The sequence below is a fragment of the Gopherus flavomarginatus genome, chromosome 5, assembly GCF_025201925.1.
Source record: "Gopherus flavomarginatus isolate rGopFla2 chromosome 5, rGopFla2.mat.asm, whole genome shotgun sequence".
Classification (NCBI taxonomy): Eukaryota; Metazoa; Chordata; order Testudines; family Testudinidae; genus Gopherus; species Gopherus flavomarginatus.
In genome coordinates this window covers 37,190,920-37,477,701 of record NC_066621.1, presented here as the reverse complement: position 1 = coordinate 37,477,701, position 286,782 = coordinate 37,190,920, and the positions used below count along the sequence as shown (strand labels likewise).

Genomic DNA, 286,782 nt, shown 5'->3' with positions numbered 1-286,782 from the left:
CAACATGGCGATGAGGATGGGATCTCTGTGCTGCTCCAGCAACAGAAGGAAGTAAAATTAAGGTACAAAAACAGACAAACAAACCTTGTTTGCTGCTGGAAGGGAGTGAGAAGTGGCTTGTTTGCTCTGACTGTGCAAACTGAAACTAAAATCATGGCTACACTCACAGGGCCACTGGGACCTTTTGAGGAGTATATAGTGCAGTGGCCTGTATATACTGAGCGTTTTGAGCTTTTTGTTATTGCAAATGACATTACAGAAGAGAAGAAGGTGCCAATATTCTTAAGTGTTGTAGGGTCTAAGACCTACTCCCTGCTACGCAACTTACTACCATTAAGCCACAGACTAAATCTTACAATGACATTGTGGAAATCCTGGGGTCCCATTTTTTTCCAAAACCACTGGTAATTGCTGAAAGATATAGGTTCCACAAAAGAGACCAGAAAGAAGACAAAACAGTTGTACAATTTGTAGCAACTCTGAGAAAGCTTGCAGAACACTGAATTTAAGGAGATGTTAAATGAGGCCCTACGTGACAGGTTAGTGTGTGGCCTGCACAGTGAAGCTATACGGAAGCACCTATTGACAGAAGTTCAGCTTACCTTACAGAAGGCCATCAATATTGCTGTCTCCATGAACTGGCTACAAAGGAGGCACAAGCCATCGGTGCATCCCCTAGGGTGCATAAAGTGTCACAAAAACCTAGCCATAAAACTGGGGGGAGTCAGGAATGTTACTGCTGTGGTAAGCCAGGTCACCCTGCATCAGAATGCTGGTGTAAGGACCTGGTGTGTCGACACTGTGGCAAAAAGAGACATATCGAGTGTGCCTGTAAACAAGAGAAAAAGAGGCCTGTGGTCTGGCTAACCAAAAAGGGAAATTTGCATACCCTAGAGCAGACCCAGGATGACCAAGGAGATACCTCCTCACAAGAAGAAGAGCCACTCCACGTTTTGTCTTTGGCAGTGAGCTCACATGAATACAGGATAACCCCATTGTTGGATGGCGAACCTATATGCATGGAACTGGACACTGGTGCAGCCATTTCGCTGGTCTCAGAGACTGTATATAAAGAAAGCTACAGCATCTTCCACTTAAAGCAACAAAAACTGTGTTGAAGACATATACCGGAGAAGCTGTACCCATGTTGGGCACTCCTGATGTTAAGATGGAGCTCAATGGACAGGCTGCTAAATTGCCACTGTTTGTGGTGAGCGGTAATTACCCAGCCTTAATGGGTAGGTCTTGGCTTAGGAAGATCCAGCTGAATTGGGCAGAAGTGCACCGAGTGACTAAAGAAGAAACCAGTCTGACCACTATACTAAGGAAACATGCTGCTGTTTTTGGAGAGGCTCTGGGAAGTATGAAGGAAAGCACTGTGACGTTGAATATTAAACCTGACAGTCAACCAAAATATCTGAAAGCCAGAACTGTGCCATATGCCATCAGGCCGAAAGTCGAAGCGGACCTGGAGCACCTGGTCATAAATGGTGTCTAAATACCAGTTACCCATAGCCCAAGGGCAACTCCTATTGTTGCAATAGTCAAGAAAGATGGCTCCCTCCGGATTTGCGGTGATTTAAAGTCACTGTCAACCCAGTGTTATGTGCAGAGCAATACCTTCTTCCCCGCATCAATGACCTCTTTGCAGGCCTGGCTGGGGGCCAAAAGTTCAGTAAGATTGATCTGAGTCAAGCATATTTACAGATGCATGTTGATGAAAAGTCCCAAGAGCTGTTGACTATTGTGAAGTATAAGGGACTTTATCGATACTGTCGCCTACCCTTCGGTATAACATCTGCTCCCGCCCTGTTCCAAAGGGCTGTGGACCAGATCTTGTGTGGCTTGCCAAGAGTTCAGTGTTATCTGGATGACATCCTTGTCACTGGAAGGAATGAGGAGGATCACCTAAAGAATTTAGAGGCTACCCTACAAAGACTGGAAGAGTATGGACTGTGAGTCTGCAAAGACAAGTGTGAATTCTTCCAGCTCTCTGTTGAATATTTGGGACATATCATTGATGCTACAGGTCTTCGTAAGGTCCCTGCCAAAGTTAAGGCTATTGTAGAGGCTCCCCTTCCTTGAAATGTTAGCCAGATTTGCTTGTTTCTAGGACTATTGGACTATTATGGAAAGTTCATCTCACAGTTAGCCACACTGCTAAAACCACTTCACAAACTCCTTGGGCAGAACGAGGCCTGGAAGTGAACTGAAGCCTGTGATGTTGCATTTAACAAAGCTAAGGATGCATTGCTAAATTCTGAAGTTCTGAGGCACTTTGATCCATCTTTACCTTCCATTTGGCCTGCGATGTGTCCCCTTTTGGAGTGGGAGCAGTCGTGTCACACATTATGCCTTCAGGAGAAGAGAGACCTATTGCTTTTGCTTCATGCTCTCTAAGCAAAGCAGAAACTAACTATGCCCAAATCGAACGTGATGCATTGGGAATCATTTTCGGAATTCGAAAGTTTCATCAGTATCTGTTTGGACGGAAGTTTACTCTTCTCACTGACCATCAACCCCTGACTTCAATTTTTGGACCCCACACAGACATTTCTCCATTAGCCGCTAGTCGTATGCAATGGTGGGCATTGTTGCTTTCCATGCACACATATGAAATCAAATATAGGAAATCCACTCTGCACGGCAATACGGATGGTCCCTCAGGCTGCCTTTGCCAGTCAACCGTCGAGATATTGCCCAGAAGGAAATCTTTTACTTTGAACAAGTAGAGAATACACCTATCACTGCTATTCAGATAAAGAAGCAAATTCTGCCCCTTGGGAAGATGGCAGCTGCTTCCCTCGAGCTCAGGAGCCACCTGCAGAGCCTTCTTCCTGAGCATCCTCAGGAGCCTGGCCATCCTGGAATCGAGTGGGGAGCAAGTGTGAGTCTGGGCTCAAGGCAGCCTTTCACTCATGGGCCTTTTCGGTCCCTCCTCATCCCTGCTCCAACCAGAGCAGCCCCTTCTCCCTCCACAAGAGTGCAAGGAGTGCAAGCTACACACACTGGCAGGAGTTCATTGCATGATCTGCTCCCAATGTTCCCCTTCCTAATCCCTGTTGCTGCTGCTGCTGCAATATCCAGGAATTCTCATCCTTGTATAGCAATGAGGTCAGTCCCAAAGACCATTAGTTACTCTGGACAAGCAGCCCCCTCCTGTCATCCCAGGCCACACTCTCCTGCCCAGGCTAGAGAAGGAACAGAACCCAGGAGTCTGGACTTCTCCTGGCACACCATTCCCCACGTCAAAGTCACAAAGACCCTAGGCACAGGAAGACCAGGGCCCTTCCTCCTCATTCCCCATTGATTTCCATGCTCAGCAGCTCACAGGGTCTGGCCCAGCTCAGAGACTCTCAGCCTGGGGAACAGTGTCCCACAAGTGAAGGGCTGGGATCCCCATTGCTGGCACCTTTCCAAACACACTGGAGATGGCTCGGGAGAGGCCCCTGCCCAGTCTGAGAGGGAGGGGCTCTTGGGGGCTGTTTGCAAATGAAATCCCTCTTCTGAGATGTTCTCTCTCCCTCTTTCTGCCTCTCTCCAGACAGACAGGGGAAGCCACCAAGGAACCCTAATGCCACTCACTTGCTCTAGGTGATGGTCTGATGGATGGTGGATGTTTAGGGTCAGCAGATGTCCCTCGCCCTCCTCCTCACTCTCCAAGGGCAAGGCAGGCTGGAGAGGGTGGTGACCTGAGGAGTTACCCTGCCCAGCCAACAGGCAGGGTGATGACTCTAGGGCAATCGACTGGCTGTGAAAACAAGAGTCAGTCTTACTGCCAGGGGATTGAGAAAGTCAGCCAGCAGCAGCAGGGTGCAGAACACTGCCCTAGTGCGGAGGTGACAGCGGCTCCAGGATCCTTATATTCCAGGACTTTACACACCTTTCTGGAGCCTCTCAACCCCCCTGGGCTGTCGCGATGGGACCACCAACCCTACTGATGGCAAACAGGCCTCAGCTACTGGCTCAGGGTCACACTGAGTGTCAGAGCCATGGATGGACCCCTTCACTAACCACTGCTGCACACTCTCTCCCACAGCTGGCAATTGCAACCAGGCCCTAATGTCCGGTCCCCCTGCCTTTGAGAGGAAGTGTCACTCCTGGTTCCATTGCTGACTATTGATCTTTGGGACTGGGCCAGGTTCTCCCCTTCTCTATGGCTCTCTGGCACTCACATCCCTGAATAGGCTTTAAAAAGACAATGGTTCAAGTTTGGCCTCAGCTAGTTCTTGTTTCGCTACACCAGCTATTTTAGCAAAGTTTAGAATTCTTGACGTTCAACACCTGGTGTAATGAGGCAGACTGACTCCCAGCCGCACCTGAGAGGGCTGAGCCAGAACAGATGCTGATATGGGCGGAGCCACTGCCACCTGTTCCCACGCCCCGGCAGTCAAGGAGTGGGACAGGAAGTATAAAGGCCCAGTCCCTGCTCTCAGTTGACCGCTGGCCGCTGGATAGGACAGACGCTGGTGCCCTAGCTCCTGCTGGGCCGAGCCTGCCCCGTGCTCACTACCCTGAGGAGCACTGGCCGAGCCTGCCCCGGGGCTTGCTACCCAGAGGAGCACTGGCCGAGCCTGCCCCGTGCTCACTACCCTGAGGAGCACTGGCCGAGCCTTCCCTGGGGCTCGCTACCCAGAGGAGCACTGGCCAAGCCTGCCCCATGCTCACTACCTTGAGAAGCACTGGCCGAGGCTGCCCCGGGGCTCGCTACCCAGAGGAGCACTGGCCGAGCCTGCCCCGTGCTCACTACGCTGAGGAGCACTGGCCGAGCCTGCCCTGGGCTCACTACCCTGAAGAGCACTGGCCGAACCTGCCCCGGGATCACTACCCTGAGGAGCACTGGCCGAGCCTGGCCCGTGCTCACTACCCTGAGGAGCACTGGCCGAGCCTGCCACGGGCTCACTACCCTGAGGAGGACTGGCCGAGCCTGGCCCGTGCTCACTACCCTGAAGAGCACTGGCCGAGCCTGCTCCATGCTCGCTACCCTGAGGATGACTGGCCGAGCCTGCCCCATGCTCGCTACCCTGAGGAGCACTGGCTGAGCCTGCCTCATGCTCGCTACCCTGAGGAGCACTGGCCGAGCCTGCTCCATGCTCGCTACCCTGAGGATGACTGGCCGAGCCTTCCCCTCGTCCCGTACCCTGAGGAGCTGCCTGGACCTCCCCGCGTCCAGTATTCTGAGGACCAGCCCCGCTTACCCGACACTCAGGATCCTGAGGAGCCCATGATGTGGGACATTGCAGAAGATGCCGGTGATCCACAGGTACCAACGGGGGGGGGGGGAGATTGGAAGTGGCCCGGGGATAGCCGACCCTGGTCTGGCTCCAGGAGACCCCGAATCCATGTCAGTGTGTTGAGGCCAGGACTGACACAGCAGCAGACTGCCTGCCGCTGTTAGGGCCCAGGGCTGGGACGCAGTGGAGTGGGAGGGCCTGCATTCCCCCTGGCACCCTTCCAGGGGTGGCAGACTTCCCCTCTCCCTGGCCTGAAGAGGCCTTTCTTCTAGACTTTAAACTGCTTGTTGCCCCGCCCTGCCCAAGGGTCTGGGCATATAAACTGTTGTTTGCTGAGCCGCTGCCTAAGGGCCTGGCCCTGAACTGCTTGTTGCCCCGCCTTGCCCAAGGGCCTAGGCTTATAAACTGTTGTTTGCTCAGCCCCTGCATGAGGGCCTGGGCTCTTGACTGTTTCCTGCCTCACCTGGCTAGGTCGACAGCTCACCCAAACTTGGGTAGTGAGGCGGACTGGCTCCCAGCTGCGCCTGACAGGGCCGAGCCCCCACCCCCACCGGACCCTTACACCTGGAAATATCCCTTTCTCCTCCGCAGACAGCCTGAGCATCCCTTCTCACTCAGGCTCACTGCTGCCTGGAGTTAGAGAACTGACCCTATTCCCATTGGAATTCCCTATTCCCTACCCAGGGAATCCCACAACAAAGCAGTGACAGAGCCAGAAAGAGAAGCCAACAGTCCTGACTCCTGTTCTAACAAACAGACAACAACCCCCACAGAGGCAGGGATAGAGCCCAGGAAATAAGGGGGTGACAATTTTCATGGAAAGCGTTTTCTGTCAAAAAATCCAAATCTGAATGACTAAACCACTTTGTTTCTTGAAATCATAACAAGTAGGATGAAAATTCTTTGCAAAAATATTTGTTTGCAAAACAAGAGCATCTCCTCCTTGTCACAGTGCATTAAACTGTCTCGTCGTACACAAAGAGGAGACACCGTGATCTAGAAAGTTAGATGAGATGCTTCAGTCTGAGCTAGTTGCTGCTCTTAACAAATTCAAAAGAATAAAATACCAATACAATAGAATATTATGTCATCATCTGATATGGCTCAAAGAGATAGGACACCTCCTCTTCTGCACTGCTACTAGTGACACTCTTCAATGGATCCCCATCATCCACCCATCACGAGGTAGGTGGGAGAGGATTGTTATTCATCCTTGACAGAAGGAGAAACTAAGGCTGAGAAAGGAGCAGTGACTTGTCTTAGCTGATGCAGCCACTCAGTAGCAGAGTTGCTCTCAAATGAGCTACAGACCAACAATTGTTCATAGGAATTATTCAGCAATTCTTTTAGAAGAATAGGAAGGTTAGAGAGGATCGTGAACTGTTCCGAGACAATGAATGGAGAGCAACATCAACACTGGTCAAACGTATAACTGGTTATGACTTCTGTGCTTGGTCATAAAAGAGAACAACAAAGACCAGAGTTTCCTCCCTGTCAATAGCCCCCTCCTCAGCCAATCAAGGTTCAGACATTGAGGGGAGGAAGGCTAAGGGTTCTCATCAAATAGCCCAAAGAATGACGCAGGTCAACACCGAGGGGATCACCTTGGAGTACTATGCCAGTCTCACCTCTCTGTGAGGGCCTCCCACCCCCGCCAGTGCACACACAGAGCTCCTGGTGGTGGGAGGAGAGCAAGGGAAAAGGACAAAGGAAGCAAGAAGAGAAAGGTAGGAGGGACAGAGGAAAAGGGAAAACAAAAAAGAGAAACCCCAAGGTCCTCAGTGATTCTAAGGGACAAAGTCCTAGATCGGAAATTAAATGCTGCCCCCACAATGTAGTGTTCTCCTTTCCTAAAAATGAGCTGGCACCTGATGGATCAGACTGAATAGGTTCCAAACCTCTCTGAGGCTCTTACCTTCTATAAAGGGATGTCTGTTTTCTGGCAAAATCAATCAAGGAAAAGGAGAAAACTCCAAAGATGTTCCTCCTTGCGCTCACGTACGTGAAAGTGAATTCTCTCTCAGTCCTCAAGGAGAGACCTCAAGAAGGAGATGTGCTGAAGCAAAGCTACAGGCATCTCCAAGATTGCCCCTGTCCTGCATCCCTGTCCTGCATGGCTGATGTCAAGATCTCTCTGTGACATCATCGCCTCCCCACCACTTTTGTCCAATAGGCTGAGGTCCTGCCAAAGGCCCTTGTGATGTCACTACCACCCTCACCCCTCCCCTGCAGTGCTGATGTCTTGGCCCTGTCCAGCCACATTGGATGTTTGAGCTTCTGCCCCTGGATCACTCTACTCCGTGACTCTTCATTGTGGGGATGACTCCGACTACACAGTAGAACACGAGATGCTCTTCCCCATGTTACGCTCAATTGTTCATAAATTAGCAGACTTTATGGACAGAATTGACCATTAGAGCATGTAATATGACACCCTGCATAGCGCATGCTTTCTGGATAGAATAGTAGCTAGTTTGTCACTAAACACATTCCAGAAAGGCACCTAGTCTTCATTAGAAGACACCAAGAAATGGGGAATTCCCACCACTTCCCTTTCCCTTTGGTGATTCATCCTCGCTGTTGAATATTTGTGTCCTATTTCTAATATGAATTGGTCTCTTTTGAGTTTCCAGCCACTGAGTCTTGTTCAGCTTTTCTCTGCTAGATTAATGAGCCCTTTAATACCCAATCTTTTCTCTCCATGAAGTCACGTCAACACTTCAGTGACATCACTTGCTGATCTTTTTGATCATCTAAGCATACTGAGCTCATTATCAGGCATTGTCTGCAGCCCTCAAAACGTTTCATTGCTTTTTGCTGCCCCATCTCCAATATTTCAAAATCTTTTTCAAAGGTGGTTGCCAAAACTGGAGGCAGTATTCCAGGATCAGTCTTACTGATGATGTGTCACCTCCCTATGCTACTCACTGCTCTTTTCATACATCGAATGATGGCATTAGCCCTGTTCACCACAGCATCACACTGGGTGCTCATGTTGAATGGCTTGCCCAGCATGGCCCCTAAATCCTCTTCACAGTTAGTGCTTTCCTGGAGACACTTCCCCATTGTGTAGATGTGGCCTGCATGCTTTGTTGCTAGGTAGAGGACCTTTCATTTGGTTCTTTCAAACTTGTTTCTGTCACTGGGACCAGTTTATCAAGGGATCCGATTGCTCTGTGTCACTGTCCTGTCCTCAGCATTAATTACCGCTCTGCTAGTATTTTATCACCCACCAATGTTAGCAACAGTGATTTTATAGTGTTGCAGTTCACTGATATTTATTTTCAAGAATTAGTCGTTGAGAGCCTCTTCATATCCCTAATAGCTACACAGCACAGAGTCTCTCTGCTCCACACAGCCCAGCGAGAAAAGGCCATCCAGCCCAACTGGTCCACAGGTGCTAAGCACAGAACAAACTTACGAACTTGTGTTATCCATAGGTTCTGAACAAGAGGTGGGGGTCATCAGCTTACAAAGCCACTCTAGACCGGTAGTGTAGACAGGCCCCAAATGTATCTAAGTTTCCCGCCTTGCAAAAGAGGAGAGAAAAAAACAGAACCTTTATTAGCTTTATTTTATAGTTGTGGAAACTGAGGCACACAGAAGCAAAGAGATTCGCTCATGGTCAAAAAGCCAGGAATAGAAAACGGCAGATCTGCTGAGAGTCAGTCCTGGGCCCTAGCCACATTTATCCTGGCCTCTCTGCTTCAGCTCCAGTAACAACCCAAGTAGAGGTTTTCTTCTTCCACATGTTCTTTATCTTCACATCACTGCAGAAGAAAGATTTTTTTCTTATCAGCTGGCTCGAATGAATGGAGATGTCTTTTCAGAAGATGTGCTCTGGCTCAGTCACATGCCATAGGTTTTCTGGAGGAAGCACTCGGTGACGTTCTAGGGCCTGTGTTATACAGAAGATGGACATAAGGTCTTTTAGGACCTTCAGCTTTTTCTTTTGCTAGGAGGATAATGCTGGACATTTTCTCACCTTCACTTTCCTTTGGAATCATTTAAATCCAGTCCAAAGGATTTCCTCTTCCATTGTGTCTTCAGCACCTTTCATAGAAACAGTTACTATTAGTTCACAGGTTTCCAGTTTCAGGCTGTCCCAGGGTGAGATGACCATGAAAGGGGTTGCAGCTCAACTGAACCTATCCGCAGGTGAAGGGAATAAGTGCAGGGCTCACATGAGAGGGAGCGGCATGTAAGTAGGATCCAGACCTGTTGGGTGATATAAGGACAGTGTGTGCTCAGCCAGGAGAGAGGCCCCCAATGGGAGCAGACCTGGGAGGGTCTTGGATAGTCCTTTAAATCACTGGTTCATTCACCTGCACATCCACCAATGTAATATACGCCATCATATGCCAGCAATGCCCCTCTGCTATGTACATCGGCCAAACTGGACAGTCTCTACGGAAAAGGATAAATGGACACAAATCAGACATTAGGAATGGCAATATACAAAAACCTGTAGGAGAGCACTTCAACCTCCCTGGCCACACTATAGCAGACCTTAAGGTGGCCATCCTGCAGCAAAAAAACTTCAGGACCAGACTTCAAAGAGAAACTGCCGAGCTTCAGTTCATCTGCAAATTTAACACCATCAGCTCAGGATTGAACAAAGACTGTGAATGGCTTGCCAATTACAGAACCAGTTTCTCCTCTCTTGGTTTTCACACCTCAACTGCTAGAAGAGGGCCTCATCCTCCCTGATTGAACTGACCTCGTTATCTCTAGCTTGCTTGCTAGCACACATATATATACCTGCCCCTGGATATTTCCATTACATGCATCTGAGGAAGTGGGTATTCACCCACGAAAGCTCATGCTCCAAAACGTCTGTTAGTCTATAAGGTGCCACAGGATTCTTTGCTGCTTTTACAGATCCAGACTAACACGGCTACCCCTCTGATACAAAGGCAGTTTAGGTTCACAGAAAGGGATGGAACGGCCAAGCTGCTAGGGATGGAAGCTGGGCCTCCCGGCAGTGTCCTGGAACAAAAGCACAGCATCTGCCAGGAAGGGTCCTACGAAAGGGCACGCCCCACCCACCCTCCACCCCAGACACTCCAGACATTTTCATAAGGCTCCTGCCCCACGGACCTGACCGCTCCCCCTGCCCCTGCCCCACACTTTCACCGTGAGCCAGCTGCATGATTTGTAGCCAGTTCAGTTCCAGATTGCGCCAAGGAAACATCTGTACATGCTGTTGCTCCACCCTTTTCGCTTTCTCACCCTTGCGTCCCACCCTGACACAAAGGGGCGGGACCTCCTGCCACCTCTCTAGCATGAGAAGTCCCGGTGAACCAGCCTATGCTCCACTCTGGTTCCCAGGCCCTCCGGAGATATCTGTTGGTGGCTCCTCCACAGGGCCGTGAGCACAGGTGTGTACTTCACGTGGTTTACCCCTATCCTGGACACCTGCCCCTTCTGTGGTGCAAAGGAAACCCTGGCACACATTTATCTAGAGCAGGCCTGCAGAACATACAGGCATCCCAGAGCCCTTTGAATCCCTGCCGAAGCTGAGATTTAATGAGCTCAGGGCTCTCCGTGGCTGTGGGCAGCCCAGAGCCCTTTGATTCCTGCTTGCCGCTGAGATTTAAAGGGCTCTGGCCTCCCCGCTGCTGCGGGCAGCCCAGAGCCTTTGACTCCCAGCTGCAACCGGGAGTCAAAGGCTCTGGATTGCCCACAGCTGCAGGGAGTCCTCAGCCCTTTAAATCTCAGCCGTGGCCTGGATTCAAAGGGCTCTAGGCTGCCTGCAGCTGCAGGGAACCCAGAGCCCTCTAAATCCCAGCCGTGGCCTGGAATCAAAGGGCTCTGCACTGCCCGCAGCATCGGGGAGCCCAAAGCCCTTTAAATCCGAGCCATGGCTGGGAATTAAAGGGCTCTGCACTGCCCGCAGCCACGGGGAGCCCAGAGCCCTTTAAATCTCAGCCGTGGCCTGGATTTAAAGGGCTCTAGGCGGCCTCCAGCTGCAGGGAACCCAGAGCCCTCTAAATCCCAGCCGTGGCCTGGAATCAAAGGGCTCTGCGCTGCCTGCAGCATCGGGGAGCCCAGAGTCCTTTAAATCCCAGCCGCGGCCAGGAGTGTATGGGCTCTGGGCTGCCTGCAGCCCCGGGGAGCCCTGAGCCCATTAAATCTCAGCCGCAGCCTGGATTCAAAGGGCTCTGGGCTGCCTGCAGAGATTCCCAGCCGCGGCTGAGATTTAAAGGGCTCAGGGCTCCCCGCCGTTGCGGGCAGCCCAGAGCCCTTTGAATCCTGGCCGTGGCTCCAGCGGATGGGCTGGGGCTTGGATTTAAAGAGCTTGGGCCCCCCTCAGCAGCAGGAGCTCTGGGCCCTTTAAATACCTGCCCCAGCCCTGGAAAGCTCTGGGTTCCCCAAGCCACCGGAGACCAGGGCTCTTTAATTTGCCTCTGAGGGCTCCCAGCCACCTCTTCAGCTGGGAGCCCCTGATTGATTTAAAATGAAGTATCACCTCCCCACCCTCAACCTTCCTTTTTGGCCCACAGCTGTTTTGATGGGGCAGAGCTGGGGAAGGAGGGTTTGTTTCTGCAGGGCTGGGCGGTGCTGGACCTGGGTGTTTTCACGGGGCCGGGAGGTGCTGGGGGGCGTGTTTCCACAGGGCCGGGGGGTTTCGGCCCTCAGCTGTTTTCTTTGGAGTAATGTGGCCTTCGTTGCTTTACGAGTTGTGCAGGCCTGATCTGGAGTGTGACAGATTGCAGCCCCTATTCCGGCAGAATGGATTCTCTCTAACCCTCCTCCCAAACCCGGCAACAGAGATGCCAGGATGACACAGGGCAAAAAAATGTTTGATTCATGAAGCATCATCTAAAATCACTTTCCAAGGAGTTAACGAGAAACCAAGATAACATTAAGGATTCAAAATTCATATTGTTACTGCTAGTTGGGGTAATAATCTGCTCTGGCCTCAGCCAGCCCCACCCCAAAACAGCTGCAGGGTAAGCACAGACCAGAGGGAGGATTTCAAAGGGAACAGAACAGCTCACTTGTGGGCAGACCTGGGAAGAGGAAGGTCCTCTATCTGGCAGGTCCTGTGGGAAGGCTGACTCTGTCCCTCAGCAACTGCCTGAAGGTCCCTCCTTGAGGGAGGAGAGGACATGCATCTGTTCTACCCAGAGAGGGAGGTGTCACGGATTCACAGATCGTGCCCACTCATGGCCCCATGCGGTCTGTGGGGGGTGCCCCTTCCAGTGTGACAGCCCTTCTCACGGTTCCACCCTCTCTCGGGGTCAGGCCCCTCCACCTCCTGAAGCTGCACTTCTCTGGGCCTTAGCACACCTGTTTCTCACCATCGGGCCCCTCAGGGAGTCCACTCGCTGTCAACCCCCTGGACCTCCACCCCCAAAGGGGTTGATGCAACCCTCTGCTCTAGACTGGAGTGATTCCCAGCCAGCATAAAACAGGAGGGTTTATTGAGGGTTGAACACAGCGCAGGAAACTCTCAGGGCCTCAAGCCTGGCCTCCCTCAGCCCAGCACATCCTAGTCCCCTAGCATGCAGGTGGGCTCTGCCTGCTCCCCCTCTCCAGCCCAGAGCCCCCCTGCTTCCCAGCTGGGCATCTGATATCCCTAACCCCAAGCCCCGCCTCTGTCCATTGTCTTCTCTCCAGGTAAACAGGGTCATAAACAGGGTGTCCTGGGCGTCCTCTCCTCTCAGCCCTCCTCTGGCTCCCTCTGGCTGGAACAGGCTGTTTAGGTCACCGGGGTCCTCTCTTCGCAGCCCATTGTCCTCCCACTGGCCAGAACCAGCTGTGACTCCTAAGCTGCGTCTCCAGGTCACCAGGTCACCAGTCACTGGGGTATCCATCCTCCAGGCCATCAGCTAGGATCCCAAATTCCCTCTCTGGTCCTCTGTAACAACAAACTCCCTCTCCCCTAATCTTGTTAAATGAGTAACACCTGGGGACACTGAGTCCCACTCCCTCTGCATGCAACCCACTGAAAAACACGGAAAAGCCAAGAATCACCCCCACTTCGTCACAGGAGGCATTTCCCCCTCACACCTACTAGCCCTTGTTGGGTGTTGATTCCTTGGCTTTTAGTTCTAGATGACCCCGGAAGGGGAGAAGTTTAGAAGTGACTGGGCTGGAGGGCCAAGTCAGGAGAGGAGGCAGCTGCCACCTCAAGAAGGAGAGAGCTGTTTGAAAAGTTAGCCCTTTCAATGCACCAAATGTGAATATGGCTGCTTGGAGCTGTCCTCTATTGGTCCTTACTGAATACAATCAAGTCATGATCACTAGCCCCAGAGCAACTGTTAACATGCAGGCCAGTGATCAGTTCATCTTTACCCACCACAATGAGACCAACAATAGAGTCTTAGAAAAATATCTGTCATTTTTTAAAATCTCCAAGGATGATTTACTAATGGCTACTTGAGACCTCACCCACCTGTCTCCAAATAGGAAGTTCCCCATGCTAACCCAATTGTCTTCCCACAAGTCACAAACAGGTGCTAAAGGAGAAACTGAACCTTCTCTGGTTTGGATTCCGTGAACTGTACCAGCCGCCCACTGATTCCCCTGCTAGGTCGTGTTAGTTAGCAGGTTGAGCCCTGTTCATTTGAGGTCCTGGGGTTCTCTAGAACCAAGAACTTCTTAAACATGTAATGACGTGTCTAATGTCAAGTGCCTCCAAGGCCACCACTGTTATCATCTCTCCCCTTCCTAGTCGAATTGTAACCAGTGACACTAACATTCCAGTAATACGCATCGTCCCACCAGGTTTCCCCATTCTATCCACTTTCCCCTCCTCAATGAGAATTTCCAGCTTCTCTTCCTTCTTGCCTAGACTCCCGTGCTAAAAGCAGTGTTACTTCCCTTCACACTTCCAGTGAGAATCTTGCAGAGCATGTCCACTGCAGCACAGCATTCCCCTGAGCACACACTTGTGTTACTGCAGGAGAGTTATCAGCGGAGGTGCTGTGTGGGGGAGGAGGCATCTAGTATCTCATCCTCTCACCCCCTACCCAAGCTCCGAGTTGCTGTTAGGTTTGTACTCAGCATGCTCACATGGACTGAGCATGCTCACTAACACTGCTGAAGCCAGCTACCCTCACTCTGTCCCCCACCCCCATCCCTACTATCGGCAGGCACAGGTCATCACTGGTTATCTGGAAGCCAGGAAGAGACTCCTACTTGTGTGTCACATTCTTTCCTCCATTGGAAGGTGACATGGGAGAAAGACAACATGTCCCCAGGTAGGGGCAGTAGGTTTGAATAACTTTTGGTGGTGCCCAGAACAGGTCCAAGTCCTGCCACACCCCCAGCCTGGTAAGTCAATAAACATTAACTCCTCACTTAAAGTTGTCCTAATTAACGTTGTTTTGTTGTTAAGGTAATGACCATGTCTGTGCCTCCCTCCATTTCCCCAGACAGCTCCAAACCGAAACTCTCCAACCCCTCCTCTGGCCTTTGTCTCTTTTCCGCACCAGGAGGTCACCTGATCTCTTTGTTCTCCAAGACCTTCATTTGCCATCTTGCTGGGGAGGAGCCCAGACTATCATTTGCCAGGAGACAGTGTGTTGGCCAGTCTCTGTGCTGAAGGCATAACACTGGTCCTCTAGGGCTCTGCAACAGTCACACCCGTTTATCTGCTACGCCAAGATACTTCAGAAATGTATAGGGGAAACTAAGACACCCACAGAGGATTCAGAGAAAACATTAAGAACCATCCCACTTCGTCACAGTGCTATATAATGAAACCATTAATAATAATTAACTTTTTTATTCTACACATAAAAGAACACAACTCATATTTTAATATCCTTAGTCTTAACCTTTCTAATGTGATGGATGTGCCCTCTGTCCACTACTGCAGCAGCCCCTAAATCTAGGCTGGAAAGGACTGAGGGTGTGTGTATGTGGGAAGGGGGTTCTCCCATGCCAGAGCAGCCATAGAGCTGAAGCTGGGAAGGAAGAGGATCTCTCTCCAGCATCCGTAGTCCTGGAGCCTCTTTCTGTGGCTGCCACAGCCCTGCACATCCCAAATTCCCCCCACCCCTGCTTCTTACACATCCTCTGACCCCCCACCCCAGGTTTGTACTCAGCATGCTCAAACCTACCCCCTATTACCCGCAAGGCCACCACCTCACCTTACATGTGCATCTTTTCCAGGGTCCAGGCATCTAATTAGGGAAGCCATGCCTGCGCGGCTCCACTCATTAGGTGTGTGGCCCTTCATTCTCTCATGTGCAGCCGCCCAGGAGTGCACCTTAGAGGAAACTTTCCATGGACCACCTGAATGGAGCTGGGCCACAGTTTGAGAACCTCTGCATTAGACAACATGCTTGTTTCAAGTTGCGCCATGCTGCCTTCTAGTGTTGTTTGGCAGCCACCTACTTTGTCCACTGCTTGCAGAAAGAGCAGCCCATTGGAGCGCTAGTGGTGGGGGCTTGGAACCAGAGTGGACCAGCAGCCCCTCTATCAGCTCCCCCACGTTCCCTGTGCTGGAGCCACCCAGCAGACTATCAATTGACTATCAATTGTTCAGGTCTCCCTTCAACCCACTGCCATGTGCTGCTCCTGCCCTCTGCCTTGGATCTGCTTCCGTGAACCTCCTGATTGCTGTTTGGGGGGCTGGTAGGGGAAGAGGGGTGCTGTTGTGAGGGTGTCTCCCTCCTCCGTTCCTGCCCCCCCATCTCCACAGAACAGGGGGACTCATGACAGGGCTGAGAATGGGGGGAACAGCTGCTGTCTTAAAGTCTCCCTCTCACGCACAGCATGTGTGTCTCTGTCTCTCTCTGCCATGCTATCTTCCCCCCACCCGATTCATGTTGCCTTATAGAGGGTGAGGCTGCATTAACAACAATGTGTTAATGCTTGAGGGCTCAGACGAGTGCTAGTTCCTCATTTAGCAGTAAGGTATTCCCTGGGAAAGATCCCACTCTCTGACTCCACCACCTCAACCAAGCTTCACAATCATCATTTCTGTGTACAGTATTAAATTGTGTGTTTAAATTTTATACTCTGTGTATATATATATATATATATATATATATATATATATATTCTTATGGGGAAATTGGATTTCCTTAACATCATTTCACTTAAAGTAGCATTTTTTTCAGGAACATAACTTCAATGTTAAGCAAAGAGTTACTGTATACTTTTTAAAAGAATGTAAAAATGTGAAGACTCTGGGGTGGGGCTGGTGCTGTGGGGTCTGGAAGGGGCTCAGGCAGAAGGCTGGGGTGCAGGGGTGAGGGCTGTGGATGAGGGGTTTGAGATGTGGGAAGGGTCTCAGTGCTAGGTCAGAGGGTTGGGGTGTGAGGGTGTCATAACCATACATCTAAGGGTAGCCTAGAATCCCTCCTTACCTGTAAGGGGTTAAGAAGCTCAAATAACCTGGTTGGCACCTGACCAAAAGAACCAATGGGGACAAAAGATACTTTCAAATCAGGGGTGGCGGGGGGTGGCAGAGAGAGGTTTTGTCTGTGATTTTTGTGTGTGTATTTTCTTTTGGGAAGCAGAGAGGCATCAGGTCAGAAAACTCCTTCTCCTATATACCACCCAAAAAAGTCCCTCACATTACAAATATTGTAAGTAAAAGCCAGGCAAGGTGTGTTAGATTCTCTTTTGGTTTTGCTTGTAAATTTTTCCTTGGCTGGAGGGAGGTTTATTCCTGTTTTTGGTAACTTTGAAACCAAGCCTAGAGGAAGTTCTGCTATGTTTCTGAATCTTTTGTTACCCTGTAAAGTTATCTTCCATCTTGATTTCACAGAGGTAATATTTACCTTTTTGTTTTGAAATAAAATCCTTCTTTTAAGAACCTGACAGATTTTTCCATTGTCCTAAGCCCCAGGGTTTGGGGTCTTCGATCATTTTGTAACCAATTGGTTAAGATATTCTTCTCAAACCTCCCCAGAAAAGGGGTTGTAAGGGCTTGGGGATATTTTTTGGGGGGAGAATAGGAACTCCAAGTGGTCCTTTCCCTGATTCTTTCTTAAAACGCTTGGCAGTGGCAGCGTACCATCCAAGGGCAAAGAAGCTGTGCCTTGGGGAATTTTTAACCTAAACTGGTAGAAATACACTTAGGGGTCTTTCATGCAGATCCCCACATCTGTACCCCAGAGTTCAGAGTGAGGAATGAACTTTGACAGGGAGGGTGAGGGCTCTTTCTGGGGATGCAGGCTCTGGGGTGGGACAGGGCAGGGGATGAGGAGTTTGGGGTGCAGACAGGCTGCCCTAGGGTAAGGGCCAGAGAAGGATTCCCCTAGCCCTCTCCCCACGGGCAGCAGCGAGCTTCGGGGGAGGGCCTCCCACATTCTCCCCCCATCCTCACCACACTCACCTCACACCACTGTCACTGCATGTGCTCCTAGGGCCCTGCTCAGGTACAGGAAGCCCTCTCGTCTCCCCCATAATGGGTGTCTCAGAAGGAGGGAAACCTCAATGGAGATGTGGATGAGGCTGCCCCTTGTCCAGCGTGGGGCAGGAGCGATGACTGTGGGCAGGGGTTCCCCTGTGCAGGTGGAGTGTCCTGCCAGTAAATGAAAGGGTCTGAGGAGGAAGGGGAGGCTCAGGGTCAGTCTGCCCTGGCAAGAGAGAAAGGGGGTCACTAGGACCCTGCGGTGGCAGTTAATGCAGGAAGGCAACATGGAGCTGCATGAGAGAGACAGGGATGCTCTGGGCTTGGGGAGAGGTGTGCAGGAGCAGCAAGTGGGGGCCGAGGGACACTCAGGGGAGGCGCATCGGGGGCAGCATGTAGAGATATTAAAGAAGGTACTAACCGTGATTCCCTGCAAGTGACAGTGACCCACCAGTTTCACCAAGTACAAAAATCTTTTAGTTCTTCTGTTAAAACTTGTAAACTCCTGTCTGCAGAAAACATTGATTGTATCTGTCCTGTGAAAGATACTCTATTACTATGTATAACTTGCAAGCAAGTTAATTAACTTTGTTCTTGATGTAAACACTATGTTAACCTTAAACTGTAATTGATACAATGTAAACAAACAGACCCCCACCCTCTGTGATTACAGGGCCGGGAATCTCATAGGAATTAACACACATCCCAAAAGTGGTGGAGACAGTATATTAAAATATGGATAAGCTATGGAATGTATGTTAATGAATGATTGATGTGCATGAATGGTTAGGGAGGTGCCAGCCTAGAAAGGGAGTATCAATCGGCCGAAGAATGTGTCAGGTGGACCACCAGACAACCCCCAGAGGGGAAACTGGGATCCACCCCATCACCTGGAAGGATGAGAAACACAAACGTTGGACAGTATGAAGCCACCAGCAATGGGCTACTTTCGACAATGTGGAGCCACCAGGAATGTGCCATCTGTTGATTGAGTCAGCAACAGCGGGATGAAACAGCTCTCATAGACTAACATAGGAATTAATTCCTATAAGAATGAACTCCAAAGACTGAGGACTTTGAGTCTCTGATTCTGCTACCAGCCTCCAGAAGCATCAGGTGCATCTGACACAGACTCGGCTCCATCCTCATGACCAAGATACCTGGCCAGTAACTTGGCATGAGCAACTTCTAGGCTGGTAACTATAACACCTATACATAACTTGAATGAATGATTGTGTGAATATATATATGTGTGTGTGTGTGTATAAGGAATAAGTAGTAATAGGAATTAGTCAAACAGCATTGTTTACTTTTATCTTTTGCTTTATTATTATATTTACAATAAATGTGGCATCTTTGCCTTATCCCTCTTAATAAGATCCTGCTGTTTTTTATTATCTTGGTATAACAAGCAAGCAGGGCCGAGGGAGAGACCTGACCCCGAACATTGGTGGAGCCAGGACCCCAGGCCTTCAAGATTACTGGAGCCCAGGCACCACGGGCCCATGCAACTTGCCACCCCTGTCCCCATGGCCATGGCAGCATGGGATTGCTGGTGCTGCAGCATGCACTCCGGTACCCTCCAGCCTTCTATATCAGCTCTGCAGCATCAGAACTGCAGAGCCCAGATTGGAGCTGTCATGGACTCACAGATCGTGCCCACTCATGGCCCCGTGCAGTCCGTGGGGGGTGCCCCTTTCAGTGCAACAGCCCTTCTCGGGGGTCCACTCTCTCTCAGGGTCAGGCCCCTCCACCTCCTAGACCTGCACCTCTCTGAGCCTTAGCACGTCTCTCTCTCGCCATGGGCCCCCTCAGGGAGTCCATGCAATCTAGACCCCCCGGGCCTCCTCACCCCCAAAGGGATTGATGCAACCCTTTTCTCTAGACCAGATTGACTCTCAGCCAGCATAAAACAGGAGGGTTTATTGAGAGTTGAACACAACACAGAAAACTCTCAGGGCCTCAGGCCTGGCCTCTCACAATAACAGCACATCCCAGTCTCCCTGCATCCAGGTGGGCTCTGCCTGCTTCCCCTCTTCAGCCCAGAGCCCCCCCTGCTTTCCAGCTGAACCTCTGATATCCCTCGCCCCAAGCTCCACCTCTGTCCATTGTCAGTCTCTCCAGGTAAACAGGCTCATAAACAGGAAGGCCTGGGTGTCCTCTCCTCTCAGCTCTCCTCTGGCTGGAACCGGCTGATCACAGGGTCCTCTCTCTGCAGCCCATTGTCCTCCCACTGGCCAGAACCAGCTGTGACTCCTGAGCTGTGTGTCCGGGTCACCAGGTCACCAGTCGCTGGGATCTCCATCCTCCAAGCCATCAGCCGGGGTCCCGAGTCCTTCTCGGGTCCTCTGTAACAACAAACTGCCTCTCCCCTCACCTCATTAAACGAGTAACACTCGAGGACACGGAGCCCCACCCCCTGTGCATGCAAACCATTGGAAAACACAGAAAACCCCAAGAAAACCCCCCACTTCGTCACATCTCTCCCCGCTTCTTGGCTGAACAGAGCAGGGTCACTTAACCAGTGACCTGGGGAAGTTCAGGGCCCCCGTCCTGTGATAAAACATCAGCTATAACATTGGCACTCCCCCTCACGTGAACCACCTCCATGTCATACCCCTGGAGGAGTGGGGTCGATCTCAGCAGCTTGGCATTAGCCCCTTTCATTTGATGTAGCCACGTCAGGAATAATGGTTCATGTACATGGTGAAGCGCTGCCCAAATAGATACGGCTGCAGTTTGTTGAGGGCCCACAACATGGCCAGGCATTCCTTCTCTATGGCCACATAGTGCTGCTCCCTGGGCAGCAGGTTCTTGCTCAGGTACACAATGGGGTGCCTCTCCCCTTTAGTATCAGTTTCCATCAGCACCACTCCCAGCCCTGTGTCCGAGTCATCGGTGAACACCAGGAAGGGTTTGCTAAAATCTGGGTTTACCAGCACCGGGCCCTGGATAAGTGCCTCCTTCAGCGCACTGAGAGCCCTTTGGCACTGCTCAGTCCAGACCACCTTGTCCAGCTTTCCCTTCATACACAGCTCCGTGAGGGGAGCTGCCAGGGAGCTAAAGTGGGGCACAAACCTCCGGTAATACCCGGCCATCCCAGTGAAAACCTGGACCTGCTTCTTAGTCTGGGGAGCAATCCTGGATTACCTCCACCTTGGCCAGCTCTGGCTTCAGGTGGCCGCCCCTCACCTTGTGGCCCAGGTATGAAACCTCCGCCATACCCACCTTGCACTTTTCAGCTTTTATAGTCAGTCCTGCTTCCTGGAGGTGACCCAGCACCCTCTTCATCTGGGACACATGTTCTTCCCAGGTCTGGCTAAAGACATAGATATCATCAATATATACCAGAGCAAAGTCCTCCATCCCCCTTAGCAACTGATCCACCAGTTGCTGGAAGGTGGCAGGTGCCCCCTTGAGACCAAAAGGCAGGACCAGGAACTCAAAGAGCCCTCTTGGGGTGGGGAAGGCAGACTTCACACTGACCTCCAGGTCCAAAGGCACCTGCCAGTAGCTTTTGGTAAGATTCATGGTAGTGAGGTAGCAGGCGCCCCTCAACTTGTCTAGGATCTCATTGGTCCTAGGCATGGGGTAGGCATCGCACATGGAGATGGCGTTGAGCTTCCAATAGTCCACACAGAACCGGATCGATCCGTCCTTCTTGGGGACCAGCATCACCGGCGAGGCCCGGGGGTGGCGGATGGCTGGATCACCCCTAAAGCCAGCATATCCCCGACCTCTCTCTCCAGGTCCTTGTCTGTTTTCCCAGTGATCCTGAATGAGGAACACCTGATGGGAGGGTTAGTTCCCGTCTCCACCCTGTGGACAGCCAGGTTAGTGAGCCCAGGCCAGTTGGAGAACAACTGCCAGTATGAATGCAGCACCTCTCTGATCTCTGCCTGCTGGGCAGGGGTTAGCTGGTCAGAGAGGGGAATTGATTCCAGTGAGGGGTTAGCCCCAGCCTCAGGAAGAAGTCCCAACATGGGGATCCTCTCCCTTCTCCTCCCACTGCCTACTCATAGCAAGCACCAACTTCTCCCTGTCCCAGTATGGTTTCATCATGTTGACATGATACACCCAGTGGCTGTGTGCCCGGTTAGACAGTTCCACCACATAGTTCACCTCGTTTACCTGTCCAATGACCTTGAAGGAGCCGTCCCAGGCAGCTCGCAGCTTGCTCTTCCTCACGGGGATGAGGAGCATCACCTGGTCCCCGGTAGCATAGGAGCAGGCACGTGCTGAGTGGTCATACCAGACCTTCTCTTCCTCTGGGCCCTTGCTAGTTTTCCCCTGATCAAGCCCATGAGCTCCGCAAGCTTTTCCCGGAAAGCCAGTACATATTCCACCACTGATTCTCCATTGGGAGAGACCTTTCCCTCCCACTCAGCCCTCACCAAGTCCAGGGGTCCCCTCACCTTCCTCCTGTACAGCAACTCGAATGGGGAGAACCCTGTGGATTCCTGGGGCAATTCCTTATATGCGAACAGCAGGTGGGGTAAATACTTGTTCCAGTCCTGTGGATGTTTATCCATAAAAGTTTTCAGCATCCTCTTTAGGGTCCCATTGAACGTCTCCACGAGCCCTTTGGACTGAGGGTGGTAGGCTGAGGCCCAAGTGTGTCGGATCCCACACTTCTCCCACAAGCACTGGAGCAGGGTTGACATGAAGTTAGACTCCTGGTCTGTAAGGACCTCCTTGGGGAACCTCACTCTGCTGAAGATGGTCAGCAATGCATCTGCCACGGTGTCTGCCTCAATAGACGACAAGGTCACCTCCTTGGGGTAGCATGTAGCGAAATCCACTACCACCAGGAAGTATTTCTTCCCTGCCCGGGTCACCCTGCTGAGGGTCCCCACTATGTCCACGGCCACCTTCTGGAAGGGCTCCTTTATGATGGGCAAAGGTCTCAGTGGTGCTTTACCTTTGTCCCAGGCCTTCCTCACCCTCTGGCAGGAATTGCAGGACCTGCAATACTGTCAGATAGTGTCAAAGACCCCAGGCCAGTAAATGTGCTGCAGCAGCCTTTGCCTGGTGTGCCAGATGCCCTGGTAGGGGAATGTTGTGGGCCAAGTACAACAGTCTGCGGCGGTACCTCTGGGGAACCACCAACTGCCTCCCACCTGTCCCAGGTTCACTTTGCCCTGAACCAGTCCATTCCCGGTACAGGAATCCCTTCTCCCACAGGAATCGCTCCCGGCGGTCTTCCCCCTGGGACCCTGCCCCACCGTGGCCAGCCAGGGCCCTGAGTTACTGAGGGATCCACCTGCAGCTCCGTTTGGAATTCAGCAGTTGGGTTTGAGGATACAGTCCTTGCTGCTGGTGCCTCAGTTTTCCCAACCTGGGACAGAGGTGCTGGCCCAGCCCTGTCGAGCCCTACCCTTGGCGCTTTGGGCCCCCCCTGCCTCAGGAGGGCCCGCAACCCTCACTGGCTCTGGCTCCAGGTAAGGACCAGGGCACTCTGAGTGCCATCCGGCCAGTTCTCCAAGTCATTTACCTATTAGCACCTCAGTAGGCAGGTGATCGTGCATCCCGACCTCTTTGGGTCCCTCCTTAGCCCCCCATTTCAGGTGTATCGTCGCTACAGGCACCTTGACGGAGGGCCGAACACTCCCCTCAGGGTCATCTTGGCAGCAGGCACTAGCTGGTCTGGGTCGACCACCTCGGACCGTGCCAGCTTCACCTCCGTGCCCGTGTCCCAGAACCCCTGGACGCTCCTTCCCCACACCTCAATGGGGATGATGAGGTGATTGTCTCCTGGGGCCTGTCCCACGCTCACCCGGCAGATGGAGTATGGCCGCTCTGGACCTTGGGCCCCATTTGCCCTGCTGGCCTGGCCTGGCGATCCCCTCCCCCGGCACAGCCTTCTCGACTGCGGCTCCTTGGCCCAGCAGTGCCCCCTCTCAGTGGGGTTCCACCCAGTTAACACCCCGCAGGTTCTGCTTGGATGCCATTTCCTTCATCTTCAGGCACTGGGCCGCCTTGTGCCCCTTCTGGCCACAGTAATTACATTTCAGGTCCCTCAAGTCCCATGCGGGGCGGGGGTCAGCCCGCCACAGCATTCCCGGCCACCCTTGAGCTGGGCTTCCTAGAGTCCCACCTCTCAGAGATCTCTGGGTGACTCCCCTTCTGTGTCCCCGATGTGAGTCTTCCTCCTGCCCCCTATCTACTGTCCACAAACTCATCTGCCAGTGTCCCCGCACTGCGCAGATCCTTGGGCTTCCGGTCCACTAGCCACATCTTAAAGTCTGGAGAGCAGATGTCATACAGCTGCTCCAACCTCACCTAGTTATACACATCCTCTGTGGTGGTGGCCCCTGCGCCATTCCCCCACTTGAGGAGATATTTCCCCAGCAGGTTGGCAACCTCCTTAAAAGTGACACCTGAGGTCTTGCGTACACCCCAGAATCGTTTCCTGTACACCTCGGGAGTCAGTTCAAACTTCAGCAGCAAAGCCTGTTTGAACAGGTCGTAATCCCCTGTCTCAACACCATTCATTTGGCTGAACTCCTCTATGGCCTTGGGACCCAGCACGGAGGTCAGACAGAGCAGTCTGTCTGTGGAGTCAATCTGGTTCAGATAACAAGCCTTCTCAAAGGCTGTGAGATAGGCGTCAATATGCCCCCCCTCCTTGAACTGGGGCAGCAGTTTGGTGTCTAGAGTCCCCAAACCACTGGTGTCTTGGGGCCCGTCCCCACTTACCCCCTGCCAGGCCCTCTTAGCCTGCCACTCCTCCATCATCAACTCTTGCTTCCGCTGTTCTACACGGTCCTCTCGTTCTCTCTCTCCGCTCCTCCAGCACCAGCTCCTTCGCTTTCAGCTCAGGCTCTAGTTTCCGCAGCTCCTCAAGGGAGGACTGGGGTCTCCCTGTGCTGACTGGGGAGTTGGGTTTGACACCTTCCCGGTCGCTACACAGACTGTCCCCATGGCTACTCCCCAGCTCACCCAGCACCCCAGGAGCTCCCTGGGGTCTGGAGCCTGCTCCTCAGACTGGTCATTCTCTATAAGCTGAGCCATCAGCTGCTCCTTAGTGAGCCTCCCCACACTCAGCCCTCTCTCCCTGCACAGACGTGCCAGGTTGCTCTTACGGAGCCGGTTATAGGCCATTTCCAGGCTGGTTCCATTCAATACCCTTGTTCTATCGCTGGCAGCCACTCACTGCAAAGCGCCTGCACCCGCAGCCAAACGTCTACAGGGTGCATCCACGAACCATCCTCTGCTGCCACATTGTCATGGACTCACAGATCGTGCCCACTCATGGCCCCGTGCGGTCCATGGGGGGTGCCCCTTTCAGTGCAACAGCCCTTCTCGGGGGTCCACTCTCTCTCGGGGTCAGGCCCCTCCACCTCCTGGAGCTGCACCTCTCGGAGCCTTAGCACGTCTCTCTCTCGCCGTGGGCCCCCTCAGGGAGTCCAAGCGCTCTGGACTCCCCGGGTCTCCTCACCCCCAAAGGGGTTGATGCAACCCTGTTCTCTAGACCGGAGTGACTCTCAGCCAGCATAAAACAGGAGGGTTTATTGAGAGTTGAACACAGCACAGGAAACTCTCAGGGCCTCAGGCCTGGCCTCTCACAATAACAGCACATCCCAGTCTCCCTGCATCCAGGTGGGCTCTGCCTGCTTCCTCTCTCCAGCCCAGAGCCCCCCCTGCTTCCGAGCTGGACCTCTGATATCCCTCGCCACAAGCCTCGCCTCTGTCCATTGTCTTCTTTCCAGGTAAACAGGGTCATAAACAGGAAGGCCTGGGTGTCCTCTCCTCTCAGCTCTCCTCTGACTGGAACCGGCTGGTCACGGGGTCCTTTCTCTGCAGCCCATTGTCCTCTCACTGGCCAGAACCAGCTTTGACTCCTGAGCTGTGTGTCCGGGTCACCAGGTCACCAGTCGCTGGGGTCTCTATCCTCCAAGCCATCAGTCGGGGTCCCGAGCTCCTCTCTGGTCCTCTGTACAACAAATTCCTTCTCCCCTCACCTTGTTAAACTGGTAACACCCGAGGACACGGAGTCCCACTCCCTGTGCATACAAACCATTGGAAAACACAGAAAACCCCAAGAAAACCCCCCACTTCGTCACAGGAGCAAAGGAAATGCCTGTTTTCCACAGAATCCTTCCCTCAGGGCTGACTAGGGTGACCAGTTGTCCCGTTTTTATAGGGATAATCCCATTTTGGGGGACTTTTTCTTCTATAGGCGCCAATTACACCCCACCCCCTGTCCTGTTTTTTCATAGTTGCTATCTGGTCACCATAGGGCTGGCATATTGAGAGCAGAAATCCCTCTGGCAGTTAATATTGTTCTAAACAACTCTAATAACGTGAGATTTGTAGAAGCGAGGATTGTGTGAGGCTAGTGGAAAAGAAATGTGTGAGAAGTTGTTTCGACCTTGTGTTGATAATGTGTAGATAATATGAAATGTAGACAGGAGTCTCTTAAGTGAGAAAAACAAGATATCAGGATGACCCATGTATAAACAAAATGCAGCTGTTGCTTATTATTGTCTGTAACAAAAGTATAAATGCTGCTATAATTGTTTACCTGTTGAGAGACCTGTCTAGGAAGGGGAGACCCTATGTCCTAGTGCACTCTTTCCCTGCTGTAGTTGCTAAACAAAATAAAGTTTCTGACTCTGCTGCTCCCAACCAAAAAGTGAGAACTAAGTTTTTCTCCGACAATTTGGGGGCTCGTCCAGGATGGCAACGCCTACTGAGACACAGGCAGCTGCTACGGATTATTCCCCTTCTAACTCCATGGCTCTACAAGAGAGGTATGAGACCTTTTGCAATCTCTATTGGGGTGTCAGAGGAGGACTGTCCGTGGGGCCGTCTGTCCCTATTGGGCTTATGCCATCTGAACTTAATGACTGTGCAGCAAGATCAGATGCAGAGCGGTGCTGGGGAACTGTTTCGCCGCTCCCAATAAGGTTAGTTTGAAGTGGTGCTGGGGACTTAGTTTTGCCACCTTCAATGCAGTTGTATGCAGTGCTGGGGAACTGTTAGTTTGGCCGCCCCCAGTAAGGTTAATGCATAAGGGAAATGCATTAGGTATGCACCAGTGCTGAGGGGCTGTTACCGCCTCAAGAGGGATTGTTACTGCCTCATGTGTATTGAGTCCTGACGTCAGATATAGATGCATCATGGTATTTAGAAACAGAGGCCTTGGTGTGTGTGTGTGTGTGTGTGTGTGTGTGTGTGTGTGTGTGTGTGTGTACACCAGTGTGAATGACTGTTACTGGAAGATGCCCAGAGTATTCTGCAAAGTCATTTGGCTCGTGACCAGAACTACTCTAACGCAAGCCCGGTAAGTAGAGGACCTATAGAAGATCCGACTCATGGGGGCTGACTCGGCCTGGCATCATCCAGCAAGGAAGCTACCTGGGTCTAGGAGCGTGTGAACCCATCTTCCCTCCCCCTTCCTTTCCATGTGGGCTACTGACAGTCTGATCATCTCACTGGATGCAATGAGAGTGAGCGGTGCCGTTTCCTTGAGACTAGCCGAAACTCTTTGCTGAAGGAAGATGTAGGAGGGTCGTGGCTATTCTCGCTAGCCTCTCCTGTGTGAGTACCCTGTAGGGAGAGACCCTTAGTTTATGTGTTCCTAGTGCAGACAGGGCATCCCCCCTGTGTGTGTGATTGGAAAATGGGTGGGAGACAGTCTAAGCATTCTCTCTCATTCCCTAAGGGTACCCAATCTTATTTCATGTATATACATTATGGTCCTAAAACCTGCAGGCATTTAGAGAATTGGAATCTTTACACGCGTGAAAATCCATCTAAACAATGCCCACTAGAAGGTACCTTCAACCTAGATAATATCATACATCTAAGAGGAGCTTTCAATCACCAAAAAAGCCTCTGACACAGTGTGAACAATTTGTCTATTGAGGAAAGGAACTGGTTAATTTGAAATTCAGCTTGGCCCAGAGATAAAGAGAAAGTTGCTCTGCGTTCAAGGTCAAGAATCAATGCAGACCATGCTAAGTGTTGTCAGATGCTACCGGTGTGTTACTCTGCTCTGTTCAATGTTGATATCACTCGGCTGCGTGCGTGTGTTCCCTCTGTGTAGATAGCTGCAGATATCTGATACAACAGACCTGAAGAGAACCCCCAATGACCACAGAGTCTAGTAAGGTATGAAGGCACGTTGGCCAGGTTTATTGCCATATTGGACACAACGATAGTTCCTCTAGATTGTTACTCTAGTAAAAGGCATACTACTAATATGTGCCCACTGTCAATGGACGCGGCTCAGTCAGTGGCGGGACTTTCCACTGCCCCGTCGGCCGGACAAAGACACCGCCCCAGGGATGCATTCTTATACACAGGTACAAAGAAGTAACACATCACTCCTGACGTATTGAGGTGCAACCCTTCCACGTAGCAAGGTACAACCCCTCTACGTAGTAAGGTACCGCCTCACCTTGTACATATTGGTTCGAACAAAACAACTCTATCCATCATATTAGCCTTTTGCCCCTGTCATTGGGATGGGTCAGTCTGTTCCTTGTTGTCTGTGTGGAATGTATAAGAATGTGAATGTTCTGATTCTAGTGTTTAGTACCTTTTAGGTACATATCTTCTTTCAGCATCAGCCCTTTCCTTGCCAGCTTCTGTGAGCAGGGCCTGCCTCTGGCTCACAGCTTAACTTTGCTTTATGTTAGCAAAGTCTTGACCATTACTTTAGTTCAGGCCTTAGACCTCATACCAGGCCTCTGATACCAAGGTTTATATCTCAGGGCCTTCTCTTACTACACTAAGTACAAAGAAAAACTGCTTTCGGCCCCAGCTTGCTGTGAAAAAATATAGACAGAGGCAAATCAAAGGCAATACAAGTTACAGAACTGAGATTACATTTGCAAAGCTTAACTGTTCAGAGAGATCCAACGGTGTGCCTTTGGGACACTGAAGAAGCCACAGGCAGCCGACCTGGACTGGAATCTCTGAAAGAGACGCTGCAGGAGATTCCAGGGTGTAAAAGAACAGCACTCTCAAGAGCGGAAGCATGTTGGAAATTCTGGATAAGCTGTATATAGGATAATCTCCCATCCACCTCTCCCCCTTCTCTGAACATTATACACAGACATGGCCAGTCTGGACATAGGTGTGTGAGTATGAAAGTGGCTTAGGGCTTAGGACATTAATATTTTCCCTGAGTGATGTGGGAGTGTTCCCAACACTCTCTGTTGTTTTATTATTTTATTAATGAAGTTTTAAAATTCAGTTATATGGTGTGTTTTCTTTATCTTCTCCCAACAATCCTGTAATGTCAGCCTGATCACCTGACACAAGGGATAGATTGGTAACAAATTTGTCACAGTTTGGTGACCAATTGAGAAGAGAGGAGCCCTGCAGAATTTACACCATCTATTTGTTTTACCCTTGTTATTTTAGGTTTGCTTTGCTTGGTACTGTTGGTGTTATATGTTGAGGATTGCATGATTAAAGGTGTGCCCACTCTCAGCAGCAGTAAGTCTGTGTACTGGAGAGAGGTTTAGCATTCCTCTCTTCACCCCGGTTGACCGGAAAGGATGGCAGGTGGATCTACCCCAAGTCGTAGCAGGACTGGCAATAGAGATGTTGGAGAAAAGGGAAGAGATGTGTACTTGTTAACTAGAATTGAGCAATTAAGAGCATAGATCATGAACCAGGCAGCAACTCAAACCTACACCCACAGCAAGTTGCAGGCCTTGAGACAGGACTTCCAAGCAGAAAAAGGAAGCACTGGCTAAGCAAGTACAGGTCCTTCAGGGACTTGTCAAAATTTAACCATTTGTGCTCAGCATACGCCGTAACAGCAGTGTATTTGCCACAAGAGGAAATTGAATAGTTAAATGCCATTGGACCATGCGTTTTGCCCAGGTGGTAAGGACTCGGGTAGCCTTGTGAGTAAAAATGTTTAAGAGAAGAGATCAGGAAGGGTGGGGGCTAGTTGAGAAGCCCACCCTCCTAGCTAAACTGGTAGTGGAACAAAGCCAGTGCCATGGAAGGGACAGTTCAGCGAGGAAAGCAGGATCGGGCCCAAGCAGGCAGGCAACAGATAGAGCGATTGGAAACCAGGTTGGAAAATGTTGAGGGCATAGGTGAAGGAAGGAGTAAGTGAGTATGAGCATGGGGATTTCAGATATCCAGGACAATACTTGAAATGGTGATTTGAGTTGATAAAAGTGGCTGTTGGGAGACAAGCAAGTGATTTAAGGAAGAAGTGAGAAATTAACTCTGTAGCTGCTGGAGGGAACGGCAGTTGAACTTTGTAAAAATGCTAAAGAGGAAAGTTCTTGGTGTCTTTGAAATGTTTGTAAATAAATCCAGGCAAGAAATTATTTGATTGCAATTATTTGGCTATGAACAATTTAGTCGAATAAGCTAAATAAATGTATACAGTGCTATGTAATTAAAACCCTACTAGGCTCTAAGGGGCCACTATAAGTAGTGATGTTTACTTTCAGTGTTTGAAAGCAGGAGTTAAAAGTAAAAAGCAATCAAAATTCTGGTAAAGTTAATTATGTCCCTTTTAAGGTAAGAATCTGTAAGCTGTGAATAGCTTTGTATCTAGAAGCAAACCAGAAAGCATCTCTATTAATGCAAATTATCTAATTGATAAGGTAGAAGCCACTGAAACCTGGGCTGCTTATGAAACAAATACAAGAAAATATGGGATAATTCCCCTGTTTTTCCTGAAATCAACAAGGGTATTTGTATCTTGTAAGCAATGACTGACTGCCCAGAAGGGTAGACCGCTGTTTTTTTTGTCTTTCAGATGATCAGAAAAAACTGATGCCAGCTGAACAGCATTCAACGTACCATACATTTACTGGCACAATAGGAATTATGTTCTATGTTCTATGTCCTATCTTGTGGTGTTTGTCTCGTGGCCAGAATTGTTGTGTTTAATATTTTCATAGGATAGTCTAGTTTAAAATCAAACAGAAGGGTTAAATAAAAAAAAAGCAGATACTTGTTTTATTCAACTTGGAATACAAAGTGTTTGGATAAATCAGGAGAATGTGATATACTAAAGTCTAATACATTTACTTAAATAAGAAAAAGAAACTTCATTGGCCAGATCTTTTATTTGGAAAAATTGTTAAAATTGGCATACCAACAGTCTTTGGAAGCAAGGACATGAAAAGTTAACTCACTCCCCATATTGCACATGGGATCCTTCTGGCTACCTCAGATTTCTAGCAAGAGGGTGGGGAGGGTGGGAAGCTACTGGACACCAGAGGTTGTACAGAGTGGACTCCTCAAAGTGGATGTGCTTGTCCTGGCTTGTTGCTCCGATGCTCTGTAATAAAGTTATTTTAGTGGAAGGGGTATGTGGCATACATTGAATAATAAGACTAATATATTGTATAATGGCAATGTTTATGTGTTCATTGTTGGGAAAAGGTGTATGAGTGAAGAGTGGAAGTTTCCCTTGTAGGTTAAAAGAAGCCAAGAAGGGGAGAAGGAAAAAGAACAAAATGAATTAACTGGGGGGAAAAAATAGCTAGTATGCTCACTCAAAAGATAAGACCTTGGCCCCATTCAAGGACACTGCTCACAGCTAAGACTTAGCTGACAACCAAGAAAAGGCGGGGCTTGAATGTGCCCAAGCAGCTATGAGATCTGCAAAACACTGCCAGGCATTAATGAAATGTGTTAGGTTTCTTTTCTCACCGGTAAAGAAGCGCTGCCCAAAGACCCTAGCAGCCCTGCCACTCCTTGGAACCAGGAGCCTGGATCTATGTAAAGGTCCATCAGCGAAAGACTGCTCTGGCTCCATGCTGGAAAAGCCCTTTCCGAGTCCTGTTAACCACCAACACTGCCATGAAGTGCCAAGGACTACCTGCCTGGACCCATGATTCTCACTGCAAAAAGACCCCTCCACCTTGGGAGGCTTCTCCTACTGATGATTGGCCTAGTTCTCCTTCTAGCTCTGCTGTGCCTTCTGGACAGCAGGGAAAAAGGACAAGGTAAAGTTCTAGTAACCTCTCCCTTGTTCACTGACAGACCTACTGTGCCTTTGGATTTTTCTAGAAGAAGCAAAACCATTACAGGGTGATGTGCTGGTAACCTCTCCCTTGTAGGATGCTGAACCACGACTGTTTTGGGAAAAAAGAAGGAACACTCGCTCCACCGAAATTGCCAAAGTCCAGGAATTCCTGACTAGAAGGGACATTCAGAACTGACCCTGGTGAAGAAACAAAGAATTATACACTGGCAGGAAGAAATTTGTGGGACCCTGCTTGGGAATGTGGTATTGATTGGTTGTAGGAGTTTATTCTACAGGCTGTGCCTTGTGTTTTGGATAAATCCTTCAGCATGTATTGCCCTCCCTAATTGGATTTTAAATGACAAGTACCAAAGGCACCTTGTTGCCACTGCCCCTGCCATGTCCTTCATTACACTATTACCCCTGTAATATATTCAAATACAGACAGTGCCATATATTTGATAAAACCAGTGGCCAAGGCCTTCACACTTGAGTGATTTATTTAATGATTGTTTGGAAAAAATATTTTTAAAGTTCAGGATATCCCATATAAGCAATCAACTGAGTGGAGAATAAATGGATCAGTGGAAATAGAAATCTATGATTTCACTACAAATGAACCCCAAGAATCTGTAATTGAAATTGATGGCTTCCATAGTAAAGTAGATATGATAGCTGTTCCTGGAGTTTGCAATGTGTTACATGAAAGAGGTCCTTATCGTTATTTGGTCACCCAATTAGTGAATAATCAAATGAATACCCGAAGAGTTTGTTCTGCCACTGGAAATTTTACCTATATAGAAATTGTTCAGTGACTTATAATGTAATCTGTACCCTTATTGCAATATACCCCCTCCTATGCTATTAAAGTTAATGTCCCTTGAAAGTACGTGAGAATCGTTAAATAACAGATGTGATATAGTACTACATCAAAGAGAGATGTATTAAGATATTGCTGGAATGTGATTAATATTACACTAGGGCCTGTTAAGGTTACATTGCCCTTCTCCAGTTTCCAGATCACCTCTGCATACCCAAATTGCTCACAAGGGGCTGCCATTAGATTAGCACAACAGAGGGCCTGGGTTATTTCCTCTGGAAGAAGAGGGACTTGACCAGAGCCCTATGGGATGGGGCCAATAGTGCAGCAGCAGTTCAGAATATTTTAAGAACTAAGAACATGAAGAGAAATTGGGCCAACTAGAAAAGGCCACTAGGCTTATTTCTGGAGCTCAGCTAACCAAAGTACAGGCTGGAGTTGGTGAGTTACATGCCATTTCCGCCCTTAGTTCTATGACCTAGAAGTTGCTGACAGAGATGGTATTGAATATCACTGAGGCTGGGAAGGCATTGCAGTGGGATCTAGCATGTTCAGAAATTCAGGATTTTCTGAATGACCAGCTAGTGGCCATTCAGAGTGATCTTGAGCACCAGGCTTGGCCCACTGCCCTTACAGACACATCAGGAGTACCATCTGATCTGTGGCCATGGAGACATATTTGGAGACTTTCTGGGTGGAAGTGTGGACATTCACACTGCTCCTTCCAAGCATTTGGACTGGTTAGGGAAGTGTGAGCTCCCACATACCGAATCCTGCCGGGTCCATGGGGAAGATGCATGTGGGACTGGATGATTCACCCTGACATCTGGGAGATTAGACTACCTGATATGCCCAATCGATTTTTACTCAGTGCTCCTGGGATTACATCTGACATTTGGATGGGGTTAGGGAGTCAATGGACATTTTGGCCATTAGAACTCCCACAACTTCAGTGTATCCGTAAACTGAAGCCAGGGGAAGTTGTCACTGTTCAGAACAACATTTGCTGGGAGGGTATGAAACAAGGAACGATCCTGAGAGGACACTTACTTTTTCAAGTTAACGATAGCTGTGTGTATGTTAAAACCACCACATTGCAAGATATACAGTTTAACCTCATTACCATTGCAGGCAATCATATTGTTTACTGGCCTGCAGATAGAATTTTGCACATAGCCCTAGGTTCCAGATGCTCTTTCATTGGACCAGCTTAGTACCTGATCAATTTCAAAATGTGCTTTCAGTGTTAACAGAGGTTCAAAGAATCTCTGAAATACAAGGACAAATTCATATGCTTCAAAATATATATATCAAGTTGAAAAGAATGCCTTTCCTACAGCTTGTAGAGAGTCTACTTTATTTACTAAGTATGATGTATTGTGCTTTGTGACTAAAACTGTCCAACAACTCAATCATATTATTGCTATGGGAATGTTATTGCTTGTATTGCTATTAGTTATCTTAGGATTATGTTGTTGTTGTAAAGAATGTACTAACAGTAATACCTTTCATGTCCATTCTAATCATGCATTGTCATTACATCCAATCAAAACCCGTAAGGTTGAAACATCTGACCTAGAATCTGAAATCCATGGCTTAATGCAAATAGAGGTTTGAAAATATTTGTTGTAGTAGAAGTACAAAAGGGAGGAGTGTGAAAGTAGAGAAAGAACTGACAGGGATTTGGAGGGGATCTTAATGCATGTCAGTCTCTGATAGCAAGAGTCAGGCTAGCTGTAACCCTACTAACACGAGATTTGTAGAAACGAGGATTGTGTGAGGTGAGTGGGAAAGAACTGTGTGAGAAGTTGTTGCGACCTTGTGTCGATAATGAGGAATGTAGACTGGCATCAAAATTGAAGTGAGAAAAATAAGATATCAAGATGGCCTATGTATAAACCAAATGCAGCTGTTACTTATTATTGTATGTAACAAAAAGTATAAATGCTGCTGTAATTGTTTACCTGGAGAGAGACCTGCCTAGGACTGAGGCAACCCTAGGGCATCTCTCCCTCTATACAATTGCAAAGAGAAATTAAAGTGTCAGACTTTGCTGTACCCAACCAAAAAGTGAGAACTAAGTTTTTCTCTGCCAGTACCAGACCTCTCTGGGGCTCATACCTGCCTCACAGGACGTCTGTCTTCTCATTCAGTTAGCAGTGGGAAAGGGGAAAGCCCCAAGGAGGCTCCTCCTGGTGCTCACAGGCATGACCCTGTATTCTCTCACAGTCCTCAAGGGGAGATCTTGAGAAGGAGACTCCCTGCAGCAAAGCCATTCCCCCCCCCCCCCGCACCGCGCAGCCTCTTTACCTGCCCGTTCTCATAGACTCTCTGTGAGGTCACCGCCTCCCAACCACCTTTGATCAATCAGCTGAGGTCGTGCAAAAGGCTACTCTGATGTCACTGCCCTGACCAGCCCCTTTGCATGTTTGAGCTGCTCCCGCTGTGTCACACCCCCATCCCCACTCACTCAGTGTTAATTCTGGAGATCAAGCAGGTGACACATGAAAACTGCAGAGGCTGCTCAATGTGCCATGCTTAGTTTTGCAGACAACTGTAGACTTTAAGGCGAGAAAAGACCTTTGGATCATCCAATCATAGAATCATAGGATTGGAAGGGATCCCAAGAGGTCATCGAGTCCAGTCACCTGCACTCAAGGCAAGAGAAAATACTATATAGATAATCTCTGACAGGTATTTATCTAACCTGCTCTTAAAAATCTCCCATGATGGAGATTCCACAACCTCCCTAAGCAATTTATTCCAGTGCTGAACCATCCTGACAGTTAGGATGTTTTTCCTAATAACCAACCTAAACCACCCTTGCTGCAATTTAAGCCCGTTGCTTCTTGTCCTATCATCAGAGGTTAAGGAGAATAATTTTTCTTCCTCCTCCTTGTCACAACCTTTTACGTATTTGAAAACTGTTATCATGTCCCCTCTCAGTCTTCTCTTCTCCAGATTAAACAAACCCAATTCTTTCCATCTTCTCTCACAGGTCATGGTTTCCAGACTGTAATCATATTTGTTGCTCTTCTCTGGACTTTCTCCAAGTTGTGAGTGTCTTTCCAGAAATGTGGTGCCCAGAACTGTACACAATAATCCAGCTGAGGCCTAATCAGCATGGACTAGAATGATATTGGCTTCTTTTCAACAGCTTTACATTGTTGACTCTTCTTCAGCTTGTGGTCCACTATGACCCTTGTATCCTTTTCTGCAGTGCTCCTTCCTAGGCAATCATTTCTCATTCTGTATGTGTGCAACTGATTGTTCCTTCCTACGTGGAACACTTTGCATTTGTCCTTATTGAATTTCATCCAATTTCCCACAGACCATTTCTCTAGTTTGTCCAGATCATTTTGAATGTTCATCCTATACTCCAAAGCACTGGCAACCCCTCCCACTTTGTGTTATCTGCAAACTTTGTAACAAGAGTATTTGTGGCACCTTAGAGACTAACAAATTTATTTGAGTATAAGCTTATGCTCAAATAAATTTATTAGTCTCTAAGGTGCCACAAGTATTCCTGTTCTTTTTGCGGATACAGACTAACATGGCTGCTACTCTGAAACTATGTAACTGTACTCTCTATGCCATGATCTAAATCATGAATGAAGATATTGAACAGAACCGGACCCAGATCTGAGCATGGTGGGACCCCACTCCTTATGCCCTTCCGGCCTGACTGTGAACCACTGATAACTACTCTCTGGGAACAGTTTCCCAACCAGTTATGCACCCACCTTAGAGTAGTTCCATCTAGGTTGTATTTCCCTAGTTTGTTAATGAGAAGGTCATGTGAGATTGCATCGAAAGCCTTCCTAAAGTCTAGATATATCATATCTGCTGCTTCCCCCTATCCACAAGGTTTGTTAGCCAGTCAAAGAAAGCTATCAGGGGCTGGTTTGACACAACTTGTCCTTGATAAATCCAAGATGGCTATTGCTTATCTCCCTATTTTCTTCTAGATGTTTTCAGATGGATTCCTGAATTGTTTGCTGCATTATCTTTCCTGGTGCTGAAGTTAAACTGACTGGTCTGTAACTGCCTGGCTTGTCCTTATTTCCCCTTTTATATATGAGAACTACATTTGCCCTTTTCCAGTCTGCTGGAATCTCTCCCATCTTCCATGACTTTTCAACTATAATAACCAAAATAAAACTAGCCCATTGGGTCTGTGAGCAGGTAAATCGCCTCCCTCGCCCAGCAGCTCTCCCAGGGCAATGACCCAGTGCCTCCCCCCACCACAGGGACAGAGGCTGAAAGTCCATCTGATGGCGGGTCAGGGGATGGCGTGGAATGTGCTGGGATCTCGGCCTGGGCCCTAGAGGAGTATGTGACTCCATGATACACAACCACCCCTAGCAAGGCCTGAACCGATTTTCTCCCTGTCTGTGAGTCCCTGCAGAGAGACCAGGGACTCATTGGTCCATGGAGAATGAGCTCCTCTCCCCCAGCTGGGGGCTGCAACCCAATGGTCAAGGGAAGTGGGTGAGGGGAGCCTGAACTAGCGCTCCTGCAGGATCCATGGTGTGGGATGAACAGAGAACTCCAGTGTCCAGGGCTCTCAGGCCACATGTCCATTCCACAGCAGGAGGGGATCTGGGAGCAGCCCGAGGGGACTGGAGCAGGAGTTGGGAAAGCAGCCAAATCTGGGAGAAGGAGGGAATTCAGCTTTGCTGGGGAAGCTGGGCTGAGCAGAGAGGCTGCTGCAGATGCAGCTAGTTCCCTGGGTACTACGCTGCAGCATTTTAACTACATGATTAATATAGAGGTTGCAGCTCAGCTGAGTAATGTGCTGCACCCATTTTAATGGTGTTAGGGGCTATGCCAGGGTATAAAACCAGGATCGCCCAGAGGATTCCGGGGGCCTGGGGTCTTTGGCGGTGGCGGGCCCCCGCTTCAGCGGTAATTCAGCGGTGGGGGCCCTTCCACTCCGGGACCCGCCACTGAAGTGCCCCGGAGACTTGCAGCGAGGCCCCCCCACTGCTGAATTACCGCCTAAGCGAGACCCGCTGCCGAAGTGCAGCCGGGTCTTCAGCGATAATTTGGTGGTGGGGGGCCCCCATCCCGGGTCTCTGGGGCACTTCGGCGGCAGGTCCCGGAACAGAAGGGCCCCCCGTCGCTGAATTAACACTGAAGACCGGGCTGCATGTCGGCGGCGGGTCCCACTTCGACAGTAATTCACTGGTGGGGGGTCCTTTCGTTCCAGAGTGGAAAGACCCCCCCGCCAGTGAAGACCAGGAGCAGAAGAAGCTCCGGGGTCCCAAGCCCCATGAGCGTTTTCCAGGGCTCCCAGAGCGAGTGAAGGACCCTGCTGCAGGGGCCCTGAAAAACTCTCGTGGGGGCCCCTGTGGGGCCTGGGGCCTAGGGCAAATTGCCCTTCTTTCTCCCCCCCCCCCGGGTGGCCCTGTATAAAACTGAGGTGCAGCTTTATCCTGGTCACACCCCTCTATCCCTGCTGCACCCCCTCCTCCTCCAGCCTGTCCATGCCCCCCCCCAACACTCCTTGTGTCTGCAACTGCTGGGGGGAGGCCCAAGTGGCACCTGTGTGGAAGGAATTTCCCAGGTTGGGGGAGGGCTTTACACCTTCCCTACAGCCTCTTTGGCCCACACTGGGCAGCATGGGAGGCAGAGCACAGTGGTGGGCTGGGGCCAGATTTCAAGAATGTCTCTTGATGTAGGGTCCAAATATGGGATCCTGCCTTAACGTGCATAGGGGCTGGACACCTGCAGTGCCCACGGACTCCACACGCAGCTGTGGCTACAGTTGGAACAAGTTCCCTGAAGTCCTGTAGCTCAAAGAGAGAAACTGAGGTACCCAAAGTTAGGCCATTGTTGTAAATTGAGGCCTTTCCACCTTGCCCGTTAACAACAGTCGGTGGGCTAAGGCTCATTGCAAGTCACTGTTTATACCTGATCACGGCTGACCTGGTCCTGGTCGTAATCAGAGGCCTGGCAGTGAAAGGTCCTGATTCTATCCTCAGCCTCCAGAGGCAGATGGTCCCCCAGGGATGGAACAACCCTAGGAGTATTTTACACTCACGATCTATCCCACGGGCTGAGTAATTCCACAGTCTCATTCACAGGGCTGAGAACCTCAGGGTTAAGTTGCACAAAGTGAAACTAATTGAAATGTGCCCCCTGCGCTGCACACTGTGCTGTGCTGCCCTGGGGAGACGTGGCTTTAAGCTGCTGTCCCAGCCCCTTCCCATTCTCAAGAAGGACTGGGCCAAAAGAGATCTGATGAGGTTCAACAGGTGTAAGGATTTTTATCTCTCTAGGCCGATCTGATCAGAAGATCTAGGGGGGCCTTACAATTTATCTCCCGCTGAGTCCCCCTTTTAAGGCCATCTATCAGAGCTGACTTTAATGAACTCCACACACACAAAACTATAAAATAAACAACAACACTTTATTTGCTAAGGGGAGAGGAAGGAATGGAAAGGGGAATGGATTAATGAGTCTGGAGATTCAGAATAACACACAGGCACACACATGCACTTATACTACAAGATGTTCTTCTATCTTTACAGATATCAGTGATAAAGGGGTGCAGAATCCAGAAAACAGAAGCCAGTAGTGAACACTGAACGTGGACGACAGATGAAATAGACAGGTACGTATCCCTATCTTAACTCCCACCCTAACCCGCTTTGCGTCGTCCTGAGTGCACGATTCAGCTAACTAATCGGACCAGGTCCGTGTATGCAAGTTTGCTTTCCCAAAACAACAAACAAACGACCCCAACTTTAGCCAGTGATGTTTCCCTGCTGTTAAAAGTCCTTAGAGATCTTTATCCTGTTTTTGCAGGGTCAAGATGCCATGGCCTGCTGACACATCTGGAGACGGCAACTAAACTACAGCAGCTGCAATGGGGGTCTTATCCCATATATATGCTGATCCTAACCTACCAGCTTATTTTGCTAGCTGATTGGCCTGATTGTCAAGCTTGGCAAGAACCGACTCCCTTCGTATGGGCTTTTACTTTCAACAAGTATGTATGACCCTCTCTTGATGAAGCTAACTGCCAAGCATGGTTTCAATAAGAGGCATATTTGACAGATTTCCCATCTGTGGTGTTCATTCCTCTTTTCTTGCGGATGGGAAGCCAGCTAGTAAGGGCTTCAATCACCCTACTAGAAGCAGAACACAGATAGATGTTTTCCTCATGTGCTAACCCAGACGATACTGCCAGGACTACAATTACTTGTGCAGCTTGTGCTGAAGGTGGCCCCACCGTACCCTGCACCACTTGCTGAGTCCCCTCCTGGATTGCAGCAAACCCTGCAACAGGATGCCCTTCCTGGTGACAAGTACTCCCATCAACTGCCCAGAGTGTTAACCCTTTTCCTTGTACTTCTTCCCAGGATGTTGCTAAGAAGAATGGAGAGAGTAAGTCTAAATCAGGATCTGGCAATGGACATTCGTGCTCATCTCCTGTGGTAATTGGAGCATAGGAAGGATTCCCGTATGGGGGATCTTCTCAGTACGAATATCCCGATTGACCAGACTTAGAGTCCATCCCGCCAGCTGAGATGAGGATACCCAGACCTCATTAATTCTTCCAGAGAGGACATATTTTACTGGAGTATGGCATGTCCTCACCACAATGAGAGCTGTGCCAGTGAGATACTCCCAATGTGTTAGGGACCATACCAGGGCAAATACCTCACATTCGCAAGCTGAAAACCTTGCCTCCACCTCACTGAGAGTTTTGGAACCATAGGCCATCGGTGTCATCTGGCCAGCTTGTTTTTGCAGCAAAACAGCTCCAGTGCTTGCTGGAGTAGTTGCCAGGTGCAAGTAAAACGACAGGCCTTGTTTAGGAGAGGCTCGTGCTCGTGCAGCCGCTAGAGCCTTTGTAAGATCATTAAAAAGGCACCTTTCAAAATTGGCAAGTCAAATCCTAGTGAGGAAAAGACAAAGAAGCATAAACTCTGGCAAGTCAAATGAAAAATATAAGGCAGAGGCCAAAAACGAATGTGAAGAGCAATTAGCCAAGGCACAACAACTAACAGCAAAGGGTTGTTTAAGTACATGGGATGCAGGAAGTCTGCCAAAGGGTCAGCAAAGCCACTAGGCGATCGATGCTAAAGGAGCACTCCAGGAAGACCAGGCCACTGCAGCGAAGCTACATTAATTCCTTGCTTCTGTCTTCACTGCAGAGGAGGCAGAGGAAATCCAGACACGCCAGCCCTTTCTTTTAGGTGACAGATGCTAGAATCAAAGAATGATAGACCCATCGGGTTAGAAGGGACTGCAAGGTCCAGGGAGGGTGCTTGGGTGAAGAAGGGGGTTTGAGGTATAGGCTCTGGGAGGGAGTTTGGGTTCTAGGGGCAGAGTCTGGGCTGGGACAGGGGGTTGGGGTTGGGGTGCAGAAGGGGGTTCAAGCCCTGGGAGGGAGTTTGGGTGCTAGGTGCAGGGTCTGCGCTGGGACAGGGGGTTGAGGTGCAGTAGTGGGTTTGGGGGCTGGGTGCAGGGTCTGGGCTGGGACAGGGGGTTGGGGTGCAGAAGGGGGCTTGGGGGGCTGGGTGTGAGAGGGGGTTTGAGTGCTGAGTGCAGGCTCTTGGCTGGGATAGGGCGTTGGGGTGTAGGAGGGGGTGCAGGGTGTGGGGCTGGGCCAGAGATGAGCAGTTTGAGGAAGGCTGCCCTGGGGCTAGGATGGGAAGCCAGAGGGGAGGATTCCCCCCAGGGACAAGACACTCACCCAGGCCCCAACAGGCTGCTGCAAAGGAGGTTCAGCCGGGATAAGCCTCCCTCCTCAGATTCAACTTGGAGTCACCTGGTGGGAGCGGGGAGGCTGCCATGTGCCTCCTACCTCCGCAGGCACAGCAGCCGCCTCAGCCTGCCCCCAGCACCGCTCCCCTGTAGCCCACAGTGGCAGCGGCCAGTGAGGGAGCACAGTGTGGAGATGCAGGGGGCAGGCAGGGATTCTCGGGGGAGGTGCGCGAGGGTGTCAGGCAGGGCCGGGGAACGCTCTGTGGGAGGCACGTGGAGTAGCAGGCAGGGCTGCGGTATGCTCTGGGTGAGGCACGTGGGAGTAGCAGGTCGAGCTGGGGGAGAAACCCTGCCCTGAACACTGGTGGAGCCGGGCCCCTCGGGGCCCTGAATTTGCTGGAGCCCAGGCACCACAAGCCCATATAACTTGCCGCCTCTGGCAAGGTTCATCTAGTCTAACCCCTGCCAAGATGCAGGACTTTGTGTGTCTAACCCACCCAGCTTCTCTCTTCCGGCTGGGGTCCCTTGACTGCAGCAGCTCCCCCAATGTCCTCGCTCTTCTCTTTCCCTTAGATCCTTCACTTCTCTGCCCATTAGTTTGCTGCATCTCTGAGTCCTCTCTATATGCCCTGACCCAGCACCTAGTTACCCAGGCAACACTCCCATTGCCATCCATGGGGGCTACCAGAGCTGTGAGGGCTGCAGGTTTTGGTCCCTGGTCAATGCAGGTGCTATGGCTGCTACACACCTACGTGGTGACACCTGCAGCCCATCACCAAACTGCGGGGCCATATTCTTCAGGGTGGCCTCCCTGGCTGAGATTCTGGGAGCAGAGAACCCCTGGATCAGAGAAGGAAAATGGCCTAAACAGAACACTCTGTCAATGGCTCCCAGAGACGTCCCCGTGACACCCTACTGTGCAGCCCGGGGGTTCTCCTGCTCCTTCATCATCACCACGGGCAAGAATCTGGCAGTGGGAATGGATTATGCATCTGAGCAAGGGGGAACTGGCCATGGAGGTGGAGGAGGACTTGGCTTTGCCTTCCTCATCCTCCTCCTCATTCAAGTTGTCCTCTTCCACTTTCTTCTCCATGACCACGTGCTCCATTTCCATGGGCAGGTCCTTCCTCTCCTCCACTTCCTCCTCTCTGGCCAGGTCCTCTTCCTCCTGCTCCTTTTCCGTGACCAGGTTCTCCTCCTTCTCATCTTTCTCTGTGGCCAGGTCCTCCTGCTCCTACTCCTCCATTGCCAGGTCCACCCCCTTCTCTTCTTCTTCTCCCTTCATCAGCACATCCTCGTCCTCCTCCATTCCTGGGTCCTCCTAGTCTATAGTCAGATCCTTTACCTCCTCTTCTGCCTCTTCTTCTTCTCCTTGCATGGCCACATTCTCCTCCTCCTCCTCCGTGACCAGGTCCTCTTCCTCCTGCTCCTTCTCTGTAACCAGGTTCTCCTCCTCCTTTTCCTCCTTCTCGTCTTCCTCTCTGCCCAGGTCTTCTTGCTCCTCCTCCTCCATGGCCAGGTCCTCCAACTTTTCTTCTTCCCCCTGCATGGCCACATTCTCCTCCTCCTCCTCTGTGACCAGGTCCTCTTCCTCCTGCTCCTTCTCTGTGGCCATTTCCCAATCTTTCTCCACTTCCTTTTCCTCCATAGCCAGTACCTCCTCTTCCTTCTCCTGCCTGGCCACATCCTCGTCCTCCTCCATTGCCAGGTCTGCTTCCTTCTCCTCCTCCTGACCCAGATCCTCCTTGTCCTCCTCTGTGGCCTGGTCCTTCTCCATGGCCAGGTCTTCCTCTTTCTCCTCTGGAGCAAGGTCCTCCTCCTCTCCCTCCTGCTCCATGGCCAGGTGCTCCACTCCTGTGGCCAGGTCCTCTTCCTCTTTCTCCACAGGCAGGTGCTCCTCTTCCTTTTCCATGCCCAAGTCCTCCTCTTTCTCCTCTGGAGACAGGTCCTCCTCCTCTTCCTCCTGCTCCATGGCCAGGTGCTCCACTCCTGTGGTCAGGTCCTCTTCCTCTCCCTCCACAGGCAGGTGCTCCTCTTCCTGCTCCATGGCCAGATTCTTCTCTTCTTCCTTTTGCTCCATGATCAGGTGTTCCTCCTCCAGGGCCACGTCCTTCTCTTCCTCTTCCTTTACTTTCTTCTTCCTCCTGCTTCTCAGTGGTCAAGTCCTCTTCCTCTTCTATGCAGTGGTCTTCCTCCTCCTCTTCTGCTGACAAGTTCTCTTCCGCCTCTTTTCCTCTGCTGGAGACACATTCTCCTCCTCCTCCTCCTTCTCTTCTGCTGACAAGTTCTCTTCTGCCTCCTTTCCTCTGCTGCAGACACATTCTCCTCCTCCTCCTCCTCCTCTCCTCTTCTGCAGACACATTCTCTTCCTCCTCCTCCTCTTCTTCCTCTTCTGCAAACAGGCTCTCCTCCTCCTCTTCCTCTTCTGAAGTCAAGTTTTCCTCTTCCTCCTCTTCAGATACATTCCCCTCTTCCTCCTCCTCCTCTTCTCCAGACACATTCTCTTCCTCCTCCTCCTCTTCTTCCTCTTCTGCAGACAGGTTCTCCTCCTCCTCTTCCTCTTCTGCAGTCAGGTTTTCCTCTTCCTCCTCTTCAGACACTTTCCCCTCTTCCTCCTCCTCATCCTCTTCTGCAGACACAATTTCTTCTTCCTCCTCCTCTTCTTCCTCTCCTGCAGACACATTCTCTTCCTCCTTCTCCTCTTCTTCCTCTTCTGCAGACACGTTCTCCTCCTCCTCCTCCTCCTCCTCCTCTTTCTCTTCTGCAGACAGGTTCTCGTTCTCATTCTCCTTCTCTTCATCCTCTTCTGCAAACAGGTTCTCATCCTCCTCCTTGTCCTCTTCTATAGATATTTCCTCCTCCTCCTTCTCCTCTGTGTCCAGGTCTTCCTCTTCCTCTGTGGTCATGTTCTCCTTCTCTTTTATCACTAGCTCCTCCACCTCCTCCTCTTTTTCAATGATCAGGACTTGCTCTTCCTGCTTCTCCTCCTCCTCCTCTGTCTCTAGCTCTTCCTCCTCTTCCTCTCCTTCTCTGTCTGGGTCTTCATCCTCCTCTGCCTTTTCCTCAGGGGCAAGGTCCTTCTCTGACTGGTCCGTGGGGGTCTCTGCATCAGAGAGACAAGGGCAGAGGGTGACTCTTGCTGGGGAGGGGGGAAGAGGAAGGACAGGGGTGTGAAGGGATGGGGAGAGCAGATTTAATGTTTCCCCCTGCCATGTAAGCATCTAAAGGCAGAGAGACCCCCACACTGCCCCTCCCAGATACCCTCACCGCCAGGGCCCCATGACAGAGAGATCCCCACACTGCCCCTACCACAGACCCCTCAGCCCCAGGGCCCCATGGCAGAGAGATCCCCACACTGCCCCTCCCACAGACCTCTCAGCCCTATGGCCTCATGGCAGAGAGATCCCCACACTGCCCCTACCACAGACCCCTCACCCCGTGGCCCAATGGCAGAGAGATCCCCACACTGCCCCTCCCACATACCCTCACCGCCAGGGCCCCATGACAGAGAGATCCCCACACTGCCCCTACCACAGACCCCTCAGCCCCAGGGCCCCATGGCAGAGAGATCCCCACACTGCCCCTCCCACAGACCTCTCAGCCCTATGGCCCCATGGCAGAGAGATCCCCACACTGCCCCTACCACAGACCCCTCACCCCGTGGCCCCATGGCAGAGAGATCTCCACACTGCCCCTCCCACAGACCCTCAGCTCTATGGCCCCATGGCAGATGGGGCCCTTCACTGTCCCATTCTCCCTGGGAGTTGCCCCAAAGCATCAGGGACCCACTTCCCAGCAGCTCCCCCCATGCCCCACTGCAGGGGGTGGCTCTGCGACTGCCGCTGATGTCATTGGGCTCAAGTGGCTCAGGCAAGACCCCTGGGCTGGGATCCCCCCAATGACTGTGACAGAGTGACTGAGTGTTAATGGCCCCTTGCTCCTCTCCATTCCCAGGGGGTCTCCTCACCTGCACTGGAGGAGCACTCAGCCTCCGTATTGCAGGGAGCCTCCAGAGAGTGGCTGCTCTCCCCTCCGGCACCAGTTGAGCTACCAGGGCAGCGATCCCCCAGCTCCTGCCCTGGAGATGCCTCCTGCTGGCCCATGTGGCTGGGCTGAGGGCTGGACTTCCAGCAGAAGCAAACCCAGAGCTGCGTTGCCTGTCTTCTCCTGTGGTCTGAGTCCTGCCTGCCCAGATTGAACTTGGACCACCTCCATCTTGGCCTGGATGTTGTCTTTTTCCGCTCGGCATCAGCCCTGGGAGTTGGTTTCCTCCTGGTGAGCAAGGCCAAGCAGGACCATCTCCTGGGGTGGCCGGGGCCTGCTTCCCATGCCATGGGGATGGAGGGGCAGCTCTCTGTCTGGGAACACTGGCAGCTGCCCCCCTCTGACTCTGGGGCCACCTGCGGACCCTTCCTCCTCAGATACCTTCTCAGCACATCCATCCTGGAACTGAGCAGGGAGCAGCCATGAGTCTGGGGCAAGACAGCCTTTCACCAATGGGCCTGTGTGCCCCCCAGCTGGAATGACTCTCTCATCCCATGCCCCCTGGGGGACACCTGGACTGGGATCTGCACACACTGGCAGGGCTCACCATGTAGGCTGCTCCCAAAGCTCCCTCGGTGTAGGGATCCCCAGGGAATCACATCCTTTTAGAGCAATGGGGTCAGTGACAGAGACCTGTAGTCAGTCTGGACAGGCATCATCCTCCTGTAGCCCCTGGCCACATTACCTTTCTGGCCTGAGAAGGCAGAGAACCCAGGTGTCCAGGCTTCACTCCTGAGCCATTGGCAACAGCAGACAGATGCCCCCTGTTCCTCAACCCCCACTCAGCAGCTACCAGATTGAGGATATCCCAACATCAGCTCCCGACTCCTACGTCACCACCCCCCCCCGCACAGCAGACCATGGGTAGGCAGCTTGGTCAGGGGCGGCTCCATGAGGGCGAGGGGCCAGGAGGTGGGAGCAGCAGTGGAGCAGCGTGGTGGGAGGATGGGAACCTTTGCCCCAGAGGCACACAGTGATGCCCCCCTGAGCACGGTGCCTTGGTGTGTGATTAATTCTTGTTACAAAAAATAATGCAGTAATTTGGTTTGAGTTAATCACATGCATTAACTGCAATTAATTGATAGCCCTAATTATTATGTAGGATTACAAATATTTGCACTGTACAGAAAAACAATCTACAAGTTGAAACCTGAAGGGGCATACAAATGTTTAGCATAACTGGCATGTAAATTCCTTGCAACGCCAGCTACAGTAGTACCATACAAATGTCTCTTCTCACTTTCAGCGATATTCTCCATGAGAAGTGGGCAGCGTTATCTCCTGCAAATGTAAACAAACTTGTTTATCTTTGCGTTTGGCTGAACAAGGAGTAAGACTGAGTGGACTTGTGGGCTCTAAAGTTTTACATTGGTTTGTTTATGAGTGCAGTTATGTAACAAAAAATGTCTAGGTTTGTAAGTTTCACTTTCACGATAAAGAGATTGCAGTACAGTAGTTGTATGAGGTGAATTGAAAATACTATTTCTTTTATCTATTCTTTGGTGTAAATATTTGTAATCAAACATAATAATATATAGTGAGCACTGTACACTTTGTATTCTGTTTCAGAGGGGCAGTCGTGTTAGTCTGTATCAGCAAAAACAACAAGGAGACTTTGTGGCACCTTAGAGACTAACAAATTCTTTGTGGTATAGCCCACAAAAGCTTATTCCCAGATATATCTGTTAGTCTCTAAGGTGCCACAAGGACTTCTTGTTGTTTTTGTATTCTGTTTTGTAACTGAAATCAATATATCTTAATATATATAAAAAATCCATAAAAATATGGATTATACATTTACTTTATAATTGGCAGCCCTAGTTATTGGCTTTGGATGGAGCCAAATGGGAAATCAGTAGAACTTCTTTCCCAAACACTCCCTGTCCTTCTGAGCTCAGAGGGCTTAATGTTCATTGTCTGATCAAGACTCACTACTGCCAGGAGTTTGAGAAGTGTCTATCCCTTCACTGGATAGATGGGGAAACTGAGGTATAGAGATGGGAAGTGACCTGCCCAGGGCCCCACAGCAGGGCAGTGGCAGAGCCAGAAAGAGAAGCCAATAGCCCTGCAACCCCTGCTCTGAGGCCTGGCTCAAGCCTTCTCTCTGTTGCTTGTTGCAGCTTCTTGCCTCAGCAGGGATGGAACCTGGGTCCTTAGAATCATAGAATATCAGGACTGGAAGAGACCTCAGGAGGTCATCTAGTCCCACCCTCTACTCAAAGCAGGACCAACTCCAACTAAATCATCCCAGCCAGGTCTTTGTCAAGTCGGGTCCTAAAAACCTCTGAGGATGGAGATTCCACCATCTCCCTAGGGAACCCATTCCAGTGCTTCACCCTCCTAGTGAAATAGTGTTTCCTAACATCCAACCTAGACCTCCCGCACTGCAACTTGAGATCATTGCTCCTTGTTCTGTCATCTGCCACCACTGAGAACAGCCGAGCACCATCCTCTTTGGAACCTCCCTTTAGGTAATTGAAAGCTGCTATCAAATCCCCCCTCACTTTTCTCTTCTGCAGACTAAAGAAGCCCAGCTCCCTCAGCCTCTCCTCGTAAGCCTTGTGCCCCAGCCCCCTGATCATTTTCATTGCCCTCCGCAGGACTCTCTACAATTTTTCCACATCCTTTCTGTACTGGGGGGCCCAAAACGGAACACAATACTTCAGATCTGGCCTCACCAGTGCTGAATAGAGGGGAATAATCACCTCCCTTGATCTGCTGGCAATGCTCCTATTAATGCAGCCCAATATGATGTTAGCCTTCTTGGCAACAAGAGCACACTGCTGACTCATATCCAGCTTCTTGTCCACTGTAATCCCCAGGTCCTTTTTTGCAGAACTGCTGCTTAGCCAGTCGGTCCCCAGCCTGTAGCGGTGAAAGAGATTCTTCCGTCCAAAATGTAGGACTATCTTGGCCCCTGCTGACTCCACTCCCTCCTAACACCTGAGTCACAAGGGCTGCTGTGCCCTGGGGAAGTGTTTAGTGCCCAATAACAGACTAGGATTGTCGTCCAGGCACAAGGGTACAAATCTATCACAATCCCCCAGTAATAACATAACAAGCGAGGGAGCTTATTGGGCAGAGAGAAGAAAGGTCTGGGACTAAGGAAAGAACAGGAGCAACTAGAGTAGTAACCCATCAACAATCACAGCATTTAAAAGGGGCCCAACCCCCACCAACCAGTTCCCTCCCAGCCCCTGCATAGCAGAACGGAAGGTGAGTATTAGTTGTCCAGGGGCTGATGCTGCCTATGCTCCTTGGCCAACTTGAAATTCACAAGGAAAAGAAGCAAACGTGGGGATTCTTACTGGATCTTCGGTCTCAGTGTCAATGGGCACCTCCCAGGCTGTGACGCATCTCCCTCCGCTCCACTCCACCAACAGCCAACAACCGAATGTAAACTGACTCCTTTGTCTCCGAGCGCTGGCTACTGATTGGCTCCCTCCGCTCCACTCCACCAACAGCCAACAATCGAATGTAAACCGACCCCTTTGTCTCCGAGCGCTGACTTCTGATTGGCTCTGGTGGTAGCTCCCTGCGTGTTCCGTCTCCGCCAGGCATTCCAGGCATGCTAGGAAGAGGGATCCTGAGCCCTGTAACCATTGCAGTGGTGGATTAACGCACAGGGGGCCCATGCTCAGGGGTCTCAGGCAACTTGGGGGGCCCTGGGAAAATCTCACAATTCTCGGGCAACATGTTTTTCCTGGTGATTTTCCCCACAGAAATGTTTGTAATCAAAATCACTATATATATATATATATATATGGGGTTTCTATTGGAAGCTAACTTGACTGCGTTCAATTATACAAAATGGGAATGTAATCAGGTTACAGAATTATAAAAAAAATAATTAGAGCAGTGCAAGGGATATTAGGCAAAAAAAGAATTTGTGTGTGTAAATATTTGTGTGTAATTATGCAAGGTTTTAAGGACCTAAACCATACTCATGGTTTGTAAAATCTTGTTTGTAGGTTTGAGATAAATTAGGTTTGTTTTGTTCTGTTTTTAAATGAAAAAATAATGCCACCAAAACTCCATTTATATCTCACATCCAAAGGTCCCTGCTGCAACTCCGCATGCTGCAGCCTGCACCTCCCATGACGGGCAGGGGCAGGGGCAGGGGCAGGGGCAGGGGCAGGGGCAGGGGCAGGTGCAGAGCGTGGCAGGGCAGGGAGACGACATCTCCCATAATGGCAGGGCCCGTTCACAGCAAGGGCAGCACCTCCCCACGGTAGCACGGATCCCACCTACTCCTCCTGCTTTCTCCTGACACCAGCCCCACCCTTCCCGGCACCACCTCATGGCAACTTCTGCTTCCGGACTCGCACCAGAAATGGGAAGTTTGGGCCGGGCCTGGCAGTGGCTGATAGGAAATGGAGGAAGGAGACACGGCCACTCCCATGGTGCCATGGGCCTCCCAGTGGTGATGGGAGATGGAGGCAGTGGATATCACCTCTCCCGTGGTGCCATGGGGCCCGACGTGGTTGAGGGGAGACAGAGCCCTAGGGAGATGCTACAGCAATATTTTCATCAACGATTTAGACCATGGCATAGACAGTGCACTTATAAAGCCTGTGGACGATACCAAACTGGGAGGGGTTGCAAGTGCTTTAGGGGATAAGATTAAACTTCAAAATAATCTAGACAAACTGGAGAAATGCTCTGAAGTAAACAAGATGAAATTCAATAAGGACAAATGCAAAGTGCTTCACTTAGGAAGGAACAATCAGTTGCACACATACAGAATGGGAAATAACTGCCTAGGAAGGAGCACTGCGGAAAGGGATCTCAGGGGGTCATAGGGGATCACAAGCTAAATATGACTTAACAGAAAAAAAGTGTTGCAGACGCAGCAGTGCCAGAGGCAAGCAACAGTGGTTCGTTGCCTAGAGCGCTTAAGTGCCAATAAACACACCAGGGTGGAGAAGCAAACAACCAAATTTATTTCAGCTCAAATAAGGTGCCAGGGAGAAATAACAATCTCAGATCCTGCACACAGCACACAGGCAGGGCAGGAATATTTATACCCTTCTTCTTGTATTTCTTTTCTGATGCTGACTAGCTGATCTTTTACTCCCCTGTACTTTCCCATCCAGCTGCAGTATCCTTTCTCAGTCAGTCTTTTGTCTCCCCCCCCTTTCTTCCCCCTCTTCGCTGCTGAGACATGTATACAGTATCTTAAAACGACCTTGAGCATGCTCTAGCCTAGCTTCAATGTGTTACAGCAGAGAACTGGTTGTTACAATTAAAAGCTAACTGCTAATACTACATTTTTGCAGCTATTAGTACATTAGGTTACACTAGGTCACACAAGTTTAGTAAGGCAAACATTAAGGCCTTTAACATGGAGGTACTTTGGTTCACCTAGCCCCTAACATGGGCCTTTAGCCAGGAGAGTTTTACTTAGTGACACCAACAAAAGGGAACATTATTCTGGGATGTATTAGCAGGACTATTGTAAGAAGACACAAGAAGTAATTCTTCCACTCTAGTCTTTGCTGATTAGGCCTCAGGTGGAGTATTGTATCCAGTTCTGGGTGCCATATTGCAGGAAAGATGTAAACAAATTAGCAAAAGTCCAGAGAAGAGCAACAGAAATGATTAAAGGTCTAGAAAACATGAGCTTTGAGGGAAGATTGAAAAAAATGGGTTTGTTTAGTCTGGAGAAGAGAAGACTGAGAGGCAACATAACACAAGTTTTCAAGTACAAAAAACATTGTTACGAGGAGGGATTCAAATTGTTCCTCTTAATCTCTGAGGATAGGACAAGAAGCAAGAGGCTTAAAGTGCCGTAAAGGAGGTTTAGGTTGGACATTAGGAAAAACTTCCTAACAGTCCTAAAAATTTCCTGGCCAGTTGAGAGGAGCGAGCAGCGGTAGTGGGTGGGTGGCAGGGGGTGGAGAGGAGCCCTGGTTGGCCGAGAGGAGAGAGCAGCGGCAGTGGGTGGGGCAGGGGGCGGAGAGGAGGCCTGGCCGGGTGAGAGGAGTAAGCAGTGGCAGTGGGTGGGGGGCAGGGAGCAGAGAGGAGGCTGGCTGGCCGAGAGGAGCGAGCAGCAGCAGTGGTTGGGGGGCAGGGGGTGGAGAGGAGGCCTGGCTGGCCGAGAGGAGTGAGCAGCGGCAGTGGGTAAGGGGTAGGGAGCGGAGAGGAGCCCTGGGCCTGGCTGGTCGAGAGGAGCGAGCAGTGGACAGGGGCAAGGGGGTAGAGGGGAGAGGAGCCAGTGGGCAGGGGGACCTCAGGGTGCATCACAAGTGGAGGGGGCCAGGCCAGGGTCCCTTCAGAGCCTGGGCCCAGCACCATGGCGCCAGTGGCACCATCAGAAACCCAGTACTTGGCGTGGACCCTGAGCGAGGCTTTTGGGTGATGCAGTAATGGAGCTAGGGGGTGGTAAGAGCAGTTCCACGTATCTCTAACCCAGCCCCACTTCTTCTGTGCCCAAAGCCATGGCCGTGAGCCCACCCCTTTCAGTCTCAGACCCCACAGCCCCAGAGACCTGACTGGCCACTTACGCTGTGACCCAGTTACAGCTATGAAGGCTCCCCAAGCTCTCTAGAAAGATAGAAGTGGGAGGAGCAACCCCCTTAGCCTGGCAGGCAGGACGCATCCTTCCCAGTATGGCAGAGACTCTGCCCATAGGCAGATAGATCCAACCTAGCCCATAGGAGACTGTTGCGGGGGGTGCAGAGGAAGAAGATGCAGGCAAATGAACATGAGAGAGAGCAAGAGAGACCCCTAGGAGGAAGGAACGAAACTCAGAACAGGGAGTTACTCTCATGGGTCCAACCTTCTCCTAGGCAGCACACCATTGCTGGCCAGAGAGATGAACAGCCCCTGCAATTGGCAACATCATCTCCCTCGAATCCACAGCTAGTCAGGACACTTTTTTTCTTGTTTTTGTTTTTTTCTTAAGAAATCCACACCCAGTTAATGGGAAGTCCCTGCCTGGAGCCAGGGGGGTGGTGACCAGAGCCCTTGCCAGACCAGGCACTTATCTCACTTACAGTGACAGCTGCTCCACTCCCAGCTGAACAGGTCTTGCCTGGCATCAACAACGCTTCTGCTCTCACTCGTTTTCCATCTCACCACTGGGCTGGACTCTTTCCCCTCCCTCACCCCTCCTCCACACACTTCTTTCCCCTTGGTGCCAAACACAACACAAGAAGGAAAAACAAAAGTGATCATCACAATTTGCCATGATGGCTAGGCTCTTCTTCTTGCATCACCCACATCCCAGGGCTCTAACCTGAACCCCCTTTGCATGATGTTGTCACAGTTACAATTGGAAAGCACCTCACTGCTCCTGCACCCAACATAGTCACTCTGCACAAGAGTCTCTTGTCCCTTCCACTGGCTTTAACCCCACAGAGCCCCAGGTCCAGCTAGGATACACCTTATTTTTCTTTAGTACTGAGGCTCTTGTCCTCTCCTTCCTATCTCTCTTGGACTCCATCTGTGGGAGAGGACAGGGAAGTGTTACAGACACACAGACCCTCCCCCAGCTCTCTCTGCACCCTGGGCTCACACCTGGTTGTTTCCCCAATCCTTGGCACTGTCCAGCACGTCTCCCCCAACAGAAGTCATAGAATCATAGACTATCAGGGTTGGAAGAGACTTCAGGAGGTATCTAGTCCAACCCCTGCTCAAAGCAGGACCAGTTCCCAACTAAATCATCCCAGCCAGGGCTTTGTTGAGCCTGACCTTAAAAATCTCTAAGGAAGGAAATTCCACCACCGCCCTAGGGAACCCATTCCAGTGCTTCACCATGCTCCTTGTGAGGAAGTTTTTCCTAATATCTAAGCTAAACCTCCCCCACTGCACCTTCAGACCATTACTCTTCATTCTATCATAGGGTTGGAAGGGACCTCAGGAGGTCTTCTAGTCTAATCCCCTGTTCAAAGCAGGACCTAGCCCCAGATTTCTACCCCAGTTCCCCAAATAGTCCCTTCAAGGATTGAACTCACAACCTTGCATTTAGCAGGCCATTGCTCAAATCACTGAGCTATCTCTCCCCCCTTGAGCCTCTGGTACCACTGAGAACAGTCTAGATCCATCCTCTTTGGAACCCCTTTCAGGTAGTTAAAAGTAGACATCAAATCCCCCTCATTCATCTCTTCTGCAGACTAAACAATCCCAGTTCCCTCAGCCTCTCCTCAGAAGTCATGTACTCCAGCCCCCTAATCCATTTTGTTGCCCTCTGTTGGACTCTTTCCAATGTTTCCACATCTTTCTTGTAGTGTGGGGCCCAAAACTGGACACAGTACTCCAGATGAGGCCTCACCAATGTCGAATACAGGGGAATGATCACATCCCTCAATCTGCTGGAAATGCCCCTACTTATACAGCCCAAAATGCCGTTAGCCTTCTTGACAACAAGGCCACACTGTTGATTCATATTCAACTTCTCGTCCACTGTAACCCCTAGGTCTTTTCTGCAGAACTGCTTCCTAGCCATTCTGTCCCTCGTCTGTAAAAGTGAATGGGATTCTTCCATCCTAAGTAAAGGACTCAGCACTTGTGCTTGTTGAACGTCATCACGTTTCTTTATCTAGGTCCCTCTCTATCCTATCCCTACCCTTCACCATATCTCCAATCCTCCAAGTTTAGTGTCATTGGCAAACTTGCTGAGAGTGCAGTCCATGCCATCCTCCAGATCATTAATGAAGATATTGAACAAAACTGGCCCCAGGACCCACCCTTGGGGCACTCCATTTGAAATGGGCTGCCAACTAGACATGGAGCCATTGATCACTACCGGTTGAGCCCGATGATCTAGCCAGCTTTCTATCCATCTTATAGTCCAATCATCCAGCCCATACTTCTTTAACTTGCTGGCAAGAATACTGTGGGAGACTGTATCAAAAGCTTTGCTAAAGTCAAGGAATAACACATCCACTGCTTTCCCCTCATCCACAGACCCAGTTATCTCCTCATAGAAGGCAATTAGGTTAGTCAGGGTTGACTTGCCCTTGGTGTATCTATGCTGACTGTTCCTGATCACTTTCCTTGCCTTTAAGTGCTTCAGAATTGATTCCTTGAGGACCTGCTCCATGATTTTTCCAGAGACTGAGGTGAGGCTGATTGGCCTGTAGTTCCCTGGATTCATAGATTCATAGACTCTAGGACTGGAAGGGACCTCGAGAGGTCATCGAGTCCAGTCCCCTGCCCTCATGGCAGGACCAAATACTGTCTAGACCATCCCTGATAGACATTTATCTAACCTACTCTTAAATATCTCCAGAGATGGAGATTCCACAACCTCCCTAGGCAATTTATTCAGTGTTTAACTACCCTGACAGTTAGGAACTTTTCCCTAATGTCCAACCTAAATCTCCCTTGCTGCAGTTTAAGCCCATTGCTTCTTGTTCTACCATTAGAGGCTAAGGTGAACAAGTTTTCTCCCTCCTCCTGATGACACCCTTTTAGATACCTGAAAACTGCTATCATGTCCCCTCTCAGTCTTCTCTTTTCCAAACTAAATAAACCCAATTCTTTCAGCCTTCCTTCATAGGTCATGTTCTCAAGACCTTTAATCGTTCTTGTTGCTCTTCTCTGGACCCTCTCCAAATCTTTCTTGAAATGCGGTGCCCAGAACTGGACACAATACTCCAGTTGAGGCCTAACCAGCGCAGAGTAGAGCAGAAGAATGACTTCGCGTGTCTTGTTTACAACACACCTGTAAATGCATCCCAGAATCACGTTTGCTTTTTTTGCAACAGTATCACACTGTTGACTCATATTTAGCTTGTGGTCCACTATGACCCCTAGATCTCTTTCTGCCATACTCCTTCCTAGACAGTCTCTTCCCATTCTGTATGTGTGAAACTGATTGTTCCTTCCTATGTGGAGCACTTTGCATTTGTCTTTATCGAACTTATCCGGTTTACCTCAGACCATTTCTCCAATTTGTCCAGATCATTTTGAATTTTGACCCTGTCCTCCAAAGCAGTTGCAATCCCTCCCAGTTTGGTATCGTCCACAAACTTAATAAGCATACTTTCTATGCCAACATCTAAGTCGTTGATGAAGATATTGAACAGAGCCGGTCCCAAAACAGACTCCTGCGGAACCCCACTTGTTATACCTTTCCAGCAGGATTGGGAGCCATTAATAACTACTCTCTGAGTACGGTTATCCAGCCAGTTATGCACCCACCTTATAGTAGCCCCATCTAAATTGTATTTGCCTAGTTTATCGATAAGGATATCATGTGACACCGTATCAAATGCCTTACTAAAGTCTAGGTATACCACATCCACCGCTTCTCCCTTATCCACAAGGCTCGTTATCCTATCAAAGAAAGCTATCAGATCCTCCTCCTTCCCTTTTTTAAAGATGAGCACTACAGTAGCCTTTCTCCAGTCATCCGGGACCTCCGCCATTTGCCATGAGTTTTCAGAGACAATGGCCAATGGCTCTGCAATCACATTCCCAACTCCTTTAGCATCCTTGGATGTAGCGCATCCGGCCCCATGGACTTGTGCTAGTCCAATTTTTCTAAATAGTCCTGAACCACTTTTTTCTCCACACACGGCTGGTCACCTTCTCCCCATACTGTGCTGCCCAGTGCAGCAGTCTGGGAGTTGACCTTCTTTGTGAAGACAGAGGCAAAGAAATGATTGAGTATGTCATAAACAGATAAGAAAAGTTAATAGCACAGAAGTACTTTATATCTCTTTGACTGTAAAGGATTAACAAGTTCAGTAAGCCTGGCTGTCACCTGACCAGAGGACCAATCAGAGGACAGAATACTTTCAAATCTTGAGGGAGGGAAGTTTTTGTCCTGTGCTGTTAGTTTTGGTTGTTGTTCACTCTGGGGGCTCAGAGGGAGCAGATGTGCAACCAGGTTTCTCTCCAATCTCTCCAATACAGGCTCTTATAAGTTCAGACTAGTGAGTACTAGGTAGATAAAGCGAGTTAGGCTTATGGTTGTTTTCTTTATTTGCAAATGTGCATTTGGATGGAAGGAGTTTTAATTGTGCATTTAGCTGGAAGGAGTTAAATGTGTATTTGGTTGGAAGGAGTTCAAATGTGTATTGGGCTGAAAGGAGTTCAAATTGGTATTTTGCTGAAAAGATTTTAATTTATACTTGTATACTTAGGCTGGGAGGGTGTTCCCAGTGTCTATAGCTGAAAGACCCTGTATCTATTCTGTCTTAAATTTACAAAGATAATTTTTACTGTTTTTCTTTCTTTAATTAAAAGCTTTTCTTGTTTAAGAACCTGATTGTTTTTTTATTCTGGTGAGACCCCAGGGAACTGGGTCTGGATCCACCAGGGAATTGGTGGGGAGAAAGGAGGGAAGAGGGAGAGAGAGGCTGATTTCTCTCTGTGCCAGGATTACTTTCTCTCAGGAAGAGTCTGGGAGGGGGAAAGAGAAGGAGGGAGGAAGGTGAATTGTCCTCTCTGTTTTGTGATTCAAGGAGTTTGAATCACACAATGATCTTCCAGGTTAACCCAGGGAGGGGAAGCCTGGGAGAGGCAACGGTGAGGGAAAGGGTTTACTTTCCTTGTGTTAAGATCCAGAGGGACTGGGTCTTGGGGGTCCCCGGGCAAGGTTTTGGGGGGACCAGAGTGTACTAGGCACTGGAATTCCTGGTTGGCGGCAGCGCTACAGGTCCTAAGCTGGTAATTGAGCTTAGAGGAATTCATGCTGGTATCCCATCTTTGGACGCTAAGGCTCAGAGTGGGGAATTGTACCATGACATGGTGTGCAGTGTGTGGGATAGATAGATAGACAGATAAGATAGAATCCAAAAGCCAGTGAGGTTTTTATTTCTCTCCCTGCTAGCTATCTGCAGGCAGACTGAGAGGTTTGGGTTTAGAAGCAAAAGCCAGTAGGATTTTTTCTCTCTCTTTTCTCTCTGCTAGCTGTTTGTAAGCAGGAGAGAGGGTTTTTAAAAATAAATAAATAGCCAGAAAATTTTTTCCTTTTCTCCTTTCTGGTTGTGCAGAGAGACTGCCTGAAGGCAGAGGCATTAGAGTTTAACAAGGATCTTTGTTAAACAAAGGGACTCCAGCTGTGAGTCACCATACACCAGCAAAACACATTTGCAAATGAAAGATTTCCTTTTGTTCTAGTTTTATTCGGGAAAGCTTGTTAGAAAGACTCCGTTGCTTAGCAACAGAGCAGGCAGCAGAGGAACAGTAATTCAGACAGTAAACCAGCAGAGGGCACCCCAACACAAGAAAACAGGAACCATGACTTCCAAGGCAAAACTGGATTCAGAAGAATAGGTCAAACAGGCAGCCCACCAACGAGAAATGGAAAAAAAATTACAAGAACTAGAAATAAAACAAAAAGAGATGGAGCTAAGAGAAAGAGAAAAGGAGGCTGACCACAGGAGAGAGTTGGAATTCCTGAGGAAAACCCACCGGCAGGCCCTGGAATTAGAAAAGGCTAAGCAACAGAACCCAGCTGTCAAAGTTAGAATCAGGACTCACAATTTGTCAGACCACTCTGTTTTATTAGCGCAGCGCTCCGCCAATAACACCCAGATAATGTGAGCACCATGCAAGACACAAACTATCTTATTTATACAGATAAAAGGGCAAGCACTTAACAAGATAACAAAGGAAGCAGAATCTGATAAGTTTATCTGGGCTAGGCATGCATATCTTATTTCCTTACTAACTATTACTGATCCTCTGTTAATGTTTTGCCATTAGCACCCTTGTTTATGCCTAATGTTTCTTTTCCTGGCACCTGTATTTCAACATTTCTTATTTCTGCTTAAAGGTACATACAATATTTCTTTAATCTATTCTTATTTTTACAATTTAATTCATTCTACTTTCACAATCCCTCCTTTTGGTCAAGCTCACGCCATGACCAAAATTTTACTGGTTCCACAAATCAATCATTCTTTATTTCTTCATCAGTGATATTTAAAATCATCATATTAGCACTCTGGTTTGGGGCAGCTATCTGTGTGGCATGTCTTTTTACACCATTTTGGATGCAACAGGAGATTAACTGAAAGCATACAAAAATCACTAAGATTCCAAACAGGATAGTTAGGGCTCCCTGAAACAACCAGTTTCCTATGCCAGAGAAATTGAACAGGTTACTTAGCCACTTCCCTAAAGAACTCGACTCTTCATGGGGAAGATATGCGATTTGTTCTAAGTGGCTGTAGCGATCTATTACCTCATTGGTATTGTATAAACACACAACATTGTTTTCCAGTGAGAGCACAGGTCCCTCCTTTGGCTGCCAGCACTATGTCCAATGCCTGACGGTTCTGGAGGGCGACCTATCCGATCGCCCCTGTTTCTTTGGCCAGGGCTCTTAAACTTTCTCTGGTTTTATTTGCCATTATTTTAACTACTGATTGTAACCTTAGGAGCCTTTTTGCCTGGTGTATTGCTCCCCCAAGTGGGATAAAGGAACTACCAATAGCCTCTTCCCAGGTGTCATTACTGTTCCATATTGTGTTAAACGGACAAGGTCCTCCAGTGAGGTCTGGGGAACTGAGTGGGATAGCCAGGACAGGAACACCAGTTTGAGAGTGGGCTGGGATGCGGCTGCAGACTCAGCATTTAGAAATAATAAGGGTCTGAGCTATCCACACTTGCTGCTGGATAAAAGAATTGTCATTGTGGACTCCCCAGACCTTACGACACCAGCAGCCGAAGAACAGGCACTACCAGAGGCGCATGTTGGAGGCAGAGCCCTTCTGGTTCTGACAACCTCAACTGAGGGAACTGCAATCACAGTTTTATGTCCACCAGGCAGCAGGCGCTAGGCTCACTACTGCTTCTTCTTGGGCCTTGCTTTATGTAGTAACCTGCTTCTGGCAACCCTTACAAGAGCGTAGATTGTAAGGTATTGCAGGTTGTTCCTCTATGTCTTCTTCTGGAGTCAAAAAATTGACTGCATGGTCCTGAGGTGATGAGTGGTTCACTGGGGGTGGTGCATTCTTACACTGCGAAGCATGTATCCACTCTGAGATGCCAGACAGTTTAACAGTCGTCCCTTGACTCTGGCTGTAACAATGGCCTTCACACCTTATCTTTTCCTGATGCATACATTCCTCATTCACACAAATAGATTGAGAATACAAACAGTAGTATTTTATATAGAACAAAAAAAGCATTGCAAAATAAACCTTGCTAAGTTTTACAATTGATAACTAAGACAATTTACATTGAGACCCAGGCCTTCAATGTTTCTCTAATTTACTTAACATAGACACAATAGAGAATCCTGTCTCTTACTCCCTAAATCTTAAAACAAAGAGTTAGAGACGGCCCAATTTGTAATGCATATGGGAAAACAGAATCTTATAGTCCCAGGGGGTCATTTCTTTCTGCTATTTAAAAAAGGTGGCTAGCAGGATGAAATCAAATTATACTTTAATTCTTATGGGACATTATAAAATCCTGCTCCTACATATCCCTCTTTTGACACTAAGATTATTAATCGCCAGTGTCACTTCTTATTTAGTCCACGTAATAGAAAATACTGGGAGGTGATTTGGGCCTGTGGCTTTAGCTTTACATACATTTGTTTTATCTACCAGCACATTTTAAACATTTCAATTAAACACATACAATTTAAAACCAAAAACAATTAGGGGTAGTAACACTGGTATGCCAGTAGTTGTGGGAGACCATCCAGAAAATATGTTATACCAATGGTAAGCTGTTATGCTTTTCTGCAGTGGCAATTCTTAACATGTCCCCATTTGCGTGTATAATATGAATAGTCCAGTTTTCCACATTTTTTTTTTAATTTGTTTTTTTAGGAACCATGTTACCTTTTTACCTTTTAACAGATGATTGGTAACTGTTTGCCATTCAATGCCAAGATTGATAGAGAACTCAGCTAAATCAGTGCTTACAGTAAGCTGAGACTCTTTTGTTCTTGTTGTGGCAAATAGTAAATGTGATTATTGGTAAACACAGTACTTACATTACATTTACATTTGTCTTCTGGTAAGTTGCTAACACTTTTTAAACACTTTTCCCCAAGAATTAACACATACACATAGCCCATTATACAGTACTTTGGATTATCTGAAACACAAAAATAACATTTTTCTATCCCTTTTGGGGTGGCATTGATTATTACTTAAAAGACTCCTTTCTTTTACAAATACTCTTGCTGATTGCAGGCAAAACAGAGGAATTACCACCATATTTTCTTGTGTTTTTTTTTTCTTTCTATAGGCAGGCCAGGTTTTAATGGGTTCTACTTTTTAAGGGTTATGCGGAAATTATTCCACTGTTTAGTTATTAAATTCATGAGGTGGTATACCTCAAGTTTTTCCTCATATATAGCAGACCAAGTTTGTAATGTTTTTCCTGCTGTGTTAAGCTTTAAGTTTATTCACAGATAATAGCTGAGAAGCATCATTACCATATTACTTTAAAGGATTTTTCCAAAAATCATACACACTACAAGTTGTTACAGGGGTACTTACTAACATTAAAGTTATTTTAATGTTTAATATTAACAGTAACATTAGCATCAAATCTATTAAAGGTATCTTGTTATACCATGCCGTTTATGTAGGCAATTTGTTTGCTGATCAGGTATGTTCTTTATTTGCAGCTTCTTTTGTGCTGGCAGTTCTCACCTTTCTTTATCAGTTAGGTAATTTGCATCAACACAGGCTTGGCTTTTGGATTCAAAGCCATCAGCAGAGCTCACAGACTCTTGTCTTAACACATAGGGATCTGAAAAAGAAAACACAGCCTACTGCGGCTCTTTTTGGAGCCCTAATAGGATTTCAATTCAGCAGCACGTTTCATTTGCATTTTTTTTTACATCCCTTTCTACAATATACACTGCACATGTCCTAGGGAAAATGCACATTCTTTCTATACTATAACTTTTCAAAAACATTAGCCATATTAATTTTTACATAAGGTATAACTGTTTGTTTTGTTCTTACAGAGTTTTCATGTACTCTTATCAAAGTGACAGTCTGATTACACAGAGTCATTTTAAGGCTCGGTGTTTTTAACATTGCTTCCTTTTGTTTTGTGCACCTCACCTCTGCTGTTGCTTCAGAGGGTCACTGTTAATTTTTTATTCTTTCATTACAGCTCTTATCTGCTATTGTTACAAAAAAACCAAACCAAACAAACAAAAAGACTCCAGAATCTCTACCTATTCTCCTGATTTTGACTGCCCTATTGCAGCCATGACTTGGTCTTTATTTAATAACATTTTAATTTTTGTAAAGAATCAAGTTACCCCTGAAGGGTTAAATGCTAAATACCAAAGCCAAACAACACTAATTACCTGTGTCTTGCAAAAAGGTCTGTCAGTTTTGCAACTTTGAATTAAAGTGTCAAATGAATTTTTAGTAGCATTAAAAACAAAAACAAAATCAATTTATCTTATACCTACAAAACAGGAGTTTTACAAACCAGATGTGTTGGTTTAGATTCTTAGAACTTTACATATTTTCACAGACAAATAGATACATACACATTTTCTTTTCCTTAACATTTTTTTTACACTGCTTTGTTTTTACATAGCTGTATATATATATATATATGGATTATTTACAGGCACTCTTCTGGAAAAGGGCCCATTTCCCCTTCAGAATGGCTGTAAAGAAACCAAGAATTCTCTCTCTTTAACATGGTTCTTTTTAACATTTTCCACAAAGTTTAACTGCTTACTTCTCTTCAGCCTCTGTAGAGTTAACTTTTCACTCTCTTTTCTTAAATCACTTGTTTATGTCCCAAAATGACACCTTTACCACCTCAGATTTCACCATTTTAAGTATTGTTCCAGGGGTTCATGCCTGCACTTATTACTTTTCTTACTCCTGATTATTCCCTTAGGGCTTTCAACCTGTTTCTTTATCTGTTGCTTGCCTGCTTGTCTGGGCCCGATCCTGCTTTTTCCAATGAACTGTTTGTGAGTGCTATTGTGGTCATTTCACAATTTTGAAAGAAATGTTCAAGGAAAGGGACCAGGAAGGGTGGGGGCTAGTTGAGGAGCCACCCTCCTTGCTGAATTGGTAGTGGAACACTAAAGAATCAATTTCTGAGGCAGACAACAAAGGGGAACAGAACAAGGGGCTTTTTGTCCTTTTTACAATGAGATAGGAGTATGAAGGGGGTTTGATCGATCCGGGGTTTGGAGAACGGGGTAAAGGGGAGCGCTCGGTCTGGTGGTGGGAGAGGAGGCTTTTAATAAAGCTTTTAACTTATTATTTGAATAATTGAGAGGCGAGTTTTGATTTTGTCCACCTATGATTTGCCTCTTGCCACCACTGCATGAAACAATTAACCTCTCCTTTAGCCAATTTAGTTTTAGGTTGGCTGAGTTTGTCCTTTAAGACGTCCACTCAGTCTTTGTTCCAAGATTTTAACAGTGGCCACTGAGTTTTAGGATCCCCCTGAGTTAGCCTAGACCATTTTTCCAGAAATTTACAGGAGTCTGGACCCTTTTTACAGGAGTCTGGACCCATCCTAAATACATAAAATGAGCCGGTGTTCATCTAGGGAATGGTCCTGACTTAGACGTCTGGTTACCCATACAGGAGGACTTCACACACCAATCACACAAGAAGGAATTTCGGGTTCATCAGAGCAATGCCTGCTGCAACACACAAAAGGAGCCCACAGGCTACTGCCTCAATCGTCCTTGCTTTCACACCAGGGGTTTTACCCAAAGTGCGGTGCGGCTGCAATTGTGCAGATTCCACTCACTCAGACCGCGGGGACAGGAACCCCTTGGTCGGCCTATCCCCGGACTGAGACGGCACCCAGACTCAAACACTCCACAAGAGGACGGATAGACACAGAGACAGGACAGTCCTCAGTCCGGACAAAACACAGAAATAATTACCTGACCCCCAGATTCCTGATGTCAGATCCCGGGATCCCTGCCAGAACAGAGTGGGAACCAACAGGTTCGATGGCGTAGACCTCACTGTGGCTGTGCGCCTTTCCGCTCTAGTGGAGGACCTCTTGGGCCAAATGCCCAGGTGGCGGCTGCCACGGTCATCCTACAAAAATGGTCAGGAATCACACAGTCCTAGTGAAGACGGTTGCCATCTCAGTGGAACCTCCAAATTGTAAAAGTTAGAATCAGGACTCACAATTTGTCGTACCACTCTGTTTTATTAGCGCAGCGCTCCGCCAATAACACCCAGATAATGTGAGCACCATGCAAGACACAAACTATTTTATTTATACAGATAAAAGGGCGAGCACTTAACAAGATAACAAAGGAAGCAGAATCTGATAAGTTTATCTGGGCTAGGCATGCATATCTTATTTCCTTACTAACGATTACCGATCCTCTGTTAATGTTTTGCCATTAGCACCCTTGTTTATGCCTAATGTTTCTTTTCCTGGCACCTGTATTTCAACATTTCTTATTTCTGCTTAAAGGTACATACAACATTTCTTTAATCCATTCTTATTTTTACAATTTAATTCATTCTACTTTCACACAGCCAATCCTAACAACCCTTCGCCAATAATGATTCTGCAGCACAAGAAATTTCCCACCTACAAGGCAGGTGATGACACTGAGGCCTTCTTAGAAAATTTTGAAAAAGCCTGCCTTGGGTACAGCATCTCTGAAGACCAGTACATGGTAGAATTGAGGCCACTGCTCAGTGGACCCTTAGCAGAGGTGGCGGCTGAAATGCCTAAGGAGAAAATGAACGATTATAAACTTTTTCAAACCAAGGCCAGCTACAGAATGGGGATAACACTTGAACATGCCCGTCGGCAGTTCAGAGCCCTAAAATGGAAATCAGATGTGTCATTTCCCCGACATGCCTAACACATTGCAAAGAATTATGAAGCCTGGATATCAGGAACAAAGGTTAACAATCTGGATGAGCTGCACCTCCTGATACAAATGGAGCAGTTCTTAGATGGTGTTCCTGAAGAAATAGAAAGGTACATCCTAGATGGGAAGCCCAAAACGGTAACTGAGGCGGGGGAGATTGAAGCCAAATGGATGGAAGTGGCAGAAAAGAAAAAAGCTACTGTCAAGGGGAGCGACTACCCCAGGAGGCACACCGACAATAAACCCTATCACTGAGGGCAACCCAGGGCCCCACCTACAACCCAAGGAAAGCCGCCGACGCCCTATTCTCTCACCTCACCAATCTCCAGTAACCCACCTCGGCCCAGTGACCAGTCAGCTGGGCGATGCTTCAAGTGTAATGAACTGGGACATATAAAGGCTAACTGCCCCAAGAACCCCAACCGAGTGCAGTTCATTATATCTCCATCACTCCAAAGATCCCCAGGCCCAGATACCTCTCAAATACCCTTGGAGCGAAGGGAAATTTTGAGAGTGGGCAGAAAGAAGGTTATCGCGTGGAGAGACACGGGGGCACAAGTGTCAGCTATCCACCAGTCCTTAGTGGACCCCAAATTCATCAACCCAAAGGCTCAAGTGACAATTTTCCCCTTTATAGACTCATAGACTCTAGGACTGGAAGGGACCTCGAGAGGTCATCGAGTCCAGTCCCCTGCCATCATGGCAGGACCAAATACTGTCTAGACCATCCCTGATAGACATTTATCTAACCTACTCTTAAATATCTCCAGAGATGGAGATTCCACAACTTCCCTAGGCAATCTATTCCAGTGTTTAACTACCCTGACAGTTAGGAACTTTTTCCTAATGTCCAACCTAAATCTCCCTTGCTGCAGTTTAAGCCCATTGCTTCTTGTTCTATCATTGGAGGCTAAGGTGAACAAGTTTTCTCCCTCCTCCTGATGACACCCTTTTAGATACCTGAAAACTGCTATCATGTCCCCTCTCAGTCTTCTCTTTTCCAAACTAAACAAACCCAATTCCTTCAGCCTTCCTTCATAGGTCATGTTCTCAAGACCTTTAATCATTCTCGTTGCTCTTCTCTGGACCCTCTCCAATTTCTCCACATCTTTCTTGAAATGCGGTGCCCAGAACTGGACACAATACTCCAGTTGAGGCCTAACCAGCGCAGAGTAAAGCGGAAGAATGACTTCTCGTGTCTTGTTTACAACACACCTGTTAATGCATCCCAGAATCACGTTTGCTTTTTTTGCAACAGTATCACACTGTTGACTCATATTAAGCTTGTGGTCCACTACGACCCCTAGATCTCTTTCTGCCATACTCCTTCCTAGACAGTCTCTTCCCATTCTGTATGTGTGAAACTGATTGTTCCTTCCTAAGTGGAGCACTTTGCATTTATCTTTATTGAACTTCATCCTGTTTACCTCAGACCATTTCTCCAACTTGTCCAGATCATTTTGAATTTTGACCCTGTCCTCCAAAGCAGTTGCAATCCCTCCCAGTTTGGTATCGTCCGCAAACTTAATAAGCGTACTTTCTATGCCAACATCTAAATCGTTGATGAAGATATTGAACAGAACCGGTCCCAAAACAGAACCCTGCGGAACCCCACTTGTTATACCTTTCCAGCAGGATTGGGAGCCATTAACAACTACTCTCTGAGTACGGTTATCCAGCCAGTTATGCACCCACCTTATAGTAGCCCCATCTAAATTGTACTTTCCTAGCTTATCTATAAGAATATCATGCGAGACTGTATCAAATGCCTTACTGAAGTCTAGATATATCACATCCACCGCTTCTCCCTTATCCACAAGGCTCGTTATCCTATCAAAGAACGTTATCAGATTAGTTTGACACGATTTGTTCTTTACAAATCCATGCTGGCTATTCCCTATCACCTTACCACCTTCCAAGTGTTTGCAGATGATTTCTTTGATTACCTGCTCCATTATCTTCCCTGGCACAGAAGTTAAACTAACTGGTCTGTAGTTTCCTGGGTTGTTTTTATTTCCCTTTTTATAGATGGGCACTATATTTGCCCCCTTCCAGTCTTCTGGAATCTCCCCCGTCTCCCATGATTTCCCAAAGATAATAGCTAGAGGCTCAGATACCTCTTCTATTAACTCCTTGAGTATTCTAGGATGCATTTCATCAGGCCCTGGTGACTTGCAGGCATCTAACTTTTCTAAGTGATATTTAACTTGCTCTTTCCTTATTTTCTCTTCTAAATCTACCCTCTTCCCGTAAGGATTCACTATACTAGACATTCCTTCAGACTTCTCAGTGAAGACCGAAACAAAGAAGTCATTAAGCATCTCTGCCATTTCCAAGTCTCCCGTTACTGTTACCCCCTACTCATTGAGCAGTGGGCCTACCCTGTCCTTAGTCTTCCTCTTGCTTCTAATGTATTGATAAAAAGTCTTCTTGTTTCCCTTTATTCCCATAGCTAGTTTGAGTTCATTTTGTGCCTTTGCTTTTCTAATCTTGCCTCTGCATTCCTGTGTTATTTGCCTATATTCATCCTTCGTGATCTGACCTAGTTTCCATTTTTTATATGACGCCTTTTTATTTTGTAGGTCACGCAAGATCTCAAGGGTAAGCCAAGGTGGTCTTTTGCCACATTTTCTATCTTTCCTAACCATCGGAATAGCTTGCTTTTGGGCCCTTAATAGCGTCCCTTTGAAAAACTGCCAACTTTCCTCAGTTGTTTTTCCGCTCAGTCTTAATTCCCATGGGACCTTGCCTATCAGCTCTCTGAGCTTACCAAAATCCGCCTTCCTGAAATCCATTGTCTCTATTCTGCTGTACTCCCTTCTACCCTTCCTTAGAATTGCAAACTCTATGATTTCATGATCACTTTCACCCAAGCTTCCTTCTACTTTCAAATTCTCAACAAGTTCCTCCCTATTTGTTAAAATCAAGTCTATGTCACAAGCTGTAAACTTGCCTACAGCTAAACTGCCTGTCCAGTACAAAGGCCAGTCTGGAATGTGGACATTTGCAGTCTACGACAATTATCACATCCCCATGCTACTGGGGGAAGACTTGGACAACCAGGTAAAGTGGGCCAAGAGAGTGGGTATGGTTACATGCAGCCAAGCCAGGCAAGCTTCCAGACCCATCCCTGTTCCTGAGCCGTCCACAGGGGCCCCGTCTGTGTTAGCAGAGACCCAGACAGAGGTAGTGGACCCGGATCCCCTGCCAATGACTGCAACAGCCACAGTATTTCCAGTCCCAGACCCAGACCTGGAAACGCAACCAGCACCAGAACCATCGCCAGCACTGATGCCAGCGCTTGCAAACGCATCTTCAACCCCAATGCCAGAGGGTGCCAGCAAGTCTGAACTGGCAGAAACAGCAGACAACCATACCCAAGAGGCTCAGCCAGAGCCTGAAATACCACCTGGTGCACCAGCGGAGAGCGGTTCACCAGCCACGAAAACAACCTCATCACCTACATCACTTACAGAGGGACCAAGCCCAAGTCCACAGTCTAAGGAAGAACTGGTGTCTCCAGCCTCCAGGAAACAGTTCCAGACTGAGCAGGAAGCAGATGACAGCCTTCAGAAAGCTTGGGCGGCAGCACAGAGCACCTCACCGCCTCTCAGCTCTTCTAACCGATCCTGGTTTGTTATAGAACAAGGGCTTTTATATAAGGAGACTCTTTCTGGTGGACACTGGGAAGACTGGCATCCACAAAAACAGTTGGTGGTTCCAACTAAGTACCGGGGGAAGCTCTTAAACTTGGCCCATGATCATCCCAGTGGCCATGCTGGGATGAACAGAACCAAAGGCAGGTTGGGGAAGTCCTTCCACTGGGAGGGGATGGGTAACGATGTTGCCAAGTATGTCCGGTCTTGTGAGGTGTGCCAAAAAGTGGGAAAGCCCCAAGTCCAGGCCAAGGCCCCTCTCCCACCACTCCCCATAATAGAGGTCCCATTTCAGCAAGTAGCTGTGGATATTCTGGGTCCTTTCTCAAAAAAGACACCCAGAGGAAAGCAGTACATATTGACTTAAGTAGACTTTGCTACCCGATGGCCAGAAGCAGTAGGTCTAGGCAACATTAGGGCTAAAACTGCGTGCCAGGCCCTAACAGACATTTTTGCCAGGGTAGGTTGGCCCTCCAATATCCTTATGGATTCAGGAACTAATTTCCTGGCAGGGACCATGAAAGAACTGTGGGAAACTCATGGGGTGAATCACTTAGTTGCCACCCCGTACCACCATCAAACCAATGGCCTGGTGGAAAGGTTTAATGGAACTTTGGGGGCCATGATACGTAAATTCGTGAAGGAACATTCCAATGACTGGGATCTAGTGTTGCAGCAGTTGCTCTTTGCTTACAGGGCTGTACCACATCCCAGTTTAGGGTTCTCACTGTTTGAGCTTGTGTATGGCCACGAGGTTAAGGGGCCATTACAGTTGGTGAAGCAGCAATGGGAGGGATTTACGCCTTCTCCAGGGACTAATATTTTGGACTTTGTAAGCAACCTACAAAGCGCCCTCCGACACTCTTTAGCCCTTGCTAAAGAGAAACTAAAGGATGCTCAGGAAGAGCAAAAGGCCTGGTGTGATAGACATACCAGAGAGCGTTCCTTCAAGGTAGGAGACCAGGTTATGGTCTTAAAGGCGCAACAGGCCCATAAAATGGAAGCATCATGGGAAGGGCCATTCACGGTCCAAGAGCACCTAGGAGCTATTAACTACCTCTTGGCATTTCCCAATTCCTCCCTAAAGCCCCGAGTGTACCACGTTAATTCTCTCAAGCCCTTTTATTACAGAGACTTACAGGTTTGTCAGTTCACAGCCCAGGGAGGAGATGACGCTGAGTGGCCTGACAGTGTCTACGATAAAGGGAAAAGTAACGGTGGCGTGGGAGAGGTAACCCTCTCCACAACCGGGAAAGGTCTGCAGTGGCAACAGATCAAGAAGTTGATGCACTCTCCTGTGAAAGTTTCCCAAAATCAACTGGTTAAAAATTGTCCTTACAATGTGAAGAATCTTGTAGTTATACATAATTAGTAGCATATGTAAGGATGCATGTGTTTATTGATCTGTTTATTTTAAAGTTCTAGGGAGAAATCACTGCCAGTGTACTTCCACACTGTCAGCGATTTGGGGGACGTGTCTTAAACAGATAAGAAAAGTTAATAGCACAGAAGTACTTTATATCTCTTTGACTGTAAAGGATTAACAAGTTCAGTAAGCCTGGCTGTCACCTGACCAGAGGACCAATCAGAGGACAAGATACTTTCAAAACTTGAGGGAGGGAAGTTTTTGTCCTGTGCTGTTAGTTTTGGTTGTTGTTCACTCTGGGGGCTCAGAGGGAGCAGATGTGCAACCAGGTTTCTCTCCAATCTCTCCAATACAGGCTCTTATAAGTTCAGACTAGTGAGTACTAGGTAGATAAAGCGAGTTAGGCTTATGGTTGTTTACTTGCAAATGTGCATTTGGCTGGAAGGAGTTTTAATTGTGCATTTGGCTGGAAGGAGTTAAATGTGTATTTGGTTGGAAGGAGTTCAAATGTGTATTTTGCTGAAAAGATTTTAATTTATACTTGTATACTTAGGCTGGGAGGGTGTTCCCAGTGTCTCTAGCTGAAAGACCCTGTACCTATTCTGTCTTAAATTTACAAAGATAATTTTTACTGTTTTTCTTTCTTTAATTAAAAGCTTTTCTTGTTTAAGAACCTGATTGTTTTTTTATTCTGGTGAGACCCCAGGGAACTGGGTCTGGATCCACCAGGGAATTGGTGGGGAGAAAGGAGGGAAGAGGGAGAGAGAGGCTGATTTCTCTCTGTGCCAGGATTACTTTCTCTCAGGAAGAGTCTGGGAGGGGGAAAGAGAAGGAGGGAGGAAGGTGAATTGTCCTCTCTGTTTTGTGATTCAAGGAGTTTGAATCACACAGTGATCTTCCAGGGTAACCCAGAGAGGGGAAGCCTGGGAGAGGCAATGGTGAGGGAAAGGGTTTACTTTCCTTGTGTTAAGATCCAGAGGGACTGGGTCTTGGGGGTCCCCGGGCAAGGTTTTGGGGGGACCAGAGTGTACCAGGCACTGGAATTCCTGGTTGGCAGCAGCGCTACAGGTTCTAAGCTGGTAATTGAGCTTAGAGGAATTCATGCTGGTACCCCATCTTTTGGACGCTAAGGTTCAGAGTGGGGAATTATACTATGACAGAGTACATTAGCTTTTTCCACATCCTAGCACTAGGTTGCCTCCCTCATTCAGTAAGGGGCCCACACTTTCCTTGACTTTCTTCTTGTTGCTAACATACCTGAAGAAACCCTTCTTCTCACTCTTAACATCCCTTGCTAGCTGCAACTCCAAGTGTGATTTGGCCTTCCTGATTTCACTCCTGCATGTCTGAGCAATATTTTTATACTCCACCCTGGTCATTTGTCCAGTCTTCCACTTCTTGTAAGCTTCTTTTTTGCATTTAAGATCAGCAAGGATTTCACTTTTAAGCCAAGCTGGTCACCTGCCATATTTACTATTCTTTCTACATACCGGGATGTTTTTTTTCCTGCAACCTCAATAAGGATTCTTTAAAATACAGCCAGCTCTCCTGGACTCCTCTCCCCCTCATGTTATTCTCCCAGAGGATCCTGCCCATCAGTTCCCTCAGGGAGTCAAAGTCTGCTTTTCTGAAGACCAGGGTCTGTATTCTGCTGCTCTCCTTTCTTCCTTGTGTCAGGATCCTGAACTCAAATCATCTCATGATCACTGCATCCCAGGTTCCCATCCACTTTTGCTTCCCCTACTAACTCTTCTCTGTTTGTGAGCAGCAGGTCAAGAGCAGCTGTGCCCCTAGCTGGTTCCTCCAGCACTTGCACCATGAAATTGTCCCCTACACTTTCCAAAAACTTCCTGGATTGTCTGTGCACCACTGTATTGCTCTCCCAGCAGACATCAGGCTGATTAAAGTCTTCCATGAGAACAAGGGCCAGTGATCTAGTAACTTCTGCTAGCTGCCGGAAGAAAGCCTCGTCCACCTCATCCCCCTGGTATGGTGGTCTATAGCAGACTCCCATCACATCACCATTGTTGCTCACACTTCTAAACTTAATCCAGAGACTCTAAGGTTTTTCTGCAGTTTCATACCAGAGCTCTGAGCAGTCTTACTGCTCTCTTACATACAATGCAACTCCCCCACCTTTTCTGTCCTGCCTGTCTCTCCTGAACAGTTTATATCCATCCATGACAGTACTCCAGTCATGTGAGTTATCCCATCAAGTCTCTGTTATTCCAAATCACCTGGTCTAGTCTTAGACTCCATCTTCATATTGCTTTTCTCCTTCCTAGAACTCCTGCTCTGCTCCTCAGACCTGTCTGTCCTCAGCTCTGCAGACAGAGGGGAAGGGATATCATGGGTACACACACACCCCATTCTAGACACCACATGGCACCCACAGGGCTACCAAACCATGTCACCGTTGGCCAGAAACCACACCCCACCCCAAGGGAGCAAAACACCTTTGTGAGCCCAGCACACACACTCACACCAAGCCCAACCACACTGGGAGCTTGCCCCGCTTCCCCGGGTTGACGGATGGAGAAGTTTGGTGTGCAGTGGGGCCCCGAGGGACTGGCTCAGTGTATGAATGAGTGACTGGGATATATGTGGGGGGCCAGACTGTGGGGTTGGGTGTCCAAGAGGACTCAAGGTAAGGGACTAGGGTGATTAGGGGTAGAGGAGGTTAGGGTTACCAAGGTGCACTGTGGGAATGGGGGATTTAGAGACCCCAGAGAGGACAGGTGGGGCAGGTTGGAGGGCCCCACAGGGGCTGAAAAGGGGACCCTGGTAGGTTGGGGGGAGCAGAGAGTGGAGATGAGGGACTCACACACTGGGGATGGAGGGGGCCGTGGGGTGACAGGGACATGGGGCCTAGCCCTGGAGAAATGGGTTGAAGTTGATGGGGGCGGGGTGGGAGGACGACGCTGGGGGAGGCTTCACATTGGCAGGGCAAAGGGAAAGGCCACAGAGAGAGGACAGGGTAGGGGAAGGGGGCACTGGGGATGAGGGGGAGGCTGGGGGGTGAACTAAGGAGAGTTTGGGGAGCAGGACTGATGGGTCCCCACGGGGGCAAGGCAGGACTGGGGGGGATGGGTGGCTGAAGGGACCCAGGGACAGGGTAGGTTAGGGGCTGAGGGGGATGTCGGGGCCCTACGGAGCAGGGAGCAGGAAGGGGAGTGGATGGGAGCTGAGGGCAGCCCATGGGCACTGGGCAGGGCTGGGGGAGGGGGTGGATGGGGGGGTAGAAAGGACCCAGGGATGGGGCAGGTTGAGGGGTTGAGGAGGATGTCGGGGCCCTACGGAGCAGGAAGCAGGAGGGGGAGGGGATGAGGGTTGAGGGGTGCCCATGGGCACAGGGCAGGGCTGGGGGGAGGAGGCTAGGGGGGCTGATGGGTCCCCATGGGTGCAGGGTGGGGCTGGGGGAGGGGGTGGATGGGAGTGTTGAAGGGACCCAGGGACAGGGCAGGTTGGGGGGGATGTCAGGGCCCTTTTCTGGAGGGCTATAATCTGAGTCTTCTAGTAGCTTGTTTGCTGACCAGATGTATTTATTATTTGCAGGTTCTTTGTGCTGCTACTTATGGGCAGTTTCCTCCTTCCCTCCCCCATCAGCTAGGTAATTTGCATTCACACAGAGGCTTTCTTGGCTTGCCTCTGGATCGAAAGCTATCAGCAGCTCAGAGACTGTTTTAAAAGGGACAGGTTCCACTTCCTCCAGAGTTCTGATTACTTTTCACTTTCATCTCCTGCTCCAAAACACACAGAGATCTGAAAAAGAAAGCATAATTTATTGTGGCTCCTTTTGGAGCCATAACAGGATTTTAATTAAGTATCATGTTTTGTTTGCATTTCTTTTACCCCTTCTCCAATATACACTGCACATGTCCTGGGAAATCATTTAACCTCCATTATATCAGCCATATTAATTTTACACAAGGTGTGACTGCCTCCTCATGCCCACAGAGTTTTCATGCACCCCCAAAGTGACAGTCAGATCCCCCAGAACCACCCCAAGGCTCAGTGTGCCAATCATTGCTCCCCTTTTCCTTTTCCTGTGCGCACACACTTCTATTTGGTCTAACATCTCTTGCACTGCGATTACTCTTTTTACACAACTGTACCCCGATTACACTCCCATCTTGTACAACTAGAGACAGCCGGGGCAGCCAAGCTAAGTTCCACTCGAAACCCCTGACATTTCTTTAGTGATTTTGATTAAATTATCCACTAGTCAAATAATTTTGATCCGATTAATCCTCCACCTGCTGCCTGCAGCCGTCCCCTATAGACCATTTCTGTGGGAAAAGGGTCCATTCCCCCTCAAAATACCTGTAAAGGCTTCTGGGGACAGAAGAATCCTGGTGGTAGTAGCCACTCTACCTGACCCCTGATACAATTTAATTACTAAGCTTCCATCTAATATGACTGCACAGAGCTGCACATACAGTTACATTTATATAACTGGGTTCATTATTAAACCAAAAACTTGCTTCTTGTAACACCACAACTGTTACCTTTAACATCTTCACAGCTGTTACCTGTACCATTTTCACACCTCCCAAACATTTACTTTCCTCCAAGCCCTGTATTATCACTTTTTGCACAAGGTATTTGTATCTTTTCACTTACTTCTTTAAACCACTTACTCCTACATTTAGTTCTTTAAGGTGGTGCACTTTGTCCCTAACAACTCAGCCACCAAGTACGATTATTGCGACACAGCTGCCGTAACCTGTGCTGTCTTTACCCTGAGACTGTTCAAAAGGCAGTAAAACATTTGGCTCCATGGTTGCCCATGGATCTTTTACTCCAAATATTCCCGTGGAATACAGCAGACCTTCGTCATACTTTGTCCCAAACAAAACAAAACAAAACAAACAAATCCCCAAAATATTTCACATAAGTATCCAAAGTACCCTCCATTAAAGATTCAGAAAAACAGAAGTGTGGAAAGGCAGGGAGAGAGGAGGGGGAAGAGGTGGAAAGAAACCAATTAAGCCTGTTAAGTCAGTTTAAAGTACAGGCTACCAGCAGCAAATTAAGTAAACTGAGGGAAAGAAGGAAGAAAGAGGTATAGTTAGCTCTGAACCAAGAGTAGGCTCCCCAGCTTGGAACAGCTGGGAACTCTGACCTCCAGGTTCTCATTCTGGCTCTGGGAGAAGAGTGGAGGTTGTTTCGTGCTCCTGAAAACCCTGCCATTTTCCACATTGAAACCTTTTTCCTTCACTCCCCCAGGACTAAGTCCCAGCTCCTGTCTCTAAAGGTGGTCTGTTAACTGTGCTTCTGACTCTAAACCCTGTTGTGTCGAATCATCTTTAACCAGCCTAACTAATTTAGAACCCTTCAGCAGCCCCTGCTGAAACAGCACCAAACTTGAAAGATTACTGGCAGCTTCCCATACTGCTGCACTTACTTCAAACCTCTCACAAGTGGACTGAAGTGTCTCCTTTCCCTAGAAGGCATCCAGTCCCCAGGGGCAGGGACCTTCTTCCACTACTCATATACCAAAGGAGGGTGGGCTCCTCAGCCACCCCCTATCCCTCTGGGTCCCCTAACATTTCCCCCATTTCCTTTTCAATCTCATCTCAGGCTGACCCCTGAGGATGTGTCCGCACACTTCCCAGTTTATGGCTGGCCTCTGCTGCTTAGCGGAAGGCCTTAGCCTAAGAACCAGGCCTCATACTGTCACAGTAAGAGAAGGCCATTACACAGACAGACAGTGATTTTGATTCTTTCTTTTATACCTCTATAACTAGCTAAGCGATAAGAATACACCTAAATTCTTAAAGTATAGGCCTTTGCAGACAGGCCTGAATATCTATATCCTGAGGGGGGCCCAGGGCAGACTCAGGTAGAGGGGCCCTGGCTGCTTGTGGTGCACAGAGGAGTGAAGGCAACACGTGACTGAGAACAGCAGAGACCCGTTGGGAGGAAGAAGAATCTCACAACGCACCAGGGCTGGCAGGAGCCGCATGCAACGCCCCCGCCCCACTGTCTGGCGCCTCTGACCTTCTCCTAATGGCATCCTGAGCACCGCACTCAATTCCGCTTCCCATAACTTCCACTTCTGGCCTCGCCCTGGGTAGTGACTTTAAGTGAGGAGTTACTGTACATCCAAAGTAATGTGTCTTCATGGGACTGGCCTCTCCTTGCACACCAGACAATGCTCATGAAACCAGATTAGGATTGGTAAATGGAATGAATTTCCATTCATACAAAGCCAAGGGTTTAGACCTCAAATGCCTTCAGTGAAGATAACAACTCTTAATTGGTCATCTCAGGGTGGACTGATTTAAATTAAAGCCTTTATTATCTTCATGCTGAAAACCTTGTTTTGAATCCTCTACTGGAATTGTGTTTGGCATTCGTACTTCAGTCATTTTCCTAAAGAAAATATAACTTTCCTTGGGGGGGAACCATCACAATGTCGAATTACGACTAACTATAATCTGGACACGGAATGTGCTGCTTTCTTTGTTTGCTAACCAGGAGGATACGTCCTTCCTTGGATACTAAATCCTTTCAGCCAGCACCAGCCAGAAAACAAGTAGGCAAACATTTGAGAGAACAGACAGAGAAACCTCACTGACAGACACCAGCATAGATGCTGTCTACATGTATGTGTGAAGCAGCAGGGAGCTCTTACTGAAAAGTTCCCTCTTAAGCTGGGCATCTCGCGGGAATGGTGACTATTTTCTGCTTCCACTCCATGATTAGATTCAAAACGGATGCCTAGGTTACAAAGAAGAGAAGAGCATTTCAGTCATTAAAAAAAGTGAACAGAAAACCTGACCCTGCCAGGGAGAGTAACCCACACATTCAACTGGGGTCTTTTTGTCAGGGCACTGCAGAATGGAATTGCCGAGGAGAATAATGTAGTCCCCAGAGTCTGTCCTTGTCCAACCGTGAAAACACCTTTTAATCTTATCTCACCAGAGCCAGACCACAGGAAAGGACCAGTTCATGCGGTCTCCTGGTGCCAAAGGTATCCAGGATTTACAGCCAGTCAGATCTGCAGTGCAATCCACAGCTAAAGGCATTCTGTGTCCAGGCCTATGTAAGCAGGGGAATGGTCCCCCTATCGTGGGGAACTTTCCTGTGTCATACATTACCCCCGTGAAATTGGCTAGCGAAAGGATCTGAGTCCTCGCTCCCACTCCCTTCACCCAGAGGCCCACCTGACTCAAGGACACCCTTCTACTCTCGTGTGGCAGAGTCCTCGTAACCCTGACAAGGCTGAGCCCAGGATTCCTGAGGCTCGACCCCCAGTCTGGCTTTTGTACTCAGGACAGGACTCGGGTTTCCCCACTCCGGGGTACTCTTTCTGCTTCGGACGCTTCCCTGACCCACTGATCATCGTATATAGTTCAAAGCAAACACAGTTTATGAAACAGCAACTCATGAAACAGAAGGAGAAACAGGGAAAGGTGAAAGAAAAAGCCGTCACCCCGCTCTGTGGCCTGGGGGAACCCCAAACAGCTGTGGCTAGAATGTCAGGGCAGTTCACAGTCTGTTCCTCACACTTCCCAGGCCCCTGCCCAGGCCCTGGCTGTGCTGCAGGGATGCCGCGGGTTGGACACTCAATGTGGCGGTGGCCACTCACCCTCAGGCTCTAGTTGAAGGACCCTTCCCCTCAGCGTCGCCCCCCCATGGTGGTTATGATCCCCCTCCCAGTGCAGCTTGCAAGGCCTCTTGATTGTCCTACTTGCCTCAAGCCAGGGTGTAGCTGCCTCACCAAACTGTGCCACCCCACATCACCTCCCCCACACAGCCCCTACAGCCATGCTGTGTCCCCCTGGGGGTGGCCACGCTGCTACCTCTCACTACCTCCCAGCCCAACACCCACAGCCAGGCCACTGACCCAAACCCCCAATCCAAGTCCCCCATAGCCTCTCCCTCCCCCAGACCCCTCCCAGACCCAGTCCCCATCCATACAACCCAATCGCCTCCTGCCAACAACCCTCATTCCACAGCACCAATCCCTCCCTCACCCTCCCACAGCCCCCACCACACAGACCCTCCACCTCCCAGCTGTGCCACCTCCCTCCCCAGTCAGACCACGAACCCTGTCAGACACCCTTCCCAGCTGGTGCACCAGGGTCTCCCCCAGACCGACAATAGCTATGCAGGGCCGGCTTTAGGAAGTGCGGAGCCCAATTCGAACAGTTTCGATGGGGCCCCTGCAAGGATGACTGAAAAAAAAAACACGTTAAAAAAGCACGTGGGGCTTGTACCCACCAGGCGGTGCTCCGAGTCTTTGGTGGCACTTCGGTGGTGGGTTCTTCACTCACTCCAGATCTTCTGTGGCACTGAAGGACCTGCCGCCAAAGTGCCGCTGAAGACTCAGAGTGGGTGAAAGACCCGCCGCCGAAGTGCCCCTGAAGACCCAAAGCGCCGCCAGGTGAGTAAAAATTAAAAAGGCGCCGCTTGCCAGGGAAGGGATTCTTACTGGGCACAGGGACCTCTTAGGCCGAGGGCCCGATTCAGGGGAATTGGTGGAATAGGCCTAAAGCCGGCCTGCAGCTATGAATTAAAACTCCGCAGTGTTTGTTGGGGCTACTGGAGCCGAGAGACCTACTTGGAGATGCTGAAATCTCACTCTTGTCTCTCTTTTCCTGCCTCCACCTCCGAGCCAGGCACTGGGCAGTTCAGTGGTGAAGGGATGAACTGATGATTATTAGTTTGTTTTATGATGGGGGGGGCGGGGTAAACTATTTCCCTGAATCACGTCTACCTTGCAGGGGCGGCTCTAGGGATTTTGCCACCCCAAGCATGGCAGGCAGCTTGCCTTTGATGGCTTGTCTGCGGAGGGTCTGCTGGTCCTGCAGCTTCAGTGGACCTCCCGTAGGAGTGCCTGCAGGAAGTCCGAAGCCGCAGGACCAGCGGACCCTCTGCAGGCAAGCCGCTGAAGGCAGCCTGCCTGCTGCCCTCGCAGCCACCGGCAGAGCACCCCCCTCCGGCTTGCCACCCCAAGCACGTGCTTGGCGTGCTGGGACCTGGAGCCGCCCCTGCTCCCTTGGCAGCTCAGTCACCATTTCAGCTAGAGCAGAGCTGTGGTGCCTGGGCACTGGGCCACCCGAGGCCTTTAACACCACAGCCCTGGGGAGGGGGGGCTGAGATGGACCATCCCGTGAGGAACACGAGTCCTTCTACCATCCACCACACCCTAGTTTGGAACTGCTGCTGCCGTCTCACCCCATCTGCGGGGACTTCTATCCCCTCTGTCTCCCTCTAGCTGGGGGTTTTCCCTTCTGCACCTACCTGGCAGGGCAGCCCCTGTCTGCCAGTTTTGTCCCTCTGCCCATCCTGCCCCTCCGATTTCCCCCCTTTGGGGGATTTTCCCGCCTTTGATTGCAGGGAGCAGATTCTGATGGCGTGTGAGGGCAGCAACTTGCAGCTGTTACTGAGCATGTGAGAAGAGCATTAGAAAAGAAGAATGGCCAGACTGGGTCACACCAAAGCTCCATCTAGCCCAGTGTCCTGTTGGCCAACAGCTGCCAGTGCCAGGTGCCCCAGAGGGAATGAACAGACAGGAATCATCCAATGAGCCATTCCCTGTCACCCAATTCCCAGTTTCTGACAGAAAGAGGTTAGGGGTACCATCCCTACCCACCCCGGCCAATAGCCGTTGATGGACCTGTCCTCCATAGAAACACAGAGTCATAGACAATTAGGGTTGGAAGAGACCTCAGGAGGTCATCTAGCCTAACCCCCTGCTGAAAGCAGGACCACGAATCGCTCTAGTTCCCTTTTCATCTCAGGACCCTGCTCAGAAACAGTGAAGTTGCAAGTTCTAACAGGAAACAGCTTCTGAAAGAAGGGCAGCTCCTCTTCCTCCTCCCCTCCTGTGGGGATGAGCAGCCTTCCAACTGCCTCTCTGCCCCCGCCTCCTTCAACCCATTGCCCCCTTTAGCCTCTCCCAACTTCCCCCATCACCCTCTTCAGCCTCCCCCAACTTCCCTCATTGCCCCCTTCAGCCTCCTCCAACTTCCGCCATCATCCTCTTCAGCTTCCTCCAATTTCCCCTCACTGCCCCAGCTCCATCGCTCTCAGGTTCCCTTCCCCACAACCATCTGCTTCCTCACCATGGGGAACAGGAGCAGAAAATTCTTTTGAAAAAACCTTCTGCAAAGTAAAAAGTAAAACAAGCCTAGCAACCCCCTCCCTGGCTTTGTGCTGGGTGCCCAGCTGTGGGCTTGTGTGTGTGTGTGGGGGGCTATTCTGAGCACACTCCAGTCAGGGAAAGGGTGGAGTTGGCCAAAGGGGCAGGTTGAATCTTTAGCAGAGAATTCCTTTCTCCATTGTGTTAGCTAAGCGTTGCTGTTAAATGTCAGCCGATGAATGCAGCATTTGAAACAATCTGACTCTAAATCCCCTGCCTTCTCAGTTGCTGTAGTTCCCACATCCTCTGCTCTTGTGATGTCACCATATGACATGGTGTCTTTTTCCCATAGTGTCCTATAGGTTAGACAGGACTTAAGTTTATGAGGTAAAAACTGAAGCATAACTCCTTGCCTTCCTCCTTTTGACTTTGGAAAAATAAATCCTGTCCCCTCCCACAGTCCCAACCCAGCCCCACCGGTGCTGCTACGGCTTGGAGAAAGGTGCCCTCTCACCTGGCCTTGAGCTGCTGTGGGGAGAGAGGGCTGGAGCGTGGAGCCCTCTTTCCCTGTGGCAATCTGTTCCCCAAACCCTTCATTCCCAGCCCCACCCCAGATCCCTCACCCCCCTGCACCCCAACCCTCTGCTCCAGCCCTGACTCCCTTATCCCCATCCCCACCCCAGAGTCTGCACTCCCAGCCGGAGCCCTCACACCCCTGCACCCCTACCCTCTGCTCCAACACTGAGACCCTCATCCCTAGCCTCACTCCAGAGTGTACACCCTCACATGGACCCTCATCCCCCCTGCACCCCAACCCTTGCCCCCCCTGAGCCCTTCCCACACTCCAAACCCTTCAGCCTCACCCCTGCTACACACCATCCATGCGCAGAATGAATTTGTAATGCGCAGAATGAATTTGTAATGAGCACAATATGCAGGTGATGTGTCACACCTCACCTCCATATTTGTGCCCAAAACAAAATTCATTCTGCACATGGACATAACAAATTAGAGGAAACACTGCTCCTGACTTTCAGCCTCTCTCTCACATCTTGAATTTCACACATCGAGTGATCAGAATAAAGTGCTCTCAAGTGAGCTACAGACCAACAGTGGTTCATAGTAATTATTCAGCAAGTATTTTAGAAGACCTAGAACATTAGAGGAAATCATGACCTGCCAAGAGACAATTAACGGAGAGAAGCAGCAAGATTAATTCCATACATTGGATTGGTTGTGATTTATTTGCCTGATTTGAAAAGAGACCAAAAGGACCTGAGTCTCCTTGGTGTCGATAGCCCCCTGCTCAGCCAATCAGCACTGAGACTCTGAGGGGCAGGCGGCTGAGGGGTCTCACCAGATGTCCCAAAGGACGGCCCAGGTCACCATCACAGGGGATCACTCTCAGACCCAGCCCTACCTCTTGGTGAGGACCTCATGCAATGAAAGCAACCCCCTCCACTGCCCACACTCCACACAGGTCCCTTCTAAGTAGAGGGAGGGAAGCTGGAAAAGGGAAAAAAGAAGCAAGAGAAGAGGAGAAAGGAGGGAGGAAAGAGGAAAAGGGAAACCAAAAAGGATACACCTCAATGTCCCCAGGGATTCCAACCATCAAAACCTAGGGAGGAAATCAAATTCTGCCACCTGAAGCCAGTGTTTTTTGGGCCTAGAATGCTGCCTGCGCCAGGTGGATCAGACTGAACAGGTTCCAAACCTCTCTGAGCCTCTTACCTTGTCAAAGGGAAGTTTGTTTTCGGCACAATAAGTGGTAGGAAAGGAGAAAACTCCACAGAGGTTCCTCCTCATGCTCACATCCGTGAATCCTAATTCTCTCTCAGCCCTCGAGCAGAGACCTCGCGAAGGAGACTTGTGACAGCAAAGCCAGGGAGGGGTGTCTTAGAGAGTGGCCTGGCCCTGCACCTCTGTCCTGCCCGGCTGATGTTGGGGTATCTCTGTGAGGTCACCCCCTCCCCACCATCTTTGCCCAATGGGCCAAGTTCCTGCAAAAGGCCTTTGTGATATCACTGCCAGACCCACCCCTCCCCTCAAAGCTGATGTCCTGCCCTACTAGCCAGCCTCGTTGGGTGTTTGAGTTGTTTCCCCTGGATCTAGGGTTGCCAACTTTCTGACCCCACAAGACTGAACACCCTCATCCCGCCCCTTCACCGAGGTCCTGGCTCACTCACTCCATCTCCCTCCGTCACTCGCTCTCCCTCACGCTCACTCACTGGCTCGTTTTCACCGGGCTGAGTAGGGCTGGGGAGGGGCCCTTTTCAACTGGGTGTTGTCGGGACAGATCTGGGAAGGAGGCTGCCTGCAAACACCTTTGAGAGTCACTGTCCCTCGCTGTCAGAAAATCATCTCCCTCCTTCAGTTCAGTGATGGCCTGAATTGTTCCTTATCCCGGCAGAGCCGGAGGATTGAAAACAGCAACTTCAAACCACTGTGCAGCTAGCAGGAATGGACACAGACACTCCCTTGTATCTGAACAGATATTTAGTTTTACTCTTGGTAAACTGCAAGGCTAATGGGACTGGCGGTGGCACCAAATCTAAGGAATGAAACACAACACAATCATCATCGTTATGCCCATCATTGCCCCTTTATTCTTCCACTGTCTCTCTCCAACTAGCGTAGCCCTCTGTCGGTTCAGTGAGAGTGCCACACTCATTGCTTCCGACACACAAAGACTCACACACACACCTTGCACGCAAAACCTCATCAAGGAGTCAGATGCATCTGCTGGTTCCCTGCACCCCTGCTGTACAGAATCCAATCACAAGGAAAACTTGTAGGCACAGAGCTGGTGAGGAGTTGGGCTGGAGTATTTAACCTACAGTGACGGCACTCAGAGGAAAGATGCTGAACGAGTGCGAGTTAAACACTGGTAGCTCCGATTCCAGCCCTTCACAAGTCAGTCCATCCCTCCAGGAAAGGGGCACATCTGAATTCTCAGCTGGTTCAGTCTAACTACGTAGTTCTTGTTCACACCCAGTCAGGTCTGAGGCCTGTTTCACACCTTGTGTTTGAGGAGACCGTCATAACCAACTCTCTGCAATAGCAAAAGCAGGAGGCCATGTTATTGCTCCTGCCCCAGCACAGACAGACAATGAGGGAAATGATCTGTATTTTAGGGTGGGGCTCCCTGCCCTTGGCCAAAGACTAGCACCTCCCTTTGCCCTTTGTCACTCATTAAGCGTTTCTTTCAGCAATGAGCCCTAGAGCTCAGTTACTGGAGCGCTGCGTTTGTCACTGACGGTCGGGGAGCTCCAACGTCACTGGGCTCTTCTACCAGGAAGTCCAACGAAAGGACTGATTTCCTCATGTGACACTCCTGGGCTTGTCTGAGGGGGTGTCCACACTGCACACTGAGCCTGTCTCTGTGTGCCCTGGGCTTGGTGACTCGTGTTGCCAAGTCGGTGTTTCAGCATCCAGACTGCAGTGGAAACTCAGGCCTCAGGCTGTGTCCATCCTACCACAGTAAATCGTCCTAAGTGACGTTGCTTCAGCTACGTGACTAACACAGCTGGATTCGATGTAGCTTAGGTCGACTTACTGCTGTGTCTGCGCTGTGCTGGACCGACAGGAGACTTACCTTACTCCTGTCGTTCCCGGTGTAGCCCCAGAGTCATCCAGAGAGCACTGTGCTGTCAATTTAGTGGGTCTTCACTAGACCCCCACTAAATCAACCTGCGTGCATCGTTTGCAGCAAACAGCCTCACAGCTGTGCTGCGCATCCACCCTGCACTGCTCAGCCCTGAGTCAGAAATTCAGCTCCTGTGAGGTGTGTCACCCTCCTCAGCTGAAGATGCTCCCCACATCCCCAGTGATTTCTGCGATAACTTGTCTCCAGCCTGTCTGGGTCCATACGCTCCCCGCGGGGAGGTTGTGCGTGGTCTAGTGACAAGTTCTGGTTGCTCAGGCCTGTTAGGGAAGGTGAGCTCCAGGGAACATTGACACTCTGGAGATCCCTCAGTGGAAGCACAGGCGGTTGGTATAATAAGCGGGGAGGCTAAGCCTCCCTTGGCACAGCTGCTGCCAGCAAGGCTCCGGATGCCTGGGCCCCGGTGCCCAGCCTGTGCTCCATATCTTCCTGTATCTGCTTCGCCCCTTCTCCCAGCTCCCATCGCCCGCCGCTGCCTGGCTGAGTCTCCCCTCTCCTCCACTGCACCCCCATCTCTGGGGTCCCCACCACTCACCGTGGCCTCCTCTCCTCCACCCCCTCCCCCGCTGACTCATGGGTCAGTCCTGGGGCTGGTCAAAGAGATCTGAGGATTACAGTGGACGAGAAGCCGGATATGAGTCAGCAGTGTGCCCTTGTTGCCAAGAAGGCTAGCAGCATATTGGGCTGCATTAGTAGGAGCATTGCCAGCAGATCGAGGGAGGTGATTATTCCCCTCTATTGGGCACTGATGAGGCCATATCTGGACATCTGGAGTATTGCATCCAGTTTGGGGCCATCCCACTACAGAAAGTATGTGGACAAACTGGAGAGAGTCCAGCAGAGGACAAGGAAAATGATCAGGGGGCTGGAGCTTATTTAGTCTGCAGAAGAGGACAGTGAGGCGGGGGATTTAATAGCAGCCTTCAATAGGGTGACCAGAGAGCAAATGTGAAAAATCGGGACGGAGCTGGGGGGTTATAGGAGCCTATACAAGAAAAGGACCCAAAAATCAGGACTATCCCTATAAAATCAGGACATCTGGTAACAATAGCCTTCAGCTACCTGAAGGGGGGGGTGTTCGAAGAGGATGGAGCTCAGCTGTTCTCAGTGGTGGCAGATGACAGAACAAGGAGCAATGATGTCAAGTTGCAGTGGGGGAGGTTTAGGTTGGATATTAGGAAATACTATTTCACTAGGAGGGTTGTGAAGCACTGGAATGGGTTCCCTAGGGAGGTGGTGGAATCTCCATCCTTAGAGGTTTTTAAGGCCCGGCTTGACAAAACCCTGGCTGGGATGATTTAGTTGGTGTTGGTCCTGCCATGAGCAGGGGGTTGGACTGAATGACCTCCTGCAGTCCCTTCCAACCCTCATCTTCTATGAGTCTGACAGTCCCTTGTCCATCCCCTCAGTAGGCACCAACTTCCCCTCTGGCCAGTGGGTGCCCAGCTCCCACTCTGCCCCAGACCCCTACCCTACTCCACCTCTTCCCCAAAGCACCGCCCTACCTTTTCCCTGGTCTGCCCCGCTGCACCCCCAAATCAACCCCTTCCTCTAAACCCTTGCCCCCTCTCTTCCTAACCCTGTTCCACTCCCACCCCACTTTTATCCCACCCCTTCCCACAAACCTCCACCCCGCCTCTTCCCCATCTCCTACTCCAAGAATACCATGTCCCTGCTCCACCCCTATCCTCCTGGAGCATCCTGAATTCCATGAAAGAGCTGTTTGTAGTGGGCAGAAAGTGCTGGGAGAGAGCAAGAGGAGTTGCTCTGTGGGGCCACTGGCGAGCGAGAAGCATTGCAAGGAGGGCAGAGCTTGGCTGCAAGTGAGTGTTAAGCACCCACTAATTTTTCCTTGTGGGTGCTCCATGCCCGGAGCTCCCATGCAATTGGCATCAATAATCCCCCTCCTCAAAATCAAAATTCCTAGAGATTTTGGGTGAGTCTCTCACTGTTGTTAAGGTTACGAACTCTTCTGTGTGCGTGTCTCTCTGGGTGGGTGTCTGGGGGCATTTATGGTTAAGTTTATTGTGATGTCATGTATCCCAACAGCAAAGAATGTTCTGCTTCAGCATTCTTGCCCTGCCTTCAGTTGCCAAATGGCTTGGTTGACAACGGCTGGTGACCCAAGGAGCTGCTGATAGACGCGTACTAGCCATCTCTCAACAACTTCTTGAATCAGCTATTTCCACAGGTGTTCGAAAGAAGATGAGTTTTTACAGAAGGTAATTCCCAGATTCTGTTCCTGCTCCTTAGATCGCACATGACAGGTTGGTGCCTCCTTCTCCTAGCCCAGGGGTGGCCAGCCTGTGACTCTGGAGCTGCATGAGGCTCTTCAGAGGTCACTATGTGTCTCCTTGCATAGGCGTTGACTCTAAGGCCAGAGCTAGAGATGCTAACTTTCCAATAGGCTGTGGGGTGCTCACTGCTCAACCCCCTGCTTTGCACCTCCTCCTGCCACCACTCCAACCCTTCCCCCAAGGCCCCTGCCACTTCCCCCAAGCCTGCCATGACCTTGCTCCTCCCCACCACAGCCTCCTGCGTGCTGTGAAACAGCTGATTGTGGCGGGTGGGAGGAGTGGGCAAGGAAGGAGAGGCGCTGATTGGGGGGCTGCTGGTGGGAGGGAGATGTTGGGGGCTGGGGGGGTAGTGGATGGGGGGCTGCTGACATATTACTGTGGCTCTCTGGCATTGTTCAGTGGTAAATTCTGGCTCCTTCTCAGGCTCAGGTCCGCCACCCGCATCCTAGGGACTGGTGGGGGCCAGAGTTGCAACAGTCAGTTCTCAATGTTACATTTTGATTTGAATGTCGGCATCTTTCAGCTCCCCTCCTGCGCCAGCCTTTCACCTTCTCTGGAGGCAGATTTCCACTGTTTTATCTTTCAGCAGATGAGTTGGGGTGAATTTCCATGGCTATCACCTAGAGGGAAGATAACAAAACTCGTGTAGAATTTAGACTGATATCTTCACAAATAGAATTTTCTCTGGCGTTGCCCCAATGCACTCCATGCCTTCCAGTTGTGAATAGAATCCTTTTGTCTCATGTAATGATTGTCTAATGTAGGTGTATTGTTCATTCCCTTTGGGGCACTGGCTTTTGTCTGAAGACAGGTGTCATGGACTCACAGATCGTGCCCACTTGTGGCCCCGTGCGGTCCATGGGAGGTGCCCCTTTCAGTGAGACAGCCCTTCTTGGGGGTCCACTCTCTCTCGGGGTCAGGCCCCTCCACTTCTCTCGGAGCCTTAGCATGTCTGTCTCTTGCCGTGGGCCCACTCAGGGAGTCCACGCGCTCTGGACCCCCTGGGCCTCCTCATCCCCGAAGGGGTTGATGCAACCCTGTTCTCTAGACCAGAGTGACTCTCAGCCAGCATAAAACAGGAGGGTTTATTGAGAGTTGAACACAGCACAGGTGTCATGGAGTCACCGGGCAATGCTCTGGAACTGCTCCCTACCAAGCCATTTAGGACTTTGGAGAGCCTCCTCTCCCTTGGAGCAGACTTGTTCCGGGCAAGAAGCTCACACGTCTTCACCTCCTGGGTCTCTTCTTGGAGCATTCAGCATCCTCTGCCCCTCTGTGTGCTTTCCACAGCGAGCCCACCCAGGCGGGGTCCTGGGGAAGCCACAGGGTCCTGCACCCCCACTTTGCAGTCAGACGTGACTCTCAGCCAGCCAGTAAAACAGAGGTTTATTCGATGACAGGAACAGGGTCTAAAACAGAGCTTGTAGATACAGCGAACCAGACCCCTCGGCCGGGTCCATTCTGGGGGCAGTGAGCCAGACCCCCCCACGTCTGCACTTCACTCCTAGTCCCCCGCCAGCTCCCGACTAACAATCCCTCCCAGCCCCTCCTCTCTCCTCAGCTCCTTTCCCGGGCCAGGAGGTCACCTGATCCCTTTGTCTCCAACACTTTCAGCTGGCACCTTTGCAGAGCAGGGGCCCAGGCCATCAGTTGCTAGGAGACAGAGTGCCAGGCATTTAGGTGCACTGTCCCTTTGCTCTTTAGCAATTACATGCCCTTATCCCACCACCTAGATACTTAAGAACTGCATAGGGGACACTGAGGCACCAACACAGTATTCAGAGGAAACATCAAGAACATTCCCAGTTCGTCACATCAGGAAACTCTCAGGCCTGGCCTCTCTCAATAACAGCACATCCCAGTCTCTCCTGCAGCCAAGTGGGATCTGCCTGTTTCCCCTCGCCAGCTCTGAGCCCCCCTACTTCCCAGCTGGGCCTCCGATAACCCCGGCCCCAAGCCCCACCTCTTCAATAGTCAGTCTCTCCAGGCAAACAGGGTCGTAAACAGGAAGGCCTGGGTTTCCTCTCCTCTCAGCCCTCTTCTGGCTGGAACCGGCTGGTCAGGTCACGGGGGTCCTCTCTCTGCAGCCCATTGTCCTCCCACTGGCCAGAACCGGCTGTGTCTCCTGAGCTGGGTCTCTGGGTCACCGAGTCACCAGGTCACCAGTCGCTGGGGTCTCCATCCTCCAAGCCTCAGCCGGGGTCCCGAATACCTCTCCGCTCCTCTGTAACAACAAACTCCCTCTCGCCTCACCTCATTAATCCAGTAACACTCGGGGACACTGAGTCCCACCCCCTGTGCATGCAAACCACTGGAAAACACAGAAAACCTCAAGAAAACCCTCCACTTTGTCACAACAGGATACTATGCTAAATGGATCTTTGGTTTGACCCAGGATGGGTGGTCTTGTGTTGCTTATGTTCTCGATTGTATGAACCAATCCTGGCTGTTAGAGGAGCAGATGGCTTCAAAAGACCAGTTTCCTGGATCTGTGAATCCTGGGCAAACTAATTCCTTTCCTTTAGAGAATGACAGAAAAACCCATTTCCTCCTTCTTTCTATTCCAGGCTTCGTTCCCTTTCCCAAAGACTCACCTCTAGGGAGCACAGAGAGATCCACGTGCACAAAGTGCTTGTCCAACCTGCAGCAATGAAGGCAGGCTCTGACTTTAGCCAGCAAGAACAGGCCTTGCCAGAGAAGCCCCAGAGAAGGAAATGTTCATGGTCCATCCTGTCAGGCATGAAAAGACTCTGTGTCTGTAGCCAATCTGACACCTCAATGGCAGATAGGGATGAGGAGAGAACAATTTCCTCACAAAGAAGGTGGACACACTTGTCCAGAAGAAGAAAGCAGCTGAGAACCAGGTGGAGTCAGAGGAGGTGAAGCTGCAGGAGGACACAGAGAAAGTTGAACTGGATCCTACAGGTGAGGATTCAATCCACATGGTTAGCCAGGAGTATGTGAAGAATACTCACACTAATCACCCTACAAGCCTTAAACATCAGGGCCTTCTCATGGGACAGTGATGGGTACCTCAGACTCTGGAATCCCTTTAGTGCCAGATCGTCTTGGTGAGGGTGGCCGAGGTCCATCGCTGAGGTGGGGAGAGCTGAGTGTATCAGGTCACCCCCCTCTGGGGGTCTGGCACTGTGGAGTGGGGAGTACTAACATTGCTCCGGGCTGTAAGGAGAACAGAGAGGCTGGACATTGTAGGAAATCATTTCTTGTCTCCTGGAGTGGGTCCGTTTCATCAGTAAAATGCTCCAGAGGTCTCAGCAGGTCACAGCTGGGAACCATAGCAGAGCTGAGCCATTACTTCTTGAGGGGTAAAATGCAAATGAGACCCGTTGCTGATCACTGACAGGGAAGGTGTGCAAGGGGAGGGGACGAGTAGAAAACACCACGGCACAGAAACTGGCCCCTAGGTCCGAGGAAGCCTTGTGTGGTAAAAGCCCCCAGCGAAGAGCTATGAGATCAGAGCTCTCTGCTTAGCTCTGCCAACGACCTTCAGTCTGACCCTGGGCAAGTGGCTTCAGGGCTCTGGGCCCGACCTCCAGCCTCTGTAAACCAGGGATACTACATGGAAAAGGGAAATGTTAAAAATGTATTTTTCTGCTCCAGGGATGAAGAAGGAGGCGTCTGAGTCGCAGGAGAAGTGGGAAAAAGGGAGCCCAGAAGAGCAGGAAGAAGAGCGCACTCCCACCCCCTCATTACCAAGCAGCTCCCATATGACGATGGTAATGACGCTTTGTGATTGTGCTAATGGAAAGCATCCCCTGCTGTGTGTAGTAATATCTCCTGGAGCTGGGATCTCTGACAGGAGAACTACCTGCCCCTTGCTCAGGGAGCTGAAAAGAAACACTCTTCAAGTGTGATCGACTCCAGCCAGTCTTTACGAGTTTCTCTGAATTGCTTGAACGAGGCCGAGGTTGACAAAGGGGTTTAGGCACCTCAAGAAGTTCAGAGGTGCTTATTGGGATTCACAGAAGTGCCTGACTCAGCTGCCTGATTCTGATGCACTCTCCATGGGACACAGACACTGCTGAAAATCCTACCAGGCCCCTCCCTGCACTTGTAAGGGTAACCCACACACCTGCTGGGTGTGGTGTTCTGGCCCGTCTAGTGGCACCGGGACCACTTAGAGACAGAGATCAAATTAGTCTGCTCTAGAGCCATAGCTAACAACCGGTTGGGTTTTAGCTCATGCAATAGAGGCTCCTGCACTAAGCTCCAGAGGTCCCAGGTTGGATCCCGCCTGCCAATATCTACCAGGCATCTAGATGCATTCGTAACTCTTATGGTTAGTGACAGAACACCCTGCAGCACATACAACAGTCTGCAATTCTGGGAGCTTGATACACGCCAGGGGGCTGGAGTATCTATGCGAGTGTGTCGCTCTGGTTTGCTCTACTGCATCCTCAGCTGCTGGCATCCAGGACAGACGGTGCTAATCCAGCCACGCAGGCCAGCTGCAGGAACACTCAGGAGGTGCCTGACATACCAGGGTAAAGGCCTTCAGCACTCCAGGCCCTGGGTTTAGGTGACTCTGGAACCAGGCCCCCTGCAGTAACATTATGCCCAGTGAGTTCTGACTCACGGGGGTCTGGCCCCAGAGGCCCACGGTTTGGGATTCTCCTCAGCCAGGCAGACTTGCTCCTTCAGTCAAAGCTACTTTCTGTGCTGCCGGCGATTCCTGCCTGGTTTGTGGCAGCACCACATGCTGCGGGGTGGGGAAGGAAGAGGCATTTTCATTTGGGCCCTGTTCTCAGTCCTTTCCTCGCAGATACTGTGGGCTGCTAGAGTTGCTGAGCCAACCTGCTCAGGCACTCGGGGTGGGATGGGACGGGGGCAGGTTCTGCAGTGACCTCTCAGCTGCACTCAACAAACAACTTGAATGGGCTTTGCAGGCCATTGAGGCTTTCTCAGCAAAAGCTGGGCTTCCTGGGAGGAGAGGCTAGAGAGGGTAGAAATAGGTGGGCCCTTGGGGTCCCAGCACTGGCTGAGAGGTTCCCATCTCTTCTCACGCAGATAGGGAGGTGGAAGCGGATGAAAGACTGAGGAAACCTTGGCACCTGTTGAGGTTTGTTAAGAAAAGGGCTCAGCCGGAGTCTCCACGCTCACTAGGTGCTGCCAGCCTCCCATGGGGACAGACTGTTAAAGGGCAGCTGAGCAATGGAAATACTTTGTCCCAGTTCATTGCAGACCCCCGGGGAGCAGCTTTCCTCAGCCCAGCTCCAAGCCCTGCTGATGAGAGCCTTGAAGGCTCTGACAACACCCACCCTGGAGCAATTTCAAGCTGCAGAGGAAGAGCTGAGGACCATCGTATCTCTACACAGAGACAAGATGGAGAGAGTAAGAGACTCCCGCCGTGGGGCAGGGGGATGCTGCACAGAGAGGGGGAGAGGAGAATTTCCTCTCCTAGGAAACTGTTCCTGGGACACATGGATATGGTGCTTTGAAGGTTGGCTCAGCCCCTTTCCCTTCATCACTTGGCCGCGGGGATCCGTGGCGTGAGGTGTTTAACGTATTCTCTGCCCGCTGGAGCTCTGACACGTCCCTGAGGACAGCCCAGCCCCACTGAAAGGGAGCGATAGCCCCATCTCTGGCAGCGCAGCACTCACCTAGTCTGCCCATGGGCCTCCACATTAGGCTCCAGGAGCAGACATGGTTTCCTCGGACATGCTGCGGGGCCTTGTTTTTCCAGCTGAAGGATCAGGAGGAATTTGGCTTTGCACTTTTCTCTCTCGCTCTCCCTAGCTCTGATCCTGTTGCTCATCCCCACAGCATCTGAGTACCTCCCCTGTGAATTAGATTGGCCTAGGGAGGTTTCTGGCAGACTCCATTTCTACATCCCCTGGGTAGAAGGCTCTCAGAGTCATTATTCCCCCTGATTAATGAAGCTCCATCACCCTCCTGGGAGGTAGGAATTCAACCCATTTGATACCTGGGGAAACTGAAGCCCAGAGAGCTCCTTGACTTGCCCAAGCCTGCGCAGGTGGGGTTATCGAGAAAGGAATCAGGGTTCACGTTCCCTACAGACCTTTAAAAGTTGCCTTCAATTGCTCTGCCTGGAAATAGGTGACATTCCTGCCCTTCCCCAGATACCGCCTGCCCATGGCACGTAAGTGCAGACTTATTCCCATCCTGGGCTTTGGCTTTCCTGGAAACTCAGAGACTGATAAACGAACACAATCCTCAGCCTGAGCTTTCTCCCCAAACTTGCCTGTTCCTGGGGTTTCCTGCAGGTCATCCCTCTCTCTGGCTGAGTTCCCTGTTTCCAGCAGGTCCCAGCGGGAACTTAACAAATGGCCCCTCAATCAGCAGATTGATTTGTGCAGGGCTCTAACTCCTGCTAGCAGAACAGGGCAGCAGAATCCAGCCACCTGGGTTGGAGCTCCTGCTCCTTATTTGAGAGAGGAAAAAGCAATGACCAATTCCTCATGGAAGACCCCTAGGGGGCGGCTTGTCCCTTTCGGGTCTGTCTACCCTGTGCTGCAGACTCTGCAGCAGGGGCCATAAAGCCTGGCCCTACGGACTTGTGCTCCCAGGGCTGGCACTGTGGTGCCAAATGGCAACACAGCCTCTTCTGGGCTTGGGCTGGTACTTGAGCCATAGGTTAGAGCCTGAGGTTAGAGACCCGGCTCTGAGATTTGTTACGGCAGGTTTTAAAATCCCGCAGTGTAGAGGTTCTCCTTAGGGCTGGGGCCTGGAGCTGGCCAGCCCTGTCCAACTAGCCCTGCCTGCCATCTCTAGGATGGGCTCTGGGGTACATCAGTAGAACCAGCTGGGTCTGGAGCAGCGCTTCTCTACCTGGGACATCCTCAGGGCCAAGCAGCTGGTATTGGATGTGCCCCACACAACACACGTGGGGCCCACAATGGAAACTAGGTTGAGAAGCACTGGCCTGGAGGAACTGATTGTGCTAGAAAGAGCAACAGGAAGTTGCAGAGATGGAGGAAAGGCTCCTGCAGGGAAGCCCTTGAGAGCAGGACTGAGAGCAGTTTGCTAAGGCAGGGAAGGCCCTGGGACATCAGGGGAGTTTGGGCTGTGCCCACGGTAAGGTTTCAGGGAAAGCTTTTGTGTGTGTTTCTGAGCTTTAAGCTGCTAAACCAGACCTCAGGAAGACTGAGGTTCCTGGACTTGTCAAAGCCTCTTTCTTGAGATTATGGAGGAGCCAAGATGGGCAACCGAGGTGAGAGGCGTCTTGCAGAGCTGCCAGGAGGGGTTACCTGGGAGGAGGCCACTCACTGATAAATCCATCCCTCAACTTTCTGGCATTCTTCCAGGTTCGAGACGTCGTGGGATGTATCTTAATCTGGCTGGACAACATCTGTGATCTCAGAGCCAGAAAAGCAGCGCTGAGGGCCATGGCCTTGCTGGGTCATTCCCACCCCCAGGACGTGGTTCTGAGCTGTGTGGCACACACGCTGTCATCGGACAGGTAGGGATCTGCTCTGTTATCACTTCAGGCCATTATTTCTCTTCCTGCTCCTACTGTCAGACCACAGCCTGGGAAGTGTCCATCAGGCTCACACAGTTGGAGGGAGTTTCCTGCTGTGCAGAGAGCTGTCCATGTTCACTAAGAGAAGATGCCCAGGCCCAACCACTGAGGAGCCAACCCTCCTCCTGCACTCCCCAGGATGGAGATTTTCTGGAGAATTCCAGCATTGTCCTGATTTCTATGGATCACCCCACTTCCTCTCCCATCCAGTACAGGGCCAAGAAAAGACTTTGGGGCTCACTCCAAATCCTTGGGTCATGAGGTCTGGCTGCTCCCTATTGTGTGAGAGAAGGGAGAGATGGAAAAGGCCCATGAGGTCCATCTGTCTGTCCTCTGGGGACCAGTGCAGGGTTGTGACCTGTAGACAGATCCCTAGTTATTCCATGGCTGAGGAAGTGGTGAAAAAACGCACTCATCCTTATGGAGCGGTGCAGCAGAGGTAAATCTCTTAAGACTGAAAGTTCCAGCCCTGATTGTTGCAAAATAAATAAATAAATAAATAATCCACACATGACCAGAGCGTAAATGCAGTGCAGCCTGCCTGAGTCTGCAGACAGCCGGCAATAAGAGCTCTGAGAGGGGTGAGTGCCTCTTTTCATCTCAATATGTTGTGAACCCTGAGTCCTGCTGGTTATTGCCGATCACTTTGCAGAGTCATCCAGCTGAGGTGTTTATAACACAATCCGCATGTGCCTAGGGTCCCTGAAACCTAACTAGACCCTCGCCAGAGATCAAAACTCTGGCTTTCCTCAGCATCCTCTGCAATGCAGTTCTGCACTGACCATAGACAAATCTGTATCACATTGGAGAGCAAATTGAAGAGCAGCATGAAAGAAACTGAATTTCTTACCCAGTTCACTTACCAGAGGAATACAGTGTTGGTTTTCATATTGATTTGTGTTTGAATTGTAAAGCTTTCAGGTTTGAATTCTTTGAAGCAGCCCCAGTGCTTTCCAGGGTCTGTGCTCAGAAGCTACAGAAACTCGGCAGTGTTGGCACAGAATTTCAGTCAAACTTCTTGAAGACCTTAAATTCAGACCATTTGCTCTTAGTTTGTCCAATCTAGTTCTCAGTGTCCCCAGGGCTTGACCACCATGTCCGACCTTCCTCACCAAACTTGGAAGTCAAATGACTGGAAGCCTTTTGGATCCATCTGCAGTCTTCCTCTGCAGACGCCTGGCGGGACCAGCAGTGCTTAGATCAGCAAGAATGGAGAGAAGAGAGGAGGGCGATTTCAGGAGTAGTTTCCTTCCAGTTCTGTCACACTGGGCAGTACAATCTCCCCTTCCGAGCTCCTGAATCCTCTCCTATCAGGGCATGTTCTGATTCCGTGTCTGACAGTAGCATTGAGCTGCTAAAAGACACTTGGCCAAATGCTGGGTCTCAGTTACATCCACCAAATAGCCAGAGTAACTCCAATGAGGTCAGGTAAGTTCTTGGGGACTGACCCTAGTGTAACAGAGCAGAATGTTGCACAGTCTGGTGGTCACAGTGTGGTGGTCACTCTGTGGTCAGTACATGGTCACTGTCCTGGAAACAGCAGTGCTAGCTTTAGGAACAATAACCCATTAGGGGAAAGGAATAAATACAATCTTCTCTGACGGGACTTGCCCTGCCTCAGCCTCCTAGCACCAATCGGTGTCTCTTCTGAGAGACGCCTTTCCTGCCCACTTTCCAAGCCTCTCCCTGGAGAGGGCAAGAGGCGGCCAAGCAGGGAAGGTCTGATTTCTCTTTCTGAATCTGCAGATGTGCCATTGAGCTGTGGAAGGCCTTGGGTGAAGAACCACAGCTCCCCAGGGAGGTGCTGCGGCAGCTGCTGGACAAGCTCCAGCAGAGACGCCGGGAGGAGAAGAGTGGCAGTGTATCTCTGGCTGTAAGTGAGATTTGAGATGTCACTTTGAGAACCCGCCACTGCAGGGAGGATGGCGCATCAGGGTGTGTGTACGGGAGCTTCACCCTTTCTTAGCTTCAGGCCACGGCTCCACTACAAAATGAAGCTGACCTGCATTACCTCGACATACAGCCACCACAGCAATTCCATCCCTTGTGTGTGTCTGCACTTTGCTGCTTGTGTCGGCAGTGCACATCCTCACTAGAAGCGCTCGCCTCGATTGTCCGGTCAGGGTGGGGCATTGTGGGAAGGCTCCTGAAAGCCAGTTGAAGAACACGACGTTGTGTCTACACTGACACTGCATCGACGTAACTGTATTGATCTGGACTCTCTGCCACTTGTGGAGGTGGAGTTATGAATTTAGCACCAAGGGGCAATTCTGCCGATGGGAAGGAAATTCCATAGTTAGGGTGATGCTGGGTGAGGAGCCTTGCATTGACATAACTCTGTAATGCAGACCAGGCCTTAGTGTGTCCTGGCCACCTCCTAGCAAACTCAAGAAGTGTAAATAAAGTTTTGCCCAGGAAAAGTTACGGATCTGAAGTGGTTTATTTGCTGGTACCCTGGCCCCATTGTCTTCTGCCCTAGGTGGCACATTAGTGAGCAGGTGCAGTCTGGGTGTCTCTTGGAAGTATCCAGGATTCTGGCTCTGTACATTGTGACTAGAACTCTTCCTACCATGGGATCACGAGATGTCCGGTACTTTTGACTGGGCCAGAAACACTGGGGCTATGAGAAAGGATCTCCTCAGGATGGTTTCAGCCCATAAGGTCACAGCTGGAAAGCCAAAGCACAGGGTCTGCACCATTAAGAGAAATAATGGGGAATAACATTATCCAGACTCTTCTGACCTTTCCGTAGGGCTCTATCCTGCTTCCGTTCCAGGAATGGGTGAAGGTTCAGGACGCTCCAAATGTCTCCTCCCCTCTGAGGAGCCAATCCCGTTTTGTAATAGGCTGGGGAGGAAATGAGACATGACAAAAGGACAATAGCGAATGGCAATGGGGGCAGGTGGAAGATTGGGATAGTTGAGTTAAATTCTTTCCCCCCTCCAGGCAATGAGGATCATTTACGAAGTCCTTTTCCTATGGGAATACCGAGAAGCCATCTTGGAAATGTATCCCCAGATGCTCATCCTCTGTGCCAGGCAAGTGCAGTATGTGATGGATCTGCACTTGCCAGGGACCTACATGGCCAGAACGACATCCAGCCCCAAGGAGGGATCCAGCTGAATCAACCCCCTAAGGTAATGACTGAAAGGAAAAGGAAGAACAGATTTGTTATGCTAAACACATCTGGTGTGTTCAGGGCCATCATTTGTTTGGGTGCTATAGTTAGCCCAGGCTCGCTTACACCAACTAAGGATCTGGCCCCACATGCCCGCTTGAGTCCTGTTACCTGTCACAGTAAAGAATCAAGTATTCAACCACATTGAGTGATGACATCAACCATCTTAAGAAGCTACAGTGTCACTAACTGGTTACAAACTCGATGAAACTGCAGAGTCGACAGGGCCCATTGGGCAGAGAAGCACCATGATATCACACTGGCTCTATCCTCGGAGAGGCTAGCTCCTGCTGTCCATGCTGTGTGTGCCAGAGCTTGTGCAGATTCACCATGCTTGGGGCTGATCTCGTTACCTGATACTGATATTTTTTATCTTTAGCATGTCAGTAGAGGCTGTGAAGACTCTTTTTTCCATGCCCGGATACTGGAAGGAATTTGCCAGCATCCAGTTTCAGCAAGGTTGGGACATGATATCTTCATGATATTACTACTCACAGAGTGTTGGCCTGATTGCAAGGTAGGAGCCCAAAGTTTCCTCTTCATTGGGTCTCTCTTGGGAATGGGATTTCCGTGTGTGAAATGTTCCTCTGTTCCAGGCTGCCACCTCAGCCCAGCAACTAGAGAGGAACTCTCTCTCCCCCTTGATAACCACAAGGGACTTTCTGCTCCATGTTCCAGAGCCATGATTGAGTTTGAAAACCCTCAGCTCTCCGCAGTCTTCAGAGAGGCTGTCACCATTGTCCAGAGTGAGAAGGAGGATGAGCAGAGAAATATCGCCATGACTTTCTGCACTGAGGTGAGGTTCATTAGTTGACAGGCACAAGTGGGCTTTCTGGAGAGCATCTCAGGCCAGAAAGCTCTGGGCACATTGTCAGCAGCTCAGCAACCTTACAGCCAGCTAGTTCCTCTCCGCACATGGATAGTCATGGGGCATGGCAAAGAGAGGGAGGGAGAGACAGGGTGAGATCGCTCCTGGCTGGATTTGCCTAGATAGGATCATGTGACAAGAGGAGATGTTTCTCCCGTGCCCCAAGGCCGTGCTTCTCTCCTCCCCTTTTCCTGGGGTTCTGCTTTTCTTCTGCCCCAGGGGTCGCTCCATGGCACTCAATGGGGCCTGGAGATTCCCCTTTCCCTGGGGACTTATTTGTGACTTGTGCATTAGTCTAAGTTCTGGGAATGAACCAACTGACAGAGCAGCACCTGGCACCCTACGCACCACAGACTTTGTATGGGAGTAAGTGGCCATTTGGTAAAGATGAGTGTCCAGGGAACAGACCTCACAGGAAGACCTCTGCTCCTCAACTGGATGTTGATTTGGCTCTTTCCAGTTTCTCCAGAGTCCTTCCATTGAGACAACACTGACAAAATCAGAGCTCCAGGCACAGCTCATGAAATGGACCCAAGATAAAAATCCCATTATACGTCAGCTCAGTCTGCAAGGCCTTGGCAGTATTGTGCTCCAGCCAGAAAAGGTGAGAGGCGTGGATTGCCCGGGGGAACGAGGAAGCCGATGTCTATCGAATAGCTCTGAAATGAGAGCGAGATCCCCACACAAGCCTTGTTGTTTAACGCACAGCACTCAAACGTTGGAGTGCTTTAGTGAGCAAATCAAGGCACGACGTGGTCCCTGCTCCCGTGAGCTGACCCCTGATTGCAGATGTGATGCAATGGGGGAGGCGGGTGAGCAAAGACAAAGTTTACAGTGAGCAGCTGGCACAGACTGACAGGAGAATGACTTTGTGCCCCATTGGGGGGCTGTGCCAGCTGTGGTTTCTCATAGGTGAGAATGGAATGGGCCAGCATATGCCCCAGGGTGTCACCCAGCATAGTAATGAGCTGCCTTCTTCATTCCTGCAGGTGAAATCGTTACGGGCCCAACTGCCAGCGATCACGGACATGTTCTGTGACAGGGATGGACTGTGTGTCATGGGTCCATGCATAAAGTTGGAGACATCATCTACCTCCTGGATAGGGAGGGGCGTGGCTCCATTTCCCAGGACCTTGCAGTCAGCTTTCGCCCCTTCATTGATGACGTAAGGCTGGGAAACACAGGAGAACCCCATTCCCCCCAACTCCGCATGTCTCTGGTGCTCTTGTCTCTCTCTCCCCATCCCCTTTCCTCCCACCCCTCAGTCCTGCCATGGATGGGGAATCTCCTGCTCAGCCACCTCCCTGTCAGAGCTCTTCTAAGCAAACCTCAACCTCAGCACCATGCTTCCAGCCCCTGCTGCAGCCTGGCCTGGGGGAAAGGGGCCTGACACTGGGCAGATGACCAGCTGTCTGGAGAACACCGGCTCCCAAAGAGGTGAAGATTCTCAGCAGGAAAGAGGTGAGTCGGGAATGGCAAAGCTCTCAGGGGCACCAAAGAGCAAAAGAACTGCTGTGTTTTGTAGCAGCACCTCCCTGAAAGGCTCCAGCAGCTGTTCCTCCCCTTCTCCAGACCCGTCTCCAGCAGCCTTCCCTCCCTCTCCCCTCATCATCTAAGGGTCTAGGATTCTGTGCTCTCCAGAAAGACATTGCGTCTAGGACACCATGGGGCTGCAACCCTGCACAGAGTCTCAGGCCTTGTTCTGTACAAGATGTCTATGGCACTGGCCTGGTGGCCTCACAGCTCCCGCGAGCCAAGTCAGTTAACACGGAGGAACCAGAGCAGCGTGCGGATTATGACTCTGTCGCGTTATGCTCTGATCCTGCCTGGCTTTAACCGGGCTTCCCCACTCGCTGTGTGTCATTGCCAGGAGAGGGGCAGTGTGCGCTCCGCTGCCATTTTACTGCTTGGCAACGTGGTGAGCAGCGTGAAGGACCCGGACAAAGCCATCGTGCAGCAGAAAATGATCCACTGCTTGCTCCCGCTGCTGCTGCATCTTGAAGACCAGGATGAGAGTGTGACACTGGTAAGTACCACGGTCATTATTTCCTTAAGCCCAAAGAACCAGAATCCCCTGAGGTCCCCAGTCCATTAATGGCCAGAGCCCCTTGCCCAAGCAGAGTCTTCTCCTCCCTGCTTCACTCCATGCTGGAGCCTAGTGTCTCACCCATTCTCACAGCACACAGCTCAATTTGGAAGAAAAGCCTTCTTCTGGGAAAGAGTCCTGATCTTCTGTTGCAAAGACAGGCCTCAGGCCTTTGGCTGCTGCATCCAAAAGCTCACAACAAGAGGCAGCAAAAGAAAAGGGAGCATAGATCTCTAAGTGTCCTTCGGTTCAGGGAGCTGATATCTGCCCGCAGCCTTCTGGAAAGTGGGTGGAGCTGCCCTTACTTCTTCCCTGGAGCTCCTGAGAGAACTTCTCCAGGTCCCAGCCTCCCAGACTTCACCGGATATTGTCCTCTTTCATTGGGCCAACTGGGATGTGGAGGGAAGCCTGATCCGGGGCCCCTTTGGTCCGATTTTTTGGGATCCCAAAGCTGACTCACGCTCTCATGCGGTCTCCTTGCACCTAAGGACTGAGCTGTGGAGATCTCTTATGAATCATTCCAGGGCCGTCCATAGAGGGAAGCAGGGCCTGGGACAACACGCCCTACTCTGCCCTAAGCCCCACCCTCATTCCATCCCTTCTCCCAACTGCCACCCCACCTCTTCCCACCCCTGCTCCGCCACCCACTCCATCCTTATTTCTCCCCTCCCCCCAACTCCCCACCCCCTCATTACCCAAATGACGCTGGGAGCTGGCGAGGTGGGCATAGCATAGTAGGACTAGAAGTACTGCTCCTGGCACTGGCATGGCCCACGTCCTGCATCTCCCTGAAATGCAGGGCCTCCCAAAGTGCAGGGCCCTGGTCAATCTCCCCAAACCATCCAAAGACAGGAAGGCTCTGGCTCTCTCCAGCCAATTCCCTCTCCTGAGCACACTCCTGTGTGCAACAAATGACAGGAATCTCCACTAGCAGGAAAAGCCAGAGAACAGGGAACGGGGAAGGTTCGATGTCCCCCAGACTATATCTCTCTCAGTGAGAACCCTCTTGGTCTCACCTTCTCTTGCAGAGATGCAAATTGACACTCTTCCGCTGCGCAGTGTTTCTCAGGTGGGCTCATTTGAAAACGCTGTTCCGCAGCATGGTCTGGGATGGCTCCACACAGCTCCTGAAGTCTGTCTGGAAGTGTTTGGTAGGTCAATTCCTTGTGCCTTGAGAGTGGTGAATGGGGACTTGAGGGAGATCTTTCTAACCCCACACCCTGAGTATCCATCCACTTCCATCGGGTGGCAGGACTCTATTCCAGGTTCTCTGCTGGTTCATTTCTGCAGGAGTTACAATCCCTTCACATTTTTGAAATTTTTCTCCTCAACGGTCAGACCTGCAAACTTTTGTCTTTGAAAATGAAAGCTGAGATTCTGGAGAACACAATAGTAACTCCAGAGAGGTGCTGCTGGGGCGTATGGGCTCATACTGGCTGTTGCCATGCCCTGGCTCTGTGCTTTGGCTTCCCTGGACTAGTCGCTGTGGGAAGAACATGTCATTTGTATATTGTGCGTTTCTTCCTTCTTTCTTCCTAGATGCAGAACAACAAGAGCCACATCCCCAAATTCCTGTTCCAGGCCTTAGAGTACCTGGAAAGCTCACAGACAACAATCAGACATTCTGCAGCCCTTTTCATTGGTAAGCAGAGTAACTTCACTTGATCTTTTTTGAACTGCTTCCTTCAAAGCCCTTTTTTAGACTGCTGCTCTGTTCTCTCCGTGTGTGTGTGTGTGTGTTTGTGTGTGTGTGTGAGGAAGAGAGAGAGAAATTAACATCACTTCCAAGATGAAGGGAGTAACTTAACTGTATCGATTGCACCAACTTCCCCTGCCCACAACTCCTCTTTGGCTGTGCCTTGGGGAAACCAGCATGATGTGAATTCAATCTCCTTTGGAAATCAGTCTCTGAATGACTTCTAGGCTTCTGATGCTTTATCTAATGTGCTTTGTGAACAGGCGTAAGGAATGTAGTTAATTTCCCAAGGGCGGTCTTGGGAGAAAGGCTGCATCTTCCGCAGTTTTCAACGAAGGATTTGAAAAGTAATGAGATTCATTGTCTGTCTAGGAAATACTATCCACCATTACTGTGACTTGTTGTCTGAAACAGTGAATGAAGATGGCATCTCTTGCCTGTATGAAGGTAAGGAAATACTTCTGTGTGTTTGTGCCTCTGTGGGAAGTACAGAAGTGCAGCACAGAGCCTGAACACAGGTTTGAATGTGTCCCTCTCTGTCTAAGAACAGTGTGTAAGGAAGAAGAATGGTCACGTGAGCTTTCGTCGAGGTGCCACGATATGTGTACAGGAGCAGGGGAATTTCATCCCTAGCTCCTAGAACAGATTTAGCCTTAAAGCTGTGTGGGGAGACTGTCTTCATAAAGGTCAGAATGTCCCTAAAGGAAGGCCTGACAGAATTGAAAAGAGAAGTTGTTATTATTAAGGATCATGACGATGATGACAATTACCCTCTGTAGGGAAAGATTCATCACTTGCCCTCCTTGTAATGGAGAGATTTCAGGCTATGGACCAATCATAATTTGGTTATCAGCTCATAGGAAATCCCCTGAGTGCACATTGGAAACATCTTTCCCTGTGACCTCTTAACAAGGAAGGGACAGGGCCACAAAGGATATCAGTAGACGTTAGGAGTCTAAATCCATTTGTGGATCTGTGCGTAAATGTTGGATCATCTAACCCCTCTGCTGTTGTCACTTTTCTGTTCCATCCCAAGAACAGTAGACCCCACCTGTCTGTGTTTTAGTGTGAGGAGGTGCGGGAAGTTACGCATGGAATGGAGTCTTCTCTCTGTCCAGGGCTATTTTGGGAGTAACAGAGTTGTTGTTTCTTGCCCCCAGACTCTTGGGTAGCTAATAGCATGTGGCAATGGCCATCTGAAGGGGAGGTTTCCTAGGCACCAGTCACATCAGCACCATGGGGCTTTCAACCCGTTTCCTCTTGGTTTCAGCTTTTCAGGAAGTGCCTTTGACATCTGACAGGACCACAGGGCACATCCTCCATAGATATTACAAATGGCTGCAGAAGCTTGGAAATCTCGTGTCGGGTTCCACATTCGACTAGGGAACCGGGACTGACACAGAAGACCTCTTTGTCCTGCTATGGTACGTACAACAGCATCTTTGGAACAGGGACTGAACAGCAAGGTGGATATTGGCAGATGACAGAAAATGAGGTAGGTCAGTGAGGCGTAGAGAAGACTTTGAAGAAGTTGAAAGGGATCTAATAAAGCCATGTGGCTGGGCAGCACAATGACAGATGAAAACGAGAGCTGACAAAGGCAGGGCCATACCCATGGAAAGCAGTGAGGTGAACGACTCCTACATATCGCTGGTGTCGGACAGCAAAGCACGGATGATTGGGCCCAGTGGCTGGAGCAGTGGGGGTGGAGCCTAGTGGTCAGGGTGGTGGAGGTTGAGCCGAGGGGAGCCAAGTGTTGTAGCCGGAGTCAGGAGTCAAGAGCAGGATTGGAACAGGCTAGGACAGGGATCGGCAGCCTTTCAGGAGTGGTGTGCCGAATCTTCATTTACTCACTCTAATTTAAGATTTTGCGTGTCAGTAACACATTTAAACATTTTTAGAAGGTCTATTTCTCTAAGTCTGTAATATATAACTAAGCTATTGTTGTATGTAAAGTAAATAAGGTTTTAAAAATATTTAAGAAGCTTCATTTAAAATTAAGTTAAATTGCAGAGTCCACAGACTGCTGGCCAGGACCCGGCAGTGTGAGTGCCACTGAAAATCACCTTGGGTGCTGCCTTCAGCACCCATGCCATAGGTTGCCTACCCCTGGGCTAGGAGAAAGGCCAGGACAGAATTAATGATCCTTGGCCAATGGGAGCTTTAGGGGGTGGAGCCTACAGGCAAGAACAGCTCATAGACTATCAGGGTTGGAAGGGATCTCAGGAGGTCATCTAGCCCAACCCCCTGCTCAACACAGGACCAATCACCAACTAAATCCCTAATTGGCCCCCTCAAAGGTTGAACTCACAACCCTGGGCTTAAGAGGCCAATGCTCAAACCACTGAGCTATCTCCCAGGACAGAGGTTCCTGATGTGGTGCTTGTCGTGGCTAGGGGGGAAGGAATGGCAGCACGCAGAGTCACCTCACCCCACCCCAGCCAGGCAGAGCCAGCCCGGCTGGAACGCAGCATGCAGGGGCTTTAGTGCCTGTATCACGGGGCCCCCCTTAGTCCTACTCCTTTCATGAGTGCATCACTGCCCCACTTCTGCCCCATTCCCACACCTGGTTATAGGGTAGAACCTGTAGCTGAATTCTGAAATCTCTCTCACATTAATGAAGTTACTGCAGTCAGGAAAACTCCACCTTTGGGCTCCATGTCTGACATCTCTCCCCACTGCACAGAGCCCTACATTCACAGAGCTTCTCGCATGTGATTCTCTCACTCATCAGAGCCAGGCGGAGAAAGGAGAAATTCTCCCAGATTCCTTTATCCATTGCCAGCCCACAGGGGAGCGGAGGTTGTGTGGGGTTGAGTTCTCTCTTTACGCAATGCCAGCTCTCAGGGAAGTTACAAATGAGCATTACCAGAGTGGGGTGGTTTTGTGCTGTGGAAAACTACCCTGCTTGAAAGATTTGTTTTCCCTCTTACCGACATCTAGAGGCTAACAGGAGCCAACTGAGCCCACCACTGATCACATCTCTTGGGAGACACCAAAGCAGCTGTTGCATAGGAAGGAGGAGACAGCAGAGGCAGAGCAGGATGTGCCGGGGTGCACCAGTCATACATAACCCTACAGTCTAGGCAGAAGAAGCCAAGCCCCTCCCCAGCCCTGCCGGACATCCTACAGCTGGAGCACCAGTGTGAAAGGGAGCTGCTCAGCTCAGTCTAGCCAGATGCCGAAAATGAAGGATGCACGTTGTAGGCTCCAGTCCAGAAGCAGCTGAAGCCCCTGACTGCAGATCCCCGAGGTGCCGAGACCAAACCCCATCCCCGGGTGCCTGCAGACGTGCAAGGGAGCTCGGAGTTTCTCGGAGTTTCCCACGCTAGGAGCCCAGAGACCCCCAGCCCATGGCCTAGAGACATCTCGTAACCTAGGAGAACTAGCCATTGTCATGCTGAATGACGTCAGATGTTCTGGTTGGATCGCCACTGACTTAATGCCAAACACATTGGCCATGGACAAGGTCCTGGACTAGGACCTGGGGGGGAGTAAGAAGGGTCTGCGTCCCCCTGCCCCGGCCGCCATTCATCCTTGGGTGGCAGCCCACCTCTTTAATGTGCCACTAGACTGCACAGCTCCAAGAAGAGGGGCAGCCATCTTGTCTCTGAACTCTCAGCCAAACAACCCTGCGCTGAAGGGCAGCGATATTGACTCTAGCTGTTGCACTGAGGGAGAGAGCAGCCATATTTTCTGTAGCCATCGGGCCACACAGCCATGACAGACAGGATAGTGGCACGGACTCTGGTCTCTGGGCCACACAGCCCCGATGGAGAGGACTGTTGCAAGGACCCTGGTGTTTGGGCCACACAGCCCCGCCAGAGCGGGTGGCCACACGCACTCTGGTCGTTGGGCTACATAGCCCCGACGGAGAGGGCAGCCACATGGACTCTTGTTTCTGGGCCACACACAGCCCCGACGGAGAGGGCAGCCGCATGGACTCTGGTTGTTGGGACACACAGCCCTGAGTGGGAGGGCCACCATTTTGACTCGGGCCATTAGGCCAAACCACACTGAGGCTAAGGGCAGTTATTTGGTTTCAGCCATGAGACTTCGCCTCTTGACCCCTAAGGCATCGCTCGTCTTGTCTCTATGAGAATGACCCCATGACATGGGACTTTTGGAGTCAACATGCAAACATGAACAGAAACAAGGAGTGTCATGTGACCCCTCTAAGAGCTCCTCCCACTCCTCTACCAATCTGGGAGTGTTTTATCGCCATCCATCTGCCTCAGGAATGGATTTGAGCAATGGGGGAAAGTTCTGGGGCAGAGTGACCCATCCGGAAGTGGGTCATGTGACCCCTCCAAGAACTCACCCGGTTGGGGTGGGCATCATCCCCTTAGGACCAACCAGAGAGGGGATTTCATCAGATAGGGTAAGTGCCATGCTGGGGTGATCTGCCCGTAAGAAGGGTCCATCACCTCTCCATGAAATCCCCCCACCGTCCTCTGCTAATTGATCAGGGTTTCACACTCACCCCTTAGGCCATCCCAGAAGTAGTGCCCGAAGGCATAGGCCAGAAGCTGCCAATCTCCGGAACTTCGTGTTTGCCTGGCTGGCAGCATCGTCCTGGAAGTCGCAACACAACACTGCAGGGAAGAGTTCGTCTCGTTCCAAGGATGTGTTTTGTAAAAATCATGGCCTAGACCTTCGGGCTATATCTGTTCTGATTGGTACATGTTTCCCTTCTGTGATGGCCCAAGGTGAGAGTGAAACCATCGCCAATTGGTAGAGGATGGTGTGGGCACTTTTTAGAGTGACCACGGGTTCCTGTTGCGGACAGGTCACTCTGCTACATCACTTCCGTGTTTGGTCAAATCCCCTCTCGGGGTGGTCCTACAGGGCTGACACCCACTTTAATTGGTAGAAGACAGAGGGAGGAGTTCTCAGAGGAGATACACAAACCCCTTCTGGATGAGTCACCCTGTCTCGGAACATCCCTCCATTGGTCAAATCCAGTTTCCGGGTTGTAAAATGCTGGTTACCCCTGCCAAATTTTAGTAAAAGAAGGGAAGAAAGGCATCGATGTTTTGGGTTATCTAAAGGGGGCCATCTTGGACTTCGGAAAAGAATGTGGTGACCTTTTGCCATGTGCTATATTATTTTAGGACGGGAAGCACACTCCCACGCATGGATTGAATCCGCGTAGACAGGGTCTAACATCCAGGCAGAGACGACGCAAAGAGGGATAGGGAGGGATTTTAGTTAGGTCTACTCACCCGTTCCTGTGTCCATCATCGAAGTCCGTCCCTGACGTCCAATGTCAAGAGAGCAGCAGTCATCCATCGCTGCCCCTGCATGAGTAGAGAGAGAATATCAACATTATTTCATGGTTGTAATTGTTTGTGAGAGTGGAGCATTTCCAGAGTTAAAGTTTTGTTAAGCTGCCCCTTTTCTATCCTATCCTAGCCCTTTTCCCCCGTAGTAAATAAACTCTTGTTTGTGTGGTTACTACTGTGTGGACTTATTTTCTTGTGCTAAGGGAAGCTCTGATAGACGGGCTTCACTAAGGGATCGCTGTAAGATTCCATGTATCTTCTGAATGGGGTTTGGGTTCTGCTCTCTTTAAAGGAAGGAAAAATCCTTACAGGTCATCACACGGGGCTGAAACCTACTGTGATTACTTAGTATTCTGTCCTATTCACTATGATGTTTGTGACCCTGTGTATCACAGGGAAGTAGAGCACTGGGCATTATGAATCCTCTGATTTAAAATGGACACTTGTGGAGTACAGACGAAGAAGGACAGCTTTTCAAATCCAACGTGCACTGAGACTGTATCCGGCGACGTGGGTATTCACCCACGAAAGCTCATGCTCCAATACATCTGTTAGTCTATAAGGTGCCACAGGACTCTTTGCTGCTTTTGCAGATCCAGACTAACACGGCTACCCCTCTGATAGGAGATTGTATGAACACTGAACATATTGAGTACAATGCTTTTATCTTTAATCTGTTCATTAAACAAAGCCAAAGGAGCAGGGTTGGGAGGCTAGGCACTGACTTCCCCAGGATCATTCCTCTCCTAGTAATTCCCATTACAAATCTCCAGTCAAGGAAGATCCTGAGGAAGTGTGATCAGTGGAAGTACCCAGAGCCCCAGAGAAATCAGTGCCCTGAGCTGAGAAAAAACAACCTTCAGCCAGTTCACATTCACCCATTGTCCTCAGCACACAAAGCCCAGGAGCACCTGAGTATTTTGTGAAAGGTTTTGAGAGGGTTGGCTCTGCAGAGCTAGAGATGAAGCCTATTACGGCTGGTAAATCAATGACAGAGTAGGAACAAGATGGAAAGACACAGAGACACAAAGTTCTCTGGTTAAGTCGAGTGCGTTTCCAAAATGTGACCTGTTGCCTGGTGCAATGGCAGAGCTTGTGTTAAGAAGACGATCTAGGAGTTTTGTCCCTTTAGCCATGGTGCACACAGAAGATGATGGTTTACAAAGTGATTGACAAGTGGTGCGGGTGCACAACTTCCCCGCTGACATGCTTATTGGGAATTATTTTTTTATGTGGCTAAGGGGGTGGATGTGGTCACCCGCAGCATAAATGCATCTTTGTGTTGAGATCCCAGGAAGAAGGGGGAAAATCCCAGAAGCTACTAAGGGAGACAGAGAAAGACTCTCTGACACCCTGGCAGTAGAGAGAAGCGGCGTGTCTCCAACAGCAAAGAGGGGTACAGAGATGAACTCCTGCCACGCAGCAGAAGGCAGCCTGCCCAGTGCCATCAGAGACAAAGGAGTCGAAGAGGCACCTGTCACTGAACAAGCTGTTCCACTTGTTCACAGCCAGAGTTTTGCAGGTGAGGAAAGCATAGACCTGGCCCCAGAGAACACCAGGGATGGTGGCTTAGAGGGGGCTCCAGGAAAGGAAAACAGGAAAAGGCCTTTTGAAGAAGATGGAAAATGTCTAGGAAAGCTCCAGTAGGAGAGAACCAAAGCCCTGAGCAACTCTCTCAGCAGGTGAGTGTGCCCAGCAGCACCTTGGGGAAGTCGTGTTGTTAGCACAGGAACATCCTCTTGCTGGTCACTTGGGGATGGACGCCCCACACAGAGGGGCTGACTCAACCTCTCCCTGCCCCCAACACTCCCCCAAGCCACCAGCCTGGAATTCAGCCTCAGAGAGTGGACTGTGTAGCTGACCTTTCGGAGGAAAGCAGTCACACAGCCAACCCCTCGGGGACATGGGGTGATGGCAGACGGGCTCTCCCTCCAGGCCCCAGGGCATATGTCCCATTTTATCCTGCTGGGCTCAGGCACATCTGATCCCCAGGGGGAGCGGGAGTTGGGATACACCATTTTGACATACTTGTGGAAAAGGATGGTATCTCTTTAAGGCAAAATTCAGCCCCTGCCTCTGTAACAGCCAAGGATTTGAATCCAAAGAGACTTCAGGCTGAACATGCATGTGTGTGAAGATGGAAATGACCCTGCCATCAGATTTGCCCATAACTTTGGGATATGCTCATCTATTCGGGTTACTCTTCTTGGGAAGGGGATTCTGTAATCCTATCAATGTACTGCTTGTGTCCCTTGTGTTTTCATATGGAGCTCTACTCCCTTCTACAAGTCCCTTCCCAATGGAGCTATCCTGCAGGACCTTGGTTCCCCAGGGCTGGTTTCCTCCAGCCCCAGATGAACACCCACCCACTCACACATACATTAACAGAGCAAGTCTGGGCGGACCGGGTCAATCAGCACTGTCAAGCTGACCCCTTATATGTCTCTGGACTCACTGGGCTGGATGAAGCAGCACTTTCAAGCTGCCTCTCCTTATCTGCCCCTGGGCTCCATGGACTGGGTCAAGCAGCACTTTCAAGCTGTTACCCTTATGTGTCCCAGATTCGGCACGTCCCTATCCCCACTCTCACAACACAGTTGTACTGGCAATAACCTTCCTGATGAGCAAACCCCACAGGATTTGGGGTGCTGCAGGGATCTTTAGCTTAGGTGAAAGAAGGGTTTGCTGTAGAGTGAATGGGGGAAGCTAAAAACACAAAGGAGTAAAGTTTAGCAAGAGAGAGAGAAGCAACCACCGTCACTATACAAGTTATTTATTGAATACTAGTGATAACTACACAAGGAGGCTAAACCAACACAACCTACATTATTAAAGGTTAATACCTATGGTAGAAAGGAAAAGGAAGAGAGAGAGAGAAAAAGAGAAGGAGATCTCACCGCTCCCTGAAGCTTGAACTGGTCGGGGTTCCCAGATGATAGTGGTAGCTCAGGGTCCTGAGGGCAGGAGACAGGGAGAGCCCCCAGCACGATCAGTCAGGAGAAGATGGAGTTCCAGTGGAACCGATGCCTAGTTTGGATCTAAGTATCACAAGAACCGACTGGAGGGTGAGTGGGGATTTTTGTAGAGAAATTACAATGGTTGAAGGGAGAACACTAGATTTGTTTAGAGGTAAGATGATGAGTCAAGGGTTTTCTTTAGGCTAGACAATAGGAGCTGATCACTCTTGGCTATGGGTGTTGTTTTTTTCCAGGGAGCTCACAATGCAACTAGGCTGTTTCACTATTTGGGTATCAATTAAGGATTAATGACTAGAATTGGTCTGATAATTGCTGAGCTGGGTGTGGGCAGACATAGGTTCATTAGGATCTGGAGCACACATTCCCATGATGCAGTGCTTCCCTGCTTTTTCTGGTCCCAGAGTTCAGTGTGGTTCTCTGTTCTCCAGTCTGTATGTAAATTGAGATGTCTTCCTGTCCCATCTTTCATGCAGATGAGTCTGGGGGAGTTCTCTGTTTTTCATTCTGTATGCTAATGGAAATGTCTTAATCTTGTCACCCTTGTCACGAGGGGTCTAGGTGTGTCTCCCAACACCCTTCACCGCTCTCTGCAAGTTTTCTCCTCTAATGAGTTTTGGTTTAAGCAGAGGCGGAGCGGGGGGGAGTGGTGTCTTTCCTGAGTCAGGCTGGATACTGCACCCTGGTTCCCCAAAAACACAGAGGTGTCTGGTTTCAACCCTCCTGGCTGGGGGTTGGGGGTGTCTTCCCCTTGTCTGCCAGCACAAAGGAAGCAGCGGAAAGATTGATGCTGGTGTCAGGGACACCTGGACAGAGGGAGGTTTTTCTTAACCCCCAGGCCCACATCACAGCCCTTCAGGAAAGGGGGCTGGAGAAGAATTCAGTCCTGGGGGTGAGGATGTCAGGTTGACCCCAAGAGGGGAGCTGGCCTTCTTGCATAAGTGCAGCCCTGGGGTTGGGAGACAGCTCCAGACAGGGCCTGCCAACGTGCAGGAGGCCCCTGCATCCTCCCCTCACCAGAGTCTGTGACACCCAGGGCTGTCCCTCACCTGCTGTCCAGGTGAGGCCCCAAAGTATGGTGGTGTGAACATGCAAACACTGGGGGGAGAGGTTCCTGGTTACCACGACCAGGGCCTTCCCTAGCGGGTGTGGAGCCTGGGACAACCCCTCGCTCCAAGACAGGATGAGCCTCACCTCTTCCTGCCCCTCAGCACTCCACCTCTTTCCCAAGCCCCCGACGCTGCTCTGCCCCCACCCCACCTCTTCCCACCCTGCTCCACCCCCATTCCAACCTTCCCCCAAACTCCCTTTTCCGAGCGACGTTGCAAGCCGGCAGAGTGGAGCAAGTTTCATTGCCCACTTGCCAGCACACAGGTATACAGGAAGACTTATAGGTAAAACACACCCATCTGCAGACAATTGTCCTGGTTAATGGGAGTCATCAAGATTCCAAAGCCCCATTAATGGCCCACACTTTGCATAATTGCAATAAGGCCCTCAGAGTTCTCTCTCAGATTTCTACTTTCAGATACAAGAGTGATACATTTATACAAATAGGATGATCACACTCAATAGATTGTGACAGACAGTCCTGTGCCACCTTATAGACTTACAGATATATTGGAGCATAAGCTTTTGTGGGTTAATCCCCACTTCGTCAGATGCAGAAGCTTTCTAATGATATCTGTGGCAATATGCCGGTACTGTTATGCTGGGTCTCGTGCTTTCTCTTCTTTGGGGAATGTTCAGGGCGCCATTGCTTGCCTCTGAATCGGTATTTTAATTACCTCACTAGTGTCCTTGAGGAGGGGAGCGGAGAGGGAGGGACCTGGGCCTGCCCTCTTCTCTAGGTCCCAACCCAGGGGCCCTGAGGTTTCTGGTGAACCACTTGAACTAGCGGTTCCTTCCTGTAAGGTGCTGGGGCTCGTTCCTTTCAGGCGCGGTAGGGAGCCAGGGTGCCTCGCTACACAGCAGCAATCTGTCCAGGTCTCAGACCCTTCAGTGGGGCTGAGCAAACAAACAGTCTCTAAGCAAGTCAGAGTCCCGGCCCTTCAGCAGGGTCTGGGCGGACACAGAGTCCATAAGCCCGGCCCTGAAGCAGGGAGGAGTAACAAACAGTTCAGGCTCAGGCCTTCCAGCAGGGCTGAGCAACTACAGAGTCTCTAAGCCCGGCCCTGGAGCAGGGCGGGGCAACAAACAGTTCCAGCTCACGCCTTTCAGCCGGGCTGAGCAAATACAGAGTCTATAGGCCCGACCCTGGAGCAGGGAAGGGCAGCAAACACTGGTAAGGGGCAGACCCTCAGGCAGGGGCTGAACAGCGAGTTAAACAGTACAGGCAGCCTCCTCAGGCCAGCAGGGAGTCTGCCACCCTCGGAAAGGTGGCAGGGGGGACGCAGGCCCTCCCACTCCGCTGCGTCCCGGCCCGGGGCCCTGGCAGCGGCAAGGATTTGCTGCAGTCAGTGGGGATCCTGGCCGCAACACACTGACATTGGTTCGGGGTCCCATGGAGCCAGACTGGGGTTGGCTACCCCCAGGCCACTTCCAATCTCCCCCTCTCTAGGTACCTGTCTCTAACCGGCTTCATCCGGTGGGTTCCAGACCATGGGCTCCTCAGGATACCGGCCGTAGGGGAGCTCTGGCAACTTCTCTGGATACCGGGTGTAGGGAAGTTCAGACAGCTCCTCTGGATACTGGCCACGAGGAAGCTGAGGCCAGCGCTCTTCTGGCTACCGGGCATGGGGAAGCTGAGGCCAGCGCTCTTCTGGCTACCAGGCACAGGGCAAGCTGGGCCCTGTGGGAGCTTGAGCCCCAGCATCTGTCTCCTCCAGCAGCCTGTGCCTAATTGAGCGCTGGGGCCGGGCCTTTATACTTCCTGTCCCACCCCTTAACTTCCGGGGGGTGCGGACTGGCAGCAGTGGCTCCGCCCACCTCAGCGTCTGTTCTGGCTCATCCTTTTCAGGCGCGGTGGGGAGCCAGGGCACCTCGCTACACACACACACCCCCTAAGGCTGGCTCCCGTGTAATGAGGCCAAGCTCATCCATACCCTCTAGGCGGGAAAGGAAGTCCGCGTTTGCGTGGTCCTTCCCAGCCCTATGGTGGACGGTGAGGGCATAGGGCTGCAGGGCCAAGTACCAGTGCTGGAGCCACATATTGTGGTCCACTGAAGGGCTGTGTGCTCAGTGACCATGGTGAACGGGGCCCCAAGGAGGTAGTATCGCAGGGCATCACACACCCACTTTGCTGCAAGGGCTTCCTTTTCAACCACAGCATAGTTTTTCTAACAGGGGAACAGCTTCCGGCTGATGTAGAGGACCAGATGCTCGTCCCCATCTACCTCCTGTGAGAGGACAGCCCTGAGCCCCACCTCCGAAGCATCCGTCTGCAGGATGAACGGCTGAGTGAAGTCGGGCCTAATAAGACCGCCTTACTGCAGAGGCTTGCCTTGAGTGACTGGAAAGCCTCGTCACATCCAGGGGTCCAACGCACGTGTCGTGGGCTGTCCTTGGTGAGGAGCCCCGTCAAGGGGGCGGCCATCGCCGCGAATTGGGGGATGAACCGTTGATAGTATCCCGCCAGCCCCCGAAACTGGCAGACTTGGTGTTTTGTGGTCAGCGGAGAACAGGCTGTGATGGCCTGAACCTTGTTCACGAGGGGTTTCACTTGCCCATTTACGATGGTGTACCCCAAATAAGTGGTCTCTCGCCAGCCAATGCAGCACTTCTTAGGGTTGGCCGTGAGTCCAGCTGCCAGCAAGGACGTCAGGACGGCAGCAACTCTCTCTAGGTGGGTTTCCCACTGGCGACTATAGATGACTACGTCATCCAGGTAAGCCGCCACGTAGTCCTGATGTGGTTGGAGGAGGGAGTCCATCAAATGCTGAAACGTAGCAGGTACCCCATGAAGGCCGAAAGGCATCCGCATGAATTGGTATAGGCCCGTAGGAGTGGCGAACGCGATCTTTTCCCTGGAGGCTGATTCCAACGGGATCTGCCAATATCCCTTACTTAGGTCCAGGGTTGTGATTTAGCGGGCCTCTCCTATTCGGGCCAACAGCTCATCTATTCGGGGCATGGGATAGGCGTCAAACTTGGAGATGGCATTAATGGTTCTAAAATCAATGCAAAAATATTGGGAGCCATCGGGCTTTGGCACCTGGACGACTGGGCTACACCACTCGCTTTGCGAGGGTTCAATCACCTTCAAGTCTAGCATAGCCCGTACTTCCTCGTCAACGATCCCGCTTCCGGTGATACGGCAGGGGCCTGGTCATGCCCCGAATCACCACCCCCGGCTCAGTCTGAATTTGATGATATATCAGGGAGGTATACCCCGGTTGGGCCGTAAAAGTCTGGGAGAACACTTGAAGGAGGCACCGGGTTTGTTTGAGCTGTTCCTCCATCAGTGTCTCCCCAAGCTGGGGTCTCTCGGTGTCTTCGGCAGGGTTCACCTGGGGCCAGAGCTCGGGTTCCGGTGGGTAGGGATTGATCAACAGACCTTCTCGTTCCCGCCAGGGTTTGAGAAGGTTGATGTGGTACCGCTGGACTTTTTTTCACCGGTCAGGCAGATGGATCTCATAAGTAACAGGGCCCACCTTTCGAACCACCTCATACGGCCCTTGCCACCGAGCCAGGATCTTGGACTCACTGGAGGGAAGGAGGAGTAGAACCCGATCTCTGGGTTGAAAGTCACGGGTTCGTGCGTCTTGGTTGTAAGTCTGGGTCTGCGTTTCTTGGGCGGCTTTCAAGTTTGCTCGCGCCAGGGTCCTAGCCTGTTTAAGATACTCCTGTAGCTGGAGCACATATTTTAGGAGACCCTGGGTGGGTGATGGGGTTTGCTCCCAGGTTTCCCTCATCAGGTCCAAGAGGCCCCGGGGTCAGCGGCCGTACAGTAGTTCAAAAAGTGAGAACTTGGTCAACGACTGGGGGACCTCTCGTACCGCCAGGAGCAAGGGCAGGAGTAGCTGGTCCCACCGGCGGAGGTCCTCCAGGGGGAACTTCCGCAACATGTCCTTCAAGGTTCGATTGAACCTTTCAACCAACCCATCGGTCTGGGGATGATACACTGAGGTCTGCAGCTGTTTGATCCGCAGGAGTCCACACACCTGCTGCAACAGCCGCGAGGTAAAGTTGGTCCCCTGGTCCGTGAGGATCTCCCGGGACAAGCCAATGTGGGCAAAGACCTTCACCAGCTCGCCTGCAATGGTGCGGGCTGTGATGTTATGGAGAGGAATCGCTTCGGGGAACCAGGTGGCATAGTCCAGCATCACTAGGATGTACTGGAACCCCGCAATGCTCTTGGGGAGGGGTCCCACCAGATCTATGGCCACACGCTCGAAGGGGGTCTTGATTAGCGGCATCGGGACCAGCGGCACCTTGGGAGTTCTTGCTGGGGCAGCCAACTGGCAATCTGGGCAGGAGTTGCAATAGTCTTTTACCTCCTGGTGTACTCCCAGCCAAAAGAAGCGTCCCAGTATCCTGGCTAGAGTCTTCTTGGAACCCAGGTATCCGGCGGCTGAGACATCGTGGGCAAGCTTCATGACCTCCTGTCGGTGACATCGGGGCACTAGGAGTTGAGTCCGGGGCTCCCTCGTGTGCGGGTCTCTCTCAACGCGATACAGGCACTCTCACCGCAATTCAAAGTGTGGCCACTGGGCCGCTAGACCTGGATCGAGGATGGCCCCATCCACCACGACCAATTGCTCATATGCCCGGCTGAGGGTTGGGTTGGCCCTTTGGTCCCGGCAGAAGTCTGTGGGGGTCGAGGGATCTCCCACCCCTCCCGGGGAAACATCCTCCCATTCCCTTATCTTGACGGTGGGGTCGGATGCTTCCTGCTCATCCTCCTCAGTCTCCAGGGTCTCCCGCTCGTCTTCCTCAGTCTCCGGGGTCTCCCCCTCCAAGGCTGGTATGGGGCCCACGCCGCCTCTGGCATATTGGCGTAGGACGGCCGGGAACTCGGGCCAGTCCCGGCCCAGGATCACCGAATATGCCAACCTTGGTGCGAGACCCACTACCATCCGTAGCGTAACTTCATCTATCGTCAGTTGGGCCAGGGCACTGGGGTAAGGCCGTACGTAGCTGTGGATGCACTGCAGGCGGATTTCACCCAGGCGTGCATCAGCTTGGGGACCTAAGTGTTTGTAGATCAATGTCTGTCCGCAGCCTGACTCGAGGAGGGCCACCGTCGGGTACCCCTCAACAACCACGGGCACAGTAATTTTGGCGGTCTGTGGGCGGCGGGCACGAGCCTCCCCGGAGCAGACCTGGCCAAAGGTGCACTCCCGTCTGGGGCAGTCCCGCTGGAGATGGCCTTTCTCGCCACAGGAAAAACAGGGCCCCAGGTAGGCTCGTTGCGATCAGAGCCGGTCCTCGAGGGTGTCCCTAGGACGGCTCTGGTACCTCTTCTGGAGGGCTGGAGTCGGGGATTGAGACGGTCGCCCGGGTGGTGCTGCAGCCCGGGTGAAGGTCTCCTTCCCCTCGGGATTTGGGCGTCCCGTCCCTGGTGGGGCTGCTCGACCAGCCAGGCCCACCGGTGCTTCCGCGGCAAGGAAGTCCTCCATCAAGGTGACGGCGGTGGTCAGTGTTGCAGGCTGATGGCGGAGGACCCAGGCCCTTCCCAGCAATGGGAGGATGTGGGTGAAGTGCTCCAGGATCACCTGTTCCGCTAACTCCTCTGATGTTCGACGTTTGGGCTGCAACCACCGCCGGCAGGCCTCCCAGAGCTCCTGGGCCACCATACGAGGCCGAGCCCCGGTGAGGTAGGTCAGGCTTCTAAAATACTGACGGAAAGTCTCCGGACTCACATCTAGGGCATCCAGAATAGTGGACTTCACCTGACTATAATCCTGGGTGGCTTCGGCCGACAGGCCTCGAGAGACTGCCTGAGCCGTCCCTGTCAGGTATGGGGCCAGTATAGAGGCCCATTGGTCAGGGGCCTACCCTGCAACAACCGCCACCCTCTCGAAGGTGATGAGGAAGGCATCGGGGTTGTTGCCGGGGCCCATCTTTGTCAGCCGGATGCAGGGGTTGGGGCGCGGGCCCCCATCGGTACCTCCCGGCTGGGCCCCCCCGCATGGGGCCTGCGCCACCGCGAGCTGCCGGATGCATTGCTGCTGGAACTCCTGATGCTGCTTGACCAGGTCTTGAATCAGCTGGTGCTGTTGAGTCCCCAGCTGCTAGATGAGCTGTTATTGCTGCTGAAGCTGGGCGGTCTGCTGCTCTTGTTGCTGCCGCGACTGAGTTGCCTGCTGCCGCTCCTGATTCTCTGTCAGGAGGGCGAAGAGCTGCGACAGGTCCATCTCTTGGGAGGGAGGTCTCTCCCCCGCAGCCCCTCTCTCACCGGAGTCAAGAGATCGCGCCCACATCCTGGGCAGAACTCCTCAGAGAAGGCACCACGTGTAAGGGTCCGGTGCTGGGGCTCGTCCCTTTCAGGTGCAGCGGGGATCCAGGGCGTCTCGCTACACAGCAGCAATCTGTCCAGGGCTCAGACCCTTCAGCGGGGCTGAGCAAACAAACAGTCTCTAAGCAAGTCAGAGTCCCGGCCCTTCAACAGGGGCTGGGCGGACACAGAGTCCGTAAGCCAAGCTCTGAAGCAGGGCGGGGCAACAAACAGTTCAGGCTTGGGCCTCCCAGCTGGGCTGAGCAACAACAGAGTCTCTAAGCCCGGCCCTGGAGCAGGGCGGGGCAGCAAACAGCGATAAGGGTCAGACCCTCAGGCAGGGGCTGAAAAGCGAGTTAAACAGTACAGAAGGCCTCCTCAGGCCACAGGGAGGGGGAGTCTGCCACCCTCGGAAGGGTGGCAGGGGGGACGCAGGCCCTCCTACTCCACTGTGTCCTGGCCTGGGGCCCTGGCAGCGGCAAAGATTCGCTGCAGTCAGTGGGATCCTGGCCGCAACACACTGACATTGTTTCGGGGTCCCCTGGAGACAGATTGGGGTCGGTTACCCCCAGTCCACTTCCAATCTCCCCTTCTCTAGGTACCTTTCTCTCGCCAACTTCGTCCGTTGGGTCCCAGACCATGGGCTCCTCAGGATATCGGCCGTAGGGGAGCTCAGGTGACTCCTCTGGATAGCGGGCGTAGGGACGCTCAGGTAGCTCCTCCGGATACCAGCCACAACGAAGCTCAGGCCAGCACTCTTCTGGATACCAGGCACGGGGAAGCTCACGCCAGCGCTCTTCTGGATACTGAGTATGGGGCAGGCTGGGCCCGGCGGGAGCTCAAGCCCCAGCGTCTGTCCCCTCCAGTGGCCTGTGCCTAACTGAGCGCTGGGGCCGGGCCTTTATACTTCCTGTCCCACCCCTCAACTTCCAGGGGGCGGGACTGGCAGCGGTGGCTCCTCCCACCTCGGCGTCTGTTCTGGCTCGTCCCTTTCAGGCGCAGCGGGGAGCCAGGGCGCCTCGCTACACTTCCACTGGGCTACTTGCCTCTTCTGCCCTTCAGCTTGTGAAGGGGCTTCTTGCCCTCCTTCTACATAAGCCAAGTGCCCCTTACCTACGGTTTTTTTGGATGTCTCAGCCCACCGCAGCACTCCTCCAAAGTTTCCTTTTGGTCTCTCTTCAAAACTGTTCTCTCCTCCAAATTCTTCAAACTGCTCTCTGCTCCAACCAAACCTTCCTGCTCCAACTCCCACACTGTCTGACTGAAGCAGGGGGGGTTTATCACATGACTGACTGCTAGTGCTCTAATTGGCTTCAGGTGCTCTAATTGGCTTCAGGTGCTCTAGTTAAACTATAGCAAAACTTCCTCCCCTTGCAGGGAATAAAGCTCCCTTCTAACACTCTCCTGCTGGCCTCTGGCCATGCTGTATCACATATCTCCCCCCCGCTCAACACCAAGGGGTTGGGTTACTTGGGACAAGAGGCAGTGCCACCGCGATAGGCCATCAGCGTTGCCATGTTGGCTTCCAGCTCTATGCTGGCCCCAAAAATGGAAAGGCTGCAGAAAGAGCAACCACCTCGTCACTCTGGCGTTCCTCTCCTTGTTCCTGTGCATCCACTGGAGCGAGACGTGGTCTGTCACGAGGGTAAACCGCCGCCCCAGGAGATAATAGCGGAGAGTCTACATAGCCCATTTTATCGCCAGACATTCCTTTTCGACAACAGCGTACTTTTGTTCCCTGGGGAGGAGCTTCTGACTGAGGTACAAGATGGGGTGCTCCTCCTCCCCTACCATCTGGGAAAGGACGGCACCAAGCTCCACCTCCGAGGCGTCCGTTTGTAGGATGAATTCCTTTTCGAAGTCTGGGGCTATGAGTACTGGATGGCAGCATAGGGCTGTCTGTAAATCTGCAAATGCTTCTTCTGTCACATCAGTCCACTTTACTATCTTGGGGCCCCAAGCTTTTATCAGATCCGTCAATCACCCTGCTCTTGTGGCGAAATGAGGGATGAATCTCCGATAGTATCCTACTATCCCTAAAAATGCTCTGACCTGCTTTTTACGGATTGGTCAAGGCCAACCTTGTATCACCTCCACTTTGTTCCATTGGGGTTTTACCAAACCTCTCCCTACTACATGCCCGAGGTATCTGGCCTCAGCTAGTCCTATAACGCATTTGAGAGGGTTAGCAGTGAGACCGGCCTTTCGAAGGGCATCCAGCACTGCTTCTACTTTTTCTAGGTGCGTTTCCCAGTCAGGGCTATGTATGACTATGTCGTCTAGATAGACAGCAGCATACTTGGCATGGGGTCATAGTAACTTATACATAAGTCTTTGGAATGTTGCAGGGGCCCCATGGAGTTCAAAAGGGAGGACAGCGTATTGAAACAGGCCATTGGGTGTAGAGAAGGTAGTCTTTTCCTTGGCATCCTTGGCCAGGGGAATTTGCCAATATCCTTTGGTCAGATCCAGAGTGGTTAGGTATCGGGCCTTGCCTAACTGATCAACTAGCTCGTCAGTGTGTGGTATCGGGTAGGCATCGAAGTGGAATACTTCATTCAATTTCCGGAAGTCGTTACAAAACCTCAGGGTGCCATCAGGCTTGGGGACTAGGGCGATCGGACTGGACCACTGGCTATGGGATTCTTCAATGACCCCGAGTTCCAGCATCTTCTTCACTTCCATCCTAATTTCTTCCCTCTTAGCTTCCGGTATTCGGTATGGTCTTATCGTCACCCTTACTCCGGGGCTGGTGACAATATGATGTTGGACTAGTGTCATTCGGCCCGGTTGTGTACAGAATACGTCCTGGTTCTGATGGATCATTTCAATGACCTCTGTTCGTTGTTCTGGGGTTAATTCAGGAGATATCTTTACCTGTCCCTGTGGGTCGTCTGTCTGAGGTAGAGCTCCTCGAATGACCAGACACGTCTCTCTGTCATGCCAAGGCTTCAGTAAGTTGATGTGGTAGATTTGCTCTGGCTTTCGGCAGTCTGGTTGTCTAACCTTATAGTTCACTTCCCCAATGACTTCCACTATCTCATATGGTCCGTGCCAGCTGGCTAGAAGTTTGCTTTCTGCTGTCGGTACTAACACCATCACTCGTTCCCCCGGCTGAAATCTCCATACTTTCCCCCGAGGATTGTAATATGTCCGCTGGGCCTCTTGTGCTTTTTCCAAATGTTCCCATACTATCGGGGTTACTCGAATTATTCGCTCTCTCATCTGTGTCACGTGCTCAATGACATTCTTTCCTGGGTTAGGTTGTTCCTCCCAATCTTCCTTGGTGATATCTAATATCCCGCGTGGGTGGCGTCCATATAATAGTTCAAAGGGTGAAAAACCTGTGGACGCCTGGGGGACTTCCCGTATAGCAAACATTAAATACGGTAGAAGGGTATCCCAGTTTTTTCCATCCTGTGCTACCACCTTCCGGATCATACTTTTAAGGGTACAATTAAATCACTCGACCAGTCCATCTGTTTGTGGATGGTAGACTGAGGTCCGTATGGCCTGGATGCGGAGCAGGGCACATAAGTCTTTCATTAGTTTTGACATGAACGGGGTTCCTTGGTCTGTCAAGATCTCCTTAGGGATGCCCACTCTGGCAAAAACCTGTAATAGTTCTTTTGCTATTGCCTTGGATGTGGGGTTTCTTAAAAGAATGATCTCTGGATACCGCGTGGCATAGTCAAGGATGACTAGTACTTTTCGGTGGCCCCATGCCGATTTTTCTAATGGGCCCACTATGTCCATGGCTATCCTCTTGAAAGGGACGTCAATAATAGGCAAAGGTACTAATGGGGCCCGCAAGTGAGGTCGGGGGCTATGCAACTGGCATTCAGGGCAGGAGGCACAATAAAGCTGAATTTGTGTGCGTATCCCTGGCCAATAAAACTTTCTTAGGATTCTATCCAGTGTCTTGTCTACCCCTAGATGTCCCCCAAGTAGATGACTGTGAGCTAACTCTAGTACTGCCCTTATGTGTTTCCGTGGGACTAAGAGTTGCTCTACTTCTTCCTCTCGTATTTGCTCTATCCTGTACAAAGATCGCGTCTGAGCACATAATATGGCCTTGGGCCTTTGATCTTTCCTTCCATAGGCACACCATTTACTTCCACTACTTCCTCCCTCACGTTCGCATATAATGGATCTTCGGCCTGGTCCTGCCCAAAAATCTCACGTGCAGTACCGAACTGACCTAATTCTAGGGGGCCTATTTCTACTCTTCCCCCTGGGGTGTTCCCACTTGGGCTAGGAACCGCCTCCGAGTCTTCCTTGGCCTGAATTATCTCCTGGTCTCCTGAGCGGGTTTGCCTACCCACAAGGGAAGTTTTTTGATTCTCTGCTAGAATCCTGGTCCCTAATCTTTTATCTGCCCTTTGTTCTCACCTAGACTTTCGAGGTTTTCCAGGGGATGAGAATAACTCTGGAGCAAATTCAGCAAACATTGGGATGAGGCTATCTGTAGTTGCCTCCGTCTCAGCCTGGGGATTGCTATCCTCCCCTGGCTCTATTGGGGTAAGTAAGCTCTAAAATCCGGGGAAGTCTCTACCAATTAAAACAGAGTAGGAGAGCTTGGGGACCACCCCTGCAGAAACCCTGGTAGTATTCCCCTGGATCTCAATCCATACCGGAATTGTAGAGTAAAAATTCACGGTGCAATGTACGCACGTTACCGCTGTGTTTTTGGCCCGGGTTAGTTGGTCTGTTCCCACCAACTTCCCCGAGACCAGTGTGACAGCATTCCCGGAATCTATTAATGCTATGGTCTTTATACCATTCATTTTTACTGGTCTGGTATATCCATGTGAGGTCACTGTGACCCCTACCAGGCCGATTAGGCCACATTGCTCCCCATAATCCCCCAGATTACACTGCATAGATTCTTCCTTGTTGGGGCATTGGGCTGCTATATGCCCCAATTCCCCACACTCATAACGCCGCCCCCTTATTCTGGTTGTCACCCTCTGCCTGGGGCTATTTGGCCGGCCCCCCACCTCTCTCCCCAAACCCCCAGGTCCCTTCCTGGCCTCGAGCCATTCCTCGGTGTCTTTCCTCCTGGTTATAGTACTCTTATAGTTCTAGACAGCCCGGGGCCTTGGGTTTGGGGTTGGCTTCCTGGATTGCCGTGTCTCCCCGCCTGGGGTCTGGAACAGTTCACGGGCTGCCAGCTGTCTTTCCACGAGGGAGACCAATTCATCATAGGTAGAGGGATCATTCTGGCCAACTCAAGACCTGAAACCTGGTGGTAGCCCCCTCATATACTGGCCCAATACCAGTACCTCCTCATATACTGGTCCAATACCAGTACCTCCATCATCTTCTCAGAGCTGGGGGGCGCAGCCATTTCCAGGTCAGGTGGATCAGGTCAAACAATTGCGATCGAGGTGTCTTGTCCTCCGTATAGCGCCACTTATGGAACCTCTGGGCTCGCAATGCCATCGTTACACCGAACCTGGCCAGGATCTCTGCTTTTAGCTGGGAATAATCTGCTGCAGCCTCTGCAGCTATATCGTAGTAGACCTTCTGGGCTTCCCTACACAGGAATGGGGCAAGGATACCAGACCATTGATTTTGGGGCCAGGCCTCCCGCAGGCCTGCTCTTTCAAATGCCAGGAGGTATGCCTCCACATTATCCTCCCGTGTCATTTTCTGTAGGCACTGGCTAGCCCGTATGGTCCGGGTCCCTTCACAGTTGCGATTCTGCTCCATAAGGGTTTTCATCTGGTTCACCAGGTCTTTCAGCAGGGCTCGGTCCTGAGCAGCCTGACTCATCAACAGATGATTAGTCTCCTGCTGCATTCTAGTCGCCTCCTGCTGGGCGGTTGCTTGGATCCGGGTACCTCCTGCTGGGCCGCGGTGGCTTGTATAAGGGCCTTGACCACGTCGTCCATCTTAAGGATGAGAGGGTTTTGCCTAACCCTGGTCTAAGTCCCCAGTGCGCAGATCCCACTTCTGACCATGTGTGGCAAATTGCCGGTACTGTTATGCTGGGTCTCGTGCTTTCTCTTCTTTGGGGAAGGTGCAGGGCCCCATTGCTTGCCTCTGAATCAGTATTTTAAATTACCCCATAGTGTCCTTGAGGAGGGGAGTGGAGAGGGAGGGACCTGGGCCAGCCCTCTTCTCCAGGTCCCAACCCAGGGGCCCTGAGGTTTGCGGTGAACCACTTGAACTAGCGGTTCCTTCCCCTGGGCTACTTCCCTCTCCTGCCCTTCAGCTTGTAAAGGGGCATCTTGCCCTCCTTCTACATAAGCCAAGTGCCCCTTACCTACGGTTTTTTTGGATGTCTCAGCCCACCGCAGCACTCCTCCAAACTTTCCTTTTGGTCTCTCTTCAAAACTGTTCTCTGCTCCAACTCCTTCAAACTGCTCCAACCAAACCTTCCTGCTCCAACTCCCACACTGTCTGACTGAAGCAGGGGGGTTTTATCACATGACTGACTGCTGGTGTTCTAATTGGCTTCAGTTGCTCTAATTGGCTTCAGGTGCTCTAGTTAATCTATAGCAAACCTTCCTCCCCTTGCAGAGAATAAAACTCCCTTCTAAGACTCTCCTGCTGCCCTCTGGCCATGCTGTATCACATACCTTACAAGAGACCTTTTGTATGAAACGTATTCCAATCACATTATATTCACTCATTAGCATATTTTTATAAAATCATGTAGACTGAAACATCACACAAGCAGGAGGGTTGGAACCCTGACCCCCAGGTTATTTATCCTGGCTCCGGGAGCAGAGTGGGGGCTGTTACCTGCTCCTGCAAACCCAGTAGTTTTATCTTTGAGCTTTTTTTTCTCCACTCCCCTAGGACCAAGCCCCAGCACGTCTCTTAAGGAGGCCTCTTATCTGCTTCTGACTCCAAACCCTGTTGTACCAAATTATCCTTAACTTCTCCTGACTCCAATCCACAATCCTTCAGCAGCCCTAAAGCTGCTGGAGCAGCACCAAACCCGAAAGATCAAGGACTGTCTCCCACAATGCTCCATTTATGTAAAACCCCTTACATGATAGAGGCCACATCTCTTCCAGTTGAGGCCCCTCCTTTTCTGCAGGACTCTGGAGTACCGGCAAGCCTTTTAAGTTACTTTCACTCCTGACTTTTGATGGGGAAAACAAATCTCACACTAGGCAACAGGGGAATAAGGAGCAGCTCTGTCCTCAGCCAGCCCCACCCCAACACAGCTGCAGGGTAAGCACAGACAGCAGGACGGATTTCAAAGGAAGCAGAACAGCTCACTTGTGGGCAGACCTGGCAAGAGGAAGGTCCTTTATCTGGCAGGTCCTGAGGAAAGGCTGGCTCTGTCCCTCAGCAACTGCCTGAAGGTCCCTCCCGGAGGGAAGAGAGGACATGCATCTGTTATACCCAGAGAGGGAGGTGTCATGGACTCACAGATCATGTCCACTCGTGGCCCTGTGCGGTCCGTGGAGGGTGCCCCTTCCAGTGTGACAGCCCTTCTCGGGGGTCCACCCTCTCTTGGGGTCAGGCCCCTCCACCTCCTGGAGCTGCACCTCTCTGGGCCTTAGCACACCTGCTTCTCTCATGGAGTCCACTCGCTCTGGATCCCCTGGGGCCTGCACCCCCGAAGAAGTTGATGCAATCCTCTTCTCTAGACAGGAGCGACTCACAGCCAGCACAAAACAGGAGGGTTTGTTGAGGGTTGAACGCAGCCAAGGAAGCTCTCAGGGATTCAAGCCTGGCCTCCTTCAGCACAGCACATCCCAGTCCCCCTGCATCCAGGTGGGCTCTGCCTGTTCCTCCTCTCCAGCCCAGAGCCCCCATGCTTCTCAGCTGGGCATCTGATATCCCCAGCCCCAAGGCCACCTCTGTGCATTGTCTTCTCTCCAGGTAAACAGGTCGTAAACAGGGTGGCCTGGGCCTCCTCTACTCTCAGCCCTCCTCTGGCCCCCTCTGACTGGAACCGGCTGGTTAGGTCACCAGGGTCCTGTCTTCGCAGCCCATTGTCCTCCCACTGGCGAGAACCAGCTGTGACTCCTGAGCTGCGTCTCCCTGTCACAAAGTGACCAGTTGCTGGAGTATCCATTCTCCAGGCCATCAGCTGGTGTCCCAAGTTCCCTCTCCAGTCCTCTGTAACAACAAACTCCCTCTCCCCTCATCTTGTTAAACCAGTAAGACCCAGGGACGATCGGTCCCACTCCCTCTGCATGCAACTCACTGGAAAACAAGGAAAAACCAAGAAAACTCCTCACTTTGTCACAGGAGGCATTTCCCCCTCACACCTACTAGTCCTTGTTGGGTATTGATTCCTTGGCTTTTATTTCTAGATGACCCCAGAAGGGGAGAAGTTTGGAAGTGACTGGGCTGGAGGGTCAAGTCAGGAGAGGAGGCAGCTGCCACCCCAAGAAGGAGAGAGCTGTTTGAAAGGTAAGCCCTTTCATTGCACCAAATGTAAATATGGCTGGTTGGAGCTGTCCTCTATTGATCCTTACTGAATACAATCAAGTCATGATCCCTGGCTATCGACAGAGGTGCTGTGTCAGCGAGAAGGCATCTAGTGTCACATCCTCTCTCCCTCCTTCCCACCCCAGAGTTGCTGCTAGGTTTGTACTCAGCATGCTCATATGGACTGAGCGTGCTCAGTAACACTGCTGAAGCCAGCAGCCCTTACTCTGCCCCACCACACCCCATCCCCACTATCGGCAGGCACAGGTCATCGCTGGTTATCTGGAAGCCAGGAAGAGACTCCTCTTCATGTGTCACATTCTTCCTTCCATTGGAAGGTGCCATGGGAGAAAGACAACATGTTCCCAGGCAGGGGCAGTAGATATGAATCATTTTTGGTGGTATCCAGAAGAGGTCCAAGTCCTGCCCCATCCACAGCCTTGTAACTCCTCACTTAAAGTTGCCCCAGTTAACGTTGTTTTGTTGTTAAGGTGATGATCAATGAGAACAGTGGCTCTCAGACTCTTTTTTTCTTTGGACCATGTGAAAATTGCTGAGGGTCTTTGCAGACCACTTAATGATCTTTCCAAATGTTGTTTGTACCGTTTTCTAACCATTGTAAAGTGCTTTGGATAAAGGAGCTTGTCACGCGGAGCCTCCTCTCTGTGAGCAGACTATCTCCAGGGCACAGAAGCTTCACAGTTTCGACCTTCCTGGGTCTGACCTCCGAGCATTGAGCATCCCCTTCCACACCATGTGTTTCCCACAGCGAACCTGCACAGGCGGGGCTCCCCGGAAAGCCAGAGGGCCCTGCACCCCAACTCTGCAGTCAGGCGTGACTCTCAGCCAGCCAGTAAAACAGAAGGTTTATTAGACGACAGGAACATGGTCTAAAACAGAATTTGTTGATACAGAGTAGGACCCCTCAGTCGGGTCCATCTTGGGGGGCAGGGAGGCCGGACCACGTATGCGCCTCCCTCCATTTCCCCAGCCAGCTCTGAACTGAAACTCTCCAGCCTCTCCTCAGGCCTTTGTCTCTTTCCCATACCAGGAGGTCACTTAATCTCTTTGTTCTCCAACACCTTCAGTTGGCACTTTGCATGAGATTGGCCCAGGCCATCATTTGCATGGAGACAGGGAGTTGGCCAGCCTCTGTGCTGAAGGCATCACACTGGCCCTCTAGGGCTCTGCAACAGTCATACCGCTTTATCCCCATCACCAAAATACTTCAGAAATGCATAGGGGAAACTGAGGCACCCACAGAGGATTCAGAGAAAACATTAAGAACCATCTCACTGCATCACAGTGCTATGTAAAAAAACCCTTAATAATAATTAACTTTTTTGTTCTACACATAAAAGCACACAACTCATATTTTACTATCCGTAGTCTTAACCTTTCTAATGCGATGGATGTGCCCTCTCCCCACCACTGCAGCAGCCCTTGAGTCCAGGCTGGAAAGAATGGCGGGGAAGGGGTTCTCCCATGCCAGAGCAGCCACAAAGCCGAAGCTGGGAAGGAAAGGGGCAGCAGCCGCAGCCCTAGAGCCTCTTTCTCTGGCCTCTGTAGCCCTGCACATTTCAAATTCCCCCTACCCCCGCTTCTCACACATCCTCTGTCCCCACACCCCAGCTTTGTACTAAGCATGCTTACACCTACCCCCTATTGCTCCTAAGGCCACCACCTCAACTTACATGTGCATCTTCTCCAGGATCCAGGTATCTAATTAGGAAAGCCACGCATGCACGGCTCCACTCATTAGGTGAGTGGCCCTTCATTCTCTCATGTGCGGCTGCCCAGGAGTGCACCTTAGAGGGAACTTTCCACGGACCACCTGATTGGAGCTGGGCCACAGTCTGAGAACCTCTGCATTAGACAACATGCTTGTTTCAAGTTGCGCCATGCTGCCTTCTAGTGTTGTTTGGCAGCCACCTGCTTTGTCCACTGCTTGCAGAAAGAGCAGCCCATTGGAGCGCTAGTGGTGGGGGCTAGGAACCAGGTGGACCGGCAGCCTCCCATCAGCTCCCCCATGTTCCCTGTGCGGGAGCCACCCAGCAGACTATCAATTGACTATCAATTGTTCAGGTGTCCCTCCAACCCACTGCCACTCCAAAGGCTGTTCCTGTCCTCTGTCTTGGATCTGCTCCCATGAACCTCCTGACTGCTGTTTGGAGGGAGTCGTAGGGGAAAAGGGATGCTGTTGTGAGGATGTCCCCTCCTCCGTTACTGCCCCCCCATCTCCACAGAACAGGGGGACACACGTAACACCCAGGGACACTGAGTCCCACTCCCTTTGCATGCAACCCACTGGAAAACACACAAAACACAAGAAAACCCCCCACTTCATCACATCTCTCTCCCCTTCGTGGTTGAACGGAGCAGAGTCAGTTAGCCAGTGACCTGGGGAAGTTCAGGGCCCCCGCCCCGTGATAAAGCATCGGCTATAACATTGGCACTCCTCCTCATGTGGACCACCTCCATGTCATACCCCTGGAGAAGCAGGCTCCATCTCAGCAACTTGGCATTAGCTCCTCTCATTTGATGTAGCCACGTCGGGGGTGAATGGTCAGTGAACATGGTGAAGTGCTGCCCAAATAGGTGTGGCTGCAGTTTTTTGAGGACTCACACCATGGCCAGGCATTCCTTCTCTAGGGCTGCATAGTGCTGGTCCCGGGGAAGCAGCTTCTTGCTCAGGTACACAATGGGGTGTCTTTCTCCCTTAGTATCAGTTTCCATCAGCACCACCTCCCGCCCTGTGTCTGAGGTGTCGGTGAACTCCAGGAAGGGCTTGTTAAAATCTAGGTTCACCATCACCGGGCCCTGGATAAGTGCCCCCTTCAGCGCTTAGAGAACCCTCTGGCGCTGCTCAGTCCAGACCACCTTTTCCGGCTTTCTTTTCATACACAGCTCCGTGAGGGGAGCTGCCAGGGAGCTAAAGTGGGGCACAGACCTCCGGTATTACCCGGCCATCCCAATGAAAGCATGCATCTGCTTCTTAGTCTCAGGAGCAATCCTGGATTGCCTCCACCTTGGCCGGCTCCGGCTTCAGGTGGCTGCCTCCCACCTTGTGGTCCAGGTATGAAAAGTCAGCCATCCTCACCTTGCACTTTTCAGCTTTTATGGTCAGTCCTGCATCCTGGAGGTGATCCAGCACCCTCTTCACCTGGGACATATCTTCCTTTCTGGTCTGGCTAAAGACATATATATCATCAATATACGCCAGAGCAAAGTCCTCCATGCCCCTTAGCAACTGATCCACCAGGTGCTGGAAGGTGTCAGATGCCCCCTTGAGACCGAAAGGCAGGACCAGGAACTCAAAGAGCCCTATTGGGGTGATGATGGCAGACTTCACCCTGGCCTCTGGGTCCAAAGGCACCTGCCAGATGCCTTAGGTAAGATCCATGATAGTGAGGTACCGGGCACCCCCCAACTTGTCTAGGATCTCATTGGTCCTAGACATGGAGTAGGCATTGGACATGGTGATGGCATTGAGCTTCCGGGCCACACAGAACTGGATCGTCTCGTCCTTCTAATGATCTGACCCAGCATGGATATTCCTATGTTCTAGACTAGGTTCTTGTACCAGTCCCCTTAAGCATAGTTGTGAACAATTATATTTTTGATTGTGGTTATAAAGTTGCTGTTCCTTTGAGATCACATTGTGATCCAAGAGAATTTAATCTTGCAAAGAGGGCTCTCAAATACTTTGTTCCTGTCCTTTCAGTCAAAAATATTATTACTCTCCATGACACCCTGCAGAGCTGGAAATGGTGTGAAAGAACACTAGGGAATTGTTCGAATTTCCCACACAGGTTGCTGTATAACTAACTCACTGCTTCTTTTCCCCTGGGACTTTCCTGGCCAGATCTTGGCAAGGGTAGAATTCCATTCCACTAGGAAGCAGCTCACCATACTGATCACACCTCTGCTGTAAGGGAAGATCTCATTTATGATGCCAGGATGTGGGAATGCGAAGTCTAAAGGGGAAGAGGCTGATGCTGACCCCAGGCAATGCAGGGAAAAATTCTAGATGTGATTTCCACACCCCTAAATAGCCTTTCCGCTGCCGTCCCAATTTTTTTTAATGCTTTTGTTGTCGATACTTCCTGGGACCTGGGTCATTCATCTGATTTTTCTGTGTGTGCAATTGCAGTCATGGGGGTGGGATGGAGGGCACTTAAAAATTGCTGAGGGTCTTGAAGGACCACTTAATGATCTTTCCAAATATTGTTTGTACTGATAGCTAGCTATTGTAAAGCGGTTTGGATAAGAGCACTTTATAAACAAGCATGTAAAACAATGTTAGGGTGCAGGGTCTGACCAGGAGTTAAGATATGGTAAGGGGCTCAGGGTTGGGGGTGCACGGTCTGGGAGGGAGTTAGGATAAGGGAGGGGGATCAGGGTTTGACAGCGGGTTGGGGTGTGTAGTCCTCACCTGGGGCAGCTCCTGTTTGGTGCAAGGGGTGCGGGTGGGGATGAGGGCTGCAAGAGTCAGGGCAAAGAGTGTGGGGGTTGGGGTATGTGATGGAGGGTGCAGGAGTCAGAGTGCAGGGGCTGGGTGTGTGTCAGGGGATGCAGAACTCAGGGCTGGGTATGTGTGTGGGGTGCAGAAGTCAGGGCATGGGGCTGGGTGGGAGTATGTTAGGGGGGTGCAAGAATCAGGGCTGGGGTTGTGGGGGGTGCAGGAGTCAAGGCAGGGGCTGAGTGTGTGTGAGAGGGTGCAGGCATCAGGGCAGGGGTTGTGGGGGGTTGTGGGAGGCAAGAGTCAGGGCAGGGGGGTTGGGGTGTGGGCTGGGGTCGTGGGGATGCTCCCTGCCCTGAGCAGCTCAGAGCAGGGGGCTGGAGGCAGGTATGTGTAGAGGGAGTGGAAGGCCCTGCCTCTGCTCTGCCTTGCCGCGCCCCAGCCCCTTGCCCAACTCCCCTCCCTCCTGGAGCTCTGGCAAACAGCTGTTTGGGAGTGGGGGCAGCACTGGGAGGGAGGGGAAGGGGCGGGAATGCAACACACTTGGGGAAGAGGTAGAGGAGGGTGGAGCTTGGGTGCCAGTGGGGGCGGAGCCTGTAGCAGGAGCCCCTGGAGCCCACAGGACCAAGCTTCTGCACCCGCAGCCACCTGGCCCTGAGGCCCCTGTTGCGGGGGCCCATGCCAGGGCATCCTGTGTTTCACTGTAAATCTGCCTGTGTGCTAGAGACACAGTCCCTGCCCATCCTGACTAATAGCCATTGATGCACCTAGTTCCCATGAATTTAACTGCATTCACTTCCCCATTGTGAAGTATATTCTGTGTCCAGCCAGAGTCAGAGAAAAGACTTTCAAATGTTTTTTATTTTTGTATGGAAACCGCTTCCTGTTCTTGTACCAGTCCCTGCTCTGCTCTGTGTCGCTGTGTAAATTCTATTTTTCTGGCGCAGTAATAGGTGGCGGTGTCTGCAGCTGTCAGCGAGCAGAGCTGCAAGGAGATCTGTTTCTTGGCTGTGTCTGCAGAGAAGGTGGCTCAGCCTTGGAGAGACGGTGGAGCGTAGGAGGATATGCTCCCACCATAAATCCCTCCCACCCACTCGAACCCTTTCCCGGCGGCAGGGACAGCTTTAGATATTTTGCCGCCCCAAGCACGGCAGGCAGGTGCCGCCAAACCGCATAACCAGTGGACCTCCTGCAGGTAAGCCACTGAAGGCAGCCTGCCTACCCCCCTCACAGTGAACGGCAGGGTGCCCTCCATGGCTTGCTGCCCCAGGCACACGCTTGGCGTGTTGGTGCCTGGAGCTGCCCCTGTTCAGGGCAAACTGAATCTTGGAAAGGTGGGAGGCAGTTTGTGGTTCCCGAGAGGTACTGCCGCAAACTGTTATACTTGGCCCACGATATCCCCCTTTCAGGGCATCAGGGCATCCGGCGCACCAGGCAAAGGCTGCTGCAGAACTTTTACTGGCCTGGATTCTTTGATGCTGTCCGACAGTATTGCAGGTCCTGTGACCCCTGCCAGAGGGTGAGGAAGGCCCGGGACAAGGGTAAAGCACCACTGAGACCTTTGCCCATCATAAAGGAGCCTTTCCAGAAGGTGGCCGTGAACATGGTGGGGCCCCTCAACAGGGTGACCATTCTGCTGGTGGTCGATTTCACTACACGCTACCTCGAGGCGGTGGCCTTGTCCTCAATCGAGGCAGACACTATGGCAGACGTACTGCTGACCATCTTCAGCAGAGTGGGGTTCCCCAAGGAGGTTCTTACAGACCAGGTGTCTAACTTCATGTCAACCCTGCTCCAGTGCTTGTGGGAGAAGTGTAGGCTCTGACACACCTGGACCTCAGCCTACCACCCTCAGTCCAATGGGCTGGTGGAGAGGTTCGATAGGACCCTAAAGAGGATGCTGAAAATCTTTATGGACCAGCAACTGCAGGACTAGGACAATTATTTACCCCACCTGCTCTTTGCATATAGGGAATTTCCCCAGGAATCCACAGGGTTGTTCCCTTTCAATTTGCTGTATGGGAGGAGGGTGAGGAAACCCCTGGACTTAATGAGGGCTGAGTGAGAGGGAAAGGCCTCTCCCAATGGGGAATCAGTGGTGGAGTATGTACTGACTTTCCGGAAAAAGCTCATGGAGCTCATGGGCTTGGCTAGGGGAAACCTAGCAAGGGTCCAGAGGAAGCAGAAGGTCTGGTACGACCACTCAGCACGTGCCCGCTCCTATGCTACCGGGGACCAGGCGATACTCCTCATCCTCATGAGGAAGAACAAGCTGCAAGCTGCTTGGGACGGCCCCTTCAAAGACATCAGACAGGTAAATGAGGTGAACTATGTAGTGGAGCTGTCCAACCGGGCACACAGCCACCGGGTGTATCATGTCAACATGATGAAACCATACTGGGACAGGGAGAAGTTGGTGCTGGCTGTATGTGAGCAGTGGGAGGAGAAGGGAGAGGATCCCCTGGTGGGACTCCTTCCTGAGGTGGGGACTAACCCCTCGCTGGAATCAATTCCCCTCTCATACCAGCTAACCCCTTCTCAGCAGGCAGAGATCAGAGAGGTGCTGCATTCATACCAGCAGCTGTTTTCCAAGCTGCCTGGGTTCACTAACCTGGCTGTCCACCAGGTGGAGACGGGAAAGAACCCTCCCATCAGGTGTTCCCCATTCAGGATCACTGGGAAAACAGCCCAGGACCTGGAGAGAGAGGTCGCGGATATGCTGGCTTTAGGAATGATCCAGCCGTCCTCCAGCCCCTGGGCCTCGCCTGTGGTGCTGGTCCCCAAGAAGGATGGTCGATCCAGTTCTGTGTGGACCGGAAGATCAATGCTATCACCATTTCCAATGCCTACCCCGTGCCTAGGACTGAAGAGATTCTAGACAAGTTGGGGGGCGCCCAGTACCTCACTATCATGGATCTTACCAAAGGCATCTGGCAGGTGCCGTTGGACCTGGAGGCCAGGGTGAAGTCTGCCATCATCACCCCAATAGGGCTCTTTGAGTTCCTGGTCCTGCCTTTTGGTCTCAAGGGGGGCACCTGACTCCTTCCAGCACCTGGTGGATCAGTTGCTAAGGGGCATGGAGGACTTTGCTCTGGCGTATATTGATGATATCTATGTCTTTAGCCAGACCAGGAAGGAAGATGTGTCCCAAGATGCAGGACTGACCATAAAAGCTGAAAAGTGCAAGGTGAGGATGATGGAGGTTTCATACCTGGACCACAAGGTGGGAGGCGGCCACCTGAAGCCGGAGCCGGCCAAGGTGGAGGCAACCCAGGATTGCTCCCGAGATTAAGAATCAGATCCAGACTTTCATTGGGATGGAAGCTGTGTAAGAAAAGAAAGCCGGAAAAGGTGGTCTGGACTGAGCAGTGCCAGAGGGCTCTCTGAGAGCTGAAAGGGCACTTATCCAGGGCCCGGTGATGGTAAACCTAGATTTTAACAAGTCCTTCCTGGAGTTCACCGACACCTCAGACACAGGGCTGGAGGTGGTGCTGATGGAAACTGATACTAAGGGGGAGAGACACCCCATTGTGTACCTGAGCAAGAAGCTGCTGCCCCGGGAGCAGCGCCATGCAACCCTAGAGAAGGAATGCCTGGCCATGGCGTGAGTCCTCAAAAAACTGCAGCCATATTTGTTTGGGCAGCACTTCACCGTGTTCACTAACCATTCACCCCTAACGTGTCTACATCAAATGAAAGTTGCTAATGCCAAGTTGCTGAGATGGAGCCTGCTCCTTCAGGGGTATGACATGGAGGTGGTCCACGTGAGGAGGAGTGCCAATGTTGTAGCCGATGCTTTATCACGGGGCGAGGGCCCTGAACTTCCCCAGGTCACTGGCTAAGTGACCCTGCTCTGTTCAGCCACAAAGGGGGGAGAGATGTGATGAACTGGGGGGGGGTTCTTGTTTTTTGTGTGTTTTCCAGTGGGTTGCTTGCAGAAGGAGTGGGACTCAGTGTCCCTGGTTATTATGTGTCCCCCTGTTTTGTGGAAATGGGGGGCAGTAATGGAGGAGTGGGACACCCTCACAACAGCACCCCTTTTCCCCTACCTCCCCCCGAACAGCAATCAGGAGCTTCACGGAAGCAGATGCAAGGCAAAGGACAGGACCAGTACATGGCAGTGGGTTGGAGGGACACCTGAACAATTGATAGGCAATTGATAGTCTGCTGGGTGGCTCCTGCACAGGAAATGTGGGGGTGCTGATAGGGGGGCTGCCGGTACACCTGGTTCCAAGCCCCCCCAGTAGCGCTCCAATGGGCTGCTCTTTCTGCAAGCAGTGGACAAAGCAGGTGGCTGCCACACAACACTAGAAGGTAGCATGGCGCAACTTGAAACAAGCATGTTCTCTAATTCAGAGGTTCTCAAACTGTGGCCCAGCTCCATTCAGGTGGTCCATGGAAAGTTCCCTTTAAAGTGCACTCCTGCACATGAGAGAATGAAGGGCCACTCACCTAATGAGTAGAGCCGCGCATGCGTGGTTTCCCTAATTAGATAGCTGGACCCTGGAGAAGATGCACATGTAATGTGAGGTGGTGGCCTTGCGGGCGATAGGGGTTAGGTGTGAGCATGCTGAGTACAAACCTGGGGTGTGGGGACAGAGGATGTGTGAGAAGCGGGGGTAGGGGGAATTTGAGATGTGCAAGGCTACTGTGGTCAAAGAAAGAGGTTCTAGGGCTACGGCTGCTGGGGAGAGACCCCCTTCCTTCCCAGCTTCAGCTTTGTGGCTGCTCTGCATGGGAGAACCCCTTCCCCGCCATTCTTTCCAGCCTGGACTCAAGGGCTGCTGCAGTGGTGGAGAGAGGGCACATCCATCACATTAGAAAGGTTAAGACTATGCATAATAAAATATGAGTTGTGTGCTTTTATGTGTAGAACAAAAAAGTTAATTATTATTAAGGGTTTTTTTACATAGCACTGTGATGCAGTGAGATGGTTCTTAATGTTTTCTCTGAATCCTCTGTGAGTGCCTCAGTTTCCCCTATGCATTTCTAAAGTATTATGGTGAGGGGGATAAAGCGGTATGACTGCTGCAGAGCCCTAGTGGGTCAGTGTGATGCCTTCAGCACAGAGACTGGCCAACTACCTGCCTTCTGGCAAATGATGGCCTGGGCCAATCTCATGCAAAGTGCCAACTGAAGGTGTTGGAAAACAAAGAGATCAAGTGACCTCCTGGCATGGGAAAGAGACAAAGGCCAGAGGAGGGGCTGGAGAGTTTCAGTTCAGAGCTGGCTGGGGAAATGGAGGGAGGCCCAGATGTGGTCTGGCCTCTCTGCCCCCCAAGATGGACCTGATTGAGGGGTCCTATTCTCTGTACCAACAAACTCTGGTTTAGACCGTGTTCCTGTAGTTTAATAAACCTTCTGTTTTACTGGCTGGCTGAGAGTCACATCTGACTGCAGATTTGGGGTGCAGGGCCCTTCCGCTTCCCTGGGAGCTCCGCCAGTGCAGGTTCGCTGTGGGAAACACAAGGTGTGGAAGGGCATGCTGAATGCTCAGAGGTCAGACCCAGGAAGGTCGTAGTTGTGAAGCTTCGTGCCCTGGAGATAGTCTGCTCACAGATAGGAGGCTCCGCGTGACAAGCGCTTTTATCCAAAGCACTTTACAATGGTTAGATAACAGTGCAAACAACATTTGGAAAGATCATTAAGTGGTCTGCAAAGACCTTCAGCAATTTTCAAGTGGTCCATGGAAAAGAAAAGTCTGAGAGCCACTGCTCTCATTGATCATCACCTTAACAACAAAACAATGTTAATTGGGGCAACTTTAAGTGAGGAGTTACAAGGCTGTGGATGAGGCAGGACTTGGACCTGTTCTGGGCACCACCAAAAATGATTCAAATCTACTGCCCCTGCCTGGGGACATGTTGTCTTTCTCCCATGGCACCATCCAATGGAAGGAAGAATGTGACACATGAATAGGAGTCTCTTCCTGGCTTCCAGATAACCAGTGATGACCTGTGCCTGCCGATAGTGGGGATGGGGAGTGCGGGGCAGAGTGAGGGCAGCTGGCTTCAGCAATGTTACTGAGCATGCTCAGTCCATATGAGCATGCTGAGTACAAACCTAGCAGCAACTCGAGGGTGGGAAGAGGGGAGAGAGGATATGACACTAGATGCCTTCTCCCCCCCACAGCACCTCTGCTGATAACCCAGTGATCTTGACTTTATTGTATTCAGTAAGGACCAATAGAGGACAGCTCCAACCAGCCATATTTACATTTGGTGCAATGAAAGGGCTAACCTTTCAAACAGCTCTCTCCTTCTTGGGATGGCAGCTGCTTCCTCTCCTGACTTGACCCTCCAGCCCAGTCACTTCCAAACTTCTCCCCTTCTGGGGTCGTCTAGAAATAAAAGCCAAGGAATTAACACCCAACAAGGGCTAGTAGGTGTGATGAGGAAATGCCTCCTGTGACAAAGTGAGGAGTTTTCTTGGTTTTTCCTTGTTTTCCAGTGGGTTGCATGCAGAGGGAGTGGAACCGATCGTCCCCGGGTCTTACTGGTTTAATAAGTTGAGGGGAGAGGGAGTTTGTTGTTACAGAGGACCAGAGAAGGAACTTGGGACCCCAGCTGATGGCCTGGAGAATGGATACCCCAGCAACTGGTGACTTAGTGACCGGGAGATGCAGCTCAGGAGTCACAGCTGGTTCTGGCTGGTGGGAGGACAATGGGCTGCGAAGAGAGTACCCTGGTGACCTAACCAGCCGGTTCCAGTCAGAGGGGGCCAGAGGAGGGCTGAGAGTAGAGGAGGCCCAGGCCATCCTGTTTATGACCCTGTTTACCTGGAGAGAAGACAATGGACAGAGGCGGGGCTTGGGGTTAGGGATATCAGATGCCCAGCTGAGAAGCATGGGGGCTCTGGGCTGGAGAGGGGGAACAGGCAGAACCCATCGGGATGCAGGAGGACTGGGATGTGCTGTGCTGAAGGAGGCCAGGCTTGAGTCCCTGAGAGTTTCCTTTGCTGTGTTCAACCCTCAATAAACCCTCCTGTTTTATGCTGGCTGGGAGTTGCTCCGATCTAGAGAAGAGGGTTGCATCAACCTCTTCGTGGGTGAAGGCTCCAGAGCAAGTGGACTCCATGAGGGGGCCCACGGCGAGAAACAGGTGTGCTAGGGCCCAGAGAGGTGCAGTTCCAGGAGGTGGAGGGGCCTGACCCCGAGAGAGGATGGACCCCCAAGAAGGACTGTCAGACTGGAAGAGGCACCCCCCACGAACCGCACAGGGCCACGAGTTGGCATGATCTGTGAGTCTGTGACACCTCCCTCTCTGGGTATAACAGATGCACGTCCTCTCTTCCCTCCGGGAGGGACCTTCAGGCAGTTGCTGAGGAACAGAGCCAGCCTTCCCTCAGGACCTGCCAGATAAAGGACCTTCCTCTTGCCAGGTCTGCCCACAAGTGAGCTGTTCTGCTCCCTCTGAAATCCGCCCTCCTGTCTGTGCTTACCCTGCAGCTGTGTTGGGGTGAGGCTGGCTGAGGACAGAGCAGCTCCTTATTCCCCTGTTGCCTAGTGTGAGATTTGTTTTCCACATCACAGGTCAGGAGTGAAAGTAACTTAAAGGACTCGCCGGTACTCCAGAGTCCTGCAAAGGAGGAGTGGCCTCAACTGGAAGAGATGTGGCCTCTATCAGAAGAGATGGTGCCTTTAAATCCTGGGGCTTTTAAATCAGGATTTAAAGGGCTTGGGGATTCAGCTGAAGCTATGAGTTGGGTCCTTTAAATCATCCCCAGAGCTACCAGCTGCAGAGGCAGCTGGGAGCCCTGGGGTTTGGGCAGAGGTGAAAGTAATTTACATTTCTTACCCATATGGTCCAATCGTAAGGAACTCACCTCTCCTACGTACTTAATGGATCCCTCCCATTGCATGACATAGATAGAGAAAATAAAGCTACTATTACTACTACCAGTACTGTCGGCTGCTGACTCCTTGCTATCTGGGGTCTCAGCCCACCGCCAGCCTGAGGTTCCTTCCCCCAGGCCAGCAGCGGGTGCTGAGTGGGACCCTAGCTGGCACAGGGCCAGCAGTGGGAACCCCAGAGCGGTGGCGGGCTGAGCAGCTTAGTCTGCCCTGCGTGCCACCTTTAGCACATGTGCCGTAGGTTGCCGACCTCCTGTTAAAACACAGCTGTTCCCTGTGCGGTTCAGTAACATTTCAAAGAGGATCTGCAAGCAGTTTGGACATCACAACCGTGATCCTCTGCTGGGAAGGGAATGGGATAGATTGAACTTGGAAATGGTTCCTGATTTTGATTGTGTTTTTTGGGTATAGGAGATCCGCTCATCCCGGGAGCAGAAAAGAACTGCTCCTGCCATGGTCACACACACTCTCCCCTCCCCAACAATAACAACTGGGAGTGAAATTAACAAGGATGCCAGAAATGGCTTCTAACCCTGGGGGCTGAACTGTGCAGGGAACAGCTGAGTTTAAATTGTTCTTACACAGGCAGCAGCAGCAGGCAACTCAGGCAGTGTCCCTACTGCAAGCTAGAGCCTAAAGGAGAACCCCTGCTGGGGGCGAGGAATGCAGAGCCTTGTCTGCAGCCTGGCTGGAGGAGGGGGAGGGAGGAGATGAGAAACCAATGTGACAGTGAGTTTTCCCCTTCCACCTGCTTTTATTAGCTCTGGATTTAAGCTGTGCAGCCAAATGCTTGTTTTTGTTGTGTGTATTAGTATTGGAGACAAGATCCCCTCATCCCGGGGGCAGACAAGGACTGCCCCTGCCATGGTCAAACACACCCTCCCCACTCCCCCCAGCTATTGTGAGTGAAATTAACAAGGATGCCAGAAACCGCTCCTAACCCCAAGGGAACAGCTGAGTTTAAACTATTCTTATGCAGGGGGCAGGCTTTTCCCTCCCTCAGCCAATCTGCTTTTCTTACCAGCCCTCCATACCAGCCCGTACCGGCTTACTTTCACCTCTGGAGAAAGGTACAAAAATACATAACTGTGGACAAATATCCCTTAAATCAAATTTTCTTTTAGGGAACCGGTTGTAAGATTTGGGCAGCTCATCAGTGGCTACTCCTGCAACCCAGTATCTAATAGGCCTTATCAGGCTTGCAGCCTGGGATTTTCCTAGATCAGAACTCCCCAGCTCCCTTGCCCTTTCCCCAGCCCTGCTCCTCTCCAGATACCTGGCTACTCTCCCTGAACACAGGGAGACTGCTGACCTCCTAGCTCCCAGCCTCCTCTGTAGGACCAGCTGAGGCCTGATTGGGGCATGGCTCAGCTGCAGCTGCTTCCCCAATCAGCCTAGTAGCTGCTTTCCCTGCCACAGGCCTCTCCCAGGGCTGTTTTAAGCCCTTCAGAGTAGGAGTGAGGTAAGCACCCCACTACAGTCCCCCTTCCCAACAGTGTGCGTAGTTGCTCGGAGGGGGTTATTCTGGCAGACTCTAGTGATGGGAGTTGTGGGTTCTGGCAAGCCGGAGTAATGGATATTTTGGATTAAGGGATACGGAAGAATCAGGACCCATTCCAGTTACGGGGTTCAACCTGGGATGAGATTAAGAGGGAAATGAGGGGTAGCGTTAGGGGACCCGGAGGATTGGGGGTGGCTGAGGATCCCACCCTCCTTGGTAAACGGGGAGCAGAAGAAGGTGTCTTTGGGGACAGGGTGCCTTCCAGGGAAGGGAGGCACTTCAGTCCACTTGTAAGGGGTTTAACATAAATGGAGCTTTGTGGGAGACAGTCCGTGGTCTTTCGGGTTTGGTGCTGCTCCAGCAGCTTTAGGGCTGCTGAAGGATTGTGGATTGGAGTCAGGAGAAGTTAAGGATAATTTGGTACAACAGAGTTTGGAGTCAGAAGCAGTTAAGAGGCCTCCTAAAGAGACAGGTGTTGGGGCTTGATCCTAGAGGAGTGGAGAAAAAAAAATTCAAAGATAAAACTGCCGGGTTTTCAGGAGCAGTAACAGCCCCCACTCTGCTCCCAGAGCCAGGATAAATAACCGGGGGGTCAGCGTTCCAACTCTCTTGCTTGTGTGATGTTTCAGTCTACATGATTTTATAAATATATGCTAATGAGTGAATATAATGTGACTGGAATATGTTTCATACATAAAGTCTCTTGTAAGGTATCATTACAAAGCTTCTAATCTCCATGCATCTGAGGGGTCTGAGCCCTGGACAGATTGCTGCTGTGTAGCGAGGAGCTCTGGCTCCTCACCGCGCCTGAAAGGGACGAGCACCAGCACCGGACCGTTACAGGAAGAAACTGCTAGTTCAAGTGGTTCACCACAAACCTCAGGACCCCTGGGCTAGGACCTGGAGAAGAGGGTGGGCCCAGGTCCCTCCCTCTCCCCTCCCCTCCCCTCCTCAAGGATACTAGTGGGGTAATTAAAATACAGTTTCAGAGGCAAACAATGGTGCCCTGAACCTTCCCCAAAGAAGAGAAAGCGCGAGACCCAACATAACAGTATCGGCAATTTGCCACAGATATCATTACAAAGCTTCTGCATCTGATGAAGTGGGTATTAACCCACAAAAGCTTATGCTCCAATATATCTGTTAGTCTATAAGGTGGCACAGGACTGTCTGTCACAATCTACTGAGTGTGATCATCCTATTTGTATAAATGTATCACTCTTGTATCTGAAAGTAGAAATCTGAGAGAGAACTCTGAGGGCCTTATTGCAATTATGCAAAGTGTGGGCCATTAATGGGGCTTTGGAATCTTGATGACTCCCATTAACCAGGACAATTGTCTGCAGATGGGTGTGTTTTACCTATAAGTCTTCCTGTATACCTGTGTGCTGGCAAGTGGACAATGAAGCCTGCTCCGCTTTGCCAGCTTGCAACGTCGCTCGGAAAACGGGGTTTGGGGGAAGGTTGGAATGGGGGTGGAGCAGGGTGGGAAGAGGTGGGGTGGGGGCAGAGCAGCGTCGGGAGCTTGGGAAAGAGGTGGAGTGCTGAAGGGCAGGAAGAGGTGGGGCTGATCCTGTCTTGGAGCGAGGGGTTGTCCCAGGCTCCGCACCCCCTAGGGAAAGCCCTGGTCGTGGTAAACAGGAACATCTCCCCCCAGTATTTGCATGTTCACATCACCATACTTTGAGGCCCCACCTGGACAGCAGGTGAGGGACAGCCCTGGGTGTCACAGACTCTGGTGAGGGGAGGATGCAGGGGCCTCCTGCACGTTGGCAGGCCCTGTCTGGAGCTGTCTCCCAACCCCAGGGCTGCACATATGCAAGAAGGCCAGCTCCCCTCTTGGGGTCAACCTGACATCCTCACCCCCAGGACTGAATTCTTCTCCAGCTCCCTTTCCTGAAGGGCTGTGACATGGGCCTGGGGGTTAAGAAAATCCTCCCTCTGTCCAGGTGTCCCTGACACCAGCATCAATCTTTCCGCTGCTTCCTTTGTACTGCCAGGCAGGGGGAAGGCACCCCCCAACCCCAAGCCAGGAGGGTTGATACCAGACACCTCTGTGTTTTTGGGGAACCAGGGTGCAGTATCCAGCCTGACTCAGGAAAGACACCACTTCCCCCCGCTCCGCCTCTGCTTAAACCAAAACTCATTAGAGGAGAAAACTTGCAGAGAGCGGTGAAGGGTGTTGGGAGACACACCTAGACCCCTCGTGACAAGGGTGACAAGATTAAGACATCTCCATTAGCATACAGAATGAAGAACAGAGAACTCCCCCAGACTCATCTGCATGAAAGATGGGACAGGAAGACATCTCAATTTACATACAGACTGGAGAACAGAGAACCACACTGAACTCTGGGACCAGAAAAAGCAGGGAAGCACTGCATCATGGGAATCTGTGCTCCAGATGCTAATGAACCTATGTCTGCCCACACCCAGCTCAGCAATTATCAGACCAATTCTAGTCATGAATCCTTAATTGATACCCAAATAGTGAAACAACTTAGTTGCATTGTGAGCTCCCTGGAAAAAAACAACACCCATAGCCAAGAGTGATCAGCTCCTATTGTCTAGCCTAAAGAAAACCCTTGACTCATCATCTTACCTCTAAACAAATCTAGAGTTCTCCCTTCAACCATTGTAATTTCTCTACAAAATCCCCACTCACCCTCCAGTCGGTTCTTGTGATGCTTAAATCCAAACTAGGCATCTGTTCCAGTGGAACTCCATCTTCTCCTGACTGATCGTGCTGGAGACTCAGCCTGTGTCCTGCCCTCAGGACCCTGAGCTACCACTATCATCTGGGAACCTCAACCAGTTCAAGCTTCAGGGAGCGGTGAGATCCCCTTCTCTTTTTCTCTTTCTCTCTCTTCCTTTTCCTTTCTACCATAGGTATTAATCTTTAATAATGTAGGTTGTGTTGGTTTAGCCTCCTTGTGTAGTTATCACTAGTATTCAATAAATAACTTGTATAGTGACGGTGGTTGCTTCTCTCTCTCTTGCTAAACTTTACTCCTTTGTGTTTTTAGCTTCCCCCATTCACTCTACAGCAAACCCTTCTTTCACCTAAGCTAAAGATCCCTGCAGTGCCCCAAATCCTGTGGGGTTTGCTCATCAGGAAGGTTATTGCCAGTACAACTGTGTTGTGAGAGTGGGGATAGGGACGTGCCGAATCTGGGACACATAAGGGTAACAGCTTGAAAGTGCTGCTTGACCCAGTCCATGGAGCCCAGGGGTAGATAAGGAGAGGCAGCTTGAAAGTGCTGCTTCATCCAGCCCAGTGAGTCCAGAGACATATAAGGGGTCAGCTTGACAGTGCTGATTGACTCCGTCCGCCCAGACTTGCTCTGTTAATGTATGTGTGGGTGGGTGGGTGTTCATCTGGTTCTGGGGCTGGAGGAACCCAGCCCTGCGGAACCTAGGTCTTGCAGGATAGCTCCATTGGAAGGGAACTCGCAGAAGGGAGTAGAGCTCCATATGAAAACACAAGGGACACAAGCAGTACATTGATAGGATTACAGAATCCCCTTCCCCAGAAGAGTAACTCGAATAGATGAGCATACCCCAAAGTTATGGGCAAATCTGGTAACAGGGTCATTTCCATCTTCACACACATGCATGTTCAGCCTGAAGGCTCCTTGGATTCAAATCCTTGGCTGTTACAGAGAAAGGGGCTGAATTTTGCCTTAAAGAGATACCATCCTTTTCCACAAGTATGTCAAAATGGTGTATCCCAACTCCCGCTCCCCCTGGGGATCAGATGTGCCTGAGCCCAGCAGGATAAAATGGGACATATGCCCTGGGGCCTGGAGGGAGAGCCCGTCTGCTACCTCCCCATGTCCCTGAGGGGTTGGCTGTGTGACCGCTTTCCTCCGAAAGTATCAGAGGGTAGCCATGTTAGTCTGGATCTGTAAAAGCAGCAAAGAATCCTGTGGCACCTTATAGACTAACAGACGTTTTGGAGCATGAGCTTTCGTGGGTGAATACCCACTTCCTCAGATGCATGTAATGGAAATATCCAGGGGCAGGTATATATATGTGTGCTAGCAAGCAAGCTGTTGGGACTCCAGTGGCCATCACATACAGCCCCCAGCTAAAACCCCTCCAACGCATCATCAAGGATCTACAACCCATCCTGGACAATGATCCCACACTTTCACAGGCCTTGGGTGGCAGGCCAATCCTTGCCCACAGACAACCTGCCAACCTGAAACATATTCTCACCAGTAACTGCACACCACACCATAATAACTCTAGCTCAGGAACCAATCCATGCAACAAACCTCGATGCCAACTCTGCCCACATATCTACACCAGCGACACCATCACAGGACCTAACCAGATCAGCCACACCATCACTGGTTCATTCACCTGCACATCCACCAATGTAATATACGCCATCATATGCCAGCAATGCCCCTGTGCTATGTACATTGGCCAAACTGGACAGTCTCTACGGAAAAGGATAAATGGACACAAATCAGACATTAGGAATGGCAATATACAAAAACCTGTAGGAGAGCACTTCAACCTCCCTGGCCACACTATAGCAGACCTTAAGGTGGCCATCCTGCAGCAAAAAAACTTCAGGACCAGACTTCAAAGAGAAACTGCTGAGCTTCAGTTCATCTGCAAATTTGACACCATCAGCTCAGGATTGAACAAAGACTGTGAATGGCTTGCCAATTACAGAACCAGTTTCTCCTCTCTTGGTTTTCACACCTCAACTGCTAGAACAGGGCCTCATCCTCCCTGATTGAACTGACCTCGTTATCTCTAGCTTGCTTGCTAGCACACATATATATACCTGCCCCTGGATATTTCCATTACATGCATCTGAGGAAGTGGGTATTCACCCACGAAAGCTCATGCTCCAAAACGTCTGTTAGTCTATAAGGTGCCACAGGATTCTTTGCTGCTTCCTCCGAAAGGTCAGCTACACAGTTCACTCTCTGAGGCTGAGTTCCAGGCTGGTGGCTTGGGGGAGTGTTGGGGGCAGGGAGAGGTTGAGTCTGCCCCTCTGTGTGGGGCGTCCATCCCCAAGTGACCAGCATGAGGATGTTCCTGTGCTAACAACACGACTTCCCCAAGGTGCTGCTGGGCACACTCACCTGCTGAGAGAGTTGCTCAGGGCTTTGGTTCTCTCCCACTGGAGCTTTCCTAGACATTTTCCATCTTCTTCAAAAGGCCTTTCCCTGTTTCCTTTCCTGGAGCCCCCTCTAAGCCACCATCCCTGGTGCCTTCTAGGGCCAGGTCTATGCTTTCCTCACCTGCAAAACTCTGGCTGTGAACAAGTGGAATATCAGTGACAGGTGCCTCTTCGACTCCTTTGTCTCTGAGGGCACTGGGCAGGCTGCCTTCTGCTGCGTGGCAGGAGTTCATCTCCATACCCCTCTTTCCTGCTGGAGACACGCTGCTTCTCTCTACTGCCAGGGTGTCAGAGAGTCTTTCTCTGTCTCCCTTAGTAGCTTCTGGGATTTTCCCCCTTCTTCCTGGGATCTCAACACAAAGATGCATTTATGCTGCGGGTGACCACATCCACCCCCTTAGCCACATAAAAAAATAATTCCCAATGAGCATGTCAGCGGGGAAGTTGTGCACCAGCACCACTTGTCAATCACTTTGTAAACCATCATCTTCTGTATGCACCATGGCTAAAGGGACGAAACTCCTAGATCGTCTTCTTAACACAAGCTCTGCCATTGCGCCAGGCAACAGGTCACATTTTGGAAACACACTCGACTTAACCAGAGAACTTTGTGTCCTTGTGTCTTTCCATCTTGTTCCTATTCTGTCATTGATTTACCAGCCGTAATAGGCTTCATCTCTAGCTCTGCAGAGCCAACCCTCTCAAAACCTTTCACAGATGACTCAGGTGCTACTGGGCTTTCTGTGCTGAGGACAGTAGATGAATGTAAACTGGCTGAGGGTTGTTTTTTCTCAGCTCAGGGCACTGATTTCTCTGGGGCTCTGGGTACTTCCACTGATCACACTTCCTCAGGCTCTTCCTTGACTGGAGATTTGTAATGGGAATTACTAGGAGAGGAACGATCCTAGGGAAGACAGTGCCTAGCCTCTCAACCCTGCTCCTTTGGCTTTGTTTAATGAACAGATTAAAGATAAAAGCATTATACTCAATATGTTCAGTGTTCATACAATCTCCTATCAGAGGGGTAGCCGTGTTAGTCTGGGTCTTGAAAAGCAGCAGAGTCCTGTGGCACCTTACAGACTAACAGACGTATTGGAGCATGAGCTTTCGTGGGTGAATACTCACATCGCCGGATACAGTCTCAGTGCACGTTGGATTTGAAAAGCTGTCCTTCGTCTGTACTCCACAAGTGTCCATTTTAAATCAGAGGATTCATAATGCCCAGTGCGCTACTTCCCTGTGATACACAGGGTCACAAACATTGTGGTGAATAGGACAGAATACTAAATAATCACAGTAGGTTTCAGCCCCGTGGGATGACCTGTAAGGATTTTTCCTGCCTTTAAAGAGAGCAGAACCCAAACCCCATTCAGAAGATACATGGGATCTTACAGTGATCCCCTTAGCGAAGCCCGTCTATCGGAGCTTCCCTTAGCACAAGAAAATAAGGCCAAGCAGTAGTAACCACACAAACAAGACTTTATTTACTACGGGGGAAAAGGGCTAGAATAGGATAGAGAAGGGGCAGCTTAACAAAACTTTAACTCTGGAAATGTTCCACTCTCAGAAACAGCTACACCCATGAAATAATGTTGATATTCTCTCTCTACTCATGCAGAGGCAGCAATGGATGACTGCTGCTCTCTTGACATTGGATGTCAGGGACGGACTTCGATGATGGACACAGGAACGGGTGAGTAGACCTAACTAAAATCCCTCCCTATCCCTCTTTGCGTCATCTCTGCCTGGATGTTAGACCCTATCTACGCGGATTCAATCCGTGCGTGGGAGTGTGCTTCCTATCCCAAAATAATATAGCACATGGCAAAAGGTCACCACATTCTTTTCTGAAGTCTAAGATGGCCCCATTTAGATAACCCAAAACATCGATGCCTTTCTTCCCTTCTTTTACTAAAATTTGGCAGGGGTAACCAGCATTTTACAACCCGAAGACTGGATTTGACCGATGGAGGGATGTTCCGGGACAGGGTGACTCATCCAGAAGGGGTTTGTGTATCTCCTCTGAGAACTCCTCCCTCTGTCCTCTACCAATTAAAGTGGGTGTCAGCCCTGTAGGACCACCCCGAGAGGGGATTTGACCAAACACAGAGGTGATGTAGCAGAGTGACCTGTCTACAACAGGATCCCGTGGTCCCTCTAAAAAGTGCCCACACCATCCTCTACCAATTGGCGATGGTTTCTCTCTCACCTTGGGCCATCACAGAAGGGAAACATGTACCAATCAGAACAGATATAGCCCGAAGGTCTAGGCCATGATTTTCACGAAACACATCCTTGGAATGAGACGGACTCTTCCCCGCAGTGTTGTGTTGCGACTTCCAGGACGATGCTGCCAGCCAGGCAAACATGAAGCTCCGGAGATTGGTGGCTTCTGGCCTAGGCCTTCAGGCACTTCTTTTTCTGATTGGTACGTTTCCCTTCTGGGATGGCCTAAGGGGTGAGTGTGAAACCCTGATCAATTAGCAGAGGACGGTGGGGGGATTTCATGGAGTGGTGATGGTCCCCTCTTACGGGCCGGTTGCCCCAGCATGGCACTTACCCTATCTGGTGAAATCCCCTCTCTGGTTGGTCCTAAGGGGATGAGGCCCACCCCAACTGGGGTGAGTTCTTGGAGGGGTCACATGACCCACTTCCGGATGGGTCACTCTGCCCCAGAACTTTCCCCCATTGCTCAAATCCATTCCTGAGGCAGATGGATGGCGATAAAACACTCCCAGATTGGTAGAGGAGTGGGAGGAGCTCTTAGAGGGGTCACATGCCACTCCTTGCTTCTGCTCATGTTTGCATGTTGACTCCAAAAGTCTCATGTCATGGGGTCATTCTCATAGAGACAAGATGAGCGATGCCTTAGGGGTCAAGAGGCGAAGTACCATGGCTGAAACCAAATAACTGCCCTTAGCCTCAGTGTGGTTTGGTCTAATGGCCCGAGTCAAAATGGTGGCCCTCCCACTCAGGGCTGTGTGGCCCAACAACCAGAGTCCGTGCGGCTGCCCTCTCCGTCGGGGCTGTGTGTGGCCCAGCAACAAGAGTCCATGCGGTTGCCCTCTCCGTCGGGGCTGTGTGGCCCAACGACTAGAGTCCGTGTGGCCACCCGCTCTGGCGGGGCTTAGTGGCCCAAACACCAGGGTCCGTGCAGCTGTCCTCTTCGTCGGGGCTGTGTGGCCCAGAGGCCAGAGTCCGTGCCACTATCCTGTCTGTCATGCCTGTGTGGCCCGATGGCTGCAGAAAATATGCTGCTTTCTCCCTCAGTGCAACGGCTAGAGTCAATATCACTGCCCTTCAGCACAGGGTTGTTTGGTTGAGAGTTCAGAGACAAGATGGCTGCCGCTCTTCTTGGAGCTGTTCAGTCTAGTGGCACATTGAGGAGGTGGGCTGCCACCCAAGGATGAATGGCGGCCGGGGCAGGGGGACGCAGGCCCTTGTTACTCCCCCCCAGGTCCTAGTCCAGGACCTTGTCCATGGCCAATGTGTTTGGCATTAAGTCAGTGGCGATCCAACCAGAACATCTGACGTCACTCAGCATGACAATGGCTAGTTCTCCCAGCTTACGAGATGTCTCTAGGCCATGGGCTGGGGGTCTCTGGGCTCCTAGCATGGGAAACTCCCAGAGACTCTGAGCTCCCTTGCACATCTGCAGGCACCCGGGAATGGGGATGGGTCTCGGTACCTTGGGGTTCTGAAGTCAGGGGCTTCAGATGCTTCTGGACTGGAGCCTACAACGTGCATCCTTCATTTTCGGCATCTGGCTAGACTGAACTGAGCTGCTCCCTTTCACACTGGTGCTCCAGCTGTAGCATGTCCGGCAGGGCTGGGGAGGGGCTTGGCTTCTTCTGCCTAGACTGTAGGGTTATGTGTGACTGGTGCACCCCGGCACATCCTGCTCTGCCTCTTCTGTCTCCTCCTTCCCATGCAACAGCTGCTTTGGTGTCTCCCAAGAGATGTGATCAGTGGTCGGCTCAGTTGGCTCCTGTTAGCCTCTAGATGTTGGTAAGAGGGATAAAGGGCAGGAACACAAATCAGAAGAACAAATCTTTCAAGCAGGGTAGTTTTCCACAGCACAAAACCACCCCACTCTGGTAATGCTCATTTGTAACTTCCCTGAGAGCTGGCATTGCGTAAAGAGAGAACTCAACCCCCCACAACCTCTGCTTCCCTGTGGGCTGGCAATGGATAAAGGAGTCTGGGAGAATTTCTCCTCTCTCCGCCTGGCTCTGATGAGTGAGGGAATCACATGCAAGAATCTCTGTGAATGTAGGGCTCTGTGCAGTGGGGAGAGATGTCAGACATGGAGCCCAAAGGTGGGGTTTTCCTGACTGCAGTAACTTCATTAATGTGAGAGAGATTTCAGAATTCAGCTACAGGTTCTGCCCTATAACCGGGTGTGGGGATGGGGCAGAAGTGGGGCAGTGATGCACTCATGAAAGGAGTAGGGCTAAGGGGGGCCCCGTGATACAGGCACTAAAGCCCCTGCATGCTGCGTTCCAGCCGGGCTGGCTCTGCCTGGCTGGGGTGGGGCGAGGCGGCTCTACGTGCTGCCATTCCTTCCCCCCTAGCCACGATGAGCACCGCATCAGGAACCACTGTCCTGGGAGATAGCTCTGTGGTTTGAGCATTGGTCTGTTAAACCTAAGGTTGTGAGTTCCACCTTTGAGGGGGCCAGTTGGTGATTGGTCCTGTGTTGAGCAGGGGGTTGGGCTAGATGACCTTCTGAGGTCCCTTCCAACCCTGATAATCTATGAGCTGTTCTTGCCTGTAGGCTCCACCCCCTAAAGCTCCCATTGGCCAAGGATCATTAATTCTGCCCTGGCCCTACTCTTAGCCCAGCGGTAGGCAACCTATGGCATGGGTGCTGAAGGCAGTACCCAAGGTGATTTTCAGTAGTACTCACAGTGCCGTGTCCTGGCCAGCAGTTTGTGGACTCTGCAATTTAACTTAATTTTAAATGAAGCTTCTTAAACATTTAAAAAACCTTATTTACTTTACATACAACAATAGTTTAGTTATATTTTATAGACTTAGAGAAATAGACTTTCTAAAAACGTTAAAATGTATTACTCCCACGCAAAATCTTAAATTAGAGTGAGTTAATTAAGATTCGGCACACCACTCCTGAAAGGTTGCTGATCCCTGTCCTAGCCTGTTCCAATCCTGCTCTTGACTCCTGACTCCGGCTACAACCCTTGGCTCCCCTCGGCTCAACCTCCACCACCCTGACCACTAGGCCCCACCCCCACTGCTCCAGCCACTGGGCCCAATCATCCGTGCTTTGGTGTCCGACACCAGTGATATGTAGGAGTCATTCACCTCACTGCTTTCCATGCGTATGGCCCTGCCTTTGTCAGCTCTGGTTTTCATCTGCCATCGTGCTGCCCAGCCACATGGCTTTATTAGATCCCTTTCAACTTCTTCAAAGTCTTCTCTACGCCTCACTGACCTCCCTCATTTTCTGTCATCTGCCAACATCCACCTTGCTGTTCAGTCCCTGTTCCAAAGACGCTGTTGTACGTACCATAGCAGGACAAAGAGGTCTTCTGTGTAGGTCCCAGTTCTATAGTCGAATGTGGAACCCGACACGAGATTTCCAAGCTTCTGCAGCCATTTGTAATATCTATGGAGGATGTGCCCTGTGGTCCTGTCAGATGTCAAAGGCACTTCCTGAAAAGCTGAAACCAAGAGGAAACGGGTTGAAAGCCCCATGGTGCTGATGTGACTGGTGCCTAGGAAACTTCCCCTTCAGATGGCCATTGCCACATGCTATTAGCTACCCAAGAGTCTGGGGGCAAGAAACAACAACTCTGTTACTCCCAAAATAGCCCTGGACAGAGAGGAGACTCCATTCCGTGCATAACTTCCTGCACGTCCACACACTAAAACACAGGCAGGTGGGGTCAACTGTTCTTGGGATGGAACAGAAAAGTGACAACAGCAGAGGGGTTAGATGATCCAACATTTACGCACAGATCCGCAAAGGGATTTAGGCTTCTAACATCTACTGAAATCCTTTGTGGCCCCGTGCCTTCCTTCTTAAGAGGTCACAGGGCAAGATGTTTCCAATGTGCACTCAGGGGATTTCCTATGAGCTGATAACCAAGTTATGAGTGGTTTCAAGCCCTGCAATCTCTTCATTACAGGGAGGGCAAGTGATGAATCTTTCCCTACAGAGGGTAATTGTCATCATCATCATCATCCTTAATAATAACAACCTCTCTTTTCAATTCTGTCAGGCCTTCCTTAAGAGACATTCTGACCTTTATGAGGACAGTCTCACCACACAGCTTTAAGGCTACATCTGTTCTAGGAGCTAGGGATGAAATTCCCCTGCTCCTGTACACATATCGTGGCAGCTCGATGAAAGCTCACGTGACCATCCTTCTTCCTTACACACTGTCCTTAGACAGAGAGGGACACATTCAAACCTGTGTTCAGGCCCTGTGCTGCACCTCTGTACTTCCCACAGAGGCACAAACACACAGGGGTATTTCCTTACCTTCATACAGGTGAGAGATGCCATCTTCATTCACTGTTTCAGACAACAAGTCGCAGTAATGGTGGATAGTATTTCCTAGACAGACAATGAATCTCATTACTTTTCATATCCTTCGTTGAAAACTGCGGAAGATGCAGCCTTTCTCCCAAGACCGCCCTTAGGAAATTAACCACATTCCTTACGTCTGTTCACAAAGCACATTAAATAAAGCATAAGAAGCCTAGAAGTCATTCAGAGACTGATTTCCAAAGGAGATTGAATTCACATCATGTTGGTTTCCCCAAGGCACAGCCAAAGAGGAGTTGTGGGCAGGGGAAGTTGGTGCGATCAATACAGTTAAGTTGCTCCTTTCATCTTGGAAGTTATGTTAATTTCTCTCTCTCTCGCTCACACACACACACACACACACACACACACACACACACACACACGGAGGGAACAGAGCAGCAGTCTAAAAAAGGGCTTTGAAGGAAGCAGTTCAAAAAAGATCAAGTGAAGTTGCTCTGCTTACCAATGAAAAGGGCTGCAGAATGTCTGATTGTTGTCTGTGAGCTTTCCAGGTACTCTAATGCCTGGAACAGGAATTTGGGGATGTGGCTCTTGTTGTTCTGCATCTAGGAAGAAAGAAGGAAGAAATGCACAATATACAAATGACATGTTCTTCCCACAGCGACTAGTCCAGGGAAGCCAAAGCATAGAGCCAGGGCATGGCAACAGCCAGTATGAGCCCATAAGCCCCAGCAGCACCTCTCTGGAGTTACTATTGTGTTCTCCAGAATCTCAGCTTTCATTTTCAAAGACAAAAGTTTGCAGGTCTGACCGTTGAGGAGAAAAATTTCAAAAATGTGAAGGGATTGTAACTCCTGCAGAAATGAACCAGTAGAAAGCCTGGAATAGAGTCCTGCCACCTGATGGAAGTGGATGGATACTCAGGATGTGAGGTTAGAAAGGTCTCCCTCAAGTCCCCATTCACCACTCTCAAGGCACAAGGAATTGACCTACCAATCACTTCCAGGCAGACTTCAGGAGCTGTGTGGAGCCATCCCAGGCCATGCTGCGGAACAGCGTCTTCAAATGAGCCCACCTGAGAAACACTGCGCAGCGGAAGAGCGTTAGTTTGCATCTCTGCAAGAGAAGGTGAGACCAAGAGGGTTCTCACTGAGAGAGATATAGTCTGGGGGACATCGAACCTTCCCCGTCCCTTGTTCTCTGGCTTTTCCTGCTAGTGGAGATTCCTGTCATTTGTTGCACACAGGAGTGTGCTCAGGAGAGGGAATTGGCTGGAGAGAGCCAGAGCCGTCCTGTCTTTGGATGGTTTGGGGTGGTTGACCAGGGCCCTGCACTTTGGGAGGCCCTGCATTTCAGGGGGATGCAGGACGTGGGCCATGCTGAGGCCAGGAGCAGTACTTCTAGTCCCACTATGCTATGCCCCACCTCGCCACCTCCCAGCGTCATTCGGGAAATGAGGGGGTGGGGAGTTGAGGGGAGGGGAGGAATAGGGATGGGGCGGGTGGCGGAGCAGGGGTGGGAAGAGGTGGGGTGGCAGTTGGGAGAAGGGATGGAATGAGGGTGGGGCTTAGGGCAGAGTAGGGCCTGTTGTCCCAGACCCTGCATCCCTCTATGGACGGCCCTGGAATGATTCATAAGAGATCTCCACAGCTCAGTCCTTAGGCGCAAAGAGACTGCATGAGTCATCTTTGGGATCCCAAAAAGTCGGACCAAAGGGGAAGAAGTCATCGCAGCTGCACCCACTTTCCAGAAGGCTGTGGGCAGATATCAGCTCCCTGAACCGAAGGGCACTTAGAGATCTATGCTCCCTTTTCTTTTGCTGCCTCTTGTTGTGAGCCTTTGGATGCAGCAACCAAAGGCCTGAGGCCTGTCTTTGCAACAGAAGGTCAGGACTCTTTCCCAGAAGAAGGCTTCTCTTCCAAATTGAGCTGTGTGCTGTGAGAATGGGTGAAACACTAGGCTCCAGCATGGAGTGAAGCAGGGAGGAGAAGACTCTGCTTGGGCAAGGGGCTCTGGCCATTAATGGAGTGGGAGCCCTAGGGGATTCTGGCTCTTTGGGCTTAAGGAAATAATGACCGTGGTACTTACCAGTGTCACACTCTCATCCTGGTCTTCAAGATGCAGCAGCAGCGGGAGCAAGCAGTGGATCATTTTCTGCTGCACGATGGCTTTGTTCGGGTCCTTGACGCTGCTCACCACGTTGCCAAGCAGTAAAATGGCAGTGGAGCGCACACTGCACCTCTCCTGGCAATGACACACAGGGAGTGGGGAAGCCCGGTTAAAGCTAGGCAGGATCAGAGCATAACACGACAGTCATAATCCGCAGGCTGCTCTGGTTCCCCCGTGTTAACTGACTTGGCTCGCGGGAGCTGTGAGGCCACCAGACCAGTGTCATAGACATCTTGTACAGAACATGGCCTGAGAGGCTGTGCAGGGCTGCAGCCCCATGGTGTCCTAGACGCAGTGTCTGTCTGGAGAGCACAGAATCCAAGACCCCTAGGTGATGAGGGGAGAGGGAGGGAAGGCTGCTGGAGACCAGTCTGGGGAAGGGGAGGAGCAGCTGCTGGAGCATTTCAGGGAGGTGCTGCTACAAAACACAGCAGTTCTTTTGCTCTTTGGTGCCTCTGAGAGCTGGGCCATTCCCGACCCACCTCTTTCCTGCTGAGAATCTTCACCTCTTTGGGAGCCGGTGTTCTCCAGACAGCTGGTCATCTGCCCAGTGTCAGGCCCCTCTCCCCCAGGCCAGGCTGCAGCAGGGGCTGGGAGCATGGTGCTGAAGTTGAGGATTGCGGAGAAGAGCTCTGACAGGGAGGTTGCTGAGCAGGAGATTCCCCACTCATGGCAGGGGCATCCCTTGAAGGCTCCATGGAAGGGCTTAGGGGTGGAAGGAAAGAGGATGGGGAGAGAGAGACAAGGGCACCAGAGACAGGCGGAGTGGGGAGAATGGGGTTCTCCTGTGTTTCCCAGCCTTACATCATCAATGAAAGGGCGAAGGCTGACTGTAAGATCCTGGGAGATCGAGCCAAGCCCCTCCCCATCCAGGAGGTAGATGATGTCTCCAACTTTATGCATGACCCCATGACACACAGTCCATCCCTGTCACAGAACATGTCCATGATCGCTAGCAGCTGGGCCCGTAACGATTTCACCTGCAGGAATGAAGAAGGCAGCTCATTACTATGCTGGGTGACACCCTGGGGCATATGCTGGCCCATCCCACTCTCACCTATGAGAAACCACGGCTGGCACCGCCCCCACAACAGGGCACAAAGTCATTCTCCTGTCACTCTGTGCCGGTTATTCACTGTAAACTTTGTCTTTGCTCACCTGCCTCCCCCATTGCATCACATCTGCAATCAGGGGTCAGCTCACGGGAGCAGGGACCACGTCGTGCCTTGATTTGCTCACTAAAGCACCTCCAACATTTGAGTGCTGTGCGTTAAACAACAAGGCTTGTGTGGGGATCTCGCTCTCATTTCTGAGCTATTTGATAGACATCGGCTTCCTCGGTCCCCCGAGCAATCCACACCTCTCACCTTTTCTGGCTGGAGCACAGTACTGCCAAGGCCTCGCAGACTGAGCCGACATACAGTGGGATTTTTATCTTGGGTCCATTTCATGAGCTGCGCCTGCAGCTCTGATTTTGTCAGTGTTGTCTCAAAGGGAGGACTCTGGAGAAACTGGAAAGAGCCAAATCAACATCCAGTTGAGGAGCAGAGGTCTTCCTGTGAGGTCTGCTCCCTGGACACTCATCTTTACCAAATGGCCACTTACTCCCATACAAAGTCTGTGATGTGTAGGGAACCAGGTGCTGCTCTGTCAGTTGGTTCATTCCCAGAACTTAGACTAATGCATAAGTCACAAATAAACACCCAGGGAACGGGGAATCTCCAGGCCCCATTGAGTGCCATGGAGCAACCCCTGGGGCAAAAGAAAAGCAGAACCCCAGGAAAAGGGGAGGAGAGAAGCATGGCCTTGGGGCACGGGAGAAACATCTCCTCTTGTCACATGATCCTATCTAGGCAAATCCAGCCAGGAGCGATCTCACCCTGTCTCTCCCTCCCTCTCTTTGCCATGCCCCATGACCATCCATGTGCGGAGAGGAGCTAGCTGGCTGTAAGGTTGCTGAGCTGCTTACAATGTGCCCAGAGCTTTCTGGCCTGAGCTGCTCTCCAGAAAGCCCACTTGTGCCTGTCAACTAATGAATCTCACCTCAGTGCAGAAAGTAATGGCAATATTTCTCTGCTCATCCTCCTTCTCACTCTGGACAATGGTGGCAGCCTCTCTTAAGACTGCAGGGAGCTGAGGGTTTTCAAACTCGATCATGGCTCTGGAACACGGAGCAGAAAATCCCTTGTGGTTATCAAGGGGGAGAGAGAGTTCCGCTAGTTGCTGGGCTGAGATGGTAGCCTGGAACAGAGGAACATTTCGCACACGGAAATCCCATTCCCAAGAGAGACCCAATGAAGAGGAAACTTTGGGCTCCTACCTTGCAATCAGGCCAACAGCCCGTGAGTAGTAATATAGTGAAGATATCATGTCCCAACCCTGCTGAAACTGGATGCCGGCAAACTCCTTCCAGTACCCGGGCATGGAAATAAGAGTCTTCACAGCCTCCACCGACGTGCTAAAGATAAAAAATATCAGTATCAGGTAACGAGATCAGCCCCAAGCATGGCGAATCTGCACAAGCCCTGGCACACACAGCATGGACAGCAGGAGCTAGCCTCTCCGAGGATAGATCCAGTGTGATATCATGGTGCTTCTCTGCCCAATGGGCCCTGTCGACTCTGCAGTTTCATCGAGTTTATAACCAGTTAGTGACACTGTAGCTTCTTAAGATGGTTGATGTCATCACTCAATGTGGTTGAATACTTGATTCTTTACTGTGACAGGTAACAGGACTCAAGCGGGCATGTGGGGCCAGATCCTTAGTTGGTATAAGCGAGCCTGGGCTAACTATAGCACTCGAACAAATGATGGCCATGAACAGACCAGATGTGTTTAGCAGAACAAATCTGTTCTTCCTTTTCCTTTCAGTCACTACCTTAGGGGTTTGAGGCAGCTGCATCCCTCCTCGGGGCTGGATGTCGTGCTGGCCATGTAGGTCCCTGGCAAGTGCAGATCCATCACATACTGCACTTGCCTGGCACAGAAGATAAGCATCTGGGGATACATTTTCAAGATGGCTTCTCGGTATCCCCATAGGAAAAGAACCTCGTAAATGATCCTCATTGCCTGGAGGGGGGAAAGAATTTAACCACAGGGGTCTGTTTTGGGACCGGCTCTGTTCAATATCTTCATCAACTATTTAGATGTTGGCATAGAAAGTACGCTTATTAGGCTTGCGGACGATACCAAACTGGGAGGGATTGCAACTGCTTTGGAGGACAGGGTCAAAATTCAAAACGATCTGGACAAATTGGAGAAATGGTCTGAGGTAAACAGGATGAAGTTCAATAAAGATATATGCAAAGTGCTCCACTTAGGAAGGAACAATCAGTTTCACACATACAGAATGGGAGGAGACTGTCTAGGAAGGAGTATGGCAGAAAGAGATCTAGGGGTCATAGTGGACCAGAAGCTTAATATGAGTTAACAGTGTGATACTGTTGCAAAAAAAGCAAATGTGATTCTGGGATGCATTAACAGGCGTGTTGTAAACAAGACATGAGAAGTCATTCTTCCGCTTTACTCTGCGCTGGTTAGGCCTCAACTGGAGTATTGTGTCCAGTTCTGGGCACTGCATTACAAGAAAGATGTGGAGAAACTGGAGAGGGTCCAGAGAAGAACAACAAGAATGATTAAAGGTCTTGAGAACATGACCTATGAAGGAAGGCTGAAGGAATTGGGTTTGTTTAGTTTGGAAAAGAGAAGACTGAGAGGGGACATGATAGCAGTTTTCAGGTATCTAAAAGGGTGTCATCAGGAGGAGGGAGAAAACTTGTTCACCTTAGCCTCCAATGATAGAACAAGAAGCAATGGGCTTAAACTGCAGCAAGGGAGATTTAGGAAAAAGTTCCTAACTGTCAGGGTAGTTAAACACTGGAATAGATTGCCTAGGGAAGTTGTGGAATCTCCATCTCTGGAGATATTTAAGAGTAGTTTAGATAAATGGCTATTAGGGATGGTCTAGACAATATTTGGTCCTGCCATGAGGGCAGGGGACTTGACTCGATGACCTCTCGAGGTCACTTCCAGTCCTGGAGTCTATGAGTCTATGAGTGCACATGGCCACAGTAAGCACATTAATTCGGCTGTGTACATCCATGTACCGAGGCAAGTGTTGATTTCCGGAGTGTTGCACTGTGGATAGCTATCCTATAGTTCCCGCATGCTCCCCTGCCCATTGTAATTCTGGGTTGAGATACCAATGAATGATGGGGCAAAAACAGTGTCATGGGTGATTCTGGGTAAATGTGGTCACTCAATCCTCCCTCCATGAAAGCAATGGCAGACAATCATTTCATGCCCTTTTCCCTGGATTGCCCTGGCAGATGCCATAGCATGGCAACCATGGAGCCCGTTCAGCCTTTTTTCACTGTCATCTGGGTGGTGCTGACAGATGTGGTACTGCAACGCTACACAGCAGCATCCCCTTGCTTTTTGCAAGTTAGCAAAGATTGTTACCAGCCATACCATGCCATCTGATGCTTTGCAAGTTGACAATGACAGTTACCAGTTATACTGTACCGTCTGCTGCTGTCATGGGTGCTCCGCGCTGGCCTCGGTGAGGTTGGCTGGGGGCGCATGGACAAAAATGGGAATGACTCAAGTTTTGTCTAAAGGGAGAGTTAGTCCTGTCTAGACTGTCAGGAAAGCATACTAAAGAACCCGAGAGGCAAATGGCCGCTCCAGGTCAGAGCCCCAGACATCCTGCAGAAATGATGAGCTGCATGACATTCTAGGGGGTGCTCCTGCAACAACGCCACCCATTGCTTCCCTTCTCCCCCACCCCTCCTGGGTTACCGTGGCAGTTATCCCCTCATTTGTATGATGAAGCAATAAAGAATGCATGAATTTGAAACCACATTGACTTTATTGCCTCTGCAAGTAGAGTTCAAAGAGGGAAGGAAAGGCAGCCTCCAGCTCCTTTGATATTCCAGGCAGGACTGAATGTGCATTAGACAAAGCTTAAAGAAGAGAATGACCTGGGAGTCATTCTCATTTTTGCTCAGGCACCCCCAGCTGACCTCACCGAGGCCAGCCAGGAGCACTCACGGGACAACGATGACGGATACCAGTCCTACTGTACCACCTGCCATCCGGAAAGGAAGGGGATGCTGCTGTGTAGCGCTGCAGCACCGCGTCTGCCAGCAGCATCCAGTAGACATACGGTGACATTGAAAAAAGGTGAGAAATGATTTTTTTTCCTTTTGCTTTCATGGGAGGTGGAGGGAGATGACAACATATACCCTGAACCACCCGTGACAATGTTTTTGACCCTTCAGGCTTTGGGAACTCAGCCAAGAATTCAAATGGTTTTCGAAGAGTGCGGGAACTGTGGGATAGCTACAGTCATCAGTCGCCCCTCCCTCCGTGAGTGTCCATTTCATTCTTTGGCTTTCTGGTACAATTGTCTCAGCTCCTTAAGTTTCACACAGCACTGTGTCCAGTCCCTGTTGTGGCCTCTGTCCATCATAGTCTTGGAGATTTTTTCAAATGTTTTGGCATTTCATCTATTGGAATGGAGTTCTGGTAGAATAGATTCATCTCCCCATACAGGGATCAGATTCAGTATCTCCTGTATGGTCCATGCTGGAGCTCTTTTTTGATTCTGGGACTGCATGGTCATCTGTGCTGATCGGCGCTCCACACTGGGCAAACAGGAAATGAAATTCAAAAGTTCTCTAGGCTTTTCCTGTCTACCTGGCCAGAGCATCTGAGTTCAGATTGCTGTCCAGAGCAATCGCAATGGTGCACTGTGGAATAGCACCCGGAGACCAATACCGTTGAATTACGGCCACGCTAACCCTAATCCAATATGGCAATAGTGATTTCAGCACTAGTTCCCTCTTCGGGGAGGCGTACAGATATCGGTATTAAGAGCCCTTTATATTGAAATAAAGAGCTTCGTTGTGTGGACAGGTGCAGGGTTAATGCGATTTAATGCTTCTAAATTCGATATAAACTAGTAGTGTTGACCAGGCCAGAGACAGCAGCAGGTGTCCTCTATTGTTTCCCACCCTTGTTTTCTTGACTAGTTTCTCCTCCACACCAACTTGCTTTTTTTCCCTTGTGACCCTGGCTAGTTCAGTTGGCAGCACATCAGACTTTTAATCTGAGAGTCCAGGGTTCAAGTCCCTGGTCAGGTGAAAAACTACTCACAAAGATATTAAACTGTCTTTCTGGAGTCCTCTTTGATGTTACTTTTTCTCTCCAGGATTTTCCCTTTCCTCAAAAGGGCCTTTTTGTGTGTGGGTTTGAAGGGGCAACTTCCTGACAGCCCCTATGTCCTTGCAGCCTGGAGGAATAAAGGCCTGTGGGCATACAACATGTTCCTTCCCTGCACACACACACATACAAACACATAGAATATCCCTAAGGAATGAGAATCACCTGCTGCCTTCCCCTGTCCTGCTGGATCCCCAAACGAGGATACTCTTCAGCCTAAACCCATGTCCCCTCTTCTCTCAGTGCCCCTCAATCCCAACCCTCAGTCCCTCCTGTGCACTCTGCTCCTACCAGAGTGCCTACTTCTCTTCACCCTTCTCCTCTGTCCCAACCCACAGCCCCCTCCTATTCCCAGCGCCCTTCAATCCCAACCCACAGGCCACTCCTCCTCATGCTGCTCCTCAATCCCAACCCACGGCTCCCTCCTTCCCTCCAGCACCAGATGCTTCAGACCCCCTCAGGAAGATTTTCTTGCAAGGTTTTGTGTGTGAGTCAGCATGTGGATTTTACAATATGTTGGATTGCTTGGTAAAATAATCACTTTTGGCTGGTGTTAGATTTGCAGTCTCCATGTTATAGGGGCAGGAAAAATAAAGGGTTGTTATCCTTGTTGTGTGAATAGAGGGGAGCACAACTGTGCTTGGCAGACCTCTATTGAGGGACTCACCCTCAATTCAGTAGTACTTGCTAGGCAGGGGACGTAGGTTCCAAAGCCAAGTGGGTTGGGGCCTGGGCTCTAATAGGTAAAATTTAGGTGTTAGGCCAACTTTAGGACAGGGTGCTGTGGAGGGATGAGTGAGTCCCTAGATAACAAAGTGAGTATGGTGCCTTCTTATTTTCTCCCTTTTCCACCCAGGATGGCAGGTGAACTCTACAGAGGCACCTCTGGGCTTGACTGATTAAGGACAACAGCTGTGAGTGGGGTGCAGAGAGGGGATGGCTCATGTTAAAGGACTTTTGGTTGCTGGACTTATGAACCGTAGGGAGAAGGACACTGCCCAGCTTATTTGGGCGTGGGTCTTTTCCTCATGGCTTATGTTTCTGTGTTGGGGCTGCTGACAGGACTTGTGCTAACCCTGGGCTTACATTTCAATGTAGACATACCCTGAGAGGCCATCTATACTATGATAAAATCCCATTGGCCTGGATGAGCTGATTTGGGCTCCTGGGGTTGTGGGGCTAAAAACTGCAGTGCAGATGTTTGGGCTCAGACTGGAGTCCAGGCTTGGAGACCCTCACCCCTCATGGGGTCTCAGAGGCTGGGATCAAACCGAAGTGTCTACACTGTAATGTTGTAATCCTGCAGCATAAGCCCCACAAGCCTGAATCGACTGACCCAGGGTTTGAGAATAGTGACTTGGGTGTGTTAATGGCAGTGTAGAAATAATGCTAGGCTATGTCCACACTGCAGTGAAACACCCACGGCTGTCCTGTGCCAGTTCAGGCTCCCAGGGCTAGGGACCTGGGGTGGTAAATTTACAGTGTAGCTATCTCTGCTCAGGCTCAATACCGAGCTCTGGACCCCATGAGGTTGGGAGGGAATTTAGCAAGCAAACAAGGTAAAATGGCAGTGGAGTATTACCATGGACTCATTGGCATTTCTCCATTGGTCTGTCTGCTTTGGGGCAGGAACAATAACACATCCTGCTGCATTCGTTATTTCAAAGGGCGGTTTAGGATTTTCATTCTTATACACAGTGGACAAAGCTACGTCTCCAGTGCAATGAAACACTCAAAGCTGGCTCATGTCAGATTACTTGAGGTCATGGAGCTTGGGCTGTAAAGTTGCAGTGTATGTGTCTCGGCTCAGGCTCTGTACGCTGGTCTAGGAGCCCAGAAGGCTGGGAGGGAGTTTAACAAGTGGAAATGGTAAATCCTGGACTCAATGGCATTTCTCCATTGGTCTGTCTGCTTTGGGGCAGGGACAATAACACGTCCTGCTGCATTTGTTATTTCAAAGGGTGGTTTAGGCTTTTCATTCTCAGACACTGGGCACAAAGCAGGACTCAACCGTCGGTGTAAACTAAATGAACTGCCCACAGGTCCTGGCAGCCACAATGAGCCATTTGGTATGAGAGCTCAGACCTGTCCCAGAGGGAGGGAGTCATCTGTGAGGGGCTTAGAACACTCATCTACCAGTTCCTAAATCCCAAACTTTCAGTAACTCTATCAGTGCCTGTGGGTGTAATTTAAACCATAAAACGGGCACCCTAGGCTAGACCAAAGGTCCACCTAGATCCATATTTTGTCCTCTGACAGTAGCCAATACCAGGTGCCCCAAACAGGGAGTGAATAAGAGATCACTGGGAGTTGAACCCAGGAGCTCCTGTTTTCAAAACAGGCTTTTTAGCTAGCTAAGCCACAGTGCCTCCCTGTGGCTAAAGTGTCATGTCTGCCCAAACCTGACTCCCTGCCTTCCTCATCGGGGCCTGACAAGCTTTGCTTGTGTTTGGATTCTGGAAAGAGGAGCAGGTGAGGTTTTCCTTGCAAGCTGTGTGTGTGTGTGAATCTTTGGCCAGGTCTGCACTACAAAGTTATTTCAGCAGAATTATATTGCTCAGGCATGTGAAAAACACACAACGCTCCCTCGGTCAGCATCTTGTGGCTGGTGTACACACTGCAATGCCATGTCTGGTGACAAAACTGCCCTGTTTTGGTGACAAAATAAAACCATCTCGACAAGAAGCCTAGAGCTTTTTGCGGCAAACTTAAAGTGACAAATTGACAGTGTAGACACTGCCATTCATTATATCACCATAACTGGCCTCCGCCAGTATCCCACAATGCCTGCCATGAACTCGCCTGCCCTGCATTCCTGCTACAGAGGCTGGGCTCCTCCCGTTTCATAGCTCTGGGAAGTTCTGACAGCTGAGCCTGCTGCTCTGCTCTGGCAGCCAGGAGCAAATCACTGCCATGGAATGCTGCTCTCTCCTGCACTGAGAATGCAGAGCAGGAGGCAGAAGCTTCCTTACAGTGCGGAGGGGGTGGCACTGGCATCAGAACTATGGTACCATCATGACACCCCTTCCCTAAGGTCCCTCACTGACTCCATCCCTTCTCCCTGAGGCCCCCAACCCCACACCGCCCCTTCTCCCTGATGCCTCATCCTACCCCTCCTCCAAGGCCACACCCACAGAACCCCTCTTCCCCCCAAGACTCCACCCTGTCCACCCTTCTGTTGTTCATCCTTACGGCTTGCAAAAGTGGTGGGGCCATAGCCCTCTATACCCCATGATTCAGCACCCCTGACACAGATCCAGGCAGATAGCAGCATGTGTGTGACAGAGACTGCTGTGCTGTGTTGAGCCAGTGAGGAAAGCAGGGACTGATGTCGGTGCTGTCCCCCTCCCTCTGCCTCAGGACTGGTTGCTTCCAGAGGCTGTCTGAACTTAGAGACCCACTCACTCTTTTCTAACACACACACTCTCTCTCCCCCACACACGCAGTCTCTGCCCCATCACACTCACTTCAGTTGAAAAGTGGCTGTCAATGCAGTAGGATGCCCATGGAACGATGGGATAGAGAAATCTGCATCTTGTGATGCTGTACCAGCCGATAGACATTGCAATCCCTTCCCAAAGCACCCTGCAGCCAATTGCACAGTGGGATAGCTACCCACAGGGCACTGCTCTCTGTGGTGATCCAAGAGTTGCTAGCGTGGATGTGCTTTGCTCACACAAGCCACATAGTGTGGACACGCAACAGCGGTTTAATTAAAATGCTTTAACTAAAGCCACATAACTCTGTTGTGTAGACACAGCCTGAGAGTGAGACAAGACCTAGCTCCTATTAACACCAAGGATACTCAGCCACTGAAACTAAGGAACCACAAGTTCCTCCATAGTTGGCAGGACTCAATCCTGAGCAGAGAGCCACCAATGGATTTCTAATCTATCACCTTAATCACTCAGCCACAACTACTTGCTTTATATAGCTTTCTCACTATACTCTAGTTCTGATCTTGTCAAGCCCCTGTTGGGGTGGGCAGATAGTCAGGTGTGGGCAGACAGGGCACTTTAAATAACAGCAGGCACCATGGCTTAGCTGGTTAAAGCAGCTGTTTAGTAAACAGGAAATCCTGGGTTCAACTCCCAGTGGTGTCTTTTGGGGTACCTGGTATTGGCTACTGTCAGAAGACAAAATTCAGAACTAGATGGACCAGTGGTCTATCCCAGTAGGGCTATTCCTATGGTTTAAATTACACTCACAGGCACTGGTAACAGAGTTACTGAAAGTTTGGGTGTTAAGAGCTGATAGGTCAGTGGTCCAGTCCCCTCAAGGATGACTCCCTCCCTCTGGGACAGGGGCAGGTCTGAGCTCTCACAACAAATGGCTCATTGTGGCTCCCAGAATCTGTGGGCAGCTCACCTAGTTTATGCTGAGGGTTGAGACCTACCTTGTACCCAGTGTCTGAGAATGAAAATCCTAAACCACTCTTTGAAATAATGAATGCAGCAGGACGTGATTCTGTCACTGCCCCAAAGCAGACAGACAAAGGGAGAAATGCCAATGAGTCCAGGGTAATACTCCGCTGCGGTTTTACCATTTCCACTTGCTAAGCTCCCTCCCAACCTTCTGGGCTCCTAGAGCAGGGTACTGAGCCTCAGCCCAGACACATACACTGCAACTTTACTCTGCCTGCCCCAGGTCACCCCTGCCCCGCCTCCTCCCCGAGCATGCCATGGCTGCTTCACTTCTCCCGTCTCTCAGGCTTGCGGCGCCAATCAGCTCATGCTTTTGCGTGGAGCAGGAGTGAGCTGCGGCTTGGGAGGGTGCCTCAGGGTGGAGGGTAGGGGATGAGTAGCTGTCACAAGGGGGGTGCCTCAGGGCAGAGGGGGGAGCTGCTGTGGGGGGGCACCTCAGGGCGGGGACATGGGGGGGTGCAAGGTGGAAATTTTGCCTCAAATACTTGCTGAATAATTACTGTGCACTGTTGGCCTGGAGCTCATGTGAGAGCACTTTATTCAGGTCATTCAATGTATGAAATTCAAGATCTGATGGTCAGTTTGAAAATCAGAGCTCTTGAATCCTAGTCCCAACTCTGCCACTGACTGGCTGTGTGACCTAAGACAAGTCAATTCTCCTTTCTCAGCCTTAGCTTCTCCCTCTTTCAAGTAGGGATGATAATGATCCGCTCCTACCTCAACCCACACACTGTCTCTCCCCACACACAAACAGTCTCCACACTGCAGTTGAAAAGCAGCTGGCAATCTAGTAGGATGCCCATGGAACAATGGGATAGAAAAACCTGCATCACTGGAAGTACAGCTGTGAAGACACCACACACCAGCCTTCTCTAGGTGGCAAGAATCAGACCTCCACAGAAAGATCCCTATGGTGTCATAGCCCAGCTCCCTCAGCCACAACCACTTAACACAGGGGCCTTTCTACACTATGGTTCTGTTCTCACTGAAGGGTCATTTCCAATTGTTTGCTCAGATCAGCTTCCCCAGCACATGCACTGCTGTGCAGCTCTGTAAGTGTGGCCATGGCTGAACAGCAAGAATTCCTGCCCATTTCCCTACTGACTGGAGCATGGTTAGAAAGTGTTTGTGGTTAATGATGTCGCTGAAGATTGTTCATTCCCTGCCTTCAGAATTCAGACAGTCTCTTTCCCAACATATTTCCAGCACATCAGTCCTTGGCTGAGGTCTCATGGGCAGTGGAAAACATCCCATGTTTGGTGCTGACAAGAGGATCATGCAGAGCTGAGACGTCCCTGGGCTTGGATCAAAGGGGGAGTTGGATGGAATTTATCACACAACCCTCCCTGCTCCTCAGAGCCCCATTGGGAGAATCTAGAGAAGGGGGAGTCATTCCTCACCTGCGCTCCCAGAAGAGCTGCTAGGACTCCTTCCTGCCAGCTACTCACCCCTGGATTCCTCCTCAGCTCCTGGGATCTTTCTGCTCTAAAGGCTCCAGAGCCCTGGGGTGGGGGGGGCGTCACTGCACAGTCTGAAATACAAGGGAGGTTTCTGGAATTGAAGGAAGGAGCAGAAAATGGAGAGGAAAGAAACAGAGAGAAAATGTCTCATCTCTCTCCCCTTCCACTCCCAGCAAGAAATGTTGTCAAGGACCAGCGTTAGGGGAAATGGTGCCCTGGGCAAAACTTGTACTTTGGCACTTCCCCATTGCCCCTGGACGATCCCCCTCCCCCTTTACCGCTAGCTCCTGCACTCCCAACCCTTGCGCCTCCTTCACCCTAACCCCTGCACCCCTCTTGTGCCTCCAACCATTGCCCCTCTCCTGCACCCCCTTCACCCTAACCCCTGCTCCCCTCCTGTGCCTCCAGCCATTGCCCCTCTCCTGCACCCCCTTCACCCTTAACCCCTGCACCCACGTGGAGACACTGACCTGTGTGCATGGAGCAGCTGGCATTATTGCCCGCTCCTCCCTGGAAAACTGCTCCTCTGGGCACCCCTAGCAGCTGCGGGAGCAGGGCGGAGGGGCAAGAAGCGACATCATCTGAGTTCTCTGCATCCAGGTCACTTTCCTCAGCCAGGCTGCATAAGGGGAAGGCAGAGAGCAGCAGCTTCTGATGCTCCCCTCACAGCACAGCCCAGGTGGGGACAGTGACCAGGATGCATGGAGCACATAGTGTTGCTCCTTGCTCCCACCCAACCCTCTATGGGGCCATGGAGAAGCACTGAGGCAGGGGAGAGCAGTGAGCACCTTTGCACTGCCACATGGTGCCCTTTGACCCACTGAAGCCCTGGGCAGCTGTCGGGGGGCCCCACCCCTAAGGCCGGCCAGGTTCTCCAATACGAACAGCAGAGAACACAGGGAGACTGACCACACACTGAGCACTGGTAGCATGGGCGGCTCATAATGGAGGCTCAGGGGGGCTCAGACTCCCCAAATCTTGTGCCACCAAGGGAGCAGTGGGTCCCATGACTAGGGGCCCCAGCCAAATTGGGCCCCCCCGGAAAAGTCTCCCCCATGTCAGCCTCAGGGCTGGAGGAGCTCTCACTTCCTGCTAGGGGGGTCCTCCTGTCCTTTCCCTGACAGGTGACTGAGTGTTTAAGATAATGGGTTGCTAATCCACTGTTCTCTGCATGAATGGGTTCAAATCCCATCCTCACGGGATGCTTTTAGTCTTCATGCCTCCTTTGTAGACAACCATCTCCCCCTTTGGTACAATGACAGATCAAACAATGTTGCTTCCTGCAAAAAAAAAAAAATCTGAGAAACTCAGACACTCTTGCTGCTTTAAAAAAAAAGTCTAAATCCAGATTTCTAAATAAATAAATAAATAAATCTCTAGTCCTGTATTTCTTAGTTTTTATCTCAAAAGGTAACATCCTCATCATCTCCCCCAAACACCCTGGAACAACCCCAAATAATTAAAATACTCCCATCCTGGGCAAGGCCAGAACAGTGAACCACAGCTAGTGTCTAGGCAAAGCTGTTCTGAAGGAGGCAACTGAAATATTTTCTCTCTGCTTCCCTTGGCAAGGTCTGACTGAGAAACAAAATTCCCCAAACTGAAAATTTTCTGCTGAAAAACCAATACTAGTCTGTTTGGGGAATTTGGTTTGAATATATTATTATTATTCTCTTCTGATTTCTGAATCAGTTCGGTTCAGTCTTTGTCCTCCAGATGTGTTTCCAGCTGTTGAGTTGTGGGGGAGAGTGGTCAAGTCATGATGTCTCTTCCTCTCTTTCATAGTTTCTTCTGACTTGCTAGGAAGCTTCTTTGCTATGAGGTGAGTCAAGCAGTGTCCATTGTCTCTGTGCTATCTCGGAGAAGCCTGCATTGTACATCGTTCCTGGGATAGTCCTTGAGAGTGTGGATACCTTCAATGGGCCAGCAGCGAGTCTGGCTCCTCCTTTCTCGCACCTGAAAGTCTGGTGGTGGGCATTTCCCAACCTCATAACATATCTCAGTAACGCACACAGAGCAAAACTTCATAACTTCCCAACCAATTCTAGCACACACAATCCAACACAATATTAATGTTCAACAGATCAAGACTTTTAAAATGATACCCCCCCTACCCCAAGCAATGCACTTATATTAAATAACCCTGGTGTGGATAGCACTGTGTCAACAGGAGGGCTTCTCCCATCAACATAGCTTGGGGAGATGCAGGCTTAGTGAAGACCCAGCAAATAGGTGGCCCACGACTCTTCCATTAGGGTGGTTGGGTATGAGCGCTGGAAGCTCCCAGAAGTGGGGCAATCATCGGTACCCAAACCCTATCACGGCTCCCCCACTCCAACTTGTGTTGCTTGCTCTCCACCCTTGTTCCCATTTGGCCACTTCCTGCCTCCTCTCTGCCTCTTTCGCAGAAAACTGTTGGTCCACCTTTTGCTTGCTCCTCTCCTCCCCTGAGGCCTCCTTGACTGCTGCTCTTGCCTCTACACCCTCTGCTCCAAGGTCTGCCCACCACCCACACCTCTCTGCCCCTCCCATGACACCCATCCTGCCTGCCATCCGCACCTCTCTGTCCCTCCCGTGACACCCATCCTGCCTGCCACCTGCACCTCTCTGCCTCTCCCGAGACCTGCCCTGCCCACCACCCACACCTCTCTGTCCCTCCCCTGAGACCTGCCCTGCCCACCTCCCACACCTCTCTGTCCCCTTCCCTGAGACCTGCCCTATCTACCACCCACACCTCTCTGTCCCCTCCCCTGAGATCTGCCCTATCCACCGCCCACACCCCTCTGCTTCTCCCCTGAGACCCGTACTGCCCACTGCTCACACCCTCTCTGCCCCTCCCCTGAGACCACTTTTCCCTTTTGAAATAACATTATTTCCTTTAAAAAATGAAGAGGCCTTGTGGCCCCTTAGAGACTAATAAATTTATTTGGGCATAAGCTTTGGTGGGCTAAAACCCACTTAATCAGATGCCTGGAGTGGACAATACAGTAGGCAGGTACAAATGCACAGCATATGAAAAGATGGAAGTTGCCTTACAGAGTGGGGGGGGTCAGTGCTAATGAGGCCAATTCAGTTAGGGTGGCTGTGGTCCATTTCCAACAGTTAACAAGACTGGGACCAGTAGACCAGAGAGCTGGGGTTGATTTAGCATGCTGTCGCCATCAGCTGGTCAGAGTAACCAGGGCGGGAGGGTGAAATTTAGGATTCTCCCACCAGGGGGAGGTGCTGTTGGACTCATCTAGTGGGGGAGAGTCTGAAAAAGCTTCTCAGCTCCCAGAGAGGGGGAAACAAGCTGGTGCCACACACACATTTTCACAGGGGATCAGGCCCCCTGGGGAAAAACTCAAAAGAAGCCCAGGCCCAGAAGTGTCAGAGAAAGGAATCCCTGTTTGCCTTAAGAGGTGGGAGAGGGAAACCTGCAGGTCCTTAGATCCCTCCAGCGCCTGATAGAACCATTTGTGGGGAAGGGCTGGGGAAGCTGAGGACAAGGAGAAGGGAAAAAGGGCTTGCAGCTGTTGTGCAATCACCGTTCTCCCAGCAGAAGGGTCTAGGGGGTTCAGCACTTTGGCTGCTAGTTGAGGACACAGAATTCACAAGATGGCAAAGCTCAGAGCCCCGTTACACAGAGTCAGAATGTGATCAGCTCACAGCGAGGGGGAACAACACCTCTCCCTTGGTCTTTATGCCAAAGCTCCTATCAGCTCTGTGTCCTTCCTGCAAGAGCAGGCTGCTGAGAGGGTTGCAATGGGGTAAATGAAGGCAGAGGAGGATTGTTCCTCCTGGGTTTTCTTTGTGTTGCTCTGTGATCCTGCTGGAGGGAGCATCATTTGAGTTTGTCTCAGTGGCTTGGGTTGGGCTCAGGTTGTGACCCTGAGCACAGGGGTTCCTGAAGTCTCTGCTCTTAGCCCCTCAGGGAGTGGCCAATGGAGCTGCTTCAGACATTGGAGAGAAAGTAACCTAAGAAAGTGTAGCATAAGTGAGAAGAAAGTCACTCTTGTCAGCTCCCTGGTGGTCTAGTGGTTAGGATTTGACACTTTCACTTCCAAGACCTGAGTTCAGCCCCCAGTTAGGGTAAAGTGGTCTTATATCAAAAAATCTTCAGTTATTTTTCACTGGCAATTTAAACAAATCCATTGTTTTTCCGGTTTCCCCTTCTACATGATGTTTGGAAGGGCTTGGGAAACCATATAAAAATTAAAGCTTCCCACTGACTAGTAACAGAATATGGGCATGTTTCCACTATGCACCTCAAAGTCCAGGCTGCATGCCCTTTTACACAAACAAGCATGTGTGAATTATTGCCCCTTTGCTGGCTAGCCTAACCAACCTCGTAATAACAGTAATAGACATTCAGGTTGACCCAAGATTAATATTTTTTTCCAATTTTCTTGCTGAAACAAAAATAAAAAAAACATTTTGGTTCAACCAAAATATTTCAGCAAATAAAATATTCATCCAAAAAACTTTCATCCCACTCTATGTATTAGTCTTTGGAAATAACCATCCTGGAGATACTGATCATTAGCCACGTCCATTCCTGAGGTCTAGCTCCTGAAGTGTTCTAAACATGGACAATGGGTCTATCACCTGTTGCCCACTGGTTACTACCTTGCTCAGGTAGCTACAGATGAAAGGAAATGTGCTTTAGTGGCAGACCTACTTCTAGCCATCTTCCTAACTAGGGGTGTTTGTTTCACATTGCATGTAAAAATACAATGACTGGAAGTTAGGTAATGTAACACCAATATTTAAAAAGGGCTCTAGAGCTGATCCCAGCAATTACAGACCAGTAAGTCTAACATCAGTACTGGGCAAATTAGTCAAAACAATAGTTAAGAATAAAATTGTCAGACACATAGAAAAACATAAACTTTTGAACAATAGTCAACATGGTTTCTGTGAAGGGAAATCGTGTCTTACTAATCTATTGGAGTTCTTTGGAGGGGTCAACAAACATGTGGACAAGGGGGATCCAGTGGACGTAGTGTACTTAGATTTCCAGAAAGCCTTTGACAAGGTCCCACACCAAAGGTTCTTACATAAATTAAGCTGTCATGGAATAAAAGAGAAGGTCCTTTCATGGATTGAGAACTGGTTAAAAGACAAGGAACAAAGGGTAAGAATTAATGGTAAATTCTCAGAATGGACAGGGGTAACTAGTGGTGTTCCCCAAGGGTCAGTCCTCGGACCAATCCTATTCAACTTATTCATAAATGATCTGGAGAAAGGGGTAAACAGTGAGGTGGCAAACTTTGCAGATGATACTAGACTGCTCAAGATAGTTAAGAGCAAAGCAGACTGTGAAGAACTTCAAAAAGATCTCACAAAACTAAGTGATTGGGCAACAAAATGGCAAATGAAATTTAATGTGGATAAATGTAAAGTAATGCATATTGGAAAAAATAACTCCAACTATACATACAATATGATGGGACTAATTTAGCTACAATGAGTCAGGGAAAAGATCTTGGAGTCATCGTGGATAGTTCTCTGAAGATGTACACACAGAGTGCAGAGGCAGTCAAAAAAGCAAACAAGATGTTAGGAATCATTAAAAAGGGGCTAGAGAATAAGACTGAGAATATATTATTGCGCTTATATAAATCCATGGTACGCCCACATCTCGAATACTGTGTACAGATGTGGTTTCCTCATCTCAAAAAAGATATACTGGCACTAGAAAAGATTCAGAAAAGGGCAACTAAAATGATTAGGGATTTGGAGAGGGTCCCATATGAGGAAAGATTAAAGAGGCTAGGCCTCTTCAACTTGGAAAAGAGGAGCCTAAGGGGTGATATGATAGAGGTATATAAAATCATGAGTGATGTTGAGAAAGTGGATAAGGAAAAGTTATTTACTTATTCCCATAATACAAGAACTAGGGATCACCAAATGAAATTAATAGGCAGCAGGTTTAAAACAAATAAAAGGAAGTTCTTCTTCACGCAGCGCACAGTCAACTTGTGGAACTCCTTGCCTGAGGAGGTTGTGAAGGCTAGGACTATAACAGCCATTAAAAGGGAACTGGATAAATTCATGCTGGTTAAGTCCATAAATGGCTATAGCCAGGATGGGTAAGGAATGGTGTCCCTAGCCTCTGTTTGTCAGAGAGTGGAAATGGATGGCAGGAGAGAGATCACTTGATCACTGCCTGTTAGGTTCACTCCCTCTGGGGCACCTGGCATTGGCCACTGTCGCTAGACAGGATACTGGGCTAGATGGACCTTTGATCTAATCCGGTACAGCTGTTCTTATCTAGCTCTTGTTTTGTCAGCTCTGTACTCTCAGGAAGCCGACAAAGCGCTGAACCCTGCTTCTCTCAGGCCACCGGGAGCATGGGGATTGCACACCAGCTACAAGCCCTTCTTTCCTCTCCTTGTCCTCCTCAGCTACCCCAGACCCTTTCCTACCAATGGTTTCATCAGATGCTGGAGGGACCTAAGGATCTGCAGGTTTCCCTCACCCAGCTCTTAAGGCAAACAGTGATTCCCTTCTCTGACACATCTGGGGCCACATTTCCTTTGAGGAGCTTCTCCCCAGGGGATCTGATATTCTGCAAAAATGTGTGTGTGGCTTGGGGGGAACCGGTTTATCTGTCCCATCTCTAAAATCCAAGAAGCCTTTTTTGACTCTTCTCCAGGTTGTGAGTCAAACAGCATCTCCCCCTTGTGGGAGAACACTAAATTGGGTTTTAGCCCACCAAAGCTTATGCCTGAATAAATTTGTTGGACTCTAAGGTACCACAAGGAGTCCTCATTTTTTAAGGCAATAATGTTATTTCAAAAGGGAAAAGTGGTGCTGTGTGTTGAAAGACTGGCTTAGACATTTCTTCTTGTTATTTTCTGATTCCTCACACCCAGACTCTGCCTATCCAGGAAAGGAGGGGAAATGTGATCATCAGTCAATAGATTTCTCTGACATGAAAAAGGAACCTGAGGCTGTTTGTAGTTAGCTCAAAAAAAAAAAAAAAAGGCAAGGGGAAAACTGCTGGCTGGGAGGTAAATATGCAGGACAAAGGGTTCGGATTCTTCTCTGCTCAGATTTGTTATGGAGCTGGCAGTCTCCTAAATGATGGTCTATTCCTTTCCTTTTTCCAGCTAAGCCTCTCCTTTTAACTTAAAGCTCCATGAAAGGAAAAAAAATAACAAGGAAAAAAGCATAGAATCTATGGATGTAGTTGAGAAAGGACTTGGAGTGATAAGAGAACAAAGGAAAGAAAGCAGCAACATTTCTGCCTGGTTTTGAACCAAGGACCTTTTGTGTGTTACACAAATGTGATAAGTATCAGAGGGGTAGCCGTGTTAGTCTGGATCTGTAAAAGCAGCAAAGAGTCCTGTGGCACCTTATAGACTAACAGACGTTTTGGAGCATGAGCTTTCGTGGGTGAATACCCACTTCTTCAGATGCATCATGAAAAGCCCCAGAACCAGTATAATTAAGTTGACCTGAGCCATGGTTAGATAGTGCTAAATTGAAGGAAAGATCCTTCTGCCAATGCAGCTATTACAGGGATGGAAAACTCCTTTTCTCACTGTAGCAACTGTCTTCTCCACAGTAGTATTTTAAGTGTAGATAGCCTCAGAGTGAGACCAGATCTGGCTCTAGTTTGGCTCCATGGATGCTCAGGCACTAAGACAACAGCCATGACAACACACTAATGCTTCTGTAGTTTGCAGGATTTGAACCTACATGGGGAGGCCCCAATGGATTTCTACTCTAGTGCCTTAACCACTTGGCTACAACCACTTGACACACAGCTGTTTTATTACACAATGATTCTGTTTTCACAAAATTGTCACTTCAAATGGCTCAGACCAGCTTCCCCAGCACACTTACGGCTGTGCATTAGTGCGTGTCCATGGCTGAACAGCAAGAGATCCTGCCCATTTCCCTTCCAGCTGGAGCATGATTAGAGTGTGTTTGTGGCTAACGACATTGCTGTAGATTGTTGTTCATTCTCCACTCTGACAATTCAGACAGTCCCGTTCCTATTCGAATCATCACCATATCATTCCAATAGCAGGGGGCAGGATTTCTCTGGGGCACTGAAATATTTCAGGGGGCTGATGCGTGAGCTCAGCTTTGCATTCCACCCTTGATGTTTCATGGACTAACAACAGCAGCATAAAAAAAGAGCTGAGCCAATAACTCCTGTCAGAGGTGAAAATGGCCACGTCCCCGCTGTCTGACCATCGGTATTGCAGGAGAGAAGGTTTCAATGGAATTGAATGCCCTGGCTCAAACAAGAGACACAGGGTGGTTTTGCTGTTCATGGATCTGTGCAAAGGAAATTGTGTCTCTGTGTGAAACTGAGGAGGGAAATGAAAAGTCCGCATGTGGGCCAATGCCTTAAGGAATGTGGGTGAAGGACTCAGGCTGAGAAATTATTTAACAGGAATTTGTATCAATGTGTTGCCCTGATTAAAAGCTATGGCTATAAGGCGGCCACTGTTGTTAGTACTTGAACCTGCATGGAGACACCCGAATGGGTGTCAAGTCCATTACCTTAACGAGGGGTAGTGATTATTTTATCAAGATCCAAATTTCTTGGTCAAGGTCTAGTCAATGTCTAGATGCCAAAGAAAATAATACACTGATGATAATAAGAAGTATATAGAAATATTTTGCAGTCACTATGGGCATAACTAGGATGATTTTTTCATGTTTCACTCTTTATATCTGACACCACCACTGCCTTTCCCTTTAGTCTTCTAGTTTACCAAGGTTAAAACTAAACATCTCTTCAGATACCAGGGAGTGTTTTCCTGCTAGCTACACAGGGACTTGACGTAGCTGCTTTCAATCCTCCGGCTCTGCTGGGATAAGTAGCATTTCAGGCAGTCGCTGAACTGAAGAAGGGAGATCATTTTTTGACAGGTTATGCCTCCTCTTAAAGGTGTTTGTGTGGCTGGCAGCTGTGGTTCCCAGGTCTCTCCTGAGGGAAGAAAGTTTCTGTGAAAAATACTAAAACTTTTAACAGAGAGGAGGGAAAGGCGATGGCTACATGATGGGGCCAGTATGTACCACAACATGGTTCTTTTATGTGGGATGACTCTGAACACTGACTGATCTCCACTCCCAGGGCCGTCCTTAGGCATAGGCAGAAAAGGCAACGGCGTAGGGCCTCACACTGCCTGAGGGCACCACTCTGCAGGCAGCCCAGACAGTGTAGAAGCAGGGCTGCTGGGTCCTAGAGAGAGCCGAATGCAGCACAGTCTGAGGGATGGGATTGGCTCCTGGGGTCTCTGGGAAGGAGAGGAGGTAGGGTTGGGAAAGGAGCTCACCTGTGAGTGTGACTCTTTCCCCCCCGGCTGAGGTCAGGTGAGGCAGGCTCTGTGGCTCTGGAACCAGTATCCTTTGTTGTCCCCCATAACATCCATTCTTCTCCCCCCCGCCCCATGGAGCACCCCTTCCTTTCTCCCTCCTCCCCAGGAGCACCCATCTCTCTCTCCTCCCTCCCCTCCGTCAGGGCTGGGTTAGGTGAGGTGCTGGGGGTAGGTGGGGGGAGGAGAGGCTGGCTGCTTGCTGAGGAATGAAAGTGAAAGTAATTCACTTCCTGGGCAGGCAGCCAGAATTGGAATGTCACACAGGGCTTGGCTGGGGTTAGCCAGATGTGTGACAAATCGGGATTGGGGTAGGGTGAGCAGATATCCCTATTTTATAGTGACAGTCCCAATTTTGGGGTCTTTTTCTTATATAGGCTCCTTTTACCCCCCCCCCACCCCTCCCCCATCCCTGTCCTGATTTTACACACTTTCTGTCTGATCACTCTAGGTGGGGGTAATTGGTGCCTATATAAGACAAAGCCCCAAATATCAGGACTGGCCCTATAAAATCAGGACATCTGGATTTGGCCACCCTAGCTGGGGAGCGCCTCTCCCCTGGGCTGGCAGCTGCCAGCTATCCATCTCATCCGGGGGGAGCTGCATAGGGCAGGATGAGCTGCTGTGGCTCCATGGGTGCCCTGTCCCTGAGATCAGATGCTGTGCTAACTTCACCATGGTCCATAAGGCTGGTGGTGGTGCCCATTGGCTTGTGATTGGATCTGAGGGTTTGCTGCTGCTGTTGCCACTCTGCACCCCAAGAGGTGGATTTTGGGGTCCTGCAGTTTTCCACCTATCTCCTCCTCTACTGCAGCTGTTGGACCAGCGGGCTGGGGGGTGAGCCAAGCATGAAAGCAGTACTGTGTTGCCATTTAGATTGTCATTTAACAACTTTGTTTGCCAAAAATTCTTGCTAACAATCCTGAATCCAATTTCAATATTATTTTTAAAAAAAAGTCAATATCTTAGCCAAAAACAGAAAATTAAGTTGTTGACAATTATTAGTGACAGGTTTGGTTTGAGGCAGGGAGTGGGCCAGTTTTCATCAGAGAAACAAAAAATGTTGACTGACTTTCCTATAGCCTGTTACTCCTGATAAGAGCCCTCCAACAACTGTAATATGCTCATCTCCTTACTAGTGTATAAAGCAGGGGTCGGCAACCTACGGCACACATGTCAAAGGTGGCAGGTGAGCTGATTTTTGATGGTATGCAGCAGCAGGCTGAGCGGCTCAGCCCATCACTGCTCTGGGGTTCCGGCTGCTGCCCTATTGCCAGCTGGGATACCAGCCATTGGCCCTATTCAGCACCTGCTGCTGGCCTGGGGACCCTCAAGGAACCCCAGGCTGGCAGTGGACTGAGCAGGCCAGCTGAACCACTCAACCTGCTGTCAGCCTGGGGTTCCATTCACTCAGCCGGCAGCTTGGATTTGAAGAGATGTTTAGTTGTACACTTGGGAACCTATAAGGCTGAAGCAATTTTAAGGATGGTGACAACGATTGAAGAATTATTTAATGTTGTAAAAATTGTTAAAAACACTTAGCTTAAACTTGAACTGCCTGTTATTAAAGGCTGGTTTCCCCATGTCAGTTCCATAAGCTCTGCTAGAAACACCCTGGGTTCTCTCCTGCCTCGGTAGGAACTAAAGGGAATCGTCCCCTGCTGCCCTTGGCTCCAGGCTGGTTTTTCTGGGGAGGGGGCATGGAATTGGTTTATTTGCTGTTGAGAAGGGAGCCAGGCCAGTTCTCAGGGAACGAGAACTCCCAGCATCTTCCAGCCCAACCCAGGCTGCTGCCCTGTTCCAGCCTCTGTTCCCCTGGGGGCCTGGCATGTTTGACTCTAGAGCAGGCCAAGAGCAGCAGCTGAGGCAGAGGACAGCCTGGGCTGGGCAGTTGCTAGGAGCAGAGCACCAGAGGCCTCTACTGGCTCCCTCTTCATCAGCAAACAATCAGTCCCCACCCGCACCCTGGGACAGCAGCCTGGAGCCAATGGCAGTGCCAAGTGGGGATTTCTCTTTTTCCTCTTCCTGGGGGGAGCAGGGACCTGGGGGTGTTTCTAGCAGGGCAGTTGGAACTGAATTTGGAACCAGCTTTTAATAACAGGCAGCTCAAGTTCAGACTAATTTTGTTACAATTTTCCTTACAATGTAAAATAATTCAAAAGTAAACAGGCAGGAATGATTGGAACTCTTTTCTCCCGGGCATAGAAAGAAACAGCTTTTTGGCTTTTCATGATACTGGAGTCAGGTTCGTTCACTGTGCAGAATCAATGTGCTCAGAAGCCTGTTGTGTTTCATTTCTTAGGTTCCTTTGCCATCGTGTGGCTATTTCCTTCCCCTCCTTTCTGTCCAAAGCGCAGATCCCAATTCCTCCAGGGAGTGGAAGACATCTTCCTTCTTTCCTTCCTGAACAGCCCCCTTCCTTGGAGAGCCCTTTGCTGGGGTCTGGGTGGGGAACAGCCATTTCTGAGTATTAATTTCATACCGTATTTGGTGTTGATATATAGATTTTACAGCCAGACTAGATCACTGTGTAACTCTGCTCTGACCTGATTCAGAACAGAGTCCAGAGAATTTTACCCAGTGACTCCTACACCCACCCCAAGATTTTCTGGCTGAACGAGGAGAGTTCATTCAGAAAGTCATCGTGTTTGGATGTGAAGGTGTGAAATGATGGGGAAATCGGCCCCTCTTTCAAGTTTTAATATTGTAACTTCTACATCTAGACCGGGGTGACCAACCTGAGCCTGAGAAGGAGCCAGAATTTCCCAATGTAACTGCCAAACATGCACCTTTGTATGCAACTGCTGAGTCAGTTGTGAACCTTCCCATCATTATCATTATCCCTTTGAAATGATGATGAATGCTTGGCTCTATATCTCAGTGTGCCCTGGACATCTACAGGCTGCATCAGCCAATCCAACCATTCGGCACTTGCAGAAGGGCACCTCTGTATTGTGCCTGATTCTTGTACAGCTATGAAAGGCTGGTAGATGCTGATACTTTCCCCTCTTTTTAACCAGCACTAATACCAGGCCAGGCCAGGGCTGGGAAGAGAGCAAGAGCAACAGGTTTCCCCCATTGTTTCCCACTCGCTTTTTCTTTGCTAATTTCTTGTCTGCATCAACTTGCTCTTTTCTTTTGTGAGCCTGGTTGGCTCAGTTGGTAGAGCATCAGACTCTTAATCTGAGGGTTCAAGTCCCTGGTCAGGTGATAAACTACTCACCAAGATCTTCAAAGTCTGTCTTTCTGGAGTCCTCTTTGATGTTACTTTTTCTCTCCAGGATTTTGCCTTTCCTAAGAAGGGCCTTCTTGTGTGTGGGTTTGAAAGGGCAACTTCCTGACATCCCCTATGTCCTTGCAGCCTGGAGGAATAAAGGCCTCTGGGCATACAGCATGTTCCTCCCCTGCACACACACACACACACACACAGACATAAACATAGAATATCCCTAAGGAATGAGAATCACCTGCTGCCTTCCTCTGTCCTGCTGGATCCCCAAACGACAACGCTCTTCAGCCCAAACCCAAGTCCTCTCTAATCCAGTGCCCCTTAGTCCCAACCCATAGGCCCTCCTATGCACACTGCTCCTCACTCCCAACCAAAGCCTACTCCTATTCACCCTTCTCTTCTGTCCCAACCCACAGCCCCCTACTATTCCCAGTGACCCTCAATCCCAACCCACGGCTCCCTCCTTCCCTCCAGCACCAGGTGCTTCAGACTCCCTCAGGAAGATTTTCTTGCAAGGTTTCATGTATGAGTCTGCATGTGGATTTTACAGTACGTTGGAAATATTTTGGATTGCTTGCCGAAATGATCATATTTGGCTGGGGTTGGATTCCCAGTTTCCTTGTTATTGGGGCAGGAGAAATAAAGAGTTGTTATCCTGTTGTGTGAATCAAGGGCAGCAAAATTGTGCTTGGCAGACCCCGATTGAGGGACTTACCCTCAATTCAATAGCACTTGTTAGGCAGGGGACATGGGTTCCAAAGCCAAGTGGGCCGGGACGTGGATCCTAATACTAAAATTTAGGGGTTACAGCAACTTTAGGACAGGGTGGCTGTGGAGGATGATTGAGTCCCTAGACAACATAGTGAGTATGGTGCCTTCTTATTTTCTCCCTTTTCCACCCAGGATGGCAGGTGAACTCTACAGAGGCACCTCTGGGCTTGCACTGACTAAAGACAGCAGCTGTGAGTGGGGTGCAGAGAGGGGATGGCTCATGTTAAAGGACTTTTGGTTGCTGGACTTACGAACCATAGGGAGAATGACACTGCTCAGCTTATTTGGGGGTGGGTCTTTCCCTCGTGGTTTATGTTTCTGTGTTGGCTCTGCTAACATGACTTCTGCTATCCCTGGGCTTACATTTCAATGTAGACATACCCTGAGAGGCCATCTATACTGTGATAAAATCCCGCTGGCCTGGGTGATCTGATTTGGGCTCCTGGAGCCCAGGCTCAGAGACCCTCACCCTTTATGGGGTCTCGGAGGATGGTTCAAACCCAAGTATCTACACTGTAATTTTATAACCCTGTAGCACAAGCCCCACAAGCCTGAATCAACTGACCCAGGGTTTGAGAATAGTGGCTTGGTTGTGTTAATGGCAGTGTCGACATAATGCTAGTCTATGTCCACACTGCAATGAAACACCCAGGGCTGCCCTATGCCAGCTCAGACTCCCGGAGCTTGGGCTGTTGGGTGGTAAATTTGTAGTGTAGACATCTTGGCTCAGGCTCAATACCGGGCTCTGGACCCCACAAGGTTGGGAGGGAGTTTAGCAAGCAAAAAAGGTAAAATGGCAGTGGAGTATTACCATGGACTCATTGGCATTTCTCCATTGGTCTGTCTGCTTTGGAGCAGGAACAATAACATGTCCTGCTGCATTTGTTATTTCAAAGGGCGGTTTAGGATTTTCATTCTCACACATGGTGCATGAAGCAGGACTCAACCCTCGGTGGAAACTAAACAAGCTGCCCACAGATTCTAGCAGCCACAATGAGCCATTTGGTGTGAGAACCCAGACCTGCCCCTGTCCCAGAGGGAGGGGGTCATCTGTGATGGGCTGGAACACTGACCTCTCGGCTCTTAACTCCCAGACTTTCAGTAACTATTATCAGTGCCTGTGAGTGTAATTTAAACCATAAAAACAGCCACCCTGGGCTGGACCAAAGGCCCATCTAGCTCTGTGTTTTGTCCTCTGACAGTAGCCAATACTAGGTGCCCCAAGAGTTACTCAACAAGGCACCACTGGGAGTTGAATCCAGGATCTCCTGTTTACAAAACAGATGCTTTAGCAAGACAAACCATGATGCCTGCCTGTGGCTAAAACACAGTGTCTGCCCACACCTGACTCCTTGTCATCCCCACTGGGGCCTGACAAGCTTTGCATGTGTTTGGATTCTGCAAAGCAGAGGAGCAGGTGAGGTTTTCCTTGCAAGCCGTGTGTGTGTGTGAATCTTTGGCCAGGTCTGCACTCAAAGTTATTTCAGTATCATTATATTGCTCAGGTGTGTGAAAAATACACAACGCTCCCTTGGATGGCAGTTTATGGCTGGTGTACACAGTGCAATGCCACGTTTGGCGACAAAACTGCTCTGTTTTGGTGACAAAATAAAACGACCTTGATGAGAGGCCTAGAGATTTTTGCAACAAACTTAAAGCGACAAATTGACAGTGTAAATGCTGCTGGTCATTATATCACCATAACTGGCCTCCACCAGTATCCCACCATGCCTGCTGTGAACTTGCCTGCCCTGCATTCCTGCTACAGAGGCTGGGCCCCTCCCCTTTCATAGCTCCAGAAAGTTCTAACAGCTGAGCTGCTATCTACACTGGGATTAGGTTGATATAACTGCATTGCCAGCCTAAGTAATGTAATTACACCAACCTAATTTTGTAGTGTAGACCTGTCCAAAGAATCACACACACACACCTTGGGAGCAAATCTTCACCTGCTCCTCTGCTTTACAGAAGCCAAACACAAGCAACACTTGTCAGGGCCCAGTGGGGCTTGGCAGAAAGTCAGCTGTGGGCAGATACAATGTTTAAAGAGCAGCAGGCACTATGGCTTAGCTGGTTAAAGCACCTATTTTGTAAACAGGAGATCCTAGGTTCAACTCCCAGTGGTGCTTTAGGGAGGACTGGCTTTTGGGGCACCTGGCATTGGCTACTGTCAGAAGACAAGATTCAGAGCTAGATGGACCTATGGTTTAAATTACATTCACAGACACTGACAATAGAGTTACTGAAAGTTTGGGTCTTAAGAGCTGATAGGTCAGTGGTCCAGTCCTCTCAATGTGGTTTTACCATTTCCACTTGCTAAACTCCCTCTCAACGTCTATAAAATTACAGTGCAGACATATGGGCTTGAGCCCAACCTCTGAGGCCCCATGAGGGGCAAGGGTTTCTGAACCCAGGCTTCAGTGTGAACACAAATATCTGCACCACAGTTTTTAGCCCCTCAGCTTTACGTTTAGGAGCCCAGGTTAGAAGACCCAGCCCTGCCCTGCTACCATTTTTATCCCAGGAGAGATGGACTCTAAGGATAAGTCTCCATTGCAATGGAAGCCCAGGTGTGGCACGTTGTGCTCAAAGCAGCACCTAGAAACCCCATATTCACCACTGTCATATAATGATGACATGGTTTGTACAAAGTCTGCCTGGTGAGGTATGATTTCAAAAGTCTTGATCTGTTGAATATTAATATCTTGTTGGATTGTGTGTGCTAGTATTGGTTGGGAAATTATGAAGTTTTGCTCTGTGTGCGTTACTGAGATATGTTATGAGGTTGGGAAATGCCCACCACCAGCCTTTCAGGTGCGAGAAGGGAGGAGCCAGACTCGCTGCTGTCCCATTGAAGGTATCCACACTCCCAAGGACTATCCCAGGAACCGTGTACAATGCAGACTTCTCCAAGATAGCACAGCAATAATGGACACTGCTTGACTCACATCGTAGCAAAGGAGCTTCCTAGCAAGTTGGAAGAAACTATGAAAGAGGGGAAGAGACATCATGACTTGACCTCTCTCCCCCACAACTAAGCAGCTGGAAACGCACCTGGAGGACAAAGACTGAACTGATTCAGAAAGCAGAAGAGAATAATAATAATACTTTCAAATCAAAGTCCCCAAACAGACTAGTATTGTTTTTTCAGCAGAAAATTTTCAGTTTGGGGAATTTTGTTTTCTCAGTCAGACCTTGCCAAGGGAAGCAGGGAGAAAATGTTTGAGTTGCCTCCTTCAGAACAGCTTGGCCTAGACACTAGCTGTGGTTCACTGTTCTGGCCTTGCTCAGGTTGAGTGTATTTTAATAATTTGGGCAGGTCCCAGGGTGTTTGGGCAAGATGATGAGGATGTTACCTTTTGAGATAAAAACTAAGAAAGACATGACTTGAGAATTCTTTTTTTTTTAGGAAATCTGGGATTTAGACATTTTTTTAAAGCAGGGGGTGAGAGGGAAGGGTCTGAGTTTCTCAGAAGGTTTTTGTTTGCAGGAAGCAACATTGCTTGAGCTATTATTATACCAAAGGGGGAGATGGTTGTCTATAAAGGAGGAGTGAAGACTAAAAACACCTGATAAGGATGGGATTTGAACCCATGCATAAGAAGCACAATAGATTAGCAGTTCATCACCTTAACCACTTGGCCATCTCATCCGAGCTATCAAGAAAGAGACAGCAGGAGAAATCTGAGGTCAGCAGAGATAGGGACGATGAGTTTTTAAATACTAAGCAGAAGCAGGGTCTGAATGAGCTCCCCCCTCATATCTAGTGATGAGCTGGGGGAAAGACTTCAGGAACAGACCATGTTTGCATAGATACACCTAGGTATGCAGCATGATGGGGCCACTTTCCCAAAATGACCAGTTTTGACTGGTGGCAGGTTACAAATCACTTTAGGGTTGAATGGAATGAAATGTTATTATCCTTCCTGCATGAGTGAAAGGCAGCAGAATATACCTAGTTGGTCCTGATGGAGGGGTGGGTGGGTGAGAAATAGCTTTTATTAGACTTCATAGAAGTGATTGAGAATGTCATCCTAAAACAAAAAGAACAAGAGTACTTGTGGCACCTTAGAGACTAACAAATTTATTTCAGCATGAGCTTTCATGAGCTACAGCTCACTTCTTCAGATGCACAGTGGCCCCCAAACATTTCACACTGTGCCGTCTTATCCATGGCTGTGGAACCTCAGAAGCCGTGGTCAAGAACCGAGGCTGGGAGTGGGGCTGTTGCTTGCTGGGGAGAGGGGTGCAGACAGAAGTAAGGAGGTTGAGGCCGAGCTTGGAGCCGGAGGCCCAGGCTGAGGGTGGGGTTGGGGAAGAGCTGGGAAAGAGTGGGGCTGAGTGCTGCTACCTCCATGGGGGCTGGCTCAGGCCCTGAGGTGCCCTCATGAATGTTTCTCTGTGTCCCCCTAAGAGTCATGCCCCACATTTTGGGGACCATTGAACCCTACTTACTAATCAGGGGCTAGTGATGCCAAAGCGCAGGCAAAGGGAGAACAAGTGCGGGGTCCCCAGCACTGGAACCATGTGAAAGGGCTGCAGGAGAGGGGCAATGGCTGGTGGCACAGGAGCTGGCAGGAGTTAGTTAGGGGTGAAGGAGGCGCAAGGGTTGGGAGTGCAGGAGCTAGCAGTAAGGGGGAGTGGGGCTCGTCCAGGGGCAATGGAGAAGTGCCAAAGTACATGCATCTGAGGAAGTGGGTATTCACCCACGAAAGCTCATGCTCCAAAACGTCTGTTAGTCTATAAGGTGCCACAGGATTCTTTGCTGATTTTCCCTAATGCTGATCTGAGCAATTGGAAATGACCTTTCAGTGAGAACAGAACCATAGTGTAGAAAAGCCCCTTTGTTAAGTGTTTGTGGCTGAGTGCTTAGGGAGCTGGGTTAGAAAGCAATGGGTGTCTTTCTGTGGAGGTTTTATTCTTGCCTGGTGTGTGGTTTCTTCACGGCTGTATGTTCAGTGTCTGATTACCCAAAGAGCCAAGTCTAGACCTATTCAGAGGCTCTATGCCAAAGTTTCTCAAACTTGTGTTCACAGCAATCCCCTTCTGCCAAACTTACGACATAGGCCTGGAAAGGGACCAAGCATCTCCACACTGGGCAGAGGCAGGGGAGACAAAGCCTGAGCCCTTCCCCAGTTGGGGGAGGGCAAAACCAGCGCTTGAGGGCTTCAGCCCCAGACCCCAACAAGTCTAATGCCAGCCCTGGCAATCCTGTTAAAACAGGGTTATGACCCACTTTGGGGTCCTGACTCACAGTTTGAGAACCACTACTCTATGCTGATGGGAGAGAGTTTTCCTGTGGGCGTAGTTAATCCACTTCCCAAGAAGTGGCAGCTATGTCAGTGGGAGAAGCTATATTGGTGGGTGCGCAAGCTGTGGTGTTTACCACATTTAAGAAGTTTAATCAAACCCCATTTTCAAAACCACCTGTGGTCTGGGAATGGCAAAGAACCTCAATGAAGCAGGGTTTGTCCTTCGAAGTCCTGGAATTAATGATTCCATGTTACTGTTATCATGGGTGTAGAGCTCAGTGGTAGAGTGCTTGACTACCAATCAAGTTGTTCTTGGTTCAAACCCCAGTGTTCTCTTATAACCCTCTTTCTTTCTTCAAAAAAAAATAAAAAAAAACATTTTCATTTCCATTCTCCATTATGTTCAGGAGCTCCACTATACGGGAGTGCTTGATATGAATGTAAACACTCAACATTTCACTGTCCAAATGCATAAAAACCTATCAAACGTGTCCATCAGCTGAAATCAGTTCCAATCCTCTAAGTGTCTAGTTTATGTTTTCATCAATTAAACAAAGGTATCATATGAATGTACATTTGCAGATCCCTCTTCTCCAAGAAGCTATGCTATGCAGAAGAACAAGAACCACATCCAGCTGCAGTTCAGGAGTCTGATGACCAAAGAGCCAACAAATGTTCTGAGGGCTGGAGAAAAATGCCTTCTAGTGAGCTACTGAAAGAGCTCAACCTGTTTAGCTTATCAAAAGAAGATTGAAAGGTGACTTCACTGAAGTGTTGAAGTGCCTTAATGGAAAGAAAAGATTGAGTATGAAAGGGCTCTTTAATCTAGCAGAGAAAAGCCTAACAAGACCCAATGGCTGGAAGGTGAAAAGAGACAAATTCATATTACAAATAAGACACAAATATTCAACAGCAAGGATGTTTCACCACAGGAACAAGCTACCAAGGAAAGTGATGGATTTGCCATCTCCTGATGCCATTTAATGAAGACTAGATGCCTTTCTGGAATGTGTTTGCCCCAAAAGTAGCTATTGTGCCATACAGGAGGCCTGTGATATGCAGGGGGTCAGATTAGATGCTCTAATGGTCTCTTCTGGCCATAAAGTTGACTAATTTCTGAAAAACTGAGTGTAGCATTGGGAGCAGCGTCTGATGTTTTCCTGTCTAGCTGACTTGCTTCCTAGAACAAACGCTCCTTGAGTGGGGTGATCCACAGGGAGTAGCTCAAACCTCCAAAGTGCCTGAGCAAGAGCAGGACATTAGCACAGCAAGGGAGGGGTGTGGCAATGACATCACAAAGGCCTTTTGCAGGACCTCAGACTATTGGTCAAAGGTGGTGGGGAGGTGGTGACCTCACAGAGAGATGCTGACATCAGCCAGGCAAGACAGGGGCAAGGGGCCAGGGAAACCTCAGAGACCCCTGTGGCTTTGCTTCAGCAAGTCTCCTTCTCCAGGTCTCTCTTTGAGGACTGAGAGATTATTCGGGTTCACATATATGAGTGCTAGGAGGAACCTCTTTCAAGTTTTCTACTTCCCTTTTCCTGATTTTACTAGAAAAGAGCCTGTATAGAAGGTAAGAGCCTCCTGGAGGTTTGAAACCTGGTCAGTCTGATCCATCTGGTGACAGTTGAATTCTAGGCATGGAAAACACAAGCTTAAGGAGGCAGAATTTTATTCCGCACTTGGGATTTTGTCCCCTAGAATCACTGGGGACATTAGGGTTTGTCCTTTTGGTTTCACATTTTCCTCCATCCATCCTTCACTCCTTTCTCTTTGTCTCTTGTTTCTTTTGTCCTTTCTCCTTTTCCCCTCCCAACATCAGGTGTGTGTGTGTGTGTGTGTTGCAGGGGAGTGCTCTGCAGCTCCCTCTGTGGGAGATCCACCCAAAAATATGGGGCTGAAATAGTGCTCGGGCAGTGATCCCTACCCATGACCTGGGCCATCCTTTGGGCTCTCTGGTGAGAACCTTCACTTCCCGTACTCAGTCTCTACCCTGATGGTCTGAGCAGGGGGTTATTGACAGGGAGGAGACTCAGATCCTTGTTGTTCTCTTTTAAGACCAAGGAAATAAGTCATAACCAGCTATATGTTTGATGAATTTTGCTGCTTCTCTGTATGAATGGTCTCTGTGCAGTTCATGATTCTCTCTAACATTGCAGTTCTCCTCAAATACTTGCTGAATGATTACTGTGCGCTGTTGTTGGTCTGGAGCTCATTTGAGAACACTTTACTCAAGTCATTCAATGTTTGAAATTCAAGATGTGATGGTTAGTTTCAAAATCAGGGCTCTTGGGTCCTATTCCCAGCTCTGCCACTGACTGGCTGTGTGACCTAAGACAAGTTAATTCTCCTTTCTCAGCCTTAGCTTCTCCCTCTTTTAAGTAGGGATAATAATGATCCACTCCTAACTATCTCATAGTGGGTGGAGGACAGGGATCCATTAGAGAGTGTCACTGGGAGTAGTGCATAATATGAGGTGTCTTATCACGTTTACTCAGAGCAGTTTATGACATAATAGAATAGCTGAAATAGTTGATTTTATTTGTATTTTTTTATTTTGAAATAATTAAGAGCAGCAACTACTTAGCTCAGACTGAAGCATCTTTAATGTTTGTGATCTAAGTGTCTCCTCTTTGTGTGCAGTGAGACAATTTAACACTCTCTGACAAACAAGAGATGCTTTTGTTTTGCAACAAAAATCTTCTTGCAAAGAACTTTCATCCCACTTGTTTTGATTTCGAGAAACAAACTGGTTTAGTCTGAAGGGGATTTTCTGACAGAAACGGTTTCAATGACATTTCTCCCACCATCTCAATTCCTGGGCTCTATCCCTGCCTCTGGGAGGTTTTGCTGTTTGTTAGAACAGGAGTCAGGACAGGTGGCTTCTCTTTCTGGCTCTGCCACTGCCTTGCTGTGTAGGCCCTTGGGTAGGTCACTTCCCTTCTCTGTACCTCAGGCTCCTCCCCATCTGTCCAATGGGAACAGGGACAATTCTTGAACTCTGGGCAGTTGTACGGCTGAGTGAGATAAGGGGCGTTAAAGCCCTCTGTGAAGGAGAAAGGGGAGTTTCACGGTGTTTAGCACCAAGGAATTCTAAAGTTTGCTAAACTGTCTAGTCTGCAGAAACGAGAAATTGTCGGGGCCAAACTTTTTAACCACTGCCTTTTTTAAAGCCCATTCAGGGTTGGGAGTCCCTGTCTCTTAGGTACCTGGGGTTCTTCGCCAGCAGGAGAGAAGAGGTTCCTGCCTTTGTTTTTGTGGCCTTAACAAACCAGGTGTTGTGCCCCAGTTCTCTTCTGAGATCCCTGAAAAAGAACATCTTCCCATCCATGAACAAGACAGGACCTATCTTTCAAAGGGGAACGAAGAGAACCCTGGGACTTACAGACTAGCTAGCCTAACTTCCATAGCTGGAAAGATCCTGGAATACATTCTTAAACAATCAGTTTGTCAGCAGCACCTACAGGATACTTTGGTTCTTAGGACTAGTGAGCATGGATTTGTCAAGATCAAATCATTCCAAAAGAATCCTCTTTCCTTCTTTGTCAGGGTTCCGGGCCTAGTGGAGGTGAGTAAACAGTAGATGGGATCTATCTTGGTGTTACTAAGGCTTTTGACACAGTCCCGTAGGACATTCTCACAAACAAACGAGGGAAATGCAGTCTAGATGCAATCAATGTGATGTGGCTCCAGAGCTGGTTGAAAGCCCAGACTCCAAGAGCCCTTCTCCATGTTTGGCTGTCCAACGGAGAGGGTGCACCTAGTGGGTCTGGCAGGGATCAGTCCGGGGTCCTGTACTATTCAATAGTTTCATGAATGATTTGGAAAATTGAGCGGAGAGCATGCTTCTAAAATTTGCGACTGACAGCAAGCACTTTGGAGCACAGGATTGGAATTCAAAACGTCCTTAACAAATTGGAGAATTGGTCTTCTTGAGCCAAACTCCATGGCTGGGCCCCTCTCTATAGACTGAGCTGAAGTGAAACCCCAGAGCCAAACACTTATACTCCTGGAATGGTCAGATGCTGCTTAGCACTGTCAGAGCAGCTTTGTCTGGGGGAATCTTCCAGCACTTTCCAATAGTGGGAAAGTATTAAATCCTCAGCAATGGAACTCAGGAGTCCTGACTCCCAATCCCCTGGCGCAGTCACTCCGGCAGAGCACACTCCCTCTCAAAGGCGGGGGGAGGTGCCATGAGGGCCTGCTTGTAATTGCCAGCTGTGGGAGGGAGTGTGCAGCAGTGGTTAGCGAAGGGGCCTGGAAAGAAGGACTGCTGGGTCCCATCCATACTTCTGACACTTGATGTGACCCTGAGCCAGTAGCTTCCCCTCCCCAGGCCTGTTTCTCATCAGTAGGGTTGGGGTCATAGTCCCGACAGCCCAGGGGGGTTGGGAGGCTCCAGGAAGGTGTGTAAAGTGCTGGGATTTCAGGATCCCGGACGTGCTGTCACCCCCGCACTAGGGTGATGTTCTGCACCCTCTGCTGCTGGCCAAGTTTCTCCTTTCCTTGGCAATAAGACAAACTCTTGTTTTTACAGCCAGCCGATCACCCAATGTCATCACTCTGCCTGCTGGCTGGGCAAGGTAACTCCTCAGGTCACCACCCCCCTCTCCAGCCTGCCTTGGGCTTGGAGAGTGAGGAGAAGGGCGAGGGATGACACTGAACATCCTCCACCCATCGCTCCGTCACCAGAGCAAGTGAGTGGCCTTAGAGATCCTCGGTGGTGTCCTCTGTCTGTCTGGGGAGAGGCAGAAAGAGGGGGAGAGAATCTCTCCCAGAGGACATTGGATATGCAAACAGTCCCCAGGAGCCCCTCGTTCTCAGACTGGGGAGGGGCTTCTCCAGAGCCGTCTCCAATGTGTTTGGCAAGGTCTCAGCAATGGGGCTCCCAGCCTTTCCCTTGTGGGAGACTGTTCCCCAGGCTGAGAGTCTCTGAGCTGGGCCAGACCCGGTGAGCTGCTGAGCATGCAAATCAATGGGAAATGAGGGGGCCCTGGCATTGCTATGCCTAGGAACTTTGAAGTGGGGAATGGTTTCCCAGGAGAAGTCCAGACTCCTGGGTTCTGTTCCTTCTCTAGCCTGGGCGCGGGGTGAGGGGGGGAAGAGTTAGTGTGTCCTCGCCTGGCAGGAGGGAGCTGCTTGTCCAAAGTGACCGATGGTCTTTGTAACTGACCCCAGTGCTCGAAAAGGACAAGACTCCCCGGTGCTTGCAGCCCCAGGGATGACAAGGGGGAACGTTGAGGGGGAGCAGCCCATGCAATGAACTCCTGCCAGTGTGTGTAGCTTGCACTCCCTGCACCCCGTGTGTGGGGGAGGAGGAGCTGCTCTGGCTGGGGCAGGGATGGGGAGGGACCAAACAGGCTGGTTAGTGAGAGGCTGCCTTGAGCCCAGACTCATGGCTGCTCCTCGCTCAGTTCCAGGATGGCCAGGCTCCTGAGGATGTTCAGGAAGAAGGTTTTGCAGATGGCCCCAGAGCCTGAGGGAAGCAGCTGCAATCTTCCCCAGGAGCGGAGCGGCCCCTCCGTCCCCGCTGGCAGGGGAGGAGCTCCCAGCCGCGCCAGAAGGTGGAAGTGCCCAGCCTTCTGAAAGAGGAAACCTGCTCCCAGCGCAGGCGTCAAGATGGGAGAGGCACTGGCCAGGCCAAAATGGAGCTGGGCCAGGATGCAGCTGTGCAGGCAGGACCCAGCCCAGGAGTGGAACCAGGCAGGGTGGCTCTGGGGCTTGTTGTGTGGGCAGCAGCGGCCCCAGGAGCCCAGCCCCAATTTCCAGCAGGAGGCATCGCCCTGCCCAGTCAGTGGGGACCTTCCAGAGTTCCCAGGGCAGGAGGTGGAGGATCCCTCTCCCAGCCCCAGCAGCTCATCCCGCTCCCCATGGGACAGCAGCAGCACCTGGGACTCGGACAGCAGCGAGGCCGATGGACTCTTCTGCTTTGTTCCAGGTGAGAACCAGGCTGGGCTCTGGGAGGGGTGAGGAGGGGGCTGTGAACACCGTGGGCCCAGGCCCTCGAGCAGTGCTATGGGGGGGGTCCCCAGCTTAGGTGTCTGGCCGGAGCCACTGAACCCCACTGACACTGGATGCTGCCACTTCAATCCTTGGTGCTCCATTGGGTGGGGGGCAGGGAAGGCACCTCCCAGGGAGAGCAGGACAGTGTGTGTGTGGGAGTCTCTTTGCTGTGGACTCCTGAAGGAGCTGGGGGCTGATGACACTGAGGCTACTTGGAATCAAATACCTTTGAGATACAAGTACATAGCCCATATTCATAACTTCAAATACAAAAATGGTAGACACATACATCTAGTATAATTATAACCAGCAAATCATAACCTTGTCATAGACACCTCACGCGACAACCTTTGTACAATATTTGCTGCAAATATATAACAGTGGTGGCAACAATGATCTCTACGGTCCCAGCTTATATTAATAATGTCACAGACGGCAGTAGAGAAGTGGGAGGGAGGCGTCTTCCAGCCGGCGTGTCTCGTCCGTTTCCCCCTTGCCACTTGGGCCAACGTGGGAAGGGAACGAAACGTGGCTGGTTGAAGGTTTTGCGCTCGGCCTTGAAGATTAAGCCCAAACTCTGGGCATGGCTAGGTTGGGGTTGTCCTGGGCTCTGGGGGCAGAGGGCTCAGCTGGGAGAAGGGACTGATGAGGGGATTATGTCTCTGATAGATAAGGGCTTTGTGAGCAGGAAGCTGTAGGTCACATGCTGGGGGTGACAGTGGGGTTTGAGCTGGGGTAGCAGCAGCAGGGGACAATGTGTGTGTGTGGGGGGGGATTCACTTGGTGAAAATGAAACTGCCAAGCCGCTCCCTCTGCTGGAGCAAAAGCCTCTCATTTATCTCCTCAACTTCCCTCCATGAAAATCTCCACCCCTCCCCTGGTGCTGAGACCCCCTCACTCCCATGGAGATTTGTAATTGTTCTAACTCTTCCTTGGCCTTGTCCAAATAGTTTTTCCAGAAAAATGATCAAGAACATTTCAAATGAGAAAAACAAACCAAACTAAAGAAAGCGCCACCACACACAGTTTGGGTCTGAATTTTTCTACTGAAATTTGGAGATAATAATTCTCACCCCTCTGTTGGCCAGAGACCAAAGCTAGACCTCCCTCACTGTATCTGTGACTTCTGCAACCGAACCACCAATGCACTGACTCCTCTTGTGAGACATTTTGCTGCACAATACTGCTGCTATTCCAGCTATTGACTTCAGGAAACAGTTTCCTTAGCCTGGTTCCGTGTGTCACTGGTTTCTATAGCAAAGGCCAGTCCCTGGCCTTGTGGTCCAGACACCGTCATTCACATCAGGCTTCAAGTTCAGAATCATTTCTCATTCCAGCTCTGTGGGAGGGGAGACTTTTAAAAGCGCTTTCTGTGCAACTGCACATGGCTAAGCAAAGAGAACGAACCCCAAATCCCCCCTGTGCTTTGGGAGCCAGGTTTGCTGTGGGAATTCTGTAGTTCAGATGGCTTCATGCCAGGGCATTGTGATTCTTTACCAGTTTCTCTGGTAGCAGGGCATTTTTGTGGTCATGGCTGAGTGGTTAAGGCATTAGAGTTGAAATCCAATAGGATTCCATTGTGCAGGTTTGAATCCTGCTCACAACAAAGCCTGTGTTTTAGCCAGTCTCTCACCCGGGCAATACCTCTCTACAACCCCCTGACACTCTCAATTCTCTCCCCATCCCAAGTAAATCCTGATCTGCTCCTTTCATAGAGATCCCTGGGGCACCACCTCACACTGTGTCCCTGAGGTGTCAGGCAAACTCTCAGCGCCTGAAGCCTCTGCCACTCACCTGGTGCCCCATAGATCAGCCATAGCCCTGGTTCTTTTCCTCTGTCTAGAGTGTGAAAGGAGCCAAGTCAGCGACTCCATGGGTGCTCCGGGGCTACAACACAACAGAAAATAAAAGGTGCTCAGCTGTTCAGTGGGGTGCTGGAGGGGCGATGGGGAGGAGCAGGGACAGGGAGAGGAATGGGGCAGGAACGTGCAGGGTGGGAAGAGATGGGACGGGGTGGGGGCTTGGAGAAAGGGGTGGAGTGGGGACAGGGCCTGGGGAAGAAAGGATGGGATTTGTCCTGGACCCCGGACCCCTCTAGGGCCGGCCCTGAAGGGAAGCACTTACTATCACAGTGACAATAAAACTGACTAGCATTGCGGGGGAGACTGAGGGAGATCCGCACTCATCAGGTCTCTTCTCTCCCCAAAAGTGAGCCAGACACTGCTCTCTCCTGGCTTCACTCTAGCAGCTGGACGCCAAGGAGCCATTTCCCCACAGGAAGTGCATTGAGTGCCCTTGTGGTGCTGGGAGGGCTGGCGCTGCTGCTGCCTGCGCGGCTGGCAGAGGTGTTGACGTCTGCACAGACTCTCAGCTGCCGAGTCGGAGGGGGCACTTACCAGACTGGCTCAGTGAATACAGGGGGTTGACAGAGCAATACAGACGCTCTCCAGAGCACGGAGCAGCATCTGCCCATGCAGCCAGGCAATGACCATTTCCCACAGCCTAGAGCCGAGGGGGAGGCGGCAGCTGCTGTTCCAGCTCCTTGGGGACAGGCCCTGTCAGGCAACAGATACTTCTTACTCACCACAGCTAAGGGTGCCGGGTTCCTCTGGTGAGGGTGTGGAGCAGCCTTTCGTTTTCCTGTTCGCACTCCTCTGCGGTGTGAAAATTGGGGAGGGGAGGCAGAAGCCCCACTTCCCTCCCAAAATGACGTCCAGTAGGGGAAGCCTGGACAACAGGGTGGGGCAGCAAGTGGTGGCCAAACTCTCGCTGCCAGGGTCTAATCTAGCTCAGGGTCCAGCTCAACCTCCTCCCCGTGCTACTGGCCTCCAGTCCCCTTCTGCCACCAGGTCAACCCAGGCATTAAGGCAGGAACAGGGTGAGGCAGCAAGTCAAGCTGAGCAAGACATGCAAAAGCGAATCTTCTCTTCATGGGCAGCTCACAATGACATCCTTTTTGTGTGCAATTGCTGCAAAAACATCCCGGGCAGAGAAGCAGCAGGCCAAAAGACTTCCAAACAGCTGCCAAAGTAGCTCAGTTGGGAGTGTGTTAGACTGAAGGCCTGAAGGTCCCTAGGTCAATCCTAGGCTTTGGCAGCCCCTGTCATCCCTCTTTGTACTGTGGTTGTTTGTTTTCTGGGAGCACAGCAGTGTCTGCACCCAAGGTGAGTCCCTGAGCTTGGGCTCTGCAGTAGGAAAAGATACTGTGGGCTTCTGCCCCTAGTTGGCTGGCCTGACCTTTAACAATGAAGGATGGGAGCTGCCTCTCCTACATGAGTTATTAGTGGTCCCAATATGGCAGGAAGAGAGTGAGGCAAGGTGGCCCTCAGGAATGGTGTCAGAGGGGGTGCTGGGCAGTGACAGGCAGGTATAGGGGATGAAAACTCCTCTGTGCAGCTGAGGGAGAGCAGTACTCTGGAAGGGGCAGCTGTGAAAATGGCTGTGTGGAAGATGGAAGGGATTTGGGGGCCCAGGAGGAGAGGCTTGATGTTCAGTGCCTTGGAGCAGCTGAACTTGGACATGGTGGGTGTTCAGGAAATGCATATTAACAAGTCTAGGGTAGCTTGATGGGCAGAGGGTTATTGGTGGAAGGGCCTGTCATAAACAGATAGCTAAGGGTTAATGTTCTTTTACCTGTAAAGGGGTAACACCAGTAACCTGAAACACCTGACCAGAGGATCAATCAGGAAACAAAACTTTTTCAAATCTGGGTGGAGGGAAGTTTTGGGTGTGAGTTCTTTGTTCTTTGTCTTGTGTCTGACCCTCTTGGCTCCAAGAGTGATTTTTCTATCTCCTGCCTTTCTAATCTTCTGTTTCCAAGTTGTAAGTACAAAGATAATAAGACAATAGGTTTATATTGTTTTCTTTTGTATTTACATATGTGTAGTTGCTGGAGTGTTTTGAATTGTATTCTTTTTGGATAAGGCTGTTTATTTACTTTTTTTTTCTTAAGCAATTAACCCTGTATATTTTCACCTTATACAGAGACTACTTTTAATGTATTTTTCTTTTTTTTATAAAGCTTTCTTTTTAAGACCTGTTGGAGTTTTTCTTTAGTGGGGACTCCAGGGAATTGAGTCTGCAGCTCACCAGGGAATTGGTGGGAGGAAGAAGTCAGGGGAGTAATCTCTTTGTGTTAGATTTACTAAGCCTGACTTTGCATACCCTCTGGGTAAGGGGGAAGAGAGATTAGCTCTCTCGGTACTTGTGTTTCCAGGACTGGAAGCAGGGAATCTCCTAGGGTCGTCCAGGGAGGGGAGCCTGGGAGGAAGTAACCAGGAAACAAGGGAGGGGGTTTATTTCCCTTTGTTGTAGGACTCAAGGCATCTGAGTCTGGGGGTCCCCCAGGGAAGGTTTTGGGGAGACCACAGTGAGCTAGGCACTGAATAAATCCCTGGCTGGTGGCAGCGTTATCAGGTCCAAGCTGGTAACTAAGCTTGGAGGTTTTCATGCTAACACCCATATTTTGGACGCTAAGGTCCAGATCTGGGAAAAAATGTTATGACAGGGCCCATCTCTCTGGTCCTCCAGGCCAGGGAAGAATGATGGGGTTGGAGTCTTGTTCTTCACATTCATGATGCGAGTACAGAAGGGGCTGGAACTCCAACCAGGGAGGGCATTACTGGTGGGCTTTGTGCTCTGTGGCACTGGTTACAGCTATATTAGTGTGTATGGTCCCCAATTAAGGCGTGAAAGGAAAGTTCTATGGAGGGAACTGGCTCCCTTCCTCTGGACAGTGTTTGGTGTTGGGGCGGGATTTCAATTGTTGCAGTTGACCTGAGGACTGCCGGTCCTGTTTTCCTGACCATCAGAGGAAAGTCTTCTATGATGAGCATTACCTGCTGCAGGTCTGTAGCGAGGTTGGCTTAGAGGATGTGTTTCTCTGTAGTGGAACCAGTGCGGGGGTGGGTGGTAGCCTCCTATTCCTCTGACCTAAGCTAACACCAGCCGCAGAGGGGATACACGTTTCTGCAGGGACAGGCCAGGAGTCGCATTGACTGGATTTACATGAAGGAGAGCACATTGACAGCCCAGTGCAGGGTCGTGCCAATGGACTGTTCGGATCACGCAACTCTCACCGTGTGCTCAATGTGGGCAATTCCCTGACCCACAGCAGAGGATATTGGAAGCTGAACATCCAGAACTTGCAAGATAAAGGAGCAAGATGGCGAGGCCTGGCAGTGTTGGCAGAAAGGGAAAGCATCAGAGGGTTCTATGGAAACCAGGGGTATTGGTGGGAGTCGGTGAGGGAGGAGCTGGCGGCTTTGTTCTGGTGGTCGGGAAAACAGTGGAACATTAAATAAACTAATGGTGTCAAGTCCTGCAGCATCACCTGTGGGATTTCCACAAGGCCATCCAGGCTGGGGAGCCAGTCAGCATGTGACTGTATGACTGGATCAAACGACAGCTGGCTGAGTTCCAGGAGATGAGGCTGCAGCTGGCCGATTTGAGCGGAAGCACCGAGTGAAGGGAGGGGCGGCCTCCCCTGACAATTTTGCAGCCCGCAGGGAATGGAGACAAAGCAGGGTGATGTGGGGACTCAGGGCAGGACCTGCGGATCTGATAGTGCAGGACCACAGTCGCTGGAGGAGGAGAAAGAATCCTGCAAGAGGAAGCCACTAGTAGGAAGCAATAAGTTCAGAGTGCAAACCAGCCAGCTGAGAGTCACAGGGGGTCTAGAAAACAAAGTAATAGCAGGTCCCATGGTGTAATGGGTAGCACTCAGGGCTTTGACTCCTGGAGTCTGAGTTCAAATCTCAGTGAGACCTCCTAGAGGTACATTGCTTTGCTACAGAAGCCCTGGAGCAAAATGTGCTTGGCTAGCCCTTTTCAAGGTGAACTAAAAGCAAGGTTTTTTCCCTCCTGCTGGGTGACTGATGCCAACTGTAGATAGGTCTTTGGTTCAATGGGCTGGCTGCTATAGGTTGGGGTCCTAGAACTTAACAGTCTGGCTAGAGATTCCTGTGGGTTGATCATATGGTTGTTTCTTGCTGCTTCACCTGATGTCCACAACTTTGGTCCCTGGAGCTGCCACACTCTTCCTCTTGCCCACATGGCATTTAAAGGAAGGAGGGCCAGGACCAGGGCCAGACTTCATAGTCAAGGCTAGGCAGGAGGGAGGAAGAGTCCTAGGCTGGAGCCCAACACACCTTTCCTGCTCTGGGCACCTAGAGCAGAGGCAGCTGGTGCTGACAGCTCCAAGGGAAGTCTTAAAAGCCACAGAGCAACCAAGGGCAGGGTAAGAGGAGGGGAGAACCATGTCTTTGTGTGGCCAGCAGACAACCACAAAGACACCAGGCCAGCCTGCTCCCTGCCATGCCAAACCCCCACTGAAGGCCACCCACAGACCAGCATTCGTTCTGTGGCCAGCATCACAAAGTGGTTGGAAAGCAGGGCCAGCCCCCCGGTGGGGCCTCTGACCGTTCCCACTCAAGGGGCTCCTTTTAGTGGTGGGGCAGGAGATATTTCCCCAAGAGGCTTTTTCCCAGATGCTGAGAAGCACAGAAGTACCCGGTGTTTGTTCTTGCAGTGAAAGGGGTTAATACGTTTAGGCGGCCTGGTTAGCTCAGCTGGCAGCTCCTCTGGCTCTTACTCTGAAGGCTGAAGTTAAAATTCCCTGTTTGGGTGCTTGGGGCTCCTCTTCAACAACACAACACACAATCTGCTTAAGCCCCCACCCAGTAACCTGGGGAAACTAACCCTGGCCACTGGGTGCCTCTAAGATATGATACTTTCCGCACTCACACGCACTGAGTGTAGAAAAGAAACTTTAATAAAAAGGAGGAAAATCACCTTGTATTAACTTGGGAAAACACCACAATCAGAATTCATAACACTATGAGCAAAACACCCACCCACAGCGTGCTGGGCAGTGGCCTTTTGTCTCTGGCTCTTAAATCCAGACACCAAAAGCTCTTTGGATGTGCCCCTCCCTTCACTGCACCTCACTCACAGCTGCTGTCCTGGGTCAATGAAAACCCAGAGTTCATCTCTCACCTCCCAGGGGGAAAGCCCCTTTCTCCCTCTGCTGTCTGGCCACATTGCTAGTCACTTGCCGTTCCAGCCTGTCACCGCTCTGCTAGCCACCCTCTCTCCTCTGGGATATCTTGTGGTCCCACCAGGAGTTGAGCAGGTTCCCTAAAATAGCGGCTACCAGAGCCCAAACAGTAGCCCCATCCCTTCCAATCCAGGCCATGCCCCTGCACCACCCTTTCTGCCCAAGGTCCACTCCTATGCTGCCTCCTCCCCCAAGACCCCGCCTCCCGCTTACTGCTCTCTGCCCCCTCCCCACCCTCACTTGCCCTTACAGTCATCACAAAGTGGTAAGGCAGAGCCCTCCCATTTTCAAAAGTCCTGGGGTGTTGTTCCCACCTGTTAAAGCACCCCTGGGGCCCTGCACTTCACAAAGCTCTCTCTGATTTCAGCTGTTAGTGAGGGAGCCTCACTGCTAGTGCAGTCTGGGCAGTTTCTTGTATGACAGACACTGTTCCAAAGCAGGACTAATGCTTAGACCTGGTTATCAGTGATTTCAGATCTGTTGGTCTGCAGCAAGAGTCTACATTGAGTCTTAATCAGCTGTGTTATTACACAGAGAAGAACAAAAGGGTCAAATGGTGCCTGGAATCCTTGAGAAGAATCCACCCCACCAAGTACCAACACTTGTCGCTACTCGCGTTCAACTCCACTGAGAATGTTTTGGGGTCACTCCTTGCCTTCATCAACCTAGGAGTCTGGGAGAATAGCAGTTAACAGGTTATCCAGTGGCACAATTGGTTAGCGCACAGCCCTGATAAAGCAGTGCTGAGAGAAGCTATGCTGAGATTGTGAGTTCAAACCTCATCTGGAGCCCTGGTTTCCATTAACCAAGTGGTGTCACCCCCTCATTTGGCCTTGTGGAACATACAATTCTAGCCCTGAAGAGGAGAGGAGTCAAAAATGCCCCTTTTACTTATTACCTCCTCTTCCAGAGTGCAGGTCAGAATCTACAATCCTTTCTGCCCCACCAGACTCAGGTCACTCTACTTCCTGCCACTGGGTAATTGCAGGGCAGGCCTGACCCCACACTCATGTGGTGGTGGGAAGTGGAGTGATTCAGCCTTGAAACTTGTGGGGTGGGGGGGGGAATGCCCCTCAACACTCACCAGGGGTGCTGGTGGAGCAGAGCAGGCTGGGTCCAGGTCATTCCACAGTGCAGGGTGCGCCTGACCCTCCTGCAGTCCACCAGGATGTAGCTCAGGGGAAGGGGTGGAGCAGGTGAGGGAAGAGGTGGAGCAGGGGCAGCTTTCCTGGCCAGCTCAGCCAGCCAGGAGATTGGGCTGGCTGCTGGAGCAGTAGGCAGCTGCATAGGGCACCAGGAAAAATGGGCAATTTGGTGCCTCCACATCCCTTAATCAGGCAGTGTCCCTGTAGTGTGTGCTGTCTTCGTAGCATCTTTCTCACCTTCTTTTCTTGAGTCTCCTGTGTCTTTCTTTTCAAGCGCAGACTAACTCTGGCTGTTCAGAGGAGGGGAGGACCATGCCTTTGCATGGCCAGCAGACAGCGACAAAGACCCCTAGCCAGCCTGCTCCCTGCCATGCCAAACACCCACTGAAGGCCACCCGCAGATCAGCATGCGGGGCGGCTGCTGATGCTCTGTGGCCAACATCAGAGGACGGTAGGAAAGCAGGGCCAGCCCCCTGGTGGGGCCTCTAACCGTTCCCACTCAAGGTGCTCACTTTGGCAGTGGGGCAGATTTTACCCCAAGCGGCTTTCCCCAGCTGGCAAGAAGCAGAGAAACACCCAGGCTCCCGAGGCGCTATGTAGCAAGCCCCCTCAAGCACAGGGACAGAGGGAAAATGCTCCACACGCTAGCCCGGGCAGCCGCCCATTTTCTTTGGCAAGTCAGGAAAGGCAAAGGCTAGACTGGAAGCATCTGGGGCTCATGCCCCAGCCTTTGTGACCCCCAACCCCCAACTCCTCCCTGGGGCTTTAGCTGAAGCCAGAACATTTGCCAGAGCGGCCAAGAAGAGGTTCCAGCCCTGAAGGAGCAGGACTTTCAGCACAAAGGTAAAACTGCACAAAACCAACCATGAAGAGACTGAAACCCTCAATGGCCTGATCCAAAGTCAGACACCATATCCATTAGGCCACATGGTCACATAAGAAAAATCTCTCCAAGTACTTCTTTGGAGAAGACGGACACTGTGTTTCTCAGACTCAGGTCATCTACTGAGGGAGGCTGAGACTCTCTGGGCACAAGAAGTCGAGTTTCCACCGACATGTGAGACTTAATTCTATGGGGCCAGGTGCAGGACTTTGGCAGGGAGGCTTAGGCATGGGGGATTGAGGTGCAGCGGATGAACTGGCTGTCTAGGTGCAGAGATTTAGTCGCACTGAGGCACAGGAGGAGGAAGAGGAGGAATCCTGCTGATGGCCAGTGGCTATGCAGAAAAAAGGGTGTTGATTCCCCCATCCTAAATGGGCTGGTTGCCTTGACCCTTCTCCCTCTGCAGAATGTGGTGGGGACTGCAGCTCGCCCCTTGTGGGGCAGGAGGGCACAGGTGCAGGGCGCTGGGCTCCAATGCACCTGGAAAGCAGCTCCGGTGGGGTGGTGCAGGACAGGGCCTGTGGTTTACATTCTGCATTGTCTGGTGCTAGGCCATTGCACAATCCCCAGTCACGCCGCACAGCACATCCCAAGAGGCGGTGGGGGGCCAAGCAGATGATCCAGCACAAGAGGGGAGAGGAAATGTGGTTGTGGGGAGGAAAGGTCTTCGGCTGCACTGGGGGAATGCAGAGCAGGGGTGACACCCCAGAAACCTGCAGCAAAGGGATGGACAGGTGGGCTGGGTGGATAGATGAGGCAGCAAGCCTAAAAGGGCAGTGGGGTCTAATGGTCAGAGCAGGGTGGAGGTTGGGTTCTATCCCTGGCTCTGGGAGCAGAGGGGGGTCAAGAGGTGAGAGCAGGGGGACTGGGAGCGAGGACACCTGGGTTCCATAGTGGCAACTGTTTTTTCCTGTCTCCCCCTCCCTAGAGATCCCAGCCCAGCCCCCTAACAGAATCTGACTGTGGGAGGGGGTTGCCCTGCCACTCCAGACTTGTGATTAGAACCCCTCCTCCCACAGGCTCTGACATCACGGAATCTCCCCCTCCACCAAGTCAAAAAGTAGGAGCCCCTCCCCCATGTGGAGGAAGCTAGTGAGTTTCTTGGGGGTCTTTGGCAGAGGTGACAGCACCCATCAGACATCCACTCATGGTTGCAAGGAGACCCCCCTACACAGCCCCCTGCTACGAGGGGCTGGGGGTGCCCAGCCATGGTCAGGAGGTAAGATGGCGTCACAGTGGCAGGAAAGAGGCAGAGCTGGGGGTGGTGCCAGGTTGGTGCTGGCTACATGGGGAAAAACCAAACTGCTCCGTTACATATTTCCCAAGGTTATGGCTGAATACAGGGTTTGGAATGACTTCAGAGAGAAATTTTGTTTCCAAACAGACTCCATATACCAAATGATGGTGCTAATATGCTCCCCCTGCGCCCATTCCCCATTACTCGAGGATCTGAGCATCTTCCTAATTTGCAGGGTAGTTCTCCTCCCAGGCTCGTGTGAGGGCGGGATGCAAAACCAGCCCCATTTCCCGCACAGGAGAACTGAGGCTCAGAGAGGCTGAGTGATGTGCCCAAGGACACTTGGGAAGTCTGTGGCAGGGCAAAGCATGTTTCTGCCTCCCCGCTCCCAGGTCTGGCTGCTCCTGGGTCACTGGTTGGTGCAGGGGCGGGAACTTGGGGGAAGGGGCAATGTGAGGGCAGGGGAGGGCTGTATTGGGGAGGGGCAATGCGGGAGTGGGGATTCCGGGGAAGGGGCAAAGTGAGGGTGGGGAATTGGGGAAAAGGGGCAATGTGAGGGCGGTGCCTTGGAGGAAGGGGCGGGGCAGGAGCAGGACTTTAGCGAAAGGGGCAGGGATTAGGGGGAACAGGCAATGTGAGGCGGGGACTTCGGGGGTAGGGGCAGCGTGAGGGCAGGACCTCAGAGGAATGAGGGGCAGAGGCAGCGCTTTGGGAGAAGGGGCGGAGTGAGGGGGGGCTCGGGGAATGAGGAGGATTAATTCAGTTCAGTGGCAGGTTTGTCTGTGGGTGACACTGTTACTGCAGGGAGTGTTTAAAGCCGAGCTCACCCGAGGGAGCAGGAAGGGGCTATATGGCTGGGGACAGCGGGAGTTAGGGGAACTGACAAGTAGCCAGTTACAAGGCTCATCAGACACACACAGAAACCAGCTCACACCTAGACGGCGAGGGGTTAAGCCCCAGCAAACAAGGGGCGCAGGGAACATCCCTGCGGTGCAGACAAATGTATAAAGTCACTGGACAGAGACGGACCTGGCACTAAACTGCCCCGCAAATAGGGTCGGCTCCAGGCCCCAGTGCGCCAAGCGCATGCTTGGGGCGGCATGCCGCTGGGGGCGCTCTGCCAGTCGCTGGGAGGGCGGTAGGTGGCTCCGGTGTCCCTCCCGCAGGCGTGCCTGCAGTGGGTCCACTGGACGGGCGAGCGGAAGAGCACCGCCCGCAGTGTGCCGCCATGCTTGGGGCAGCGAAATGGCTACAGCCAGCCCTGACTGCAGCCCAGAGCTCCTGAGCTCAAGCGATCCACCAGCCTCAGCCTCCCCAGGAGCTGAGATCACAGGCACCAGCCACAGTACCCGGCTGGTTTTGCTGTCTGGCAGCTCGAGCTTTAAACTCTGTGAGCTCTGTGCCTTGGCCAGACAGGGACAGCCTGGAACTAGGTAATGCTCCTGCTTCCCCTGCCCCTGTCTCATGTTGGGCTGCAGGCGCCGCTGTCCTCCCAGAGAAGATCCCGGATGTTTCGGTGCCCCCACCCCCCGTCCAGGAAGACAGATGTCCGGATGCCTCTGCTAGACATACAGAATCCTGGATGTGTGGGTGTCCATCCTTTGCAGAGGATCCCGGAGTGCGGATGCCCTTGTCCCCCACTACAAGATCCTGGGTGTGTGGGTGCCACTCTCTACCCATAGAAGACCTCGGGTGGGTGAGTGGGCACCCTTGTTCACCCTTACAGCATTCCTGGTGCACGAGGACCTCCCTCCACCTCAACTCAGGGTCCCCAGGGTGTGAGTACTCCCATCCTGCAATACAGGCAGGGACGGGGGGATATAACTAGCTCTCACTCTCCTGCCCCGGCGGTGCTACAGCAGCTGTTCACAGGGGCAGCAATCCCACTGTCAACCTGCAGCTTTAACCTGCTCCAGGAGTGACCTACTTCACCTCTCCTTTGGGAACCTAGGGACCCCGAGCTTCCCAGAATCACCTTATTGACTCCAACCTTAGCACAGACACTGCTCAGCATGGCAGGGTGCAGCCCTGAATTCCGTCAGATTGCCTCAGCCTCCTACTGCACAGCAAGGATTATACACAAGAGCCTTTGTGCCCCGCGTGTCCAGCCAGGTCCGTCCCAGCTCCAGCTTTCAACTCTGCTTGTGAGCTCCCCTCTCCAGACAGATGGGAGCAGCACTAAGGGTCTGTAATCTAAACGCTGTTTGCATTCGACCCTTTAGATTGCAGATTATAACCCACGGACAGTTCTCTGAGTGCAGCCAAATCCTTCCCCAAACTAAACATTTAAGCAGAAGCTCCCTTGGAAAGATCAGGATTTTTGCCTTTAAAAACAAGGAAAATGTGCATTCTTCTGTTCTGTTTACAGCGAGAGACTGAAGAAGCTCCATTGATTTCATTGACTGGCGGTTAGGAGGCGATTTAATCACTGTTTTAAATAAGTTTTACAAATTCCCAGAGGGGGGAATATGTGATTTTAAAGGGTCTTTAATTCATAAGAGGAAGATTGAATAAGACCCCATTGGCTTTCAGTCAATGTCACAAAATCCCAACTGGAAATGACCATTTTTTAACCATAAGGCTGATTATCTAGTGGAACAAGCTCCGCAAGGGAGGTGGTAAATTCCCCATCACTTGCAGTTTGTAAATCAACACTGCAGGTCTTGCTGCAAGGTGTGGGTGTCCCTGTTCCGTGTTTCAGGATCCCTGGCACATGGTGCCTCCCTCCCACCAGTTCAGCATTCTCACAATGGGTGCTCCCATCCCCCCATACAGTATCTGCAGGGGAGGGTGTATAAAAAGAGACTATGTCTCACCCAGGCTACGCTGCAGGGGCTATTCACAGGCACGATCCCACTACTGATCGGCACGAGAGTTTTGACCTGCTCCGTTTTCAGCCTGGGCCGATTCATCCCTTCATAGGCAACCTGGGGACCCCAAGCTTCCCAAGGATCACCATATTGATACTGAACTTGGTGTAGACATCCGATCGGCACAGCCCACTGCAGTCCAGAACTCCTGAGCTCAAGCGATCCGCCGGCCTCAGCCTCCCTAGGAGCTGGGATGACAGGCACCAGCCACAATGCCCGGCTGACTTTACTTACTACCAGCTCTAGTTTTATCCTCTGCTTGTGAATAATGTGGCCAGAAGGGGGCAGCCTGGAATTGAGCTAATATTCCTGCCCCTGTAGATCATCTCAGATGTGTGGGCTTCGCTACCCCCCCAGATAAGATCCTGGATGTTTTGGTGCCCTCTTGCCCCTGTTCAGGAGCCCAGGTGTCTGGGTGTCCATATCTGTCCATACAGAGTCCTTATTCCCTGTGCCTCTGTACAGCACCCTGCGTGTGCGGGTGCCTCTATCCCCACCGCATACAGGATCCTGGCTGTGCAGGTGCCTGTGATATTATCTGATAAAATATGACTATGTAGATCATTGTTGCTACCACTGTTATATAATCACAACAAATATTGTCCAAAGTGTGGCATGTAAGATGTCTATGGAAAGGTTATCATAGAATTGTAGAATATCAGGGTTGGAAGGGACCTCAGGAGGTCATCAAGTCCAACCACCTGCTCAAAGAAGGACCAATACCAACTAAATCATTCCAGTCAGGGCTTTGTCAAGCTGGGTCTTAAAAATCTCTAAGGATGGAGATTCCACCACCTCCCTAGGTAACCCATTCCAGTGCTTCATCATTCTCCTCATGAGATAGTGTTTCCTAATATCCAACCCAGACCTCCCCCACTGCAACTTGAGACCATTACTCCTTGTTCTGTCATCAGGTACCATTGAGAACAGTCTCGATCCATCCTCTTTGGAGCCCCCTTCAGGTAGTTGAAGGCTGCTATCAAATCCCCCCTCAGTCTTCTCTTCTGCAGACTAAATAAGCCCAGTTCCCTCAGCCTCCTCTCATAAGTCATTTGCCCCAGTCCCCTGATAATTTTCGTTGCCCTCTGCTGGACTCTCTCCAATTTGTCTACATCCCTTCTGTAGCCGAGGGACCAAAACTGGATGCAGTACTCCAGATGTGGCCTCACCAGTGCCAAATAGAGGGGAATCATCACTTCTCTCATTCTGCTGACAATGCTCCTACTAATACAGCCCAATATGCCGTTGGACTTCTTGGCAACAAGGGCACACTGCTGACTCATATCCAGCTTCTCATCCACTGTAATCCCCCAGGTCCTTTTTTGCACAACTAATGCTTAGCCAATAGGTCTCTAGCCTACAGCAGTGCATGGGATTCTTCCGTCCAAAGTGCAGGACTCCACAATTGTCCTTGTTGAACCTCATAAGATTTCTTTTGGCCCAATCCTCCAATTTGTCTAGGTTACTCTGGACTCTATCCCTACCCTCCAGCATATCTACCACATCAGTGTCATCTGCGAACTTGCTGAGGGTGCAATTAATCCCATCATCCAGATTACTGATAAAGATGTTGAACAAAACCGGCTCCAGGACAGACACCTGGGGCACTCTGCTTGCTACCAGCTGCCCACTAGACATCAAGCCATTGATCACTACCCATTGAGTCTGACAATCTAGCCAGCTTTCTATCCACCTTATAGTCCATTCATCCAATCCATACTTTTTAAAAATTGCTGGGAAGAGTACTGTGGGAGATCATATCAAAAGCTTTGCTAAAGTGAAGATATATCACATCCACTGCTTTCCCTATATCCACAAATCCAGTTTTCTCCTCATAGAAGGCAGTTAGGTTGGTCAGGCATGACTTGTCCTTGGTGAATCCATGTTGACTGTTCTCGATCATCTTCCTCACCTCCAAGTGCTTTAAAATGGATTGCTTGAGGACCTGCTCCATGATTTTGCCAGGGACTGAAGTGAGGCTAACTGGTCTGTAGTTCCCCAGATTGTGTTTCTTACCTTTTTTAAATATGGCCACTATATTTGCCTTTTTCCAATAGTCCAGGACCTCCCCCGATCACCACAAATTTGATGATATGCAGAATATGATTATGCTACTTGTATGCATGTATCACGTTTGTATCTGAAGTTATGAATATTAACTCTGTACCTGTATTTCAAATGTTTGCTCCTGTGGTAACACCCAGAAGGTATTTAGCCTGCACATCTTGAAGGGACCATTGATATTAAATGGCACATTCAGGAATACTTAACTCACAATGGACCTTAGAAGATAACCATCCACACCTGATGGACTTTCATGTGAAGGTTCTATTGAGGGCCTTGTCTACACTGAGAAGTTTCTGTGTATAAAGCACCTAACCAGCCAATGGATTGTTACACAAAAGAGTTCAGATTTTGACCCTCTAAGACAGGGAGGAAGGGAAAAACTTTATCCTGCTAATAGAAGCCATAGGTTAACCATTAAATGCCAAAACCTCAATGACATTGAGCCAAAGATGTGACGCGACAAAAATACTTGTAAATGTACATGTGATAGATTTGATGATAATATTATTGCTGTTAACTTTTGTGACTTTTGTTTCTGATACTAAAAACTATAAAAATGTACAATGTGCATGAGCTTTTGGGAAAACCCTTAAATATGTTGGGAACTCGCTATGTGCTAGAAACTGTTATGGTTATGCTGTGTCATTACCTGACAATACACTTTATGTTAAAAGACCTTGTGAGACTAATGTTTCACAGCTAGTGCCTGTAACCAGTCTTAAAATGCTGAAGAGCAGAGAAGACATTAGAGACCTAATGGGCAAACCACCCTGTTGCTTTCATGGCTAAATGCCAAGTTCCCTACACTCTGGAGAACAGTAATAGCTACATCAGTGGTCTGCAGTGTTTTGAAGATCACTTTTTCAATTTAAGCACAATCCAGGATCTACCTGAAAGACAATGTAGAAATAACAGTAATCACACAAACCAAACACCCTTGCCCAACTCCTGCCCCAGCCCCAGCCCCAGCCCTAGCCCCAGCCCCGCTCACTCGATGAGGATCCTGAATTGTGTGGGAGGGATGCACCCATGCAACAGGGATCTTGAAAAGGGGAAACACAGACACCAACATAGCTGGGATCCTGTACTGGAGGCTGAAGCTGGAAGTGGGAGAATGTAGAACCAGCTGGGCATTGTGACTGGTGCCTGTGATCCCAGCTCCCGGGGAGGCTGAGGCCGGCGGATCGCTTAAGCTCAGGAGTTCTGGGCTGCAGTGGGTTGTGCCGATCCGGTGTCCGCACTAAGTTTGGCATCAATACGGTGATGCTTGGGGTCCCCAGGTTGCCTAAGGAGGGGTGAACGGCCCAGGTCGGGAACAGAGCAAGTCAAAACTCCCGTGCCGATCAGTAGTGGGATCGCGCTTGTGAATAGCCCCTGCAGCGTAGCCTGGGCAGACAGCGAGACACGGTCTCTTTTTATACAGACACCTCCCCGCAGAGCCTGGATGGGGAGGAGGAATAGGATTCTAACTTGGGGGAGGGACACACCCAAGCAACACGGAGCTTGAAAAGGGGAACAGAGACAGACCTGCCCCTCGCCCAGGGCTGTGTCTGATTTGCAACCCCATGGAAGCAGATCGTGAGTGTTTTCGACCACAAACTCCATCCCTCCCGATTTGCAACCGCATGGACCAGGCGGCAGCAATTCCTGAGCAGGAGCACAGATGGTTTCCTTATGCAGCAGAAACTGCAGCTAGTTGCAAAAAGGGAGGGTTGCTCAAAGTGTTCTTACACCGGCCCTGGGCGAGGGGCAGGTCTGTCTCTGTTCCCCTTTTCAAGATCCGTGTTGCTTGGCTGCGTCCCTCCCCCAAGTCAGAATCCCCATCATCTGGGTGCTCCTATTGCCCCTCCCCCTCCAGCCTCTGCGGGGGGTGTCTGTATAAAAAGAGACCGTGTCTCGTTGTCTGCCCAGGCTACACTGCAGGGGCTATTCACAGGCACGATCCCACTACTGATCGGCACGGGAGTTTTGACCTGCTCTGTTCCCGACCTGGGCTGGTTCACCCCTCCTTAGGCAACCAGGGGACCCCAAGCTCCCCAGGGATCGCCGTATTGATGCCGAACTTAGTGCGGACACCCGATCGGCACAGCCCACTACAGCCCAGAACTCCTGAGCTCAAGCGATCCGCCGGCCTCAGCCTCCCCAGGAGCTGGGATCACAGGCACCAGCCACGGTGCCCAGCTGGTTGCAGACTCTCCCACTTACTATTTCAGGCTCAGCCTGGGAGCTCTGCGCTCTGAGCGGGTGGAAGTGAAGCCTGGAACTGAGCTGATGCGCTGAGGGTTATTTGCACTGTGCTCTCCACAGGGAGGTGAAAACACAGGGCACGGATCTTTGAGCACAACCTTCATCCTGAGGAATGGGGGAGGGGCTGCATAAAGAGAGACCGGCTCTCCTTGGCGGGGCCACAGCGGCTCTCCACAGAGCAGTCCCACTGTCAATTGGTACCAGAGTTTTCACAGCTTCCCTGCCTGGCTCCCTAGGGAACCTGGCGACCCCAAACTTACAAGAAAGCACCATAGAGAGGCCAACCTGAGCACAGACACCTGCTCAGCACCCCAGGGTGCAGCCCTGAACACCAGCATCAGGTACGCTCAGTCTCCTACTGCATAGCCAGGATTACACGCAAGAGCCTCCAGGTCCGTCCCAGCGCCAGCTTTAAACTCCGCTGCTCAGTTCTAAGCTTTGGCCACGCGGGGGCAGCCTGGAGCTCAGCCAACGCCTCCCACTGCTGGTTGCATTTCCCACAACCTCCTCGTGGCAGGTTAACACCCCGCAGGCAGATCTCTGAACCGAAGCGAACAGTTCCCCAAATCCAGCGCTTTAGCAGCAGCTTTGCTAGGAAAGCGCTGACGTCACCAAGTAAAGTAAGAGCCAGAGCGCTGTGTGCAGGATCTTCTCTTGGGCCCCTCCCTGTGGTGTCTGACAGGCGCAAGGAGAAACCAGGGAAATGTTTTCATGGAGTTTAAGGGCAGAAGGGGCCATTAGCTCAGCTAGTCGGACCCCCGTATGACACAGGACAGTGCACATATTGATCCCAAAGACCTTAGATAGAGCAAAGCCTTTCAGCCCTCAGGAAGGAGACTAAACTGAGTACCAGAGGCAGCGAACAAGGACCCCACAAGGCAATGGCAGGGAACTGACGAGGTGAAATATGCCCAGATGATCCCGGCAGGCGACCCACCCCATTTTACAGAGGTAGGAGTCCCTGTTCCCAGGGCTGGTGCAAGGATATTTTGCACCCTAGGCAAAACTTCCACCTTGCGCCCTCTGCCCCCACCCCTCCCCCCAGAGCATTGCTTATTATAAACTTTCAAAAATGAATACTGCATAATGTGGCATTGTTCATTAGAATTAATACATATTCGGCTTGAAAATTTATTAATTTCATTATTTAGCCTACATATTTAATAAAAATAATTGAATAACCTGACAGGGTGTGGGGCTGGCTGGCTCTGGGCAGGGCAGGGGATGCAAAGCTGGTTGGAGATGGGGTGTGGGGTTGGCTGGAGACAGGGGGTGCGGGACTGGCTGCGTGCAGGGCAGGAGGTGTGGGGCTGGCTGCAGGCAGGGCAGGGGCTGCATCAGGTGCTGGATGGAGACAGGTGGTGTGGGGCTGGCTATGGACAGGGCAAGGAGTGCAGCAGGGGCTGGCTGCATGCAGTGCAGGGAGTGAGGGGCTGGCTGTGGGCAGGGCAGGGGGTGTGGGGTGGCTGGAGACAGGAGATGTGGGGCTGGCTGTGGGCAGGGCAGGAGGTATGGGTCTGGCTGCAGGCAGGGCAGGGGGTGCGGGGCTGGTTGAGGCAGGGAAGGGGAGTGTGGGTCTGGCTGTGGGCAGGGGGTGAGGGGCTGGCTGGATACAGGGGTGTGGGGCTCGCTAGAGACAAGGCAGGGGGTGTGAGGCTGACTGTGGGCAGGACAGGGGGTGCAGCAGGGGTGGCTGCGGCTAGGGCAGGGGGTGAGGGGCTGGCTGGAGGCAGGGGAAGGGGTGTGGGGCTGACTGGAGGCAAAGCAGAGGATGAGGGGTTGGCTGCAGTCAGGACAGGGGGTTCAGCTGCCATGGATGGAGATGGAGCACAAAGAGCAGCTGCAGAAGGAAGAGCTGTTGGACAGAAGCTTCTGTGAGGAACCGGCTCTGTCCCATGGAGAGGTACCACTGCAGGATCTGCATTTTAAATAGCAGTGGGGACGCCCCTGCAGCCCCTTGCCCTCTCAGCCTCCTGGGCACTGGCTCTCTGTGGCTCACTCCCTAGGGGCTCAGCCCTGCTCCTCTTGCCCCCAGTCACTCATTAGGCCTGGGTGCCTGTAAAGCATGCAGCATATCTTTGTACTGTGTTAATGACTCCTGAACTGGTGGGGGCTATGCCTAATTGCTGCCACTATCTCTTTCTTTGCTGGGCAATTAGATGACAATTAACTTGGAATAGCCCAGAGGGGTCAGAGTAGAGAAGGAGGGAGGAGAGACCTTTAGGTTTTAATTCTGTGCAGAGCCGGTTAACTTTTCTTTTCAGCTGCCTATAAACAAACCTAGTAGAGAAAAGAGTTTCTTCCCCACATCCCCTCCCCAAAAAAATCGGTTATGATTTTAATGGATCCAGAAGCAAAATAATTCTGTAATCAAAAAGACAAGTTTCCTGCTTTCCCTTCCACAAAGATCTATTTCCAACCCAGGTAACTTATTATTTATTATCTGTAGTAACTATGTTCTCACGTTTGAATGATACACTGTAGTGGTGTTGGAGTTCTTTGGAAATCCCTCAGCTCTTTTGCGGTGTTGGGAGTGAATGCTAGACCCTTGGTTAATTACTTTTACCTTACGTCACATGCCCATCTTTTGGTCATTAATTTTTGAAGTTAAATTAGATTTTCAAAACCCAACTTTAAAATGATGTTCATGCCGACAATTGCAATTTAATTGTCCAAACGGGGAAATCGATGCCTTGAAATTATGGGATCTAATTTTAAAATTGTATTAAAAATGTGGCATTATAAAGGGGAAATATTTTAAAAGGTTTTACCAGCATCCCCATTACTGTTACCCAGGATTCTGCTTCAAGCAATAACACAGGAGGGAGAGGGCAATGGACAGATTAGTGTTCAGTGGTACTTCAAACAAAAAGACATTTACTCTTAAATTATCTCGTTGACGCCTAATTGACGATCTAATAGCATGCATCAAGTACATCAAAACTTCGCTGAATAAGCTTGTTAGCATTTCTAAGGGGGACACTGAACATTCCAAACAGTGATAAGTGGTGCCTGCGGGCGGTCCACCGGAGCCGTGCGAGCAGCCGACTGTCCGCAGGCACGACTGCGGCAGCTCAGACTCCCTCTCTGTCCCAGCAGCAGCGGCTGCTCAACCATTTAAAAAAAATTTGAGGGTGCTTTTTAGCGCCCTCAAATCTCGGCGCCCTAGGCAACCGCCTAATCTGCCTAAATGGTTGCACTGGCCCTGCCTGTTCCTCCTGCCCTTAAGAATCTCTGGTGGTAAGTGGGTAGCCCTAGTTCCCCGGATAAGAATCCTCCATGTGGTTTCCCTCCCTTCACCTTCAAATAAGAACAGTATGTGGAGGAAGTGAGAGGAAGGTTGTTTGGCAGATATGTAAAGGGGGGACTGTGTCTCCCTGTCTGGCCCAGGCTCCTGGGAGGAAGTGATCTCAGTGTGTATGGCTGTCTCCATTCCTCCCACCCATAAGAATGCCTGGTGTGTGGGTGCACCCTAGACCATTAAGGATCTCTGGTGGGTGGGTGTCTCTCTTCCCCTAGTCAGGATCTCTGGTGGGTGGCAGTATAAAAAGAGACTTTGACTCACCCAGGCTGGGCTGCCATCATGGAACAGACCAGGTCCTTCTGTGGGGTGTTTGGATTCCTTCAAGGACGTGATCTCAGTGTGTGTGGGTGTCTCTGTCTCTTCAACCCTTAACAATCCCTGGTGTGTGGGTGCGCTGGGCCTCATTACAATCCCTGGTGTTTGGGTGCCTCTGCCTTACCCATGAGGGATCCGGTGGATGTGGTGTTCTCCACGCTACTGGGTGTGTCTGGTGCCCCTGTCCCTCCTGGTTAATAGTGGAGTGTGTGGGTGTCCCCCAGCCCCTTAAGGATCACTGTTGTGTGGATGCCCCTGTTCTTCTAATTAAGAATGGTGCAATAGAGCATATGGGTATGTCCCCCACCCCATGAACTAGCTCCCATGTGTGCTTCCCTTGCCCCCCTCCAGGCTCTGTGGTGTGTGGGTGTCACTGTTCCCCTTTTCAAGATCTGTGTGGCAGGGGGGTGTCCCTCCCCCCAAGTCAGGATCCTCATCGTGTGGGTGCTCCCATCCCCCCCTCTAGGGTCTGTGGGGGTGGGGGGGTTGTATAAAAAGAGACTATGTCTCACTGTCTTGCCCAGGCTACGCTCCAGTGGCTATTCACAGGCACCGTCCCACTACTGACCGGCACGGGAGTTTTGACCTGCTCTGTTTCTGACCTGGGCCGGTTCACCCCTCCTTAGGCAACCTGAGGACCCCAAGCTCCCCAGGGATCGCCGTATTGCTGCTGAACTTAGTGCAGACACCCAACCAGCACAGCCCACTACAGCCCAGAACTCCTGAGCTCAAGCGATCTGCCGGTCTCAGCCTCCCTGGGAGCTGGGATCACAGGCACAAGCCACGGTGCCCAGCTGGTTCCATGCTCTCCCACTTCCAACTTCAGCCTCCAGTACAGGATCCCAGCTATGTTGGTGTCTGTGTTTCCCCTTTTCAAGATCCCTGTTGCATGGGTGCATCCCTCCCCCACAATTCAGGATCCTCATCGAGTGAGCGGGGCTGGGGCTGGGGCTGAGGCTGGAGTGGGGCAAGGGTGTTTGGTTTGTGTGATTACTGTTATTTCGACATTGTCTTTCAGGTAGATCCTGGATTGTGCTTAAATTGAAAAAGTGATCTTCAAAATGTTGCAGACCACTGATGTAGCTATTACTGTTCTCCAGAGTGTAGGGAACTTGGCATTTAACCATGAAAGCAACAGGGTAGTTTGCCCATTAGGTTTCTAATGTCTTCTCTGCTCTTCAGCGTTTTAAGACTGGTTACAGGCACTAGCTGTGAAACATTAGTCTCACAAGGTCTTTTGTCAGGTAATGACACAGCATAATCATAACGGTATCTAGCACATAGTGAGTTCCCAACATATTTAAGGGTTTTCCCAAAAGCTCATGCACATTGTACATTTTTATAGTTTTTGATATCAGAAATAGAAGTCACAAATGTTATCAGCAATAATATTATCATCAAATCTATCACGTGTACATTTACAAGTATTTTTCTCACATCACATCTTTGGCTCAATGTCATTGAGGTTTTGGCATTTAACAGTTAACCTGTAGCTTCCATTAGCAGGATAAAGTTTTTCCCTTCCTCCCTGTCTTAGAGGGTCAAAATCTGAGCTCTTTTGTGTAACAATCCATTGGCTGGTTAGGTGCTTTATACACAGAAACTTTAGTGTAGACAAGGTCCTCAATAGAACCGTCACATGAAAGTCCATCAGGTGTGGATGGTTATCTTCCACGGTTCATTGTGAATTAAGTATTCCTGAATGGGCCATTTAACTTCAATGGTCCCTTCAAGATGTGCAGGCTAAATACCTTCTGGGTGTTACCACAGGAGCAAACATTTGAAATACAGGTACCGAGTTAATATTCATAACTTCAGATACAAACGTGATACATGCATACAAGTAGTATAATCATATTCTGCATATCATCAAATTTGTGGTGATCGGGGGAGGTCCTGGACTATTGGAAAAAGGCAAATATAGTGGCCATATTTAAAAAAGGTAAGAAACACAATCCGGGGAACTACAGACCAGTTAGCCTCACTTCAGTCCCTGGCAAAATCATGGAGCAGGTCCTCAAGCAATCCATTTTAAAGCACTTGGAGGTGAGGAAGATGATCGGGAACAGTCAACATGGATTCACCAAGGACAAGTCATGTCTGATCAACCTAACTGCCTTCTATGAGGAGAAAACTGGATTTGTGGATATGGGGAAATCACTGGATATGATATATCTTCACTTTAGCAAAGCTTTTGATATGATCTCCCACAGTATTCTTCCCAGCAAGTTAATAAAAAGTATGGATTGGATGAATGGACTATAAGGTGGATAGAAAGCTGGCTAGATTGTCAGACTCAATGGGTAGTGATCAATGGCTTGATGTCGAGTTGGCAGCTGGTAGCAAGCAGAGTGCCCCAGGGGTCTGTCGTGGGGCCGGTTTTGTTCAACATCTTTATCAGTGATCTGGATGATGGGATTAATTGCACCCTCAGCAAGTTCGCAGATGACACTGATGTGGTAGATATGCTGGAGGGTAGGGATAGAGTCCAGAGTGACCTAGACAAATTGGAGGATTGGGCCAAAAGAAATCTTAAGAGATTCAAGAAGGACAATTGCAGAGTCCTGCACTTAGGACGGAAAAATCCCATGCACTGCTATGGGCAAGAGACCTATTGGCTAAGCATCAGTTGTGCAAAAAAGGACCTGGGGGATTACAGTGGATGAGAAGCTGGATATGAGTCAGCAGTGTGCCCTTGTTGCCAAGAAGGCCAATGGCATATTGAGCTGTATTAGTAGGAGCATCGGCAGCAGATTGAGAGAAGTGATGATTCCCCTCTATTTGGCACTGGTGAGGCCACATCTGGAGTATTGCATCCAGTTTTGGTCCCTCGGCTACAGAAGGGATGTAGACAAATTGGAGAGAGTCCAGCAGAGGGCAATGAAAATTATCAGGGGCCTGGGGCAAATGTCTTACGAGAGGAGGCTGAGGGAACTGGGCTTATTTAGTCTGCAGAAGAAAAGATTGAGGGGGGATTTGATAGCAGCCTTCATTTATCTGAAGGGGGTTCCAAAGAGGATGGACCAAGACTGTTCTCAATGATACCTGATGACAGAACAAGGAGTAATGGTCTCAAGTTGCGGTGGGGGAGGTCTGGGTTGGATATTAGGAAACACTATTTCACTCGGAGGGTGGTGAAGCACTGGAATGGGTTACCTAGGGAGGTGGTGGAATCTCCATCCTTAGAGATTTTTAAGACCCAACTTGGCAAAGCCCTGGCTGGAATGATTTAGTTGGTGCTGGTCCTTCTTTGAGCAGGGGGTTGGACTAGATGACCTCCTGAGGTACCTTCCAGCCCTGATATTCTACGAGTCTATGATAACCTTTCCATAGACATCTTACATGCCACACTTTGGACAATATTTGTTGTGATTATATAACAGTGGTAGCAACAATGATCTACATAGTCATATTTTATCAGATAATATCACAGGCACCCGCACAGCCAGGATCCTGTATGGGGGGGGAGATAGAGGCACCCACACACCTAGGGTGCTCTATAGAGGCACAGGCAATCAGGACTCTGTACGGACAGATATGGACACCCAGACACCTGGGCTCCTGAACAGGGGCAAGAGGGCACCGAAACATCCAGGACCTTATCTGGGAGGATAGCGAAGCCCACACATCTGAGATCCTCTACAGGGGCAGGAACATTAGCCCAATTCCAGGCTGCCCCCATCTGGCCACATTATTCACAAGCAGAGGTTAAAACTGGAGCTGGTAGTAGGTAAAGTCAGCTGGGCATTGTGGCTGGTGCCTGTCATCCCAGCTCCTAGGGAGGTTGAGGCCGGCGGATCGCTTGAGCTCAGGAGTTCTGGGCTGCAGTGCGCTGTGCCGATCAGGTGTCTGCACTACGTTTGGCATCAATACGGTGATCCCTGGGAATCTTGGGGTCCCCAGGTTGCCTAAGGAGGGGTGAACCGGCCCAGGTCAGAAATGGAGCAGGTCAAACTCTTGTGCCGATCAGTAGTGGGATCGTGCCTGTGAATACCCTCTGCAGTGTAGCCTGGCCAAGATGGTGAGACACAGTCTCTTTTTATAGACCCCCCCTTCCCCGCAGAGACAGTATAGGGGGATGGGAGCACCCATTGTGGGGATCCTGAACTGGTGGGAGGGAGGCACCATGTACCAGGGATCCCGAAACATGGAACAGGGACACCCACGCGCCAGGTATCTTGCAGCAAGAGCTGCAATGTTGATTTACAAACTGCAAGTGATGGGGAATTTACCACCTCCCTTGCGAAGCTTGTTCCACTAGATAATCAGCCTGACAGTTAAAAAATGGTCATTTCCAGTTGGGATTTTGTGACATCGACTGCAGGCCAATGGGGTCTTGTTCAATCTTCCTCTGATGAATTAAAAAACCCTTTAAAATCACATATTTCCCCCTCTGGGAATTTGTAAAGCTTATTTAAAACAGTGATTAAATCGCCTCTTAATCGCCAGTCAATGAAATCAATGGAGCTTCTTCAGTCTCTCGCTGTAAACAGAACAGAAGAATGCACATTTTCCTTGTTTTTAAAGGCAAAAATCCTGATCTTTCCAAGGGAGCTTCTGCTTAAATGTTTAGTTTGGGGAAGGATTTGGCTGCACTCAGAGAACTGTCCGTGGGTTATAATCTGCCATCTGAAGGGTCGAATGCAAATAGCGTTTAGATTACAGACCCTTAGTGCTGCTCCCGTCTGTCCGGAGAGGGGAGCTCACAAGCAGAGTTGAAAGCTGGAGCTGGGACGGACCTGGCTGGGCAAGCGGGGCACAAAGGCTCTTGCGTACAATTCTTGCTATGCAGTAGGAGGTTGAGGTGATCTGACTGAATTCAGGGCTGCACCCTGCCATGCTGAGCAGTGTCTGTGCTAAGGTTGGAGTCAATAAGGTGATTCTGGGAAGTTCGGGGTCCCCAGGTTCCCAAAGGAGAGGTGAAGTAGGTCACCCCTGGAGCAGGTTAAAGCTGCAGGTTGACAGTGGGATTGCTGCCCCTGTGAACAGCTGCTGTAGCACCGCCGGAGCAGGAGAGTGAGAGCCAGTTATACCCCCTCCCCCGCCAGGGCCGGCTTTAGGAAGTGCAGGGCCCAATTCGAACAGTTTCGATGGGTTCTGGCAGGGATGACTAAAAAAACAACATGTAAAAAAACAAGTGGGGCTTGTACTCACCGGACGGTGCTCCGAGTGTTCGGTGGCACTTTGGCGACGGGTCCTTCACTCGCTCCAGGTCCTTGGCGGCACTGAAGGACCCACTGCTGAAGACCCAGAGTGAGCGAAGAACCAGCTGCCGAAGTGCCGCCGAAGACCCAGAGCGTTGCCAGGTGAGTAAAAATTCCCTAGCCAGGGGAGGGATTCTCACTGGGCACGGGGCCCGATTCGGGGGAATTGGTGGAATAGGCCTAAAGCCGTCCCTCCCTCCCCGCCCCCACCTGTATCGAGGGATGGGAGCACTCACACCCTGGGGACGCTGAGTTGGGTTGGAGGGAGGCCCCCGTGCACCAGGGATGCTGTAAGGGCAAACAGGGGCATCCAGCCACCCACCCGAAATCTTCTATGGGGAGAGAGTGGCACCCGCAGACCCAGGATCTTGTAGGAGGGGACAAGGGCATCCACACTCCGGGATCCTCTGCAGAGGACGGACACCCACACATCCAGGATTCTGTATGGGGAGCAGAGGCATTCAGACATCTGGGTTCATGGACAGGGGGTGGGGGCACCGAAACATCCGGGATCTTATCTGGGAGGACAGCGGCACCTGCAGCCCGACATGAGACGGGGGCAGGGGAAGCAGGAGCATTACCCAGTTCCAGGCTGTCCCCATCTGGCCAAGGCACAGAGCTCACAAGCACAGTTTAAAGCTCGAGCTGCCAGACAGCAAAACCAGCCGGGCACCGTGGCTGGTGCCTGTGATCCCAGCTCCTGGGGAGGCTGAGGCTGGCAGATCGCTTGAGCTCGGGAGCTCTGGGCTGCAGTCAGGGCCCCTAGCCCTTTCACCGCTCCAAGCATGGCGGCACGCCGCAGGGGGCACTCTGCCGCTCGCCGGTCCCGCGGGACCAGCGGACCCTCCGCAGGCACGTCTGCAGGAGGGCCACCGGAGCTGCCTGCCGCCCTCCCGGTGACCAGCAGAGCGCCCCCAGCGGCATGCCGCCCCAAGCGCGCACTTGGCGCGCTGGGGCCTGGAGCCGGCCCTGTGTGTGGGGCAGTTTAGTGCCGGGTCTGTCTCCGTCCGGTGACTTTATACATTTGTCTGCACCGCGGGGATGTTCCCAGTGCCCCTTGTTTGCTGGGGCTTTAACCCGCCCCCCCAGGTGTGAGCTAGTTTCTGTGTGTGTCTGATGAGCCTTGTAACTGGCTACTTGTCAGCTCCCCTAACTCCCGCTGTCCCCAGCCATACAGCCTCTTCCTCCTCCCTCGGGTGAGCTCGGCTGTAAACACCCACTGCAGTAACAGTGTCACCCACAGACAAACCTGCCACTGAACTGAATTAATCCTCCTCATTCCCCGAGCCCCACCTGCGCTGCTCCTTCCCCTAAAGCCCTGCCCCTGCCCCCCCTTCCTCTGAGGTCCTGCCCTCATGCTGCCCCTACCCCCGAGGTCCCCGCCTCACATTGCCTGTTCCCCCTAATCCCCGCCCCTTTCCCTAAAGTCCTGCCCCTGCCCTGCCCCTTCCTCCAAGGCACCACCCTCGCATTGCCCCTTTTCCCCAATACCCCACCCTCACTCTGCCCCTTCCCCCGAATCCCCACTCCCACATTGCCCCTCCCCAATACAGCCCTCCCCTGCCCTCACATTGCCCCTTCCCCCAAGTTCCCGCCCCTGCACCAACCAGTGACCCAGGAGCAGGCCAGACCCGGGAGGGGGAGGCAGAAACATCTTTTGCTCTGCCACAGACTTCCTAAGCGCCCTTGGGCACATCACTCAGCCTCTCTGGGCCTCAGTTCTCCTGTGCGGGAAATGGGGCTGGTGGTGCTTCCTGCCCTCACACGAGCCTGGGAGGAGAACTACCCTGCAAATTAGGAAGATGCTCAGATCCTGGAGTAATGGGGGAGGGGCGCAGGGGGAGCATATTAGCACCATCATTTGGTATATAGTCTGTTTGGAAACAAAATATTTCCCTGAAGTAATTCCAAACCCTGTATTCAGCCATAACCTTGGGAAATATGTAACGGAGCAGTGTGGTTTTTCCCCGTGTAGCCAATGTCAAAGTTAGACTCAGGACTCACAGTTTGTCAGACCACTCTGTTTTATTAGCACAGCGCTCTGCTAATAACATCCAGATAATGTGAGCACCATGCAAGACACAAACTATCTTATTTATACAGATAAAAGAGCAGGAATTAGACAAAGGGACAAAGAAAGCAAAACAGTAAAATTCACCGGGGGTACAGCATGCATATCCTACTTCCTTACTAACTCTTATCAATCTAAGGGTATGGCTACATTTGGAATTTCAAAGCGCTGCCCTGGCAGCACTGCAGGAGCGCTGCCGTGGCAGCGCTTTCAAGTGTGAGTGTAGTCTGAGTGGCAGCGCTGGGAGAGAGCTCTACCAGCGCTGCATGTAAACCACATCCCTTACGGGTGTAGCGTGCAGCACTGGGAGCCGCGCTCCCAGCGCTGCTGCCCTGATTACACTGACGCTTTACAGTGCTGTATCTTGCAGCGCTCAGGGGGTGTTTTTTCACACCCCAGTTGCAGCGCTGTAAAGTGTGAGTGTAGCCGAGGCCTAAGGCCAATATTTCACCAATTGCCCTTAAACGGTGCAACTGTTCTATGTTAATGTCTGTATTCCTGACACTTGGATTGCAGCATTCCAACAATTTTGCTTAAAGGTACAGACAGCATTTCTTTAACCCTTTCTATTTTCACAATATAATTCATTCTACTTTCACAATCCCTCCTTTTGGTCAAGCGCACGCCATGACCAACAATTACTGGGTTCCACAAATTAATCGTTCCTTATCTCTTTGTTCATCAGCGATATTAAAAATCATCATATTAGCACTCTGTTTTGGGGCAGTCACCTGGGTGACACAATTCTGGATACAACAGGAGATTAACTGAAAGCATACAAAAATCACTAAGATTCCAAACAGGATAGTTAGGGATCCCTGAAACAACCAGTTTCCTATGCCAGAGAAATTGAACAGGTTACTTCGCCACTTCCATAAAGAACTCGGCCCTACTTGGGGAAGATGTGCGATTTGTTCTAAGTGGCTAGCGTGATCTATTACCTCATTGGTATCGTCAGGTATAAACAGACAACATTGTTTTCCAATGAGAGCACAGGTCCCTCCTTTGGCCGCCAGCACTATGTCCAATGCCTGGCGGTTCTGGAGGGCCACCTGTCGGATCGCCCGTTTCTTTGGCCAGGGCTCTTAAACTTTCTCCGGTTTTATTTGCCATTATTTTAATTACTGCTTGTAACCTCAGGAGCCTTTTTGCCTGGTGTATTACTCCCTCAAGTGGGATAAAGGAACTGCCAATAGCCTCTTCCCAGGTGTCATTACTGTTCCATATTGTGTTAAACGGACAAGGTCCTCCAGTGAGGTCTGGGGAATTGAGTGGGATAGCCAGGACAGGAACACCAGTTTGAGAGTGGGCTGGGATGTGGCTGCAGACCCAGCATTTAGAAATAATAAGGGTCTGAGCTATCCACACTTGCTGCTGGATAAAAGAATTGTCATTGTGGCCTCCCCATACCTTAAGACACCAGCAGTCGAGGAACAGGCACCACCAGAGGCACATGTTGGAGGCAGGGCCCTTCTGGTTCTGACAACCTCAACTGAGGAAACCGCAATCACAGTTTTATGTCCACCAGGCAGCAGGCGCTAGGCTCACTACTGCTTCTTCTTGGGCCTTGCTTTAGGTTGTCGCCTGCTTCTGGCAACTCTTATGAGAACGTAGATTGTAAGGTATTGCAGGCTGTTCCTCTACGTCTTCTTCTGGAGTCACAATTGACTCTGCGTGGTCCTGAGGTGATGATTGGTTCACTGGGGGTGGTGCATTTTTACACGGCGAAGCATGTATCCACTCTGAGATGCTAGACAGTTTAACAGCCATCGGGGTAGTAAGCAGTGCCTGGTGATTCTTTGATGTTCTTTAAGTCTCTTTACTACTTCTTCCTTGACTCTGGCTATAACAATGGCCTTCACACCTTTATCTTTTCCTGATGCATACATTCCTCATTCACACAAATAGATTGAGAATACAAACAGTAGTATTTTATATCGAGCAAAAAAGCATTGCAAATTAAACCTTGCTAAGTTTTACAATTAATAACCAAGACAATTTACATTGAGACCCAGGCCTTCAATGTTTCTCTAATTTACTTAACATAGACACAATAGAGAATCCTGTCTCTTACTACCTAAATCTTAAAACAAAGTGTTAGAGAGGGCTCAATTTGCAATGCATATGGGAAAACAGAAACTTATAGTCCCAGGGGGTCATTTCTTTCTGCTATTTAAAAAGGTGGCTAGCAGGATGAAATCAAATTATACTTTAATTGTTATGGGACATTATAAAATCCTGTTCCTACATACCCCCCTTTTGACATTAAGATTATTAATCGCCAGTGTCACTTCTTATTTAGTCCACGTAATAGAAAATACTGGGAGGTGATTTGCGCCTGTGGCTTTAGCTTTGCATACATTTGTTTTATCCACCAGCACATTTTAAACATTTCAACTAAATACATACAATTTAAAACCAAAAACAATTAGGGGTAGTAACATAAGTATGCCAATAGTTGTGGGAGACCATCCAGAAAATATGTTATACCAATGGTAAGCTGTTGTGTTTTTCCGCAGTGGCAATTCTTAACATGTCCCCATTTGCTTGTATAATATGAATGGTCCAGTTTTCCACACTTTTTTTTTTTTTTAGGAACTATATGTTACCTTTTTACCTTTTAACAGATGATTGGCAACTGTTTGCCATTCAATGCCAAGATTGATAGAGAACTCAACTAAATCAGTGTTTACAGTAAGCTGAGACTCTTTTGTTGTTGTTGTTGTTGTTGTGGCGGCAAATAGTAAATGTGATTATTGGTAAACACAGAACTTACAGTACATTAACATTTGTCTTCTGGTGGGTTGCTAACACTTTTTAAATACTTTTTCCCAAGAATTAACACATACACATAGCCCATTATACAGTACTTTGGATTATCTGAAAGAAAAAAATAACATTTTTCTACCCCTTTTTGGGTGGCATTGATTATCAATTAAAAGATTCTTTTCTTTTACAAATACCCTTGCTGATTGCAGGCAAAACAGAAGAATGACCCCCATATTTTCTTGTGTTTTTTTGTTCTATAGGCAGGCCAGGTTTTAATAGATTCTACTTTTTAAGGGTTATGCGGAAATTATTCCACTGTTTAGTTATTAAATTTATGAGGTGGTGTACCTCAAGTTTTTCCTCTTATATAGCAGACCAAGTTTGTAATGTTTTTCCTGCTGTGTTAAGCTTTAACTTTATTCACAGGTAATAGCTGAGAAGCATCATTACCATATTACTTTAAAGGACTTTTCCAAAAATCATACACACTACATTTTGTTACAGGGGTACTTACTAACATTAAAGTTATTTTAATGTTTAATATTAACAGTAACATTAGCATCAAATCTATTAAAGATATCTTGTTATACCATGCCTTTTATGTAGGCAATTTGTTTGCTGACCAGGTATGTTCTTTATTTGCAGCTTCTTTTGTGCTGGCAGTTCTCACCTTTCTTTATCAGTTAGGTAATTTGCATCAACACAGGCTTGGCTTTTGGATTCAAAGCCATCAGCAGAGCTCAGAGACTCTGTCTTAACACAAAGGGATCTGAAAAAGAAAACACAGCCTATTGCGGCTCTTTTCGGAGCCCTAATAGGATTTTAATTCAGCAGCGCATTTCATTTGCATTTCTTTTACCCCTTTCTACAATATACACTGCACATGTCCTAGGGAAAATGCACATTCCTTCTGTACTATAACTTTTTAAAAACATTAACCATATCAATTTTTACATAAGGTATAACTGTTTCTTTTGTTCTTACAGAATTTTCATGTACCCTTATCAAAGTGACAGTCTGATTACACAGCGCCATTTTAAGGCTCAGTGTTTTTAACACTGCTTCTTTTTGTTTTGTGCACCTCACCTCTGCTGTTGCTTTAGAGGGTCACTGTTAATTTCTTATTCTTTCATTACAGCTCTTATCTGCTATTGTTACAAAAAAAAAAACAAACCCAAACAAACAAGAAGACTCCAGAATCTCTACCTATTCTCCTGATTTTGACTGCCCTATTGCAGCCATGACTTGGTCTTTATTTAAAAACATTTTAATTTTTTAAAGAATCAAGTTACCTCTTAAGGGTTAAATGCTAAATCCGAAAGCCAAACAACACTAATTACCTGTGTCTTGCAAAAAGGTCTGTCAGTTTTGCAACTTTGAATTAAAGAGTCAAATGAATTTGTAGTGGCATTAAAAACAAAAACAAAATCAATTTATCTTACACCTACAAAACAGGAGTTTTACAAACCAGATGTGCTGGTTTAGTCTTAGAACTTTACATATTTTCACAGACAAATAGATACATACACATTTTCTTTTCCTTAACATTCCTTTACACTGCTTTGTTTTTACATAGCTGTATATATATTTGGATTATTTACAGGCATTCTTCTGGAAAAGGGCCCATTTTCCCTTCAGAATGGCTGCAAAGAAACCAAGAATTCTCTCTCTTTAACATGGTCCTTTTTTAACATGTTCACAAAGTTTAACTGCTTAATTCTCTCCAGCCTCTGTAGAGTTAACTTTACACTCTCTTTCCTTAAATCACTTGTTTATATCCCAAAATGACACCTTTAGCACCTCAGTTTTCACCATTTTAAGTATTGTTCCAGGGGTTCTTGCCTGCACTTACTGCTTTTCTTACTCGTGACACTATTCCCTTAGGGCTTTCAACCTGTTTCTTTATCTGTTGCTTGCCTGCTTGTCTGGGCCCGATCCTGCTTTTTCCAATGAACCGTTTAGAGTGATATTGTGGTCATTTCACAATTTTGAAAGAAATGTTCAAGGAAAGGGACCAGGAAGGGTGGGGGCTAGTTGAGGAGCCACTACCAATTCAGCAAGGAGAGTGGGAACACTAAAGAATCAGTTTTTGAGGCAAACAACAAAGGGGAACAGAACTAGGGCCTTTTTGTCCTTTTTACAATGAGATGGGAGTATGAAGGGGGTTTGATCGATCCGGGGTTTGGAGAACAGGGTAAAGGGGAGCGCTTAGTCTAGTGGTGGGAGAGGAGGCTTTTAATAAAGCTTTTAACTTATTATTTGAATAACTGAGAGAGACAAGTTTTGATTTTGTCCACCTATGATTTGCCTCTTGCCACCACTGCATGAAACAATTAACCTCTCCTTTAGCCAATTTAGTTTTAGGCTGGCCGAGTTTGTCCTTTAAGATGTCCACTCGGTCTTTGTTCCAAGATTTTAACAGTGGCCACTGAGTTTTGGGATCCCCCTGATTTAGCCTAGACCATTTTTCCAGAAATTTACGGGAGTCTGGACCCTTTTTACAGGAGTCCGGACCCATCCTAAATACATAAAATGAGCTGGCGTTCGTTTAGGGAACTATCTTGACTTAGACATCTGGTTACCAATACAGGAGGACTTAACACACCAATCACAGAAGAAGGAAATCCGGGTTCGTCAGAGCGATGCCTGGTGCAACACACAAAAGGAGCCCACAGGCTACTGCCTCAATTGCCCTTGCTTTCACATCAGGGGTTTCACCCAAAGTGCGGTGCGGCTGCGATTGTGCAGATTCCACTCACTCAGACCGCAGGGACAGGAACCCCTTGGTCGGCCGATCCCCGGACAGAGACGGCACCCAGACTCAAACACTCCACAAGAGGATGGATAGACACAGAGATAGGACAGTCCTCAGTCCGGTCAAAACACAGAAATAATTACCTGACCAGATTCCTGATGTTAGATCCTGGGATCCCTACCAGAACAGAGTGGGAACTAACAGGTTCGATGGCGTAGACTTCACTGTGGTCGTGCGCCTTTCCACCCTAGTGGAGGACCACTCGGGCCAAATGCCCAGGTGCCGACTGCCATGGTCATCCTACAAAAATGGTCAAGAATCACACGGCTCCAGTGAAGACGGCTGCCATCTCGGTGGAACCTCCAAATTGTCAAAGGTAGACTCAGGACTCACAGTTTGTCAGACCACTCTGTTTTATTACCACAGCGCTCTGCTAATAACATCCAGATAATGTGAGCACCATGCAAGACACAAACTATCTTATTTATACAGATGAAAGAGTGGGAATTATAGACTTATAGACTCTAGGACTGGAAGGGACCTCGAGAGGTCATGGAGTCCAGTCCCCTGCCCTCATGGCAGGACCAAATACTGTCTAGACCATCCCTAATAGACATTTATCTAACCTACTCTTAAATATCTCCAGAGATGAAGATTCCACAACTTCCCTAGGTAATCTGTTCCAGTGTTTAACTACCCTGACAGTTAGGAACTTTTTCCTAATGTCCAACCTAAATCTCCCTTGCTGCAGTTTAAGCCCATTGCTTCTTGTTCTATCATTGGAGGCTAAGGTGAACAAGTTTTCTCCCTCCTCCTGATGACACCCTTTTAGATACCTGAAAACTGCTATCATGTCCCCTCTCAGTCTTCTCTTTTCCAAACTAAACAAACCCAATTCTTTCAGCCTTCCTTCATAGGTCATGTTCTCAAGACCTTTAATCATTCTCGTTGCTCTTCTCTGGACCCTCTCCAGTTTCTCCACATCTTTCTTGAAATGCGGTGCCCAGAACTGGACACAATACTCCAGTTGAGGCCTAACCAGCGCAGAGTAAAGCGGAAGAATGACTTCTCGAGTCTTGTTTACAACACACCTGTTAATGCATCCCAGAATCACATTTGCTTTTTTTGCAACAGTATCACACTGTTGACTCATATTAAGCTTGTGGTCCACTATGAGCCCTAGATCTCTTTCTGCCATACTCCTTCCTAGACAGTCTCCTCCCATTCTGTATGTATGAAACTGATTGTTCCTTCCTAAGTGGAGCACTTTGCATTTGTCTTTATTGAACTTATCCGGTTTACCTCAGACCATTTCTCCAATTTGTCCAGATCGTTTTGAATTTTGACCCTGTCCTCCAAAGCAGTTGCAATCCCTCCCAGTTTGGTATCGTCCGCAAACTTAATAAGCGTACTTTCTATGCCAACATCTAAATCGTTGATGAAGATATTGAACAGAGCCGGTCCCAAAACAGACCCCTGCGGAACCCCACTTGTTATACCTTTCCAGCAGGATTGGGAGCCATTAATAACTACTCTCTGAGTACGGTTATCCAGCCAGTTACGCACCCACCTTATAGTAGTCCCATCTAATTTGTACTTTCCTAGTTTGTCTATAAGAATATCATGCGAGACCGTATCAAATGCCTTACTAAAGTCTAGGTATATCACATCCACCGCTTCTCCCTTATCCACAAGGCTCGTTATCCTATCAAAGAATGTTATCAGATTAGTTTGACACGATTTGTTCTTTACAAATCCATGCTGGCTATTCCCTATCACCTTACCACCTTCCAAGTGTTTGCAGATGATTTCTTTAATTATCTGCTCCATTATCTTCCCTGGTACAGAAGTTAAACAATTAGACAAAATTAAAAAATTAGACAAAGGGACAAAGAAAGCAAAACAGTAAAATTCACCTGGGGCACAGCATGCATATCCTACTTTCTTACTAACTCTTATCGATCTAAGGCTAATACTTCACTAATTGCCCTTAAACGGTGCAATTGTTCTATGTTAATGTCTGTATTCCTGACACCTGGATTGCAGCATTCCAACAATTTTGCTTAAAGGTACAGACAGCATTTCTTTAATCCTTTCTATTTTCACAATATAATTCATTCTACTTTCACAGGACAAACAGAGCTTGTGTGTTACAGCAGCTTCTACTACTGTTTGAAACCTCAGACTGTAACTCCTTTGTGTGTATGTTTACTGACTTTAACCTGATAAATAAGTTTCTTATTTCTTTTCCTAGTCAGTCAAGATTTAGCTCTAAGCTGCTCCCATCAGCTTTATTACTCCACTGGCCATGAGAGGCGGTAGCTCTATCAGCAGGAGAAGCTCTCCTGCCGACACAGCGCTCTCTACAATGGCGCTTAGATAGGGATAATTTACCTTGCTCAGGGGTGTGGATTATTCACCCCACCCCCAAGCGACGTAAGTTATACTGAAGTACGTTCTAGTGTAGACAAGGTCCAAGAAACCAGAGCAACTGCTGCTGCTGCTATTTGAACAGGAAGAGAAGGAGGAGGCTGCAAGATGGTGAAGGAGAGAAAAGAAGCACTGCAGCAGCTGGAGAAGGTAAAGAACAGGAGAATCCAGAAGCAAAGTCTGGTACAGGGGACCACTCTGCAACCTCCTCGAAGCTCTCATTTTAAGAGGGGTCTGGACTGCAGAGTATGTAGCTTTCTCCCACAAACTGTGAAGAAATAGCTTTACACTCTAATGCTCTAGGTAAGGTCAGTTCGGTGATGGGGTTAGTGAGGGGTTCAATGCCATTTAACTAATCCACTTTCAAGTCACACATTTTGCTAATCAAAATTCATTTTGCTGAGTGTCCCCCTGTAGGCAAGCCCTGAATTCTACGCTCTGATCCATCTCTTCAGTGCCCGGGGTTTGTAGTATAGAAAGGGCAGCAGGCCAGAGCCCGGGCAGTGTCAGCAGCAGGCTAAGCAGGCACTTCTAGGCAGTGGGGCTCTCTCACTTTTTATAGCAGAGGTGCTGAAAGCCTGTGAACTGTACCCAGGTGTGTTCACAAGCAATGTGAAAATGTGCAATTCCTGCTCACACTACACAGGGGCAGCACAGCTCCGGTGTTCTCTGGAATCATACAATAATGTTGGCTTTGTTCCCACAGCACCTGGAGCTTTTCACAGTGAGACATGGGGGTGATGCAGCACCCGCTGCACCCCTCGTTACCACACCTCTGCTTCTCTGCAGGGAACTTGTTATACCACGAGGGAGTGCAGGGAGACTGTACAGGAGACCCAGGCCCACACCCTGAGCACTGCAGCTCCAGTGCTGTGTCTGGGGTTCATTTCTGCTCTCTGATAAAACTGCCCCAGGTTCCTCTGTCCAATTAATATTCGTCCAGGCTTCCTGGCGCTATTAGTATCTGTCCAGAGCTTTCGCCAGCCCTGCCCCCAGGAGAGCTGGGCACTTGCCCTGCTCTAGGAGAGCAAGGCAGGCCCTGAGCGGGGTGGCAAAGGGCACTAGAAGATGACCCTAGGCCAGTGGTGCCAGAACAATCTGTATTGGGGGGGGGTGGTGCTGAGCCACTGAACCAACTGTAACCCCTGGGTGTGATGGAAACCACGTCAAGCCAGGGGCTGCTACAGCACCCCCAGTTCCAGCACCTCTGCCCAGGCAGCTCCCTCAGCCTGACACACACACACAGCCCCTGCACCCGCCCCACCCCGTCTCCTCAGCCCAGAGGTGAGCCTACCAGCTGAGTGGGGAATCAGAACCCCCTGAAATTACCCTGGGACCCGCATGATCTGCCTCCGCCCTGCCCTGCTCCGCATGTATTTGGAGTGAGTCAGTTTCCCTGTCCCAACATGTGTCCTGTCATGTGTCTCTTCTCTTCCCCAGTTCCTTCCAAACCACCCCATTTCCGCTGCACCCCGGGCTGGGTCTCTGCCAACCCCCCTTCTCCCCTCCTGCCCCCGATATCTCCCTGCCCCTACAGGTCTATAGGGTTGGATCCCTCCCTCCCCCCTTCTCCCCTCATTTCCTGTCTCTGGGGGTCTATGGAGATGGGTGTCTCCTCTGCCATCCCCTCTCCTGCCCCCCCATATCCCACTGCCTCTAGGGGTCTATGAGGCTGGGTCTCTCCTCCCTCCTTCCACTTCTCTGCCCCCAATACCCCTCTGAGGCTTTGTGGGTCTGGGTCTCTCTCCCTGCCCCTGTGCTCCCCCCTGCGCAGCATGTCCTGGGAGTGACTCAGATTCCCTGGACCAACATTTCACAACCCCCATCCCCACCGCACATCTCTTCTCTCCCTCAGCTCCCTCCACCCCACCCCATTTCCCCTGCACCCCAGGCTGGGTCTCTGCCAATCCCCTCCCCTCTCCTCCTGACCCCAATATCTCTCCCTGAAGCCCCACCCCAGCACGGTGCTCACAGACAATCCCCGCCCTGCGGCTGTGTGCTGGGGCTGTAATGTGCCGTGAAGTGCACACTCCCTGCAGGCAACTCGTTCACTTGAGACCAAAAGCAACAGGTGTTGCGTGTCCATGGGCGGGGCTATGCAGATGAGCAGTGTCTGGCAGCAGTACGGAGAGCAGCGAGATGAACCGAAGGAGCTTGTCAGAGAGAATTGTCTGCGTGTGGACAGAATCTGGTGTGGGGAGTTCATGCTGTGAGTGCCTGCACTGAAGTCACTTCGGGGCAGTGATTGCCACTGAGATACATATTGACCAAAGGCGTGTGAATGGGGTGTGGTGCCTGGCAGGGAGTAGCTCATGGTGATAAGGAAAGCAGTGGGAGCAGCAGATCCTGTCCTAGCAGGGGCGTATGGGGGTGGGGTTTCTTTGCAACTATGAGTGTGTGTCGTGGGTGCAACTAGACCCCCCTCCTTCTCTGGTGGGGTGGGGCTTCTACTTTCTACCTTGGGGAGAGGGGGTTCTGTGATGTCACAGCCCATGGGGGAAGGATTTGAATCATGACTCTGAAGTGGGAGAGCAACTTCCCCCGCTCCCACTCACTCTCCACTAGGGGGCTGGGCTGGGATCTCTAGGGAGGGAAGCACAGGAAAAAACAGTCTCCCCTATGGAACCCAGGAGTCCTGGCTCCAACTCCCCCGGCTCTAGACCCCCTCCACTCCCAGAGCCAGGGATAGAACCCAGAGGTCCTGGTGCCCAGCCATCTCCCTGCTCTGACCACTAGATCCCACTCCCTCCCAGGGTGGTACAGGGGTCACTGGGTCTGAGTCCCAGCTCTGCTAAGGGACTTGACTGATTTTCCCAAAGTGCTTCCTTCTGAATCCAGCACATCTGCACCCCTCACCCGGTCACTGCCCACCCCCATGTGGGGGCATCAGCACTGTGCCGGGTTGTGATGGGAAATTGTGTGTGTCCCTGCTGCCCCCTGCTGGTGGGGCTGAGCCCCGCTCTGTGTGTGTGTGTGTGTGTGTGTGTGTGTGTGTGTGTTGGCTTTGCAGGATTTTGTATCCTGCAGCAAGTCACACAAACATAGACACACAAAGGGACTCACACAATCCCAAGAACACTCACACACAACACACCCAGTGGGGCATGTTAGCCCAACCCCCAAAGAGAGAAACAATCACACCCCCAGCCACACTCAATCACACACACCAGAATATTCACAATTGTGCTCAGAAACACAACCGCACACAGTTCACTCCCACTGCTCTCAACACAAGGACCTCCTGCTCCACACAGCATGTGCTGAGGCCTGCGGAACTCACTGCCACTGGACAGTTACCAGTGAGAATGGACCTTTCCAGGAGACCAATAAACGTAGCCGTGGTGACAGAGGGGGCTGGGCTCCCAGGGTCTGACCCAGTCTGACACTGGTTCTGACCTAGAGGGGTCTATCCAGCAGGGGGCAGCGTGACCCACACACAAAAACAGCAGAAGTGTCTTTCTTAGCGGGTCTCCAGGCCATCCCCCACCCTGCCCCGGGTTGGGTAAGAAAGGGGCAGTATGGGACTCTGGGCCGTGTTGCAACCCAGCCCCAGCCCCTCGCTTCCACATGCTGGCGAGTTGGGTAACTGCCGAGGGATTGCACGAGAGAGTGAGAGCCAAGGAGAGAACCCGGGAGTCCTAGCTCTCCCCCCGACACACATTCTAACCACTGGACCCTACTCCCCTCCCAGGGCTGGAGATAGAACCCAGGAATTCTAACCATCAACCTCCCCCATCCCCGCTCTGACTACTAGACCCCCACATGCCCCTTCTAGATTTTAGGCTCACTGCCTCTTCTATCCATGCACCCCACCTGTCCATCCCTTTGCTGCAGGTTTTAGAGGTGTCACCCCTGCTCTGCACTCCCTCAGTGCAGCCCAAGGCTTTTCTTCCACCCAACCACACATCCTCTCCCCGTCCTGCTGGATCGTCTGCTTGGCCCCCTGCCCCATCTCGCTGTGCGGCGTGACTGGGGATTGTGTAACAGCCCAACACTAGGCAACACAGAACAGACACCACATGCCCTGCATCACCTCACCTGAGCTGTTGTCCAGGTGCATTGAAGCCCAATGCCCCGCACCTTGGCCCTCCTGCCCCACAGGGGGTGAGCTACAGTCCCCGCTACACTCCGCAGAGGGGAGAAGGGTCAGGCCAGCCAGCCCTTGTAAGATGGGGAAATCACCACCGGGGTTGACGGTATGGGGCTGTGACATACAGAGAAACTGTTGTTGTGCCGGCAGAGGGCAGCAGAGCATACACACACACACACAATTGCAAACATACACAAACACATGCATGAATCCAGCCACATATACACACAATTGCTAATATACACAAACACCTGCACAAATCCAGCCAACATCAACACAACTGCTAAGAGATGCAAACATATGAACAATCCAGCCACATGAACACACACACTTGTACAGTCACAAACACAACCCCCACAGCTGTAATAAAACCCCTACACACACACACACACACACACACACACCCTTGCAGAAAACCACACATACACAAACACATGCAGAAATCAATCTACACACACACACACACACACACACACACACACACACACACACACACCCCATCCCCAATCTGTGCACATACTTTGGGTCACTGCGACACTGAATACTTCAATTGAATGGGGATTCCAGCACCATGGCTATTCTCTGCCCCACAGGGCTTGCAGGGGGCAGACTGAGGGCACAGGGGGCATGATCCAGTGCCAGCCAAGGGGGGTCAGAGGTGGGGATGGGGCCGTGGTTTCTGTACCACCCAGTTCCTGGCACAGGCTCCTTCGAGGATTTGCATTTCTTGGTAGTTTTTAACCCCAGCATGCTTCCTGCCCAGCCCCCTCCTGCTGTGCAAGATGGTTCGGGGGGGATGAGAAGAACCCAGGAGTCCTGGCTCCCAGCCCCACCTGTGCTAACGTACGAGACTCCACTCTAACCCCAGCACTGGAACTGGAACCTAGGAGTCCTGACACCCATCTTCCTTTCCTCTAACCACTAGATCCCACTCCCGCCCTTTTGGGGAGCCAGCGCTCCTGGGTTCTGTCCCCAACTCTGGGAGCAGAGTGAGCTCTAGTGGTTAGAGCCAGAGGAGACAGAACTCCTGGGTTCTACTCTCAGTGCTGCTGTGTGACACTAGGCCTCTAAAAGGTGTGGCAGTGTGTGAGTGCTAAATGCGATTCTTATCCCTGTGACCTCCCGTGCACCCTTCTCCCCCGCAATTCTCCACCCTGAGCCCCTTGTGCCGCTGCCCTCGTCAACGGCAGTGCAGAAAGCCCCCCAGCCCTAGCCTCAAAACAAGAAGATGACCCAAAAAAAAAAAAAAAAAAAAAAAGAAGCAGCTCACACCAACAGGAAACCAGCCCAGTAGTTTATGACTTCACTTCCCAAAATTAGACGCACACACACACACACCCACAGCCCCTCTCAAACAGCCCCCTTTGCCAATGCACCACCTTACCTCATCCAGGGAGGTCTAGGTGGGAAGCTCTGTGTGGGAGCAGCGACGGACGGCACCATCAAGGTAGGTTCTGGAGATGGTCCTCCAGGTATGGGCGTCTCGGCTCCAACTGGCACTGGGCTGTGTTCTCCTCCTCTCTCTGGTGTGTGCCTCGGCTCCAAAAATGCCCCCACCCCCTGCTCTTTCCTTCTGGTACAAAAAATATTCTCTTCCTTCGCCCCAAAGAGAGAAACCCATGGTGCTGCTCAGCACACGTCTTCCCCCCCATTCCCAAGAGCATGCGTGAAGGGGGTCGGGATTGTAGAGAGTCCGTGTCCCAAGGAGAGGGTATGGGGGGGGGGCTTGCCCCCTCCTCAGAGCATGGGGTGCCAATAGGCACCTATGGATGGTCCTCCCAAGCAGGACCAGGATGGAAATGGGGGGCCTGTTCCCCCAACATGGAGAATCTGGGGTGCAATCTTGCTTAACGGGTCAGTCTGTCCTTTCTCTGACTGTCCCATTCCAGCTTCAACTAGCGCTTGTGGTTCATTCATTCTTTTTCATTCCTTTCCTTCTCTAGCTTGTTTGTTCTTGCTTTCTTTTTTCCCCTCTACCTTTCATGCTCTTGCTTTCTTTCCTTCTTTTTCTAATATGTTTTCTCTCCCTTTATTTCTTTCTCTGCCTTTCACGTTCTTTTCACTTGCTCTCTCACAGGTTTTTTTTTTCACTTGCTCTTTTTCCTCGCTCCTTCCGAGCCAAGCGGGTTCTCCTCGCACACACATTTTGACAGGTTTTCCTCCTGATCAGCAAGTGGGTTAAGCACGTCTTCAGCGGGTGTTTACCATGCCAGGGAGCAGGCTGGCCGGGTGTCTTTGTGGCTGTCTGCTGGCCACACATAGGCATGGTCCTCCCCTCCTCTGGCCCTGACTTTGGTTGCTCTGTAGCTTTTAAGCCTTCCCTTGGAGCTGTCAGCACCAGCCACCTCTGCTGTAGGTGCCCAGAGGAGAGGTGTGCTGGGCTCCAGACTGGGACTCTGCCTATCAAGCCTGGCCCTGGCACTGCTTTCTTCAAGCACCATGTGGGCAAGAGGAAAAGCACAGCAGCAAGCACAAGGCCCAAACTTATGGGCAACAGGTGAAGCAGTGAGAATCCCAACCACCAGGTCAAACCACAGGACTGCAGGCATCAGCAACCAGGGTACCAAGTTCTAGACCCATTGTGGCCATCCTGACCAAAGGTCTTGCCTCAGTGGGTGAGTCACCCAACAGGAAGGGAAAGATTCACTCTTGCACAGCTGGAGACAGGGAAGTTGAGCACTTTTAGCTCCAGGGCTTTACCACAAGCCAACACAACATCCCACTGAGATTTGAACTCAGATTGCAAGATTCAGAGGCCTGAGTGCTGCCCATTACACCATGGGAACAGCTCAGGCTGCCATCTCTGGACATTGGTGACCCTCATGGGGCTGGCTTGTGTAAGGGACTGTTGGCCCCTTACTAAAACTTAGTGGGGTTTTTGGTTGGCTAGAAAGAGGACGGGTCAATGGGAAATCAGGACCCGGAGACTGACAGTCCCCAGGGACAATGGGGAGAGGCCAAAGCTCCAAGTTAGCTGCACTGACAGGCCAGGCAGTGTTGTAATGAGGGATGTGATGATGTGGTTCTGGCGGGACCCAAATGAGAGTGCCAATTCAGGACCAATTGCTTAAACAGGGCAGTTGCAGCCCTAGGCTGAGGTTTTTCCACCTCTAAGGTAAACCAAACTAGCTAGACAAAAAGGACTTCGGTCTCATTCCACTGGCTAACCACAAGTCACACAAGCAATTTCCTTAGACACTCCAGTCTCCCAGTATCACCACCAGTCCCATTCATCCCGGGGATGAAAGGTTATGAAAACCAACACCACAATAAAAGAAAAAAGGTTCTCTCGATCCCAAAGAATCAAGCCCCAGACCCAGATCAATATACACATCAGATCTTACCCACAAATCACGCTGTTGCCAATCCTTTAGAATCTAAAATCTAAAGGTTTATTCATAAAAGGAAAAAGATAGAGATGAGAGCTAGAATTGGTTAAACGGAATCAATTACATACAGTAATGGCAAAGTTCTTAGTTCAGACTAATAGCAGTGATGGAGTAAACCGTAGGTTTAAATCAAGTCTTTGGAGAACATCCCCCGCTGGGATGGGTCATCAGTCCTTTGTGCAGAGCTTCAGTTTATAGCAAAGTCCCTCCAGAGGTACGAAGCAGGACTGAAGACAAGATGGAGATGAGGCATTTGCCTTATATAGGCTTTTCCAGGTGTAAGAACACTTTGTTCGTACTGTGGAAATTTACAGCAAAATGGAGTCTGCAGTCACATGGGCAAGTTCCTGCATACTTTGCTGAGTTACAAGGTGTATCTGCCTCCTATCAATGGGCCAATTGTGTAGCTGAAGGTCCTTAATGGGCCATCAAGCAGGCTAGGCAGAGCTAACACCAGCTTGTCTGGGATGTCTCCCAGAATCACAGTACAAAGTTGAAATACAGACAGTATAGAGCTAATACTCATAACTTCAACTACAAAATGATACATACATATAGACAGTCTAATCATAACCAGCAACCCATAACCTGGTCTTAGACACCTTATATGACCCCTTTTACATAAGATTTGGTGCCACTACAGGACCTTTGTTGCAAACCATGTTCTATATGGTCCCAGTTTATATCAATAATGTCACACCCCCAATGCAAAATTGATGCAGGAAAGGATGACACAAATATCACTGACTGCATCCCAAGAGCTCCCCATCCTTGAGTCTGTCTCACTACAGCTAGTGTTGGGCTAGAGGCCGTACCAGTGTATAACAGAAATGGTTTATCAAAGTCATGTTCAATAACATGATTGAATCTCTTTACAAACTCAAGGTAAAACTTGGTATGAACAACAGTGGATTGGATCTGCTTTTGCCTAACAGAAGTCACTGGATGATGTTGTGGGCTCTCTGTGCTAACAGCTATTAGCAAGTCTTTCTTCTCCCTGCCAGCCAGGTAATTTGCATTAACACAAACATTAGCTTTTAACTTCTTAGCTGCTACCAATTCCAATGATGGACTCTGTCTTACAGAGATACCACACAAATCCAAAGAGTCTGAGGCCATGGCTACACTCACACTTTACAGCACTGCAACTTTCGCGCTCAGGGGTGTGAAAAAACACCCCCCTGAGCGCTGCAAGATACAGCGCTGTAAAGCGGCTCCCAGCGCTGCACGCTACATCCGTAAGGGATGTGGTTTACGTGCAGTGCTGGGAGAGCTCTCTCCCAGCGCTGCCGCTCTGACTACACTCACACTTCAAAGCGCTGCTGCGGCAGTGCTCCCGCAGCGCTGCCAGGGCAGTGCTTTGAAATTCCAAATGTAGCCATACCCTGAGGGTGAGCCTTTGGTTGCTCTCCCCTGCATCCTCAAGTGTTCATCCATAAAACTGTTCTGCTCTGAAACACCAGTAACTGAATCTGTCCTCAGACCCTGAGGCACAGACTGCTCACTCACAGAATCAGCATGGAGACATTCCTGTTTTAACACCATTGTCTTCCCAACAAGCTGGCCACACACAGACATTTGGTTATAGGGCTGCTCCACTTTCTTAACAGGTTCTACTCCATTTGAGACCTTTTCAAAGCTATCCACACTGGATCTTTCAAAAGGAAAGTCAGTGGATCCATTTACAACAGAAAATTTCTGGCTGTTAGGAACTGAAACTTCCTTGATTAACAGGGTTGGAAGGGACCTCAGGAGATCATCTAGTCAAACCCCCTGCTCAACGCAGGAACGATCCCCAAATTGCCCCCCTCAAGGATTGAACTCACAACCCTGAGTTTAGCAGGCCAATACTCAAACCATTGAGCTATCACTTTCACATCCTTCAGTTGCAGTAAACTGCTTGCACAGATTACCATGAGAATTCCTTTCCCTATGAGCTTTTCTAAGCAGCAATTCACCCCTCTCAGAAATTCTGCCCTTACCCTCTTCACCTAGGGCTTGCTCTAAAGGAACACTTCTCTGAGCCCCCACAGACTCTTTCTGGGTCTCACTTACATTCAGAATCACCTCAGGCCCATCAAGCAGATCTCTACATAATACCCTTTCAGGCAAACGTATAGACTTTCTAGATAACAGATTAGAAGCATTCTTCTTCCCTTGGCCATGAACAAGTTTAGGAATCTTTTCCTTCTTGCTACAAGTTGTCAAACTGTCAGGAGGCAACACAATTAAACCACCTTTCTGCTCTCTTTGTGCCTGGCTAGGGCATCACCCTGATCAGACAGAGTTGCTACACCCTTTTCCAACGACACATTAGCAACTGGCAAACTACAAGCACCAGAATTGTCTGGTCTCTGGGATTTTGCTACGACACTAACTGGATGCAACCTAGTTACAATGCCATTCTCTCCAGCAGACACAAACTTAGGACCATTCCCTTCCTGGGCTTTAGCTGTATTTACAACCAACTCTGAGACAACTGCATTATTCTCAACCACCACAGGCTGAAAGGCACCTTCTGTCTGCTCCACAGACAAAGAAAAGCCGGCAACACCTTCTCCTTTACCAGACACGCAGCTTGGGATCTCATTTCCCTTGTCCCAGCACATAGGACTGTTCACAGACAACTGCTTGGAGACCGAGGTAGCTTCCTCCATAGGTAAGTCAATACCCCTGACAGACACAGGCACATTCCCTTCACTGTCACATTTCTCCACATAGGAAACAGGTAAGGGACAGCGACACTCATCTTCCACTATCTTTGTCTTCCCAAACTGTTGACTAGACAAAGCCATCAGCTCACAAGGCTGCCTAGGCTCCTCCAAACTTTTCCTACCAGGCATATTGCCACACTCAACAGATAAGCTGCTGTTTTTTTCACTACACTGAGCTACTTCCAGCAAATCACAGTTACCCATTTCAGGTTCACTTTTACAAGCTGCATTAGCCAACAATCCATCACCCATCAAAAATTTACCCTCTTCTTCCTCAGTTAGGGCTTCCACCTGACCATTTACTTTAATTTGCTTCTGAAAAGCTGTCATGATATAATTCCCCACTCTGAACCTCAGCGTCCAAAAGATGGGGTACCAGCATGAATTCCTCTAAGCTCAATTACCAGCTTAGTACTTGTAGCGCTGCCACCAACCAGGAATTCCAGTGCATGGTATACTCTAGTCCCCCCAAAACCTTGCCCGGGGACCCCCAAGACCCAGTCCCTCTGGATCTTAACACAAGGAAAGTAAACCTTTTCCCTCACCATTGCCTCTCCCAGGCTTCCCCTCCCTGGGTTACCCTGGAAGATCACTGTGATTCAAACTCCTTGAATCTTAAAACAGAGAGGAAAATCCACCTTCCCTCCCTCCTTCTTTCTCTCCCTCCCAGACTCTCCCTGAGAGAGAAAGTAATCCTAACACAGAGAGGAATTAACCTTTCTCTCCCCCTTCCCTCCTTTCTCCCCACCAATTCCCTGCTGGATCCAGACCCAGTCCCCTGGGGTCTCACCAGAATAAAAAAACAATCAGGTTCTTAAACAAGAAAAGCTTTTAATTAAAAAAAGAAAAAACAGTAAAAATTATCTTTGTAAATTTAAGATGGAATATGTTACAGGGTCTTTCAGCTATAGACACTGGGAATACCCTCCCAGCCTCAGTATATAAGTACAAATTAAAATCCTTTCAGCAAAATACAAATTTGAACTCCTTCCAGCCAAATACACATTTGCAAATAAAGAAAACAAACATAAGCCTAACTCGCTTTATCTACCTAGTACTTACTATTTTGAATCTACAGGAACCTATATCAGGGAGATTGGAGAGAAACCTGGTTGCACGTCTGGTCACTCTCAAAACCCAGAGAGAACAACCACCAAAATCTAACAGCACACACAAAAACTTCCCTCCCTCAAGATTTGAAAGTATCCTGTCCCCTGATTGGTCCTCTGGACAGGTGACAGCCAGGCTCACTGATCTTGTTAACCCTTTACAGGCAAAAGAGATATGAGATACTCCTGTTCTATTAACCCTTAACTATCTGTTTATGACAAAAGCATTTTCCTCACCAGTGAGATCTTTCTGCTCTTGATCTAACTCCAGATTCACTTCTGAGACATTAGACAGACATTCAGAAACTCCATTCACAGACACACTGCTATTACCCACCAGGTTAGAATCCCCCTCTCCATGGCCATAGCAAAACTGGTTAAACACAGAAAACAGCCCAGAGTAATACCACATATCAATGTAGCTATAAACTGGATTTTCAAGAGGATATAGTTTTTGCTGTTCTTCCCTTGTTTTTTTCACTTGGAGCTGGAGTCTAGCAGTTTCTTGTTGCATCTGTTGAGTTTTCTCCTCAGCAGCCAGCAGCTCCTTACGTGCTTTTTCTTCTCTCTTAGCAGCTTCTTTCTTTCTCTCAGCAGCCTCTTTCTCAGCAGCTTCTTTCTCCAGCTGGGCCAAGGCTTGCTTCTCTTCCATTCGAATTTCTGCCAGTTTTTGCTCATGTTCAAACAGCAGGCTGTCCATCAGCAGCTTCATTGCTTTTGTTGATGCTTTCTGGCTCATGGTCACTGATCTTTAACCAACCAAACTCTCAATCCCAAATTTCACATTTGGACAGCGTGGGGTTCTGACCCAAAGCTTAATTGACCTGGTTCTGTGGATCCTGCCGACTACGCCACTGTGACGATGTGGTTCTGGCGGGACCCAACTGAGAGTGCCAATTCAGAACCAATTGCTTAAACAGGGCAGTTACAGCCCTAGGCTGGGGTTTTTCCACCTCTAAGGTAAACCAAACTAGCTAGACAAAAATGGACTTTGGTTTCACCCCACTGGCTAACCACAAGTCACACAAGCAATTTCCTTAGACACTCCAGTCTCCCAGTATCACCACCAGTCCCATTCATCCCGGGGATGAAAGGTTATGAAAACCAACACCACAATAAAAGAAAAAGGTTCTCTTGATTCCAAAGAATCAAGCCCCAGACCCAGATCAATATACACATCAGATCTTACCCACAAATCACGCTGTTGCCAATCCTTTAGAATCTAAAATCTAAAGGTTTATTCATAAAAGGAAAAAGGTAGAGATGAGAGCTAGAATTGGTTAAATGGAATCAATTACATACAGTAATGGTAAAGTTCTTAGTTCAGACTAGTAGCAGTGATGGAGTAAACTGTAGGTTTAAATCAATTCTCTGAAGAACATCCCCCGCTGGGATGGGTCATCAGTCCTTTGTGCAGAGCTTCAGTTTATAGCAAAGTCCCTCCAGAGGTACGAAGCAGGATTGAAGACAAGATGGAGATGAGGCATTTGCCTTATATAGGCTTTTCCAGGTGTAAGAACACTTCTTTGTTCGTACTATGGAAATTTACAGCAAAATGGAGTCTGCAGTCACATGGGCAAGTTCCTGCATACTTTGCTGAGTTACAAGGTGTATCTGCCTCCTATCAATGGGCCAATTGTGTAGCTGAAGGTCCTTAATGGGCCATCAAGCAGGCTAGGCAGAGCTAATACCAGCTTGTCTGGGATGTCTCCCAGAATCACAGCACAAAGCTGAAATACAGACAGTATAGAGCTAATACTCATAACTTCAACTACAAAATGATACATACATATAGACAGCATAATCATAACCAGCAATCTATAACCTGGTCTTAGAGATCTTATATGGCCCCCTTTACATAAGATTTGGTGCCACTATAGGACCTTGGTCGCAATCATGTTCTATATGGTCCCAGATTATACTAATAACGTCACAGAGGTAAAACCACATCTGCTCCAACCCTTCAGACAGAGACCAACACCTACTAGATCTTCACCAAGCATTCTCAAAACTATGATACCTGCAAGAAGAAATAAGGAAACAAATCAAGAGAGCCAGAAGTGTTCCCAGAAGCCTCCTGCTGCAAGACAAGCCCAAGAAAGAAACCAACAGAACTCCACTGGCCATCACATACAGTCCCCAGCTAAAACCTCTCCAACGCATCATCAGTGATCTACAATCCATCCTGGACAATGATTCCTCACTTTCACAGGCCTTGGGAGGCAGGCCAATCCTCGCCCACAGACAACCTGCCTACCTTAAGCATATTGTCACCAGCAGCCACACACCGCAACATAGTAATTCTAACTCAGGAACCAATCCATGCAACAAACCACAATGCCAACACTGCCCACATATCTACATCAGCGACACATAGTGAATGGCTAGCCAACTACAAAAGCAGTTTCTCCTCCCTTGGTGTTCACACCTCAACTGCTAGAAAAGGGCCTCATCCTCCCTGATTGAACTAACCTTGTTATCTTTAGACGGATTCTTGCCTGCATATTTATACCTGCCTCTGGAAATTTCCACTACATGCATCTGACTAAGTGAGTATTCACCCATGAAAGCTTATTCTCCAAAACATCTGTTAGTCTATAAGGTGCCACAGGACTCTTTGTCGCTTTTTACAGATCCAGACTAACACAGCTACCCCTCTGAAATATGATCAGAGTGGCTGGTGGGAGAAGTGCATGTTAGAAGCCCTCTGTCAACTCAGCTCTGGCTTGCTGTGCACAGAGAGCCAGACACTTCAAGGTCTGCAAGTCTTGAGAGAAATGGGGAACATCTGTACGTTGGAATTTGAAGGTATTGTCTTAGACCATCAAGTGGAACAATTGCAACCAAGCTCTTGCAGCAGGCACTATGGCTTAAGCTGGCTAAAGCACCTGCCTAGTAAACAGGAGATCCTGGGTTCAACTCCCAGTAGTGCCTGTGTAGCTTCTGTCTCCTCTGCTCACATTTTCCTCTGTCTTTCTAGGAGACAGAAGAGACTTCTCTTGGCAATCCAAGTAATTGCTTGCTAAGGAAAAGGCTCTTTGGAGAGGAACATTGGAAAGAATCAAATCACAAGCCTGGAGCTGATGAAAAGGCTGCTCTGATGGGCATTGTCAAGATAGTTGCTTTGAGTGCAACTGCTGCAACACAAGCCTGGGCCACAGATCTTCGCAATTTGCTGGGGATGTCTGCACAATCTCTGCAGGTTGTGCAGGAAATGGAGAGTTACTCTCCTGTTATCTTCCTTTTGATTGTCACTGATGAAAAATTGAGCAATTAGGAGAAAAGTCCAGAGATCAGTATCGGATTCACCATGGCACCAATGGCTCCATAGCGCCGGGCCCATGCTGAGAAGGGGCCCATAGCACTCACTTCCTCCCCTCTTGCAGCCAGTGCTGCAGGAGCAAAGCCTCAGAGATCCAGCCTGGGAGCTGAGAACCCAAGGGGCCCTGGGAGCTGCAGTTCCTTGGCCAGATCCCTGCCTACAGAGCCGGGCCTGGAGCAGGGAAGGAACATTTCCCAGCATTCCCTGGCAGCTATCCACAGGAAAGGGAGCGGGGGGGGGGCACTGAGACCTCATGCACCTTAGCTTGCTGTGGATGAGGAGCTGGCTGCTAGAAGGGGGTGGCAGTGTGAATGGGGAACAAGTGTGCCCAAGGAGTAGGCGGCTTTGGCCCAGATATCACCCTCAGGAGACTTCCCCAGGCTGGTGTGACCCCAGCTAGTAGCCCCCAAAGAAAGAATTGGGTGGATTAAATGGACAGTGCCCCCTTCCTATCTGATGCCTCGTGAGGGAGGTACATGGATCCCACCAGAAGTGAAAATGAAAAGTAAAGGAGGGAAGGCTCTACTCCAGGGGTGGGCAAACTTTTTGGCCTGAGGGCCACATTGGGGTTGCAAAACTGTAGGGAGGGCTGGGTAGGGAAGGCTGTGCCTCCCCAAACAACTTGGCATCCACCTCATCCCCTGACTGCCCCCCTCAGAACACTTGACCCATCCAAACCCCTCTGCTCCTTGTCCCCCGACTGCCCCCTCCCAGGACCTCACCCCCTATCCAAACCCCCTCCTCCCAGTCCCCTGACTGCCCTAACCCCTATCCACACCCCCACCCCCTGATAGGCCCCCCCGGGACTCCCAGGCTTATCCGACCCCCCCGTTCCCTGACCACCCCCCAGAACCTCCACCCCATCCAGCTGTCCCCTGCTCCGTCCCCTGACTGCCCCCCAGGACTCCCCAGCCCTTATCCAACCCCCCGGCCCCAGACCTCTTACCATGCTGCTCAGAGCCGCAAGTCTGGCGGCTGCGCCGCCTGGCCAGAGCTGCTTGGCAGGAGTGCATAACCTCGCCACTCAGAGCGCTGCCGGCGCAGCGGTGTAGCTGCTGGGGAGGGGCCGGTGGCTAGCCTCCCTGGCCAGGAGCTCAAGGGCCAGGCAGGATGGTCCCGTGGGTCAAATGTGGCCCATGGGTCATAGTTTGCCCACCTCTGCTCTACTAGAGGACCTAGGCAGCTTTAGATACAGTACCAGCACGTAGGAGGATTTCCACATCTGAGGCATGGAAGCAGAAATTGGCTTTTCCTTTCCAGATTTATCCAATATTCAGAAAGGAAATCTAGCACCTGCCTTCCAGATTTGAACACCTCAAAATTCAGGAGTGCTCAACTCAATTTGGGCAGCTGGTACTTCATTTCTCTCAAATCAAATAAGCTGATCCACTGTAACTTGCTGTAGAAAAAGTAGAATAAAATTGAGCAAGAAATGCTGGGGTGTTCCCAGTGCTAACTAGGACTGGAATTGCTATTTTCAGCAGCCATTGCCATTTTGTTTTAGTTTGGTTTGTTGAAAAGAAAGACAGTAATATTGCATTGGCCAGTTCCCCATAGAAACGAAGAGTGAAACAAAAGAATAACAATTGCACCTCAACTTTTCCTCATTTATGTAGGACAGTCTTATAATAATATGGATCCGGATATCCTCCAATCACACAAGCTGAACATTGTTCCACTTCACTGCAGTTCTGTAGCCATGTGGGAACCAGTCTTGTCTGTGTTCTGTGCACATCCACAATTCCTACTGAATTCAGAAGTGCCCTGCTTTTGTGAGCATCCCACCTGATATGTTCAGCCCTTGTAAGCGAAGCAGGTTCACATTTAGTAATTGGGTGAGAAGCCTCTCAGAAAGCGTTAGGTGCTGTAGGAGGTGTTCCTTATTCACTTGGTAATGTGAGACCTTCCTGTTACGCTAGTAAACCAGTGCTGCACAGAATGCACTTTGCTCCTAGAGTCTAGAATGGGGCCCTTTGCTTCTATACACAGCCCATTAAAGACAATGAGAAGACTCCCACTCACTTCAACAGGCTTTGGACAGAACTGGTCATACACAGGGTAACTCCACTGTATTCACAGAGTCCTGGTCCCACAGCGGAGGGGGGCCATGTGAGCTTGTTGGAGAGCTGCTGCTCAGGGATGGGAGCCTCCTGGCACCCCAGCCTCCAAAATCATCCAGACTGCACTTTCTGCATGACTGTGTGCTGGCAGAGGGGGACGTGGGAATTGGTGGCCTCTCCTGCAGGTGATGAGTATCTCAGGTATTTAAAGCCATGGCCTAGAGGAGGGAAGTGCCTAATGCCAGAGTTTGCAGCTGCCTGGGGCCAGGGCTGAGGATTTAGAGTCCCTAGTGCTGCCGTTGCAAGGTTCAAGCATGCTCAGCCTTGGCATTGCCACCCCTCCTGTAGCTAGTAGCTGCAGCTGTCTAAGGCTGGTCTCTGGCAATTGGCCCCATGGCTACAGCAGGAGAAGCAACAAGTGGCTCTGTGACTACTGGGGGCCATTAAGTTAGAGCAGTTAAAGACACTGCAGTAACCTCAAGGAACAGAGGTCACCAGTAGGAATGTCAAGGGGAGCAGGGAAAGAGGAAACAGGTCAGACTCACAGGGGGAGCTTCCAGCTGGTTGAGGAGCATGTCCAAAGTAGAAAGGAAACAAGTATGGGGAGAGGTGGTGGTGATCAGGTAGCAGACTAACATGCAGATGGGAGCAGAGGGAGAAAGGCTGGTGTCTTCAGATTCCCAAAGGCTAAGTCCTCAATTTGGGGAAATGGTGTTTGCAGGTGGCTTGCTCACATGGCAGGATGGGTGCTGAGGGAGGGATCTGTCAGAATTGATCAGGTATCTGCTGGCTTTAGAACTCTGAGCTGAGACTAGGACCACATGCCGTGACTGCTGACAAAGGGAGGTACTGGAGACATGGCTAGAGAGGGTCTGAATGAGGAAGGAGATAAATCTGTGGGGAGTTTCTTTGGTCACTGTGAAAGTTCTACTCACTGTGGATATGGTAAACCCACATGGGTGTACAGCTCAATAAAAAAAACCGGGGGCTGAAGGAGTTGTGTATGGCTTTTGATAAGCTAAACAGGTTGAGCTCTTTCAATAGCTCACTAGAAGGCATTTTTCTCCACTCCTCTAAACATTTGGTGGCTCCAATTTCATAACATCTTTTTCAAATGAGGACACCAAAACTGGAGGCCCTATTCCAGTATTAGTCTCACTAATGCTGTGCCACCTCCTAGCCCCATCTCTGCTCCTTCTCCTGCCTCTGTGTGTCCCAGAGCCACTGCAGGGACTGTCCCACACCCAGGATCTTGAACCTATTAGCACTCACAGAGGCCAATCCAGCTACAGGAGAGTGAGCACTCCTGGGAGTAGGGAAGTGACCAAGTTTCCCTGCCAGAGGGTAGAGGGAGGTGGGGGGAGGGGAAAAGGGAAACAGGTGAGATTGAAAGGGGATAAGGAGAAATAAGTGGGGAAAGCAGCACCCAGCTCTTTTCTACTGCATCACCCCTGAGTAGATTCCTCATGAGTTCTGGGTAAATAGCCCCCAGTGTACAGGGTTTCCCAGATCCCCCTGCCTCCCTAGGGAATGCACGTAGGCATCTCCTTCCTGCCAGGCGTGATTACAAGGAGCTGCCTGTAGGTATCACCCTTATGCCATGATTTGAGAAAGACAGCAAACCTTGGGAACATGCATCTGTATTTACAGTCCAGTGTGACAAGCCCTGCTCCAGGAGGGGTTTGTTCTCTACTCTTGCTGGATGGGCACAGAATAGGGTAGCAAAAGGCTTGTGTCAGTTTTTGTTGCTGCACATTCCTTAACTTAGAACAGTAATGAACTGAAGAAAATGGAGATTGAATTAAATATACAAATAAAAGTTCCAGCCGCTGTTGCTAAACAATACAGTGATAAAGTTCAGGCCAAATCAGGAAATCAATGAGTTAACAAGGATATTGCGTTGGAATCAAGTCATCATTTTAGTCCAACCATCAGATTAATATAGCTATAAATACAACCCCTATAAATCCTAAAAGAGCAACCCAAGAAGGCAGGTGCATGTTTAGTGATGTCAAAACCCCAGTCATAGATTTTTACCCAGGCAGTGCATCCCAGATTTAGCCAGCTGAATAGTTCAATACTGAAACCAAATTATTGCTTACATTCAGCCCATACCCTCAAAGCCAATTACAATTTCTCCTTAGATTTCACTCTTGCGTAGCTAATATTTCTTCTCGCCCCAAAACACGTACAGACATTATAGAGACATTAGCAAAAGAAGTTCAAAACAGATCTCGCTGAACAATGTACATCTGAGAGCTCAATTCCTTGCAATGCTTGCACAGGTGAGGATCATGCATTCTGTCATTTCATGGGGCTATTAAGATTTGGGGAACTATTCTTCCTAACATCTTCCCTTTGTAGATTTCAGAGGTGTTCACACTCTCACCCTCATTGAGCCGCACAGTTACACCGCAATCTAATAGAAAGTCTGGGAGGTCTCCACGTTCATAAAAAGAAACAGACAAAAATTAGAAAAAGGAACAAAATGTTTCTAAGATTATAAGGGGTTGGATCTCTGCACCTCTTGGTCTTTGGATTCACATGGGGTAGGACCTGTAGCTCCAGTTTAGGAACCAGGTAATGACATAGATGCTCCAGCACGTTGGGCTAGCAGGCTTTGAAGGTACAGGGAGACTAGTGAAGGCTGCACAGCCTGTTGCCATTGTGCTTCATTCCCCAGAGGGGATCAGGCAGGGATCCTGGCAGTCAGTCTCTCTGAGGCTATGTCTACACTGGCAGAGTTACAGCGCCGGGAGTTACAGTGCTGCTCAGAGAGTGCTGAAGAGAAACCTCTATTGTGTGTTCACACTGTCAGCTACCAGCGCAATAGTGTGTTCACATTGCGGCACTTGCAGTAGTATTCAGAACGGTGCACTCTGGGTAGCTATCCCACCGAGCATCTCTTCCTCTTCTGCTCCTAAGAGTTGTGGGAAGGCGGAGGGGGTCGTGGGGCATCCTGGGTCCTGTCCCAATCCAGCGTGATGCATTGCTTTGCATCCCAGAAATCCCTGTGCTTCTATCCACATTTGCTGCTATCTTTCAATGGTTGGTGTACTGCACATTCTGCCTCTTTGGCTGCAGGAATGGATCCTGCACTATTGATCAATCTGCTGCTCGCTCTTACTAATACATCACAAATGGCAGTGGGGTTATTCCTTAAACTACAAAGGCAAGAGGAGTTCATTATTGATCTCGCCACACATAGCAGCTATGACATGAGATTGCTTGTGGCATTCACAGAGGTGCTGACCACAGTGGAACACTGCTTTTGGGCTCGGGAAACAAGCACTGAGTGATGGGATCACATCATCATGAACATCTGGGATGACAAGCAGTGGCTGCAAAACTTTTGGATGAAGAAAGACACATTCATGGAACTTTGTGATGAGCTCGCCCCAATCCTGCAGCGCAAGGACACGAGAATGAGAGTTGCCCTCTTTTCGGAGAAGTGGTGTGGCAATTGCACGGTGGAAGCTGGCTACTCCAGACTGGTACCAATTGGTCGCTAACCAGTTTGAGTTGGGAAAGTCGACCGTTGGACATGTGTTGACAAAACTGTGCAGGGCCATTAATTGCATCCTGCTCCAAAAGACTGTAACTCTGGGCAGTGTGTGTGACATTGTGGATGGCTTTGCACAAGTGGGCTTCCCTAACTGCGGAGAGGTGATAGATGGCACACATATTCGTATATTAATCAGAAGGGGTACTTCTCTATGGTTCTCCAGTCACTTGTGGATCACCGTGGGCTTTTCACAGACATTAATGCAGGCTGGCCTGGTAAGACACATGCATCTTTCGGAACACTGGCCTGTTCAGGAAACTGGAAGCAGTGACTTTCTTCTCAGACCAGAAGATCACCGTAGGGAAGTCAAAATGCCCATTGGGATCCTGAGAGACCCTGCCTACCTCTTAGTGTCGTGGCTTATGAAGCCATTCATGGAGCACCTTGACAGCAGCGAGGAGTAGTTCAACAACAGGCTGAGCAAGTGCAGAATGACTCTTGAGTGTGCTTTTGGCCATTTATTTGTGAAGGGAAGAGTAAAAGCTTCACTCAGGGCTGGACCATTGAGGCTTAGCACCTGGAGGCTGAATTTGAACAGCCAGAGACCAGGGCTATTAGAAGGGCGGAGCGCAGGGCCATAAGGATCAGGGATACCTTGAGGCAGCAATTTGAAGCTGAAAGCCACTAATATTTGTTGCTATGCATGGAGTGCAGGGCTTGTAATGCTAGTAGGTGATTGTTACTGGTGCAGACAAAGCACTACGAAGGCTTAAGAAAATTGCCTGTTGTTTTGCAGGGCTCTGTTTGCTTTCAATTAATGGAATAAAGATTGCTTTCAAACCAAAATGATTCTTTTATTAAAAAGCAACCACCGGAGGAGAGACAGACAAACCAACAAACAAAAACATATCAGTCCTGTACAGGATGGGTAAAAGGCTGCACATCTTGTCTCAAGTAATTTTCCTCTTAACAGAAGATTTATTTTAAAATTTATCAAAATAAATTCAATTTTAAATAGAAATAATTACAGGCCGTACTGGGTCTCTCTTCTCATGCATGCTATTTCTCTCACATATTCCCCCACTCTAATTCCTTCGCAGTGAGGTTTTAATTTCAGGATTAGCCACCATTTCCAACAGAGTAGGAGGGGGCAGAGAGAGAACTAGAAGAAAACCTGAATCATAATGTAACACTGAAAGTTATCACAGAATCAGCCTCTTACGTTACACTAATTAACTTCATGTTTAATTTCATTGTCCCTGATGACTAACAATTGCTTTGAAATGGAGGGACAATATAACCGTGATGCTCAGGGTTTGTTTTGACTAGGAAAAGTGATGGAGTTTAGGTCAGCTCAAGGGGAAAGTAATGCCAACCACTGCACCTGGGCTGCAGCTGCACTACAACTATAATTGTCTGTTTACACCAAGATCACTAACTTGAGCAGCCAACGCCATGCGCAGCCCTAGTGGATGGAAAGCCCAGGTAGTTTTTACCTCAGTGTAGCTTGTTGGGATCCAACCTCTCTCCCCCACCTCTTCTCCCTGTGAAGAACATTCCTGGCTGGAGGGATACATACTCCTACAGCTCAAAAGGAAAAGAGTTGACAGAAAAAAAAATCACAGGACTGATCCCAAAGAACGGGGAGCTGCAAAAGGAAGAAGCAGGCAAATCATCTAGGGGAGCTGAGAGACCACGCTGAACACGGTGCAAAGGTCGCTCTGTGGGAATTCGCATTTGTGATTTTTTTAAAAACAAGCTTTGGCCAGCCGGAATCACGTTCTCTCACATGTGGATTTTCTGATGTCTAATAAGGCTGGAGCTCCGATTGAAGCTTTTCCCACACTCAGAGCACGTGTAGGACGTCTCTCCTCTGTGGATTCTCTGATGTGAGACAAGGGCTGAGCTATAACTGAAGCGTTCCCCACACTCAGAGCACGTGTAGGGCATCTCCCCTGTGTGGATTCTCTGATGTGTGATCAGGGCAGAGCTCTGCTTAAAACTCTTCCCACACTCAGCGCATGTGTAGGGCATCTCTCCTCTGTGGATTGTCCGATGTCTGATAAGGTTTGAGCTCTGACTGAAGCTTTTCCCACACTCAGAGCACATGTAGGGTCTCTCTCCTGTGTGGATTCTCTCATGTGTGATGAGGGCTGAACGATCCATGAAGCATTTCCCACACTCAGAGCACCCATAAGGTTTGTCACCTGTGTGAATTCTCTGATGCATGCGAAGGGCTGATCTATAACTGAAGCATTTCCCACACTCCGGGCATGTGTAGGGTGTCCATCCACTATGGATTTGCTGATGTCTAATAAGGCTTGAGCCCTGGTTGAAGCTTTTCCCACATACAGAACACGTGTAGGGTGTCTCTCCTGTGTGGATTCGCTGATGTGAGATGAGGACTGAGTTATAACTGAAGCGTTTCCCACACTCAGAGCACGTGTAGGGTTTTTCTCCTGTGTGGGTTTTCTGATGTCTAATAAGGCTTGAATTCCGATTGAAGCTTTTCCTGCACTCAGAGCACGTGTAGGGCGTCTCTCCTGTGTGGATGCTCCTATGTCTGATAAGGTGTGAGCTCCGATTGAAGCTGTTCCCACACTCAGAGCACATGTAGGGTTTCTCTCCCCTGTGGATTCTCTGATGTGTGAGGAGGTCTGAGCTCCCATTGAAGCTTTTCTCACACTTATGGCATCTGTAGCGTGCCTCTTCCAAGTTGATGCTCTCACGCGTAATAAAGTCTGAGTGGCTACTGAAGTTTTCCTCTGCCCTGTGCTTAGTCTCACAGGCATTTGTTCTTTGTGGGAGTGCACAACTCCCGGAAACATTCCCTTTGGGTCTTCCTGATAACGTTCCATGTGGTTCTACTTGCTTAGCATCTTCCTGCTGGGGTGTCTCCTCGTTCTCACTCACCATCCTATCACCTGATGGGAGACAGAGAGAATCTAGACATAGGTCACTCCCTGCACCACAAAGGAAGGAAATCTCAGACAGAGGAATGGAAAAAGGTGTGAACAAACCAAAATATGTGCAGGAGAGATCAAACCTATCAGGAGCTGATTTTCCCCAAACCCTTCCCCAAAGGAGAGAGAGGAAGGAATCTGTTCTGGGTGTGCATCTCACCAGAACTCTCAGTGGAAAGTGAGATTGGGGAGGGACCTGCTGCCAACTGTCAGTCAGGATAGGTGGGAAGCCATAAATGACATCTGCCTAATGATTCCACATCTGCAGGGAACAATCCTGAACTTGGAGTGCTTACAAACTTGGAGAGTCTTTGTAGGGCATCCCAAATGTTTCCTGTATTCACGGAAAGTTTTTGAGAGGGTTCACCCAATTCCTCACCTGTGCAGACAGCTCTCGGGAGCACTTTTTTTCTGAGCCAAAGAGGTCTGAGACCCACAGCTGTTCCCCTTATTCCAGGTGCAAGATCACATCAGGTTTGGAAACTGGAAACCCTGGGAAGGGAAAGAAAACAAGGAAGGTCCATGGAATTTGTGGGATACTTGTCACAAGGAATATTCCATGGTTTTAACCCCCGCTCATTTTTAAGACGTAACATCCCAAGGCCGGCTTCCTTGGCTCAAAGTGGCAGAAGAGTTATTATTATTATAAATCATATTAATTACCTTAGCGCCTAAGAGCCAACGAACCATGGGCCCCTGCTGTGCTAGGCACAGCACAAACCCAGAATAGAAGATTGCCCATGCCCTGAAGAATTTACAATCTAAATAGACAAGACAGACACAGATGGGGGAAGAGGTGGAACCCACCAGCAAAGTGAACTATGTGAAGGCAGAGGGACAGATCTGATGAACACGGGTATAGATCTTGAGACTATTGTATTTAATGTTATGACTAGGGCCAGTGTTTTCCAAAAATTGCTGCTATTCTTCTGGCTTCATCATTCCTATTTCAACCTGTGAGCTCTTCCAACAGGCCCAGCTGAACGACACTCCTCTTCAGAGACTGTTCCTCATTCAACACACAGAGCAAGTTTGTGCTGTGACACTGGGCAGACTTTTAAAACACAGCAGGGTTTATTAGTCAACTGAAACACAGCACTGAAAGTATTTAGATTAGGATAAAGAAGCAAAGACGACAATATAGTCCATACTGGCCAATGCCCTTGAGCCACACTGCTGTAGAAAGTAGTTTGGTTTCCTTTCACTGTACCTGTCCATTTGTCTTCTCTCCAATAGAGCTTCCTGCATCTGCGAGCCTAGTTCTTCCTGCTCCCAAAAACATAATAAGTTCATGCATGCTTCACTGAGCCAAGGGGAGATCCTCCCATGGACAGGTGACAATTATTCCCTTGTCTTTGTCGGGCATTCCACTGATATAGGTTGGTCCCAGCCAGTCCTTAATGACCCATTCATATAACCCCATGACAGCTCCGTGACGAAACACCTCATGTCTCCTGTTCTTTCTAATCACAGCAATACCAATCACAGAGGGAAACTGAGGTGTGTATTGGCATCATAGAAATATCGCCAAAATTCCCACCTCTATCACAGACACACTGCTCACAGCCCTTGGAGAGAAGCAAAGCACACGAACTGGAGGTAAGTCCAGTGAACACAGTGTAGGAGAGGCTGCAATCCTCAAACCTGGTCAAAAAGGAGAGACATGTGGGTCCCTACCCACAGAGAGGGGCTGGCTAGAGGCCTGATACCCGAGGGGCCATTCCTTGAGCACCCCATGGAGGCGGGTCAGAGGCTTAGCTGTCGCAGAACTGTGATATCGCAAAAGCACATTCTGGGGAATTAGGAAATCTAGTGATTCACATGTAATGGGAGGGAGAATTAAACTCCCCCAGTGTGAGGAGAAGGCTGGGGAATTAAACACTGACATTCAGGAGCAACAGCTCTAATTCTTCCGGAAAAGGAGAATGTAAGAAACAAGAACCGGGTCATGCAAACTCAGGAGGGACAGGCTCGAAGATCCCAGGACCCCGGAGGGAAGACAGCTTGTGGCTGCTGCAGATGGGGAGTGGGAGGGCCAAGAGTCTCTCCAAACTCTCACCCCTGTTGACCCCGACCTGATTTTATGATCTTTGACCTAGTCTCACGTCTCGTGGGCAATTTTATACTCGCTAAAGAAAAAATGTCATTATCAGAAAATTCCTTATTAGCTTGGAACATGCATGGAGGGGCAAGAAGGTGAACATAGATAAATGTGCTATTAAGGGCAGGTCTACACTACAGCCTGGATCGACGCTCTGAGATCGAGCCACTGCTGGTCGATTTTGTAGGTCTAGTTCAGACACGCCAAATCAACCACAGATTTACTGCAGATGGCTGTCTGGTCAACCCATGTACTCTACCCGACTCTACCCCGATGCTCTCTCATCGACCCCCCGCAGCGCACACCCAGCAGTAACTCAACCTAAGTTATGTTCACTCTGGCTACATTATTCACGCAGCTGGAGTTGTGCAGCGTAGGTCAGCTGGCCATGGTAGTGTAAACATAGCCTGAGCTTGCTACAGTTAAGGGCCTTATATTAGGTTGAGGCTTTGTGGGAGTGATTCTGCTGAAGTCTGGGATTTACCTGAATAGGCCTCAGGATAAGGAGAGAATCCCAGGTGATATATTTTGAGTCCACATTTTGAAAAACTAACAAGTAATCATCAAGAGGTGCAATACCCCACAGGATTCTGAATGAAGGGACGGGCTTTAGCAGTTAGGTTGCTATGCAGTATCTCAGCAGTTGGGTCGCATTCATATATTAGAATTATTAATAAATAAGCGATGTAAATCATGAGTATTAATCCTTGATGCTTAATTATGGACTTCCCAAAGGCCACATATGGGTTGGGACAGCTATTGACATTACTGTAATCAGAGTAAAGGAGCTGATATGGTATATAGCCATCATATTACCATAAGGAAGTGGATAAAATACCTCTCTTAGTTACCATTTTTTCATTTTGTCAGGTCACCGAGACAGTGTAAACTGAAGGTCTTCTTCTGATGGGCTCCCTTGCCCCTCGATCTTTGTTTCCAGCGGTGTCCATAACTTGTAAGTATGCACAATGCAAGACTCTCTTTACTATACTATGGTGACCAGACCACATGACACTGAATTCCATTTTGTTACCTGTATTTTTTCACAAACTGGACTGGGAATTGAGTTTGGAACAAAGGGTTCCTGCCACATGGAAAAGCTACGTAAGGTGGGGTGTGACACCATCTCTTGGCCTCATTCCCCACACAAGAGAACTGGAAACACCTGAGGAACAAAGACTGAACTAGGGGAAGTGCTGGTCCCAGGGTAAACGAATTTCTAGCTTGTGTATGGAAACTTGGTGGATTACTTGTATCATCAGTCAGGGTGAGAAATTACTAATTCAAATTCTATCCATCCACTATGTTAGGCTTAGTTTGAGTTTTTGGTTATTTGCTAAGTAATCTGCTTTGATCTGTTTGCTATCAGTTATAATCATTTAAAATCTATCTTTCTGTAGTCAATAAACTTCTTTTATGCTTTATCTTAACCAGTGTATTTTGAATGAAGTGTCCAGGGAAAATCTCAGCTTGGTTGCACAAGCTTGTTGTGCATATCTGTCCCATATGGAGGGGAAGGTGAACTATATTAATGAGTTTACATTATACAGATCCTACGCAGTATAAGACGGTATAATTCTGGATTTCTGCTACAGCAGGTGTGCAAGGTTGGGGAGCTGGGAAATTGGCTGTTGTCTTCTATCTGACCTTGAGTGGCTTAGGTAAAGCACTCAGGTAGCTTAGTTGGGTGTATGGTGTCACCTGCTGTCGTGTTGGGTGATAACAGGGCCTACAGAGGCTGGCTGAATCTCCAACAAAGCAGTGTGAGAAGGGCCAGCCCAGCTTGAGGGTTAGAGGGCACAGTGGTTCCCAGAAGCCCCCCAGACTGCACCCCAGGGGTGACAACCCATCACACCCTAGATTACACAAGTCTCAGCAGGTTTGTCACACCCTGTCCCCTCCCTTTCTCCACCCTCGATATTTCCTGCCTCCCACCACCTCCAGCACCTCCCACCCTCCTATGCATTTACTGTTCCTCTCCCTCCAAGCAGAACCCACCACCAGCTCCCTGATAATCCCTTACCTGAGCCAGCTCCATTGCAAACATTTCCTTCCTCGTGGGAGGATGGGTTGATCTGAAGCGAAATATGGATGTTATTCTGTAGCCTGCCAGGGTGAGAAGGGCAATGTGAGAGCATTCAGATGGGGCTTTTGTCCATTCCACAAGCTGATTCCCCCAAGGATTTTTCCCTGCTAATGGACATTCTAGGTTCTGCTACACTGTGAAGCACTGAGTGACCTTCTTCCAGTACAGGCATAGCCCCCTCCCACCTGGGTGTAACCCTCTGACACGTGGTGAAACCCTCCCAGTAACAGAGTCTCTCTGTCACACTTAGAAAGTTTGCGGACAATACCAAGCTGGGAATAAATTGCCTAGGGAGGCTGTGGAATCTCCATCGTTGGAGATTTTTAAGAGCAGGTTAGACAAACACCTGTCAAGGATGGTCTAGATCAGGGGTCTCAAACTCATTTTACCTTAGCGCTAGTGCCATCCTCAAATCCTCCCAGCAGGCCAATGTCACTCATGTCGCCCAGAACCTGCCCCCCAAAAAACTCCACCCCCACCTGCCTAAGGCTCTGGAATGGAGTTTGTGTGGGGGAGGAGGTCTGGGGCAGGAGATTGGGGTGCAGGGTCTGGGAGGAGTTTGGATGCAGAAGGTGTGAGAGGTTGGGCTCTGGGAGGGAATTTGAGAGGGGGAGAGGGTCTGGGGTGCATGCTTTGAGATGGAGTTTGGGGGATGAGGGGGTGTTGGGTGGAGGTGCAGGCTCTGGGAGGGAGTTTGGGGGGCATGGGGAGGGGGTGCAGGCTCTGAAAGGGAGTTTGGGGGCTGGGGGTATGGGGGAGCGGTCTAGGTAGGGGATGAAGGATCTGGGAGGGAGTTTTGGGGCAGGAGGGGGTATATGTGGGGATGAGGTAAAGACTGGCAGGGAGTTTGGGGGTGGGAGGAGGTATGTGGGAAGTGGGTGCAGGCTCTAGGAGGGAGTCTGGGGGTGGGGGGTGTGTGGAGGAGGTGGGGGTGCAGGCTCCGGGAGGGAGTTTGGGGATGGGGTGTGTGGGAAGGAGGTGCAGCCTCTGGGAGTTTGTGGGGAGGAGGTGGGGGGGCAGGCTCTGGGAGGCGGGATTCGGCTCTTACCTGGGGCTCCAAGGCAGGGTGGGTAGTGGGGCCTCCCCATGCTTCTGCCCCCTAGCACTGCCCACACAGCGCCCCATTGGCAGCAGGGGTCCTCAGGGCGGGGAGTGGCACGTGGAGGCACAGCCCTGCCCCACCCCTGGGCCCCAGGGAGGGGCGGACAGCCATTGGAATGAGCAGGCAGACGCTGCTTAGCTCCACTATGCTGCTGGCGGTTCAGAGGGGGGAGCGCCTGGGGGCAACATGTGGGGCCAAGGGAGAGACCCGGCCCCAAGACTGCTGGAGCCCCACGGGCCACACTGGGCAGGTACATGGGCTGGGAGTTTTGGATCCCTGGTCTAGATAATACTTAGTCCTAGCTTAAGTGCAGGAGACTGGACTAGATAACCTCTCAAGGTTCCTTCCAGTTCTGTGATTCTATGAACCAAAGTCCAGAGAAGAGCAGAATCAAAGGAGGCACTCTGGGAGATTCTCCCTGTCATTGTCCCCAAGGCAGCTGTCTCAGGTTTACAAAGTTGTTTGTACAAAGGCTGGAGCATCTGTCTCTCCTGGGAGTGCCCCCTTTCATGGGTGGGGCTAGTTTTAGCTTTTGGCAGGTGTGAACCCGGGTGCTGGGGGGCGCTGAGACTGGGCCTTCTTGCCTCAGCACATTTTGTTTCTTTCTGGGGCTCCCCACTGAGTCCAAATGAGTTGATACTCCTGATAGAGACTGTGAACATAAGAATAGCCCATTGTCAGACCAATGGTCCATCTAGCTCAGTGGCCAATGCCAGGCCCCCCCCAGAGGAATGAACAGAACAGGGAATCATCAAGTGATCCATCCTGTCACCCATCTCAGCTTCTGGCAAACAGAGGCTAGAGACACCATCCCTGTGTGAAAGCTGGCTGACCCCCCTTAATAGATTACAAGCGGCCAGTAGGTGGGAGGGGTGAGTACTGCTCATGGACACAGTAGCCTGAACTTTTTCACTATCTCTTTTCCTCTGCCTCAAAGCAGGAAGGTCCTGCTCCAAACCAGTCAGTACTACCTAGATAAGGGGAACATGAGATTTTACACTTACCAATCAAGTATTAACACGCAAGGGTCTTTGTCTGAATGTGTATAAAAGGTTTGTGAAATTTGTGTAAGACAGAGTCTTTTGTACCAAGGTACAGGCTCTCCTTTTTCTGCAGAATAATGCATTTTTCCTTATCCCTGTCAGGCTGTTAATTGGCTCTCAGCTAGGCAGACCCGATATTTTGGTAACAGTTTCTGGCGACTCCAGACGGGACTCTCCTAGCTCGGACATTGGACTCTGGATGGCTGCGGCGAACTAGGAGCGGCGCCACTGGGGTGCTTAACCCCTCTTCCTCACTTCTCCGCAGCCCCTGGGGTTCATGATCTGATAAAGTGAGCCCTAATAAGATAAGGAAATACTATCTGGTTCTGGTTAGAGGCAGGCCTCTTATCTGGTTATCTGGTTCTGGTTCTGTTCTGTTTAACCGGTTACTGTTGTTTTTCTGCTCTGTATACATTTGGGCGTTAGGAGTGTGGGCAGAACTAAACCTCTCGTTCGTAATTCCTCGGAGTGGAAGCCATGCGTGCGAGGAAGCTCTGAGGTTGTATTGAGATCCTTCTGTCCCGTCCCCGGTAGCGGTCAGTGTAATAGAAATAGGAAAACCTGGATTAGACTGTAATTCCTTCTGCTCTCTGTGTAATTCTCTTTTCTGTTTGAGTGTCAGCAGACAGATTGGTGGGTCTCTGGGTAAACCCTCTAAAGGGGTTTGGATTATATGTTAAGTAAATGGCCTTTACCTGGTGTTCAGAAAGGAATGTCAAGAGGAAATTGAATAGTTAAACGCCAATGGATTATGCGTTTTTGTCCAGGTGGCAAGCCTCATGAGGGAGGACTCGGGTAGTCCTGTGAGTAAGAATGTTTAAGGGAAGAGACCAGGAAGGGTGGGGGTTAGTTGAGAAGCCCATCCTCCTAGCTAAACCGGTAGTGGAACAAGTTGGTGCCCATGGAAGGGGCGGTTCAGCGAGAAAAGCAGGATCAGGCCCAGGCAGGCAGGCAACAGACAGAGAGATTGGAAAACAGGTTGGAAATTCTGAGGGTATAATGGAAGGAAGGAGTAAGTAAGTGTAAGCATGGGGATTTCAAATACCCAGGACAATATCTTGAAATGGTGATTTGAGTTGATAAAAGTGGCTGTTGGGAGACAAGCAAGTGATTTAAGGAAGAGTGAGAAGTTAACTCTGTAGTTGCTGGAGGGAACAGCAGTTGAACTTTGTAAAATGCTAAAGAGGAAAGTTCTTGGTGTCTTTGAAATGTTTGTAAATAAATTCAGGCAAAGAAAGTATTAGATTACAATCATTTGGCTATGAACAATTCAGCTGAATTACCTAAAGAAATATATACAGTGCTATGTAATTGAAATTTTATTAGGCTCTAAGGGGCACTATAAGTAGTGATGTTTTCTTTCAGTGTTTGAAAGCAGGAGTTAAAAGTAAAAAGCAATCAAAATTCTGGTAAAGTTAACTGTGTCCCTTTTAAGGTAGGAATCTTTAAGCTGTGGATAGCTTTGAATCCAAAAGCAAGCCAGAAAGCATCTGTATTAATGCGAATTATCTAACTGATAAGGTAGAAGCCACTGAAACCTGGGCTATGAAACTAATACAAGAAAATATGGGGTAATTCCTCTGTTTTGCCTGAAATCAACAAGGGTATTTGTATATTTAAGTAATGATTGACTGCCCAGAAGGGGTAGACCTCTGTTTTTTTTGTCTTTCAGATAATCAGAGAAAACTGATGCCAGCTGAACAGCATTCAACATATCATGCATTTACTAGCACAATAGAAACTAGGTTTTGTGTTCTATGTTCTGTCTTGTGGTGTTTGTCTCATGGCCGGAATTGTAGTGTTTAGTGTTTTCATGGGATGGTCTGGTTTGAAATTAGGCAGAGGGGTTGGATTGGAATGCAGATACTTGTTTTATTCAACTTGGAATACAAAGTGTTTGGATAAATCAGGAAAATGTGATATACTAAAGTCTAACACATTTGCTTAAGTAAAAAAAAAAAAAAAAGAAACTTCATTGGCCAAATCTTTTAATTAAAAATTATTAAAATTTGCATACCAACAGTTTTTGGGAGCAAGGACATGAAAGGTTAACCCACTCCCCATATTGTACATGGGATCCTTCTGGCTACCTCAGATTTCTAGCCAGAGGGCTGGGGATGGTGGGAAGCTATTGGACTAAAGGTTGTACTGAATGAACTCCTCAAAGTGGGTGTGCTTGTCCTGGCTTGTTGCTCCAAAGCTCTGTAATAAAGTTATTTTAGTGGAAGGGTATATGTGGCATACATTAAATAATAAGACTAATGTACTGTATAATGGCAATGTTTATGTGTTCGTTGTTCGGAAAAGGTATACGAGTGAAGAGTGAAAGTTTCCTTTGTAGGTTAAAAGAAGCCAAAAAGGGAGAAGGAAAAAAGAACAGAATGAGTTAACTGAAAAGAAAAAAAATAATAGTAAGCAGACTGAAGATAAGACACTGGCTCCATTCAAGGACACTGCTCATAGCTAAGACTTGGCTAATAACCAAGAAGGGGGGGGGGGGCTTGAATGTGCCCAAGCAGCTATGAGATCTGCAAAACACTGCCAGGCACTAATAAAATGTGTTAGGTTTCTTTTCTCACAGGTAAAGAAGCGCTACCCAAAGACCCTAGCAGCCGGCCACTCCTTGGAATCAGGAGACTGGATCAATGTAAAGGTCCACCAACAAAAGATTGCTCTGGCTCCACGCTGGAAAGTCCTGCTAACTACCAACACCGCTGTGAAGTGCCAAAGACTGACTGCTTGGACCCATGATTCTCACTGCAAAAAGACCCCTCCACATCGGGAGAATTCTCCTACTTATGATTAGCCTATTTCTCCTTCTAGCTCCACTGTGCCTTCTAGACAGCAGGGAAAAAGTACAAGGTGAAGTGCTAGTAACCTCTCCCTTGTCCATTGACAGATCTACTGTGCCTTTAAATTTTTCTAGAAGAATCAAAACCATTGCAGGGTAATGTGCTGGTAACCTCTTCCCTGTAGGACGCTGAACCACAACTGTTTCGGGGAAGAAGAAAAAACACTCACTCCACTAAAATTGCCAAAGTCCAGGGATTCCTGACTAGAAAGGACATTAAAAACTGATCCTGGTGAAGAAACAAAGAATTACACTCTGGCAGAAAAAAAAATTTTGGAATCCATGCTTGGGATTGTAATATTAATTGGATTTTGGGGTTTGTTCTACAGGCTGCGCCCTGTGTTCTGAATAAATCCTTCAGTATGTATTGCTCTCCCTAATTGGATATAAATGACAGGTACCACAGGCACCTTGTTGCCCCTGCCACCTCCCCTGTTACTCTGTAATACACCCCCTCCTAGGCTATTAATGTCAATGTCTCTTGAAAGTACCTGAGATTAGTTAAAGGTATACAACCAACAGATGTAATATAGTACTACACCAAAAAGATATGTATTAGGATATCAATGGACTGTGATTAATACAACACTAGGGGCTGCCATTAGATTAGCACAATAGAGGGCCTAGGTTATTTCCTCTGGAAGAAGAGGGACCTGACTGGATCCCTATGGGATGGGGCCAATAGCGCAGCAGCCATTTGGAATATTATTAAAAGCCAAGAACATGATAAGAAATCGGGCCAACTAGAAAAGACCACTAGCCTTATTTCTGGAGCTCAGCTAACCCAAGTACAGGCTGGAGTTGGTGAGTTACATGTCATTTCCACCCTTAGTTCTATGACCCAGAAGTTACTAACAGAGATGGTATTGAATATCACTGAGGCTGAGAAGGCATTGCAGTGGAATGTAGTATGTTTACAAATTCAGGATTTCCTGAATGACCAGCTGATGGCCATTCGGAGTGATCTTGAGCACCAGACTTGGCCCACTGCCCTTACAGACACATCAGGAGTACCATCTGATCTGTGGTCATGGATACATATTTGGACACTTTCTGAGTGGAAGTGTGGACATTCACAGTGCTCCTTCCAAGCATTTGGACCAGTTAGGGGGGTGTGCGCTTCCACATACCGAATCCTGACGGGTCCATGGAGAGGATGCATGTGGGACTGGATTATTCACCGAGACATCTGGGAAATTAGACCACCTGGTATACCTAACTGATTTATAGTCAGTGCCCCAATCCCTTAGTTGTCAGACAAACAGGATTCCATTCTTTTGTCCGTGCAATCATTCCTGAGTTGAGGGTAGCTGAACTAGAGAGAGCAGTTGTAAATAGTTCTGCAGGGCTTAAGAAAGCAGCTAATGCATTAATAGACGCTTTCCAAAAGTTGCAACGAGAGATTGATGAAGTAGCAGAAGTAGCTATGTAAAATAGACGTGTGCTAGATGCCATGAATGCTGAATTAGGGGGGGCTTGTGCTCGCACTGGGGAAAAATGTTGCTTTTCTGTTAATCACTCTGGCTTAATTGAACAGGATTTACAGGCTATTAAGAACACGGCTGTTGTTTTTCATGCTGTATCTCTTCATCATACCTTTAATTTTGAGAACCTTCTCCCAGACCTTGGGTCATGGTTTACTGGCCTTTTCCGTAAAATTGTTAAATGGATTATTTTCTTCTGTTCTTCCTATGTACTGTTTCGATAGTAATACAATGCGCAAAATGTCTGTATAATGCTGTAACCAAAGGTTCTGCTGTCCGTAAAACAACTCAGTATCTGTCTCTTCAGTTTGATCGTAAATTACGTAACGGGCCTGGCAATCTAGGCTTGCCAGGCCCGAAGGGGGAATTGTGAAAGCTGGCTGACCCCCTTAATAGATTACAAGCGGCCAGTAGGTGGGAGGGGTAAATACTGCTCATGGACACAGTAGCCTGAACTTTTTCCTCTCTTTTCCTCTGCCTCAAAGCAGGAAGGTCCTGCTCCAAACCAGTCAGTACTACCCAGATAAGGGGAACATGAGATTTTACACTTACCAATCAAGTATTAACATGCAAGGGTCTTTGTCTGAATGTGTATAAAAGGTTTGTGAAATTTGTGTAAGACAGAGTCTTTTGTACCAAGGTACAGGCTCTCCTTTTTCTGCAGAATAAAGCATTTTTCCTTGTCCCTGTCAGGCTGTTAATTGGCTCTCAGCTAGGCAAACTCGATATTTCGATAACACCTGCCCATCCTGCCTGTGACACTGGCAGATGAGGTGTTAGCTCTTGCAAAAGCCCCCATGTCTTAACTGAACATGGACAAAGGCATAGCTGGAATCCGTCTGGCTCACCTGTGTTAGTATTTTAAAATAGGTATTAGAATGATAAGAAGATGTTTAGTGTTTAGACTTTATTGAATGCTTGTGAGTTGCTGCCTGGGTTAACATCTGACCTAGTTGCATTGTGACCCTCTGTGGCTACGTAAATCACCAGATGAGAGAAAATTTACCTAGGTGAAGTGCTGATTGGCAACAGAATCCATTACACTCTGCCTGGCAGGAAAGGTCCATCAACACCAGATAGAGTATTATGGGATGTTAAAGAAGGCAAAAGACTGTTGTTGTGCTCTTGACTTCCCATTAGCTGAGTTTGCAGCTCAGAGCACATGGCAGGAAGGGGATAAAACCCCCATACAGAAGGAATTGATTATCTATATGCTGCTTGGACTCTGGGGGGCATAGTTTCTAGGCATAAGCAAGAGATCCCCAGCTGCTTAGCCAGGGTTAGTCCTAAAGAATATGTAGAAATTGATTATTATAGAAGCTTCTATTACCTTTTAAATTTAAGACTAACTCATCTGCATCTATATCATTACCTGCTTTAACTTTGTAAACAACTCTCATTTCCCCTTAAATAAATCTTAATACAGGTTATGACAGGACTGGCTACAAGTGTTGTCTTTGTTGTGAGATCTAGATTCAATTGACCTAAGTAAGTGGCTGGTTCTTTGGGACTGGCAGTAACCTGAACATTGCTTGGATTTGTGGTGTAAGGCAGTAGTTCTCAGCCAGGGGTCTGGGGACTACTGGGGGGCCACAAGCAGGTTTCGAGGGGGCTGCCAAGCCAGGTCAGCATTAGATTCACTGAGGCCCAGGGCAGAAAGCTGAAGTCCCAGCACATAGGGCTGAAGTCTAAGGCCTTGATTCCCACCATCCAGGGCTGAAGCCAAAGCCTAAGCAATGTAGCTTTGTGGGGGCCCCTGTGGCATGGGGCCGCAGACAGTTGCCCTGCTTGTTACCCCCTAACACCAACCCTGGCTTTTGTATGCAGAAAACCAGTTATTGTGGTCCACGTGGGCCATGGAGTTTTTATAGCACGTTGGGGGGGCCTCAGAAAAAAACAGGTTGAGAATCCCTGGTGTACGGGACCATCTGTCACAAAGGTGAGCTCCCCTGCGTGGTGAGATACATGGGATAACTCAAAGGGACTGTCTGTGATCCCATGTTAATACTGTTACAGTGCCTGAAGCGCTTACACTGGATACTTGGTTGATGAAATCTCCATACAGACCTCACAACCAGTTCGGGGTTTGTGCTTTGTTTCTCACCAGTCTGTCTGAGGCTGGTGCTCATGCTCTCGAGTCACTGGAGACAGCGTGACAGAGACTTACGGGCACAATGCCACCAGCAGCAATTTGCAGCACTGCAGAGCAGGCTTTACAGTGACTCAGTGTGGGTCAAATGGTCCTTGGACTCCGTCAAGCCCCCATTCCCTTCCAGTGCACATCAGCATCCTGGCAACCCTCTAGGGGGGTCAAGGCTGCCGCCCCTTCAGTGACGATGGATCCCCAGCACAGCATCACCCGCGCCCCAGGACCCGCCTTGTCTCCAGAGACAGAGGTGAGTGACGGAGGGTGAGCGACGGATCCTGGGGGCAGGGGAGGGAAAGGGATAACAAAACTCACCTTCTGGGGTTACCCCTCAGGAAGTGAAGGTGACAGGCATTGTGGTGGCAGTAAAGGGGGAGGGGAGGGCGTGGGAGCAGGAGGGAGCAGCTCCCTCAAGGGCAATGCTGCCAGTGGGTCGCCCCATCACATCAGGCTGATAGGGGGCATTCCCTGGGCCTGGGTGCCTGTTAAAGGCTATATAAACCCCATGCTGGCACAGAAGGGGTTAAACTGCTGCTTTAGTCTGGACTGGCCCAGCCCCTCCACACCTGCAAACCATGCCAGGACTGGAGCAGGCATTAACAGGTGAGACCTATTCTACTCAGAGGGGGGCCACCCTGGGGAGGGAACAGTCTGTGGAGCATCTCCAGCCCCAAAGACAGGGCTGGCAGCATCTGGGGCTCTGGCCTTCACTGAGGGCGGGTGGGGATCCCCGGAGCTCAAAGCAGGAGCAAGCTGAAACTTGCATTGGAGACCCAGTAAACCCTGATGGGGACTGAGACACTCCCAGGGCCCCCAGAAGTAAGAGGGGCCCATATCCTGGTGAGACTTGTCCACAGTTCCCCGCCCCCACTGTTTTCTTTTCTTTTCTTTCCTTTCCTTTATTGACCCTTGTTTGCCGACAATCGGCTCTTTTGCTGGTTCACCTGGTGCCCCGAGAGAGGAAGAAAGTGCTCCGAGGCCTCAGCCAGAGGGTTGAGCCCTGACACATCCCTGGCTTAGCGGTTCTCTGCCAGTAGCAGCAAGGGAACCAGTGTGGGGCAGGATCTCTGTCAGGGTCAGTGCAGTGCCCAGTACAGTGGTGGGGCGTGATCTGGGTCAGGGTCAGTGCAGTGCCAGGCCCGACGGGGACACAGAACTCAATCGAGGTCTCTGAAGTGCCCAGCACAATGGAGGCAGAAATCTGTGCCACAATCATGTGCTGCCTGGCACAAGGGGGGCGTGATCTCAGTCCAGGTCTCAGTTTTACCTGGCACAATGGGGGGCCTGATGTCAGACGAGGTCTCTGCAGTGCCCAGCACAACAGGGGCACAGATCTCACGTCGGGTCTCCCCAGCACCTGTCACAACAGTGGAGTCTGACTTCTGTTGGGGTCTCTGCAGCACCTGGCAGAACAGGGCTCAGATCTCAGTTGGGGTCTCTGTAGCTCCAGAAACAACAAGGTCCCTGATTTTATTTGCCGTCTCTGCAGCACCTGGCACAATGGGAGCTTGATTTCACTTGGTGTTGATGCAGGGCCTGGCACTACAGGGGCCCAGAGCTCAGTCAGGGTCACTGTAGCACCCAGTACAACAAGGTCCCTGCTCCCTGTAGGGTTCTGAGCAGTTCCTGGCACAACCAGTGCCCTAAATTCGGTCAGGGTTTTGTGCAGTGCCTGGCATACTGGGGGACCTGATCTCAGGCAAGGCCTGTACCATGCTCAGTACGATAAGAGCCCTCATTTCAGTCTGACACCTGGGGAGAAAAGTGGGAAGATTTTCAAGAATTTGATATCAGTATTTCAGAACTGAGAAGAAAATGGGGCACAAACCAAATATTTGGCAACATAAGAGAGAAGCACCAACATCCGGGGAGATTTTATGTCACCATTCAACAGTTCAAGAAAAAAAGGGGAAATTTGAGGGGATTATACAGGGATATTCAATCAACAACAGAATGGGATGGATTCTTCTTGCCTCACATTCACATGGGCAGCAGGGAGTCCTGGGTGATGTGGCTTTCACAGGAGAAAGGAGTGGGGCTGGAGCCAGGAGATCACTGGCTGTGGGGAGCAGGGCCGTCCTTAGGCATAGGCAACATAGGCAGCTGCGTAGGGCACCTGAAAATTTGGGGCACCACTGGGTCTTAGTGTCCACCCTCTTGTTTTCCTATCCCTGTTTTGACCCTTCCTGCAGGCTCCCACAGATGGCTGCTCTAGCCTGGTGAGTCTTCCTTGGGAGGGAATCTAGTAGTTAAAAGTGAAAAAACCTCCAGCCTGCCAGACCTATTAGCACAACATTGAAACCGTTAAAGAGACATTCAAGGGGTAATAAAGCCATTTAACAGGCATTTGCCAACCCCAAGGTATATACTGATAGGTTTCAGAGTGGTAGTCCTGTTAGTCTGTATCAGAAAAAACAAGGACGAGTCCTTGTGTCACCTCAAAGACTAACAAATTATTTGGGCATAAGCTTTTGTGGGCTAGAACCCATTTCATCAGATGTCTACGAAAGCTTATGCCCAAATAAATTTTTATACTGTCAGTTCCTGACTTTACTGACAAAAACAGTTGTGCATTAATGTAATATTTACACAGAACATGTCAGTCTACAGGACCTTAGTTTAAAATTTGCTTTAAAAATATTTCATTAGTGAGCTGGTGAAGATTATAAAATCACATTTCTAAAAAATGCTTGCATAGAGTTTTAGATGCACAATCATCTTTAGCCTTAAATGTGGGGATCTTCACACATAGTTTTTTAACTAAATCCTTCAAAAGACCTCCCTTATCTAAAATACACATTTTAATTACTATAGTTTAAAAAAAAGTGCTTCCAAGTCTTCCTGTCCTTTCTGTCCATCTCTTCACCACCTCTCCCCCTACTCCCCATTGGAAAGAGCCCTTAAAGGGACAACAGTCCTTCCCTTCCAGATAGCTGGACAAAGAGTTCCCTTTCTTTACTTCTGACTATCCAACAAACTAGTTTTAAAAGAACCCTCCAGCAAAATCAGTACCTTAGTAAGACAAAATCCTTGTTATACCTAAAATCTTTGGAAACATATTTTTTTAAAGTTGGTGAAATTTCATAACCATGTCTCTTGTTATGGAGATCACACAAAGTAAATTACTGTTCCCTTTTTCTAAAAGCAATGAACATTGTTATGAACACACTAAATCTCTCTGATTAATTTAAAAGAATGTCTTTGTTTCAGTGAGTTAAATATGTAGTAATCTGGAATGCTGGTTTAAGATTTGAGTACATTTAAAATATAAATTCAATTTAGAAATACTGTTGAAGAAAATGTAAAACAGAGAAGAGCTGCATCATGTATTCCATTATATGTAATGTTGTATTCAGCAGGAGAGCTGACTCACCCTTACTATGAAGTTTTTGCAAATAAATCTCTGACAAACTTCAGGGCATATCAAAAAACCTCTGACTGACATTTTTTATTCCCAAATTTTAGTGCTTTTTATTAGGTACTTTCTTCATGTCCATTCTGCATGAGGGAGAGTGCATGGAAGTCTCTGCGGGGAACTGTGACTCTCCGCCACCATGAGGCAGGCTGGGCATCTCATTATCCTTTGCTGTCAAGTCCCTCCTCCCCCTCCCCCACCAGGCTGTGAGCTTGGGCTGCCATCCGGCATAGGGGCACCAGTTTAATAATACTGCCTAGGGCCCCATAAATCCTAAGGACGGCCCTGGTGGGGAGGGGCTGGCAGTGGGATCTGGGAATGTGACTAGCAGGTGGTGGCAGTGGGGGGGGGGCTGCTAGGTTGGGCAGGTGGAAGAGGGAAAGTAGTTGGACTGGAAAACCTGGGGCTGGGCCATCTGGAGACGCTTGCTCCTCCCTTCCCTTCCTGGGCCTTCCCATGCCCTGTTAACAGCAGAGAGTGGCCCCTCTAGCCCAGCCCACAGGTGTCCCTGTCTCAGGGCTCCCCCAGCCTCTGCCCATTAACCCTGTGCCCAGTTCAGCAATCACTCAGGGGAACGATTTCCCACCTAAACAAGGACAAATCACTGCAGGTAAAAAGGGGGGAAACATCCCAAACCTGACATTTGAACTGGACACTGGCGAAGTGCAGAGAAAATGGGGCACAATTGTGGGAGGAGAACAGGGAACTTCTCAGGCATTTGGGGGAAGGGGGGGGTCACCCTGGGTATTGCTCATAGCTCTCTAGAGAGAAAGGGGGAAAGACGGGAGAGGATGGGGGGGTCCCCACGGGAGGGGGCAGCGGTAAATCCGAGGGGATCTCAGCCCCCCCTTCTCTCCCCGCTCCTCGGAGATCACCAGCTCTTCTCCTCCCCCGGCCATGTCCGGGCTGCACAGACATTTTCCACCCGACCCTTTTCCCAGGTCTCCTCCCCGCCCCAGCCGGGTCTCACTTCACCCCGCACCCGCCGCCCAGCCCCAAGCCGGGAACCCAGTGGGGGCTGGTCCCCTCCCCCCAGGGCCCCCTGTGGGGCCGCAAGGCGAAGCCTGGCCGGGCCCGGGGGCGTTGGGCTCCTGCGGGGACAGCAGCTCCGAGCCCTCCCCGGGCGCGGCCCCAGGGAGCAGATTCCGGCGCTGCGAGATACCGGGTCCCCCCGGACACTGGGGCAGAGTCACCGCCCGGCCCCGCCCCCCGGGATCGCTCCGGTACCTGGAGGCTGTAACTCCGCAGCGGGGCAGGCGAAGCCTGGGGCGGGCCCAGGCGGCTCCAGCGGGAGCAGGGCCCGGGCCGGGCACGGGAGGGTTAACGTGTCTCCCCTGCACAGACCCCGCTGCTCCGCCCGGGCTCCCAGATCACAATGGAGCAGCTGATCACACTCCGCCACGCTCCCCGATCTGCGCATGCCCAGAGAAGGGAAACGCAACCGGGAGAGTCAGAAACTACATTTCCCAGCCTGCCCCGGGGCGTTTCCGCCCTCTCCAGCCCAGGTACGGGAGGAGTTCAGCAGGTGAAATTGCGCATATTCCGTGCGAACCCTGGAAGGGGCGGGAGAACAAAGCTGCTGCTGCCGCCTCCGTGTGAACCGGGCCGGGGCTAAGCAGCTGCTGCTCCCGAGTCTGTGCGGGGGGGTCCTGGCATTAACCCCTCCGTGCCCGGCCGAGGGGGCTTTCTCCAGCTGGGACCCGCCCCCTGGGCAGCCCCGGGCTCTGCCTGCCCCAGCCCCGGCCCGGAGCCTCCCCTGAGTGAGAGACCCGGGGGCAGAGACTGGGGCCCGGCCGGGGGGGCAGTGTATTAAATTGCTCTCAATTGCAATGTGCTACGCCCGGGCACCGAGCATGCTTAGTAACAGCTGCTGAAGCCGCTGCCCTTCTCCCTGCCCGTATCAGCCGTAACGTTCCGCTGAGCGCTAGTTCCAGGGGCTGGAAAGGGGCGATGGGAGCAACAGGGAGCAGAGGGGTGCCAGGGGCTGAGCAGGAAATTGATGGTCGGGGGATGAAGCAGCTGGAAGCAGGGTTAGGAGTGGGCTGAATGGCAAAATCAGGGCTGGGGGAAGGAGCAGGAGTTGAGCTCGTGGGGCAGAGGGGGTAAGTCGGGGTTGCACAGAGGAGAAGGTCATTGGAGAGGGAAATTCGAACTATTTCTGTGCAGTCAGGAAATTCCCATGGGGGAGGTAAGTTCACTGAATCCTTTCCTGTTTGTGCCACTTTCTCCCACATACAAAGTCTCTCAAGGTTTTTCCCCTTTTCTCTAGTTATCGTACGTAGCTATAAAATCCAGGGAGATTCCCCCCAAATGATCAGCTCTCTAATCTCCCCCGATATTGCCCTGGTCTCTCTATACTTCTTAAGTGTCAATTTAAAATCTCTCCAATGTGGCAGTTTTCCCACCCATTTTATCTGCAGCGATTTGTCCTTGTTCAGGTGGGAAATTGTTGCCCTGAGTCATTCCCCAAAACATGGCTGCCCCTGGAGTGGAGATGGGATGGGATGCCCGTTCTCTGCCAAGGCGGAGATGGGAAGAGCATGTGTCCCCCATGGAGACTGCCCGGACCCCAGTTTCCCAATCCCACCCACTGGCCCCAAACTACCAACACAGTTTCCTCCAGTCCTCAGTTGCCAGTCGCTTGTGCATCACCTGCTGCTTCCCCTTCCTTTGTCCAGGGAGCCTTCCAGCTCCCACCTACCCTTGCCCTTTTAAATCAGCTCCTTAAAGGGCTCCCTGCTGCCCATGTGAATGGTGGCAGTGGGGGGAACCATCATTTTGTGTTTCTGTATTGGACAGTCACATAAAATCCAGTCAAACAGTCCCCCTTTTCCCTTTAGTCATTTAATAGCAATGTAAAATCCCCTCAGATCTTGGTGTTTTTCTTCATGTTGTCAATTGCCTACCTTGTGACATGTTTTCTCTGCAAATCTCACTGATATAAAAGACCCTACACATTTGCCCCACTTCTCTTAGTTGTCTATTTCTAAGTGAATATGCACTGAGATTTTTTCCCTGTCTCTCTAAAGATAAAATACAAAGAAAATCTGAGATTTATAGCTTTATTCAAATTCATGGGTATAACATGTTTACAAATGTTGCCCATTTCTGCTCTATTCATTTATCAAATATTGATGTGAAATACACTCAGATTTTACCTCATACCAACAACTGATTATAAAATCCCTCTGATTTTCCACCTTCCTCTCTATAATTGGCAAAAATGGATCCAAAATCTCTCAGATTTCTACCTTTCTCTTTCGTTTCTGAACATTGATCTCAAAACTCAGGATTTCCCTCTTTCTACATCATTATCAAATATCAATTAAAAATCCTTTCATGTTTGGGGCTGTTCTAAATCCCAACAACTTCAACTTCCTTGGAGGGAACCTGTTACCCTGAGTCATTGTCCATCCTGGAGGTCGCAGGAGGTTAAATTGCCCAGTGATCATCTTTCCCCTCTCCTTTGAGAATCATTTGTTCCCTCCTTAAAATGTTTTCCGATGAAAGAGACCAGCCACACATTTAAGATTCATCAAAGCCAGAAGCCTCCCCCTGTTTGGAGGATCAGTGGTTCCCAGCTGGTAACGGGAGAAGTGGCTGGACCCTTTTCTTTTCTCCAGCTGACATGGGATGAGGAGGTCATTCTGAATGCAGTGTGGGTCCAGAAGTATTCCAAACCCACAAATGGTCTCTGTGAGGGACTGCTTCCCACATTGCTAAGATGTAGCCACCTTGGAGTGGATCCATGGTGACCATTATTTGCTAGTGACAGGGCATGGACATGTCTTACCTTTCTGCTGAAGGGCAGGCGGGGGTCCTAGGCAGGCAGTGAGTTCCCAATTGGGATCCCTGGCTGGTGGGGGGAACCCTTTGGGATTCCTAGCCTGACAGTGAAGATCTGGTGGGGGTTCTCTGGCTGGTGCAGCTCTGAGGGGTATCTGGGGTCTCTGGCCAGGGATTCTGGGGGTTGGGTCCCAGGGAATATATGGTGGGACCCTGGCTGGGGGGGTCTGGGTACTGGGGGTGTTTGGGGGCCCCTGGATGGAGGCTCTGGGGGCTGCTACTAACCATGCTCCTTCTATGTCATCAGCTTGTGCCAGAATCCTGGCTCCAAGCACTTCCTGGCATTCCCCAGCCAGGTCCACTCACCAAGATAACTTTCTATCCACTTACCAAACACTGTGAGGTGAAATGACAGATTTTGCTTTTCTCCCATCTTGAAAATGGCAGGAACTTCCAGTTTCATAGGGAAAATTCCTGCTCCGATTCCTTATCTTAGATCTGAGGGGTGAGGGAGGTGGGAAGGGGTTTAGCACTGCCACACTATGGCACTATCTTCCACAGCATTCTGGACTCATTCTTTCTGAAATCGGGATTCATTGAGAACATTGTTAACCCAGAGTCACTGTATGGAAAGACAAGGAGTGACTCCAGATGGACAGTGGGGCAAATGAGATTCTCCCTGTGAGGAAGGGCTCTCATTAGCTGGTCTCCCCAGAGAGCTAAAGGAGGGAAGGCTGCTCAAACGCTCTGTCCCTCTCTGCTCAGGACATTGGGGTTCAGCTTCCTGGATCAGATGCTGCAGCCTCCATTGTGATCTGGGAGATCAGGCTTAGCAGCTGCTGCTCCCCCAGCAGGGGTTCTGTGCTGGGAAGTGACCTTAATTAAAGCTTCTTCTCTGCCCGGCCCAGGTGATGACTTTCTCCAGCTGGTACTAGCAGACCTGGATTCTGTTAATACAAATTCTGAGCCACAGACTCCAGGTAACAGACAGACCTTAGAGAAAGTGCTGGGGACTGGCAAGAAAGTGACTCTGCACAAACAGGCCTCCCCCCCGCCCACACACACACACCCCATTAGTAGTTGCCAGGAGAAAATCCAGCCATGGGAGAGCAAAGAACCAGGAATGGACTTTCCAAACCAGCAGGGCAGGGCAGGGAGAGAGGACAGGGGAAAGAGAGACTGAAAGGGGCAGTGGGAGAAATGAATGGAGAGAGAGATTTCCAGCTCTCTAGTCCACCCAGACACATGTATTGCAGCATCCCTGGGCAGAACCACTTTCCAGTGAACAAAAAAAGGATCAGACAAAGGAAAAACCAGTTCCTGATGCCATATTCCCCTGCTGGGGTGTGGCTGCCCTGGGGTCAGAGTCCTAGGGAATCCCCCACAATAACGCCTTTGGTTCTGCTCTTTTCTAGCATTGTCTTCAGAGACAAAGGGCAGGTCTACACTACCACCAGATCGGCAGGTAGTGCTCTTCTAATCAACTCGAGTACTCCACTGCCTCAAGGGGGAAATGCGGAGTCGATGGATTAGCAGCAGCAGGCGGATGCTGCAGTAAGTCAATCTAAGTAAGCCGACTTCAGCTACGCTATTCTCATAGCTGAAGTTGCATATCTTAGATCAACCTCCACCTCCAGTGTAGACCAGGGTTTTGTTATGGGATGGAGGGACAGAGAAGGGAGGTTAAAAATCTCTCTCTGGGCTTAGCCTGGCAGGAGAGGCCAGGTCTACACTGTAATAAAGAGATCAAGCATTTTCTCAGCATGGCAGAATCTAGGATGTCTGTCTGCAGGGAAAGGCCCTGGGGGAATCGTGATGTGAAACTAACTAAAACCTGTTCTGAAACCTCCACAACTGCCCTTCTTGCCTTGCCAGGCTGCAGAATGACGTCCACGTTTCGCTCTAGCTCATCCCATCCTCCCATGGGACATAGCAGAGAAATGGCTGCAGTGGAGCCAGCTCAGGTAGGGATTATTGGGGGGTTGCTGGTGGGTTCCTGCTGGAGGGAGAGGGACAGCAAATACACCGGAGATGGGAAGATTTGTGCAGTCTGGTCTGGAGGCTGAACCGGGGCAGGAAATTCACAGGGTGGGTAAGGGAGAAGGACAGACTGTTGCAAACCTGCTGGGAGTTGTTTAATAAATGGCCTAGACTCTGGGAGCAGACCCATGAGATTAGGAGGTTGAAATGCCCGTGTTTCTGGAACAGAAAATAACCCACCTACATGGGGCTAGGAAAACTGGCCAGACTCCCGGTGCTGGAGCCTGACCCGACTAACCACTGGCTGCTGTGAGATATGAAGGGGGCACCCACCAGTCAGACATAGGGGAGATTCCCCTCCCTTGGTATCCAGCTCCTCACAATGAGGAGGGTGTTGGGCTTCCTACCAAGGAGCTCTCCCTGGACCCTGCCAGGGGCTCCATCTCCTGTATCAGTCTGTGGCTAGTAGGTGTGTGATGGACCTGCTGGGAGAGACAAGGGGCTCTTTCTTCATTCCCTCACCCTGGTGTTTCCAGGATTCTCTGAGAGGGGTGGGGGTGGGGGTGTGGGTGGGACTCTGTTGACTATCATCCACCAGAGCTTCCATTTGATTGAGAGTGTGAGTGGTGCAGTAGGTACTGAGTGCTAGACTCTTGCTCTTTCAGAGGCCGGTGATCTTCAAGACGGTGGCTGTGTATTTCACCAGGGAAGAGGGGGCTCTGCTGGACCCCACTCAGAGAGCTCTGTACAGAGACATCATGCAGAACTGTGAGAATGTGACCTCACAGGGTAAGGATTCCCGTCCCCTCGGTTCTTGGAAGGGGAAATGAAGAGAGATGGTTCATGCCACCCCCCAATGCCATCCCTACTCTGTCCTCTTTCTGCATCACTGCAATATGCCAGTGACACACACGCTACCAGAGACCCTTCCCTGCTGCAGAACACTTCGGGAACAGCGCACAGGATCAGTATCACACAGTGTCAAATATCTGCTGTTTGCTCAAGTAAAACTGGGGCTTAGGTCCAGCATAACGTAAGAACATAAGAATGTCCGTACTGGGTCAGAGCGAAGGTCCATCTAGCCCAGTATCCTGTCCACTGACAGTGGCCAACTCCAGGTGCCCCAGAGTGAGTGAACCCAACAGGCGATCACCAAGTGATCTCTCTCCTGCCATCTATCAGCCCCCTCTGACAAACAGAGGCTAAGGACACCATTCCTTACCCGTCCTGGCTAATAGCTATTAATGGAGTTAACCTCCATGAATTTATCCAGTTCTCTTTTAAACCCTGTTATATTCCTAGCTTTCACAACCTCCTCAGGAAAGGAGTCCCACAGGTTGGCTGTGCGTTGTGTGAAGAAATACTTCCTTTTGTTTGTTCTAAACCTGCTTCCTATTAATTTCATTTGGTGATTCCTAGTCCTTGTGTTATGAGGAGTAAATAACACTTATTTACTTTCTCCATGCCAGTCATGACTTTATAGACCTCTCTCATATTCACCCTTTGTCTCTTTTCCAAGCTGAAAAGTCCCAGTCTTTTTAATCTCTCCTCATACAGAAGTTGTTCCATACCCCTCATCATTTTTTGTCCTTTTCTGAACCTTTTCCAATTCCAATATATCTTCTTTGAAATGGGGAGACCACATCTGCACATAATATTCAAGAAGTGGGTGTACCATAGATTCATAGAGAGGCAATATGATATTTTCTGTCTTATTATCTATCCCTTTCTTAATGATTCCCAACTTTTTGTTTGCTTTTTGACAGCCACTGCACGTTGAGCAGCTGTTTTCAGAGAACTATCCACAGTGACTCCAAAATCTCTCTTGAGTGGAAACAGATAATGTAGTCTCCATAATTTCATATGTATAGTTGAGATTGTTTTCCAGTGGGCTGCACTATGTGTTATCCTGACATCTACTACTGAGCTCCTGCAATCAGTAATATCTCTGCCTTTCCTGTTCCTTTTCTCCCCTGAACCCCACCAGCCCATGGTTACAGTTCCCAGCTTCCCCAGGACTCTCTCATTGTCTCTGGACCTCTCAGTCAGCAAGAAGCAGAGCCAGGGGGACTTGCCCTCTGTCCGGAGTCTTCGATTTCTGGGACATGGATTTACTTTCTCTGTGTTTTAGGAGCCTCTTTGAAATTGAGTGTCTGTGACATTAACCACAGTGCAATCTGGAGTGTTGAACAGCTGTCCCCTCAGTTCCCCAAGCTGGGGTGCCTTTTACACTGCTTTACTATGAGAAAAGCCACTCCTGGGCAGTTAACACACAGTCTCCAGCGTGTAACTCGCTCCCAGCTTCACAGTATTGAGTGCTGCTAGTCAGTGACTCACAAATTACAGTACCCCACAGGAGAACCCCAGAAAATTCTCTGGTCCCAGACTTCCCCCAGAAATGTGCATCTTGCCCTGTCCAGCACACTACTGAACAACGCCAGCTCATATGAAATCTGTCATTTCATCAGTGGAAAATGACATGTGCCAACCTTGTCATTCCAAATGGAGTTTCCAACACACTTGAATCCAAACACACTGGTTAGGTAAAACAATAAAACAAAATTGTTAATTGCCGGAAAAAAAATATTTTCAGTGACTACGAGTAATGAGGCATAAAGGTCAGAATTATTTACAAAAGAAATGCAAAGATAAAACACAAACTAACGTCTAAGTTAACAAACTCAAATGGATTCAAAGCAAATGTTTCTCTCACCATATGCTGGGACAGGCTGGTTTTCCTTTGAGCCAGGACTCCCCCTAACCCGCCCCTGCTGCCCAAGTTCAGTTCTTCAGGATTTGTCATGGGCAGAGGGAAAGGGGAGAGAGAGATTTTCCTCACCTCTTTTTATAATTCAGTCCTTTCTATTAGAAACAACTTCAGTTCTCAGCTGAGTCATGGTGCCAGGCTGTCTGGTTTAGATCTGAGCTTCAAGTGTCCCTGTGATGGAATGTAAATGTCTTCTTCACACCTTCCCCTTGCCAGTGAATGGCTGTTTGCCTGGCTGTCTCTGAGGGACTGGTCTGTGGGTGTTCCTCAGAATTGGAACTTTTTGTAATATCAGACAGTAAAATCTCATCACTTTCCATACAGTGTTGTTACACATTTTAACAGGAGGATAATATTCTGTGGATTATGCAATTTCAAGTGATACTTCACAAACCAGACTGTGTACAAATTGATCATAGTTTTCCAGAAGAGTGAACATGAGATTACAGACTGACACAGTGTCTGTCTGTGTGTGTTCCCAGCAGATATGTGGGTATTTCAATCCCTCCTAAGCAGAGTGTTCTGCATCTTCAAGGACTGGGCAGCTGATTCTGTGAATTCACTGGTTTACTAAGTGTGACACTGCCTGGAATTGTGAGACACTTTATATTATTATTACTTTATTAATAATCCCACTATGATAAAATTGCAAAGAATTGTGCTAGATATGTCGTGTTGGGTGTCAGGGAAAATGTTATAATTTCCAAGTATTATCATTTTGTTTGTTTGTATCACCTTTGTAGTGTGAGATATAGATACATAGGGTATATCTGTATTCCACATTGTGGACTGCGTTTCTGGGTGACACCCCCAGCTCTATTGACATCAGCACTGCCTACCCCGTTTAATGGCCCATCCAGGGTCATCACCTGTACAATGAATCCATGGAAAGGATCAGGGGGATACACCTACTGAGCCAGCAAGACATGCAGGGGTATGCCTGTGTAATGAGAACTCCAAGGCTTTTCCATGCCCTGTGCTGTGAAGCTTGTGTTTGGGACACAGGAAGTACAAGCCACATGGCAAAAGGAATATAAAGGGCAGCTGCATCATCCGCATTTTGTCTTCAATCCCTCTTCCTACCTCTGTAGCAACTTCTCTACAAACCACCATAGGCCCTGACTCTGTGGGGGCTCTGCACCCACGGGGGAGCTCAGCTGTTGGCAACTGCCAATCAGCTATTTAGCATGTTCAGCAGCCCTCATCAGCTGTTTGGCTGGTTGTGGCCAATCAGCTGTTTGGCGCCAGCGCTCACCTATCAGCTGTTTTCCCTGCAGCTGCTGTAGCTCCCAGCTCCACTGCAGGCATGTGTGAGTTCATTTAATTTTCAGGGCTTGGCAGCTTCTGGGCTGGGGCTGGGGCTGGGGCTGGGGCTACTCAGCAGGGAGCTGGGAGGAGATGGTTGGGCAGCTTCTCAGCTTGCCCCAGGGGGCTGTTGGGGGCAGTATGGGCTGGGGGGAGTTTCTCAAGGACTGAGCCAGCCATTCTCAGCCCACCCTGGTGTCTCCCCCAGGACCTGTGCTCCCCCTCCAGCCAGGAGAAACCAGCGGTGGGCCCCCTTAGTGCTGGGCAGGGGGACAAACCAAAAGACATTGCTCCTCTAAGAAAAGTTTGTCCTGGTGTCTGATGAGTGAACTTGGCCTGAGGCCAGCTGCTCGCCCCGTCCCCATGCACCAACCATCCAGCTAGGTGCACCGAGCCATGGCCAAAGGTGAGAAGGGCTTCACTGAAGCCCTAGCCCCAGGTGCAAATGAGCAGCCCGCCTTCCCAGCCCGGACTCTGCCTGTGCCCAGAATCTTCCCATGTGGGCTCTGGGAGCTCCCAACCCCTACGGTTCTGACCCAGGTCCCGGGGCTCTGCATCCATTCCCCCATATGTGGGGGGACAAGAGGGGCCAACACGCCACCAGTGCTTCTAGCAGCATCCTCCCTGTGGGCTGTTCTCCATGGCCAGCTCTCATGCCTGGGAAAGTAATGCTTGCTCCCCTCAAAGCTGTTTCCCCCTCCCCTGACCAGGTCAAGCTTGGCTGAGGGGCTTTTCCTACCCGAGATGAAGTTTATCCCTTCCCGCGCCGATCAGCATCTGCATCAGGAAAGACTGATTTCCTTCCCCTGGATCCATACACCCCCCATCTCCTCTTCCCTGGGAGCTGCATTCCTTTTGCTGCATTCACTCCGTGTATGAGCTTTAAGTCAGGAGACACTGCCTTGCTTCACCTTGGGACACCTGAGCTTATCTTCCTTTGGGGTGCTGGGCTGCTGTAGCCCGGGGGAGGAAGCAACCCCTTCCTCCCGCCTTTGGCCATGATCCCAGTGGGGCTCCCCACCCACAAAAGTTGCAGAGTGGGTGAGGGAGTCAGCGAGCGAGCTTCAAAGTGGGGGTGGGCTGCAGCCCGGGGGACTGGGAGAAGCTACAGTAACACAGCAGCCATATAGCAGGATGAATAAATGGGCCATTTCTATGCTGGGCTGTTGAATTAAATTTCTCTCTCTGGCTCAGGGTGCACAGTTTCTGGGCTGGGATTTGGGGGAAGATAGAACTGCTTTGAGTGTGTAGGTGGGAGCGGGCACTAAACAGAGGCACCAGGAGGTGAGGAGCAGAAAGAGAGAGCGATGGGAAAAGGGACACATGTAGAGAGCAAGAACTGGGAAACATCAGGAAGGTGAGATACCAGTTATAGACACACTTTCAATGAGTACACTGAAAGTGTATAAATATGCTGAAAATAGCTTCCCCTCAAAACTGGCAGAACACCCCTCCAGCACAAGAACCCTCTCCCTTACGGCAGGAGGGGACGGAAAGGAGTGAGCAGTAGGTGGGAGGCAGTTAGGGCAGAGGCAGCATTCAGGAGAGTCTAGGGAGATGGGGCAGGAAAAAGTACAGTGGGGGCAGGGCTTTGGAGAAGAGGGCAGAGCCAGGATGGGGCACCTACTGGCAAAACCAAAAGTCAGCACCTATACAATCTGAAGCCTTGAACACAGGGCTGAATGATCCATCCAAGCTGTGGCTGTGTTCCAAACAGACTTTTAAGCCGGCAACTTACCAATACTGCTAAGAACCTGATATATAGATTTCTGAATGTATCTGACTGCTTTCCCATTTGTCAACTTTATTTCTGTTTCTGGTTTTCTTTCTCTTTCTTATCTAAACTTTTAGTTTAGATGCTAAAGTATTGTCTGGCATCATGGTATTTTCAGTAAGATCCAAACCCATACTGACTTGGTATTGTAGCTGACCCTTTGGGGTCAAAAGAACATTTTGTTTATATGTGCAGAGTTTTTAAATAACCTCTCACTGTACCGGACCTAGATGCTGACTGGGAGTCAGAGAAGTACAATGCAATAAAGGAGGCTTTGTGATTTCTTTTTTCAGCTTCTCAATAACCAGTGTGGGGTGATCAGAAGCACACTTTGTGACTGGTCAATGAGTTTAACTTCAGTGTTAACCACCAGTTTTGGGAGCATCTGCCCTGACCTTGGCATTTTCAGGGTGGACTGCCCCAGGCACACCAGGTCACACTAAGCACTGAAGATAAATTAATAGAATGTTTTTTTATGACCAAGTCTTAAGAAATCCACTGAACTCTTTTGTTTTCTTTTATCTGAGCAGGGTTTCCAGTTTCTCAACCTGATGTGATCTCCCAGCTGGAACAAGGGGAAGAGTCATGGGTCCCAGCTCTCCAAGGTTCAGAGGAAAGAGAGATGCTGAGAGCTCCCTGCATAGGTGAAGAAACATTAAACCAACTCAGAATCTGTAAGTGCCTGAAGGAAACATCTGGGACACCCTAAAAGCCCTTGGGAGGTCTCTGTTTATTATTGTCCCTAGCAGGAGTCATATCCTCAGGATAAATATAGTTCATGGCTTCCTGTAGATCCTAGCAGATACCAGGCAGTAGCTTCCTCCCTTCCCCTTGCAAATTTGGATGGGATGAGGAGGCTGAATTGATCCCCTCCTCTCCCCTATTTGGGGGAAGAGTTTGAGAGAGTTCAGTTCTTGATTTTTATTTGACCTCCCCCCAGCACTTGTTTTGGTTTGGTCTTCCCCTTTCCATCCCTGTCTGAGGTTTCTGTCTCTATCACAGCAGGTGACGCAATGGTATGTGAGAAAGAGGAGCAGAATTCTCAGCAGGAAAATATTGAGCAAGTGGATAAACACAGAGAATTATTGCAAAGATCGAAAAGAAATGTGTCAAAGAGTCATGAGCAGGGAAAATCATGCAAGACTCAGCCCACACCAGAAAGAGAGCAGGGAAACCAGCCAGGAGAGAAAATGGGTAAATTTATTTCCTGTCAGGGAACCACAACACAGCAGGAAATCATCATAGGAAAGAGGGAAAGTACATGCAGTGAGTGTTGGAAAACTTTCACTCGAAGATCAACCCCGTTCTGTTCATCAGAGAATCCACACAGGGGAGCGGCCCTGTAAATGCCATGAATGTGGAAAATGCTTCACTAAGAGCTCAGCCCTTTCTGCACATCAGAGAATCCACATAGGGAAGATGCCCTTTGAATGCCATGAGTGTGGGAAAACCTTCAGTCGCAGCTCACATCTTATTCGGCATCAGAGATTCCACACAGGGGAGAGCCCCTTTGAAAGCAGTGAGTGTGGGAACACCTTAGGGCCCAAAGAAATTTTGTCCAACTCCACTTCCTAGTTCAGTGTGTCTCATTACCCTTTCAGAGGATACCAGGGTTAGATTGAGAACAATCATCCTTCACCGTTTGGATCCAAAGAGAGAGTGCTTCATAGGACAGTCCTTCCCCTTGGATCCCAAACTGGCTGCCTGAGTGGATAACAAGGACTTTCAGACTGTAGAAATGATGGTAACCAAGGAGACAACAAATGTGTCAAGCTCCAATTTCAGACTTCTGAATACTCGCATGTTGAGTCCTGATTCTAAGGTTTTGTGTCTGACGCTCTAGCTACACAGTAAAGCTGATGTTGGTGCAGCTATAGCACTGCTATTACAGATGCTCTCCACCAATGGGAGAAATCTCTTCCCTAGGACTTTATTAGTCCAGCCCCCACAAGCGGCGGTGGCTATGTTGGCAGGCAAAACTCTCCTGCTGATGTAGTGTTATTTCACAGGGGAGGAGGGTTATGTAACTACATTTCTCACCAGTGTGTATTTTTCACACCCCTGAGCAATATAGTCACACCAATAAATATCTTTAGCATAGACTAGACCTTAGTTTTCTCTTATTTTATGTAGTGTAAGGAGTTCTGGTAGAAAACCTCCCTCCAAAGGCTGGGTTGGGAGAATGTGTGTGAGAAAGATTGTTTAAGAGAATATTGGTCCAGTATAGATTTAATTTTTTTGTATTTCAGATAGAACTTATTTTGCTTAGCTTCAGAGTTAATTTCTATTAAAAGGAAAACTACTGGAGGAGACGAGTTGTATAACTTTTTACCCACATAGCCTGTAAGGGTCATTGAGTTCCCCACTTCTCTAATTTGCAAAGGAAAGGCATGACATCTGTCAAAGGAAAGCTGCAATCGTCAACCATCAATATCAAGGAAAAGGCTGGACTCCACTGCCTTTCATATCTAAAAGCCGGCTAGAGGCTGATCTACAATGAAAAGCTATGTTGACATAGCCACATCTCTCAGGGGTGTGAAAAATCTCCTCCACAGAGAAGTAGTTAATGTGAGCCTCAGTGGAGACAGGCTTGGGTTGGGTTGTCAGAAGAATACTTCCAGTGTTTGAAGTGTAGACATAGCCTTAGGGCTGGTCTACAGTACGTGGTTATTTTGGAATTAGCCGAGTTAATTCGAAATAAAACTGATTCCATCCACATGCCCAAATCTTTTTTTTTTCATTTGAAAGGGCTCTTTAATCTGGTTTCTGTACTCCACCTCAGCAAGTGGTGCTAAAATTGAGATTGCAGTTCCGGATTAGAGGTACTGTGGACACAATTTGACATTATTGGCATCCGGGAACTATCCCAGAATGCTTCCTTGTGACCACTCTGGACAGCACTCTCAACTCCGATGCACTTGCCAGGTTGGCAGTAAAAGCCCTGGGAACTTTTGAATTTCATTTCCTGTTTGGCCACTGTGGTGAGCTCATCAGCACGGGTGACCATCAGGACAGTCCACCATCACAGGCGACCATGCAGAGTCCATCATCATGAGAGACCACGCAGTCCTGGATTCACAGATGAGCTCCAGCATGGTCTGAATGGGAGGTACCTGATCTCATCGCATGTTGGGGAGACGAATCTGTTATGGGAGAACTACGTTCCAAAAAAAGAAACACAAATACACCTCTACCCCAATATAACGCTGACCTCGGGAGCCAAAAAATCTTACTGTGTTATAGGTGAAACTAAGTTATATTGAACTTGCTTTGATCTACTGAAGTGTGCAGCCCCCGGCCCTACCCACTCACCCCCAGAGCCTTGCTTTACTGTGTTATATCCAAATTCATGTTATATTGGGTTGCATTATATTGGGTAGAGGTATATGTATGCTAAAGTCTCCAGGGCCATGACGGAAAGAGGCTACTCCAGGGACACAGAGCAGTGTCATGTAAAAATCAAGGAGCTCAAGCAAGCATATCAAAAAGCCAGGGAGGCGAATGGGCTCTCTGGGTCACAGCCTCATACATGCTGCTTCTATGATTCCTGGTCATTCCCAGTAGATAGGACAGAATGGCTGGTAACCGTCCCCATCATAGCAACTGGGGGCTGAGCTCCATCAGCCCCCTCCCTTTCCTGTGTAATGAAAAGATTCTGTACTGCCTGGACTATCATAGCAGCGGGATGCTGGGCTCCTCTCCTCCACACGGCTTAATGTCCTGCCTGGACTGTCATAGCACCGGGAGGCTGCCTCCCCCTCATTTTATCTCACTAACAAGTCACTGTTTCTTATTCCTGCATTTTTTATAACTTCATGACACAAATGGTGGAGACACTGCCACAGTAGCCCAGAAAGGTTGGGGGAGGAGGGGAGCAACAGGTGGGGTTGTTGTAGGGGCACCCCCCCCCATGAATGGCATGCAGCTCATCATTTCTGTGGGATCTGACACAGAGGCGCTGTACTTTCTGATACACTGCTTCTCTAGTACACTTGCCCCATATTCTAGGCAGGACTGACTCTATTTTTAGAAACCATAAAGAAGGGATTGACTTAGGGAGTCATTCCCAGTTTTGCCTTTGTGCCTCCAGCCCACTTCAGCCAGGGGCACTCATGATAGCAGCAGACAGCACAGAAAGACAGATAACCATCATCTCATTGCTAAATTACTCTGGCAGCAAATGGTACAGAACAACTGGTGACCATCTCTCCTATCATGCAAAAGCAAATGAATGCTGCTGTGTAGCACTGGAGTATCGCCTCTGTCCGCGGCATCCAGTACACATACGGTGACTGTAAAAAAAAAAAACTGAACGGGCTCCATGGTTGCCATGCTATGGCATCTGCCAGGACAATCCAGGGAAAAAGGGCGCGAAATGATTGTCTGCCGTTGCTTTCCCAGAGGAAGGAATGACTGATGACATTTACCCAGAACCACCCGCGACAATGATTTTTGCCCCATCAGCCACTGGGCTCTCAACCCAGGATTCTAACGGGTGGGGGAGACTGCAGGAACTATGGGATAGCTACGGAATAGCTACCCACAGTGCAACGCTCCGGAAATCAACGCTAGCCTAGGACCATGGACGCACACCGCCGAATTAATGTGCTTAGTGTGGCCACGTGCACTCGACTTTATACAATCTGTTTTATAAAACCGGTTTATGTAAAATCGGAATTATCCCGTAGTGTAGACATACCCTAAGACCACATGCAGTGACTGGTGACATAGGGAGGTACTGGTGACATGGCTAGAGAGGGCCTGAATGAGGAAACAGATAAATCTGTGGGGAGTTTCTTGATCACTCTGAAAGTTCTTCTTCCTGTGGACACTGGTAAACCACATGGGTGTACAGCTCAATAAGAAAACCTGGGGGCTGAAGGAGCTGTGTATGGCAATGCATATAGTCATGTAGGGGTGTGTGATCAAAATGAAAAATGTCTCTGAGATTCAGTACTGGGTATACTATGGCACCTATGGCACTGCCCCACCAGGCCCACGCTCAGAGCCCACAGTGACTATATAGGGGCCCACAAAACCCCTAACCCCTAATCTGTAACTGTATAGATCGCTGTTGAGACCAGTGTTCTATATTTGCAGTCAATATTGTAGAAAGGTTGTCGTGTAAGGGGTCTACGGAGAGTTTATGATTGGCTGATTATAATGATGCTATCTCTAGATGTGTATCATTTTTGTAGTTGACGTTATGAATATTGGCTCTATGCTGCCTGTATTTCAAACTTGTGCTCTGCTTCCGAGGAACACCCCAGACAAGTTGGTGTCAGTTCTGCCTAGCCTGCTTAATGGCCCATTAAGGACCATCAGCTATACGATGGACCCATTGAGAGAAGGCAGATACGCCTTGTGACTAAGCAAGGTATGCAGGGACCTGCCTATGGACAGAACTCTAAGGTTTTTCTATGCCACGTGCTGGATAGAGTGTCCTTGGGACAAAGAAAGCGAAGACCACATGGCAAGAGACTAGAAAAGGCTGATGCCTCGTCTCCATCTTGTCTTCAATCCTGCTTCATACCTCTGGAGGGACTTTGCTATAAACTAAAGCTCTCTACAAAGGACTGAATGACCCAGCTGTGGATGAACTCCAGAGACTTGATTTGAACCTGCAGTTTATTCCATCACTGCTATAAGCCTGAACCAAGAAATTTGCCATTACTGTATGTGAAGGGTTAAAATCCATGTGCATTTTATATAACAACCTGGTCTATGGATTGTGCCAGCTCTTTTCCAGACCCAAAGACCAGAGTATGGTCAAGGGACCAGAGGCCTAGCAAATCGTGATCAGCAAAGAGAAAGCTGTTATATAAGGTTATAGGCAGGTTAAGGTTAGTAAAATATAGTGAATCAATGCATTAGTATTACATAGAGAATTGTATTTGTTGGGGTGGTTACAATACATGTAAAGTTGCTAGGCAATCAGTAATAGTAGCATTGCACGTGCTTTTGACTATTTTCAATATTATTTTCCTTTTATATGTGTAACCCTTCTGCCCCTCTGAGTTGGCAGCAACAAGGGCTGGGTTCAGTATCCAGGGGTTCCGTTTCAATAACACAATGCATAACCGGCTCGAGCCCCCACCCAGGAACCTGGGACACTTACATACCACATCCCCTTAGGCGCCTCTAGGAGGCAATACTTCCCCTCTCTCAAGCACGGAGTCTGAGGCTACGTCCAGACTACCCGCCGTATCGGCAGGTTAAAATCGATTGCTCGGGGATCGATATATCGCGTCTAATCTAGACATGATATATCGATCCCCGAGCGTGCTTATATCGATTCCAGAACTCCATCAACCCCAACGGAGTTCTGGAATCGACAGGGAGAGCCGCGAAGATCGATCCCGCGCGGTGTGGACGGGTGAGTAATCCGATCTTAGATATTCGACTTCAGCTACATTATTCACATAGCTGAAGTTGCGTATCTAAGATCGATTTCCCCCCCGTAGTGTGGACCAGCCCTGAGTGTAGCAAAATCCTTTTAATAAAGGAAGGAAACAATGCGGCATCCCATTGGAGAAACACCACAAACAGGATTATAACACAAACTATAAACAAAACCCCACCTCCAAATATGTTTGGCAATGTCCTTTTCCCCTTAGGGTCTTAAGTCCAATCACCCCAAAGTCCAACAACCCAAAAGTCTCTGGTCAATGCCACCCCAGAATTCAAGAGTTTATCTGCAGAGTTTTACCCCCCCCCCAGCCTGGGGGGAAATGGGGGGGAGTCCACACAGGGTGTTAAGGGGCACCTTACATGAGCCAGGGCCAACTGCTCCACCTCTCTGTGGAGTTCTGCTGCAGCCTTCACCATGACCAGCTCCACTACACCACCTGTGCCGCTCCTCCAGCCGTTCCTGCTAACTGCTTCACTCCACTCAGTGTTCTATGGGTTGCTCCAACACACTGCAAACTGCTCTGCTCTGCCAGCCACTAAAAGATAGGTCTTTAGGTTCCCCCACTAGTTAACACAGCACTCAGTGATCTCAGCTCTTATTAAGGGAGCCCTGGTGCTGATGCACTATTGGCCCAGCATGAACTCAGCTCACCAGTTTCTAGACAGACTCCTAATAGAATCAAAATTAATCCTATTGTTTTACAGTGGAGAGAAGAGACTGTGCACTTGATGTTCCAGATTCTCAAAAGGCACCCATACCATCAGATACACACACCAATCCCCAGCCTCTCTCAATTCACTGGGTGGTGGAACCCATGTCCCTTGTTTAGCAAGTGTCACTTAAGTTATATTAAGACATCTCTGTCATAAAGCAGTCTTGTAGTGTCATAAACAGATAGCTAAGGGTTAATGTCTCTTTCACCTGAAAAAAAAAGTAACCTGAAGCACCTGACCAGAGGACCAATCAGGAAACAGGATTTTTTCAACTCTGGATGGAGGGAAGTTTGTGTCTGACTTCTTTGTCGTCTGCCTGTATGCTCTCTTGGATGAGAAGTGATTTCTGTTTCCTACTTTCTAATCTTCTGTTTCCCAGTTGTAAGTACAAAGAGATCAGATAGTGAGTTATATGGTTTTTTTCTTTTGTATTTACATGTCTATAGTTGCTGGAGTGCTTTAAATTGTATTCTTTTTGAATAAAGGCAGTTTATTCAATATTCTTTTAAGCAATTGACCCTGTATTTGTCACCTTAATACAGAGAGACCATTTGTATGTATTTTTCTTTCTTTTTTTATATAAAGCTTTCTTTTAAGACCTGTTGGAGTTTTTCTTTAGTGAGGAACTCCAGGGAATTGGGTCTGCAGCTCACCCAGGGAATTGGTGGGAGATCTGTGGGTGTTAGATTTACTAGCCTGACTTAGCATTCCCTCTGGGTGAAGAGGGAAGTGCTTTTGTTTCCAGGACTGGAATTAGAGAGGGTGGACTCCCTCTGCTTAGATTCACGGAGGTTGCTTCTGTGTTTCTCTCCAGGAGCACCTGGAGGGGGGAAGGGAAAAGATTTATTTCCCTTTGTTGTGAGACTCAAGGGATTTGGGTCTTGGGGTCCCCAAGGAAGGTTTTTGTGGGGACCAGAGTGCCCCAAAACACTCTAATTTTTTGGGTGGTGGCAGCAGTACCAGGTCCAAGCTGGTAACTAAGCTTGGAGGTTTTCATGCTAACCCCCATATTTTGGACGCTAAGGTCCAAATCTGGGACTAGGTTATTGACACGTAGTTCCTCATTCACATAAACAGCTGGCAACACTTTATTTATCCTGCCCCGATAACAAAGAAATTGGGGATCCCAGAGCTGTCAAAATACCCATCCCAGGCTGCATTGGGCTATGCTGGGCGTGCCCATGCAAATATCTGAGAATTCACAATTCCTGAAATTCTTTCCGCACTTCCCATAATTCACCACCAGATGTCAGGGTAGAGCTCATCCTGAGTCTGCTTACATATGTGCACTTTTAGGAACAGGCAGTTAATGCATAATATTACTTGGACTTGTGCTTGTCTCCAGTATAACTTGCCATTTGTATTAATCCTCACTCAGTGCTGGTCTTTAATTCTGTTTCTCTCATTCTGTCTGTGTTGCCTTTATAGTCGTAAGTCATTAAAAACCTTTCTGGAGGAATAATTAGTTGTTTAGTTTCTCTTTTGCGGACACTACTCAACCTCATTACATCCGTGTTGGGTGTTGGGAAGCAGCGATCACCCAGAGCCCCACTAGGGCCCTGACAGGAGCCCCCCTAGGGCTCTGACGTGTGCCTCCTCCTTCCATTAATCTCCACAACCACGTTCTAGACAGGGGCATGGTGACCTTCCTGGGGATCTTGACAGCTTTAGCAGCTTCTTGGGGGCTATTTTCCTGCTCACAGCCACTGTCTTCTTCTCATGTCTTGTTCTGGGGGCCCAGCTGCTGGTTGACTGGGAAGGAGCCAAGGTGCTGGTGACTTTAGCCTGCACCAAGTTGCCTTTGCTCATCAGACTCCTGAACCCCAACTGAATGTGGTTCTTGTTCTTCTGCACAGCACAGCCCTGGAGAAGAAGGATCTGCAAATGTATTCATATGATCCTTTTGTTTAATTGATGAAAACATAAACTAGACACTTAGAGGATTGGAACTGATTTCAGCTTCTGGACAGCTTAGCTGGGTTTTTATTCATTTGCTCAGGAAAATGCTGAATGGTCAAATTCATTTTAAGCTCGCCATTCAGTGGAACTCCTGAATATAGTGGAAATGGATATGAATATGTTTTCATTTAAAAAAGGCTTCTAAGGGGGTACTTGGATGATTTGATCTGCAGTCAAACACTCTACCACTGAGCTATACCCCATAACAAAGCTGTGCTAGAGTCTGTGATCTTAAAGACTTTTAAGGACAGACCCTGCTTCAACAAGCTCCTTTTCCATTCCCAGACCATGGGTGGTTTTAAAAATGGCGTTTGAATAACCTTTATATATACATGTAGGCAGCACAGGTTGCACACCCATCAACATAGATTCCCCCACTGACATAGCTACCGCCTCTAAGGGAGATGGATTAACTACACAGATGTGGCAGCTCTCTCCCATCAGCTTAGAGCATCTTCATTAATGCACTACAGCAGCATCGGTGCAGCTGCACCACTGCAGCATTCTGAATATAGACTTGCCTCAGAGTAAGACCAGACTGACTCCATTTGGCACCGTGGATGGTGAGACACCACACGCACTGCTGTGCAGTTCTGTACGTGTGTCCATGGCTGAACAGCAAGAATTCCTGCCCATTTCCCTTCTAGCTGGAGTATGATTAAAGTGTGTTTGTGGTTAATGATGTTGCTGTAGATTGTTCATTCCCTGCCTGGACAATTCAGACAGCCCCTTTCCTATCATATCACCAGCACATCAGTGATTCCAATAGCGGGGCAGCTTTTCTCTGCGGCACTGAGATTTTTCAGGGATTTGGTGGCTCCTTTCTTTCCTCACCCTGGAGTAAACTCAGCTTTTTATTCCATCCTTAATGATTCCTGGAATAACAACAGCAGCATGAAGAAAGGGAAGCATGAATATCTCACTGCCAGGGAAAAGTGGCCACGTCCCCTCTGTTTGACCATTGCCCTTGCAGGACAGAAGGTTTCAATGGAATTGAACGCCTTGGCTCAGACAAGCGACACAGAAAGGTTTTGCTGTTCATGGATCCATGCAAAGGAAATTGTGTCTCTGTGTGAAAATGGGGAGGGAAATAAAATGCTCACATGGTGGTGTCTAAGGCAGAAGGGAACCCTATAGGATTAGAATAGGATAAGTTCTCAAGCAGCACGTTTCTTACTTTGCCCATCTGTCAATTTTGATTATTATTGATGGAAATATTTTGCCATTGGGTCATGTGTTTACACAGAAATTGACATTTACCAACAAATATGTAAGTCTTCCAAGCCTGCCTAGTCTGCCGATGGTGAGTTTAGAAGGACAGAGTCACTCTTCCCACTCCCCATTCCAGGCCTGGGCTCTCCATGCTATCCACTTCCCACACTGCTGGGATCCTTCCCTGATCTCCCCTCAGAGCTCTGCCCCCCACTCCCACTTCTGGGATCCCCTCCCAGCACTGTCCAAATGCCCCGTTTCCAAGAGCCCTCCCCATTCCCTTCCTTTCCTCGGAGCAAACGCTCTGCACTGTTCCCACACTGGGAATTGAACCTGGGTTAAAACCAGGAATCCTGACCACTAGACCCTATGGGACTGGGATTGTGATGTTTGTCTACTAAGACAACCCCTCACAAGAGCAGCAGCGCCACCCAACAGGGATTGCACACAGGGCTGCATTAACCCTTCAGGTGCTGAGGTTTTC

General features: G+C 49.9%; 4 protein-coding genes, 1 long non-coding RNA gene and 2 other non-coding genes across 10 annotated transcripts in view; 3 read left to right on the top strand and 4 right to left on the bottom strand.

Moving 5' to 3' along the window:
- LOC127052538 (zinc finger protein 239-like) overlaps positions 1-9,788 on the bottom strand; it is a 232,021-nt gene extending 222,233 nt beyond the window's left edge. Inside the window, exon 1 of the mRNA XM_050956365.1 lies at positions 9,560-9,788. The gene's annotated coding sequence lies outside the window, so the exon portion shown is untranslated. The remainder of the gene's footprint in view (positions 1-9,559) is intronic.
- LOC127051488 (cilia- and flagella-associated protein 251-like) overlaps positions 1-43,140 on the bottom strand; it is a 118,077-nt gene extending 74,937 nt beyond the window's left edge. Inside the window, exon 1 of the mRNA XM_050953809.1 lies at positions 42,616-43,140. Coding sequence (XP_050809766.1) covers positions 42,616-43,140 — 525 coding nt within the window. The remainder of the gene's footprint in view (positions 1-42,615) is intronic.
- A 15,311-nt stretch (positions 43,141-58,451) lies between these two features.
- LOC127052668 (uncharacterized) lies at positions 58,452-221,767 on the bottom strand. The gene is made up of 2 exons (XR_007774846.1): positions 218,467-221,767; positions 58,452-58,714 (listed from the first exon to the last, which is right to left on the bottom strand). It is a non-coding gene; the product is annotated as an uncharacterized LOC127052668 (long non-coding RNA).
- Positions 162,224-162,297, top strand: TRNAT-AGU (transfer RNA threonine (anticodon AGU)). The gene has a single exon. It is a non-coding gene; the product is annotated as a tRNA-Thr (tRNA).
- A 17,404-nt stretch (positions 221,768-239,171) lies between the features above and the next one.
- On the top strand, positions 239,172-239,246 carry TRNAT-AGU (transfer RNA threonine (anticodon AGU)). Its single transcript has one exon. It is a non-coding gene; the product is annotated as a tRNA-Thr (tRNA).
- Positions 239,247-246,032: 6,786 nt separating this feature from the next.
- Positions 246,033-265,772, bottom strand: LOC127052529 (zinc finger protein 501-like). 4 transcript variants are annotated; one of them, XM_050956351.1, is made up of 4 exons: positions 265,618-265,772; positions 252,287-252,369; positions 248,542-248,654; positions 246,033-248,123 (listed from the first exon to the last, which is right to left on the bottom strand). In XM_050956351.1, exon 4 carries the CDS (start codon positions 248,113-248,115, stop codon positions 246,985-246,987), a length of 1,131 nt encoding a protein of 376 aa, XP_050812308.1. In that variant the 5' UTR covers positions 248,116-248,123; positions 248,542-248,654; positions 252,287-252,369; positions 265,618-265,772; the 3' UTR covers positions 246,033-246,984. The 4 variants fall into 4 exon arrangements, with proteins under 4 accessions (XP_050812308.1, XP_050812307.1, XP_050812305.1 ...); XM_050956350.1 differs by lacking the exon at positions 265,618-265,772 and adding an exon at positions 262,243-262,850; XM_050956348.1 differs by lacking the exon at positions 265,618-265,772 and having other exon boundaries at positions 252,287-253,063.
- A 75-nt stretch (positions 265,773-265,847) lies between these two features.
- Positions 265,848-278,747, top strand: LOC127052595 (zinc finger protein 2-like). The gene is made up of 5 exons (XM_050956446.1): positions 265,848-265,895; positions 270,052-270,140; positions 270,822-270,945; positions 276,533-276,676; positions 277,005-278,747. Exons 2-5 carry the CDS (start codon positions 270,060-270,062, stop codon positions 277,346-277,348), a joined length of 693 nt encoding a protein of 230 aa, XP_050812403.1. The 5' UTR covers positions 265,848-265,895; positions 270,052-270,059; the 3' UTR covers positions 277,349-278,747.
- Positions 278,748-286,782: the final 8,035 nt, after the last annotated feature.

Excerpts from the sequence above, each read along its gene's own strand:
- LOC127052529 (XM_050956351.1), bottom strand. The coding sequence starts at position 248,115 with ATGGTGAGTGAGAACGAGGAGACACCCCAGCAGGAAGATGCTAAGCAA.
- LOC127052595 (XM_050956446.1), top strand. The coding sequence starts at position 270,060 with ATGACGTCCACGTTTCGCTCTAGCTCATCCCATCCTCCCATGGGACAT. Across the intron at positions 270,946-276,532 it reads TGAGAATGTGACCTCACAGG|GGTTTCCAGTTTCTCAACCT; the intron begins GTAAGGATTCCC and ends TTATCTGAGCAG. Across the intron at positions 276,677-277,004 it reads ATTAAACCAACTCAGAATCT|CAGGTGACGCAATGGTATGT; the intron begins GTAAGTGCCTGA and ends TCTCTATCACAG.